This window comes from Nannobrachium achirus (genome assembly GCF_963921795.1).
Source record: "Nannobrachium achirus genome assembly, chromosome: 6".
NCBI classification, from domain to species: domain Eukaryota; kingdom Metazoa; phylum Chordata; class Actinopteri; order Myctophiformes; family Myctophidae; genus Nannobrachium; species Nannobrachium achirus.
The window spans coordinates 59552132-59807470 of record NC_137815.1 but is presented as its reverse complement, the minus strand read 5'-3'; the positions used below and the strand labels follow the sequence as shown (position 1 = coordinate 59807470).

The following is a 255339-nucleotide window of genomic DNA, read 5'->3' as shown; positions in this document are numbered from 1 at the left end:
GCCTTGCTCACTCCTAAATGTCGATTGATGTCAAATTAATCTGACATGCTAACAAATATTTGGCTATAACTTATACAGATTTTGTCCAAACATCACACAAATCGCTGAAATCATGTGATCAAGATGGATCTGTCCCATTTTTCTTATTCCATCCTGATTGGCTATGATTGCTTTCCAAAATTTGCAGTAGTGGTCCTTTTTGAACAAAATGCCTCAAATCATAAAAGCAGTGTGCGATTACTGTGAAACTTTGCACACACATTGGGCTGAGGAAGAAATGCCACCCTCTTCACATTGGCCTATTTAATTCAAGCGCCACTAGGAGGCAGATTTATACTTAACATTTTGTTTTATATTACTCCTACAAATTTGTCCAAAAATCACGCAAATCGGTACACATTATGTCTATAGTCATGACTGTATTCCGAACATTGCAGGCCCACAGTAACCTACCTGACCTGGCGGAGACCTATGCTCCAAGGAGCACTTGTTCTAGTTTTGCCATGTGGGCTATATGCTGTGCAGTGTATACAAGACTATGCGGCGTTTGCTATTACCCTGGTGCATATGAGGAGTCCTATCAAGTGCATTTTCCCCTTGAGTGTTCGGCTTTTTCCGTGGGCATTTGGGTCCTGAAGCACCCACAGAAATAGTGCCTGTTATTGATAGCACACATTTTTCCAGTGACTGAGGAGTTCTGTTCAAGTGCACTACAGAACTTTCTTCCTATCGCCAAAATAAAAGTCTGGGTTTCCGAGGCTACTACAGAACAGAACAATCACAGACCTTTCCATTAGTCGTTTGCCTCTACTATATCTTGTTGACTGTGTGTGTGTGTGTGTGTGGGTGTGTGGGTGTGCGTGCGTGCGTGCGTGCGTGCGTGCGTGCGTGCGCGCGCTTGCGTGTACGTGCGTGCACGCACGACACGTGTGGGCTGTCAGCGTGCGTGCTGTCTTAAGGACTGATGTCTGTACACAGTACCACTTATTGCCTAACAACCTTTTATTACAACACAATGATGAGTAACACACGTTTGTACAATTTAAATTGCTAAATGTAGCAGGCAGCGTGCACTCTGGAGCTCCAGACCCTTGGGGCACTTGACGTGCAGAGCACATCTGCTGTGGTCCGCAGAGGCCTACGAGTCCCCCTGACAGCACATGTCAGCGCATGATTGTTCTGTTATCAAATAATGTATGTGTAGTCCCTCAGCGTACAATGGTCATCAAGGCTATAGGCCTATACGTTCGCACTGAACACAACCATATTACACGAGGCGCTTGTTGTGTCAATATGTTCCTGACCTGAACCCTTTCACTCCTTGTCAAACTCATTATTTACAAATTCGAAAAATTGCAAACCTCCGCTAGCAGAGTGAAACTGTCAAGATATGATTGAGTAATTGTGACCTGACGTTGACTTTCTCAACCCAATTGTTGATCATTTCTCTGGTGCAGACTGATGATTATTCCCACCGAGTTTCATTATTTTATTCACAGACAGTTGGACATATTTTTTTAAATCATAAAGTAATTTGATGCCACAGTGTCATGTCACAGAATGGATTACATCACTTGATCTAGTTATACGCAAGAATGAAATGCATATAGGGGCACGGTTCTCCCCGTGGGGTAGGTACCCTCACAAAAAACATGCAGTAATCCTGGTACTCTATACTGCCTCCCCCTGGCCAGCCGGGGCGCCTGATGGAGGAGAAAGGAACTGGTTGGAATAACGTGTTCCTTCCACGTGCTACGTCCAACCGGGGAATCTCTCCCCTGTCAGGTGAAAAGAAGCGACTTGGACTACTCATGCATAGAAGGAAGCATGAGGTCAGTCCGTTGCTCTCCCCAGGTTGGCAGAGGGATTGTAGCGCCCAGGATTAGATCATTGGCACTGGGTGAGAAATGGGTTGCAAAATCGCGGGATCAAATTTCAAATTAAAAGAATTATGACATGCAAGTCTGTTCATTCCTGAGGTATTGATGATGTTATTCTGACCATGAACCTAATTGTGACCTTGGACTTTGACATTTTCTACAAAAGTTATCATCTTTCCGGAAACCCAACTGATTAAATTGCTCCATTGTTCTTTTGCTCACAGTCAGACAGACAGATACATTTTTATTTATTTATTTTAGCTTCTTACAATTACCAATTAACATTATCAGTACGTTGATGATCAAAAAGCATGCAATGTTGAAAGTAAAACTTGTAAATGTACAGTTTTTGTTCTCATATAACATAAGAGTAAAGGTGTATACTACTCGATATTATTACAACACAACAGAAAACTAAAATTGCTGAAGGTGTGTTTATTGTGTAGAGAAAAAAATAGAAAAGAAAATCATTCATCGTTATTCGCCCGATGTAACAAGGCAAAACATTTAGCCGTTTTCAAGTGAACTTTAGTCATTTATTCTTGAAAGAAGTGTGGACTTGGGAAAGATCATTTGGCAGCTGCAGCTTTGTGCAAACAAGCATTCCTTGACATGATGTGAGATTCCTTGCAACAGATGTTTGTTGTCCATTTAATGTATTTTATGCCCTGTATTAGAGGAGCTTTAAGGGTGGTTAGCGTTGTTCGGTCGATCGCTCTCGCTGTCCACCACAGGTGGATTTGCATGAAACATGCTCTGATTGCTTGAGACTAGTTTGGAGAGCCCTACCAGATGCTGTAACCGACCTTCTTATCTTCCCAAGTGTTTCTAAGCACACCTCTGTAGGAAAGGCTCTTCATTGTTGTTCTTGTCCTTGCTGCAATTTATATCAGTCCCTTTTGTTTATTTATTTATTTATAATTGCGTATAAGTATAGTATTGTTATAGCAGTGTTTATTTATGGTTTGATGTATTATGAATTGTTGGCAAAGATAATTTGACAATTACCATGCGGTATAGTACTGTATATTGTACACTACAGTATGTATTAATCAAGGATGATGCAAAATAATATTCAAACCCTATTTCCCTTGGCTATGTACTGAGACTATACAACAATATCCTGGCAAACAATGGAAATACTTGACACGTATATTAATGTTAAAACAAAGGCTTAGCTTCAATATCACAGGGCCTAACAACAGTGTACTTAGATCATGATACTAATACAATATGCCTCGAATTTTAAATGTCAGAGCTAGCCCAAAGGGTCACTTTGCTTTGTAATTGATATTATTTTAATCAAGACTTGCAAGTTCCACAGATTGTAAAAAGTGCCTGCAAGTCTTTCTGTCTCTCTCTCTGTGTCTCTCTCTCTCTGTGTCTCTCTCTCTGTCTCTCTCTCTCTCTCTCTCTCTCTCTCTCTCTCTCTCTCTCTCTCTCTCTCTCTCTCTCTCTCTCTCTCTCTCTCACTCATCAGCGCGTGCCGTCCAGAGGCTGTAAGCAATTACTATTAAAACAATGAAAATATAAAAATGCATGGGATTGAGGTGTTGGTTGTAAAATTTAAAGTTTTAATTACATTTAACAAATGATCTTTTACTTTGGATTGCTCAACCTTTAGTTTGCACACCGTGCTTGTAAATTAGTTTCCCAGTTAGCACATGTATCTATTTTTGTGAAGTGAAATACTCAAGCCCTGCAAATGAAAGAAAAGGTCTGTTATTTGGATAGGCTACTGTGTGTGTGTGTGTGTGTGTGTGTGTGTGTGTGTGTGTGTGTGTGTGTGTGTGTGTGTGTGTGTGTGTGTGTGTGTGTGTGTGTGTGTGTGTGTGTGTGTGTGTGTGTGTGTGTGTGTGTGTGTGTGTGTGTGTGTGTGTGTGTGCGTGCGTGCGTGTGCGTGTGCAACTCCAACTCCAGTTTGACCAGCTTAGGTGGCACAGAGATTATTAGTTGGGGTCCCATCTATACTATAATTTTGCGAATGTCTGAGTGAGTGAGTGTCTGTCTGTCTGTCTGTCTGTCTGTCTGTCTGTCTGTCTGTCTGTCTGAAACAGCGTTTCTCCTCAGTGGCTGGAGCAATTGATCTGAAATCGCATCACCATTAGCATATGAACGCACCTAACATAACTGTGAAGCCCGTTTGTCACTTTCACAAATCATATACTGTATATTAGCATTTTTATGGTGTATCTACTATCTATTCTGCATCTAGCATGAGGCACATCTATTCTGCATCTAGCATGAGGCAACATGTTTAACCAGCTCTCTGTGTGTGTGTGTGTGTGTGTGTGTGTGTGTGTGTGTGTGTGTGTGTGTGTGTGTGTGTGTGTGTGTGTGTGTGTGTGTGTGTGTGTGTGTGTGCAGGCAGGCGGGTGTGTGCGCAGGCGGGTGGGCCGGTGGGTGGGGGGGGGGGGGGGGGGAGGGGGTAGCCATTAAACGAAACGGGTATTTCTTACATTGATGCTCCTACATATTATCATGCAAGCACCAGTTAAAGTTACTTTCCATCCCTCATATACTGTATGCACAGTGCACATCCCATAACCCACACACTGCACATCATTTTGGAGCTCATATCTTGTGTGTGTGTGTGTGTGTGTGTGTGTGTGTGTGTGTGTGTGTGTGTGTGTGTGTGTGTGTGTGTGTGTGTGTGTGTGTGTGTGTGTGTGTGTGTGTGTGTGTGTGTGTGTGTGTGTGTGTGTGTGTGTGTGTGTGTGTGTGTGTGTGTGTCTGTAGCCATTAAACGAAACGGGTATTTCTTACATTGATGCTCCTACATATTATCATGCAAGCACCAGTTAAAGTTACTTTCCATCCCTCATATATACTGTATGCACAGTGCACATCCCATAACCCACACACTGCACATCATTTTGGAGCTCATATCTTTGAACGGGTAAGGGCTAGTTAACTTAACTATACAGGATAAAACACACCAAAATAAATATGCTTTAAGTAGCATGTGAGGGGTCAAACTAGGGGTTTTTCATGATTCTTTGTTTTGCACAAAAAACTTTCCTTGGGGTAAAGGCGGCTCCCACCAAACTGTGAAAAGTGATGACTCATCACTAAACCATAGTTTTGTCGGCCCGTTTTTGGGCCAAGGAATGTTTTTCGTGCAAAATAAATGCTTGCAATGGATTCAGAATCATGAAAACCCCCTATTTTGACCCCTCACATGCTACTTAAAGCATATTTATTTTGGTGTGTTTTATCCTGTATTGTTAATTTAATGGGTGTCCAACTTTCAGCAGCTGTAACGGATTCTCCTAGGGAAACTGAATTTCAGTCTTTGTGAGATGTGTTACTAGACACCTTTACAAACACACTGGTTAAGATTTTCTTTGGTAAGGAATTTATTCCAGCATATTATGACACTATTTCTGAAGATATTCCCTTCCTAAACCTGAGTAGGAGTCGATAGTGCCTGGCTTCCCTCCTGCGAACGCAGCCAATTGTGTTCGTATGTATGCCTGACCAAGCCGGAGGCACTGTGGAGTATTCAAACCCATAGTCTCCGCGGTGGTGGGCAGGAACGTTACCCCGATGACCAGATCATGTGGGTGATTAATAATAGTGTTGGTCGTCATCTTGTAAAGTATTAGCATTTGTAATAGTAAAACCCAGAAGATCGTTGGCAATGGGCTCCTTATGTCAAAATAAGGTGACCCCATGATTAAAATGGGACTTCCAAAAACAGGGCTTGTTTCATCCATCAAGGTTATGCCTAATAAATACAAGGGGCTATGCAATGGAAAGGGGAACATAGAGCCATGACTTTGTAAGCCAAGATTTCGGCTTTATACCCAATACATGCAGGTCGAGTACCTTTCTTTCTCTTGTATGTTTTTGTTCCCATTCAGGCATAATCCTCCCTGAGAAGGGCTTGAAATAATTCTGTGATGAAAAACAAGAAAAGGGAATAGATCAGTTCATGTTTCTTTTGATAAGCCAGCACCTGCTTGCTTACCCAAATTACTAAGAAATAACAATAGTGGGATAATGGCGTAATAATCAACCTTCCACTGGATTTTGTGAGGATTTATTCTAACAACCCCACTGTAGTAGCCTACGTAAAATAATGCAAAAAAATGTTGCTCTCGTTTTGACTTGTGTTTTTAGCTTACTGTTGGTTTTAGGTGTTCTTATGATGGAGAAACCATAATTTAAGGCTGGAACTCTTCCTCACTTAATGTTTTAGGCTGGTTACAGTAGGTAGCAGTGAAATGTTTTGCAATCACACAATCTATTGCCCTTACTTTTATAATGGGAATAATCAAATTAAACTGTTGGCAAGTGTAGTAGAAACAAATCTTTCAATATTCCCATTTACGGTAAATGCAGTGTGCAGCCATGTATTGAATACATCGATCATGGCCTCCCCTTATACCCTACAAATATTATCATTCATTACCTCCAGCATCAACTGGGCTATAGTCATATCCTATGGAATTTCCTTTGCTCTCCTTATTGAAACCTTATTGAAAGCCAGCCAGTGCAACAGTAAGTCTTCTAAATCATAAAAGAGGGAGAAGTATTGAACAGTGGGTCAGATCTCATGAAAACAGTTGGCATATACTACTATACTGTATGTGTGTCCATGTCCAGACTAGGGACACGATTATTGTGACAAAATAAATCGTGATTTACGATATTACCACGATAATCAAAATCCATTATCCTGGGACGGAACATTTGCCAAAAAATAGCAGATTTGTGAGCTTTTAGATCGGCTATTTTTTGGCAAAGACATTTGATGGAGAGTGAAAAAAAGACTATATCAAGTATGTATTATTATAAGTACCTATTACCAGTTATAGAGGGTTTAAGTGGGACCGGATATGCAGCTCGGCAAATAAAAGGTGAATTGAACCCAGTGCATGACGGAGGACGCTATCACAATAAATTAAATCTCCACGATACGATTATCGTGAGTGTTTTTTATCACGATAAACGATAATATCGCTTATCGTCCCATCCCTAGTCCAGACAACCCTCTAATACTGTAATAATTATAGTGTAATATTAAGTGTAATACCTTATACTAAAATGTATTTCGCTCTAATAGTGTATTCACAGGATCACACAGTTATTGCGACCGTAGGTCGCACTTACTACAGAAAGCTGCTCGAGGTGTCCGTCCGTCCGTCCGTCACACACGTCACACGTCACACTTTTGCCCTGCTCATATCTCCGCAACCGTTGCCCCGATCCATGCCAGATTTTGCACACACACTCCTTACCTGCCAAACTACAACCTCCAAGGACCCCCGGAGCTCCAGGGACCCCCAGCTCCCTCGGGGACCCCCAAGTGTAAAAAATGAGCACATGTGCAAAAATTACCAAATGACCACCCCAACGGGGCTGCTCACGGGGCATTCCCGGGGACCACCCACTCCTGGTGCTCCAGAACGGATGCAAAAGTGGTGGCGCCCCCAGTGGAGGACCCCCTGCCACTGCAGCTCACATAAAATGCCGTAACTCGGGCTAGGAGCGACCGGGAGAGCCGGGGCCGGTACCTATTCGTCCGCCTTGGCGGCGCGGAGACCCCACCCCTCATTTCTCACATGGCCCTCTAGCGCCACCATGAGGCCGATTCAGATTTTGCCCTAAAATCACGAAAATCACTACACAGTATGTCTACACTCATGTCATCAACATGCTCAGGAAGATTTTGGAAAAACAAATTTTTGCTCTATTTGTGGAGATAAGTGACCTACGGTCGCTTATCTCCCGATTAGGGAGTCTTACTGGTTGTATTTCTATGCAAGGAAAGAAACAAAGAAAGTCACCCAACATTCAGCTGTCTGTTCTCCCCTCACACACAGGTACTGTTGACAGTGGTGGAATGAATAGAGCCTTTACCATCTGTCATAGTATGTGTATCGTATGGTACATACTATGACACATACATGTACTGTGACCCTTTGGACTAGCTCTGACATTTCCAATTCAAGGCGTATAGTATCATGACGTTACAAGCATGAAAGCACACATGCTCACATGTTGCTGTACAGTATGTTGTTGCTATAAAGGCAGAGATAATAACATGTTATCCTTCCATACACATTCATACAATTCTAACATACAAGACCAGTACAATAGAAATGACAAATCGGACAGATCTGTCTTGACTATATACTGTGTGTACCGATTTGTGTGATGATGTTTGGACAAAATCTGTTCTAACAAAATCAAGTAATATCAAAAAGGTAATATAAAAATATGGGTTTTGCAAAGATCGGCATCCTGGTGGCACTATAAAAGACCGATTTGGGGGAGAGGTTCTGCTCTTAGGGAGTGTGTTTGCACAGTTTCACGTCTATCGGTGCCAGGGATTAGCCGTTCACAGACGGACGAACGGATACAGGGACAGACAGGGCCCAAAACAGTCTCAGCCACACCTGGCGGAGACAATTATTTACCTTCTGGTTTGGATGGTGTGGAATCTTAACTGCTTTGTGATAAGAAAAGTTTTTGATCTTGATTTTGTTTCTTAGAAAATACCGTACTTTCATGTCCCAACCCACCATGTTACTTTAATTCTCAGAGTACAACAGCTCTTCTCTGACTTATTCAGTATTCCTCCCTCAGAGTCTGTGTTGCAACTGCATGCATCTTACTGCATTCCCTCATTGCACCCCATTTACATCCATACTTTAGAAATAGGCCACTCGGAACCAAAATACCTTTCAAGTTGGTTCCAAAAGTACTTAGACCAGCGGTTTTCAAAGTGGGTGACGGGGCACCCTGGGGTGCCGTGATGCCAGTCCAGGGGTGCCGAGAGATAATTTGATAATTTGATACGATTCAATATCACTACATCAAAATCACTTCACTGTACTTAGTAAAAACAGACCTGATTTGCACTGTACTTGAGTTATTTTTCCATCTACGACAACTCTCTTCACCAAAAATAGCAGATCTACTAGATCACAACGTGTCACGTTGTGACGCGTTGTGAGCTTATAGATCGACTATTTTTGGTGAACCTTCTCCCCAGAATAGGCATGCTGGGGCTCAAGTGGTTAAATGCATAACGTTATTTTCAGTCAGTTCCAATGGAAGCAGATATTTCTCCAATATGACGTAAGATTATAAAAATTAACAGTGTAATTCAGGGGTGCCGTGGATGAAAAAGTTATTTACAGGGGTGCCCTGAGTCAAAAAAGTTTGAAAACCCCTGACTTAGACAGCATATTACTGTTGAGTTTGAAATTTGGGAAATTAAACAATGTAATTGGGACCAGGGAAATCCCTCATACTACTTGGACAATAAATACAGTATTTTCTGGACTATAAGGCGCACCTGACTATAAGGTGCACTGTCAATGAATGGTCTATTTTCAAACTGTTTTCATATATAAGGCGCACCTGACTATAAGGCGCACATAATAGACGCTACCGTTGCGTTATGCATCCAACAGATGGAGCTGTGCTAAAGGGAATGTCAATGTCAATGAATGATCCATATATAAGGCGCACTGGACTATAAGGCGCACTGTAGTTTTTTGAGAAAATTAAAGGCTTTTAAGTGCGCCTTATAGTCCGGAAAATACGGTACATCAAATCCATATTATATAAGTAAGTATCTATAAGTAATTAATAATCTGAGAGGTGCAAAATGAGACATTTTGTGTTATCATGAGTCATATTTTGATAGTGACAATCAATTCCCTCCCCATGCCCTCTTAAAGTCTGCGTCACTCTTTTGTAGAGATGGGACGATACGCAATATTATCGCTTAACGTGATAAAAAACACTTTAATTTATCGTGGTATCGTCCTCTGTCATGCACTGGGATCAATTCAACTTTTATTTGCCGAGCTGCATATCCGGTACCACTTAAACCCTCTATGATAAAAGGTATACTGTAATATACGTACTTAATACAGTCTTTTTTTCAGTCTCTATCAAATGTCTTTACCAAAAAATATGAACTATTTTTTGGCAAATGTTCCGCCCCAGGATAATGGATTTTGATTATCGCGATATCGTAAATCGCGATTTCTTTTGTCACAATAATCGTGATATGACATTTTCATATCGTCCCATCCCTACTCTTTCTCCTGTTTTGGTTTCCTTTACCCGAGAGGCTGGACTGTGTTGAAAATGACTACCTCTGTGACACAGTGAACATTTTTGAGGCCTACTGCTGCTGTCTGCAGAGATTCATGGCACACGGCAGTACAATTTATATTAGATTCATTGGGCAGAGCAGATGGGTTTATCCACGTGAATCAGCTAGCTTTCATCTGGCTTTAGTGCGCCAAGGTTCATGTCAGGACGCAGACACAAATCAAGCTTGACTAACTATGTGTGTTATTTATATGAGGGGGGGGGGGGGGGGCTACTGAGATAGTGACGCACCCCACTAGAAGCTACTATTTGGGCAGCTTCAGGTTAGCTTAGTCATCTTACTGAAATATCACAGGTGGGTGTTTGTTAGGAGATAATACAAATTCTCGAAAATGACTTCATATGCGTGGTCAAATTTCCATTTCTCTTATATTTTACCCCTGCTTAAATGCTGTATATTTTATCATAGCATGAGGGACCCTTAGCTTTCTAATGTGTTTGCGTTATAACATCATAAGCTGCCTACATACAGCTAACAAACCCATCAAGTTTTTTGTCTTCTTTCTTCTTCAAATGCAAAAGTTCAAATGCTTGGCAAAGCACAATGCTTTGCTACATAAGTCGAGCAAAGTAGTGTCTCAAGTCTCAAGCCAGGCGGTCTTGACTGTGTGTGTGTGTGTGTGTGTGTGTGTATGCGTGCGTGCGTCTGTGCGCATTCGTGTGTGTGTCGCTATAGAATTGCTATAGATTATCTATAGTCATGTGATCAAGACTGATATGTAGTTTTTTCATGTTCCATCCTGATTGGCTAAGATTGGCTTGCAATGTTTGCAGGAGCAGGACTGGCCAGTTTTGTACAAAATGCCTCAAATCATGAACATAGAGTCAGAAATAGAGACCTTCGCAGGTCCAATATGACAGACTCAGACCAAATGGATCCAGTGAAAATTGTACCCGGAGCCAACTGGACCCGAGCTATTAGAAATCTGAGGTCCGAACCCGAGCAGTACCAAGAGATGTCAGACCCGACCCGTATTGAACCGTGAAATAACAGACCTGGAACTGTAGAAAACCTGAGCCCCCGAAATGCACGAATGCCAAAGTCCCTTGCAGATTGCTAACATTATTATTACAAGTTTTCAAGCATAAAATGACTTGTTTTGCTTAATGTGTTGCTGCTGCGGACACTACCTGTCTGGCAGTGCCCCTGGTCATAATGTGATGTATAATCCCGGTCAATGCTCATTGTACAGTTTGTAAATATTCTATTCTTCTATTTTTGAGCTGTGCTCCTGGAAGGAGCTAAGCTCCAAAATCTGGCTTTGTCCATTTGTCCAAAGTTTGTTGTACGGCCATGGTCACATTGCTTTGCGGTATGCAAAGCTTGGCCTATATCTGGTCTACAGTACATCTTTGCACAACGCGCCCAAAGTTTGTTGTACGCTCATGAGGGACGCTTAATGAAATTAACTCATAAATGCTCACTTCACTCTAGGTGGGATTTTTCATGTTTAACGTTCGGCTTTGGAGTATCCATTGTGCTTTGCAGAGTATACTGTAGGTGATGTCACCTGTGATATTATCTGTGATGTGTCAAGGGAACCAACCCATAGACTGTAAAAATGTGTATACACGCGTCTACACGGACGCCTACAAGCTGTGACATTTCTCATGGTAAACTGCGACCTTCGGTTGCAAATAAGACCTGGGACATTTATGCATGAAAACAAAAGACTAAAAGTAATTCCAGAGATTCCACTTAAAGCAATGCTTAATAAGGATCTTATATCACAGTGTTTTGTTCATTTCACTTTTTCTGTACACAGATCGTGGATACGGGAAGGTATCAACAGGAGTCCATACATTGTGATTGGACTCTTTGACCCCACACACTTGAAGATGATGTTGCTATGGAAACTGCTGGTACTGCAGTCACTTATGGGGTCTCTTGCAGGTAAAGTATGTTATTAAGAACTTTTGATGCATGCCTAACCGGTCCTTTTGTAAAGAGTGAGCCTTTATGTATTGGAGGCAGGTTACGATATGAAAGCCATAATTTGAAATGGAGCAAGTGTGAATAGACGTGGGTGAACGTAATAATGTCATTAGAACTAGATGGATACAGTTTGGGATTCATTTAATAAAGGAGTAGTTGTTAGTAAATAATTACAGATATTGCATTTATTCATTGCACTCAGTGTGTTGTATCTGTATTTAAGGTTGGCACTTGGAGATGGTTAGCTTTAACATTGTGAATATTAATAAGGAGAGCGTGTTACGAATATTAAACATGTGAATTGACAGCCCTGTTAGAAATAATATATTTTATATGGAGAGTGAAAGTGCAGTGAAAGAGAGTACATTATACCACTTCAACAAACTAAATATTTTATGAAGGCACAGTCAAGCACATGATCAATCAATCAATCAATCAATCAATCAATCAAGCAAGCAACAAGCTTGATTTTTAATGCCTGCAACATTATTTAATTATCTTTGATCTTTGGATGTCTGTGTTACTTTATCTTACTGTAGTGAAAAAGGTGTTCAGGATATTCATCTTTCAAATGGATGTATAAAAGGGGATATGAGTCAACTGAACACCATCAGTGGGTTTCTTAAATGTCCATCATTCATTGAATGTGTGCTAAAGTTGAATTATAGCTTCATTATGCCGTGGTGCTCATTTCACCCACGGCTCTCTAGCATTGATCACATTTTGATGGAGGACTTTAATTTGTCTCCCTTACAAATAGGTGGGGTCAACAGAGAACAAGTTGAATTACTCAAAGTGTTTAATCAAGAGGTATTATACCAATCAAGATGAAGAAAAGGCTCTATTGATGAGGTCACTGTTGTGGAAAACCCTCCTACTCATTACTCAACGCACACTCCGACCTGCTCCGCACCTTTTGCCCTCCCCTGCACATTAAATTATCACATTTGACTTATTTAATGGGAATCCTTGGCCATGGGCTAGCTATTCCTGGGCAGACATTTTAGCACTATCCCAATAGCAATCAATCCCACATGATCTCACAGGAAGCAGTTGGTGATAATTGACCTGAATGCTACGAGCACTCATGGAGATGATAGCTCATGGAGATCACTTCTGTAAACTACTGCAAGAAGAGAGTTAACCTGCTATATTATATATTGATGTGCTGATAACCTTTAGAAATCTTTTAAAATTAACAATTGTTGACTATATACAATCTAAAGCTAAATGAATGTAGCCTATGTATTATACAATATTGTTTGCCCAAATTGCTTCAATGCTCAAGATCCAACTGTTTGTTGACCTCATATCCATTGCAGTATTACATATTCAAAGCAATAATATTGTAGCCACAATTTAAGCCAAACTTCAAAGTTACGGTGTCTGAATATTCATAATTAAATGTTTAGTATAATTGAAATGTAGCTAGCTGGCTGTCATTATGTCATTATAACAAATGTAGGTCAAAGAGTAGAAATAGAGCCACACACTACAGTAGTTCCCTTTGCCATTTTCTATTTGTAGAATTACAGTGAGGGATGTTTTTAGCCAATGCTTTTCTTCAGACAAAATTACAAGCGCCCTAGTCAGGTCATCGCAGTCATCACATGTTGGCTTGTGGTGGACATTTATGTAAACGGACATACAAAATGAGAAGACAATAATATTACCAGAAACACATAAAGAGATTGCCCTGAATGACCATAGCAAATGGAACCAAATGGACCCTTACAGGTCCATTTGGTTCTATTTGTACATACTCAGTGTACCTATTTTGGTGCTATATGCACAATATCTTAGAAGCAGTATATAGCGCCTTTGTCAAGTGCTATATAGAACCATTAAAACAGCCTAAACTAAGCTCAGAAACACCATAAAGAGCCGCCATCTGTCTTTGTCTGTATTTACGTATGTATGTATGTACACAGATTTGCGAAGCTAGTGTGTCCTTAAAAGACATAAATTAACATTTTAGAGCTTTTTAATCTGCAAGTGGGAGCAAAGAACCGATTTTCAACTATCCAGTCTGTCCCTGTTAAAAATTAATGATGGCTAAAAATGTACTCTTGAAAAGAAGAAAGAAAGATGCATCTTATGCCTTCAGCAGGCCCTCACTGGTTATGTTAACCAGTCATTGCTTATAAAAAAGTGTGTGTTTTTAGTCCAACTTTTCAAGCAAGCAAAGCAAATATCTTTTCCTCCTTTGAGACACATTAGGCTAGCTATGCCAGTATGCTGTGTACTTTTTCAGGTCACTGCTCTTGATGCATAGTTACAGTATGCAAAGGTGAATTACGAGGCAGACAGCAAAAGGTCAAGCAGCCTACTCAATGTCAGCTCAAAAGGCAAAGATAAAAGTGTGTGTGTGTGTGTGTGTGTGTGTGTGTGTGTGTGTGTGTGTGTGTGTGTGTGTGTGTGTGTGTGTGTGTGTGTGTGTGTGTGTGTGTGTGTGTGCGTGCGTACATTTTGCATTGAGTCACTCTTCCTAGTTTGCACCACTGCCCTAAATGCACTCAAATAGTCCTGGCTCCAGAATCTTTGATTTCCTGCTTGTTGCCTCAATTTATTCTAACATGATGATGGCAGCAGCCCCCTTCACTTCCTTTTACTCCTGTTAGACACTTTACACCCACAGCTTTTCCCCCAGATTTTGGCTGCTGTCACAGAAGAATTTTGATTTCTTCACCCCGAGATGCTTTTCTGGAGCAGATTAAAGGGGTTGGCCTCCCAGGCAGGCTCAGCATTTTACACACGGCCCCACACACACACACACACACACACACACGCACACGCACACGCACGCACGCACGCACGCACGCACGCACACACACACACACACACACACACACACACACACACACACACACACACACACACACACACACAACCACACGCAACACACACATCATATACTAGTGTATACCACCTCATACTGTACCTAAATTCACTTCCTTCAAGTAAATCCAATGCACAACTACAGTAGGCCTGCATACCCACTCAGTATATATTTGTTCATGTCTCATGGGTGAAGAAGGACTCCTAATGGACTCAAAGTAGGCGCCTGGTTAAATGGAGGCGTTTCCACCTTTGATGTATGACTATTCCAACCTTGGAAGCTGTGAAGATTTCCGTGTAGTCGACACAGCTTTGACGATATTATTATACTACATTGTGGAGGAATAGTACTAGAAAGACGCCTCAGGGCGACAAGCGACCTCGAGGTCACGCCACAGTGATGTGGACATCAGTAATGTGGACATCAGGAATGTGGACATCAGGGATGTGGACATCAGGGATCTCCATGTAAGGGCATAAAAAGGATTTGTTCCCCTGGCATCACAGGGATCTCCATATCTCCATATATGGGCATAAAGGGGATATGTTCCCCCTGTCATCACAGGGATCTCTCTAACAGGGCATCATTAATATTGATGACATCAGGGAACTCCATATATGGGCATAAAAGGGATTCTGTTAGTGTGACATCACAGTGAAGCCAGAGCGTGATGTCAGAGCGGCAAACCCATTCTGGTAGAGTGGTTCCCCTGACATCACAGTGTCATCAGAGCATGATGACATCATGATGACACATTTTTACGGTCTATGGGTTTGCCCATAGAAAAATGTGTACACGTCTTCAAAGACGTGGACAAGCTGTGACATTTCTCATGGTAAACTGCGACCTTCGGTCGCAACAAATGGAGCTTTAATGCTGTCAAGGATGCATAAGATTACCATCTTCAACAGCTACAATATTTTGTTCTTCCTCTGTAGGCCTGTGAAGTTTTGCACCTTGTTAGCTAGATGTCCCAAAACATAATTTTGGAGACGCAAATCATCATCTGAGACCAGGAAGATGAGTTAAATTGGCATGCTTAGAGGCAAACTATTTACCATTTACTGAGGACTTTCTCTAAAGTCAACTTTGTACTAATCCTCAGTAGATATTTATCTACAGTAAATAGACAATGTGCATTCCTGACACCTAGCCTTTCACACATTTGAATTATAATTGCATTCTGCTTAAACTCTCTAACCCCTTCTTCATGATTATCTTTGCTGCTGTATTGTTGACTTCTATTTTTGAGTGGAAACCAGAATCTTGCTGTCATTTTCATGGCATGGCGTTGTTAGAGTTGTAATCTATCAAACAGAAAACAGAAGGGGCAGTCATACACAGTAAAATCATCGGCGTGAATTTATTCATTTGTAAGAGATTTGATTGTGTACAACATCATATACTTTGTACCTTATACTCTACATTCAATTATCAGATTTATTTTAAACGGAGATCCTGCAAGAATAAGTTTGACATTATAGTTTTTTCTCAAAGTTAAACCTTAGGGGGCGATCACACCGAGACATGTCACTACATGCGCAAACACTTCAAACACACATGACAAAACAGCGCTTCGGGGCAAAAAGCATTCATGATGCGTCTAAGGATCTGACTTTTGTGCATAACCCAGTGATCAATTAATCATGGGGTAAAAACGTATATCAGACTTTTATCTGCATTTAGTCTGCATTACCACTCTCTCAGCATTCCTACCACATCCCCGAGATTGGAATCTTATCAAATGGAGGTCCGTGGCCGAGTGCCTATAATCGGTCCTCAACATTATTTATTATTTATCTGAGAGTGGAAGAGTCATTAAAGTGGAGAATACTTTTTTTTCTTTTCTTTTTTGTATGTTTATTTAGCCGGGGAATGTTCCTCAGGCACACTTTTTCAGCCGTGCACAGCCCACCACGCTCACATAGTTGCACACATCAAAAACCTTAGCGCTGCGCTCTGCATGATCAAAGTCTTACATTCACTTGGATAGCGAGTTACTCTACTCCCCTGCTCAAGGGCCTCTCAGCCATACAGTAGTCGTTGAGGGAAGAGAGAGCACAGTCCCGTTCACTAACCCCCACTCAGATGTTTCCTTCTAGCTACACTGTATATGTGAACCAGTAGCCCACTCTACTTGACAGAAGTCCAACTCTGTAAGGTTTAGGCTGACTGACAACTTTCTTTTATTCACCACAAGCACTGTTTCCCTATAGCACACTGTTAAGCCTGTTTTATACTTGGATGTGAGCTTGTAGATCTTTTCGCTGGTTTTGCTGGTAACACACATCCAGGTATACATTAGGATGTGTGTTACAAACCAGATGGTTTAGGGACTATGGAGTTCCACCACTCCACTCGTGTATTGTGTACAGTAACACAGTATGTATGGCCAAAATAATGAAAACACCACCATAATGTCACTGTGTGATGGTTCCTCTGTAATTGTGTTACTGGGGTGGGGACCATTTCTGGCATGACTCTGATTCAATTAAATCTCAGTTTGAGGGAAAGGTTAGTGCTTAAATTCAGATAACATTTCTGATAATTTGTGCCCTCTGTCTTCATCATGGCAGAGGAAAACCATTTCCGATGCCATTTCAATTTCTTTCACGGACACAGATAATTATGAATCTCATCTGATTCCATATTCCTCATTCCCAAGCTTCTTATATTGTATCTTTGTTCAGTATTTATTAACATATACATTTCCCTGTTAATGTGGCACAATACAACATCTCTCAACTTTCATCTATTGTTAATCCCTATGAAAACTAGTAGATATAGGAAGCATAACAACATTTGAATCAATCTTTTTAGTTCTGCCTGGCTTTTACCTAACACAGTGATTCACTTCACGTCAGTACGACGTCTCATTACTCTGACAACGTGCCTCCCAGTCTCAGGGCGGACACTCTAACCACAAGGCCACTGAGCTCCTATGCACGCATGTGCATGCTCATTAAGATATCGTTTGGGGCTTTTTCTGCCTTTATTGATAGTTACAGTAGACTGACAGGAAATGGGGAAAGAGAGATGGGTAGTGACACGCAGTAAAGGTCGTCTGGATCGAGAGTCGAACCCGCAACACACTGTCAGGTGGCATTAGCAGCTTAAGTGTCCATACGGCTATGCCAGCCGTCCGGGCCCTGAATTATGACTTTAAACAATAATATACTGCAGTTACTCTTATCTTATCTCTACTCTTATCTTAATCTGTACAGGACCTTTCTCCCCCAAGTGAAATGACCGAAGGTTCAGTACAATTCATTTATTGATTGAGTAAAGCAGTGGTTCTCAAACTTGGGTGTCGGGACCCCAGATGATTAGCTAATGTAAAAAGAAATGTCTCACTCAACGGTAAACATACCTACATAAGTGTATACAGGGTATCTGCATTCTGCACATTTATAAAGTGACAATTTAAGGACTTTCAAGACCGTTTTAATACCAAACTGGCCAATATGAAGTAAGCAAGAGGCGAACATTGTGAAAATAGCAGATCTACATGCTCACAACGCCTCACAGTGTGAGGCGTTGTGAGCATGTAGATCTGCTATTTTTACAATATTTATCTGTGGAACCGAGTCACATATAATACCTACAATTCTATTTTTACAATATTTATCTGTGGAACCGAGTCACATATAATACCTACAATTCCAATTGCTTGTCAGGATGTGGGTCCCCAGTTCATATGTTTATTTTGGGGGCACAGCCTAAATAAGTTTGAGAACCCCTGGAGTAAAGGAAGAGAGAAGGATTCCAGAATGAGGATTCGTTCAAATCCCTGAAATGTGTCGTTCACACTTTCGTCTGTCCGTGTATGCTTTTTTACGGTCTATAGGTTTTCCACTCTGACACCACACTAACAGAATACCTTTTATGCCCATATATGGAGATCCCTGATCCCTATATTAAGGCCATATCTAACAGGACTTCATATGGGAATGCCCACATACCACACTAACAGAATCCATATATGGCCAAGATAGATGGCCAAGATAGCCCATATCTGTGTGGTTGCCTGGTTCTACAGACAGGGATCTCCATGTATGGGCATAATAGGGATTGTATGTTTGATGTCAGATGTCATAGACGTCATAGGACTTTTACATAATGAATAACCGAGTAAGCATGTTTGGGGTCTCACAGCATATCTCCATATACAGTACATGGATCTTCATATACGGGTACCAGGAGTCTCCATATATGGGTAACTGGTCCGATATACATCACTGGCCAGATGGCCAAAACATGGCGCGACCTCGCCATTTAGGGCAAGGTTGCTTGTCGCCCTTAGGCGTCTTACTAGTATAAATTAAACTATATATAACATATCTCTTAGCAAAATGCAAGCACACGATTCCCGATGAAGCCATCGATTTGACATATGGCGTGCCACCAAAACTGTGGGAGGGCTCGGAGTAGCGTGGCAAAATAAAGTTTATCTGGAAAGAAAGAAAGATGGAAGAAAAGGTCGGACAAGTACTATAGTCTGTATAGACACTAACTAATCCAAATATCTGACACAGAGAAGACTCAATAGCAGACCTAGACACAGATGAACAGATGTGGGTTTTATACAGTAAGCTCCCTCACAGTCTTGTAGTCAGTAATACAGGCAGAGCTCAGTAATCCAAATAATCCCAAATGGTAAGTAGAGGCAAAGTTGGGGAACAGGCAGATTTCAATACCAGCAAACAAGAGTACCAAACCCACCTATTAGGTGAAAATTGGGTTTTGGAAAATTCAATCAAAATATTAAAACGGGTAAAAAGAGTGCTTTCAGTTCCTGATCTGTCAGTATACTCTCCTATTTGTTTTAATCATAACTTTATTCATTCTCAGTCAGATTCAGTTTATAAATACTGGAAAGATAAGGGTTTGATATTCAGATTTATACATAAACAACCAATTTGCTGCATTCTCTTAGCTGAAAGAAGCATTTTCTCTTCCACAATCCCACCTTTTTCGTTATTTTCAAGTTAGACATTTTGTTCAAAATAATTTTAATAACTTTGAAAATTTGCCTCAAGAACACTGTTTTTATGCTTTAATGAAACAGCATCCAAACTCTAAACATCTTATTTCCAAATGTGTCTCCTTGTTTTCTAAATGTTCTACTCCGTCAACAAACCACATTAAGGCATCTTGGGAGGCTGATATTGGGCTGGAACTGTCTGATCTGGAGTGAGGGGTTGAAGAGGATCCACTCAGGCTCAGTCAATGCCAGCATTGCAGCTTGTGCAGTTTAAAGTTATGCACAGATTACATTACTCCAAAGTCAAAATGAATAAAATGTATCCAAATGTTTCTGATATTTGTGACAGATGCAACACTTCCAAGGGCACGCTGGGACACACATTCTGGTCGTGCCCAAGGATAGTTTCATTCTGGCAAAGCATTTTTGCTTGGTACAGTAGTGTATATCATATTCACATTGAGCCTGATGCACTAACTGTCCTGTTTGGTTGCTCCGAAGCTTCTCTTTCTCTGCCATACTCTGTCCAACAGACACTCATGCTTGGTACACTTGTAGCCAAAAGAATTATTTTAACTGAATGGCAAACTTCTACTATACCTTGTTTCAACAGATGGCTTACTGAATTTGTGTCAATAATTCATTTGGAGAGGCTTTGCTGCTATAAACAGGACAGTCATGCTGCATTTGAGTTCATCTGGGGTCCTATTACGGCGCATCTGGATGTCTAATGTATATACAATATATATAAATACCGGTATATAATATATATTTTTTGTGCCTTCAAAGGTTGCAAACTTTTGTACTTTTGTACTTATGTACTTTTTATGATAGGTGATGGTGAATTACCCGCATTTCATTCATGCATGATATTCTGGTGTGTTTGTCTTGTCTTGTCATGTCTTGTTATGTCTTGATGATGTATTGTTTGTATTGTCTGTGTCTTTCAAAAAATCATAATAAAAAAAAAAAGATAACAGCTGCAGTGCAAAACACTTAAACAGCAGTTAAAAACCCAATCAAAAAAAGTAGGCAGAGTTCATAACGAGTAACAGATTGTAAATCAGGCAAACAGGCTGTGTTAAAAACAGGTTGTCTGAATACGGTTATTAACACCAGAACAGACAACACAGAGAATGGTGGGGTTAAGAGCTGATGAGAAGTGGGTGTGAATAAATGAAGGATTGGCAGGGTCTGAAGCCCGGTTCATACTTTGATGAGTGTCGCGCACCGAGAAAGAATAGCTGACCTACAAGCTCACGGTGAGCTTGTAAGTCTGCTATTCTCGGACGTTCTCCATCACACAACGGAACATAAATTAGGCTCTATACCAGGGGTCTTCGACAGGGGGTCCGGGACCACCAGGGGGGTCCCCAAATCATTTTGGGGGGTCCCCCAGATGATTGAGAGGGTACAGGCACATTTATAAAGTGACAATTTAAGGACTTGTTAATACAACGCCTCGTGTTGCAAGGCGTTGTGAGCATGTAGATCTGCTATTTTCACAACATACAAAATGTAATGCCTCAACTCTTGGTGCTCGTCAGGGCAACTAAAAAGGTTGAGAACCACTGCATGAGAGGAATGAGTTGAGGTGACAGGAATGTGGTACTGGCCTTGCCTGGCTCCAGCCCATAGTCCCGCCCACTCTCTGAGCGGACTGGTTCTCTTGGTGTTGTCATATGACGCAAAAGTTTCTCTGGTTTAGGCAGAACCAAGCCAATGAGAGTCTGAGCCTCGGAGGATGGGGTGGGTCTAACTTTTGAAAATCAACAGAAACAGTGGAGGGAGGGGGAGCTCAGCCAAAGCTCTTAATTGCTCACTTTGAACTTCAAAGGGGGTTTTGCACACCTTGTTAGCATCAAAGACAACGACCTGTTTGATGCCTGTCATAGAGGGGAGAGGGAGGGGGGAATGTTTTTGTGTACACACAAGTCAAACACAACCCCTCCCACCAGATCTCTTGTGATTGGGAATTTCAAATTTCAAATCCCCTCCCCTTTGAAATCTCTTGTCAATGGGACAATGTCAGACTCAAGCTCAGCGCAGAGTCTGAAATCAGGCTAGTACTGGCCGTATCTGTAATTACGGGAGGAGCTAATCTCTCAAAACAGATTCTGCTTTCTTTTTTTTAATAGAAAAATACAAATACAAATACAAATGCTCACACAACACTTGTACATACATACCCTGCGATAGAAAAAGGAAGCTCACAACAGTGAAGTGGTGGCGCTTCCGGTTGTAGCTTGTACTGTAGAATTTTGGTGAAGAGATTTGGTGTTGATGGAAAAAAGCAGTTCAAGTCAGATTGTAACTCTGGTACGTTTTAACTGGGTAAACCCCTGAGGGTTAAGTGGTTAATGTGGCCGATCACAGTAACTGTCCGTGGTCCTGAACTGTCACAGATACCTTTTAATATTCTGCTTTCTCCACCATTATTGGCGGTCCCTGCATGACACATGTGTTTGGATAATTAACTGTAGTAGTATTAGCAGTAGATGGAATCAAAAGCCCTGACACAATTAAGTGTCACTGAGTCAAAGGATTTAAAGTCCACTCATTCCAATTACAGGGCCTCCAAAGAGTCCTGGATTGCAATTTTTCGTCACTACCTCACCGTGCCGGGAGTGGGTAATTTGCGCGCCTGCTGCCTTCCTTGGATGCGGTAGCCGTTTCTCAGCCGTTTGCCACTTGTTCATATTGGAAGCGTTAAATAGTCTCTATACTTATATAGTAGCATTGCACCAACCATCTGAAGTCATACAAAACCGCCCCCCCCCCCCCCCCCCCCCAGGTTGTCATCACACAAGGACATTGGCTCAAGACCTTGCTGTCGGTAGGCAGCAGTTGTTGGTGTAAGGGATGCACTTAAGAGTGTTGCATAAAGCCTCTTAGGGTTTCTCCTGCTTTCACAGTAATTACTGTTCTAATACGGAATATGAGCAAAATTAGGTTACATTTCACCTAGTATCAACGTGATAGCATTATTGGTTAAAACTACTTAGCACTATTGGTAATAGGAAGAAATCAACAGGCACTCGAACCATTGAATTTTACTACTTAAGCCTTGGGGCTCCGCGGAGTCCGTGCGCAATTGCGTGGTTTGTGCGTTCGCTAAAACTACCCCTGGTCAAATCTATACTCTAACAAGTTGCTACGTCGTTTAGTCCCTCATAATCATTCAATATCACTGTCTAGTACTGCATAATCCCATAATATTTCCACTGAGACCCAAAAAACATTAGAAACAGAAACACAGAATGAGAGAGCATGTGCTCACAAGTGAAAAAGAGAGAGAGAGAGATACAGAGCCAGACAGAGACACATGGGCTCGGCTGGACTTTATTAAATAGGTTATTAAATAGATGCATTATTGCGACCGTTAGGTCGCAGTTTAGTATCAAAACCTCCACCGGCCGTCCGGCCGTCCGTCCGTCCGTCGGTCACACGTCACACCTTTGCCCTGCTCATATCTCCGCATCAGTATGACATCACACTGCTTGGTGTGTGCCGTCAGGGTCATTTGTGTACGGTGTGATGTCATACTGATGTCAGCAGTGTGATGTCATACTGATAACAGCAGCTATGTCTCTATATATGGAGTTATATGTTGTTCGTGTCCAAATATGGGGCTTGTGAGGTCAGACTTAGTGAGATTCGTCGGTTATCTCCATATATGGAGGGAGAACCAGCTTATGAGCCGATGAGTTGTGTCAGAGTCGAGATCCTGCTTGCATCTAATCTGTCGGTAGATAATGCCGGTCTTATATAAGGGTCATTTGTGTACGGTGTGATGTCATACTGATGTCAGCAGTGTGATGTCATACTGATGTCAGCAGCTATGTCTCTATATATGGAGTTATATGTTGTTTGTGTCCAAATATGGGGCTTGTGAGGTCAGACTTAGTGAGATTCGTCGGTTATCTCCATATATGGAGGGATGTGTTGGTTATCTCCATATCTGGAGATTCAACCTTCAATGATTTTGACATCTTGTTACTAATCTGTCGGTAGATAATGCCGGTCTTATATAAGGGTCATTTGTGTACGGTGTGATGTCATACTGATGTCAGCAGTGTGACAGGAGATAAGCTACCAACGGTCGCTTATCTCCCGATTAGGGAGTCTTACTGGTGTACATAGTTACCGGAACTGCTTCGAAATTACGTTCTCATTACATTTAGCCATAAGATAAATGCGTTCATAACAAGCTAAAGTATAGCACGACCACACCTGCTTTAGGTGCACTGTGTATTGCGGGATCGAGCAAGATTTTGCAGGACCCGCAGGTTTTTCTTTTTTTACCACCCATTCCCACCCACAGGCATTTAAAAAAATTGATCTTGCAAGATTTGTGCCGGCTCCCGAGGGACCCACAGGATCCCACTTCTGTTGAAGGGCTCTACCCTGCAGGGTTGATGAACAGAGTTGGAACAGGTGTGAGTGTGTGTAGGTGGGTGGGGCAGTCAGGTGATGGGGAAAGGAGAGAGGAGAGACAGAGAGACAGATGTGGCTGGCAGAGAGACAGACTGTGATAGTGTACAAGAAAAGTGTTCCCTGTGAGCAAGAAGGGAGACAATAATCTTCATGTTTATTACAGCGAAACAATATATATGTGGCTGGATGCCTCTGTCAGCTGGCCGTGAGTTTGGCCCATAGTGTGGTAAGGCATGGTGTCATTTTGAGACACAGAGAGTGATTGATTTAGTTATTAAAGCAGCAGTACTAGTGGGATGTCTTTAAATTGTTATACGACACCATAGCTTCCTCTGGATGAGAAAATGAAAATGGAGACATGAGTCTTTTTGTTACACATGAATCACAGCCCCCACAAATATGTTACTTCACTGGTGACACTGAAGTGATGATAACCAGTAAATACTATTTTTCTTAAGGTATTTTTCTGCTTTTTGTGATAGTCCACACTGAAGAGCGACAGGAAACGAGAGAGAGTCAGGGAGTGACATAAAGAAAAGGTCCGCCGCCGGGCTCGGGAATCGAACCCAGGACTCATTGTCCGGCATACTCCTCCCAAATACATGTTACTCTTGATATTACTGTGAGTCTGTGACATAGCCATAGCTGCTGTTCACCTTTAACTGCTTGCTATGAAGTATCAGCCTTAATTTATTATTCCGTTTGTGACTTATTAAATAGTGCTGGCAGCTAAATAGATGTTCTAGATAAGATGACAAAAGTGCAATTTTGGAATTTTGTTTTCTGCTTGAGTTCATCCACTCAAGACCAGAATGAAAACACGTCACGGTACAATATTGGTTATATATTCATAACCACGATGGCACATTAGTACAATAATGATTTGATCACATCCTGTTCTGCTCTTTTGTATTCTGGCTACTAGATCAGTGAGTATGAAATCATCGTTGTCGGGTGGAAACCTTGTATGTCCAAAACTCTTCGTTTTACATTTATCATTTTAAAAATGATTTAAACTAGTGAAAACAGCCGATCTACAAGCACACAACGCCTCGCGGCTTGTAGATCTGCTGTTTTCACGACCTGTGCGACGGCCTTGTATGATGAAGCAGGGCTTTACTTTGCGAAAATAATACGTACAAATTTGAAACTTGGAGATACAAGGTTTCTGCCCGACAGTGACGAAATAGAACTTAGGTGTAAAAATGTATTCCGTATATCTGTGTCTCATCTACAGAGAAGATGAATATTCCCAGCCCACTGAACTACTTATGTGCAGTGAGGGCACTATCTATTCTAATAGCTCTGTGGAAGCATGAAAGATATGGGCAGATATTCTCTATTACTTGACCTTGAACCCATTTATTTAGTCTTTTACATTGCCTCTCTTCACAGAGGCTTCCCCTGACATCTGGCAGGCCTCCAGGAGCATGGAGAAATGCATTTTCTACACTGGATCATGTGTAGCCAGTGTATCTGTTCCACTTGTCGAACCCGCCGCCTCTTGTATTATCTAGAAGTAGCAGAAGGGACGGTATCTCTAATGAACTCTGTGCAGACACTCAGAAAACCATATGTACCAGTCATTTGTTTTGGCCTCTTGAGAAGATCTGAACAATTCTCTGGAGGGGCAGAGTATTTTTTTGAGGGTTAGAGTCAGAGTTGATGAATACCTCACTCACTCCACACACAGTGCATTCACCTACAGTAGGTGCTGGACTCCTGGAGCCATTTCTTTATTTATGCTGAGGTAAGCGCTATAAATTCATTTGCTGTCACCTGCTATTGGCCTAAAGATTAGGTGCTTTTTTCTCCTTCAGACTGTTGCGTGTCAGCAGTGTGGCCGGTCTCGGCTCTACGGTAAATATTGCATGGCAGGTGGGAGCACAGAGGTGAAGGGGATAGGCTGAAATCCACAACTTGCAATTTAGATTGTCTGCGTGGCCAACAGAATTCAGCTTTAGATTAATTTACAGTAAATCACCACATAAATTCACTGCCTCAAAAAATGTATAAATTCACTGTCTCATAGATTTCCAGATATATAGATAGATAGAAAGATAGATAGATAGATAGATAGATAGATAGATAGATATGCCGTTTCAACTCTTCGCTATTTATTGCACTTTTCCTGAAATGCCCTGCATTTTTTTCACTGGTTTCTTTCCCTGTTTTGTTTTGCTTTTCTAATGTATAGAAACTTGCAAAAATAGCTGATCTACAATCAACATTTTCTGCAAATCCCCTGAAAATCTACTGTCTTGCCAATGGCAGGACATGTGAAGTTTTGAAATGGCACATCTGTCAAATATATAGATAGATAGATAGATAGATAGATAGATAGATAGATAGATGGGTCGATGGGACTATGGACTGAAGGATGGATGGATAAGCTAGCTAAACTGAGTAATTTTTGTAAGGTCAGCCTGTACTAAGAATCAAATGTGTTGCAATACTCTGTAGCTGTGTGTCACCTTAAGGCTACATTCAACCATTGAGCCACCGCCTGCCCCAAACAGGACACGACATGCACTTGACTATTACAAATCTATTGCAAGAAGGAAAATGGGACATTATCTACTAGACGGTATACACCCCGATACTACAGAAACCATTATTTTTTGAAAAATGTGGCTGAAGCAATGTCTTGTAATCTACAACTCAGCCTAAATAAACCTGGCAATATATTCAGTAGCCCAATCCAAAAACAGCACTTCTGCCCAAGGCTTAGCCTGCTGACTCCAGTAAGCCCCACAGCAGAGCAGAAATACCACTCGACATTGTAGCAATAATTATGTCACAGGAATACAAATGTAATAGAAATATGCATTATGTAAATATGAATAATACCTATTGATTGGTTTCAAAGCACACTCTGCATTCAAAGTAAGTCAATTTTGCAGGATTAAGAGACTGATGGGTACACAATACCCATATTATATTTACCTTGACATTGTAAAAATGGATAAGATTATAGGGTCAGGGCCAGGCTCTATACATTATGCAATGGGTTGCTCCAGTGGGTCTCTATGGATACTACTGGATAGAATTTATAGAGTGAATTATAGAGCCAGACAGAGATACCTGAGTTGTAAGCCTAATTGTGACATTTCATGATACAGTATATCTATGAAAGGTGCTATGGCAATGTTTGCTCAAGCATGCAGCAATTACACTGCTATCTTTGCCCAGAAATAAAACAGATAATTGGGCACATGGCGTGTTTGTTCTAGTATAAGATAAAAGCCACAGAGATCAAAGCTGCTGTTTGACTTGCACCAGTGCAGTGACACGGTACCACTACCATCGATTTACCACAAGCAAAATTGAATGAAATCTGTTGAAAGCGCCAAGCAACAGTCTAGCTAGGCTTTACGGTATTAACATTAGAAGCAATAACAGCGTCAAGAATCCCCAGTTTTCATTTAAATAATAGACATTCTACCATCTCAGATTTTTATCGAAATAACAATAATTAGTGATTGACATTGTTGGTTATTTTAAAGCTAAGTCCAGCTCCCTGACCGCAATGGTGGTGCATCTCATTGTCACAGGACCTGCCATCCAAACCATCCATCCACCCATGCAACCATGAAGGGCAGCCCTGGGTTGCACCTAGGTTGTCATATACATCAGATGGTCTTAGTTGATGTCAAGTGCTGCCTCCCCCTTCTCTCCTCAGGCCATTTCACAATGAGCAGAATGAACATGGACCTCTGTCATTCCGCTCAGTGAGCAGTCAGTCCACAGTGGGCCTGCTGGTGCCAGGCCAGCTGAGCCAGTGCTGCTGGGCAGACTCTGTGGCCTTGTGCCCCTGGGTCGTTGTCCGCACGCACACACACACACACACACACACACAACACACACACACCACACACACACACACACACACACACACACACACACCTCCTAACCAGCCCAGCTGTCCCTGCTTCATTACCATGTGTTGATTAGTGTGTTGATTAGCAGTAGATTACTGCAAGGTGTGTGAGGTGTTCTGATCCGCTGTAATGTTCAAGGGTATGACTGAATTTAAAATAGCCAAGTCATTCGTAAAGTGTGTTAATATCTTTCTCATGCTGAGTAAAGTAATCATACACAGAGGCATTAGGGCACTCTTCTACCCTTTCGCTTCAGGACGTTGAGACCTTCTCACAGAGTGTGCGTGCATGCATGCGTGCCCTGCTTGTGTGTTTGGGGGAGGGTATATGTGTATGCCCCATAAACCAAACTGACGCCATAATGTTTTCAACATTTCATACGCTGCTGCTTATCGTATTAAAGCTTCCATTAGAGCAGAGATCTGCTTGATGACAGCATTAGTGAGAGCTCAAGCTCATCGTCGGTGGAATTGAAGTTTGTGTCGGAGTAACCTAGAGCCTGCCTCTCTCCAGGTGCACTCACCTGCCCTGCCTCTGGAGAAGCAATTATTCTTTAGTGTGTCAGGATGAAGGAGGGGTCCTCCCCAGAGGTTGCACAGCCAAGCCCTTGCTAATTGGCAACGTTAGCAATTCAGACCAGACAGCAGGAGGAGAGCGCCTCTCTCTTCCGCTGCCCAGCGCCTTCGCTTTGGCCTTGTTTTGCTTTGTCAACTCCTTTTGTTTGATATGCATATCAATAAATGTTTTATTCATGCGACTGGAGTAAAATCAGTCATGATCGCCTTGCGTTTTCTCTGCATGTGCGGTTAGTTTGCACATGTGTCAGGGCTTGCCACATTGCAGAGGACATTTTGTGACGCAGCCTCTACCAAACAGGACTAAGAATGAATGTTTTATGTGACTGACACTCAGAGGATGCATCGCGGGCGAGTGTGGGCCACATGCCATTTCTCCAAATCTCTTGACAGCTTGTAGGTCCTTTTTTTTTTATTATTATTATTTTTTTTTAACAAGGCAGCAATGCTAATTGAGTGGCTGGAAAAGAACATTGATCAGAGGTTTCCTGTCAGAGAATGGGAAGGGCAGGATAGGCTGGGCTGCAATCTTGTCAGTGTTTGTCAACCCTCTGGATCCCAGTGAGGCAAAGGCCATATCCAACCTTTATTATCAAAACAGTTTGGAACCGCAAAATATTACTTTTTTATTATTATTTATTTTTGTTTGCTAATTTCTCACGTACACCAGTAAGCCAGCATGTGTTGGTGGTCAAAGCAAACAACCTATCCAAGCATTAATACATTCTTTATTTTCCTCCAATAATTAGTTTCTTCTTTTTAGGAGGAGAATGTAAGAATAACTTTAATTCTGCAATGATAAAGTACTATTATTATGAATTATATTTTAGGTTGCCTACTACTGTTTCAGGGGCATGCACGTGTGTGTGTGTGTGTGTGTGTGTGTGTGTGTGTGTGTGTGTGTGTGTGTGTGTGTGTGTGTGTGTGTGTGTGTGTGTGTGTGTGTGTGTGTGTGTGTGTGTGTGTGTGTGTGTGTGTGTGTGTGTGTGTGTGCGCGTGCATGTTGGTCACCAAATGACCACTTTAGTTATACCAGTTTATCATGTATGAGTTACCTCCCTGATTCTGTTCACTTAAAGGGGAAGACCACCCATTTTCAATATTGAAATATGTCATTAATATACCTTAGAGGAGTTGTGTGGAAATAGAAAAAAAGTTCCCCCCCTTTTGTGTTGCCTAGAACTGGAGGATTAATTTTGGGGTTTGTATTGTAAAATCACACCCGTGTGAACTGAGCGGTGGTTTACCCACCAACCCCCCCCCCCCCCCCCCCCCCCCCCCCCCCCCCCCCTTCCCCCCTGTGTGTGTGTGTGTGTGTGTGTGTGTGTGTGTGCGCGTGTGTGTGTGTGCCTGGCCTGGCCTGGCCTGAAAACAGCGCCCCTCCCTTAACATGTGTGGTCATAAAAGGTACTACACAGGCTTGAGGCTACATACAGACCCACCCACAAACATACCTACACACACGGCCACGCTATGGAGACGGTGTGACCACCGCTCAAAATACAATGTGTGATGTCATCAAGTTGTAATTTACAATACAAACCCCAAAATCAATCCTCCTGTTCTAGGCAACACAGAAGGGGAGGAACTTTTGTTCTATTTCCACACAACTCCTCTAAGGTATATTAATGACATATTTCAATATTGAAAATGGGTGGTCTTCCCCTTTAAGAGCTGGAGAAATGGGGAGACCCCTATTATTGAACAAACAGTCAATGATTACTATAGTAATATAGAGCAATTCAACGATTATTTTAACTGAAAATATCACTTACACCTCCTTTAATTTTCCTTTTATAGTCACAGAACATAATGTTTGCTAAAGTCCATTATCAGAGGGAACTCGAATCAATACTTGTACAGTAATAACACCACTTACAGTATAAACATTGTGTATTCAGTGCAATATACCAGACTTGGTACTTGTTAATGTTAGGAAGTTGTTTTATAATTTGTTTTTATAGGTTGTTTGCTGAGTATATGCTATATTTGTGTTGCATCATAATTCTAAATACCCGTCTGCTTTTCCACTGGGATTCAGCCACTCTACTGAGAGCTGTAATGACGTACAGTACCTGTCAGAGTAGAAAACACATCAGTCCAATTACCCTGTTCAAATGCTTTGTATTCGCTACTAGTGTTACTGCTTTCACTATAGCAGCATCAACGTTTAATAGCTTTGTCCTACCTGGAAAGGGCTTTTGTGATCCTTCCTTCCTTTTCTTCTCCCATCAAGGGATTTTTCTTGGACGCTTTAAGGGTTTAAGGACAAGTATCTTATTGTTTCCTTTGTTATATGTGAGCCTGTAAAGCCCTGAGACCATAACAGTGATTAAGGCCCATACAAATACATTTGAGTGAGTTGAATTGAACCGTATTCGAGGGACAACTGACTGAGAATATGTATGATTTTATTTCCTTTTATTTGTCCTTCAATACCCTGTCCTTGAGCAAGACACTTCTTAAACCCTTCGCCCCTTCCGTTTTTATGCAAGAACTTATGGGAACTCAGATTACTTGACCCCTAAGTGCTCAGGTTGGTGCTTTGCATGGTTAACCTCGGTCGGTGTATGATTGGGTGAACATAATGCACATTGTAAAGCGCTTTGGAGAGTGCTATATGTATATACCATTTATCTCTCTTCCTTTCAAAAGCTGTGTGAGTTTATTGCGTATGAATAACTGTTTGATTATATTGCTGGATGACATTAAGCCTTCTGTACAATTTACCCACACACAAGCTTCCTTCATTGGGGTATAACTATTAATTGATAAACGCTTTACATACTGTGTCCACTAATAGAAACATTGATTTAGCCTACAATACATTCCATTGGTACACTCTCTGAGTTAGGGTCCATTTGGTTCCATTAGTACACTCTCTGAGTTACATACCCATAAGGGTCCATTTGGTTCCTGTCACATGCCATGGTGTGTCTCATAGAAAAATGCTACCTTAGGAGGGCGCCATTTCACAGGAGAACATCAGCGCAGTATAAATGAGTCTGATTAATGCCAGTCTGGCGGCAAATATTATAGGGCTACATGGCAGCGCATCGCCTTTGGAGACTTGGCGCTCCAGGCAAGCGACTCTTCCACCTGTAGGAAAAAACGGCCCTAGGCGTGGTTATCTGTTGTTGTGAGGCGAGGAGGCGTAGTTGAGCGTGCATTATATTCTGAAACTAGCCACAGAGAAGCTGTCTGCACTTGCTGTCCGCATTTTCAACAGGTTCTCACCCCTAAAGCGTCATACAACCGACGCGTTGTGAAGTACTGTTTACTGTCAATATTCCAGGATGACCTCCCACTTGGGTAATGACGCCCCCTGGCGATCATTCAGAGAAACTACTTCAGCTCCCGTACTAACGTAGGTAGGAAGGGCCTGTCACTCAAACCGGAGTGACCCGCCTCCAGGCTATATAAACCCCCGGAGGCGGAAGTAACATCCTCTTTTCACTCTCTGCGATATCACATTCAGATAAGTTGAAACTCAGCCTTTGTATTATTATTCTTCGCGCATTAGCCTAAAGCGGTGGCATTGGAGTCGCCCACTGGCGAGTGTTGAATTAACCCGTACTTAAGAATACTTATTCTTGTTCCGTCCTAAATCGACGGTTATTTCCTTTTATAACAAAGGATTATTACTGCTTGTTCAGGCCTCCGCCGAAGCAAGCGTGGCATAGCATTAGCCGTTAGCTTGTTAGCTCGTCTGCTATTGTTAACGTTAGCTACACTGCTTACCGCTTGTTCAGGCCCTGCCCGAATCAAGCGTGGCCTAGCATTAGCCGTTAGCTTGTTAGCTCGTCTGCTTCTGGTTAACTCTATCTACAGTGCTTCGCCATGGATCCTCTGGCCTTCCTGCCGAGGCAATGTCCAGGCTGTCCAGGACTCATCGACGGACAGGATCTTCACCATCTCTGTGTCGGCTGCATGGGCGTTGCACACGCCTTCTCTGCACTGAGTCCTCAGGGGAGAGCAGGACCTTTCTGTGACTGCTGCGTGGCCTACGACCACGATGTACTGATACACCGGTTCTACCTAGCCAGGGCAGGCCTCGGGGCCTGCGCTCCACCAGGTGGGTCCACTGCTCTCAACCCCACAGCCCAGTCTTTCCTTCCCCAGGCGGACCGCACCGTTGGTCAAGGTGCGGCGCTGCCTTCCGGAGATCCGCTTGGCAATCAGCGCGCCATTCCAAGTCAAGATGGCGCCGTGCTACATGAGACACCGCCTGCCGCGCAACCGACCGCAGCTAGCTCCACTGTCACTGGAGCTGGCGGGTCTGGTGAAGTCGCCGCTAAGAAGGCGACCAAGAAGGCTAACATCCAGATGACGAAATCTCCGGTAGCCTTTTCCCCTTCGGGCGCGGTGCCCAAAAAGAAACGCTTGGATGTGACCGTCGGGGACGTCCCCCTCGACGTGAGCATCACCAAAACAGTCCAGACCTTCAGGCGAGAGTCGGACCTGAGCTCCTGTCAGAGCGAGGGTTCTGGTTCTGAATACTCTGGATACACGGCCGAGGAGGAGGAGGACTCCGTCGAGGACGAGGGTTCTCGACTCACGGTCACTGTGAAAGGTAATGCCCCTGCGGCTCCAGCACGTCAACTGGACGCCGCAGGGAGCTCCCAGGCCTCCTCAGGCACCACTGCCCCTCCACCCGCCAGTCAAGCGAGTGAAGCGGGAGCAGAGGACGTCGATTCTGCAGCAGAAATGCTGGATCATCTCACAGTCTACATGAGAGCTCTGGCCAGAGTTGGAGAGGAGTTGCCACCTCCTCTCCCCTCTGAAGAGGCCGAGGATGATGACGAAATGCCCGGGCAGGAGCCTTCGGTTCCCGCCCCGTATGTCCTCTCCAGGCTGCCGCTGGTGAAAGGTTTCACCAAGGCCCTCCATTCCTCATGGAAGACACATAAAGACCCCAGGAAGCTGCCTTTTTCTGTGTTGGATTTGGTGGGCGGTGCGGAGGCAGGCATGTCCACCTGCCCTAACCTGGACCACCTGTTGGCACAATCTTTTCTGAGTTCCGTCAGACCCCAGTACAAAGATGTAGGCACAGCTAAAAACGGGCCGTTTGTTGGCCCCGTCGGCACCAACCCGCCGGGGTTCACTGTCCTGGAGGACAAGCTGCAGTCGGACAGGGCTCGTAACGCCTACCGGTCCGCTGCTCTGGCCGCTAAGGACCTGAATCTGATCCAGCTCTTGCTCGCTTCCACCAAGGACCTGGTCAAAGGTCTGCCCACGGGGGAGCACACAGCTGAACTGAACACTCTATTTGACATCATGCTGAAGGTCAATTGGCATGCGGTTAAGTGGATGGGCAGGTCCATGGACTACAACCTCCAGTCTGAGAGAGCCCGCTGGCTCGACTATGTCGACCTCGAGCCTAAGAGGGACGTGGGCGAGAAGCCTCTAGGTCCTCGCGGGGAGATGTACAAGTCTCTCATAAACATGGAGAACAGTCCCACCACCCTCATGGGTGGGGGCTTGGAGCTGCTGCAGGGTAGAGTTACCTTCTTCAAGGCGGCTAAGGACATCGTCGAGTCCACCACAGTGCCACAGGATGAACCGCAGCAAGCTAGGAGGACGTCCCGCTCCTCCCGCGCCAAGGAAAGGGGCCGCTCTGCTTCTTTTAAGAAGCACTCGTCTTCCTCCAGGGGAGCCTCTGCAGCCAGGGCGCCTGACAGGCCCCGCAGCAAGGCTGTGGTTCCCGAGCGCGCTCAGCCGCGCCGCCCGTCCAAGGATGGCAGGCAGCAGTCTTCATACCGCGGTGGCCGCGGTAGGGGACAGCGCAAATGACACTCTGAAGAGGGGAATTGTGCTGGGGCGGGGGTCCGAGGTGTTTCTCGGTCCCCCTCCCCCCAAACGAGGGCGTTTTTCGGTACCCCGTGTCGGGGAAATGAAAATGTTGATTTTGATGCCTCCTGTGTCGACAATAAACATGTTGAAAGAGCAAAGTCTGTCTCTGTCCAACTCTCTCGCACTAGCACAGACGACCCCATCGTGCATGCCTCCTGTAGTAATGATGAAGTCCTGTCAGGACTCGATAATCAATCACAGGTTTTATCAGAAACCAGTAATGTTAATGTCAAACAATTATGTGGTTCCTCAAGCGCGCGAGTGGGATATCCCTCGCGTCGACATTATGAATCCTTTATGCATGCCTCCTGTAAGAATGATGGAGTCCCGTCAGGACTCTTTAATCAGTCAGAGGTTTTATCAGCAACCAGTAATGTTAACGTCAAACAATTATATGGTTCCTCATGCGCGCGAGTGGATTTTCCCTCGCGTGAGCGATGCTATGAATTTAACCTTGAGTCAGAAATTCTGTCGGCCTACTATGAGCCCGGGTCAAGGGACAAGCATAAAGGCCTTAGAGCAGGTATTAAACGTAAAAGTTCCTCTCCTGTCAGGGGAGAATGCTTTAGTTGTGGGCGAGTCTGTTTATCAGTCGAATCGCTTTGCTCTTCCTGTCGCTCTATCGAGCGAAAACCGAACGCTTCCGGTTTCACCGGATACGGATTCGCTAGCTCCCCGCTTCCGGTCCGGCCGCAAAAGAGCTCCGCTAGTCAAGCGGTACAATCAGAAGGTGTTCCCACCTTGCGGCCTATTGAACCCCTGCGCTCCGCATCCGGGTGTTCCGGATACGGATACGCAGGTTCCCCACTTCCGGTCCCGCCGCAAAATAGCTCCGCTAGTCAAGTGGTACAACCAGAAGGTGTTTCCGCCATGCGGCCTATTGAACCCTTGCGCTCCGCATCCGGTCGTTCCGGATACGGATACGCAGGTTCCCCACTTCCGGTCCGGCCGCCAAAAAGCTCCGCCGTCACGGAAGCACAGTGGTGGGGTTTCTCTCGCTCAAAACACGCTAGCACGCTGTGCGCGCCAGTGGAAGTTATGCAACCCGAGCCATTGGGTATTTCGAACGATAACCAGGGGTTACAGGTTACAGTTCGCAGATATACCCCCGCTTTCGAGCAGGGTTATTCATACCAGAGCACGTGGTTTAAAAGCAAGTCTTTTGAGAGAAGAGATCAGCTCATTGCTAAGCAAGGGTGCTATAGTGGAGCTGGACAGGACCCAATCCCGCATGGGATTTTGGAGCCGCTATTTCCTGGTGCCCAAAAAGGGGGGGGGGCTACGTCCCATCCTGGACCTAAAGGCACTAAACGTGTACCTGAAGAAGTACGTTTTCAGGATGCTAACAGTACCCACCATGTTACGGTCGGTCAGGCAAGGGGATTTCCACTGTTCAGTGGATCTGAAGGATGCTTATCAGCACGTCCAGATTTATCCCCCACACAGGAAATTCCTTCGGTTCGCCTTCGAGGGTCGCCTGTACGAGTATACAGTACTCCCTTTCGGTCTGTCACTGAGCCCGAGGGTTTTCGTGAAAGTGACCGAAGCAGCCATCGCCCCGCTGAGACAGCAGGGCGTCAGGTTGGCGACGTACATCGACGATTGGATGATTTCAGCGAGCTCCGCCCACGAAGTGGCGCGTCACACACAAGTGGTTTTGGCTCACCTGAAGGCCTTAGGTTTCATAGTCAACCACGGCAAGAGCATGCTGACTCCAGCAAGTCGTCTTACATTCATTGGGGTCCTTCTGGACTCATCCGACATGTCGGCCCGTCTCTCAGAGGAGAGGGTGGACAGGTTTCGGGAATGTCTCGACTCCTTTCAAGTGGGCCAGGAGGTCACTTACAGGAGTTGCATGGTACTGACGGGAATGATGGCTTCCGCAGTACATCTGTTGCGTTTGGGCAGGTTTCATATGAGACCTTTTCAAAGATGGATGTTATCCCTCGGGATCCCGCCCTCCTTGAAGTACAAGAAGGTTACGGTTTCCCCTTCCTGCGCGATCGCCCTGTCTCCGTGGCTGGTGGAGGGGTTCCTCACCAGCGGAGTCTCGATTGGCGAGGTGGTTTCCCACAAGTCGATCACGACAGACGCCAGTCTCAGTGGATGGGGAGCCACTTTCGAGGGGCGCACAGCGCAGGGGCTTTGGCCTCTGGAGATGAGGGGTCGTCACATCAACTATTTGGAGTTGATGGCTATACTCCTGGCGCTCAAGCATTTCGAGCCTTGGATTTTGCATTGTCACGTCCTGGTCAGGACAGACAATACGACGGCCATGTTTTATGTCAACAAACAGGGGGGCCTGTCGTCGTTGCCACTGGACCGTCTGGCTCGAGAATTGACGGTTTGGTGCTTGTCGCGCCTCAAGTCGATCAGGGCCTCACACGTCCCAGGTCTCCTCAACAGCGGAGCAGATCTCCTGTCCAGGGGAGGTCCTCGCTACGAGGATTGGTCTATCCACCCCAGGGTGGTGAGCCAGATTTTTCGCAAGTTTGGTCAGCCAGTGGCGGACCTGTTTGCGTCAGCGGAGAATACGAAGTGTCCGTTGTTCTTCGCGGTGAAGGGCAGTCCTCCCTTGGGGTTGGACGCCTTAGCGCACACGTGGCCGAGAGGTTACTGTACGCGTTTCCCCCCTTCGACTTAATCCGACCCACCCAGAGAGTCAGGAGGTTCGGTCTGGAGATGCTCCTGGTGGCTCCCTACAAGGGCACGTGGAGATCGGCGATCGCCCCTCTCCTTTGCGAACCGGGTTGGCAGCTGCCTCAGTGCAGGGACCTGTTGAGTCAGGCCAGGGGGGAGATCTTCCACCAAGACCTGCAGGTCCTAGACCTGTGGGTTTGGCACGTGAAAGGTTAAACCTGCTGGCAGCCGGTTTTTCTTCTGAAGTGGTTGATACCATTCAGAGTGCTAAGGCGCCCTCTACGAGGGCGTCTTATGATGGAAGGTGGAATGCCTTTGAGGACTGGTGTGAGTCGCGTGTTCCACCTGTGGTGGCTCATGTGGCGTCAGCCCAGGAAATTCTGGAATTTATGCAGAACCGCTTGAGAAGTGGTCTAGCATTTTCTACCCTTAGGGGGTATTTGGCGGCTATTAATGCCTGTCACCTGGGGGTGGCGGGCAAGGCACCTTCTAAAGTCCCGGAGGTCATCAAGTTCATGCAAGGAGTTGAACGTTTGAGGCCGGTGACTAGGTCTTTGTTCCCAGTTTGGGATCTGCAGGTGGTTCTAGGGGGCCTATGTCGGGCTCCCTTTGAGCCGCTTGTAGGGATGCCTTTGAAACTTTTGAGTTTCAAGACGGCTCTTTTGCTGGCTTTGGCCACGGCTAAAAGAGTTGGTGACCTGCAAGCTCTCTCGGTGTCTGCGGAGTGCATGCAGTTTATGAACAATGATCTCAAGGTGTTGCTCAAGCCTCATCTTAAGTTTGTTCCTAAGAACATGGTGGTTCCTAAGGAGCCTGTTGTTCTTCTGGCTTTTCATCCTCCTCCGTTTGTCTCGGTGGAGGATGAACGGCTGAATTGCCTTTGTCCTGTCAGGGCATTGAAGGCCTACTGTGACAGGACTGCTGGTTCTAGAGCTTCTTCTCAGCTCTTTGTAGAAATGGGCAATGTTCTTGTCAGAAAGCCGGTGTCTAGACCCACTCTTTCGAGGTGGATTGTGGATGCTATTAGGCTGGCTTACTCTAGTGCGGGTGTGGAAGTGCCGGCGGCACTTAAAGCCCATAGCACTAGAGGTGTGGCTACTTCGTGGGCACTGGCAAAGGGAGTCTCCGTTCAGGAGATTTGTGTTTCGGCGAATTGGTCTTCGCCTTCTACCTTTGCAGCCTACTATCACCTGGATATCGAATCCTCTTCGCTAGCGCATTCGGTTCTGGGTGCAGTTGCCTCCTCTACGTCATAGAGGAGTCGGATCTTCCCCTCCCACAGGTGGGCATGTAGCCACCTGGGGTACTTTGGGGGGACCCTGTGTTTTCCTTATATAGTGTGTCTTACTTATAAGGCGGACTTGTCCTTTTCATTTAGTTGAATGAGGCGGACTTCGGTCTGTCAGGGTCTCTCTTTATTTTCTCATGCCTTCACACCCAGGTCCGGTGGGCCTGGGACCTTCTGGGTGATGGGTCACGCCCGTTGGGGCTGTGCTCACCCGTATGAGGGGTGTGTGGGGGTATGAGAGTAGGTTGTGGCTTAGAGGGGAGTTTAAGAATCCCAAGTGGGAGGTCATCCTGGAATATTGACAGTAAACGGTAGGTTCCGTACGGAACCATTGTTTACTTAGATATGGAAGGATGACCTCCCACGTAATGCCCCTCTGTTTCACTGAATGTGGCAGAGAGTGGTATTAAGAGGATGTTACTTCCGCCTCCGGGGGTTTATATAGCCTGGAGGCGGGTCACTCCGGTTTGAGTGACAGGCCCTTCCTACCTACGTTAGTACGGGAGCTGAAGTAGTTTCTCTGAATGATCGCCAGGGGGCGTCATTACCCAAGTGGGAGGTCATCCTTCCATATCTAAGTAAACAATGGTTCCGTACGGAACCTACCGTTCTGCGTCGGACGATAGACGCTTTGGGATTGCCTACTGTTTCACGGGTTGGACGCATTGGGTGGTCTAAGAAGAAAGAGAAAAAAAAGCAGTTCCCGAAGCGGGATTCGATACCGCTTTGAAGGGTTCACTGGTTTACCAGCCACCCGTCGCTACCGCTCACGCCACTATAAACGACGGAGCGGTGCCGTCTCAGGCGCCAATGAACCCCCCGAACGGTGTGAACGGCGCATGAGCCGACTCAGCCGCGTTACCGAATTATGTGCCGTTATGGACAGAATAGTAAATTTTGACCAGGGGACTGCTTCCGCGTCCGAATACGGCTCAAAGAAGGGACTACGTTATCATCCACGTTTTGTCAAAGATAAAAGCACAAAAAAAAGTGATTTCCCAGTCATCTGGTTAGCTCAGTCGGTAGAGCATGGTGATGCAAATCCAGAGACCTGGGTTCGATTCCCCGTGACGGCCGTCATCGTAAAATATTCCAGTTGTCGGCGCATGCGTACTAAGACACTACGTTCTCGTCCTAAAACTCTCCGTTCGTGTCCGACCGTAGATGCAATAGGTGTTCCCAAAGCGTTGCACGGGTGAAGCAGAAAGCGAGTTAGGAACGTGTTGGACGGGTGAAGCAGAGGGGGTGAGAATGGGCTGGTATTTTGGAAACAAAACTTAAAACTAGCCATTGCAGGTGTAAAAATGATAACGTTTCCGCAACTTCATAGCATATTTACCAGTAAAAATGTGCAAGTCTTTTACAAAACAAGCCATTACCCCCTTGATTTCTCTGGTCTGTCTCAGTTTACTCAGTTGGGGTAAAGTGAGACACAAGACCACTTCTTTTTTCAAAACAATCATATTTTGTCTTGAATACATTCTGATAACTTCCATTGTTAGGAAACATCCCAAATTACTGAATTTGTAGTACTGATATATCTTTTAGTTTGCCTAGAGGGGAGCAAATGTAAAAAGTGGCTCTTACCCCACTCTCCCCTACTCCTACAGATTTTGGCGCGACTCGGCACTATCTGTGTAGTCATGTGATCAAGACTTATCTGTCAGAGTTACCATAGATATACTGTAGCACAACATGATACTAATATAATAATATTAATACTGCATACAGAATGCTTTACTTCTCCTGTGCTAAAGTATTATATGGCAATAACATGGGGAAAATACATAAAAAATACATGACTTTAATGCCGATGTTAAGCCTGGATTAAGATTAACTCTGAGTAACTGAAGCACTGTCTGTAAGGAAGACTTTACTTTTTAATCCATCCATCCCTCTTAACACATGACAGATTTGTGCATGTAGCCCATGAATACTGAATAGTGTGACCAAATCCAAGAAATATTTGGACTGAATAGGTATTATCATACAGTATGATAGATAGAATGCAGTGATACTATTATTAGTATTATTAGTAATATCACAATGATATTAAAAAAGGTATATTTTTTGCAAGCGCCAATAAGCAACATAAGTAAAAAACTAAAATGTCTGATATCCAGTCATAAAATTTGCCGTAAGATTGAAACAAATCTTTGTTTTTGACTCTGGCAGGTGAACTATTCATTGCAGGGCACACAGAGAAAGCACACATTAGCCTCAAGTCCACAGCCATGCTGAAGGAAGGGGTAATGAGGCGAGAGCCCAGACTTACCGCTTGCCGCTACACAAGCCCAGGTCTCAGTGAGCTTTGCTTTGGGCTTTTGGCGTGCTTACACAGTAAAATTCTGAGTGTTCATTTATTTGTGAAAATGGACCTGCAAGGGTCTGTTTTCAGGGTTAAATTAACCTTCGGTTTTTTCTCTGTACATCTCAGCCACTTTATAGTTTTCCTTTTTTCATGACCTTTTTAGATGGAATCACATGTTGAGATTTGTATAAAAGCATGTTAAAATCACTTTGCATTTAATCAGAATACACACACAAAAGCCCTTGACTTGTACGGCAAGAGCCTTGCTGCCGACAAACCAGCTTGTGAATTACAGTATATTGGTCCAATGTATTTTGGTTTTGACAATGTCAACAATTACCTAATTCATTTTCAACCAACTATTCAACGAGGTCCAGTCAGCGGAGTGAGTATCCAACCAAATATGTAGAGTTGTTAAGCGTGAGAGATTACTCAGAAAAACAAAGACACCTCTCCCAATAGTCCATACTAATCAGGGATTAGTAATCAATGCGATTTGTTTAAAGACATCTCTGTATTAACTCAAACATAATCTAACATTAAGAGAGTTGTACTTATACTTAAAGTGATAGTTTGCCTATTTTGTAACCACAGCTGTATGGAGTACTCACCTATAATGGACTTGTTTCGAGGGCATTATTTGGTCAACTGAATGCAGTGGTCAGAGATGTGGTCAGTTTTCTGCTGAATTAAAAGTAGTTCCATTGAGTTGCCCGACCCATTTTTTTGTAATAAACTAATCCACAAAACCGCCCCTGGGTGTCCCCGGATCCCACTTTGAGAACCAATGGTACAGACGATATATTTTATTATATATCATTATATATATTATATATAAAAATGACCACATTTCTGACCACTGCATTCAGTTAGACCAAATAATACCCTCGGAACAAGTCCATTACAGGTGAGTACTCCATACAGCTGTGGTTACAAAATAGGCGAACTATCACTTTAAGAATGTGCAGAAATGTACATACTGTATATTTCTGGCTACATGTACACACAGCACGGCGGCTGTGGCTCAGGAGCAGGTTGGCCAATGATCCATGGGTTGATGGTTCAAATCCCGGCTCCTGTCAAAGTGTTCTTGGGCAAGACACTGAACCCTGCGTTGCCTCCAATGGTGTTAGCTCGCCAGTTGCCACCATTGGTGTGAGAATGTAGGAAGTGAGGACGCTGGCGTTGACTGTTTGCCGCTTCACTTCCCAATGTATGAATGAATGGACCATTGTAAAGCACTTTGAGTTCGCAACTTGCTTAGAAAAGCGCTATAAAAATGCAAACCATTATTATAAAAATGCTATCCAGTGATTGAAAATAGTTATTGTAAATTAAACGATATCCTGTAAACTTGACCCTGAACCTGAAAATTTGAAAACAGCAATAATAATAAATTAGTAAATTATTTATAAATATAATAATTGCAGAGGATAGATTAATAATATAATATCCTGAATATTATATTAAATAATAATATGGGCGTAGGCAAATTAGAACACAGTTTAATGACTGGTCTGGTCAAAGGTGAGAATAAAGCATTCGTTATGATGTGCATCTTGCTTTACTAGGGTATGTGATCATTGTGCCTTGTGTGTTTAACCGAAACATAGACGTCTGTACTATTGTCATCTCAATGATGCTACTATCTGTTGGTCTATCTATGCTGTGTATATCTTCGTTGTCGCGTGGATGTCCAAAACCGTTTGTTTTGTATTTATCATTTTAAAAATGATTTTAAATAGTGAAAATAGCTGATGTACAAGCACACCACGCCTCGCATTTGTGTGCTTGTAGATCTCCTATTGTCCCTAGTTTTGTGCGACAGTCTTGTATGATGAAGCAGAGCTTTACTTGGAGATACAAGGTTTCTGCCCGACAGGGACGATATATTGGTCCTAACGGCAATCTCACTCTGCCTCTCTCCCATCGCTGCCACGTCCCTTTTGTTTGCTATAATTCTCTTCATGGGTTATCATGACATCAGTCCATTCATTTGTAGTCACAGTACTGACAATGACCTGCTTTCAAATTATCTAGTCTCTTCAGTAGCTCTCCCCCTTCCAAGCGATATATTTTTTTGGGTGGGTAATGTTAATTGATTCTCTACATGGGGCCCAAGAAATGTATAATTTGTATTCAAGGGGCTTGTGGTGTGCAGGCTGATGGCAGCACAGTGGTGGAGACATTTGCCTCCGGAACCACGAGTGCTCCTGCTGGCAGAGGATGGATTCCTGCCAGAGCCTCTACCTTGTCCCTGTCATAGCTTTCTTAAGGCTAATTTATAGCAGGCTGCACTGTCCTCCAGGGGTGTCACACCAAATGCTGGGGCCTGGGTACAAGGATTCACTCAAATGTTGTGCTTTTACGATTGAAAAATAGCAGATATACAAGCTCACAGCGTGGCACCGTGGCACCGAGTGCCGCGCTGCGAGCTTGTAGAGCTGCTATTTTAGAAAAAGCTTGTAAATTTGTATGAATTTTTCAAATCCTTCGAAGGTTTTTTTGAAAAACCTATGTTTCTATGCCAGTGGTGCTCAAATATTTTCATGTGAAGGACTCCCAAAACTATATGTATTTGGCCACAGACCCCCATCTCAAAATATTTAGTTCCAGGGAACCCCCAGAAGCTAGCATATTTTCACGACTTTTCAAAAATAGCAGATCTACAAGCTTGCAGCTTGTATATCTGCTATTTTTCAATAGCTAAAGTATAAGATAATTAAGGCCCCTCCACATTGGGCCTTTGTAACTTAGCCCCCCCCCCCCCCCCCCCCCTTGTGACGCCTCTGCTGTCTTCTAACAAACAAAGGCAAAGGCAGTGCTAGAATCTGATTTATAGACCTTACATTTTTTAAGTTTTACTTTGCTTAATCATTTATCCATTTAAGCATTCACAGTGAATTAGGCATTCAGCTGTGATCAACCTCTTTATATAAAAATATACACAGGTCAAACTTGAGTGTGAATAACTATGAAAATTAAATGAAATATCAAAATGAAAGTAATGGACTAGTGGGTTAGCGGCCATTGACTGCTAATGATCCCTATGGTGGCACACAAGCTTAAAAGTGAACATATTCTACTGAAATAAGTAGCCTCTAATCCCACCCCAGGGCAAAGATGAGAGGGTTACAAAGAATATTAGTTATGCTTTATTCCACATCCTTACTGCCATTTAAGTCACACGCTTACACACGCATAATGACACTCTAAAGTGGAGCAATGGAGACTTCCATTTGTGTGCATCATTCACAACCGTGGAACACAAACCACACCACTAATCGCTCAGAAATCTACGGGGACAACAACACTCCAATCAACAGTGTTAGTAAATGGGATGTAAGTTGACAAAAAGGCAAATGAAAACACTTTGCCTGACAATTGTTCAATATAAACCAGGAGCTATATCTTATTACCGCCTAAATAGCTCCTGAAGACATGTCTCACTTCAGATCACTCTTCGTGCGTGCTGTGGTCTTGTGACGGGCAGAAAGAATTGATGTGTTGTGTGTGCTTGTGGTTTTGCTCTGCTAATGGTTTAGAAGTACTGACCTGTTTTCCACCGCTGACTAATTGCCTGTTTTGCAAGCAGGTTCTGTGTCTAAGCGTCACACCGCCTGTGTTGTCTTTCCTCCCCGCCCTGCAGAGAGTGGTGTCCTGCAGAGTCCTGTGTTCACCAAGCAACCTGGCAGCATTGTGTTCCCTGTGGACTCTTTGGAGAAGAACAGAGAGGTTGTGTTCAGTTGTGAGGCACAGGGAAGCCCACCTCCACTTTACCGGTAAGTACAACAAGATGTCTACCCTTCTTTCTTTTTTCTTTTTTTTGTTTTTGGGCCTTTTATGCCTTTATTCATTAGGACAGTAGACTGACAGGAAATGAGGAGAGAGATGGGGAATGACATGCGGCAAAGGTCGTCCGGATCGGGAATCAAACCGGCGACGCCAGCAGGCGTCATAGCCTAGTATGTGGTATGCGCCTTGACCACCAGGCCAGCAGGCGCCCCAAGATGTCTACCCTTCTATAGCCCCCCATCCCCCCCTCCCCCTTTGTCGAGGCCAAGTAAAAACCTTTGCCCCACATTTCTCATGTCGGCCTGTTATATTATCGCCACCGAGAGGGCGAGTTTTTTTTAAACACATTTTGTGATATCACTCCTACGGATTTTTGTGCAAACATCTCGCAAATCGGTACACATTATCTCGATGGTCATGTGATTAAGACAGATTTGTCATATTCCATCCTGTAAGGTTAAGATTAGCTTCCAAAATTTGCAGGAGTGGCACCATCGGAACACAATGCCTCAAATCATGAACGCAAGGAAGAAATGCCATCTTACATTTTTCAAATAGGTCTCATGGTGGTGCTATATATTTATTTCTTTTTTTAAATATATTTTTATTGTTTTATTTACACACAACACAGTACATAATCACACACATTCACTCACATTCACACACACATATACATACCACCTGCACATACCCATCAAATGACATTGGTGGCGCTATATATACTGTACAATAGAACTCCTAACTGGTTCAGTACCATTAGGAGAAGGCGGCGCTCTCTGCTGGAGTCTTGTGGAGAGGTCTGTAGTTTCTTTGGGTGCAGATTCTAGTAGAATTCAGATTCATGCTATATATACTGTAGCAGATTAACATTTTGGCCTATAACTCTTAAACCGTAGTTCATACAATCTTCTTTTCCAAATGTATTTTCCTTGACATAATATGCCTACAGTAAATATTACCAAAGAATTGGTCATCGATTTTAGAACGAAAAAGTCTCAGTCAAAGGCCACCCTGTTGAAATAGTCACCTCTGGGTGCTCAGGTGGTGCAGAGGTACCTGTCCACCACCGCGTAGATTAGCTGTTCAAATTCGCCATGATTCTATTTGCGAACACAACTGGCCGTGTTCGGGGAGGGAACCCGGGTGGCTCTGTGTGCTATCGGCTCCTACCTACATATAACAGTAGCAACACAGAAATGTGTGGGGAGCGTTAATTCACAACACATAATGAATAAATAGGAAGGTTTTATTTAAGATAATAGCCTACACTAAATGTAAAGAAAAGAAAAATAGAAAGAAAAGAAAGAAATACCTCCTACCTTTAAATAACTTTCATTGATGCTAAACTACACTGGAAGGAGAAGACCAAAGACTTTTCCTTTGAAGTTTGTTGGTGTTTTAATGTTGTGTTTTATGCGGGGGTTTCTGGAGTGGCAGCGTTAGCTCAAAAGATAGGAACAGGCTGAATGAACTAATCAAAAGCATGGTTCCATTATTGGCATCTCTCCAACTCTTTGGAGATTGTCACAAAGAAACAGACAAAGATAAAACTACGCACCATACTGCAGCACGAGGGTTATCCTCTTCATAGGTTTTAAAAGGCTGAAGAGCAGTTTTAGCGGTTGTTATATATTACGGAAGTCTAGTTTACAGTTTACAGTTTAGGCATTTAGAAGATGCTTTTAATCCAAAGCGACTTACAATAAGCAGATACAAAACATCACAAGATAATATGTCAGTACATCAACAGCAATATAACAAGTGCAAATGGATATCTATCTAGAAAAAAAAAACACAATATAATCAAAGTTCTAAAAACCTAAAAACAAATGCTAACTAGCTTCTTGTATGGTCATTGATTTTCTGTAGTGCTAAGGGTTTAGGTGGAGTCTGAAGAGGTGAGTCTTCAGTCCACGGCGAAAGCTAGCGAGTGAGTCCGTTGTTCTAAGTGTGACAGGGAGTTTATATCACAACTTGGGGGCCAGGAGGGCAAACTGTCTCGGACGAGTGGATTTTTGCCCTGGAGTTTTTAGCGAGGGTTCTGTCAGCATCCCTGTGTTGGCTGATCTAAGTGAACGGGTGGGGGTGTAGGGGTTGATCAGGTCTTGGAGGTATGGAGGAGCCATACCTTTGGCTGCTTTGAAGGTCAGCATCAGTGTTTTGTATTCAGTGCGGGCCGCAACCGGGAGCCAGTGGAGGCTGCGGAGAAGGGGAGTCTAGGAAGTCTAGGAAGTCCTTTATCTCCGGTATTTCAGTGAGGCAGCTGTCTAATTGATGATCTGTACGTATTCCGTACTGTACTTGTGATCTTTGTTTTACTGTGCAGTTGAGTGATGGTGACTTTTTTGTCTCTATTTTCAACAGCATGCTCTGCACTGGTTACATTATGAATTTCCCCTTTCGGGATCAACAGAATATAATGTTTGGAAATTTAAAACAATGGAAAGTAAAATTGCATTATCAACCTTGTTGATGTTTAATCATAGATCTCACAAAATAACCTCAGAAAATCACAATTGAAAGAAAGCAACTTCGGGGTAAAACGATAAGTGAATCCAAGCGACTGTCCCTAAAGAGTTTACTACAGCTGTGTCGCCTCACAGCTAGAAGGTCCTGGGTTCGATTCCCGCCGGGGACGCTGTGGGCGTTGGGGGCATGTTCTCTCCTCTGCGTCATCAGTGCCCATACCCTAGGTGGGGTTGGCAAAAGGGCCTTTCTGTGTGGAGTTTGTATGTTCTCCCCGTGTCCCCTAGGGTAGGTACCCTCACAAAAAAACATGCAGTAATCCTGGTCTCTATACTGCCTCCCCCTGGCCAGCCAGGGCGCCTGATGGAGGGGAATGGAACTGGTTGGAATAACCTGTTCCAACCCGGGGGACTCTACCCTGTCAGGTGAAAAGAAGCAGCTTGGACTCCTCATTCATTGAAGGAAGCATGGGGTCAGTCAGTTGTCTCCCCAGGTTGGCAGAGGGAGTGTAGCGCCCAGGATTACATTCGATAATGACACCAGGTGAAAAATGGGTTACAAAATTGTGGGATAAAAATTTGAGTAAAAAAATTATAAACAAACAATAGTTTGTTACTATATTGTTTGTCAATATTGCTGACTAATTAAATTATCATCTTTAGATCTCTTAGATTTTTAAGAAGAGATGATGTGTCCAATTCACCAGTGCACCACACAATGTTGATTCAAGTGTCTTGTTGAGATTGTTGTTTTCAATATACTGTAGTAGTAGATAATGTTCTATAATGTGATTGATGTATTATGTTATTACTTGTAGATCATGGGCCAGTTAACAGAGGGCCAGTAGACGGTTGTTTAACCTTACGTAAAACTAGCAACTGAAGATCATTGGGGACAGACATGAAGATCCATTGGGATTTAAAACATCATTGTCTAACTAACTGTTGTGAGCCCTACTCGTCACTATATGGATACCTGTGTTTCACACAGTTTGACTCAGCACCAGAATCGGGAATGTGCATAATAAGAAAACTAAATCACTAAAAAGATATGCATGTTGGGGAACAGGCAATGTCCTACTTGGGAACGATGCAAGCCGGGAGCGATTATGCCCATACATGGAGTTCTGCGTGAGGCATGCCTATGACATCAGTGCTATGACCTCATATTGATGACAGGGTACTCCATAGAGATTTGCAGATTTGCCGATCATTTTGGGAGTTCCGCTGATACAAACGACTTGGTGAATGAGGACCCGAGGGAGTGATGTGCTGAGTTGGAAGTCACCCTTGTTCTGTCTGCCTCCTATTAGATAGCTGTCAGGGTAATAGCTACAAGAACTGTCTCTTGATGTCAGTGTTGGCTATATAGCCTTTTGAGTAACTCAGAAGACTCACAGAATCCAATATCAAGAATGAGTAGCTCCAGTTCATAGGAAAAAAGAATGCAGTTTGTCTTTTGTGGTATTTTGTGATTTTCCTTGGCCTATAATATTTCCTCCTGGACTTCAGTCAGTATTTCCTCTCAGTAACCCAGCAATCTATGCTTAGCTCTCGGTGTTGCCAATTCAAGTAGCTTATTCTACAAGAGTGCAAAGAACAACTGTCTTCCCTGCTATTTCTCCTTTGCATGGACCATTAGCCTATCGAAAGGTTGGTATGTTGTACTGTGGCTACTAAAGGTTCAAATCAATCACGTCTGCTCTCTGAATTTGTGCTGGTGAGTTTTAGAAGGATTGGTACATTTAATACTTAGGATTGAGCCAGATGATGACCTAATCCACAGTTTTTTGTCAAGGTCACTGAACGGCTTTGGCTTTGCCATTGCAGCAGCACCTCTCTAAGGATTGTACAGTACCACTATGACTTAGTGATGACTACCCATCACTAAGATAGTAATATTCTGTAATATAATTAAATTCATCTTCAGTTTTTGTTTGCACTACTATTTAAAGAACATGTCATATAAGAATGTTTCTAATATGTCCCAATTTGGGCATGTCAGTATTGGTGTCTAAAATCTTCACTAGTTTTCGATTATTATAATTTTTTAAAGTATAATATAGGGCTGAACTCTAAAGAGAATTAACAGAGCTCTGGACATTACAAAGCCTCATATGTCAGATGGCATAGTAAGAACTATGGACACAATCTGTTTTCAACATGCCTGTATGTATGCATGACAACGTTCTTGCTAAAATGAGCCACTTGATCATAGATCTCACAAAATAACCTCAGAAAATCACAATTGAAAGAAAGCAACTTCGGGGTAAAACGATAAGTGAATCCAAGCGACTGTCCCTAAAGAGTTTACGACAGCTGTTTCGCCTCACAGCTAGAAGGTCCTGGGTTCGATTCCCGCCGGGGATGCTGTGGGCGTTGGGGGCATGTTCTCTCCTCTGCGTCATCAGTGCCCATACCCTAGGTGGGGTTGGCAAAAGGGCCTTTCTGTGTGGAGTTTGTATGTTTTCCCTAGGGTAGGTACCCTCACAAAAAAACATGCAGTAATCCTGGTCTCTATACTGCCTCCCCCTGGCCAGCCAGGGCGCCTGATGGAGGGGAATGGAACTGGTTGGAATAACCTGTTCCTTCCACGCGCTATGTCCAACCCGGGGAAGTCTAACCTGTCAGGTGAAAAGAAGCAACTTGGACTCCTCATGCATTGAAGGAAGCATGGGGTCAGTCGGTTATCTCCACAGGTTGGCAGAGGGAGTGTAGCGCCCAGGATTACATTCGATAATGACACCGGGTGAAAAATGGGTTACAAAATCGTGGGATAAAAATAATAAACAAACAATAGTTTGTTACCATATTGTTTGTCAATATTGTTGACTAATTACATTATCATATTTTCTTAGATTTTTAAGAAGAGATGATGTGTCCAATTCACCACACAATGTTGATTCAAGGGTCTTGTTGAGATTGTTGTTTTCAATATACTGTAGTAGTAGATAATGTTCTATAATGTGATTGATGTATTATGTTATTCCTAGTAGATCATGGGCCAGTTAACAGAGGGCCAGTAGACGGTTGTTTAACCTTACGCAAAACTAGCAACTGAAAATCATTGGGGACAGACATGAAGATCCATTGGGGATCAAAACATCATTGTCTAACTAACTGTTGTGAGCCCTACTCGTCACTATATGGATACCTGTGTTTCACACAGTTTGGCTCAGCACCAGAAAAGGGGATGTGCATAAGAGAACTAAAAAGATAATGTTGGGGAGCAGGTAATATCCTACTTGGGAACGATGCAAGCCGGGAGTGATTATGCCCATACATGGAGTTCTGTGTGAGGCATGCCTATGACATCAGTACTATGACCTCATATTGATGACAGGGTACTCCATAGAGATTTGCAGATTTGCCGATCATTTTGGGAGTTCCGCTGATACAACCGACTTGGTGAATGAGGACCTGAGGGAGTGATGTGCTGAGTTGGAAGTCACCCTTGTTCTGTCTGCCTCCTATTAGATAGCTGTCAGGGTAATAGCTACAAGAACTGTCTCTTGATGTCAGTGTTGGCTATAGCCTTTTGAGTAACTCAGAAGACTCACAGAATCCAATATCAAGAATGAGTAGCTCCAGTTCATAGGGAAAAAGAATGCAGTTTGTCTTTTGTGGTATTTTGTGATTTTCCTTGGCCTATAATATTTCCTCCTGGACTTCAGTCAGTATTTCCTCTCAGTAACCCAGCAATCTATGCTTAGCTCTCTGTGTTGCCAATTCAAGTAGCTTATTCTACAAGAGTGCAAAGAACAACTGTCTTCCCTGCTATTTCTCCTTTGCATGGACCATTAGCCTATCGAAAGGTTGGTATGTTGTACTGTGGCTACTAAAGGTTCAAATCAATCACGTCTGCTCTCTGAATTTGTGCTGGTGAGTTTTAGAAGGATTGGTACATTTAATACTTAGGATTGAGCCAGATGATGACCTAATCCACAGTTTTTTGTCAAGGTCACTGAACGGCTTTGGCTTTGCCATTGCAGCAGCAACTCTCTAAGGATTGTACAGTACCACTATGACTTAGTGATGACTACCCATCACTAAGATAGTAATATTCTGTAATATAATTAAATTCATCTTCAGTTTTTGTTTGCACTACTATTTAAAGAACATGTCATATAAGAATGTTTCTAATATGTCCCAATTTGGGCATGTCAGTATTGGTGTCTAAAATCTTCACTAGTTTTCGATTATTATAATTTTTTAAAGTATAATATAGGGCTGAACTCTAAAGAGAATTAACAGAGCTCTGGACATTACAAAGCCTCATATGTCAGATGGCATAGTAAGAACTATGGACACAATCTGTTTTCAACATGCCTGTATGTATGCATGACAACGTTCTTGCTAAAATGAGCCACTTGTCAAAATGTTTCCTACTTATCCTGAATTAGCCAGTGTTCCATACCACACAAAAGGACTGTGCTGTTCTCAGATGATGGTTTTGCCATTATGCTCCATGTGTTATGTTTACAGTGTTTACAGCACGCCCCTGCAGAAGGCTAGTCGTCTATAAGAGGGTCTGTTTGTGTGTCGCGGTGTGTCAGCAGCTAATCTGACAAACTGCTGACATCTAGCCACATGAAGTCCAGGCTCTACATAGGAGCCACATCATTCCAATGTGGATCCTAACATCCACATGATTTGATTTATAAGCATCCAGACACTTTACCTGGATTAGTGTAGTAGTTAATAAAGAATATCCAATACACAGCATCGTCATGGTGTAAATTTCTTATCTCCGCCAGACAGGCCAGAAGGCCGGAAGGTATAGATTATGTTGTCAACATGGATTAAAGTTGTCAGTTGCCACAACTGATTTCAGTCATTTTTGAAGATTAAAGAGAAGCAGAATCGGGCAAACTAGCAATAGAATGTTCTATTACTTAAAATGTAAATTGATGTTCACAAGCATCTTCCATAAAACCTTATTCTCGGATAATTGCCTTTGCTTTTCTAACACACTGTTGGCTACAGTTTACAGTTTAAGCATTTAGCAGACACTCTTAATCCAGAGCTATTTACAATAACATAAGAAATAATATTACATAAGCAGCCATACATCAATATATCAACATCAATACATCAAATGCAAAGAAATGGTAGGCTAATCTAAGAAAAAACGTAGGCAGACCAAGCATGTATTCAGTAAAAAACATAATAAAAATTAAACATACAAAAAATGCTAATCTAAATTGCTATGGGGTGTAAGTGCTATGGGCTAAGGTGGAGTCAGTCTTCAGACCATGGCGGAATCTGGGGCGTGAGACTGCGGTTCTAAGTGCAACAGGGAGTTTATTCCACAGTTTGGGGGCCAGGAGGGTGAAGAGTCTTAGCCTGGCAAGCCAGCCCTGATACTGTGCTCCAGGGGCGTAGGCGATGCAGCCGATGCAGTCACATTAGGGCCCGGAGGCATTAGGGCCCGGTACCGCTCCGGGGAAGAAAAAATAATAATAACTAAAAAAAAGAGGAATTTTTATTTTTATTTTGAAATGCTTACCGGATTGAGAAGACACTCTATTGGCTCTCTTGACGAGTGCAGTGCTACTGACTGCCCACTCTGATCCGTTGCTTTGAGAACAGCTGTTTCCTGTTTACTTTTAGCGGTAGCATTAAAAATCTTCTCTCTGTCGTTTAGCGTTTAGGGATGTTATCGGTAGTTTCTACAGCATGGCTCTGAAACTAATATCTGATTTCTTTGGTGGGCCCGCCACCCAATTAAAAAAGAAAAAGAGTTGTATGCTACAGAAGCAAGTAGGATATTGACATGTTAATGTGACTCGATCAGAGGAGGATTAGGAACAGAATTTCCACTCAAAGGTAATTAATATGCTTATACCAGGGGTCTTCAACAGGGGGTCCTCAGACATAGTTACTACAGGGGGTCCTCGTCCTCCAAATATTCCAATCCTTTTTATATTAACCACTTGAACCCTAGTGTCCATATTCTGAGAACTGTAGCCAAAAATAGCCTATCTACAAGCTTGTGAGCTCGTGGGTCCCTGCTCCATCTCTCTCTTAACCAAGGGGTCCAAACGTTGAAGACCCCTTATACTGTTATATTGTGTCTTCTGATGGCCGCTGTTGCCTACTGTATTCTATTGTGTTGGCAGCCGCTGTGCTGCGCTTTTTCTGACGGGGGGGGGGGGGGGGGGGCCGTGGTGAAAACCTCGCATCGGGGCCCGGCGGGGGGTCGCTACGCCAGTGCTGTGCTCACTCATTCCTTCCCGAGTGAGTGAATGCACAGTATCAGTATGGCGGGGATTATGTGCTCCGCAAAGCACTGCTTTCTAGTTAAAGTCATAATGACTTATAATTAGTATCTACAGCATTCAGGTTATCACTAGAGTAAAATAAAGTTGTTGGAAAGCAAAAACCTTTTGACCCATGGCTGATTTTGACATCTTCCAAATTAGTAAATTATTTGACCTTTTCAGCTTGGAACACCTTACTCTCTTATATGAAACATTTTCCATGCAGACTCCTCTAATGTTCATGAAATTCACAGATTAAACCTTAAATCATAGTCTGTAAAATCTTGGTGTCATTAGTTGAGCTGTGAAGCGTTTGGGAAACTATTGTAATGAAGTATTCTCACTATAGTCTATGTGTGTACATTCTGTACAACAGTATATTCTGTCTGTCACTGACTCTATTCCAGGAGTGCAGCCAGAACATAGAAATAGGCTGGGCCTGGCAACTTCAGGGTTGGCATGGGGGGGGGGGGACTCTTGCGTGCGCTCAAGGGGTGCATTGGTTTTCAAAGAAAAGCAGTGGATATAGGTTTCTTTCGTTCAAACCAGGGGGCCAGATCTCCAGATTTAAAGGACAACTTAGTTTTTTTACAACAAGGGTTCATATTTTAGATTGTAATTAGAGCAATAAAAAGAGTTTTTTTTTAGCAAGTTGAAGATGGTGTGCGGGTCCTATGTACATTTTGTGCATGTTTGAAATGACGTTGACCCCTGCCTACGCACCCATCGCTGAGCTTTAATCAGGTGTGCATAAGACTGTTGCAGATTGTAATTAGAGGAAAGAAAAGATGAGTGTTAAAATGTTTTCATTTACTGCTTTCTATCATTTAAGCCATTTTAGCGAGTCTAGTCTTTCATGGTTAGGTGTGACTTATGGGGTCCAGTAGTGTTACTGTAAATAGTAATAAAGAATTTGTCGGCTGTTGTTGTTAAAAACCAAAGTTGTCCTTTAACATGAAGCAAACACGGAACTAAGTGTTCCTACGATTGCCCGCTAGTTGCGCTATTCTGGTACTGTTCTGACTGTTCTCCATAGGACTCCATTCAGTTTCACCTGAACTTTACATTTGATTTTCTTACTTTAATAAACATCAAACATGTAATTTTCCAAAAATCTGTCTGTCTGTCTGAGTGTCTGAAACAGCGTTTCTCCTCAGTGGCTGGAGCAATTGATCTGAAATCGCATCACCATTAGCATATGAACACACCTAACATAACTGTGAAGCCCGTTTGTCACTTTCACAAATCGTTTGCTGTATATTAGCATTTTTATGGTGTATCTACTATCTATTCTGCATCTAGCATGAGGCTTATCTATTCTGCATCTAGCATGAGGCAACATGTTTAACCATCTGTGTGTGTGTGTGTGTGTGTGTGTGTGTGTGTGTGTGTGTGTGTGTGTGTGTGTGTGTGTGTGTGTGTGTGTGTGTGTGCGCACGCGGGGGGCGGGGGCGGGGGAGGGGGGGGGTGGGGGTGACTGGCCCTGTTACAGATGTCCAAAAATCATGCAGATCGGTACACAGTATCTCTGTAGCCATTAAACGAAACGGGTATTTCTTACATTGACGCTCCTACATATTATCATGTAAGCACCAGTTAAAGTTACTTTCCATCCCTCATATACTGTGTGCACAGTGCACACCCCATAACCCACACACTGCACATCATTTCAGAGCTCATATCTTTGAACGGGTAAGGGCTAGTTGTTATAAATACTGTATGGTTGCTGTCGCTAGTTTTTTAAAGTCTAGTTTCAATCACCATGATTATGCGTTTTGTGAAAATATGTTCCCATTAATTTTATAATTGATGTTAAAGCAGGGTGTGCCTCTTCTTCCTGTGCTTTATTTTCGGCAAGCTCAAGACATTCTCCCAAGTATCTCTGCAGTTGCACGTGACCGTTGGCAGCCAATGGCATTCCCTGGGTACCATTAATACAATGATGGCGGCACCCATACGAGGGGGGGGGGGGGGGGGGATCTTCATTTTCGCTCTGAAACCAATGGGTCACGTGACGTCTATGGTTCAAACATACACACATTATGTTTTGTGGAACCGTTTAATAAGATTAAACAATATGCATTTAATAACTAGACATAACCAGTGACTAATTGACAATTTGGTGACACTGTTTTGATTCCAGTGGTCACAGTGCAGAACATTAGAGTCTGGTTTTCTACCGTGAATTACTTGAGTGCTTTTAACACAATGCCTCTTTCACAGTTTCTTTTGACAGAAAAGCTGTTATGCCTCAAAAGTAGCAAAGTGGCATAACCAAGAGAGTAAATATTGAGTAGCAGCTTCACTCAACTAAATCTGAATACTGTGTGTGGGGGGGGGGGGGGCATGGCCATGGCTGACTTTTTTCTTTTTTTTCTCCCTTTTCTTTATTTTTAATTTTTTTCAATTAACTCTACTACTGCCAGATTATTTATTTATTTATTGGGTCTGGTGCCATCAAAAAGCGGCTTACCTTTGCGACGTTATAGTAGATAGACAGACATTTATTTATTTATTATTATTATTATTTTTTGATTGTGCAATATTGCACTTTGGTCTGCCAGGCAGCAGAGGGCGGCGTCATGCAAGACTTAATGTGAATTTGCCTGTTATGTGTTGCCGTGCATTCAGACCAGTCACTGGCCACAGAGCCTCACGGCCAGAGGAAATCAACAAGGAAGTGAATTGGTCTCCGTTGATGTTAACGCATAATGGATTTTTTACACCATCACCGCGGAAAATGTGTTTACAGTACACGGCCGCGCGACCCCTCATCAGCTTACAGTCATCAGACGAGGTAAACGAACGAGCGCCGTATTGGCGCGCCGCGACCTGAAAAATTGGGGCGAACAGGAACGTTCAAAGCAGAATAAGAGTTAAAACATTATAAGCTAAAAGGAAGTAAAAGGAAATCCAGAACTTCTCCTTGAGAAATAATCAATTTAACCATGCACTTACTATAAGGTTGCTTTTGATCTGCAAGCTCACAACACATCAAATTGTGATGTGTTGTGAGCTTGTAGATCAACGGAAAAGTGGTTACGGTAATAATCTTGTGGATCCTAATCAAATTTGCATCGCAAGTGGCAAGTGCAAATAAGTGATTAAGGGCTTGTTTCCTACTATGCCTATTCATCTGTGAAGCACCCTTTATTACTGTGATGTTATACATCACTGACAACCATATAAATGTATCCACCTCTTTTCTTTTCTTCCTTTTGTCCTCCATAACCCAACCCTTTAATTAACTATCGTCACTGTCGGGCAGAAACCCCGTATCTCCAAGTTTCAAATTTGTAATTTTTTTCGCAAAGTAAAGCTCTGCTTCATCACACAAGGCCGTTGCACAAAAGTAGTGAAAACAGCTGATCTACAAGCACACAATGCCTCGCGGTGCGAGGCCCTGTGTGCTTGTAGATCGGACGTTTTCACTAGTTTAAATAATTTTAAAAATTATAAATATAAAACAAACGGTTTTGGACATATAAGGTTTCCACCCGACAACGACGATATGCTGTATGCTTCTTGGATGGATCTTTCTACAGATTTTCCTTCCAGCTATATTTGTTTTAATAAGAGACTCTATGTGGAAGCGTTGGATTATCTGTTGAAATTATGAGTGAATTACACACTCCGCTGATCACCTCGAAGACCAACGGTAATCATGTGGACAGGTATAGAATACACAAGTGCGAATACAAGGTTGCACCCATTTGTTTTAATTGCGTCACCATGGTGATCAAGCGGCATTTTTATGCTGTTTGACTGGAGTCTGGCAAGATGGATGGTCTGCATTGCTGTCTGTTGTCAGGTACTAAAGTCCTGTGCGCCACGGCAGTTCACTGCTGTTTAGATTAGTGCTAAGCTGCGGCGGTGGGTATATGATTTCAGAGCCATCTCCACCTCTTATTCATATCCAGTTGAAAAGCAATCAAAGGGATGTACAGGCTACTTGCCTATCCCCCCCCCCCCCCCCCCCCCCTCAGTTTTTTTATTTTCTATTTTGTATTTATTTTATTTCTTTCCACTTGTGTGTTTAGGTGGAAACTTAACAGCACAGTGATCAGTCCCAAATCCGGAGCTCACTACAGCCTATCTGGAGGCAACCTCAGGATCAGCCATCTGAACAAAGACCGGGATGCTGGGACATATCAGTGCTTGGCCTCCAACTCTTTCGGGACCATCGTCAGCCGAGAGGCCAGTCTAACCTTTGCATGTAAGTTGCAACTATGTTCTCTCTCTGTATGAAAGGTAATGGCGGCTTGCTTCTACTGTTAAGGGCATAAAATATGTCAGTGGCACTCTAGGATTGACAAAAAAAGGGGGCGGGGGGTGTTTTCTTTTGAATCTGCCTCTGGGGGTACCGCACAATTCCTTGTATAGAGACTGACAGGCACGTGCACACATAGACATCAAAGGGGGCTGGAGACCCTGCCCTTTTATGAGTCTGTAAAAAGTGCCCTCTCCAGACCATGAGTGCCGTTTTTACTATGGTGAAAGAAACGCAAATGCCCTCTTTCCATGCCATACCTGAAGGCAGCATTCAAGAGAATTGCCTTGTCCAAACTCTCCTGAACTTGAATGCAGCATCTCATGTTAACTCATTGAGTGCCAATCCCGAACTAGTTCGGCTTTATTAGCGTATCGCAGAGTGCCGATCCCGAACTAGTTCGGCTTTTAAAAAAAAAAAAAAAAAAAATTGAAAATTTCTTTTTTTGATTTTTTTTTTGTTTTTTTTTGGACCCCATCAAATCTGGTGAACATGATTTCAATCGCGATTTTGCATGTTCCACCCCCATACAACCCCATCTAACATACAGGGCAGCCATTTTTGTTTACATAACATGTAAAACATAATGGCGATTATCTCAAGAATGCCTGAACGGATTTCCAATCGGATTTTTTTGTTTGAAAGCTGTGAACAAACTGCACAAATCCACTTCAATGCAATCCAGGATTGCATTGGATTTTTTAGAGCTCATTCTTCTCTGTTTTTTTCCCATGCATGAGGTGTGCAAGGTTTAATCATGGCTAAGTTGACGAAAATAAGGCTTCTAAAATGCTTGGTAACCAATAGCTAACTTCAAGCTAACTTCATCCTCTTCCTGTACATGCACAAAGGAAAGTGTTCAGGCAAGTCATGGCTGCAGGGCTTCTGCATATACCAGCATATCTCTATGGGATTTTCTATGGCCACTGGGCGCCCTCTAGTGGTGAACGGGGTGGCACTCAAAGAGTTAAAAGAATTTCCCTCTCTGTGTAGAAATCCATGCCATTACGCCACATCACCAGTATTCACTTGATTATGCTTAGTTCGGTGTGGTATCAAGCACCGAAAATAGCCGACCTCCAAGCTCACAACGCGCTGCGCTGCGACATGTTGTGAGCTTGGAGGTCGGCTATTTTCGATGTTTTCACCAAAAGCCATTCTCTGCACGTCAAGTGCTGGTTAATACTTTTCATTTGTTCAATAGATAACACCCACAGAGGCACCTAACGGCTTTCAATTTCAAATGTTTTACAAATAGCGAAAATAGCAGATCTACAAGCTTGTAGATTGGCTATTTTCTTACTATTTTTGCTACTTTTGCGTGTCATTCTTGTACAATGAAGTAGGGCATACCATTACCCAAAAAAGGTGAAAAGAATAAACTTAAAACCTGAAATTGGATATACAGTACAAGGTTTCTCCCTGACAGCAACTGTGATCAACTCCAGTTATTCCAGACAGTGCAAATAAAACTACAGAAACGCCACAAAATCAAAACAATATTTGCTTGTGGTAGGCTTTCAGTAAAAATAACTATGGATGGCTTATCGTACCAAAGAACAACAAATTAACACCAAACAAAGTAAACTTTCCAAGATGCAAATTACGCCTTATCCATTTTTCAGATTGATGCTTTTTAAAGATTTTCCCCTGTTTCCGTAGAACATGAAGATAGATCGTTTGAAGGCTCTTGATAGGTCTAACTGGCAGCCTCTGGACTCTATATTCCTAAAGCAAGCGGAAGTCAATAAGTGCCTATGTGCCAGTTATTGGACAAGCATAAATGATGACATTAACGGTGAGCGATAGCTAGCTTAGATTGAATCCTGCGGTCTCATGTTTGGGGACAAGGCCGCCACACCAGCGTGTCTCAGGCAGCCATTTGTTTGGGCCCCTTGGACTACTAGAGGAAAAAATAAGTCTGAACAATGTGATTTTGTCATTGGAACCCGGCCTGCTGTGATGCAGTGACAGTTGCATCAATTGTAGGGCTCTGACCTTACCAGACTTGAGCTGTTGCCAGATAATCAGGGAAAGCATGTGTGACCCAGTGTCATCTATCTTCTTTATTACACTTGGTATAGCTTAATTAATTCAGCATGATTGAACAGTGAAGGTTCAAGAGAATAATTTAAAGGGCAACTGATATTATTAGATAGTGGCCAGCATTTTACATCTAAATTTAAGACTGTGTAATATCTTCTTGGAGACCACATTGCTGTGTTGAGTAATATTATAAAAAAAATATCTTCACTGTCGGGCAGAAACCTGTAAATTTTTTCGCAAAGTAAAGCCCTGCTTCACTATACAAGGCTGTTGCAAAAAAGTAGTGAAAACAGCCGATCTACAAGCACACAACGCCTTGCGCTGCGAGGCGTTGTGTGCTTGTAGATCAGCTATTTTCACTAGTTTAGTTCATTTTTTAAATGATAAATACAAAACGAACGCTCTTGGACATACAAGGTTTCCACCCGACAACGACGATATATGGCTGGTGCTCGGGGACGCAGTGGTAAAGTTCCTGCCCACCATCACGGAGGTTGTGTGGGTTCGAATCCACTGTGGCGCATCTGACTTGTGACGATGACGAGTGTCTTGATATAGCATGTCATCAGGATTGGTCTGTGATCTGAGGAGGGTGATAATTGTCATTGCATGTATTCCTACGGGCCGGGGCGGCACCTGTCAGCAGGGAGGAGTAGGACAAAGGCTCTATGTCCTCCCGGTGGGGGCTCCTCACTAGGGCTGTCACAATTATTACATAATCGTCTAATTGCAATTATTTGACATAATCGCAATTATGTTGTGATAATCATAATCATAATCGTTTACATGTTGAAAAATCTGTATATATAAACATTTAAATGCGATGCGACGCGTTGTGAGCTTGTAGATCGGCTATTTCCACTATCAATGTTCTTTTTAAAGTGTAAAGTTGTCAAATATGTCCTTCATTTCCTTGTATAAATAGGTTATGTGTCATATCTGCCATGTGCAACTTCAAAGCCTACAAGCCAAACAGAAATGTAATTGTCAACGACAAAAACACAATTAAATCGTTAATCGATTATTATTTGAGTGACAATTAATCGTCATGTAAAATGTCATAATCGTGACAGCGCTACTCCTCTCTGAACCGAATATTCACAGTTAAACGACCGATAGGGTGTATGGCTGTAACAACAATGGGATATGAGCAGTGGTTCATTTTCTGAGGCTAGCATGTAACCTACCTTCTACAATATACAGACCACAGCCACTGGGAACTTTATGGTTCCAATCAATGAGCCTACTTTTTAGTGGGTTTTGATACTGGCATTAAAAGCTTGCGGTGGTAATATAACAAGACTCATGTTAAAGCACACCTGTGTTTAGTAGCCAGAACAGGAGAGCATTTTATCCACTTTACTACAGTGTAGCCTATAACCAATAGTGAAAATAGTTGCTCTATAGGCTTACATGTGACAAAAAGAAACGTTGTGACGTGAGCTTGTAGATTTGTAATTCTTTAGTTGTTTTTTTTTTATCTTTGAAACTTTTCACCTACTAATGACAATAAAAATCACACCAGTGTGAAGTGAATGGCGCTCACTTCGTACGTAACACCAGAAATATCCTGTTACGTCATGTCATGTGTATTTCTAACCCCATGGCAAAACCCTTGGAAAACCTATGTCAAACTTACTTCATCCAATGGGAAAACTCTTGGAAAAACACATGGTGAAAACACACAAAATAACATAATAGGGATGCTACTGTATGTAATTTTAGTCAGGGTAACTGAGGGTTACCCCAGAGGCACGGTAGCGCTGTCGCCTCACAGCTCACCGGGTTCGATTCCCGCCGGGGACACTGTGGGCGCTGGGGCTGTGTTCTCTCCTCCGCGTCATCAGTGCCCATACCCTAGGTGAAAATGGGTTAAAAAGTCATGGGATAAAAAAACAAAAACAAAATAACGGTAGTCCGGTACCTGTTTTCACATTATAAACTCCCTTATGTTCAGAGAAACAGGACTGGCGTAGAGCGTAGAGTTTAGATGCCTGAGGAGTTGGTCGTCTGCAGCATCCAATAACTAAACAGATTTAAATTCATAGATACATTTTTCGAGAAAAATAAATACAAGGAAAGAGTTCTGCAAAGGAATCATTCCTCCTTGGCTCCTCGAGAAGCACATTACAAATTGAGACCACTCGCTCACTCCACTGCGAATTCTCCGGACAATGACCAGTAAGACTCCCTAAATCGGGAGATAAGCGACCGCCAGGTCGCATACACAAACTTTAGAAGGACAGTTCCATGTTGATGATATGTCTGTAGAGATACTTTGTACCGCTTTGCATGATTTTAGGGCCAAATCTGTAGGAGCAGTGTCCAAAAATGTGTTTTGTAAGAATCGGCCTCATGGTGGCGCTAGAAGAGGGCCATGTGACAAATGATGGGGGTGGAGGTAGTGGTTTGGCAGGCAAGGAGTGTGTGTGCAAAGTTTGGCATGGATCGGGGCAACGCTGGCGGAGATATGAGTTGGGCAAAAGTGTGACGTGTGACAGACAGACTGACAGACAGACTGACAGACAGCCGGTGGAGGTTTTGATAGTAACTGCGACCTGACGGTCGCAACTATTCACACTTACAGTAGAGCATAATGGGGTCCAGTGAGGCATTACACAAAAGTTTGTCGCATTTCCGGTCCAACAGAAAAGTTGCGTAGTATCTAGATTTGCAGTGCATGTGTGAAAGCAGCTTATGTTGTACAGGATAAGACTGAGTTTTAAGACTGAGTGTGGGTTTTGCGGATTTAGGTTGAATTATTTATGTATTCTGACTATGTTCAGTTACACTGCTGTAGGCCTATATTAGACTGGGTGTCCATCGAGGGCTATTCTTTAGAGTGCTTTGAGGGCTATTCTTTAGAGTGCTTTGTCTTTATCATTTTCTGTTGCTTTTTCCCAATAGTGTTGAGAGCTTGGCATGTTTTAAGAGCTTATGCAGCCAAGTGCTGTAAGCTAAACATATTGAAACTTTTGGCAAAAGAGTGCTGTGCTTCTAATGGTTTTTCAGTAGTCACTGAGCAGCAAATATGCAACCATGCCCTCTTTGCATATTCTGATAATACATTGCTCATTTTCATTTGGAATCCTATTGATGCTAGGACAGTCGGTCAGATATATTACAGTATATACAAAATATTGATAAATCTACAAATCCCAATATGTGGACAGGAGTCATATACTGTTGTACGTACGTCATAGACTTTCCTGGACTGGACATGCCTGACAGAACTCCATTATGGTCATAAAAGGGACACAGACACACATCTCCATATAAAAATCTCCTTATAAAAGGGACACAGACAGGCAGACTCTCTTATTTTATTTTTTACTTCTTACTATATATTTTTGCTCCTGTTATAGATAGTTGTTTAACTCCAGTTTTTTCCCCCACCTGTCTTTGGTATCCCAATATCCCATGGTACAGCAGTCCATCTCCTGTATTATTGCTAAATTATAATTCAAGTAACTTTATGACTAGCAAGGAGCCTGATCCTTCTATGGCGGAGTAATTGCAGGATAGGCAACCAGCGCATCACCAGTGAATACAATATAAAAATCTGTGTGAATATAACAATGGTCTTCTTGCCCTTATTAATAAATGATATTCCTCAGTGAATATTTGTTTTGTCTGCATATTCCACTGGGTCCTCAAGGTTGTTCTTTGAGTTTGGCATGACTCCAAATAATTCTGCATTCCCCTGCATCTCCCAAACTTTTGATGGATGCTGTTGCCCCACGAGAGGGTTGAGGCTGTCTACTTCCCCAGGCTAGATAACTGATGGGCAGTGGTCTCTCTCACTCAATACAGGCTGCCCTTGATTAGTATGTCTATTGATTCCATATCAGTGATTATGTAAAAGATGTACACCCATAATTCATACTGATGAGCAAGCTCAATAGCCAACATCAAATCCACTGCGTGGCTTTCTTACATGGGTGGCTCTTAAGAGGCTGTGCTTGGAACTTAATGGAGCCATTATTTACTGTATTTTACCAACACAATGGTGGGGTAGTGGTGAACCCGCTGTATTAGAGAAAGGTGGTCAAGAGGGTTCAATTTAAATAATAGTAATTATCTCCAACAGACCGGGAGGCAGAGATGATGTTTTAACCCCTGCGTGTGCGTGTGCGTGTGGTGCGTGGCTTACAAGTTGTAATTCAATTACAGATTTGATCCAAAACATACAAAAAATGCTACACGTTATCTCTGATTTCATGTGATAATCATTCAAAGTTATTGCCTTCCAAAATTTGCGGGAGATCACGAGTTTATTTCACAACTTATTATTTTATTAACACGAAATTTGAATCACACGAAATACTATTTTTCCCGTAGCCTGGAGTCCTGGCTGCAGCCTGCCGGTTGCCGAAGATATGCGCTCTGCTGAGCCACTATTCTTGTTCACATGTTTATTCTCCCTTCTAAACACAATTATGATTTTCTAAATACAAAAAAAAAATCCTTCATACTCGAACGCCTTCATTGTTACAGTATGTGTCCACAGTCCTTAGCATTGGACACGCTTACATTTTGCATATTTTTCATGGGGGTACAAATTTCCTGATGTCACCAGAGTGGGCATTAAGGCCTTGAGGGGAAACATGAATATCTCATTTAAATGCAAATAAATCCTCTAGACTCCTCTCAGCTGCTGTGATAATGTGGAGTGAGTATATTGACTTAGTTAATGAGGTGTAAATAGCTAATGGCTGTATTCTAGCCTTTACTTTTTTTAATCTACGGTACACTATCAAGGTGTCATACAAGAGGAACCTCTATTGCATAACACAACATTGCTGCTGCCCATACAACTCATCTATTTTCAGAGTCTCCACATTTGATGCTGCGGATTCTAGTCAAATTGTAATGAGATGAGATGAGATGACTAAAATAAAGGGATGTTGACTTCTAGAAGCTTGGCGGTAAACTTAAAAGCTTATCCTCACACTATACCTGCAAAATGCGGGCAAGGCAACTTGCTCTAACCCTGAATGGTATTTTGGGGACACTTGCCATTTTGCAGACTGTTCTTTGCACATGGAAGTGTGGCCGCAGGCGTGTTGTTTCCATAAAATTGGTATTTTGGCAACACAAATTTAGGAAAGCGTATATATAGGATTCTAAAACCACCCGCTTTGCCACCCGCTATGCCTTGGTAGAGTGCGCACTGCCAATGGAAAATACATGGACACCAGAGTCGGCTGCCTGGGCGCACAATTACACAACATTCAGTTGTCTCCTTTGTCCTTCTACCCTAATTATCTTGTGTGTCTTTCTTTGCTTCCTAGATCCTATTTGCACCACACCGGAAAAACAGATTTACAAGATATCAACGCACTGCGTCATGGCGTGTCGACAGCATATACATCTGTTATTTTAGGCACATTTATGGAGACAGCAGCGCATCAACCGACATTTCATTGAATTAATTCAGAACCAGTAATGTGCGAGTGATAATTCTCTGCACAATATCAATATAAATGTATTCCAAGGCAACACTGCTCTTTCATGCCGGGAGAGATTGAGGATTCATTTAGGGCAGGGGTCGGCAACCCAAAATGTTGAAAGAGCCATATTGGACCCAAAAACCCCAAAACAAGTCTGTCTGGAGCCGCAAAAAATTATAAAAGCCTTATTATATCGTCGTTGTTGGGTGGAAACCTTGTATGTCCAAAACTTTGTTTTGTATTTATCATTAAAAAAATGAACTAAACTAGTCAAAACAGCCGATCTACAAGCACACAACGCCTCGCACCGCGAGGCGTTGTGTGCTTGTAGATCTGCTGTTTTCACTACTTTTGTGCGTCAGTCTTGTATGATGAAGAGGGCTTTACTTTGCGAAAAAAAAAAAATGAAACTTGGAGATAAAAAGTTTCTGCCAGACAGTGACAATTTCATTTTCATACATTTTTTAAAAAGCTCCAGGGAGCCACTAGGGTGGCGCTAAAAAGCCGCATGCGGCTCTAGAGCCACGGGTTGCTGACCCCCAATTTAGGGGATCCTAAATCCTCAATTAACGGGTTGCGGGTCTTCTCTTAAAGGCAATGGCATCTGGCATGTTGATTGGTTATATTATTGTAACGCCCAACCACACCTATGCATAATGTAACGGCTAGCGGAGGTGTTTTTAGGGATATAAAAGGTGCCTAAAATAGCAACCTTTGCGGAGGAACACCCCTTCCTAAATACTAAACCCCAAAATGAATTGCCAAAATAGACCCCAAGTCGGGAGGGTTAGAGACTCACCCCACGGAGGTTAGGGTTAGGGTAAGGGTTAGGTTTGGGTGTGGGTGTCGAAAAGATGACACATAGAAACAGCGAAACGCCCCCCTTTGTTTCTTTTAAGGGTGCTCAGGTGGCGCAGGGGGTAAAGTAAGTGTCCACCATGCTGGAGTCTAGGGGTGCATATCCAACGTGGTCCATCCGGCTTGCTGAGTGTCTATACGAACACAATTGTTCAGGGGACGGAAGCCGGTGGGGAACGTATACAGTATACTTCTACCAGCTGGGGTGGCAACTACTGTATAAGTGGGGAATTTTGAACGAGGGGAGTGTGATGGAGGCGCTATGTCCTGCTGGTTGGGGCTCCTCAGTGGCAGGTGAGCCAGTAGGATACAACAGCAATGGCATGCAGTGGGAGGAATTCATTGGCGTAATGACTAAATTGGGAGAAAAGGAGTTAAACAAAATCTAAAGAAAGACGCAGGCAACTAGGACAGTAGACATCTTTTAACAGTGGCATCTTGCCACGATACAAGTCCTTCAGCTGTCTGGAAGAAGGTCTTAAGATTATGCCTTTTAGCTTGCATTGCTCTTCAGTGTGTGCACCAAATGGTAGTATAATTGAAACCATGTCAGGATGGCTGTCCCATGGACTCGTGCAGCCGAAATGACAAGTATAATCAGGCCCTAACTGTAGTGGATCATTTGAAATGGCAATCTACCCACCAGCCAGTGTTTGTGCAAATTGTAAGTTCACAGTGCATATTCTTTATTTTGTGATCACGCGCATGTACACACACCATCACACACACACTCACTCACACACACGCACGCACGCACGCACGCACGCACGCACGCACGCACGCACACAAACATGCACGCACACAAACATGCACATGCACATGCACAAACACTCACACAAGTAACAGACACAGCTACTGGAAGACAAAGAGTATCCTTAAGGAGCTGCAGGTTGCAATGAATCACATGGTTATGGTTGGACAGGCTTGTTGAAGTATGATAAGTTGCGCTGGCATTTGGAACGCTCATATGTCTGCCATGTGATCATCAGGCCAATCTGGATCATTGTTTGTAATGTCAAGCCAGGTTTACAATAATTGATGCTAATGGTTTTAGATGGGGCGTCACATTTACTTGTTCTGAGGTCATTAATCATCGTTAGCCGCTTCCCCTTTGAACGTCGCACTGAGGCTATTGTGTACGCTTACCCTCGCAAAATTGTTCCACCATTCCAGATGAAAAAATTGTTTATGTGGTATATGGAATCTTTCTTTGACACATTTGCTTTGTGTGTGTGTGTGTGTGTGTGTGTGTGTGCGTGCGTGCGTGCGTGCGTGCGTGCGTGCGTGCCTGCCTGCCTGCGTGCGTGCGTGCGTGAGTGCGTGCGTGCGTGCGTGCGTGCGTGCGTGTGCGCGCGTGTGTTTGTTTTCACACATCCAACAGCCACAATAGATTTGCCCAGGCTTCATTACCTCTACACTCATCCACCTAAAGATCAATTTTGATTCTTGACTTCAACTCTGAAAGGAAGACAGACACCCTGTCTGCTGTATAAAACTTTTGTTGATAATCTTTGTATCTCATCCAAGAAATGTACACTATCTGTCCCTACCGTATATATAGGCATTGTGCTTAGCCTCAAAATAATATTTGACTACTCTAAATGGGACATTAAACCGAGACATAAGAGCAGATAGTCTAGTAGGAAAGGGGGGTCCACGCGCATAGGGTGGACTTTTTTTCCCACCTGTATTTTCTTAATCCTTAAAGGGTATATTTTAAGATTATGCCAGGTAACAGGCTGAAATATCGTCCCATGGGGTTCATTTTTAATTAATGATTTCTTGCACCTACCCATTCACTTACTATACATACTATAATATATACGGTATATGGATAAAGTTCTCAGAATATTGACACCAGTGTTCAAGCGGTTCATATAAAAAAAAAAAGATTTTTCTTTCCTATCAAACAAAGATTTGGAGGACCCCCTGCAGTAACTCTGAGGACCCCCTAGGGGTACCGGACCCCCTGTTGAAGACCCCTGTACTACTTCATGCTTTCAGCTCTGTACTGTATAAATTGGACAGGCACGATCAATGGCTTTACTGAAGTAGGCCACTTATCACAAAAGCTTTTATCTCAACCCTAAAATAATGCCAGAAAGAGTTTTGGGGAATAACGTCAGTAGGCTACCTCAGATGTCTATTGCCTTTGACTGCTTTGTTCTATTGGCTCATATTTTTTGGGGAGGACGAGGTGCTTTTATCTAACCTTCTATCCTGCTTTCAGATGAAAGGGAGTACCACCAAGGGACACTCGAAAGCTTTTCGTGGGCATTTCTGTGGTCACCAGATTGTATCGGTGAGACTCAAATACCCATCCAAATCCTTTTGTTTTGAATTGGATTTGCTGTGTTTGATTAAGCAAACCTGACTGCTCCAGACTGCTGCTCATTTGCATGCAATGAACATCTCAGCTCTGGTGAACTTTACAATTTACAATTTAGGCATTTAAGCACGCTCGTTAATTTTGGACAGTGTGGCAGTGCAGTCACCCCCTACGCTACAATTTAAAAAATATCCACCTAGTTTGGTGATGTTTGGACAAACTGTCTCAGATCTTTGGCCTGTGCTCAAGTTTTGAACTGGTGTTGCCAGGCCTATTCAAAATATCCTTACACACCTGGTTCAACGATGGTATTAAACATACCTGTCAGTATGTAATGATTGGACAAATTCATTGTCCATTTTGTGTTATGCCACGCCCATTCTTTGCATTTGATATGTTTCAGATACAAAAGTGTAACAATGTTAATTATAAGTGTGTATAATTTCAAAAAATATTATACAAATACCGGTAAGTGCTTCTACCTGGCTCCTGCCGTCCCCTCCTTCTGTCCCCTGCATAAATGTCCTTCCTTTTGTATTTCTGTATTGAATGGGTGTCTTTTGTTATCTACTCTGTGTAACAAAATAAGAATTGGAGTTGCAAATGACGTATACAGTGTTTGTTTGACTTTGTAGAGAAAGGAGTTCTCGATGCGCTAAACCTTGGAGACGTGTGTTTTGTAGTATCTTTTTGTCAGAGTTAAAAGTTGTCTCCAAAGAGTGTCCTGGGCAGGGACGTGCAGAGAATGTTAGAGAGGCAGGGGCTGAAATATCTAAAAGGGCTTTTTGGTGAAAATATTGAAAATCTGTGACGCGTTGTGAACTTGGAGGTCTGCTATTTTCAGTACTTGATACCACACTACTATAAGCATACAAAAGGCAATGTGGCGTACAGCATGGATTTCTACACAGAGAGGGCAATTCTTTCAACATAATATACTGCATTCAAGTTCAGGAGAGTTTGGACAAGGCAATTCTCTTGAATGCTGCCTTCAGGTATGGCATGGAAAGAGAGCATTTGCATTTTTTCCCCCTTTGATGTCTATGTGTGCACATGCCTGGTCCTGGGTCTGTCTACTTCAACACAATGCAGAGAGATGAAAGCTACATAGGTTACATAGGTAAATGTGATGTTTGGCTCAATGGTTGTTGATTTTGGTACATTTATGTGGTGAGCCAGATGTTTATATGCAAGTAATGCACACAACTTCCAATCATCTGTGAATATTTCATGTTTCTACATTTCTATATTTTACTGTTACCAGTTCATGAAAAATTGCTGAATTGCGGTAGAACAAGGTTTTGCTCAAAACAATGGTCTTGAACCCTTAACAATAGGGTTTCATCCCTTTGGGCTTGAACCTCTAATTACATGCTGCCAAGAATTCAGCTACAGCAACATAAGCAACTTGTTGGATTATTTGATTTATTCCTCACACCAATGGGAGCCAGTGAGTAATTTAAGTTCAATATCTAAAGGGCTTTGGTCTCAACCGCTTATATAATGGCCACCTCCCCTGTTATGTTTGGGGACTTTCAAAGCTCAGGAAATGTAATTCACAGGGATGGGTGATTTGTAGACTGAATATGACAGTTGACAGCAAATCTGTCATCCCATCCATGGATTGCATTCATATGCTCAATTATTCTAGTGCGCATGGAGCGTGTTGTTTTTCTGGTAAGGCGTTAAGGGCAAACAATTACATGAATCACAAGTGGCTTTAAATGTTATGAGCTGTTCCTGTACTTGCTTATGATTATGGACACATGCAATTTATGAAGAGACATGTCCTACAATGGGAGTTACACTGTGAAACGAGGAGTGTTTATTCAAGTCTGAAAGTGGAATAGAAAAAAGAAAAAAGAAAAAAAAAGATAATTAAATAATTTGATACATCTTAACTCATTGAGTGCCAATCCCGAACTAGTTCGGCTTTATTAGCGTATCGTAGAGTGCCGATCCCGAACAAGTTCGGCTTTTAAAAAATAAAAAATAAAAAAAATAAAAAGAATTTTTTTTTGGAAAAAAAAATTTTTGAATTTTTTTTTTTTTTTTTTGGACCCCATCAAATCTGGTGAACATGATTTCAATCGCGATTTTGCATGTTCCACCCCCATACAACCCCATCTAACATACAGGGCAGCCATGTTTGTTTACATAACATGTAAAACATAATGGCGATTATCTCAAGAATGCCTGAACGGATTTCCAATCGGATTTTTTTGTTTGAAAGCTGTGAACAAACTGCACAAATCCACTCCAATGCAATCCAGGATTGCATTGGATTTTTTAGAGCTCATTCTTCTCTGTTTTTTTCCCATGTAGAGGTGTGCAAGGTTTAATCATGGCTAAGTTGACGAAAATAAGGCTTCTAAAATGCTTGGTAGCCAATAGCTAACTTCAAGCTAACTTCATCCTCTTCCTGTACATGCACAAAGGAAAGTGTTCAGGCAAGTCATGGCTGCAGGGCTTCTGCATATACAATAATGACACAGCATATCTCTATGGGACTTTCTATGGTCACTGGGCGCCCTCTAGTGGTGAAAGGGGTGGCACTCAAAGAGTTAAAACAAACAAACAAACAAATGTAAGAAATATGTCATAAAAAAAGAAGAAGTAGTGAAAATAGCTGATCTGCGAAGCGACGCTTTGTGTGCTTGTAGATCTGCTATTTTCACTAGTTTGGGAACCGGGCAATCTCTCTTTTGGGTCTCGACCTGAAAGGTTTGGGAACCACTGCTGTACAGTACCCTTAAGTATAACTAATATTATTCTAGATTTATCTGTTAGTTTTTGAGTACGTTTTAAAATGTATATAATATTTTACTGGGCACCCCGTTACATATCGTCACTGTCGTTTCAAGTTTCAAATTTGTAATTCTTTTTCGTACATCACACAAGACTGTCGCACAAAACTAGTAAAAATGGCAGATCTACAAGCACACAACGCCTCGCACTGCGAGGCGTTGTGTGCTTGTAGATCAGCTATTTTCACCAGTTGAAATCATTTTTTAAATGATAAATACAAAACGAAAGGTTTTGGGCATGAAAGGTGTCCACCCAACAACAACGATATATGCCTTTTATTATCCTAGTGTATGAGCTGGAGCGCAGCCATACGGTAGGTCCTCTGGCAGGAGCCTTTTTGGCTGTTCCAAAGAGCAGGCTCACAAGAAAATGTGACCAGAGCCTTTGCTGTCAGGGCTCACTGGCTCGCATGATGAGCTCAGGCTATACAGTCCACTAAGAAGCATCTTCAAAGCATTTCTTAAAACATACTTTTATAGGAAAAGCCTTTCGCTGGTAATTAATTTTCTTTCAGGAGAAATTAAGTAAGTTATTGCCAGAAGGGCAGAAAATATCCAGGTCCAGGCACTAGTAAGTTTGAAAAGTAAAGGACCTTTATCTAAAGGGCTCAATATAGAATATGTAATATACTTATACCGTATAAGAAGTTCCCAATGCAACTATGCACAAATATGGAGTGTGTTGTCTAACCTCGATGTGTTGCCATGTTAGGCACAAAACAAATCAGTCAGCTCCAGCAAACATGACATCAGGGATCTCCATATATGGGCACCAAAGGCATAGTAGCCCGAACTTCTGTAGACTCTAGCTGTAAAAGAATACACCAATACATGTCAGCTTGCAGCCTTCTTCAGGGTCATTCACCATTTTATTATTGTGTGGCCCCTTTAAAAATGTCTTTCTTTCTTTGGGTTTGTCATTTACTCAAACATTCATCTTATTTATTCTAGATAGCGCCTTGGAATTGTGATTTGTTTTAAAGTGCAACATAAATAAAGCTTATATTTCTGAGGTGTTGCTTAAGTAAATCGATTTAGGTGTCTAATCTGAAACTAATCTGTGGGAAAATATTGGGAATTGCTTTCCTTAATAGGGCCTAAGAGCCTCAAATACCTATTAGTTAAAATGTGACTGTGGGTTAAAAGGAGATTTATGTTTTAAGAAATAATTAAAGGCTGCTTCTTAATAGACTTGTACCACAGCCAATATGACATACATTAACTGACCTTATAGTACTCTTCATAAATCAGTGAGCCCAATAATTTTACATTTAAATCTGCTCTTGGAGCTGAACTAATCAGCAATCTAATTTCAAAGCGACTCGGTTGCAGTTCCACTCAAGCCTTTCCACCGAGCAGCTCTAGAAGGAGAACAAGCACTCATGCTTGCATCACTGCTTGGGGTGACATGGCAATGCGGAGCATTTTATAGAAGAAGGTTAATTAAGGTTAATTAATCTGATTTGAGCAATATGTGCTGATAAATCTGCAGCATTATGTCACCTGCCTTCAAATATTATTGCCCCCTTCTTTTATTTAAATGTCATACAATAGCACGGTCAAGTATAGTTTAAGTGGTTAAACTCACAATATACCGGTACTGTATCATCCACAAAATAGTGGTCACAAAGTTATGTTTATTGTTGTAGGATGTGAACTAATTTGCCACTCGGTCCATTTGAGTCTGTGGTACAGCACAAATGGAATCTATTCAGCAGCTCTAGTTTTATTTTTATTTTTTAATGTGAACTGTATTCATTCACTTCCCAACCAAGATATGTGTGCGCAGTCATCCATGAAGACTCCCTTGAATTTTGTATTACCTTTACAGACATCCACCACACAGGGCAGTATAAGCAGAGGGAATAGTTGGACATTTTTGTCAATTGTTATTGTTTTCATCAATTGTCAAGCATAAATTATTTTCAGCTGGAAGGTAATCTTGGTTTCTAAACTATACCGTGTGTAGTAATAACTTTGTAATGTTTCGCAGTTGTGAGTGTGATGAATGAATGCTAACCTGATAACTACTGGCGCTATTAAAATCCCTCATGTGTGACCTACCACAGCAAAATGCCTTCTGCATACTAGAGAGCCTGCTAGCTGTTCTGCCGTTATTAGAGCGTCACTATTGATTTTGCATGAATGTGCTTTATTCTCAATGCATGTATCTCGCGCAGTACCGCCATTACACAGCCAGTGCCACTAATTATTTACGGTACAATTGAAGAATTAGTAGATTTCTGTTATGGTATAGATCCAGCTCTTGAAATTCACTTTCATTCTTCATTTACTGTGATACAAGTATCTTAAAACTTCTTTCACAAAACAAGCCTTGGAGGAGGCACTGTAATTATTCCATAGAAAGATTTATGCACTGAAAATAGCAGATCTAAAAGCTCACAACTCGTTGAAATGCACTGTGTTGTAACTTGTAAGCCTGTAGTGTAGATCGTCTATTTATGGCATTCGACTCCATCGTACGTTGCACTTCAAAGTACCGCATGCCTTGAACCAGTTAAGATGAGTTAGTTACACAACGTTCGAGGATCAAAGTTCAATGTTTCTTTATTGTTATTTGTTACATCTTGTGTATACAGTAGGTACAAAAGAGTGAGATTATTTAGTTCTTTTGGCTACTGTGGAAATAGTTGTGTTCCTTAATTACTTGTCATTCTCCAGACCTTCACAGTCAAGCACACAAGCACTGGAGGTTGTGATTTAGCCAGAGGCAAAGCTGAGGGCTATTTACCCGCCCAAAACATCTAGCAATAGGCTACACTCGAGAAAGCTTTTAAACCAACACTTCGCTCTGGTCTATTTGTCTCTAGGCTTCACCTAGAATGTTCACAATTCTTAAAACAGAAAGCCAAAATATGGTCGATATTATAGATTCTTTTACATTGCAGGGCTGATTTGGTGCGGGGCTACAAGGCTGTCTACATTGGTTGGTTGATCCATCCAGCCATCCATTTCAGTCAAACATTCCTTCACAATGTATCTCAAAATCCGTAAGGAGGAGACCTCAGCCAAACAGCCAATAAGGATACCTAGGTCTCTATACAGTGTGCACATTTGCCCGTAAAAATAGATATAGATAGATTATGAGGCAGAGTGTGTGTGTGTGTGTGTGTGTGTGTGTGTGTGTGTGTGTGTGTGTGTGTGTGTGTGTGTGTGTGTGTGTGTGTGTGTGTGTGTGTGTGTGTGTGTGTGTGTGTGTGCGCGCGCGTGTGCGCGTACGGGAGGGCGGGAGGGCGGGTGAGAACATGGAGAATGCAGAGTAGGCATAATCATAACTTTTTGGCTGAAGATCCAATACAATGTGTCATGTTCTGGTTTAAACTTTAAGGGGAGCTGGTCAGTCAGTAGTGTGCTTGGGACCTGCTTCACTGGAGTGACAGCATAATTGATTCGACCTACTTTTGTGCAGCTGCACTGGCATGATGTAATTAATTATTTGGGAGCACCTGTGTATTGCATTTTAGAAAGGGTCCCTGCTACCCCTATTGCAGCCAACCAGAGAGCTCAACTCCTCTCCGCCAGCCCAACTGTTGGGAGCCTTTCGAGCATGTTTGGTCGGCTTTCAACGCTACCCTACAACTTACAATCTGACACAACAGCGTAATCACTGCCCATTCGACAACATATTTCTGTCCACACGCTTTCCAGCGCTTACCGCCACTGACGTTGTTGCGGTGGAGAGCTGCCTTTAGGCACCCCTAGACAGGGGCATTACACAATCTCATAACCAGAAATGAGAAGTACTTGATTGATTAAATGACAGACATCCTTTATTTTTTATGTTCCCATATTATGATCTGGGTTGAGTGTGACACACTTGCTTTTTTGGTGCCCACTCGTCCAGGTGCCCAGTTATCTCCACCCTTAAGTGTGCATTTGTCCAAGTGCCCACATACTGTATCCCTAGTGCCCAGATGGTTTTGGTGCCCAGTTGTACAGGTGTTGCTCAACAGTGCCACTATGTCACCCAGCGGTATTGTAGCTGTTGAGGCCGTCCGCATACATAGGCCGTCTGCATACATACAGACATACATACACACTCGGGTCAAGTGGTGGACCAGCTGGCACCCCTCAAAAACTTGCATATGCACAACTTTTATTAGAAAAGTGGTATAACATCATTTGTTAGCCCATTAGTATGGAGTTATTTCCTCTTACGCAAGCACAGAACACCACATTGTCAGCTATAGTCTGTGCAGTGAGTTTGAAGCAACTTTTAAAAATGAAACGTCACTTGGCGTCACCCAATGTGATGTCCCTACTTAGTCACAGTTAAGGTCCTTGCACATTGCTGCGAAAAAAAGGAACCCCTAGCTGAGAGAAATCTGCAAAAACGTTTTTCAGACCAAGGACCCCTTAGCTGAGAGAGAGAGAAAGCAGGAACCCAGTGGCAACAGCTGCGGAAAACAAAAAAAAATCAACCCTGGTCCGAAAATTAATTATAACACGGACATAACGTGCTGTCGAGTCGAGTTTTACCTGCTCCGAGATTCGATCGGAAAAAAAAACACCAATGTGCAAGGACCTTTAGTCAGAACAAGACAGCATTTTTCTCACCTTGGGCTCCAAGTATTCAAATGCAATGAATTCAGAGACAGGTGGTTGGCTAGAGATTAGTGAATAGAACAGACATTTTGTTAAATGTAATTACCATTCTAATTCTAAAACAATAGCAATTGCAGTGGTTCATGTTTTAAAGTTTCAGACTGATGAGGGAACTTGATAGTCTTGTTGGGAAACTAAAAGAGCTCACATGTCAAGTAGTATGTTTTATACTTTATCATTGTTCTAACATGTTGGTGGAGGCAATGCAACATGTTGTTGTTAAAGGGCCTACACCATGCTTTTAAAACTATATTTTTTGTATAAATATATGCTCAAAATTGAGTCTAAAGCTGCATTCACACTGCAGATATATAGTTGAACGTTTAGCTTGCTTGGTCAATGTTATCTCAATGGAAACCAGCTTTAAAGCTTCCAAACCTTCGTTTGGTGTGTGTCCTGTATCTTTAAAGCTGGTTTCCAGCATTTGCTGCATTCACACTACAGATATATAGTTGAACGTTTTGCTTGCTTGGTCAATGTTATCTCAATGGAAACCAGCTTTAAAGATACAGATTTTTTTTCATTTTTTTTTACTCTGAAAAAAAAACGGGAAACGAGAGTGACGTCACTCTCGTCAACTCTCAGAACAGCACTGTTCTGAGAACCTGTGGAAAGCTTTTCATCTCTGTCTGCCCAAAACCAGAGAAAGACACAACGGTCAGAAATAGGACTTTGTGAGGATAGAAGGTGCCAGTGGGACCCCAAAAAAAGGTTTTAAAATAGAAAAAGTGAAAATTCATGGTGTAGGTCCTTTAACTAGCTATCAATTCAAGTCCAAGAATTCTTTGAAGCCAGAATGTTCAGAGCTTCGGTTTTCAGAAAAACCTATATTTCAATAAGCTATTAGGTCAGTCCAAGCCAGTCATAATAGCTAATAATTTTGTTGCTCTGATACTGTACTTGATGATATGAAAAAGTATATATACTGTATACATTTTCAATAATATGTGTTTGGTCACAAATGATCAGAAGGTTTGTCAGGCCCTGTCCGTTAGTGAGACTTCATTCAATACCTTTTATTTTTCAGACTTGGAAAACTTCAAGACTTCAAGAAGAAGCTCTGTGTCTGTCCGTGAGGGACAAGGGGTGGTTCTGCTTTGTGGCCCTCCCCCTCATTCTGGAGGTAAGTAAACGCTCTCTTTGCATTTCAAGTGAAGGGGTGAAGTTGTTTAGCTCAGTTTCCTACAGAACTCGGCCAATGGCATTCTGAAGATCATGTTTAAGAAACTGCTGCTCCAAAACTGCATTATCGTAATGCTTCCAGTCCTGATAGGTATTTATTTGTATAGAGAGGTTCTGCTGTATCGCTGGTTACCCCTTGGCTTCCTTTTGCCTATAGTTTATCTTTGAGACAGAGTTGTTTGTTGTTTGTGCTGCACATGTCCTTTGTTCACTGGTGCTAACCAACACCTTGCACCAGCCATTGTGGGGGAATAGGATTTTTCCAAGTGATTCATTGCAGCATCTAGACGTGAGCATCCTCTGCTAGCCATGGGAGTTGTAACTCCCTTGTTGCCATGGGACAACTTACGATTCTCCCTTACAGCCACTGATTGGAGCCCTATATTCTCTTCTCATCAACAGCTGGATTGAACTATTATTGGATTTCAGCAACACTTCCCCAGACCTCCTGCATACATACTATACATTATTACCACCAGCTGACTAAAGGCATGCTTTTCCAATAAGAAACTCCCAATGACCCAGTGGTGGACCATTATATTAAAACTTTCACCTAATAAATAAACATAATGTTTCTGCTGCTTTGTTAGAAATTGCTTAGGTATTGAAGGTAGAATTGGATTATTGTGTGCGCTATCGATCCATGCACTGTAGCTGCTATGCAGTCCATAGAACTAACGTACTGTATGTACAGTTCTCTGTATATGTCATGGACGATAACTGAAAAAGCGGTAAAACGTGGAAGAACGTTGTGTTTGTAAGCTTGTATTTGGTTGGTACTTTACTCAAGTTAGTTACAAACTCTGGAAGTCTGGAAAATCATACAGAATTTCTGGCCTTTCTATACCGCTAACCTTTGACCACCCCCATATGACTCATACAGTTGGTAACAGCATTATAGGCAGTGGCATACTTGCACTTAAAGCTTTTTCAACAGCGTGAATAACTAGAGGTGCAATTCTGGGAAATTGTGGTTGCCTATTTATTATTAGGCCTATATATTGTGATGGGCCTGGCACATGAAGCCATTATATTTACCAATTCTTTTTTTAACCCATTATGGACAGGGACACATTAAAGTGTATTACCCCCTCAGTGAGTGAGTGAGTGAGTGAGTGAGTGAGGGAGGGAGGGAGGGAGGGAGGGAGTGAGTCCCCTGCATATCTCGAGAACCATTTCATTTAATTTCATTTTATTTTGTTTCGCACAACAAAATAACATCGAACCGATCGATTGCGAAATCTTTGTGTCGGTCTCTCTCCGTCCGTGTCCGCCCACTCACAGTATTTCGAGAACTCGGCGTGCGTATCACCAAGAACCAGATGGAGTAATGTGCTGGGTGGGAAGTTGGTCGAATCACCAATTGTCCAGAATGAAGGTAATAGTATTATGGAGATCCCTGAAGAAGGCATGGAATCGAATGCACAGAATCGGTGGGAGGTCGGTCGGATCAGGTTCCCCAAAAATACCTATATATGGAGATCCTTGATGTCATCATATGACATCATAGACCAACCTCCAAGTGCTATGATAAACACTGCTCTAAGTATGCTCTAAGTATTGCATAACTGGAGGTTATTACATTCCCAACGGCCACCGTTCCCAATGGGCATTGTTCCCAATGGGCATCATTCCCATCAGGCATCGGCCTAGTATATTTAGAATTGTGACAAGTGCCATTACTTAGGATATTATATGGAATGCCATGACATTACCTTACCTCATTCGTCATTAAAAGTTCAACATATTCACAATCACCTCCAATTGTATGTTTTGCCAGCACCAAACGCATACACATGCACGCACACATGCGTGCACACACACGCGCGCGCGTGCGCATACACATTGTATAGTTTACTCACAAATGCATCTAGTACTGCATATGCATCAAACTAGTCATACTGGTCTCAATGCAAAGCAGTCAACCACAGAGCAAATCTAGGAGTGGATTGTGTTGGCAAAGCCTTTGTTTAAGCTCATCTTTTATAATTGTTCCATCGACCGTGTCTCTGCTCTCTGCTTGGACACAGTGTTTATTTAACCCAGAGCACAGCGCACACATGGAGCCAAAAGTACACTTTTGATTAAAATTCATTTTTTACTGTGCAGCAGGAATGTCTTGCTGGCCTATCTCAGGCAGCCCACAACTTTGTCATCATGGATTCAGTCCTTGCTTCTATCATTTGATGTTTAACACCATTGTAATGTCTTTGAATATTAAAACATGTTATCCATTGTTGTTCCAAAATTAAAAATTAAAAAAAAGAAAAAGAAAAAGATTAACCAGTGCGAAGTGAGCAGTGCAAACACGACACACCTTCATTTTTTGGCTACTTTTCGGGGCTGACACACACAGAAACGGTATGAGAGGTTTGCACCGTTCAAAAGGTTGAGAATCACTGATGCAATTGTCTAATGTCAACAATGGACATCAGTATACTGTATAGCAGAGACAGACCGATGGCATAGTTAGTCATGGGGGTTGCAATACATACTGTATGCAGTGCATGTACTTTACAGACCGCCCGAGGTGGTCAGGGTATACGTCTATGATCATTAGCCGTCACATATTCATGCCAGTTCTTTGGCTTGGGGAGGATTCTCACAGGGTGTCATTAGGCCTGTGACAACCAGTGGCAGTCATTGTTGACAGGATTTATTGTGCCACCCAAGCCACCAACCTCATGAAGACCTTATTGTGTCTTAATCACATTCTGCACATCCCTATTCATTACCATATGGTGGTTGGCCTGACCATAGACTGAGGTGTTGAGGAGCCTCTGTGTATATCCAGTACTCTGGGGCATCCACCTGCCAGAGGGGGCTGTCAGAGAACACATTATGTATAACAGCCAGCTGTCCACATGTGTTCACTGGCTGTCTGGCACCTCTCTGTTCAGAAGGGGCCGGTCATGTTCAACAGAGGATAAGATGCTAGGAAAGAGAGAGGGGGCTGTTTACTGTGTGCAGGACTTGAGGGATTGCCTGATGCCAATCGTTCAGATATGCGGTTGTCCTGAACGCCGATATGTACATATATATATGGATATCCAATTGTCCAGAACCACCGATCCAACCAATATGCCCATATATGCCAATATACCTGTACATGGGCATATACTAATGACATCATGGATCTCCATATATGGGCATAAAAGGGACACTGGTTGACAGACAGATACAGAGATCTCCATATATGGGCACAAAGGGGACACAGACAGACAGGTACAACGGGCACAATGACACAGACTCAGACATATTGGTTGGATCGGCATCGATGTAGGTGTGAGGGTTGCATAGCGGCTCGAACCTCTCGTAAAGAAAACATACCATGATTTTTTATTGATGTTATATGTTGGGAATTGCATGCTGATCTAACTCAGGCATGGAAGGTCTGGTTCCTTCAGTCAATATTGTATAAACACTGTAAGGAGCTACATGTTTACAAGTGAGTTTCTTTTTTCATTTTTTTCCAGGGTCATCTAACCTTAATCTGAGTAGCAGATGACAGATTACATGAATAATCTCCTTTCAAATCCCTTATTCTGATATGTCTTCCCTTCTTTATCTGTCCATCTTTTTTAATATCAAAAGTAATTATCACTCCAGATTACTAAGAACACCATGCACTCCTCTCAGCGTGTGTCAAAGTAACTTTGGGGATGAGGTGCTACAGCGACAGTAACTATAGACATGAAATGGGATTTATTTATAATACAGTACAGTATGTACTGTAGGCTGTATATTTATATGTATATGCTATGTATAATATATTATGTATGTATATTTGTTTATTTTTACTGCAATGCATTGTGATGCGATGCATTGTTCTTCTTTTTGTACTATTTTTGCTAGACTATTTGTGAAATTTTGAAATTTACCTATAATGACATGCCAAAAATAGGAACGCCAGGTTGAAAGTGGTTACGAGAACAGGCTCCATTCTCATTAATATGCGAAAAGGTCATGGTGGAATGAGAATGCAGAGCACACACACACACACACACACACACACACACACACACACACACACACACACACACACACACACGTCTGCATGCGTCTTAAGCCTCATCTAAGCTCCTTACATTCACAGCGCAGTTGTTTCAGTGTTCAAAGTGTGTGTGTGTGTGTGTGTGTGTGTGTGTGTGTGTGTGTGTGTGTGTGTGTGTGTGTGTGTGTGTGTGTGTGTGTGTGTGTGTGTGTGTACACTATGTGCATCTAAAGAAACATAAAAAAATAAAATACAGCATGTAAGCATACTGTATAGGTTTACTAGGTTTACTGCTCGTGCGTGCGTGCGTGCGTGCGTGCGTGCGTGCGTGCGTGCGTGTGCATGTGCGTGTGTGTGGTGTTTTAAGCCCCTGTAGCTGTGGTGTACGGGACGTAATTCCAGGTTTTTCCTCTCCTCTGCTATCTGGTTGCCTGTGTCTAACCACCTCCATCCTTGGTGCTGGGGTACAGCCGCCCGTCATGTCCCAGGGCTCCCTGTGCCGGTACATAAACACAAATCCCTCAATGCCACTGGGGATTTCATCCCTGGAGGAATGCGCTGTCACCTGCTGTGCAAGGGGAAAATAACAATTGTGGAAAACATGACAGCTCCGTCCCTGACACCTAGCTTGCTTAGCCGAGCGCTAGACTGCGTTTTTTACTTTTAATCATAGCCTACGGCTGACCTTTTACAGCTTTATTATTACGATATGCAATTACAATACTTGAAGTGCTGCAGCTCAATTAAAGAAGCATATAACTGGTGTATATTTTTGTCACATTGTTCTGTACATGACCTGTCGTGCTTTCTACTAATATGGGTAATTTGCCCGTTCTCATGCTGAAGAAATGTACATGGTGTTGGTGGGTTTGGATTTGATATACTTGATGTCTTCTTCGTTTCACTTAAACGGTGGAACATGGCTTTGTGGAATTTAAGCTGTCTATTGATTAATAGGGCCTTGACTCTCAATAATAATAAGAGTGGCGGATTTTAGTCACGTGTTTGCCGCTTTGGTGTTTATCTTTTCATACTTTATGCTGCAGAGCAGAGGATATTGACTAGTAGACTCATGGCTATTCAGCAGTGGTGTAAAGTACTGTAACTAAGTACATTTACTTCAGTACTGTACTTAAGTACAATTTTGAGTTGTTTGTACTTTACTTGATTACTTCCAATACTTTTACTTTTACTCCACTACATCTCAGATCCAAATATTGTACTTTTACTCCCAACATTTATTTGAAAACTTTAGTTACTAGTTACTTTGTAGATTTTGATTATTATTACAAGACATACATTAACCACTTCAGCCCTACAGTACATACATTTCGGCCATTTGAAAATAGCCGTGTGTGTCACAATGCACAAGCTCATCTGCTATTTTCAAAAGACTTTTAGACATTTTAATAATTTGAAAACGTGTTAAATGGGACATTCTTTATAATGAGTACTTTCTACTTTTGTACTTTAAAAAGTACCGTTTAATACTTTTGTACTTTTACTCAAGTAAATGTTGCAGACTTTTACTTTACTTCTACATTGCAGTATTGATACTTAAGTAAAAACATGGAGTACTTTTTCCACCACTGCTATTCAGACTGCATGAGGCAAGACCCGTCTCACTGCCCCATGTGTGCAAGACCCTGGAGAGCTGCTTTTGATAATGACTCCTCATGTTGAGCTTTATTTGTGGAGAGGATGATGCAAGGCATAGCTGTCCCAGTTACAAAACAGGTACACAGTGGCAAATGTAAGTCTCTGTAAGAAAAGAAAAATTAACTCCCATGATCTGTCTGCGAAGATGATGGACATGACAGGATGCATGTTACTAATTGACTAATCGTTCAATTATTAACGCATTTGTAAACGGTATCTTAACGATCAGATTGAACAATTGCCTCCCCCGGGCCGCCAGTTGCCCATGTATGCCCTATACTGCACAGTGCCCTGTGTTACTTTATCCATTTGTAACTCTCTAAGGAGCCTACAGATGAAGCAAATGGGCCCGTTAAGGTCCATTTGGTTTCATTTGTACACTCAGATTCAAATGATCACCCAGAATTGCACTTGTACCAGATAAATGGCATGTGTTCAAATAAGTGCTTTCATTATAAAGTAACCATATACAAGAATCATGGCCGACATAACTGAAACTAAACAAGTATAAGACTGAGTAGAACAACAATGTCTCCCCATGTTCTATTGTCTCTAGCAGCTCTTTATAAGGAGAGAGAACCAAATGGGCTACTATGGGTCTGTAAAGGGAGCTGCATACTCTGAATACACCTGAATGACGTCATATTGTAGTCTGGACCGAGCCAAACTGATCTTTTTTCGTCTCTTCTAGTGGAGAATGCATTGGGCTTAACTCAGATAGCTATATTTTCGTCCATGCCTTACCCCTTATCCCTAAACTTCTTCTTTTTTGAAAAACATTTTAAAACACTTCAAATAGCCAATCTACATCGACACCTTGTGAGCTTGTAGATCAGCTATTTGAAATATTTAAAAATGTTTTTCAAAATTGTAAAAAAAAAAAAGGAAAATAAGTTTAGGGATAAGGGTTAAGGTATGGACGAAAATAGATCACAGAATGTACACATGAACACAATGATGGGTCCATTTGGTTCTCAGAGTTTAAACACTTTAAATGATTTTGATTTTACTGTGCAGATGTAGGCACAAAGGCTGAGGATGGTGCCGCACACACACACACACACACACACACACACACACACACACACACACACACACACACACACACACACACACACACACACACACACACACTACAATATTTGGCAGGCCAACATTTGGGATTTGGGAGCACACCAAAAGTATCTGGTAATTGGTTTTAATGCATTAGACTCTAAAGTAGGGCCACGGGTGTGAGACAAACCAGTTAAATTATGATGAATGTTTCACAGTCATTCTCGCTGACAGTTATATAGTCTGTCTAGAAATGTGATGTTTCTTTGTCCATAAAGATGTGTCCTGGGAGAGTCCAGCTCTCCTCCTATCCTGCCACCACAGTGAATCACGGGAGCAGAAGGAGTTGAAAGGCTGTCACTTTCTCTCTCATTCAAAGGCCAATACATTCATAGGCTCCTCGTGTGACCTAGCGTTGCTTGTTGTACTACTCAGTTATTGTGTTTAGTCTTGGATCTAATGCAGCTATGACCCCTATTCTCTAATGGAGAGAGACCTCTTAAAACCTGATTCCTACTTCGTTGCACGACCGTGCAGTGCACTGAAAACAGACGACACAAGCTCAGAAGGCGTTGCGCTTGCAATGCCTTGTGAGCTTGCAGGTCTGCTATTTTCGGCATGCGACTCTGTCTTTCGACAGCATACATTTGGCTTAAGGGGCACTCAAGACTGTGTGTGTGCGTGTGTGTGTGTGTGTGTGTGTGTGTGTGTGTGTGTGTGTGTGTGTGTGTGTGTGTGTGTGTGTGTGTGTGTGTGTGTGTGTGTGTGTGTGTGTGTGTGTGTGTGTGTGTGTGTGTGTGTGTGTGTGTGTGTGTGTGTGTGTGTGTGTGTGTGTGCCTGCATGCTCGCTTGCATGCGCGTATAGCCGCGCGCACTCGCGCGTGTGTGTATGCATGTATTTGTGAGAGTGAGAGAGATGTGTGTTATTGCAATTCATGCTCCCACCCGAGGCCTTGAGAAAAGCAAGCATGTGCATCCTGTCTAGTCCTGTAAAGGAATATTAGACAAGAGGAATCTCTGAGCCTGGAGCATGACACATTTGCTTAATACCAGAATGACTATGTCTGTTTGTTTATTTGCTTTTTTTATTTGTATTTATCCGGCAGCCAATCAGGGGCTAATGTATACTTTAACTTACTGCATGTCAAGCCTAAACATGCCAGACCACCAGTATGGTCCTCTAAGACAGTGTTCTCAACCTTTTCAGGCCGCGACCCCCAAAATAATCATATTTTAAGTCAGGGTTCGATCCTCTGCCGGGTCATACCAAAGAGAAATGGGACCCAGTGCCTCCCTGCTTGGCACTCAGCACCAAGGGTTGGATTGGGGGTAAGTCCCTGTGACATAGTAGTGTCATATCCAGGGGTTGTACTTGTACATCAAGCTGCCTCACACTACTGAAACAGGAGATAGGCCCCTGCCCTATGGGCCTCATTGCTCGCCAAGGCTTACTTACTTACTTCCCGGGAGCATTTTAAACTCCCGGCAGCCATCACGGATGCCATTTCATGCCATTATGCCTTTCCAGAAGTAATTTCTTCCTAAATCTTTGGTATGTTATTTCGCATACCCAATAGCACCAGAATATCTTTCATCAATTATTTGGGGTTTCATGCTATCTATTATTTGATTCATTGCAAACAGACCACCAGGGGGCGAGCACTACTTCTTTGCGATGGTTTTTGTAAACGTTATAACCATACCACCTAACACCATACCAGCTACTAATAACACATACGTTTCCAAATGGTAACACCTTTGTAAATTAGCCAGTAAGCCATAAAAAGACTGAAGCATTGATAAACCAGCATGGCTCCTCTGATATTGATCGATGGCTTGTTTTGTTTGTTGACCCCCAGTCCTCATTATTCCCTGTGTTGAAATTAATATGTATATGTTTTTTAGCAGTAGGACTGACTCTGTGGGTGGGCTGAAGGAAGAGTTGGAGGAATGGCTGTGTCGTGTAATCCCATTAGTTACTGTGAACAAGGGCAGGGTGCCTAACCTACGATGGAATAGCCTCGCAGTCACTCTAAGGGAAAGCCCCACGCTGTGTTCCTTTAACACAACTAAAACAATTAGTTAAAATTGTCTCAACCATGTGAGCATTGATCCATTTTAAATCTTAGATCCTGCAAACGTATTCCCCGCTGGAAAAAAATCTGGTCTATGTCTCCTGCTCCATCGGTTGCGCTCGCAATAAACAATATACAAACAAAAACATTGATTCAGGTGATGTTACACCTATTAAGAGCGAGTTAAGAGCTTCAATCTATTTGTGTTTTTTCGCTGGGGAATGTAAACAGACCCGCACCGCATGACGTAACTTCCGTTAAACGCAGCACTTCCGCTAGAAATCTTGGAACCAAGCGGAAGTCATATTGTGCCCAGGGTGCTATTAGACTATACAGTAGGTATTTAGGTTGTTAGTTAGGCTTAACTTAGGTATGGTATTTTAATTGTATTTATTTATTTGTAGGCAGTTGAGTTGTATATTGTTTCTCTCTATTTGTCATCCTGTTGTCACTGTGGCGTATTTGTATGTGGGACTACAGATGGAAATGAGCTTCTAGCTAAATCTGGCATATTTACATGCAGTCATGTGTATTGACTGAAATGTTCATTAAGTATTGTAGGCCTAAAGTAAATCACTGAACACTCACCTCTTTGACAGTAATGCCTGATTTATTTTAGTTTTTGTTACGCACTCGCACTGTGTCAAAAACAGCTGATTTACAAGCGCACCAGTTGCAGCGTGGCGCTATGTGATCTTGCTATTCTGCTATTTTAGGTGCAGGACACTGACATGCAAGTATCAAGTAGTATAAATCACCCCTAAGAGATATATAGCACTTATTATCTTTAAATCATCACCCATTTGTGGACATTCAATAGTTGCACTGTAGCTATTAGTTGAGGATGAAGTGCACATTCATCTTGGAGCTCAAATTAGATTATTGAATTTTTTGACAGCGGTGAAAGCAATAGAAGTAAAACATATTTTCACAATATAAGATATGTCATGCTAAACTATTGTAACACAATGCACATGTGGTTATTGGAAACATTTGGTAGATTTACTTTTGTTTGTTATAGTTTTTTTTTTATGTTTTAGCATCTCTGTGTTGCAACACCATCCCTTTGTTATCACAGATCCATGTGGGTGTGATTGAAGTGCAAAGTCACACATTTGAATTGTTCCTGTCCTAACTTTGCATATTCAATGCTCAAACTAAAAGTGCCAAGCTATGCGCCTTTTGAATTTATTCCAGTGTCTCTTCCATTGACTGAAGTTCATTCATAGTGACTTGGATCTGCAAAGCGATCAATAACCGCTCAGCACAATAATTCAATCCCACACTGTGAAGTATTACGGTAGATGTACAGTATTGGTACTTCTCAAAAGCCATGACCAGTTTCACTAAAGCAGAATTAATTAAGCCAGGATTTAAGCCAAATCCAGGTTTGACAAAGCCATCTCCGTACAGCCTGGTTTGTTCCGTTCCACCAACGCCAAGCCAGGCTGAGAAGGAGCGACTTTGTCGAGCCAGGATCAAGCCAGGCTGAATGCGTGTTCACGTATTCCTTTAAAAGCCCATTAGTTCGATCGTATATTCCTTGATCGTGACCAATCATTGAACCAAAGACCAGAGCGGCGTTCTCAACCCCCCTCCCCGCGTCTCTCTCTCACACCGCGCAAGAGAGCAAGGACAAGGAGACGGGGGCACAGGGGGACGCAAGCCTCGGCTCACATGAAAAACAGACAGGCGCGCTGTGAAGCTATAGAATAATTACACCTACAGACCACACTCTTAGACCACCTTATCCATTTTTTATAATCTCAAGAACTTCGGCAATATATTATCAAACATTTAAACAACAATGTGGTCAACATATGGTCACACACTATTTCAGTAATATAATTAAATTGAATATTTGTATTTTATTTTTTAATGCAGGGTAATTAAAATGAGTGCATATACAAACATAGGTGTTGAATTAAGTCATTGAGTCATTAAGTGGAAAAGTCATTGGTTTACGATTGGAGACATTGGACTAACAGCTATTTCACAAGGCACTGGATTAATAAACCTTGGCTGTTAGCCTGGTCCGGTGCAGGATAACTTCAGAGCTAAATGTCCGTGGTAACTAATGTGGAATTGATTTCATGAAACTGAGTCAAGGCTAAACATATCCAGGTTAACTGGCTAGGCTAATCAGCAGAGATAACTTAGCTTTCATGAAACCGATTCATCGCTGATCCTGGATAACTTAAGCCAGGATAGGTGATAAATCCAGGCTTAATCCCCAATCTAGGTTTGGTGCAACGGGCCTCTTATTGCAAAAACATTATTATTATTGTTGGTGGTGGTGGTGGTGATGATGATGATGATGATGGTTGTAGCAGCAGTAATATTATACAATTATAACATACCGTAATTACTGATTTCAAGTTCAACTGTATTTCAAAGAGATGCTCTGCCAGGTCTGTCTGCATCCCAATTTTGCATTCATTGAAAAAAAAAGGGAAAGAAAGCAGAGTACAAATGTCAATTTGAGCTGATGTGCGAAAGCCGCTCTCGTCATAAGCCGGTTCCCTGTCACCATGGAAATGTTGTTTACACAGTGCAAATATGTTAATATTGATTTCCCTTGGCATTTGGATTTCGACACTAATTATAAGTTATATCCTAGAGAAGTCCTGCTTTTTGTAAGGGGAGTGACATATCAATCACCCATATAGGGCTGTCACGATCATGAATGTTGACTTGGCATTGAATATTGGAACATAATAATACACATTTAATATCTGTTTGGCGTTTAGGTTTCGTAAACAGAAATTTCACAGGACAGATATGACAAATAACATAAAAATACAAAGAACTGACTGTGACTTATTGTCTCTAATACTGATATTTAATAATTTAGATTATTTAATGTGGAAACAGCCAATCTACAAGTTCACAACGCTTCACGACACGCTGTGAGCATGTTATAGCATGCACGGCTATTTTTATTTGAAATAATTGAAAATGTATCAACGTTTTTCAACATGGAATTGATTATTACGCTTATGCAAACATAATAGTGATTATCTCAAATAATTGTGATTAGGCAAATCTGTAATCATTGTGAAAGGCCAAGAAGACATAAAATCTGTTCTTCTGACTGTAATGTACAGTAAATATCCTTGCGACGGCGTGTGGCTCCCTCCTTGGCCATCTCATTATATTCCCACTCTCGGCGGGATGCTGCAGCCCGTGTTTTGTCATTCATTCATATGCCTTGTAAACATTGGACGAGAGCAGGTGCAGCCACGTTGCAAAAGGCACTGGAGAGGAAATGAGCACAAAAACATGCCTTGTCCCGCCTTAGAGTGTTCCTTCTCCCCGTGGCCCTCTCTCCTGTGCCACCACCCTCTGTTCAGTTTCAACACGCGCGCGCACACGCACGTACGCATGCACACACGCACACAAGCATACACACACACACACACACATAGAGGCACACACACCATGCAAAGCCCAAGCCCTGGCTGAGAGTACATCAATTGGCCCGCTCCACTGTCTCCTGTAGCCTACTGTACCTGTTTCTAACAGCCAGCTGGAGTGCAGGAACATGCTGTGATAAATGGCCGGGCAGTTTGGACGGCATGAGGGAAAGTAAATCCTCCAAGACGATTTTGTCTAATTACCAGCCTACTAACAAGTGGAAGGGTTTGATTCGGCTCAGCAGGGAAATACTAGAGTATGTGTCGGTCAATTTATTAGACTGGTTGAACCCCACCGACGCTCTGATTTGCTATGTGACATCATTCATATCGTCGTTGTCGGGTGGAAACCTTGTATCTCCAAGTTTCAAATTTGTACGTTCTTTCGCAAAGTAAAGCCCTGCTTCATCATACAAGGCTGTCACACAACGCCTCGCGGTGCGAGGCATTGTGTGCTTGTAGATCGGCTGTTTTCACTAGTTTAAATCATTTTTAAAATGATCAATGCAAAACGGTTTTGGACATACAAGGTTTTCAGCCGACAACGACGATATGCAATGTCCTGCTCAAAAGGTCAGCGTGTGTTTGGTTCATTTTGAAACATTTCTACACAGTAATGTGACGCTAGACATATGCTGACATTTAGACTTACAGAGTGCTCATTGATTATAGCAGCCTGACAGTTACAGTTATTGCTAATATGGCCTGCACCCTAACCTACCTCTCTTAAACCCTCTATATATGGTAAACCTGACCTGAGAAAGGGAATGTTCCCTTTATCCGTTATCTAGACTTATGTTCCACCGTTGAGATTTTACTGGTGTCAAGATTTTATTATGCTTTTCGGCTGCTGTGAAATAGAACGATCAAGGAATCCTCATTATGGATTCAGCAGCAGTCCCACTAGAAAGCTGATAATGCTTTGTGTCAGTGATGGAAGAGGTACTCACATGTTTTACTTAAAGTGCCTATGACACGCCTCGAAATTCTCATAGTATGATACAGTAAGTCACGTGGTCTCTCTGAAAACACTATTTTCTGTCACCACACACACACGCACACGCACACGCACACGCACACACACACACACACCCGCGCGCGCACGCACGCACACGCACACGCACGCACACACACACACACACACACACACACACACTGTGATCGTATGAGCGGGGGGAGAAGTCATTCTGAACAGTCAACATTAGCCTACTACCAGCGCTGTAGGATCGTTCCAGTGCTTCCAGTCGATTAGACAGCAGAACATAGCCGCCATTACCTGCGCTAAAAGAAAACGTCCAGAGCACGGGAGGAGAAAGTTAGACACCTGAATTCTAATCTCTGGTGGCTTGTTTGTTTTCGACTTGTACATTTTTAGCGGTAAATATGCCATGAAGTTATACTGTATATATAAATATATATATATAGGGCTGAAGTGGTTGGTGTGTTTTGTAATAATAATGAAAATCTACAAAGTAACTAGTAACTAAAGTTTTCATATAATTGTAGTGGAGGAATAAAAGTACAATATTTATATATATATAAAAAAAGGAAAGGTATTCTCTGGTATTTTGAAAAGATTAACCTTTTCAACAGCATATATTTTTGTTTTATTTTAACCTAAAGACATGGTCCTCTCTTTTTTCCTCCACAGAGCCGATATTCACCTGGATCTTTAACGAGTACCCATCGTTTGTGAAGCAGGATACTCGTCGTTTTATCTCCCAGGAGACGGGGAATCTGTACATCGCCAAAGTGGAACCTTCTGATGTGGGCAACTACACGTGTGTGGTCACCAACACTGTCACAAAGACCCGGGTTCAGGGGCCACCGACGCCACTAGTGCTACGCAGTGATGGTGAGTCACAAGAGGGGGAAAGTGGGACTGAGTTACTAGGGCCCAAGGTGGAGGGGGCTTCATTATTTTATGCTTTAACTATTGAAAAATAGCAGCTTGTAGATCCGCTATTTTTGAAAAGTCGTGAAAAGTTGTGCAAATCTTTGAATATAATGTATTTTTTAAGCGAACATTTGTAACTCAAATTTTACTTCTGGGGGGTCCCTGGAACTAAATGTTTTGAGATGGGGGTCCGTGGTCAAATACATATCATTTTAGGGGTCCTTCACATGAAAAACACTGACATAGAAACATTGTGTTTTCAAAAGATCTTTGAATTGGATTGAATTTGGATTTGAAATATTCTAATTGAAATAGACACATTTTCAAGATCTTTTAAAAATAGCAGATCTACAAGCTCGCAGCGCGGCACTCTGTGCCGCGCTGCTTGTATCTGCTATTTTTCAATAGTTAAAGCACAAAATAATTGTGCGGGGGTCCGCAGTGAATCCTTGTACCCAGGGCCCAGAATTTGGTGTGACAACCCTGATGGTGAGCCCTACACTCACCCACTCTTCATTACCACTGTTACAACGTTTGAAAGTGATATAGTTACTTCTCCCTGAAATGTGCCCTGGATAAACACAGCTCTCTCCTACAGCACTGAAGATACTAGGTTGGTTTATGAAAAAGATGTGTTAAATATTGCAGTGGATTTGCCTCATGGTCATACTAAAAAGTCAATCTTGTTTTTTGGGGGGAAATATAAAGTAGGACAAGTGGACTTAAGGAATACAAATGAAATGCAAAGGTTAATTAGCTTTTTCTTTCCTAATTTCAGCATGTCCTTCAGTATGTTGATCCAGTGCTTTAGGTTGGCCTTATCAAGGCACTCCAGCGGAAAGGTTATCCTCCGCAGCAAGCAATCTAATTGCGGACCTTTGTCCCAGAAAGATGTTTTTTATGTAATCTCACAGAAGACAGTAATATTTGCACTGGCACAGTGGTAATGTGCCTCTGCCCACGCGTTGTGGGTTCCTGTCCATCGTGGTACATCTGGCTTTGGTGAGCGTCTTGGGGTCCCCAAACTAAGGCCCGGGGGCCGGACACGGCCCACCTCCACATTTGACCCGGCCCCCTGAACAATGATGCAAAAAATAATAATAATAAAAATGTTGCTACTACGACCTCACTTTGCCCCAGTCATAGAACGTGAACGTGAGCCCCCCAGAACGGAATAATGGCAAAAATGTTGGGTAAGACTAGATTCTGCTCTGACATGTGAAGCTGAACTTTTACCTAAGATTGTGCAAGGCACAATAGAAACTTTCTTTCTGTGAAGAACCCAGAGAGGGTTATTTGATTTTTATTGATTTCATAAATAGTGTTATTATATATTTCCTGACATATTTTTTTTTCTGTGAAGAACCCAGAGAGGGTTATTTGATCTCAGAAAGGGTTATTAATATATGGTTATGTGTGGTTTTCTGGAAAACAATAAAAGTTTACATTTAGGCACCCCTGCGATCGTCACACTTTTTCTGTTACAAACACTGGAAAAAGTTTGGGGACCCCTGGCGGCCCGGGGGCCACATGCGGCCCCCACCTTCACTTAAAGGGATATTCCACTTTCAAAAAAACTTTTGGTCACTTTATCATCTAATCGGGCTTTTATGAACTCCCTGAACAGTCTTTAATTTACTTCATTCAATATTTAGATATTTGATGTAAATGTTATCTGCCCTCCAGGCCCAGGGCCTCTCCACACATTTATTTTTAATAATTCTTTGGGAAAATGAGAAAAATTAAATACAAAACAAAATTATTAAAAATAAATGAAAAATGTTATCGGAAAAAACACGGTCTGCTCACGTATTAGGAGGGTATTATGAGTCACCAGAAAAAATAATGGGTGTTTTTAATGAATCTATCATGGTTAAAATGGAGTTTGAAGTTACAATGGGTGTGTGTGGGGAGAGGCCCTGGAGCTGGGGAGGCAGAACCATGCCAGGCAGAGTTTTTTTGAAAGTGGAATATCCCTTTAATGCGGCCCTCAGGTTAATATCACAATACTGATATACCAGTAAGACTCCCTAATCGGGAGATAAGCGACCGTCAGGTCGCAACGTGATTTTAGGCCAAAATGTGTAGGAGCAGTGTCCAAAAATGTGTTTGAAAAGATTGGCCTGATGGTGGCGCTCTATTGGACAGATCCCTGTTGATGACATGAGTGCAGACATACTGTGTAGCGATTTGCGTGATTTTAGGGCAAAATCTGTAGGAGCAGTGTCCAAAAATGTGTTTTAAAAAATCGGCCTGAAGGTGGCGCTAAGTATGACAGATCCATGGTGATGACATGAGTGTAGAGCAAGTGTGTACCGATTTGCGTGATTTTAGGTAAAAATTTGTAGGAGCAGTGTCCAAAAATGTGTTTGAAAAAATCGGCCTGATGGTGGCGCTATATGGGACAGATCCATGTTGATGACATGAGTGTAGAGATACTGTGTAGCGATTTGCGTGATTTTAGGGCCAAATCTGTAGGAGTAGTGTCCAAAAATGTGTTTTAAAAAATCGGCCCGAAGGTGGCGCTAAATGGGACAAATCCATGTTGATGAGATGAGTGTAGACATACTGTGTACCGATTTGCGTGATTTTAGGGCAAAAATTGTAGGAGCAGTGTCCAAAAATGTGTTTTGCAAGAATCGGCCTCATGGTGGCGCTAGAAGAGGGCCATGTGAGAATTGATGGGTGGAGCTTGTGGTTTGGCAAAATTTGGCATGGATCGGGGCAACGGTTGCGGAGATATGAGCAGGGCAAAAGTGTGACGTGACGTGACAGACTGACTGACTGACAGACAGGCGGTGGAGGTTTTGATAGTAAGTAACTAAACGCATTTTAAATTAAATCAAAATGTTACATTTCAGGATTCCAATTCAAAAAGAATAACAAATTATTCAGGATTCCTATTCAAAAGAAGCTAAAATAGCAGATCTACAAGCTCAAAACGCGTCGCACGCGACGCGTTTTGAGCTTGTAGATCTGCTATTTGTGCTTCTTTTGTATGAGATACTAGAATGACAAAGTAGGACGTAGCAATTTGCAATGTGGCCCTCTGTAATATAGTGGCCCTTCGCCATCATCAAAGTTGCCCACACCTGGTCTACGCGAACATTGGCCGGTGTTCGGGGAAGGGAAGCTGGGCGGTGGAGGGTGATAATTGTCACTGTACATAATGCTACTGCCTGGGGCGGCACCTGTCAGCAGGGAGTGTTGGGCGGGAGCCTCCCGGTGGGGGCTCCTCAATGGTAGGTGAGTCAGTAGCATACAACCGCAGTGGAGGGACACAGTGTGTGGGGAGGAATCAATTGGCATAACGGCTAAATTGGGGAAGAAAAGGGGTCAAAACCACCATGGAGACTGGGGTTCAAAAGCTCCACGGTGCCTTCGGCTGGGCTGGGTGTTCCAAAGAACACAGCTGGTTGTTTTGCCGCATGGGGAGGGCCGAGCTGTCACTGCATTAGCGACTCCAGCAGGTTGGTTAGGGCTCATGTTCATTGGGAGGAAATGGGGGGAATAAAGGGTGAAAGAAATTATAAAAATAAAAAGATGCAACATTCTTTATTACTTTATTATTGTGGGCTTCAGTTCTCCATTTTATCTGGTGATTGCCAAACATCATTTAATGAGATGAATGTTCAATGTTGACACTGTATGAAATACATTAGATACAGGGAAAGCTTGTCCCATTTGAATATTATTAGTAGCACACGAAGACTACTCTACTAACTCTAGTCTCTGCAACCAATCTATCTAACCTGTAAAGATGGGTAACACAATCTGGTACCTTGCCCAGATAGTACAGATAACTTTTAGATATCTATACTAGCATTTCTAATATGTCTAATTCAATAACTATCATTTACATAACATTTATCTAATTGTGAAAATTGTGGGTCAGCAGCTTTTTTAACTGTCACACTAGACTGGGTGAAATAGCTCTAAGATGAGATGGGTGGTGTGCATAAAGTTTTTAACACAGCTGATATTTGATGAGGTGTATCATGTCACTCACAATGCTTGAGTTAAAAAAAAATCTCCAGGGAATTCATTTTATACATTTCCTACAGTATAATGTTGTTTACCTGATTGTGATATGCAGTGAATTATGTGATTATGTGATGTTTGAACAGATTTGAGAAATCAATTTTCCAAGTGATACCAGAGCAATTCACCCCTTTGGTGAATTCCTTCTTTGTCATTCAAACTTTTATATAATTGATGCTGGGGTAGTGCTCTAGTATCAAACCATCAATACCAACCAAGAGGGTCACATTAAACAGGTGTCTCCTACAAAAGGTTATGGAATAAGACAATTACTAGTCCTCTTATAACTGTCTCTTTAACATAGGTTATAGGGCTGTGGTTCCACTCCAGTATTGGACAGGTCGTGATAAGGATCTGAATTAGCTTTCACAGTCTTTCAGGGAAACACCCAGATAACACATGCCTCACAAAATCAAAGAGATTACATTTGCCTGTTTCCTCCACCTCGAGAGCCATTTTTACAGAGCAATGTTTTAACAGTACTGTTGAAAAAGACTGTTGTAAAACAGCTTCATTTGAAACCATGAATAGTAGAGCTTTTTACTGGCACCATTGAAGGTAAGCCAAATTAGTAGAAATATAGAAAGGGGCACTCAGTGGAGGCACACTCCTCCATCATTATGTCTATGTGATCTGTAATGACATGTTTTTGGCATTGTGCACTTACGAAAAGGCATTTAACTTGTACAGGAAATCAGTAATACAAATTAGGGCGTAAATGTAAATGACAGTGGCCCCCATGTCTGTCCAAATTGTCATTAAACGAAATAGAACTAGAAGCAGTGCTCTTCCGAGCAAAGGTCTCCACCAGGCCAGGCGTTCTGGTGGTGCTGTAATAGGCCAATGTAAAAAGCGTGGCATGTGTTCTTCACCAATCTTAGACCTTTCATGGCGCCACCATGAGGCTGATTTGAACATTTTCTAGTGTAATGTCTTCCTTGGCCTTTTGTGAATGTGCGTGCACAATTTAATTACAATTGCACGCTGTGTTCATGATTTGAGGCATTTTGTTCGAAACGGATCAATCCTGCAAAGTTTGGAGGCCAATGTTAGCCAATCAGGAAGGAATATTGAATATGGGACAGATCGGTCTTGATCATATGACTGTAGAGATACTGTGTATTGATTTGTGTTAATTTTGGGTAAAATCTGAAGGAGTAATATCCAAAAATGTGTGTTACATAAGTCGGCCTCCTGGTGGCGCTATAAAAGGCTGATGTGAAAAATACAAGGAGACGGTTTTTCCTTGGCCTCTAGGGAGTGCGCTTACAAAGTTTGAAACTGATCGGTGGAGTTATAGGTAAAACCACGAATTGGCCTGTTATAGCGTCACCATGAGGCTGATTTCAAAAATGTGAAGTGACATTTCTTCCTCTGCCTAGTGGGAACGTGTGTGCGCGATTTCATGTTAATTGCACTTTGTGATTTGAGGCATTTTGTCCAAAACGGACCAATCTTACAAACTTTGCAAGCCAATCTTAGCCAATCAGGATGGAATATGGAAAATCAGACAGATCCGTGTCGATCACATGACTGTAGAGATACTGTCTACCGATTTGCGTGATTTTTTACTGGCCAAAAGGTAGTTTTGCACAAATTGGCCTCCTGGTGGCGCTAGAACAGGCTCATGTGAAAAATGTGGGGCAGAGGTTCTGAATTGGCATCCAGGGAGTGCGCTTACAAAGTTTGAAACTGATCGGTGGACTTAAAGGTAAAACCACAAATCGGCCTGATATAGCGCCACCATGAGGCTGATTTCAAAAATTTGAAGTGGCATTTCTTCCTCTGCCTTGTGGGAACGTGTGTGCGCAATTTCGTGATTATTGCACTCTGCGTTTGTGATTTGAGGCATTTTGTTAAAAACTGCCCAATCCTGCAAATTTTGGAAGCCAATCTTAGCCAATCAGGATAGATTATGGAAAATCAGACAGATCCGTGTCAATCACATGACTGTCGAGATACTGCCTAGTGCCTACCGATTTGTAGGATTTTAGACAAAATCTCTAAGAGTAGTGTACAGAAATGTGTTTTGCAAACATCGGCCTCATGGTGGCGCTAGAACAGGGCCATTTGAAAAATGTGGGGCAGAGGTTCTGAATTGGCATCCAGGGAGTGTGTGTGCTCATTTTGGCAGCGACCGGGCCAACGGCACCGGAGATTAGCTGGTAACAAACTCGAAGGACGGACGCACGGACGCACGCACAGACGGACAGGGGAGAAAACATACTCTCCCCCAAGCCTTCGGCTGGTGGAGACAATAAAGCAGTTAGAAGCTGTCAGCCAAAGTGTGGCTATATTCAGTCTATGAAAGTCATACATACACAGCAATTTTAAGTGCAAATTGTGGTTGCCCCGGTAGGCTACAAGGGTTGCAGCCGCCAAGACCCGAGGAATCCGCAGGGGAGAATAGTGTTGCTATGACATACGATACAGTCATAGTAGTAGTTGTTTCACATTTGTGGCGTCCCTATGTTCAAAGCTGAAAGGATATGCACTCTAACAGAGGCCCTGCAACATTTGATTCAAGCTTGGGACTCCATTGATAGATGGTCATTTTGTTCAAACTAGCCCTTACCCGTTCAAAGATATGAGCTCCAAAATGATGTGCAGTGTGTGGGTTATGGGATGCACTGTGCACACAGTATATGAGGGATGGAAAGTAACTTTAACTGGTGCTTGCATGATGTAGGAGCATCAATGTAAGAAACCCGTTTCGTTTAATGGCTACAGAGATACTGTCCCCCCCCCCCCCCCCCCAGCCCGCCCGCCCACCCGCCTGCACACACACCCGCCTGCCTGCACATTTTAATTCTTTATTTGAATCCACAAATTACAATTAATTTACAGGGAAACAAATATTAACGGGCTTTGATATTTCATGGACACTTCATGGATATACATAGCACCTTCTTCTCCACACAGACAAACTGCCCATAACTGCTGAAACAGAGCAGTATTGTGACAGCTGTTTGGCCTTGGCCTTTGTCATGCCAGCGATTGCTAGACCACTCTTGGTCAATTTATGTACATGGCCCAGGCTTCCAAATATGAGTATAGAGAAACGACATCTATACCCAAGATCTGTTATGATTTCAAGCAGCGGACAAGCAACATTTTGCCTCAAGCTAGATGCAGAATAGATGTGCCTCATGCTAGATGCAGAATAGATAGTAGATACACCATAAAAATGCTAATATACAGCATATGATTTGTGAAAGTGACAAACGGGCTTCACAGTTATGCAAGAGGAGTATCCATCGCGCCTCTAGCCTAGTTCAGGCCGGTCCGGTGCATCTCAGAAATAGGACTTGAATGTGTAGAAGGAGCGTACTGGAGCAATCACGGACTTTTAAAGCCTTTTTATTGATACAGGGTACAGGCAAAAGTGACAACGTTTCGATGTCAATACATCTTCACAGTTATGTCAGGTGTGTTCATATGCTTATGGTGATGCGATTTCAGATCAATTGCTCCAGCCACCGAGGAGAAACGCTGTGACAGACAGACACTCACTCACTCACTCAGACATTCGCAAAATTATAGTATAGATGGGCCCTTCCCACCAATTTGGGAAGACAATTACAGCCAAACAGTATGGACTATCAAATAAAGCAATAATTCCCAAGAGGCCATAGCAGATCTACAAGCATAGCAGATGTACAAGCTCACAACGCATCGCGATGCGATGCGTTGTAAACTTGTAGATTGGCTATTTTCAAATGGCCACGGTATAAGATAGGGCTGAAGTGATTCATGTCTATGTTTATAATATAATTTATGCCTGCGAAGTAACTAACTAAAGTTTTCAAATAAATGTAGTGGAGTAAAAGTACAATATTTGGATCTGAGATGTAGTGGAGTAGAAGTAAAAGTATTGGAAATTGGAAATTCTCAAGTAAAGTACAAATACCTCAGAATTGTACTTAAGTACAGTACTTAAGTAAATGTATTTAGTTACTTTACACCACTGGAATTGGGCTGTTATACAGTTGCACCACCATGAGTCTGATTTTACGAATATTCAAGGATTCAGGTCCTTGGCATGCAGCATGCACAAGCAATTTGACACTGATCATTGTAGTAGTAGTTTGTGAGATTAGCCACATGCAGACACAGACAGATGGGATAAATCATCTCCGGTCGCTGCCTTCGGCCTGGCGGAGAGAAACATTCATGTGACGAGAAATTCACACATCTGTCCGAAAGATGATGGACAGTTTTGATTTGTTGACATGAAGAAGTCAAACAACCTAGAAAGCCAGAATCAATAATACCATTTCCCCACTCATTGAGTGACAAATACTGCAACTGCTCTGCTGACAGTCGGTGGCAGAAAGACTTTGTGGATGTAATGACAGCACCCATTTGGGATTCTAGTTCATAGCTGTAAGCACACATTTCACAGGGATGTAAAATATCAAGCCTTCTGAACAGTCAGATCCGGAATGTTAATTACCATCTGCGACAGCCATACACAGCATGGCTGGTATTGTTTTCACCTTCTGAATGTGTGAGTGTTTATACAGTATATCTGTCTGTGAACAGATTTTGTTTGTTGTAGTGTCACAATGCGTAGCCTGCAAGTTAGTTCGGGCAGAGACACTCGAGAGGTTTTACATTATGCGCTTGTTTGCTCCCACCACCATCGCAGCACCACCAGTGGGCTCTCTGCCCCTGGGGGGACATTATGTGCATATCTCCCCGCTCTTAAAATGTTGTATTTCTAATGTGCTGAGCAGAGAGTAATATATATATTGCAGAGCCTGAACGCCAAGATCAAATAATGTATAAAAAAAAAAGTATAAATATTTATTCATAAATAAATAAATGTTTTCAATCTGTGAGTTCTATCTGCCTGAACTGTGCAAGTTGTGTACTTGAGATCAAAAAGAAAGGCTGAGTTCAACGATGGGTGTATGTGGTCTGAGCCAGGCACCAGAACGATGCCGTAAACCAACATTTTTCATGTCAAGGTCCATTATTTATTCTGCATTTGAGCCACAGACCACAGATTTTAAGAGATTCAGCCTCTCAGACCAGAAACGTAGAATATTTTCTTGGATAAGATTTTGTGCACAATTCCGTGCTGTATTGATGTGGTACCATAGAAGAGATAACAGGCAAACTTTGACCAAAATAACAATTCTTCAACATTCTCTAATTGTGTAGGCTTCTTGTAAATTAATGCAGGTGTTTTAGAATAATTTAAAGGAGTAGTTCACCCCCCAATTCTTTTTTTCTATTGATTACTCATGCTATGGGGTTCAATAATATTTTTGAGTTTTTGTTGCAGTCATTTTGGGGGTGAACTACTCCTTTAACTCTTGAGAGTGTAAAATGAAACCAAATGGACCGGATCCTTTCATTTTACGCTCTCAAGAGTTAAAGATCTAATAATGGTCCATTAGTGTGGGGATTAAGGGGAGCAAATGCTAATTTCGTGCAATTTTGACTTAAAGCACGAAATTTTGCACAGATGTAGCCCAGGGCTTGCTCTAATGATTTAGCTAGGGCGCCCGAGTCTGCGACCTTCGAGGTCGCCACAGCGGCCAAATCAAGTTGGACTCCCATTGACTTTCTATACAGGAGGAAAATACCCAGATTTTTTTTTCTTTTCTGGGTATTTAAGGAGGATCTGAGGGGTCTAACTAGGGGTTTGTCATGATGCTGAATCCATTGCAGGCCTTTGTTTTGCACAAAAAACATTCAGTGGGCTAGAAATGGCCTCAGAAAACAATACACGTATGGGTGAGTATTCATGTTAGTCGGAGGCCTTAGGGTTTTTTTTTCTCGTGCTAATCAGTCTAAAAGTGCAACATTTTGCACAGATGTAGCTCAGGACATGCTCTAATGATTTAGCTAGGGCGCCCGAGTCGGCGACCTTCGGGGTCACCACAGCACCAACAAAACTCTGAAAAGTGATGACTCATCACTTTTCATCACTAAAGTCGATGGGAGCCCAACTTGATTTGGCCGCTGTGGCGACCCCGGATGTTGCAGACTCGGGCGCCCTAGCTAAATCATTAGAGCATGCCCTGAGCTACATCTGTGCAAAATTTTGAACTTTTAGACTGATTAGCACGAGAAAAAAAAACCCTAAGGCCTCCGACTAACATGAATACTCACCCATACGTGTATTGTTTTCTGAGGCCATTTCTAGCCCACTGAATGTTTTTTGTGCAAAACAAATGCCAGCAATGGATTCAGCATCATGACAAACCCCTAGTTAGACCCCTCAGATCCTCCTTAAATACCCAGAAAAAAAAAAAATTCTGGGTATTTTCCTCCTGTATAGAAAGTCAATGGGAGCCCAACTTGATTTGGCCGCTGTGACGACCCCGAAGGTCGCAGACTCGGGCGCCCTAGCTAAATCATTAGAGCAAGCCCTGGACTACATCTGTGCAAAATTTCGCGCTTTAAGTCAAAATTGCACGAAATTAGCATTTGCTCCCCTTAATTATACCAACTCTCCATCATTTAGCTTGGGACCACCTGGAACCCCCTCAATGACCACTGGTGGTCCCTGGACCATATACTGGCATGCTGAGACCTTTTTTTACATTAGCATTGCTACAACATGTTTTCACCAATTTCCCCTTGGAAGTGTAATATCAAGCCCAGATGTAAAATATGTTGCAAATGCAACACACTGTGGGGTTGCAGATCATCTATTTTTGACGTGCAACACCTTATAAATTAGGCTGTGTGTCCGCTGGAGAACTAACTACCACTACCCTTTTCCTCTCCTCAGTTCTTCAAAAGGAAGGAGGCACTGTTTGAGCATTCTCCAACAGAGCTGCAGAGAGCACCACATGTTTTAAGCACAGAGGCTATTGAGCGCTAGATGGTTAAAATATTCTAAATTTTGAGCAGCGGGGCGCTGTGCTTCAAACGTGTTTTCAACTTGTCATACGAGAACAGCAGGGGTCCCGGCCAGAACTTCCACACGGCATCTGTTGAGCACTTAGCTGAAATAGAAATGCCTTGTGGGCGCAGGTTCCTGCCCCTGGGGTTGGAGCCTTTGAAGGTGTTTGTTAATATCCCCGTGTATTAATCAAACTAAGAATATTTCAGATATTTCAACCCTGCTTTAACTCTAGTGGCGGGGCTCTAAGGATGGCAGCGTCAGAAAACTACTGGCTGGATTGCCTTGAAATATGATGTGCACGTCCTTCATGCTCCCCAGAGGATGGACCCTATGCTTCACTAGCAGGGCTTTAGTCTTGTACACACTGACTAAAGCTTTTGTCTTTTGCATTTATCCTTCAGGTGTGATGGGCGAATATGAGCCAAAGATCGAAGTTCAATTTCCAGAGGTTGTCCACGTGGCCAAAGGATCCACTGTAAAACTGGAATGCTTCGCACTGGGGAAGTATGTACACCTCAAGCTTACCACAGCTCACTGGCATATTAAAAGAAAAATGTTAGTTGAAAGCCAGCGTAATAATTTTCCTGTGTGTCAACCATGCACCTATTAGATAATAGTTTCAGGCTTCATCTATAAGTAATCCGGTCCCATCCTCTTTTACAGTACACTTTAAGACATAATAAGACAGAATAAAGCCATAATAAGAAATAATGTGTTGGTAATTAGAGCTAATATATTTTATTAGACAGAAACAAAGACAGAATAGTAGAAAGAGAGAATACATTATCTGGCACCGGCACCTGCCGCGGAGCTGCAGCGGCAGACACTGCTGCACGACCGGCAGTTTGACCAGCAGTCGCACTGCAACGCCGGCGATAGGACCAGCAGTCCCGGCAGTAGGACCGGCGGCCGCCCCACGGACCGGCAGGTCCCGTAGCGGTAAACTGCCCGTCTGTGCGGTGGTGGCTGCCGCGGCAGTTACCAGCGATGCCGGTCCTACCTACCGTTCCGTGCGGCGGCCGCCGGTCCTACTGCCGGGACTGCCGGTCGAACTGCTGGTCCGCGCGGTGGCCGCCAGTTCTATCAGCGGCAATGCAGCGCGACTGCCGGTCGAACTGCTGGTCGTGCGGCGGTACCTGCCGCTGCCAGATAATGTATTCGCTCTTTCTGCTATTCTGTCTTTGTTTTTATCTAATAAAATAATATTAGTTCTAATTACCAACACATTATTTCTTATTATAGCTTTATTCTGTCTTATTCTGTCTTATTATGTCTTAAAGTGTACTGTAAAAGAGGATGGGACCAGTAATCCTTAAGTCTTTAGTTAAAGGGGCCCCACCATGAATTTCACATTTTTATTATTTTTTTCTTGTTTTTTGGTCTTCCCAGTGTCTCTTCCAGCCCAAAAAAACTCTAAGCCTTGCCTTTCATTTCAGTGATTTTCTGAATGGGCATTTCTGAATGTAATGGTACTCTTTTGAAATCGGCCCCTTGCTTATGTCACAAAGGGGCTCATTTCCCCCCCAACCATGAGGTAAAGTGGTATTAAATTGGCTTGAATTAGATTGACTCTACATGGTTCTCATCGTGGTACCATGCTAATCTTCTCTGTATCGTTCCAATTTTAGCCCAAAGACAGCGCCCTGTTGCCAACAAAGGGCATTTTGGTATTGCATCTGAAATGGCTTGGAATTAGAGACAGGCAGAACATGAAATGTAAATATCCGAGTGGTTATTTAGGCTAAAACCTGTATAAAACTGTATTATGGACCAATATTTATATAAAATATATATTTTGAAAAGCATGGTGGGGCCCCTTCTGTGCCAATGACGTCTCTATGACGTTTTTTTTTTAAACGTTCAGTGCCAATGACGTCTTTGACGTCTTTTGTGTTTTTTGTATAGAAAAATAAAATAAAATAAAAAATCATTTTTTTTTTTTTTTTTTAAGATGTCAAAATGACCTGAGATCAGAGAGATGGTTTTCTCTGTTTGTGTGTTGGCTCCCTCGTTTAGCTGATTGAGAAAATGTGTGTCCATTCTAGTGGATGGACACTTTTTTTCATTCAAACAGCTCTATCTCTGGAACCATTTGTCTGATTGACAAAATTCTTGACAAAAAAAAACATTTTTTTTCATTGCATAGCAAAGAAAAACATACAAAATCAGGGCACAGCTACCTTGGAGCCATTTTGGGCATTTGGCACAGAATGAGTTAAAAGGCAACTTTTCTGGGGTTTTCTTTATAACACTGTGTGTGCACTACAGTCAAAGCTAGGTATGGGTGGAAACCAATTACTGCAATAGCCCTATTGTGTTCTATGAGCAAGCTAGATCTTTCAACGTATGAATCTTGTGTTCTGTCTACTCCTTCATCGTTTCGTATGAATCTCTCACATTTCATTTCTCTAGCCCTGTCCCCTCTATAAACTGGAGGCGGGTAGACGGAGTCCCCTTTGCCAGGAAAGTGGACGTGAGGAAAGCCAGTGGTGTCCTGGAAATCCCGTACTTCCAGCAGGAGGACGCTGGCACGTATGAATGTGTGGCCGAGAATTCCCGTGGGATGAACACCGTAAAAGGAAAGCTCTCTTTCTACGGTAGGTTGATCCTGTAGTGCATGAATATTTGACCAGAGTGGGCTGCATGTCAGATGTGCGCATACTGAGCCTGAGCGACACCAAAGGCACACATAACTAGTCCTATAGCAGTGTCAGTGAACACTGTACCGTACATATTTGTTGTATGCGACATTAAAATGATTAAAGGCTGTCAGCCATGATGCCTCTAATATTTTTATCCAGATTAAAGGAGTCATGCGGATGAGGCTGAGCCCTTGGGTATGACCTTGTTGGTGAGCGTTGTATTAGGTTCCAGCAGATGGCATCATGATTGACAACGAACTTGACTGGAGATCAGAGCCGTTAACTGTACTATACTTAGACTAGAGTCACATATGTCTGATAAATAATCTGCACCAGAGCTTCTGGATGAGCAGGAAGGGGGTTACCAGAATTATTCATCGTCTCGTATATTACGGAGTTGGAATCTGTCCTGTAGAATGCAGGTAATAAGGGGCCATGATTGCTATTACCAAAAAGCGAGGGAGTGTCCTTTCTGAAATGAGATTGATACTGGCTCATACACAATTATTAATAGCAGAAAGGTGACATACTGGTGTAAATGCTGGCACCTTCGAAAGATTACTGGCTAATTTGAATCATTGGTTTAAATAGAAAATAAATGAAAAATTAACAATTTTTCCACACAAATACTTTTTACACAAAAGTCACATTTCTTTTAAATGAAAGTAAAAATGAAAGTGTATATGAAAATTGCATTTTCCCAAAATGCAGAAACAGAAATAGACTCAGCTCCCTTCTATAGTACGGCCAATGGCATTTAGTACACTATTGTTAATGATTGCATGATGTTATGTCCATATTATGTCTGGCTATTTAAGCAGTTTTATGGACTCCAAATGGACAGTTGCGACCAGTGTACTGTATGAGACTGCATTGTTCTTAAAGCATGTGCCTTCAGGCTATCCAGACCAAAGGGATTTCTTTCTCCCTCCTGGAAACCCTCTGCTGCATGTTTAATGACCCACTTGCAAAAATAACTCGTCGGGCTGCGTGTATGTTTAATCATACTTGTTGTGCCATTGTATATTTTTGGTCAGAGGACCATAATGCTGTATATTCACAGATTCAGCCATGCAGTATATCACGCATGAATCTAGTATATTTCTCTTAATGGCTGTATTTTTAGATTTTGCGCGTTTATACAATCTCTCCACTGTCATTAAAACATTACAGAGCTCACTTGAATAATTGAGTCAGCCATCACTTGCCAGAGTCGTGCAGGTGCTCTGCACGACCATAAAGGTGAACGTTTCACTGTAGATTAATCATCCACCCTGGCATGCTGATGCGTGTCTAATTCTAGACATTTTAGTTGAATGTCAATTCTAATGATTAAGTGTTCTGGAAACGTTGAAGGCAATTATAAAATGCAGTAGGCAACAGTTCTCGTGTTTCATATTTCTTGCAACAATTAATGAATGAATTAATGAATAAATTAATTAATTGATGCAATTAATACATTAATAGTTTTTCTTTTTCTTTTCTTTTCTTTTTTATTTTTGTGGGTTGGCTATTTGGCAATGGCTCATTGTTTAAAGGGGCCACACCATGCTTTTCAAAATATATATTTTATATAAATATTGGTCCATAATACGGTTTTATACAGGTTTTAGCCTAAACAACCATTGGGTTTTTTTGGGGGCTGGAAGAGACACTGGGAAGACCAAAAAACAGGGGTGGGTCTTCGATCGCGGCTTGAAAAGACCTGACCACTGACCAGTAACACATCGCTACTCTCTTGTAATATCACACTTATCACAGCTCAGGCACAGATCAGTGGTCCACGGTTTAGCTGCTCTAGTAGTTTAGAGCGTGTTGTTTTCACACATAGAATACCTTTTGACACTTTTCGCCCCAGAGCACTTCTAACATCCAAGTAATTTACTGTGTCCTGAGAACACACACAGCAACAACTCTTCAGATATCAGACCAACGCACAATAGATGTAGGGCAAAAAATGCTGTGTTTAAGCTACAAGCTCAGTAATGGATGAGAGCCAAAGTATTGTAAAACACTTTGGTGGAACATGGTGCCTTTTTGTGTGCAGGGGCTGTTAGTTGTGTTAGGTGCAAGTAGCATGATTAGTAAAATAAATAAACATATCTACTACTATATATACACATTTTAAATGTTTTGACTCATATTGGATGTTGTAGATACTTTGTATTCTCCACCCTTGTTCAGTAATGTGTGAGTTTGTGGCATTATTTATCTAAAAAGAGCTTTCCTTGCAAAAATAACCTGTAAACTGATAGCAAACTTGACAAGTAGTTTGTCACATTCCCTCTTTATAGGGCACTTCACTGTAGATATTGTTTACACCGGAAATAACAAAATGTCAAATATTGCAGGTACAGAAACATGCAGGTTCTGCATGTTTCTGTAACTTTAGTCCGGTGGTTCTTAACCTTTTTTTCTTGGAGCCCCCCCCTTCTTACTTCTGACACAGGCTGAGACACCTCTAATACGCGCACGGCCGCACGCATACACACACTTGTGTCATTCAAACATGTTAACCACATAAGCCGTACAGTATACTTCTCGTATGATGAATAGCAAAAAATAGCTTGTAGATCTGTTATTTTAGCTATTTTTGAAACTTTTCGACAAAAACGTTCTATATTTTAGACTAGCCTGGTAATTCACATTTCCATTTCAATTCCGCAGAATTCTGAGGAATTCACATTTGTCGTGGCCGGGATGGTTTACCAATTACCAGGCAAATTTTACCCCAAAATTACAAGTTATGCTTTTATGCAACATGTTTAAAATGTTGGACTATCTTCGAAACAGGCTTCACAACAAACGTTTGTACTATGCACAAGCCTGACATCATCAATCACTGTCTTTGTTATGCTGTACAGTATTCAGTTTGCATGATTGGTTGATGTGTTTGTTACTGTTGGCATCTCATCTGTCAGTAGGGAGTGATTGGATGGTAGTTAGAGGGTCCTGTAGAACATTTGAAGAATACAGAATGTCTGCTTATTATATTACTTGTATTATACATAAGCATGAAGCCAGAGAATGGTGTCTACATTTACTTGCACTCATTCAAAATATGTGAGCTACTGTTGGTCAGTGGCTTTCAAAGTGGGGTCTGTGGCCCCCAGGGGGACTGCCACGGGGCACCAGGGCTTCAGTGTTTTTTGTTTTTTTTTCCATAAAATTATTGTGTTAGTTTATGATTTTTAAATAGCAGGTCTACAAGCTCACAATGTGTCAAGCTTTTTGTTTGTGTGTAGCCATTTCACAAAAGGTGGTCTATGGTTTTGATCATGACATTTGATGGAAAGCAAAGCAGACTGTGACAGTGTTATAATTTGCAGCCCCACATACTTCAACAAATCAAATTCTTATTATTTTGGGGGAAACCTTCTTTTTTACACCACAAATGACTCAAAAACTAGAGGCTTGAGAATAGCATGATACATACAGACAGTTAGCATTGTGATCAATAATGTTAAAGTTCAAAACACTGCTGCCCATCCAGCGGGTTAAACTAAAGGCTAAAATCTCACCAAGACAGAGCAAGTCACAAATAGTAACGTGTGCTGTGTCCATTTATCTTGGTTACAGTAATATGGATCATCTCTTGGTTTCCTTCCAAGTTGCTCTGTCTGTCATTTGACCCCCATCCCCCTTTAGTAATGCTGTGTCAGCTGTCAACAATAACTCATCTAAGGGCGTTTCACAATTTTCCATTATTTACAAGAGCCTTCCGCGGTGGATGCACTTCACCCTCGACCACTATACAGCAGAGCCCGGGAGCCTGCTGTCAACAGCCAAGGCTGATTTGTCCCTCTTTGCTACAGGTCTGCTTTCCTTTCTGATGCGCTTTGTCACTCTCTTCCTCTCTGTTCCTCTCGCTCCCCCCCCCCCCCCCCCCTGTCTGCAGGAGGTGATAACAATCTGTAATCTTATTTTGAACTCCTTTGGAAATTAAGCCTTTGAGACATTCGTCAGCAGTGTAAGCCAATGGGGAGAATCAATAACGCCTGTTGTCGGGCGGAAACCTTGTATGTCCAAAGCCTTTTTTATTAGCCTTTTGTAATAAAAATCAAAAAATAAATTGTGAAAATAGCCGATCTACAAGCACACAACTGTGCGCTTGTAGATCTGCTATTTTCACTAGTTGTGCAACGGTGTTAAATGATGAGGCAGGGCTTTAATTTACAAAAAAAAAAAAACATGCAAATTTGAAACTTGAAGATACTGTAGGAAGTTTCTGCCCGACACTGACGATAAGGGTATCTCACCTGCCGCCCCAGAAGTATGAAATCGTGGCTGTCTGTCTGCATGGATGACATGAAGGCAACGGTGTCTATGGTGGCTGTCACTGACAGTTACATATTGTCGTTGTCGGGTGGAAACCTTGTATCTCGAAAACCTTCCTTTTTTTGTTGTTATTTAAAAAACGATTTAAAATAGTGAAAATAGATGATCTACAAGCACACAACGCCTCGCATCGCAAAGCCTTGTGTGCTTGTAGATCAGCTATTTTCACTACTTTTGTATGATGAAGTAGGGCTTTAATTTTCGAGAAAAAAAACATACACATTTTAAACTAGTGACGATATTGTCATAGATTTCTTATATTTTATCCAGACAAATAAATGGTGTGCTTTCATAGGCCTTTCAATAAATCTGGACACATTTTCAAAATAACTGCAAAAAGGAAATTTGTGAAATTACACTTAATGTATAAATAAATAAATGAACACACAATGACGGCATTGTCACTTGCTCAGATTCTGCCTAGACCACAACTACAGTATGTTTTATATATTTATGTTTTATATATTTATATTTTATATATTTATATTTATATCCGGCGTAGATTGGTTCTACACAACAAAAATAGCCAACACATTGTGAGCCTGTACTGTAGATCACCTATTTTCAGCATGTGACACAGTCATACTGTATGTTTCAGTATTAATCAGGGTCTAGCGGATTCAGGAAGTATAGAATAAAACGGGCGTTCCCAAACTTTTTTCAGCTTGAGACCCAAAAGAGAAATTCTGGGTCTCCCCAGAAAAAACATTATGAATTAACCAATTAGGGCACGGTCACACCGAAGTTTAATTCTACCCATGAGGGCAGATTCTGCCAATGCTTTTCAATGGGAACAGAGTGGTTTCTTGCCATTCGCAGATACAATTAAAAAAAAGCTCCATTCCCATTGAAATGCATTTGCAGAATCCGCCCTCATAGGTAGAATAAAAATGCTTAAGCTCTATTTACATTTTTTTTAAATAGTGAAAATACGGACCACGAATCACGATACGACACTGTTATTTTCACTATTTGTATGTTTCAAATTGATTGATTGATTTCTTTTTTTGAATATTTCTGAAATTCATTTGAAAAATGTTTGACTTTTACTATAACTTTGTAGGCCACTTTACCTAACATTACTCGCGATCCATGCAAATAGGCATACAACCCCAATTTATTTTTCTCAAGTTATTTTTTTTTTTTATCATTTTTATCCCATTTTGTAACCCATTTTCACCCAGTGCCAATTGCCTATGTAATCCTGGGCTCTGCTCTCCCTCTGCCCCACCTGGGGAGACAACGGACTGACCTCGTGCTTCCTTCTATGCATGTAGTCCAAGTTGCTTCTTTTCACCTGACAGTGGGGATTTCCCCGGTTTGGACGTAGCGCGTGTAAGGAACACGTTATTCCAACCAGTTCCTTTCCCCTCCATATTTTTGTGAGGCTATCTACCCTAGGAGACACAGGGAGAAAATGCAAACTCCACACAGAAAGGCCCTTTTGCCAACCCCACCTAGGGTGTGGGTGCTGATGACGCGGAGGAGGGAACACGCCCCCAGCGCCCACAGCGCCCCCCGGCGAATCAAGCCCAGGACCTTCTAGCTGTGAGGCGACAGCACTAACGACTCCACTACCGTGCCCCCTTCTCATGTCATTGAGAAGAAACGGATGCCGGTTCATATTTGCCTTCTGGTTTTCCCTAAACCTGCTCTATTTGGTAGCAACATCACTGATGAAAAGAAAAATAATCCTACAATTTCTGCTTTAGCCAGCCGATGTTTGGCTCGATTGTGTGCACCAAGCCTAGTGTACAGGCTGAGATGGGCTGCCCGCTTTCATTTGCTAAGCATTGACTGAGAGTCGATACGTTCACAGCGGGTGAGGGCCCTGACAATGAGGGGAGAGGGGAAAAAACAACTACATGGTCCTGAAAGGTGCGGTGGGTGCAGCAGGCTGCCGCTGGGCTCGGGTGGATGATTGCGGTTCCGCGGATGGATGTGATGCTAAATGACTGGTGATAATGGAGTCTCAGAGTAGATTTCTGCTTTCTGCTATCTCTTCTGGCGGTGAAAACAACACACTTGCAGGCATACACAAACACGCACGCACGCACGCACGCACGCACACACGCACGCACACACACACACACACACACACACACACACACACACACACACACACACACATCTCTCTGCCCAGGTACAGTATGTGTGGTTGTGGTCATAGATGATATGATTGATATCGATACAAATATTGATGTACTGTATGCACATTTCTGTGTAGCCTTTTTATACGCTTCGATGAAGCAATACACACAAACACCCGGCCTCCCTGTAATCCAAAAATAGCACTTCAATTCCACACTGAGAAGAAGGTGCAGAGGATTTGACAAGTTCACCTCAGAGTCAAGAAACGCCTTGGATTTATCCTCCTGTGTTCACAGAATATTTAGAGCCTGAATGTTCCCATTCCATCCAGCTGCAGTTGAAGACCAGAACAAAGGGGGGTGCAGCTCATTTTGCGTTTGTTGTTGGATGGTGAGAGATTTTCCACACCCCAACTAGTGAAATGTTAACCACTTAAACCCCAGGATACATATTCTGGGGGAAACTAACAGAAAATAGCAGCTCTACATGCTCACTACGCGTTGTGTGAGCATGTACGGTAGATCGGCTATTTTCAGTGAAGATATTGTCGTTGTCGGGTGGAAACCTCGTATCTCCAGGTTTCAACTGTGTATGTTCTTTCGCAAAGTAAAGCCCTGCTTCATCATGCAAGGCCGTCGCACAAAAGTAGTGAAAACAGCCGATCTACAAGCACACAACGCCTCGCGGTGCGAGGCGTTGTGTGCTTGTAGATCGGCTGTTTTCACTAGTTTAAATCATTAAAATAATAAATGTAAACGGTTTTGGACATACAAGGTTTTCACCCGACAACGACGATATGTAATGCAGAGTGAAAACTGAAAAGTCACTTGAGCCTTGAGGGACTGATAGGGTTTAGGACGGTGGTTCATGACTTCCACTAGACCTGTGCAGCAACCTTGGATTGCCAAATGGCATTTTCATGGATGTACAAAAACACACACAATATTCATTTAGAGGTTAAATATACCGTAAGTAAAAACTGATGTTGAATTTCTTTCCCTGAACTACATACACAATCACACATTGCACTCTACATTTACCTCACCTCATCTATTTCAGTCTCCTTCTATCTGTCTGTCTGTGTCCCTCCCTCTCTCTCTCCAATCCACTCACAACCACATACAAAGTGGAACACAAAATCCAGCACACGTGGCACTGTAGGGTTATTATATTCGCAATCAACCATTGAATTTCTCACTGTTTTATCTGGAATTACTTGGAGGCGTGCTGTAGCAGAGGCCAATTAGAGCAGGATTTGTATGTTCTATTACTGAAAAGTCATCTCAAAGGTCAGTCCTTGAGTATGGCATTAGGTAAGGTCTGTAGAATAGAATAGTGCGATCTGCCATTACTCTTCTCCTGCCAGCGGCCTTGTGTGATATAAGATGATAGTGTCTTGACCTACACATCATCCCCAATGTATAGAGCTATGGAGAGAGTAAATCCATCTTGTTTTTATGTACCTTCTTTTTTTTTTTTTTTTTTTCCTAAATCGTTAACTAGCCTTGAGTTACTTGCATGACACAGTAAGGATCAATGCTGCTGCTGTATAATTATACCATAATTTACTCAAACTGTATTGGATGGAAGTGTTTTATGGTACCACCCACGGCTACTCTAATACATTAGTTTGTGATGTACATCACTTTCAGTCTTGCATAATAGACTTTGATATTGTGGCATAATTTTCAGGCTAAATATTTGAAAACTGTGAATGGGATTTTTGTGCCAAATAATGTATGAATGTGAACTGCTAGCTGGTTTTAAAATGTTTATTGCTATTGAAATAATGTAGTATTATGCAAAGAAATGTCTTATGAGAGCAAACAAGAGACTGCCTTATTGCATCATTAGTAATGCAGTTCAAAGGTAGCATTTGTTAGCGACCTATGGTGTTAAATGTATTGTGAACATACTAAATAAATGGATTGACCATGTTTTGAAAACACTAAAGGCAAATGTTTGACTAAATCTACACAAAATGACCAACTCTATGTAGAAAATCACACCCAGTGTGAAGTGAGTGATGCTTTTTCTTTTTTTAAACTTTGTTTATTGGATTTTCCAATAAATGTTGATACCATAAGACAAGTAATAGCTTCCTCTAGTACAATCAATCAAATACAAAATTGTAATAAACTGAATGAATTATCACCCAAAACATACAGAGATTACAGGACAAATAAAATAAAACATACAGTGAGCTTTTTATGAGTTAATTTCAATATGAAAAATATAAAACAAAATAAACATTGAGCCATAAAAAAAATAAGCATCCCGCGAAGCTTGACCAATGAGCCAAGTGTGGGACATACATACCGTACATACATACTGTATATACGTAGAAAAACAGACCATGCCAGATGTACTGTAGGAGCGGTTAACGCCGCTCAAAAACACAGCACTCACTTTAAAGAACTTTCTTCTATCTATAATGCGTCGAACAACCACTACTTTGGACACATCAAGACACAATGCATCATTTCATTTTTAGACAAACATTGTTTAACTTCATAACATATGATTCTAATCAGTTATTTCAATTAATTGTCATATTCTTTTGAATTCTCCAGCCCCACCGCATCTCATTGAAAAACCTGAAGATATGCAGAAACCTATTGATGACCCGTTGGTGTGGGAGTGTAAAGCCACAGGGAAGCCCAAACCTTCTTACCGGTGGATGAAAAATGGAGACAATCTGGAGCCTGTGGAGGTAAGACATGCTTAGTGTTGCTAGCACTTTATAATGCCAGATTAACTTCTGCTGCCCAGGTTGGCAGCAAAACAGTTGTGACTCAAATACTAATTGCCTATTTGATGTTTCTGAGTCCCTGAACGGTAATGAGGAACCCTGTGTCATCAAAGCTCCACTACTACCTAGCTATTCTACCAAATCTCCATGCAATTATGGTCCATATTATAACACAGTTCCTCCACGCAGCAATGCAATATGCACTTCAGCCCTGCCAAATATACTGCATATTTGTCAGGACTTAGACCGCGTCTTCTATCCTTTGGTGTGTTCAAAGACTTAACTGTAAACAAGCCAAGTATTTCATGCTAGTCTTGAAAGCACAGTGATGTAAGAGCTGCCCTAATCTTCTGTTAAATCTCTCTTCCCGGAGAGCCATCATTAATCCTGTGCCACCAAAGGAGGAAAGGGAGAGTCTCTGTGGAAGCATACCGTACTTTGTATCCTACATTCAGTCTTGCACCTTTTCTCCCATTCCTGTCCTCCTTATGACTATTGGGATGAGAGATGAGCATGTATAATGTGTATGAGCATGCTTATTATGTGCAACATACACTGCAACCACCCGTGCGTGTTCATCTAACTTAATGGCAGTGAAGCTATGTTGTCGAGTATTCATTAAGGCATTTTGCAAAAGTATGATTTAATATTCTTATGTCTTAGCCACTGGGCAATGCTAGAGCCAGGTTATTTAGAGAAGATTGATGATGGGCACATATTGGACCTGATAAATAAACAAACTTTATGTTAATTTCCTTCATTATGCAAAAATGGCCACAAACACACCGGAGGGTATCGATCAATCCTTAGATGTTGTATATGTAGTTGGATTGAACAAAGCCAGTTTTATTGTTACCAGGGGCAACGCTCCTAACAGCAAAAGGTTTTTCTCATAAAGTCAGATTAGGCTTACTCTCAGCACTGAATAATGAACAATCTGCAAAGTCAAGGTGGAATGTTTTTTTACCACAAGCTTTATCAGAACATACTAGTTTGTGCAGTACACATATACAGTAGAACATCTGTTAGTATTCATGGTGAGAAATACAATCTCTTCTTTTCACAACCATTTTAAATTAACTCTTTAGCTCGAGACCCAAAAGAGAAATTAGACGTTTGCCCGGGGACCAAACTAGTGAAAACAGCAGATCTGCAAGCTCACAACGCGTCGCTTCGTGCCGTTCTCGTACCCCCTGTTTCAACCTCATGCTTACGCAGACAAAAAAAGGGGGGAATTAGAACAAGAATAGCAGAAAGCAACCTAAAAAAGAAGATCTCATATTTTTTTCTGTACTGATTTTGACTACAGTGCGTGCAGCAGGTGCGTAGGGCTTAGAAATGATGATGCGGTTGAATTTGGGGCACAAGGCTGTCCCAATACTAGCTCTGGTCCAGCTCTAGTTAGTGGAGTTCTTCCTAACGCTATGTTCGTCTACCTCCGCACCTCCTTGGCAAAACCGGAAAACCTGCTCGTCTGGTCCAAAAATAACAAAAACTGTTTCGCCCCTCACCAAACCAAATGTATCAGTGGGGAGTTGAAAGCTTACTCTACTTAGTGGACGCAGTCTGAGCCCCCCACCACACGCTTAAAATACATTTCTAGGGCGAAATGAAATATAATCCACCTGATGGAGACACTCTTCCTGGTTGAAGACTGTTTTTACGAAACAGCGCTTCCAACGTCGCAGAGCTGAATAACACCCAATGAGACAAGTGCTCTTTCCGGTTTTGCCAAGGAGGTGCGGAGGTAGACGAACATAGCGTTAGGGAGAACTCCACTAATGCTATGGACCAGAGCTATCCCAATACATGACAATAATAAGTGGATATGCACACGCAAATGGATTAATCAGCAAAGGTGTTACATTGTTTGAAATGTCACCATTAACCACAGCAGCTTAATCAGTGGAAGAGGTAAAGGTCAGTGATGTAGGGAGCTGCAGGAAGAGGATACACCATTTGTTGTTTTTCATTACAGTAAATCAATCAAGACCTTTATTTATTGTCCCGTTCATTGGGACATCTCATCCCACTTAATCCTGCTGCTGATTGTCTAACAGTAACTGATGGATACATGCTACTGTTATTTTGATTTTTTTGAGTGGTGCACACCGCTCCCCCATGTTTGACTGAGTGTGTAGGTCTGTCCCTATGTATGCAGTACCAACAGCTGCAATACCGCTGGGTGACCTACCTTCAAGTGGTGCTGTTGAGCACACACACACATGTACATTTTAACCATTTACAGTATTTATGTTCACACACACAGGGAAAGCATACAGGGACACCCATATTTTAAGAGCAGTAAAGGTTACGTTCACAAACTCATGGATATGTCCTCATGAATGATACAACAAGCATGTCACTCAGCACTCCATGGTCATAAGTAGTGGTACAGTATAATGGCAGCAGAGACAGCACAATACTTTGCCAGCCTTTCTGGCGTGTCTTTGGGCATCCCAGCTGTCGAAACCCTCCAACAACCAGTCCGTGGGTATGTCCTAGGCTGGATCACCAGAGGAAATAAAGTTCTTAGTCTTGCACTGCTGCTTGGTGTTAAAGTGTTCTAGATGTTCTGGTGGACATGCTATTACGACAGCGGACGGACATACCACTGGAAGGCCGCCTATTGCCTCTCTTCCCGGTAGCTGTTCACGGGAGGGGGAGCGTGTCGATATTGCGACGTAGCATTTCTTCAACATCCCATTCGTTTGATGCTGGTGAATGCTAACCTGCCGACGCTGGTGAATGCTATCCGGGTGAATGTTAACCACTATGCCTAAACCTAACCCAAACCCTAACCTTACCTCAGTAAAACTATGCCCAAACTTAACCCTAAAACCTAACCCTAAACCTTAGTCAAACTAATGGCACGTAGAAATATCGAGCCTTTCCCCACAGGAGGTGCCATCAGGTAGCGTCAGCTGTTATAATATAAATGGTACTACTAGTACTAGTGTCAATATAAACAATGGTGATACAATTCATTCTATGTAAGATCACAATCAACGGACACTGCAGAACTAGAGTTGTGATATTAATTTCACAGCTTTCAGAGTCAAGTTCAGTCTCACACAGTAGGTGAGTCATATGGTTTAACTCTCAAAGAATGTATACAAAAAGGTTTTCAATGGATTCTGGTAGTATTGGGCACAAAAATGTACCTCCCAGAAAGCCGTAATTTTCAAGATGGCGTCCCAGATGGCTGCGGGGAGCTTAAAATGGCTATATCTCCAATGGAAGAAATGTTGCAAATGTTGTTTCAACTGATTCTGGTACCTCTGGACATTTTTAAGAACACACTAAAGATTTTGGAAAATACACCTTCCTTAAATGCTTAATTTTCAAGATGGCGTGACTGACGTCCACGATGGCTGCTGGGAGCTTAGACAGCCTATTATCTGGGATGTAAAAAATCATAACAATTGTGCACTTGGTGATAGGTAAGGGCATAAGGTTTTCAAAAAACATCGCAATCAAGTTGGCCTTGCCCCCTAGTGGTCTCTTTGTAATTAATCCAATATTAAATAGGTCAGTATTAGGGTTTAATCCCAGGATCCCGGGGAAAATAGCTGATCTACCACCTCACAACGCGGTGCAAAGTGCCGGTTGTGAGCTTGTAGATCGTCTGTTTTCACTAGGCTACTTCTTAAAGTGATGCGGAGAAAATAAGCACTGACAGATGATATGGTAATGACTCATTTACTTTCTTATTGTTGCATTAATTATGCTTGTAACGTTTTTACATGAGAAACTCTCCAGCAAAGAAATGGGGGGAAACAAATACCCTACTTAAAATGTGAAACTATAGCCTACTCTGTTGGTTTGCATTTCCACACAATATATATTAACCGGCATTAAAACATCTGACAGCACTTTGTGACGGTTTATGAAGTGTAGGCCTATTGGAACTACCATTCTAAATTAGTGGGATGGTTGCGCACTTGCGCTTGGTTGTTTGAACAGAGAAGCGCTAGTCTGGGCTCAATGTTGCTCACTGCAACACAAAGATCATCTTTAACTCTGCTACGTTGTGATCTGTATTTAGTTTTTTTTTATACATACAAGTGAGCACAGAAAACGTCTTTTTACTGAGATATGTGGAAGGAAAATGAATAAGAACATCCATTGCTGCTTGACAGTCCTGCATATTGCGCAGCCACAGAGAGACCGAATTTCTCCAGTGTGGTGGATGATGTGAATTTGATCTGTAATGTCCAATCGGATGAAAGGTCCAGCGAGTCCTGAAGTTCTGATGACAAGCGAGCCCCCACGGACGCGGTGACGGGATAACGTATCCAATCATATCTTTCTAGTGGGCACTTTTTGGGATTTAAAATGAGCTAAATCCTGGACAAATGTTAAACCCTATAGTCAGTATTATGGTTGAAACCCCAAATAATTGATGGAATAGATTTCAATGGATTCTGTTACTATGTATGCTAAATACTGCAACATACTAAAAGCTTAGGAAAAACAAAGCACTGGAAAGGACAGTATGTTTTCTCCCCTGTCTGTCCGTCCGTCCGTCCGTCCGTCCGTCCGTCCGTCCGTCCGTCCGTCCGTCTGTGTGTGTGTCTGTCCCATTAGTTTGTTACCAGCTAATCTCCGGCGCCGTTAGTAATATCAAAATAATGTGTTCATTGTGCCCTTTATAAGGTTTTGGGGGTAATAAGAGAGCTAATACTTTGTAAGAGCACTATAGCAATCAATCTACGCAGAATTGGGCTTTATTTTGAATAAACACCACAACACATTGTCATTCAAGACATCCTTTTGTTGTACTTGTTTATACTGTCATACTGTACATCAACTAAAGCAGCCCACTGTTGTTGGCAAATGACATTGCCAATCATTTTAATTCAGCATACGGCGTACAGATGGCACCCCCAGGTCCCCTGCATGAGAAACTGCTGATTTAAGAGGAACGTCATGCTTAATTAATAGCAGCCGTAAACGGGAGTGCTTTCCATGCACGGACTGATAGGACACCATTTACCCCCCCTCCTGCCAGCAGGCATATTCACCCCAGCACAACCGGAGCCACTGAGCACTATATGGAAATTCAGGCGCTCTAACCTGCCCGAACACAGGATTAGTTTGTGATCTTTCAATGAGGACAGGCTTTTCACATGGCAGTACTTTAATCCCCTGAGACTGGAGTTCGACCCCTCACAGAAAACCCCTATGGAAATGGAATCTAATGCAATTATGGGTGAGCCTGCGGAAAACACGGCAGATGAAGGGCAAGCGGAGACAGCACCTGACATAGTTTGAAGGGAGACATGAGAACTGATTAGGATCTAAAATTCATTTGCGAGGGAACCTAAGTAAAAACTGAAGACGGATAAATGTTTAGGATTAACAGCTAGTTTATACTGCACATGGTGGTTCTCAAACAGTTTTGGTTTCAGTGCCCCTGAAACCAAGTAACTCAAAGTACCGCCTTTTCCAGTCAACATTTTGCTTAGAAAACTGTAAGAGAAAACCATAGCTAACATATAATGCAATGAATGAATGATAACTCACCTTTTGAATAATATAAGATTGCAAATAAGAAATGAAGTTAAAGCGTTGCAGTTTGTGCCTCCTGAGCATATTCATTTTAAACAACTGTGGCCATAACATTTGTAAATCCAGTTTTGATGTCTGTAAAGCAGCATAATGGCAAAAAGTATTGCTTTGAACTCAATAACAATTGTGCTAGTCAAGCTTTTATTTAATTTGGTTCAAGTTTTTTCAATGTTTTTTATTAATTCAACATTACAGTAAAATTCATATGTATACCAATTTGACACTCACACAACTACTGTAGTACCCCTAAGTACTCATTTGAGAAACACTTCATCGAACAACCTTGTTATTGTAATATGAACAAAATAAAGACTATTATTTCAGTTGAAAATTCGTCCTTTTTGTTGTTTGTGGTTGTTCAATGAAGTATGAATTAGCCCTACTGTAAGTGTCCAAGTCAAGTTTATACTTCATTACTCCATCACTTCACCCTCACTCTTCCAGTGAGTAGACAGACAAACGTTCTCCTTTCAGTCAGACAGGGAAAGGGATACATAACAGCTCAGGCAGATGAAATAGAAGCCAGTGTGTGTGGACATAAGTGCATACAACACTTAGTATGTATACAGCATACCTATCAGAAAAGCAATTTTCACAATTCAGCATACCTCAGATGTTACGATATTCCTTCCCTTCCCTGCCCCCTATACTCCTGCAGTGCTGAAGGGGAAACAGGCCCTGTGGTGCAGCCGCAGATATAAATAGGGCATGGTTTTATTTCACTCTCATAAACATGCAGATTGATTAGGGTCATTTTCTGCTACCCTGCCTCCATCCACCCAAGCCCTTCCCTCCATTAGTGATGAAAACCTAGATTTATTGCCACGTCTGTCACTTCCAGACCATAATTCACTGGCCCACTGGCTGGCCACTTTTATGTAGATGAGCACGGGGAATAAGGCATACTCTAAAGGCATGTGTCTCTATGTCCATAGGAGCGCATACAGGTGGCCAATGGGGTGTTGTCAATCAGCCGCCTGACCCTGGCTGACATAGGAATGTACCAGTGTGTGGCTGGTAATAAGCATGGCGAGGTCTACTCCAATGCCGAGCTTCGAGTTATAGGTAAGACTATAGACTGCATAATTTGGTGTGCATGTGTGTATGTATTAGCATGTGTGGATATGGATATGTACTTGTGTGTGTCCACTTGGTTGAGTGCGACCCAGGGGTGGAATGGGCATCTGGCATACCGGGCCGACTATATAAGTGGGCCTTCAATAGCACCGGCCCACAGAGCAAAGAGACATTGGCCCACTGGCTTTACTATCATCGAAATACTGGCCTAGTAGCCCAATCATAGGCTACTGTGACCCAGGAGTCTCAAACATTTTACAGCAGGGGTCTTCAACAGGGGGTCCGGGACCCCTAGGGGGTCCTCAGAGTTACTACAGGGGGGCCACCAAATCCTTGTGTGATAGGATATTTATTTTAAATGAACAACTTGAACCCTTGCATCCCTATACTCTGAGGAGAACGCTGCGAGGCGTTGAGAGCTTGTAGATCTGCTTTGGTGTAGAGGTAAAAACAGAGAAGACCAAGTACAGAGTGAAAGGTCAAGTTTACTAAGTATCGACGATTTAAGATTTTATGTGGTTAAGTGTCAAACAAGTCTGAAATCGATGAGAATCTCCATCACACATACAATATGTAGAGGGGTTCCCTGCTTCATCTCCCTCTCAGCTAAGGGGTCCTTGGCATGAAAACGTTGAAGAACCCTGTTTTACAGCATACAAGACCACAACGCATCTGCTGCGACGCATTGTGGGCTTGTAGATCTTCTGTGTTTGGTTCGTGTCGGTTGTGGTGGGCCGGTCTGGGCCAAGATGCCAGGGCCGAATGTATGTCCCAATCCAGCCTCGGTGCGATCCCAGAAAAAGAACTGTCATACGATGGTGCAATTGGTGCATGCACTGCACCCGTTTCAGGTACCAGTTGTATTACAACTATTAGAGCTATTATGAAATTGCACAACGCAATCTTCTGGTACGAATAGCCTACCCTAACACGTGTACAAAGTTGTTCACATCTGCCAATCTGTGCACCCAGCTCCACAAATAGCTGTGCGACACACACAGTTTTAACCTTAATGAAGAGGCTAGAGTGCTGTCTGTGAGGCGAGACATTTTTGGGCGATCTCTCTCTCTCTCTTTCTCTCTCCCACTCTCTCGGAGTCAGTCAGAGTCGGAGCCGGAGAGTAAGAAAGAGAAACAGAGAGAAAGCGAGAGCAGTAAATGTAGGCAACATTTCAAGTTGTGCAATCTGATTATTGGTGGAGGATAACAATTGGCATAAGGAATTAATAATCGGACTTTGAAGATTACAGAGAGACAGTATGAATGACAGACATATCCTTGATAATCACGTGTGGTATTAAGACCGGGTATGCACAGTGCGCACGCATTTTAACCGTCCGACCGGCGCAGTCCCAGTGGGTGCTCGCTATCTCCCGTGGGTGCTCGAGCTCCCGGGCACCCACAGGCCACAGCATCGCCGCACGCATACGAGTGTTTGTGTGTATGTGTGTGTGTATTTGTTTTCAAGTTTGCTCTTCCCATGCTCAATACCAGGGGATGACCTCTGGCCTCTCTCTTATTGGCCACTAATTGAAAAGCATTCATTATAAGATGAAAGCGTTGGGGTGACAGTGATGTATGCCAGAACTGCTGCGCTCAACCAGCCTCGCCCATCTGCACTGTCAAACTGTCACTCTGCTCTCTGGGCTGGCCGCAAGCTCTCACTCACCATTCAGCCAGCACAATGCCTCATCATTGTCAGGACACACACCGATTCAACACTGCCCAGCACATCTGTTCTGCTCCACTTCAGGAAGATTCCATTCCAAAGACACAAGTCATTGGTAACACTTTACATAAAGGGTGGGCCTATAATTGCATTTATAATGCATCATAATGCATTATAAATGTGGTTATAATGCATTATAGACCCAGCCTTAAAGGATAGTTCACCCCAAAATGACTTTTTTTCTATTGATTACTCATGCCATAGAGACTTGAGTTCAGTAATATTTGATGTATTTGTCTTATTTGTCTTATATTAAGACAAAAATGTGATTATAGCAAATTTACCCCCATTGATTCCGGATGGGGACCTGGATGCATGGCCCTGGATGGGGACCCAAATGAATGGCAGTGGATGGGGAAACCGTCAGGGTACTTTTTTTTTCTTTCTAGTTTTTGTCTTAGGAATGCGACAAAAAACAAAGAATATTATTGAACTCAAGTCTCCATGGCATGAGTAATCAATAGAAAAAGGTCATTTGGGGGGTGAACTACTCCTTACACCTTTAATATAAAGTCTTACAATTTCTTTATTAACAACTTTCAACCTAACGTCCTGATTTTTGCCGTGCCATAACAGGCGAAAAATGCCAAACATGTCATCATCACCATACCTTTATTTCAACACTGAGTACAATTGAGTACAATTTAAATGTAGCCGACATACATACACAATAATCAACAGAAATCCAGAAATATACATTCATATACAGCAATATATTCATCTTATTCCTCGCCCCGCCCCCGGCTTCCTGTTCATATCCTGAAAGAAGCTGAAAAACATCATTGGGTTTCCTGTGTCCTTGCATTAAAGTGAATGAACATGTGTTGCCATGTCTGCTTATAATAAGCAATTTGTGTCTTTTAAAAAATAGTGTTGCTTATTGGGCTTACTTTCTAATATTTTTTAAACCAGTGGTTCCCAAATCTTTTCATATCAAGGACCCCAGATTGACATATTTGTCCACAGTCGGAGACCCCCACATGAAAATATGTGGTGCCAGGGACCTCCACACATATTTGTGTTGTTAAAATGTTTCAAAAATATTCAAAATATTTTTGTTTTTATTTCCTCAATATTTTTAAATAGCAAATATACAAGCGCACAATGTGTCACAATGTAAGACATTGTGAGCTTGCTGATCTGCTATTTTCAAACGTAAATGTAAATGTAAAGTAGTAAAACTGAGCCTAGTTAATTCTATTGGGCTTATTTTTCATAGACCTGGCCGCTTGTTTCAAAATCTGGCAACAGACAATTGCCTGTCACTTCCTTACTTGGGATCTCTTGTTCTTAGACTTGGGAGGAAGTGAAAAAATGTTTTTGAAGCAGCACACAGGGAAAAACTCTCTAGCGCCCTCTGTAAAAGGCAATGGCTGCCTCCCTAGAGAGGGCCAGGAATAAGGTGAATTAAAATACATGAATCAGAACACAGAAAATACTCAAAAAAGAAAGAAATCCAAGAACTAAAAATAGATAAAGTAAAAATGTTATTAAGTAGTTACGATGCAACACGTTGTGAGCTTGTAGATGGATATTTAAGGTACACGGGTAGACAGACAGATACAGAGATCTCCATACAGTATGTGGCACACAGGGAGACAACAGGTACTCTGACAAAGCCCACGACACTATGACTCAGACATATCGGTCAGATCTGCAATTCGGAAAAACGTAGGTGTGAGGGCAGCTCGACTCTAGATGTGAGGGCCGCAGAGTGCCCTGAACATCTAGTGTTCTAAAAGTGTGAAAAACATATTTTTCTTTTCATAGGCACTTGAAAGCAAATGATAGAGGTTTAGGTTACTTGGTTACCTTGCCATGATGTAACTCCAAATATTGGTGATATGTCTTCAATGGTCGCTTAGTTGATTAGAAATTGATATTCCAAAATTGACTCCTCAGTATTGGCAGAAGCTGCTGCAGAAATCAATGAGGAGATTATTTTGCAATATCAAGGTAACTAGGCTACGCAAGCCTCTTCTGAAGTGTCATTTGGCTTTAAGTGGTTTCGGGGACAGTCCTGTGCAGGTCGACACTAATTAAAGTGTTTATAGCAGGTTGTGGAAGTATTCGTGTCATGGTGGAAATTATCATGATGAAATGGATGTGGGCTAAATCTGAAGAGCATGACATTTGCCTTTGTTTTTCTTAGCTGAGGAACGTATTTCCTGTTAATTAAAGGAGTGCACATTTTGTCTTTCCGCCAACTTGATTAAACATCACACACACACCGTTCACTTTGAAGTGTACTTGAGCATGCACAGTAAAATCCTCAGTGTTCATTTAACCAGATGAACCCTAGAGCACTGTTTCCCAAACACTGGGACGGGACACATTTGTGGGTCGCGGACACATTTTAATTTGTTTTTTGATCATTATTATTTAAAAGCTTTTTCAAAAAACATTCCCCAAAAAGATTTTCATGGGAAAAAATGCAATGATTTTCAAGTAATTTCATTAATAAATAAAAGAAACATCTCGGAAATTCCATAAAATAGAAAACAAATGTTTAAGATGTAGTGAAAATAGACGATCTACAGTACAAGTTTGTGAACCACTGCCCTAGAGTCCCTATTCTGGGCATGTTATAATAAGCGAACATTCAGCGAAAACAGGCAAACAAACACTCTTCAAGGTGACTCTGAGAGTGTGGAAAGCGACCCAAGTAGACACGTAATTCGTACACTGAAATGTACATAGACTTTTACTATGTTGCAAATCGTTTTCATGCACATTTACATTCCTTTTCTATTAAACCTATAAAGTACATCTAATCTATACGTGAACAATATGCATGACTTTAACTGAAATGTGTGATTATTTTCCCTAATTAGTTGCCTTCATTGTTAAATTATTTATAAAGTGCAGTCACATGCTCATGGATTCCTTGTCGCTTAATAAAAACTATTGATGAAATCATAATCCATTAACATGCGTCGTCCATCTGCAACGGTACATGTCACAGTTCTATTGTACAATAGGTGTGCCTTTATGTTTATTTATTTTATTGTAAGAATGTCAAGATATGAGATCTAATCTTTACGTCATTTGTCGTTCATTTATTAGTTATGATCATGCAAATGCCCAATGCAGTAATGGAAAAGTATAACTTTAAAAGAGAGCATTTTCGAGCGAAGGAGATGGGTGGGTGTGGGTTTTACACTCGCCGTTAATATGCTGGTCTTGTTTCAGCTGTTGCCCCAGATTTCTCTCTCTACCAACTGAGGAGCCAGACGCTAGTGAAGGAGGGAGGAGACATGCTCATCGAGTGCAAGCCCAAGATGTCTCCTTGGGGTGTGATCTCTTGGAGGAAGGGCAGTGAACCGCTGCGAGAGAGTAACAGGTACCAACAGTAATGTTTTCTACCCAAAACCATTGTGAGGGATTTGATTTTTTCTTTTTTTTTCTTTTCATTCCAGCATTATCATTGGTTTTGGCCAGGTAGATACAGCTCTCTGAAGGGCCATGGTAATGTGTTATTGATAAAGATCTAGCCCTAAACACCCCCCGGCTCCTATCATGTTGCCTCCGTCTAGATGTAAGGCTCGGTATTAATACCGTATCATATTGCTTCTTTTGCTCACACTTATAAGTTGGTTGCACACTGCAGCGTTGTTTCGTTGCGAAATGCATTTTTCAGGGCAAGGAGAGAGAGAGAGCGAGATAGATAGAGTAAGGGACCCGCAGTGGTCCGAAAATAAATACGAAACGGGTGGCAGTGTGCTAACGTGATTGACATAACGTGAGGTTGATTTCTTTATTTACGTGCTCCGAAATTCGCTCCTATATTCGGCCGAAAGAACGCAGCAGTGTGCAACGACCTTTACATTCAGAAGATTGACTTCCATTATTCTAAATGGAGGTGTCACTTAAACCTAACCTAAACCTAGCCGCAAATTGCAACACTAGATTTTTTTTAATCGGATGAATCTAGGGTTGCAATACCTCCCATAGGCAGCCAATGCATCAAAACAGTTTTTTGCTATCTGATTGTATTAAACGACTTCAAACTCACCAATATTGTGGCTCTATGGAAAGCTTGGAATTTACTCTCTCTATCTGCAAAGTGTTTGTTTCAGAAAAATCCACAGTAGACATGTTATGAGTTACTTTCTATCCAAGAAATTTGGTTCAGGTGATTATTTTTTCTAAGTCCTGGAGTTTGGAAGCGCTCGTGGAAAATCCCTCAACGGTCCTGTGACCACCTGGTTCTAAATGTCACATTATGCAGGAGGCAGCGGGACATGGCGTTATAGAAGACAAGCGCTTCCGAAGTTCAACACTTATAAACCAACTTATAAATAAACCATGTCTGCTCGGATTTCTTGACAGAAAATAAATCATAACAATTATACGGTGGATTTTTCAGAAACAAACACTTTGCAGATAGCAAGAGTAAATTCCAAGCTTTCCATAGAGCCGCAATATTGGTGAGTTTGACGTCGTTTAATACAATCAGATAGCAAAATAACGTTTTGATGCATTGGCTGCCTATGGGAGGTATTGCAACCCTAGATTCATCCGATTATAAAACATCTAGTGTTGCAATTTGCGGCTAACCTAAACCCTAACCCTAACCTCAGTGGGGGTATTTCTGAATGGGGATGTTTCTAAGTGGGGGTGTTTCTGAATGGGGGTCTGCCCCCCCACCAAAGCTTTGGAAAGACCTGGAAAGACAGCAGCTGGGGAAACATCTTGTTAGGATCAGATACAGCAGAGGATCAGATAGGTGCTGTTCGTTGTTTTCTTCCCACCAAGGTTGCAGGCTGCTGGGTGGAACTCGAGTGCTAATCAGGTGCTTTTCACACTCAGTGGGGATGATAAGAGAACCAGGCCTCTAAGGTTTAATTCTGTACTTGCTCGCAAGCGCACCGATTAATTTCCGGTTTACAAGATCACAGCGCCTCGCAGCGGGGCAGGTTGTGAGCTTGTAGATCGGATATTTTCAATGTGCAACACCCATGCGGTGCTAAGTAAAAATCAAGCATATAAGTGTGCAACTACTGACATATTGTCCAAGCTCCTCTGAGATAAAGGATGAGTGTAGCCTCCTGCTATTAGGCGTGTGTGTGTGTGTGTGTGTGTGTGTGTGTGTGTGTGTGTGTGTGTGTGTGTGTGTGTGTGCGTGCGTGTGTGTGTGTGTGTGTGTGTGTGTGTGTGTGTGTGTGTGTGTGTGCGTGTGCGTGTGCCTGTGTCTGTGTCTGTGTGCCTGTGTGCGTGCATGCGTGTGTGTGTGTGTATGTGTGTGTGAAGAGTTGGGCACAAGAGCCTGGCCCAACAGCCTCAGTCAGTACAGACAGGGGTCACCTATTGGGTGTCACCACTGCGGTGCTGAGTTTTGCCAGGATTTGCCTACACACAAAGCAGTGTTGTTGCTTGCCAAACAAAGTGGCAGGGAATTTGCATAGTGGTTTCGCTGTTGGTGCCCTTCAAGTCGCCCTGTGTGACGTCTGTTGTAGGTAGACCATTTTGATTTTGTTGTTTTGAATGTATTGCTTTGACTGAGTTCACATTTCCCTTTTAAATTAAATTGCAGTGTCTCCGTAATCTGCATACTATTGAATACTATCGAGGTCCTTTGTTACAATACATTATTTAATTGGTTATACTTGCTTCCCAATAGTCGATGTTATACCGTAGTCTTGAATCTTGATTCTAGACTATAATGTGAGTACTGTACTGTACATGACCAGTGGATGTGATAAATAAGGGATTATTTGACTTGAGCAATTTATATCTCGACATTCGTTTCCCTCAGACCAGCAAGTGAAAGATGGATTGATTGTGGTCGTTTAGCCCAGTCCTTTAGTGCACTATCAGGTTAAATCTTCATTCTGTGTTTGTGGGGGCTGCATGGTTCAGAAATGATAAAGGCACATTATAAAATGTGGATCAGTTTCTTTGCTGTCATAATCACAATCTGTCATGTTAATGGACAGTCGGTGGATGGAATTCTAGTATGGTGTGGTGTCTGTATTCTGGTAAGGTCCAGGGTCCCTTTGAGATTCAGGAATGGCGTATTTGGCTCTGACCACCATGGCTTTGGTCTGACACAGGTTTGCAATTAAAAATAAAGGTGTTGGCATCATAATCAAAGTGCACCGAAGGCTGGATTTCTGGTTTTACAGAACATAAAAATTCATGCCAAAGCCATTGAAAGGGATCTTTTGGACCCTCTTAACTGCTTATCTATTAGTATTTTTCCCCCTTTTATATCCAGCTTCAGACTCGGTTTCAGTCAGAACTCAGTACACAAAAACACATGCAGCGTACACATCACATCACACATTGTTAGCATATAAGGTTTGATAAACCATGCAGTGAAAGTGCTTCTCATCTCTTGCTGTTGTCATTTCTAGTTTATTGGGCTGCCATGTTTATTATGCTTCAGTACCACAGTGGAACCAAGCCCCTATGTATTTTTGTGTTATCCTTTTAACAATCATTGTCAACTGTACATCTGTACAATTTGCAAACTGTTAATACATTATATAAAAAATAGAAAATAAACCTATCCTCACATACCAACCTGTCGGCTAGCGTCTGCAATATTCAGCACTGCAGACATGAAATATTATTATGATCAGTTATGCGTTATCATGCTGGCATCCATATTTTGGAGAAACGTTCAAAAATGCTTAAAAACAACAACATTTAAACGTGTACGTGTCTATGGAGTTAACTTTACTCTAATAGACCACCGGGTGTGGTTATAATGTGCAAATTGCCTTCCCTGTGTATTTTTAGATTCTTCCTGAAAGCTGAAAGCCACAGAGTCAAAATGCCCAGTCGAAAAACACAGATTTAATGACGTCATAAACTCATCCCCTCCCCTTTTACCATACACCCAACACTGTGGGTGTGGCTAACTTCAGCTGGGTCACCACCCACCTGACAACCAGGCATACTTAACACTTATGTTGCAATGATTTTTTCTCTTCAATGTCTCGCGTTGCCATGGTTACCATAGACTTCCATGTAATTGTGCAATTGTGTAAAAAGTGCACGCCCATGCCTAGATGATGCACCACGTGTGTAGATGCTGTTCACAGCTTTCAAACAAAAAAATCCGCTTGGAAATCCGTTCAGGCATTCATGATTTATGGGCCATTATGTTTTCTTCAGATGTAAACAAACATGGCTGCCATGTTTGAAAGAATGGGTTGGTATGGGGGTTAAACATGCAATTTCGCGATCGCGATCATGCCTAATACATTTCTGGAGGTCCAAAAAAAAAATTTGAAAAAAAAAATTTGAATTTTTTTTTTTTTTTTTTTTTTCAAAAACGGCCCAAACTCGGGAAACTCGGGGTTGGCACAGCGTTGGTATCAATACAAACTCGGGAAACTCGGGGTTGGCACCAGATGTGTTAATGAACCGGTGGGTGTGGCTACATAAAAAATAAATAACACTTTCTGTACACTTTTTTGGAAAGAATCTTCCTCCTAGTATAATCATAATACCTGATCATCATGTTGTAGGGAGGAAAGTAATCATGGCACCCCATCTTTAAAGACCAAATTATAAAAACAGCGAGAGCTTGTATGCTGTATCTGCCATTGTACAAAGTATTTAGGGCTTAAGTGGTTAAAGGCGATCAATGATCGATATAGATCAGTGCGTGCGTGTGAGAGCGACTGGGTTTGGTCATACACCTATTCAGAAATCTGCAACGATCCAAAGGGGGCGTTGCGAACCCCTTTTGTTGAAGATTAATTGCCTTAATTGCGTTAGAGCTCTACATTGGCTTCTGTGGGAGGGGAGCCGATGTCACCAGCAGGGTAATCCATCTTCATAGCAGCAAGCCCCCCCTTCCCTTCCCTTTTTTTTTCTCCGTAGGAGCCCAGAGAAGGGGAGGGGAGAGGGAGGGAGGGGGGGTCTTATCTACCCCAGACAACCCTGCAGGGACACGGTTTAGATGACATCAGCTGGAACAAAGCAGCTGAGAGCGCAGAGCAGAGCCGGTCTTGCTGATGAGTGTGTAAGTGGGCCGTGTCAGGCGCGGAGAGCAGCCCGAAAAACACGGCATTTCAATATGTCACTGCTAGGAGGAAATCAAGTTTGTTAGCCTCCCCTCACTCACGCCCCGCACACAACATCAGATCCCCCCTTTTATGAACTGGTCACCAGGTTGTGCTGACGTTATGTTTCGCTCGGCCCCTGGATTTAAGACCATATACCTTAAAGACCTTGAGTATTTATCTTGATCAAGTGTGACACCTCTGCACATATTTGGCCTACAGGTATTTTATACCCCTTTGAGAGTGCTACTGTATTTGTCCTTGGAGGGAACTATTAAACGGTTTTCAGCGTTGACTGGGGGTTGATCCGGGTGCTGTTGCATCATATGCGGTTCACCTTTTTCCACCTCACAAGTGTAATTGTCTTGTTTACATCGTTAGTGAGCTACAGTGTGTTATTGTTATATTAGTTGTTATTTGTGGTGTTCACTTTCTGTGATGCCGCTCATTGAGATACAATGATTGAAATTATAGCAGGGGTCTTCAAAAGAGGGTCCGGGACCCCTAGGGGGTCCTCAGAGTTACTACAGGGGGTCCTCCAAATCATTGTGTGATAGAAACCTTTTTCTCCTTTTTTATATTAACCATGTGAACCCTATTGTCCTTATTCTGAGAACTTTAGCCAAAAATAGCAGATCTACTTGTAGATCGGCTATTTTTGGCAAAGAGGTTTGGTGTAGAGGGGAAAAAGAGCAGACTAAGTACAGAGTGAAAGGTCAAGTTTATTAAGTATTGACGGTTCAAGTGGTTAAATATCTGAAAACACGAATTGACATGAATCCAAAATACACGGAGGATTGTGCCGTCAAACAACGAAACTATGGAATCTATGAAAAGGTTGTGGGGGTCCCTGCTTCATCTCTCTCTCAACTAAGGGGTCCTTGGCCTGAAAACGTTGAAGACCTCTGAATTATATGTTAACAGTTAACACTGTTCTATAGTCACTTCAGTACTGTAGGTCTATTTAAAGAAATGTGTTTTATGAGTTCCGCGTCATCCAAAAAAAAGGTCATATGGTCTATAGTCGCAGTTGTGATCCCTCATTTTGACAATGGGTGTTATTTTGAGAGCACATTGAGGTGCCTATAAGGAACATACGTTATACTGAATGGAGCTAACAATTTAAACTCCAAACACACCTGCCAGGCCGCTGCCTATAATCAGTCAAAATGGCACGGCTTCCATTAGTGTGAGTCGATAATGTAGGTTCCCCCACATAGACAGGCTTAAAATACATCACAATGTACCAGTAGCAATATTACAAATGCTTATTATATCTTATACAAATGATTTAAAAGCATAAAAAGTGACCCTAACCCTAACCCTTCAATAATTAAATTGTGTATTTTGATGTCTTCGCAAATATTAAGAAGCATATTATACATTGTAATTTGTACACTATTGCAAATACAGGACAAAAAAGATCTGCAATTCTGCTCTCTCTGCTCCCATTAATTTGGATAAAAATAATAACTAAGGTTGCTATAGAGCATCGCAGTTGAAGCCCCACCCCGTCCTCACTCTGGTGTCGGAAGCGTTTTCCCTATTCATTTCTTCCATAGACATTTCATAAAGTATTTATTTAAAAAATGTTAAGCCTCGGACAAAGCCACCTCAGCTGGTGAGAAATCGTGACAATATTCATTTTTTTTTAATGCAACGATTAATTAGAAAGCTGAAAAAAAGGGCAGGGTACAAGACTGTGTACATCATTATTTTAAAAATTGCGGAAACTACACTCCCAGAATGCATTGCGAATGACACTTGTTTCCTGAAATACGTCCCTTAAATCACGCTCAGTTTAGTTATCCAGGCCAGCATATGGCCTGACATGTAGTGATTTTCATCTCTGTGGGCGCTCTTATCGTCATCTTTAACATAGTGCATCATATTTGTAAAAGAAAGACACTCGCTCACAGATTTCTGCTGAAGTGCAATAATCCGCCGGGAAGACAGGGGGCATTAAGCTACTTCCGCGGTAACCGCAAGATACATGAAAGAAGAAGAAGCTAGACCAATCACAGACGTCGATTTCACCGGATGTACATTTTTAGCAGTATGGGTAATGCAGTTCTTCACCGTGCGATCTTGATTAAAAACGTGTTTTTACTAAAACTAGAGTGATTGCATACATACTCGGGGGTTCTACAGGAGCATATAGAACCATTTTACAACCACCAGCCTAGTGGTAAGTGTACATTGAATTGCTACAACTTTGTGGCTGATAATGAAAAACCCTATGGTGAAATTGAATGGGATGTTTACTTCCGACAACTCACTGCGATGCTCTTTTACCTTACTCACTGTATGTAGGCAAAGGAAGGCAGATGTCACTGAAAATAGGCTGGTAGTATCTTAAATTGAGTTTGGGTTAGAAACAGGCTAACTTCTATTATACTAAGGTGTGGAATACGATGAACTAATTCCATTAAAGCTGCACTTTCTAACCTTCCTCTTCTACCCCGGGTTTGAACACGGTTTCTTGTGCAAGTTACCTGCCTGCTTTCTCAGGGGATAAATTGAATCTTGACCATCAGGTCAAACTTTGTGTCAGATCCTGTGTCTAAGCGGAGACGTGACCTTTCTTTGACACAACTAAATGTCTCAATAGAAGAGCTAGGGAGACCAAATACAACCATGTATTACATATACTCTACCATACAGATTGGACAAAATTACATTTGATTCATTAAAAAAAGGTAACATATATAGTGCCGCTTTATATATATTTAAATATATCTAAACTGGTTATGATTTAACTACAACCTTAGCACTCATAACAGTGAGTGGATGGTACCGTTTGTAATTTTGACTTTAGAATGGATGTCCTCTGGTTGCAGAGGTCACTCTTGTTTCGTCCAGGTGTCGCTATGCAGCGATTAGGCAGTGCCCGTCAGCTATGAGGACGGCAGGTGTCACAGTCTAGTGGGTAATGCTGAACAACTGTTTGAACAGCTGACATTTGCATGACAGTCACAGTGGTTCAGAACTTCAGATATTGATCTTCAGAGGGTCTTTGTATCTTTATTATAAAGCCTTGCCGATCCTCTGCCAATCACAAGAGCTCACACAGCTAGAGTTCGCAATCATGTGCTTTCTCTCATAATTCATCCACCGTGTCTATATCCTCTCAGCTATGATGCCTTTGTTAGCAAATACCTTTGAAATGTGCTGCAAGATAATTCTTTCAAGAGCAACTTCTTTATTAACTGTACACCAATAGCATGCCATGGCAGACTCAAAGAAGCTTAAAGTTGCAGTAAGTGATTTGTTGTGTTTAAAGTGTTAAATATAGCTCTATATTTGGAATCATTGCTGGAGAGACGGGGGACCCCTGTTACTAAACAAACTTAGCAATGATTAATATACTATTAGTTTAAAATGTTTGTGTTTTAACCAGAAAATATCACTATGGCCACCTCACCATAATAACTCGCACACTGAAAACTGTGTAACAGTCTAATTTTAGTTACACTAACAAAACTCAAAAGTCTTACTACAACGCAAGGGAACTCACTAGGATTTTTGGGAGGAATGACAAGCTAGTGACAATATGCCTTCTTGTAACAGAAGTGCTGATATTATTATAACTACCCAGAATGCTCCTCAAACAATATCCCCGGTGGAGGCTCTAGGCTACAATATGCTGGAAATTGTCATTCAGATATACAGTCTTGAACCCATTGCTTTTTCTCGTTTTTCCTCAGTTCTCAAAAACAAATCTAATTTAATGACATTAAACTCATCAAAATTCCAGACCAATTGAATGCATGAAATGGTATCTTGATAAAAGATCAGCTACCTTGATAAAAAGTCTGGAATAGTCTATCCTATACAAATCTCTTCCAGAACCACAAGGGTCTCTGAATGATCATGTGGCTGTCGAGGTCTACAGTATAACACTTAAAAGTTACATTACATGTGTTCTAGATTGTATTTAGATAGATAGTACTGGTAGAAGTGTAATGGGGCCTTAGAGGGCCATAGAGAAGCAAATGGTTATTCAATGGTTTTGGTTGTGAGATTCAATATCCATTAGTTCTTTGTGGTAACAACACCATAGCCCCATTCATTGTTCTCATATCTTCTGAGATGCTTAAAGCAGTGGTTCTCAACCTGTGGGTCGGGACCCCAAGGGGGTCCCCAAATTATTTTGGGGGGTCTTCAGATGATTACCTTAATGTGCAACATTGATTTCTCTCTCAACAGTAAACAAACCAACATAAGGTTTAAGGGTATAGACTATAGAGGGTATCTGCACATTTCTAACATGACAATTTAAGGACTTTTTAATAACTCTAAAATGACAAATTAAACATTGGCCAAATTGTTAAATATTAGAGGCTGAAATTGTGAAAATTCACACTACTGCTGAGCGTTTGTGACCCGGCGTGATGTTGTAGTGGACAGCGATAGAACTGAAGCTGTCCACTTTACATGAGAGCTAAAAAAAAAACTACTAAAGTGAAAAGAAAGCGCTATGATTTGGAACAGCCTGAAAGTGTTGTCCTAAATCTTATTGCATTTCGATAGGGTGGAGGTTTTTTTGGGTTCAATGTGAAAAAAAGGTCCAGAATCATTTATGGAGCAAAAACCATAGGTCACAGGTGTTACTTTCTCACTTTCTGACAGCCACTGTTCCTCCCAGCCTGTGTCTTGTGGTCCGTCTAAACTAGGCTATGCCTAGAATTTGATTTATTCTTTTAGCTTTATTATTCAAGAGTGACCAAAAGTTTGGCACGCTGCTCCTCTCACAGTTTTTTTTTTTTTTCTGTAGAGAAAAGTTTAATTGAATATTAATTTATCAGTGAATACATTTTCCCCATTGACTTATATATCCATATCCATATATCCATATCCATATATGAAGCTATATCCACATCTGGAGTTTGTGATGTCAGATGTAGAGGTATTGGCTAGCTCCATATGGAGATCTAAGTGATGATCCAGTCGTCTCCATGTAAGGCTATCAAGGGTTTGATGAGGTCAGTTTGTGATCTTCATATATGGAGATCCAGGTGATGATAGTCAGCTCCATAAATGGAGAGAGAGACACACACACAAATAAAAATGTAACTTTTCCCAAATATGGAGATGACTGACATCATAGACCACATGAGACAGACACAGTATGTCCATATATGGGCATTCCAAGATATGGGCTTAATATTGATAACATCAGGGATCTCCATACAGTATGCAAGTTTTCTTTCCCTATGAGGAAAAAGCGATAACCACGCCCCAAGCTCATTTGATTGGTCGCGGCACAGTTAAGACCCGCCCACGGAAGCTTGTGATTGGCTGAACCGGAGGTAGGGAGCGCTCCGCTGTGTTCACTTGAACCGCGCGGAGGTGCCGAAAGTCGGGGGGACGAAGATTTCCTATCCTGTCCCCCTGTTTTACAACCTCAAACGGTGCTGAGTCAGCTCATGCGACCCTCACAACGCTCGACACGGCGACTCGCTCGCTCTGCGGTGTCTCACATGGATCATGGTCACCTGAGATGGCGCGCCTCAGTCATCTCCACCGAAAACAAGCGCTCGGGGCGTGGTTATTAGGGATGCACGATACAATTTTTTCGATATATCCATTTGGATATTTACCGTATCAAATGGCTGAAACTGAATAACCAGTAGGATGTGTTGATACACGTGTAGTTCTTTAAGAAGCTGCCTACTGTATATTGTGTCAACTCATCGTGTGCTTGTGTATGTAACATTTTGATTTGCATCCCTAAGCAAAGTGAATACAAGGACCTTTGGTTCAAATGCTACATGTTGAAAGTTTATTTTTACCACAATTTAATACAATGGCCCCAAGAACATTGAGATATAAATCTGTTTGACTATAATCATATTTTCATCAGCCTAATCAGTTCTTCTTTGGGAGAACTTTTTTCTAACCATTGTCAAACATGCAAACAGTCAGTGGAAGCCTAATCTCTATAAACAGATATCCACATATAAAGAGATAATATTTTTGGCATTGAAATTCTACTAGTTTCCATTTGTAGTAGTCCATTGTAGCATCCAGGTATGCATGTATTTATGCTGGGAAAAAACTGCTAGCTAAAGCTGGATCAGCAAGTTCTTACTGGTCTTGCTGGTGACTAGCTTAGAGTGTGTTTTGGCCACGTTTTTTTTTTTTTTTTTTTTTTTTTTTGGCATAATATGCAAAACCTGCTGTAAATCCTGCTGTAAATCCATTGTTTTTGTCTGACAAACTAGCTACTTGGGAAACAATCTGGTCAAACATGTTGATACCAGCTGGCTACAACGGTAGCCCTGAAAATGTTTACCTTTCCCCCAAAGGAAAAATTGTCATCAGACGAAAGCCTATATGTTTCCTAGGTTAGAGGAAGCCTGCTGTTTGATCTGTCCCACCCACATTAGCTACTCTATCCCCCACACTCAGCCCCATCCACACACAGACATAGATCATTATTATGACAATCTTGAATAGGCTATGATTTCTTAAATTATTGATAAGGTATGCTTTTAGCGCCATGCAGCGTCTGTATGTGTGTCTGTCTCAGGGCCACTCACTAAAACTGAAGTCTAGAGAAACGGCAGAAGTACACTAGGGGGCCTATAGCTGACTCATATAGCTGCTATGCTATATGAGTCACAGATACGTTTTCATGTGGAGTTTGACTGCTGACGTAGTGTGTTACACAGTCTGTTACACAATCCTCAGTGCTAATATAATTATTCAAGTGTATACTTAACCCAAATGGACAATTTGGGTCCATGTTTACGCTAGAGATGGGACGATATGAAAATGTCATATCACGATTATTGTGACAAAATAAATTGCGATTTATGATATTATCGCGATAATCAAAATCCATTATCCTGGGACGAAACATTTGCCAAAAAATAGCAGATCTACAAGCTCACAACGTGTTGCGTTGCAACGCGTTGTGAGCTTGTAGATCGGCTATTTTTTGGCAAAGACATTTGATAGAGAGTGAAAAAAAGACAGTATCAAGTACGTATGTTATAAGAACCTTATAACAATTATAGAGGGAGGTTTAAGTGGAATTGGATATGCAGCTCAGCAAATAAAAGGTGAATTGATCCCAGTGCATGATGGAGGACAATATCACGATAAATGACATCTCCACAATACGATTATCGTGAGTGTTTTTTATCACAATAAACGATAATATTGTATATCGTCCCATCCCTAGTTTACACTGTGTAGGCAGACAGAATGAAATCCGGTCGATCCTGTCAATGATCATGACCAGTTGGTACATTTATACATTCTGCATAATAAATATATCCTTGCTGGACATTTGGTGCAAATAAGCATGGCCATCACGTAAATGAGGAGCTACGCTTCTCACTCTGATCTCCATTTATAGGACCATCTGCTCTGCCAGACACTCCAGAAAGAATCACAAGCCAAAACAGCCTAAGAAGCATTGGTGCAAACTTTGTGTTCATTTACTCATCGCTAATCTTTCCGCGGTGGTTTTGTGTCACACTGTTCCGTTGCAAAGAGACTTTAATAAAGACTCACGTTGAACAACTCTGGCCACGATTTCACGAGGTCCTGGAATTAATCAACACTGTACGGGAAACAGGTGTATTAATAAAGATGATGATTAAACGATCCGTGCAAACGGGCGACCCAGTATGGCTATTTTAGTTCCCTAATTCTGAGGCTGCAAGCTGTTGTGCTTATTAAAAAACATTGTTTATCATGTTTAAATGTCACTTCACATTCTTTCTCATCAAATCTCTAATTTTCTCATTTGCCCCTAATTGAACATCTGCGTGTGAAGTTCTGGACTCTCTGTGGAGGTTGGCCGTTGCATGCTGTGCCAGGAAGGAACACTGAGAGACAGGGGTGTCGCACCAAATCCTGGGTACAAGGATTCACTGCGTTATTTTGTGCTTTAACTATTGAAGAATAGCAGATATACAAGCTCACAGCGCGGCACTTTGAAAAATCGCGAAAATGTGTGCAAGTCTTTGAAGGTTTTTTGAAAAACCTATGTTTCTATGTCAGTGATGCTCAATCCTTTTCGTGTGAAGGACCCCAAAATGATAATGTATTTGGCCACGGACCCCCATCTCAAAATATTTAGTTCCAGGGACCCCCCCAGAAGCAAAATTTGAGTTACAGATGTTTGCTTAAAAAATACACATACCGGTAATTGCACCCATTTCCACGACTTTTCAAAAATAGCAGATCTACAAGCTCGCAGCGCGGCACTCGGTGCCGCGCTGTGAGCTTGTATATCTGCTATTTTTCAATAGCTAAAGTATACAATGATTAAGGCCCCTCCACCTTGGGCCCTAGTAACTCAGTCCCACTTTTCCCCCCCTTGTGACGCCCCTGCTGAGAGCTTATGTACCCCCATCATTATCCTTGAGGGAACACTGGCTACACTACCTGACCAGTTGGGTCTGGGCCGGCTGAATGCTGCTTTTCATGTCGCCTTTTAGTCAACCCCTCTTCATAAACACTCCATCCTGGCAATGGCTACAAAGCCACATGAAGGAGAACACACACACACACACACACACACACACACACACACACACACACACACACACACACACACACACACACACACACACACACATACACACAAAGGGGCGTCACAAGGGGGGGGTGGGGGACAGTGGGACTGAGTTACTTGGGCCCAAGGTGGAGGGGCCTTAATTATTTTATACTTTAGCTATATTGAAAACAAGCTAAAGCTCACAGCGCTGCGAGCTTGTAGATCTGCTATTTTTGAAAAGTCGTGAAAATGTGTGCAAATCTTTGAATGAATGTATTTTTTAAGCAAACATGTGGGCCAAATACATATCATGTTGGGGGTCCTTGACATGAAAATGTTTGAGTACCACTGACATAGAAACAATAGAAGGATTTGAAATATTCAAAGACTTGCACAAATTTTCAAGATTTTTCAAAAATAGCAGATCTACAAGCTCGCATGAGCTTGTATATCTGCATTTTTTCAATAGTTAAAGCATTAAATAATGCTTAATAAATAATGCGTTCCCAGTCTAAATGTGTTAAACCCCCTCCCCCTATCAAGAACATTCATGGGGGGCCCGCAGTGAATCCTTGTACCCAGGGCCCAGAATTTGGTGCGACACCCCTGCACACACACACACACACACACACACACACACACACACACACACACACACACACACACACACACACACACACACACACCACCTCCCGTCCCCCTCCCCATCTAAGAATGGGAGCAGGTCCAGGATCAGCGTCTCTGCTGGGCAATTCTGGCAGCACTAGACAACACCTCACACTGTGTTCAAAGATGCATGCATAGCACTGAAACGTACACGCGCACGCACAATGCACTCAAACATGTGCACGCATACAGTATAGAGACAGACAGCATGGCCTTGATGATAGTTCTGCTTCAGTGAAAATGTTTCTGCTTACTACAGTACATGCCACGCATACAAAATTGACCGCTGGCCAAAGTGTGGGCTACCCTGAAACGCTACTAGCAGGCAATGACCACGATAATGACCTCAGGTTGTCGTTCATAATTGCAAGCATTAATTTAATTTTATGTTGTGTTCAGGGACCATAATAATCAGCAATTAATACATCCGTATACCCTTCAGCCATTATGATCAGCAGTGCATCCCACACAGATGTTGTTGCGACCGTTAGGTCGCAGTTTAGTATCAAAACCTCCATCGGCCGTCCGTCCGTCGGTCGGTCACACGTCACACGTCACACCTTTGCCCTGCTCATATCTCCGCATCAGTATGACATCACACTGCTGACATCAGTATGACATCACACATCCAACCATCTTAAGATACTCAGCTAGTGGGGAATGCTCTCTTCCCTGGTGAGAATTGCCCCTTTATATAGGGCTTGTTTGTGTATTGTATGACATCACGCCACATCATCAGCTGTGGACTCTGTGATGTCATCGTATCTCCATATATGGCCATCTCCGTATATGGAGATATAAGTCGTCCATGCCCAAGTATGGGCTGGTGAGGTCAGACTTTGTGTGATGCGTAGGTTATCTCCATATATGGAGATTCAACATTCCAGGTGTAACTATGGCTGCCCGTATGACGTGAGAGGTGGAGGTTGTGATATTTGTGGAGATAAGCGACCAACGGTTGCTTATCTCCCGATTAGGGAGTCTTACTGGTTTATACCTTGATACATCTGCAGTTTGAATCATATATAGTTATTATAGTTATTCATACATATTTCTATATGTTTATTATTTTGCCATCAGTACAATTCTAAATATATTATTGCGACCATCAGGTCGCAGTTACTATCAAAACCTCCACTGACTGTCTGTCAGTCAGTCAGTCAGTCAGTCAGTCAGTCCGTCAGTCTGTCCCTCCGTCACGTCACACGTCACACTTTTCCCCTATTGGCCGATTTTTGAAAAACACATTTTTGGACACTGTTCCTACAGATTTTGCCCTAAAATCACGCAAAGCTGTAGACAGTATTTCTACAGTCATGTCATCAACATGGATCTGTCCCATTTCCCATATTCCCTCTTGATTGGCTACGCATGCCTTCCAAAGTTTGTGCATGCGACTGACGGTCGCTTAACTCCCGATTAGTTATTACTGGTTATATTATTGCTCATATCAGAATATTTAATCAGTATTTTATTTTGTTTCAGGAATTATCGTAGAAATGCACCAGTGGAGCACCTATAGCCTGAAACCAAAATAGATCTCTAGCCAGGGCAAAAGGGAATTTTGAGATGCTTGCTGAGATTAGGTCAGAACCCTCTTTACCCGTCTGCATCGCATGTACTGCTCGCCGGGATTATTTTTATCTGGGAGACTGCGGCTGATATCATTTTTCAAAGTGAGAATCCGCCAGCGCAGCATGAGTAATCCATCTTGGTTCCTCTGACAATTTCCTTTGGAACATGTGTGCTCTTTATTCCTGTAGGGATACCTCGGCGCACCAGGAAGAGATGAATATCTCTGGGAGGGAATAGACCAGGAGAGCAATTTGTGATTAAAGGAATCCTCTAGAAGTGCATACACAAACCCCTCCGTGGCACAGGGCGATAAACCTCTGCCTCCTCAGTCCTCACAATGCAATTACTGACACAATCACATCATGTTCTTCAGACCATAATTAAGACATTCCCAATCAAACAGCCTGATTACTAGAACTATTGCCTATTCTGGGAGAAACTAATTTGCCAAAAATAGCTGCTTAATAAGCTCACAAGGTGGCACATAGCAAGTTTAGCAACGTGTTGTGAGAAACAATTTGTCCCCCCAAAATTGCTTATATCTTTATCTATTATATTTATAATCAATTAAATTGATTAGTTTGATTAATTGTTGCACAGCTAGTGTGGTGTCATTATGAGCCATGATAAAAATATATATAGCTTATAATATAGGCTATATATATTTTTATCAGGTAATGACTGGGAAACATTTGGTGATATGGAACAGGCCAACAGCTTTTATCATGATAAAAAATGTTTTTTTTTTTTGATTGTTTTTTTTTTTAAAGTTGATTTTGACGACTAAAACTACGACGATCTCCAGCTTCCAATTCACGATATTCATAACCATTTTTATTATCGATGCAATATCGGTGCAATATTTAGTCGTCTAAAACTAGACTAAGACATTTCAGATGACTAAAATATGACTAAAACTAAATGGAATTGCATTCAAAAGACTATGACTAAAACTACATCAAAATACAGTTTTATCATTTAAGCCTGAATGAATATCATTTAGAAAATTACTATAATGGTCAATTGCAGAACTACACAATCTATTTGATTTGAAAGGGCATAGTAAACATGTGTTTGTTAATTATACTGTACTTGCACAAAGTGGAAGCACACTATTAAAAAAATTAAAAAAAATGAAATTGGGACACAGCTGTTCAGGCTATATAGAGCTATAGCGTGTAGTTTCTCCCCTTACATTATCATAATACAATATGGAGGCATTAGAGTGCATTCTTTCCAGAGAGTAAGAGATTAATACTTGCATTGCAGGCCAGCATGCCTGTCCCCTGGCCGTGTTTTTATAAAGCACAGTATTGCCACAGAAGCTTTAATGCTACCCAGTGCCCTGGAGACAAGAGTGAACACACAGCGAACCAAAAGGAAATGTCATTTCAAGTATTGCCTGCAACCCATTCTTTCTTTCCCCGCTGTTAATGTAACTGGATAGAAAAAAAGGGGCACACTGCTCTGCTGATTTGTATTCCTTTGTTGGGACTGGAGGAATGAGTGCTTATTTACTGTCAATCATTCTTTATGATGTGCACGGTCTCAAAACAAGAGTGCCTTGCGAGAGTGCTCGTGAATGCACTTCCTATATGAGCTTTGACTGACTCCTCCTAATGATCCCTGTCTAACAGGCATCTCAGAGAGGACGGAATGTACAGTAATTGTAAGCAAGGTATAATGGCCTCTCTGCATAAGGCAATAAGGCATAATAGGGAGAACTGCTGATATACCGCTGTATCAAGAGTTATGACATTGAGAAGTTAATTTGTGTTCTTTTTTCGTCACCAGGTGATAATGCCTCTCTGGGTGTTCTAATTGGATCCAACCAAGCTACGCTTAACTCTCTCATTTGCACTACAATTGGCTTCAAAAGCTTGACTGCTATGCTTCACAAGGAATTGGTTTTCACCGTCGTTCTGCAATTAAAGAAATGTTGCGTACCACTTTACACACTGCTATATTCTGAGTGATAATTTTACTATACAGGACCATTTGTACACTTTCAGAATTTAATTAACACTGTATTTTAACAGTGCATTCAAAAAGCGCCCGAAGTTAATCATTTCATTTCATTTCATTTCATTTTGTTTATTTCATTTCATTCATGTTTTTTTTTTCTTTTTTTACATTACATACAATTTACTTTATTTTATTTATACATCATTCATAAATGAACTGAAAGGGAGCAGGCAGAAGATTAATCTTATTTAAGCCTGCCCCGGTCATCAAATTAAAAACATTTTAACACCCTTGTTATGGCCTCTGTTTATACAGTACATTAACTTCAAGGAATAAGAAAACCAAACACAATCAAGGACTAACAAACAAAACAAAAAAACGCACACAACCCCCCCCCCCCCAAAAAAAAAAACATACATGCGTACACCCACACGGCAAGAAGAAAGATAATCATATTAACCCTCTAGCTCATAATTTCTAATTTTCCCCCTTTTAAACACTTTCTTAAAATGAAACATTGATGTACAACTCTTCAACTCCTTGTTTTGAGCATTCCATAACTTTATACCTGTAACAGAGATACACATTTGTTTTAATGTTGTCCGTGCAAACAAGTGTTTGAAATCATATCTTCTTCTATGGTCCTCATTTTCTGAACTAAACTCAAATAACTGTTGCAGCTGTTTTGGTAATTCTCTGTTTTTTGCTTTATACGCAACTAATAATGTTCTAAGTTCAATCAAATCCATAATTTTCAACAACCCTGATAACATAAAGAGTCTATTAGTATGTGCCCTGTAGTCTTCTTTGTGAATAATTCTTAAAGCTCTTTTTTGTAACATTGTCAAGGGAACGATATTACTCCTGTATGTATTGCCCCATACTTCAAGACAATAAACAAAATATGGTAAGACCAGTGTGCAATACAACATCCTCAATATAGTCATGTCTAACTCATATTTTACCTTATTCAAAATAAAAAGACTTTTAGCCACCTTGCTTTTTACATATGCTATATGATTTTTCCATGTCAATTTGTCATCTAAAATAACACCCAAAAACCTAAATTCATAAACTCGCTCAATATTCACACCATCTATAGAAAGTACAATTTCATCCTTTTTCAAGTTAGAAAAAATCATAAACTTGGTTTTTTTCAAATTTAATGATAACTTATTTTTATTAAACCAATCTTTGAGTTTAACCATTTCATTAGTAATAATTTCGGCTACACTTATTAAATTGACCCCTGAACAAAAGAAATTTGTGTCGTCTGCGAATAAAACAAACTGCATAATCTTTGATACTTCACAAATGTCATTGATATATAAAATAAAGAGCTTTGGTCCTAAAACCGAACCCTGTGGGACCCCGCATTCAAGCTTCATGCATTCCGAACCATAACCCTCCATTTGTATATATTGTTGCCTGTTATGAAGATAACTAACTAACCAGTCTGAAACTATACCTCTCACACCATATCTGTTCAGTTTTGAAATTAATATTTGATGATCAATTGTGTCAAACGCCTTCCTTAAATCGATAAATACCCCTATTGTGTGTTCATAATTGTCTATAGCTGTTGTTATTTCATCTGTTATTTTCATAAGTGCCAAAGCTGTGGATCGATTGCTCCGAAAGCCATATTGGCTCTCACTCAACAAATTATTCTTTTCAATAAACGAATCCAATCTCTGTACATACAACTTTTCAAGCACCTTTGAAAACTGTGATAGCAACGACACTGGTCTATAATTGGTAAAATCATGTTTGTCTCCGGTTTTAAAAAGTGGAATTACCTTAGCCGTTTTCATCTTTTCTGGAAAAACTCCTGTACTAAAAGAAAGATTACAGATATAGGTCAGAGGCTTAATTATGCAGTCAATTGTCTTCTTCACAATAATCATGTCTATCCCATCACTATCAGTTGATGTTTTATTCTTTGATTTTGCTACAATGGATTTAATTTCACTTTCACTCACTTCTCCTAGATACATGGACTGCATAATCTTACTTCCTCCTTCCAATTCCCCATCATTATGCTCATCTTGTTGTGGAATAGCACTAGCCAAACTAGGCCCAACATTTACAAAAAAAGAATTAAATTCATTTACCACTTCAGTCATATTTTCTATAATTGTATTATTATCTTTTGTAAAATAAGTAGGAAAATCAGTGGATGCCTTTTTATTCCCCATTACCTGATTTAAGATTTTCCAAGTACCTTTAAGGTTATTTTTATTTTCCTCTAATCTCTTGCTGTAGTATTCTTTCTTTACCCGTCTCATTATTATTGTCAATTTATTTTTGTAAACCTTATATTTGCTTTCAGCAGTATTTGTCCTAAATTTCATGAAGTCTTTGTAAAGTGTATTTTTCTTTTTACATGCATTCTGTAATCCTTTTGTTATCCAAGGTTTTTTATTGTAACTATTCCTATTTTTGATTTGTACTATTGGGCAATGTTTATCATAGTGTGATAAAAAACTTTTCAAAAAACACTCATATGCAACATTTACTCCATCTGAATAAACTCCATTCCACTTTTCTTTTAGAAGGTCTTTTTTTAAATTATTTATTGATTCCTCTGTTCTTACTCTCACATATCTATAACAATGTTCCTCTTTCTTACTCTTTATTTGACAATTATACGTTACAAATACAGGTAAATGATCGCTTATGTCCTTTATTATTAATCCACTCTTAACATTGTTTTCTAATTTGTTGATAAAAATGTTGTCAATTAATGTTGCACTTTTCTCAGTAATTCGACTGGGTTTAGTGATTAATGGGTAGAACCCTCTACTATATAATGTGTCCAAAAAATCTGATGTAGCTTTATGTTTCAGTACATTAATGAGATCAATATTAGTATCACCACAAATCAGACAAGTCTTATTTTCATTTAACCCATTCATTAATCCTTCCAGACTTTCTTTGAACATTTCTATATTAGTCCCAGGAGTTCTGTATACACACATGATGACGATATTCCTCCTCCCTTCTAATTCTATTTCCACCGTTAAACATTCCATTAAATCATCAATTGTGGTTGTCATATTTCCGACCACTTTACACCTCAGGTTGTTATCAACAAACAGGGCCACACCCCCAGCCCTCCTGTTAGCCCTATTGGTATAATGTAAGTCGTAACCCTTCAATTCAAAATCTAAACCTCTCTTTTCTTTCAACCATGTTTCAGATAAAGCAATCACCTTGAATTTCCTCCCAAATGTATCCAAATAATTCCTAATCTCTGAAAAGTTTTTATACATGCTTCTAGAATTAAAATGAATTAGTGAAAAAGATTTTTCCAGATCAACATTGTTCTTGACTTGGTCCTCAGTATAATATTTACACTTGTCGCCAACATAATTAAATACATGACTCTCTGGGTCTACGTCATTTAAATCATCTACCTATCATAAGGGCACACAGTAATTCCCTGATCATTTGCTGCGGCTAATGATCCATGTGACAAGCTGAGAGTCATCGGGACAGGCTTGTGTATGGCAAAAATCAATATCAATTACAGCTATATTGGAGAATAGTCAGAAGTAAATGCCCAGGTGTCCCTATTTCACTTACGTCAGCCAATCACTTTGTTTTCAACGAGTGAACAAAAGAAGAAAATTAAAACTAAAAGCACTCCTGTTATTATGGTGTCTAATTGACTATGAACGTTGATTTGGACGACTTCCCGTGAACACGGCGTGCACATCGGATTTGTCACGATGCTAGCACAAAGCGTCTTGAGGAGACTGACCAGGTCTTTTTAGCAGCGCCCGGCTCCAAGCAGCGCCTGATTTACACGGCTGACAAGGCCGTTTCTCTCGGACGCCGTACTCTACAGGGAACCTTTGGAGAGGCAGACTTTCAATTTATCTCCAACATCGCCCTCCTTCCCCTGTACACTTCAGGGTTTTTAAGGCAGTCAAGAGCATAGATCAACACCTGAAGTTAGGTCCCACCTCTTGTGCCGGCTCAGAGGATATGGTGACCTCACGAGTCTCCCCCCACAGACACACCACATTATAGCCTCTCTCCCTCAAGCACTGTTATCAACGCTTAGGTTTTGATACAATTATGATTAAAAACACCACCCGCAGGTAGGTCAGTGATGGTCAGGGAAAAAAGCAACACCCGCTATTAATGCTCACCTCGCCTTGGCTTATCTGTAGGTTTACGGTAACGATCATACATATAGTACAGTATGAAACATGTGCAGCCTGTGAAATATGTTTTTTTACGGAGTGGCTCTGCTCTGTACAGTGTAGGTATGTCTTTCTGTGTGTCCAGAACTAATCTCACAAACCGCTGGACCGATCAGTGGCAAATTTATTTTTGAAATATTGAAGTTAGTGGAACTCAAAGCGGCTCTGAGTCTGATCAGTCTGAATGAATCCTTCCCCAAATGTAGTTACTGTACGTCACAGATAAGTCATAGTAGTATGACTGACGTCACAGGCTGGCCACATGAAGTCAAGATCCACATATTATTGGATCCATATATGGATGGAATCCGATATGGAATTTATTGTTCCATATTTATGATGGGAAAAAAAATATCAAGATTCAAGAGAATGAAGAGATATATTGTCACAAGGATGACGAGTACACTGTGAAAAAAATTAGGGTGCTCCATAAATTATAATACACAATAAAAGCAATACATAAATAACGATACTAAACTAGTAACACAGTATTGATCAGAAAAGAAAATAACGAATTTCATTGGATGAGTAATATGTATTATTTTATATGCATATAAGATAAGAGTAATATGTAATAATATTACAGTTTTGACAAAGTAATGCATAATATTACAGTAATATATTATTAGTAACTTGTTAGTTACTGCCCAACACTGATCCTGAGATCCTTCATTGTTTCTAATTGGTTGGGAGTATTTTGCAAGTCTGAATTGGACGTGGTTGGCTTTGGCAGAATCACCATAACGTCACTGTCGGGCAGAAACCTCGTATCTCCAAGTTTCAGATTTGTTCGTATTTTTGGCAAAGAAAAGCCCTGCTTCATCATACAAGGCCGTCGCACAGAAGTAGTGAAAACAGCTGATCTACAAGCACACAACGCCTCGCGGTGCGAGGCGTTGTGTGCTTGTAGATCGGCTGTTTTCACTAGTTTCAATAATTTTTAAAATGATTAATGCAAAACGAACGGTTTTGGACATACAAGGTTTCCAACCGACAACTTTACATGGGCCCTGTGGTTGAATAAAATAACTCCACTAGCAGAATCTTACCACCTCCCTGTGTTATTTACCCTGCAAATTAAGTAGAGATGCATACAGGTCTATAAAGTATGCTGCTGTCACACCACCAAATAGGCTTAGCATGCAGCACAGTGGATACTGTACTGGTGAATTGGTTATGTTTACTAATGGAATGCTCAAATCACGGTTTGATCGGCCCATATGCACACTGTTGGCTGCATAATGAGTTTTTATGAGCATTTTCTTATGCCTTGTCTTGTTTCTTGGCCTTTGTGTAGAATCTTGAATGTGAACTAACTTTCAGCATTTGAATGTCCAATGTGTGTTACGTGCTCAGACCTGCATATTAGTTCAAAGCCACAGCTCAAGAGCACAGTAAGGAGCACACGATTCTATTTCCTTTGTTTGACTGCTCATTATTGGAATTGTGACATTTCCTCCTCACAATATAGAATTCATCAGCGGATCAAAGTTAAAATGTGTCTGAATCAAAGATCAAAAAATGAATCAAGTTCAAGTGTCTTTTGATTGTGAAGGATCTAACGGTAAAAATAATGTATACGCCTGTTAACGGTGTCACAAGTAGAAAGGAAACAACAAAAACTGGCTTTTTACTATGGACTGTGTTATTTCCTGCAATTTCCATTTCACAGTGCCGGTGTTAGCTGCTCAGTGACTGATGTTATTTGAGTCTTTCATCTTGTCACAGAACATGGGAGATCAACACCATTCAGCCCCTTGGTGGCCTGAACTCTCCCAAAAATACACCTGTGTTTTAAGGATTACACAAGAGCCTGGGCACCCCCCGCCTGCTCGGAATAATCACCTTTTTCTTTTTCTATTTTTCCGTTGAACTTATATGCGAGGCAGGCTGAGATGAAAAGAGATGCACTTGTGCTCATCTCACCTGTGAATTATTGATATCTACTCCTGCTCTTCTTCTCAGAGGGATAGAGGTGGGAAGTGATAATGGGCCAGATCGCACAGACATGTTGTCTGGGCTATGACACAGAAGAGGCAAGATGGCAGCTAGGATGTATCATGTTTATAGAGCGCTCCTGTATACAGCCCTGCTGCAGCACACATTCCTCGTCTTTTTTCTCACCTCAGCCGCTTTTCCATCACTTCAAACACAAACTACAAATACTGTGTGTACAGCAGACAGTCTGCCCCTTTTCCCTTTCCTTAGGTAGGTGTCAGTGAGGGTAAAATACCAGAGTGTCCTCACCTAAAAGTCCAATAAGTAGAAAATGCAGTGGGTGACCAAAATGTCCCTGGTTCCACCAGGAGGCCTATAGAGGATTTAACTCCATGCAGGAACCATTGTGTTTGTAATACAGCACAATTTGAACAGTCTCAATAGAGCTCCCTCTTAGAGGAAGATGCACAGTGTACAAGTCACGCGGCAGGCCTTTTGTCCCAGAGGATAAGGGGATTGTGACTATACAGAGCTCACCGCACAAATGCAGGTATTTAGTTATATTGAGGTATTGCTGTCTGCCTTGTGCTGGTTGCCTTGAATTAGGTCAGAGCTTGTTCTAGTTAAAACAATGTGTCGGGCAATTTGTTCTCACTGCTAGCTGTGGTAGCAAAAAGTGCCTGCTAGTTGACTCTATGTGGTAACACTAACACTAACACGAAGCGCAGAAATTGTCTAAGTTTAGGTAATGCCTTAGTCACCCAATTTTGAATCGTGTTCAGACAAGTTTAGGAATATTCACAGACCAGTATTTTAGTACTGGTCACACTGTGTGGTCATGGTGAGTTGTAGAACTGGTATCCCAGTTAATGGGTACAATATATAATCTATCTATAAATGCGAGAAGTCTCTGCGTGTCTGTCTGCGTGTATGTAATCCGCGTATCTCGAGAACCGTTCGTCCCACCGGCTTCAGATTCGGCACGCACGTTCTCCGCCGCGGCGCGGAGTGCAGTGCCCGGCCTCGACCCGACCCGACGCGCGTTTTTTCCGAAACGGCGCAAAACGTTTGGAATCTCCTTATGCGGAGCTGATTGTTGACATCAGGCTGTTCCGGAGGAAATCGGCGAAAGCTCTGACTCATTGTGACATCACTTCATAAAAGGCTCTGACATCACGTACGCCACATGAGTCAACAAAAAATCTCTGTGAGTGTGTATGTATGTATGTAATCCGCGTATCTCGAGAACCGTTCGTCCCACGGGCACGCGCGTTCTCCATATATGGGCATAAAATGAATGCCCCCATATATGGGCATAAAATGGATTGCAGACAGACAGATACAGATATCTCCATATATGGACATAAATGGACAGAGGCAAACAGGAGGGGTTGATTGTTGACATCAGGCTGTTCCGGAGGAAATCGGCGAAAGCTCTGACTCATTGTGACATCACTTCATAAAAGGCTCTGACATTGCGTACGCCACATGAGTCAACAAAAAATCTCTGTGAGTGTGTATGTATGTATGTAATCCGCGTATCTCGAGAACCGTTCGTCCCACGGGCACGCGCGTTCTCCATATATGGGCATAAAATGAATGCCCCCCATATATGGGCATAAAATGGATTGCAGACAGACAGATACAGATATCTCCATATATGGACATAAATGGACAGAGGCAAACAGATGGTCAAAGATCTCCATATATGGGCATAAAATGGACGCAGACAGACAGATACAGATATCTCCATATATGGGCATAAATGGACACAGGCAAACAGATGTTCAAAACGGGTCCTATATGGGCATAAATGGACACAGGCAAACAGATGTTCAAAACGGGTCCTATGACAACAGGTATAATGAGGTTTGCATTAAAGGGGGAACCGGCACTGTGTCTGCAACACAGTTGGAGGCACAGACAGATACTCCATATATGGGCATAACATGGACGCAGATAGACAGATATCTCCATATCTGGGCATAAAATGGACCCAGAACTATAACTGCAGTGATCTCCATATATGGACATAAAATGGACGCCGACAGACAGACAGACAGACAGACAGATACAGATATCTCCATATATGGGCATAAATGGACACAGGCAGACAGATGGTCAAAACGGGTCCTAAAGGGCGGGGCATTCATTCCCTATTTACATTGTTCCGAGTTTCGGGCGGCCCAGCTTCTAGTAATAATAATTGATGAAACATGAAATTATTCCATGTGTGAGGGGCGTTACATTTAAAAGCAGTTCTAAATTTGTGCTAACCTAAAAGAACCTGGAGAACAATTCATTGTGACATCACTTCATAAAAGGCTCTGACATCACGTACGCCACATGAGTCAACAAAAAATCTCTGTGAGTGTGTATGTATGTATGTAATCCGCGTATCTCGAGAACCGTTCGTCCCACGGGCACGCGCGTTCTCCATATATGGGCATAAAATGAATGCCCCCATATATGGGCATAAAATGGATTGCAGACAGACAGATACAGATATCTCCATATATGGACATAAATGGACAGAGGCAAACAGGAGGGGTTGATTGTTGACATCAGGCTGTTCCGGAGGAAATCGGCGAAAGCTCTGACTCATTGTGACATCACTTCATAAAAGGCTCTGACATCGCGTACGCCACATGAGTCAACAAAAAATCTCTGTGAGTGTGTATGTAGTATGTATGTAATCCGCGTATCTCGAGAACCGTTCGTCCCACGGGCACGCGCGTTCTCCATATATGGGCATAAAATGAATGCCCCCATATATGGGCATAAAATGGATTGCAGACAGACAGATACAGATATCTCCATATATGGTGAAGACTGTGTCAGGGAGAGCCCGGGGGCTCCCCTGAAAGCAGTGTGTAATACATTTCGGACAGGAGGTCTCCGACCACAGAAAAAAACAGCCTTAACCCTCACGATGTACACTTTTTATGTCACAGACAAGACAGTTAAGGTCCTCAAAAGATTCTTACGAGACTACCTGTCCTACTCTGTCCAGAGAAACGTACTGATGCTCACCACTAAAGACTAAAAAATATGAAGTGTGAGCTTTTATCAGTAGTGTAACAGCCGTGTGGAATTCAGATACTCACAGATGGGTATTGCTTCTAAAGAAGACAAAGTCAATTTATCCTTACAGCACTTTATTTATCCTTACCGAAAATGAGGCTTTTTGGAAGTTTAAAGCTTCCTTTTATTCACTCAGTGGTATTACACATGTGCATTCAAAAAATACAAATGCAAATACAAAAATAATTGGAAAGAAATCAATCAGGATTTACCAATGCCTTAAATTAGGCTTGTTCTAAAATAATTCCAAATTTAGATTTAAAAGCAGGAGGTTCCATTAGATTTAGATAATTCCAAAAAAGTATAATATTTAACACCAAATAGGTTTAATCTCAAAATAGAGAAATGTACCTATTTTAATGTAAGTCAATTTTACCTTCATCCATGTGGAACCAACTGCTTGAGATCTGACCAAGGTGCAAGAGAAGAATCCCCCAAAAAGAGCGCAAAAGGGCAGAGGACCAACGGCAGGGCCTGAGCCCTCCGTGTCCTCCAAAAATCCCCCAAAAAGCCCAAAAGATGCTCTGGTGTGAGCCGTTATATACGATGGTTCGATCTCAGGGAAATTCCCCAGACATATGTATGTGTGCGTGTGTGCACGTAGGTGTGCACTCACACAGGAGCTTATCTTGCATCTTTTTCAGACATAGACATATGCTGAGGTATGCAGAATGCGCTGATCAGTGATGAAAATAGACATGCATGTCTCAAAAATACAGGCTGTATGTCCCGTACACAGTATGTATGTAGTTCAAACACAGGAAATGCTTAACCACAAAGAGGCTTCAAAGACTTGCAAACTTTCCAGTGCACCTGCAGTCATTTCAACCAGTCAATATTGTTCCTTCTTTAACCAGGCCAAGTGATAATAATGAGCCTGTGAGTTGTTCAACATAAATTACGTTCTTTAACATTTTCACGATGTCCAACACCCTCTCTCGTACATTTATGTTGATCAAACCTAAAAGAACATGAACAAGACAACACCCCAAAAAGAACAAAATAGTTTGACAAAAAAAAATCACCACCATTACAGCAAAGTAGCAAACAAAAGTCAAACAGCAGATTATAAAACAACACTTTTACATTTTTTCCCTTTTTTCCTTTTCTTTTCTTTCTTTCTTTTTCTTTTTTTCTTCTTTCTTTTTTGCTTTTTATGGAACACACAACAAAATAGAATGAATCACACGAAACCAGAGCAGTATAATGTAATGATTGTCCTTCTTGATCCAAACCAGCCCATGTCAGTCCCATCCGACCGCATTTCAAGCCCAGGCAAAAGTCTATTCCCCTTCTTCCATTCTTCATCATAGTCACAATAAAAAAGACCTTGGCCCACGCGGCCTAAGTCTCACAGTGCTACCCCTGGCCATCTTTGTGACCTTGCGGGATAGGGAAATGACGAGTCACCCCTCTTTGGGAGCGAATCGACGTACCACAGGTAGGGACGAGGACCAGACTAACAGGCCCATGCTGACGCTGACTACCTCTCCACAGTCCTGCGGGTGCAGTGGTGTCCTAACCAGGACACAGTTTCTCAGACAGTTTCTCAGACAGTTTCTCAGACAGTTTCTCAGACAGTTTCTCAGACAGTTTCTCAGACAGCGGTGCGATCATGGGTCGGATAGGAAGAGTTCATCGTCGTTGTTGGGCAGAACCCCTCACAAACATTGAGAGGAAGGTCTGGAGTGTTCATAGTTAGTGGACTGCTCCCGGATCTGGCAGGTCAGGCTCAGCCTGTAAAGTTGTGTTAATGTTCCAAATAAAAACATATGTGACTTTAAATGAAGTAGAAATATTTCTAGTTCAAATAAAACAGGAAAAAGGAAAATACATAATTCTTTTAGAATGAAGATTGTCACTCTATCCCTTTTTAATATAATTTAAAATACAAATTCAGTGTCAATCTACTTGAATGTATTATTCTTATGTTTTCCTTTACAATGGGGTGGTCAAGTTCATAAAGCAAAGTGATGTTAAAGTTAAAACAACAAAAACATATTTCAGTGTTCAGAATACTCAGCCAGTAGGGCAGACAGGTCGGTGTGTCTCTAGCGTGTCGCTTACGACATGTATCAACTGCTTCTAGTAGCAGCGGTGCTCCTGCTATGACTCAGACATGCCGTAATGAAACTCACACATAGATCAAACAAGCCATACATACGTACATACATACACATTATGGAATGCATTGTTAGAACTGAATGTAAAATAGAAATCAAAATCAAGCTATAATATAGATTATTATAATTTTCCTCATGTACGGATACTCTTGTTATATTAACCAATCATAAAGATAGTTAAGACAACATGAGTGACGATTTCTTAAAACATATTTATTTTTCTCTCCCTCTCTGGCTCATACTGAAGCCAGCATACAAAGTCAGTTAAAGAGCCAGTCTAATAATCTTCGGAAAATAATCCGGAAAATAAAAATAAATCCACACGGCTGTGTGAGATCTCTTATTTGAGATTTTTGAGATGTTCTTAATCTCTCTCGTAGGTTCTTGTATTTTAAGCGGGGAAAGATTAGACCATCAAACTCCAGATTATCATTTTAGTTCTAGCAGAGTTCAACCTGCTAAGTGCCCGGCTGTTTTAGGTATGGTAGTTTGATGCGCTAAAGCTCTCGCCCGCCCCACGTTGGGCGCCATGAAGACTGTGTCAGGGAGAGCCCGGGGGCTCCCCTGAAAGCAGTGTGTAATACATTTCGGACAGGAGGTCTCCGACCACAGAAAAAAACAGCCTTAACCCTCACGATGTACACTTTTTATGTCACAGACAAGACAGTTAAGGTCCTCAAAAGATTCTTACGAGACTACCTGTCCTACTCTGTCCAGAGAAACGTACTGATGCTCACCACTAAAGACTAAAAAATATGAAGTGTGAGCTTTTATCAGTAGTGTAACAGCCGTGTGGAATTCAGATACTCACAGATGGGTATTGCTTCTAAAGAAGACAAAGTCAATTTATCCTTACAGCACTTTATTTATCCTTACCGAAAATGAGGCTTTTTGGAAGTTTAAAGCTTCCTTTTATTCACTCAGTGGTATTACACATGTGCATTCAAAAAATACAAATGCAAATACAAAAATAATTGGAAAGAAATCAATCAGGATTTACCAATGCCTTAAATTAGGCTTGTTCTAAAATAATTCCAAATTTAGATTTAAAAGCAGGAGGTTCCATTAGATTTAGATAATTCCAAAAAAGTATAATATTTAACACCAAATAGGTTTAATCTCAAAATAGAGAAATGTACCTCTTTTAATGTAAGTCAATTTTACCTTCATCCATGTGGAACCAACTGCTTGACATCTGAGCAAGGTGCAAGATAAGAAATCCCCCAAAAAAGAGCGCAAAGGGGCAGAGGACCAACGGCAGGGCCTGAGCCCTCCGTGTCCTCCAAAAATCCCCCAAAAAGCCTAAAAGATGCTCTGGTGTGAGCCGTTATATACGATGGTTCGATCTCAGGGAAATTCCCCAGACATATGTATGTGTGCGTGTGTGCACGTAGGTGTGCACTCACACAGGAGCTTATCTTGCATCTTTTTCAGACATAGACATATGCTGAGGTATGCAGAATGCGCTGATCAGTGATGAAAATAGACATGCATGTCTCAAAAATACAGGCTGTATGTCCCGTACACAGTATGTATGTAGTTCAAACACAGGAAATGCTTAACCACAAAGAGGCTTCAAAGACTTGCAAACTTTCCAGTGCACCTGCAGTCATTTCAACCAGTCAATATTGTTCCTTCTTTAACCAGGCCAAGTGATAATAATGAGCCTGTGAGTTGTTCAACATAAATTACGTTCTTTAACATTTTCACGATGTCCAACAATGGACATAAATGGACAGAGGCAAACAGATGGTCAAAGATCTCCATATATGGGCATAAAATGGACGCAGACAGACAGATACAGATATCTCCATATATGGGCATAAATGGACACAGGCAAACAGATGTTCAAAACGGGTCCTATATGGGCATAAATGGACACAGGCAAACAGATGTTCAAAACGGGTCCTATGACAACAGGTATAATGAGGTTTGCATTAAAGGGGGAACCGGCACTGTGTCTGCAACACAGTTGGAGGCACAGACAGATACTCCATATATGGGCATAACATGGACGCAGATAGACAGATATCTCCATATCTGGGCATAAAATGGACCCAGAACTATAACTGCAGTGATCTCCATATATGGACATAAAATGGACGCCGACAGACAGACAGACAGATACAGATATCTCCATATATGGGCATAAATGGACACAGGCAGACAGATGGTCAAAACGGGTCCTAAAGGGCGGGGCATTCATTCCCTATTTACATTGTTCCGAGTTTCGGGCGGCCCAGCTTCTAGTAATAATAATTGATGAAACATGAAATTATTCCATGTGTGAGGGGCGTTACATTTAAAAGCAGTTCTAAATTTGTGCTAACCTAAAAGAACCTGGAGAACAATTCATTGTTGTGAACAAGTGGTGTAATGTTACGGTACATTAAACTGGTGAAATGCCTGAAAGGCTTTTTACAGATAATAAAGGCTTCATTGTTACATAGTCATAACATCATACTGCATTTAAACACTCTAGCACACATAATTATGTGCACACACGCACATCAGCACACACACACACACACACACACACACACACACACACACACACAGGGGAGATGGCAGGATATATTATGTCCCTCGTTCATCTTCCTTGGACTTTTTATAATTTGCATTAAATAAACAGAGTTCAACTTCACAAATCACCACACAGAATTTTACAAATTATACAATTATGCTGTTTGTGTGTGCAGAACATACATACATTCATACACACATAAAAATAGACCATGACTTTGATTAATGGTGTATGTAGACAGTATAGCACCTTTCTTAGCGCCTTTTCTTTACGATGTGCATTATATTCACACTCCGATGGCAGAGCAAAACATACAAGGCAGTGAAGGCACCAATCTGCTCATCTGGAGCAGTTAGATGTTAAGTGTTTTGCACAAGGACACTTTGAGACATAGCCAGGAGGTGCCGGGGTTCGAACTGGGAACCTTCCGATTCCCAGGCGGATGCTCTATACCTCCTGAGCCTCTGCCTCCCCAGTAAGAGAAAAAACTAAACCCATGTGTGCACTCGCAAGCACACATGCTCTCATATTGCTCTCTCAGCCTACCCCCACTGACCGAGAAGTGACTTTGCCGTTGTCTTAATCGCATCTTTTGTAATGCAATGAGTCAACTAAAGTACTTTGAGACTGGATCTCACACCAAATGAAAGGGTAATAATATTTGAAGATTATCCACGCCTAAGGGGCTTTACATTTAAAAGCAGTAAAATCTGAGCTAACTCGAGGCACATGGAGAACAAACCATTCCTGTGAGCAGGTCTTGTACTGTAGGTGAAATAAGGTAAACTGGTCAATTGTATAGAAACGATAGTTTGTATGACAGGCAGTGCAACTATTCGTGTTTGTATTGCCCCCTATGGGCAGAAGTGAAAGGGCTTTTGGAGGTGCGCTCTATCTATCTATTAAACCAGCAAACTCACTCACTCACGCACTCACGCTCTAACACTCTAACGCTCTAACGCTCTAACGCTCACGCTTATCTACGTTTATCTATTCACTCGCTTCAGCAACTGATCCCAAAGTTCACATGGTATTGGCCATTAGCATTATACCAACGGTGACGGAGCCCGAATTTCATTTCTCCCAAATTAAAGCTGTTTATTAGCGTTTTCTTAGCCTGTTGTCAGGGTTACGGTCCGTTCCTCCAGGCCATGGGATCTGTAGCCCCACACACACACCCCTCTCTCTCACAGTTAGGAATGTGCATTCTCTCTCTCTCTCTCTCTCTCTCTCTCTCTCTCTCTCTCTCTCTCTCTCTCTCTCTCTCTCTCTCTCTCGCTTTTACCAGGTGCGTTTGATTTGTGTCTCATCTTCCAACGGGTATGAAAAAACTATGTGGAGCAAGCGCATTCATACTTCTATTCACCTAAATTTGCTGTTAAATTATTTGTATCCATCATAAATATACACTCCTCCATGAGCTGCTCCTTACATTATGATGCTCCCACATATTCTCACGCACGCACCAGTTACAGTAACTTTCCCCACAACCCACACTCTGCACATATTTTGGAGCACATATCTTCGAACGGGTAAGGTCTAGTTACATGTAATTCCATTGATTCCAATTTGGGGACGATTGGATGTTGCGTTGAAATCACGTGATCTGACATCACGCTCTGACATCACTGGGATGTCAGGGGAACCACACTAACAGAATCCCTTATATGCCCATATATGGAGATCCCTGATGTCATCAATATTAAGCCCATATCTAACAGGACTTCATATGGGAATGCCCATATATGGAGGCCACATCGGCCACATTCCACACTAACAGAATCCACATATGGCCAAGACAGATGGCCAAGACAGCCCATATCTGTGTGATTGGTTCTACAGGCAGGGATCTCCGTATATGGGCATAAAAGGGATTGTATGTTTGATGTCAGATGTCATAGACGTCATAGGACTTTCACATAACGAATAACTGATGTTTGGCGTCTTACAGCATATACTGTATCTCCATATACCGGTACATGGATCTCCATATATGGGTACCAGGGGTTTCCATATATGGGTAACTGGTCCGATATACATCACTGGCCAGATGGCCAAGACATGGCGTGACCTCGAGGTCGCTTTTCGCCCTTAGGCGTCGTACTGGTACATAATATGTAGGAATAGCTTAGTAGCAAAAGGTGTGTTTTGAAGAAAATGCTAAATGGCGGAAGATTTTGTCAGGCAGAAAAGGGCGGGCCAATATGCATCATGTTTCTTTAATTACACTGCACTGTATGAGTATACAGTGCATATACTGTATAAAGTACATAATATAAAGCGATAGACTTATTATGGCACCTGAGTACGTATGCGTATACTCATCGACACATAGCACAAACACTCCTCTTCATTTTGAACATACACAGTATGCCCGTTTAATAAAGGCAGAAGTGTGAAACTGAAAAGAATCAAAAAAGGAGAAAATCAGATTCTCAAATGACATAATGCAAAAATAGCCGATCTACAATTATTTGTTATCAAACACAAATGTTTTTAACCAGCACGATACAAAGTGTTTTTAACTAGTAAAGCTTACAATGAAATAATAAAGTTACATGAAATGTTTTCTTTTTCCCCAAAACATCATCACATAAACATGAAATGAAATACAGTCTAAGTGTACTCACACACAAAGCTTCCACAAGGTCCCAACAGGTAAAAGAAAGTACACTGGCAAAAGCAGCTCCTTTTATACACTGCTAAATCACAAAGGTGTGGCGTATGAGCCCTGATCAAAGCTGTACAGCAGGTTGAAAAGATGGCGACCTAGGTCAACAGGACCTGGGTCAATCTAACCTATAGTTCAAAGGCATAAGGTCACAATACCTTGTTAAGCCAGTAAAAGGCAATAAACATGAAAAGAAAAGCATGTAACATTACACTCCCCGCCTGGGATTAATTACAATACCACTATTAAAGACAAATAAATCAAAAAATCACATGCACAGTCTATGAAATCTTAAGAGGACATGAGCATCACAATTTCAGTGATGGGACGGAGGAAAGTCTTAGCAGTCCCTCCTTTGGTGACCTTGAGCTCCAACTTCCGGACCTTGTTGTCGTTTCCAGGGAAGACTTTAGTGACCAAAGCCATGGGCCAGTGGTTTCTCTCAACCTGGCTGTCACGAAGAAGCACTAGATCTCCTTCTTTGACGTTGGGATGGCTCTTCTGCCACTTGGAACGTTCCTGTAGTGTACAGAGGTACTCGCGCCGCCACCTCTCCCAAAAGGTGTTGGCCAAGTGTTGGACCCTTCTCCATTGTTGGCGGTGTAGATCTGCATCAACGAAACACCCTGGAGGTGGAGGACTGCAGACCTTCTGGGTAAGGATCAAGTTCGGAGTAAGAAGAGAAGGAGCTTTAGCATCTGTCGAAATGGTTGTCAGAGGTCTGGCGTTAATTATGGCGGAAACCTCTGCCATGAGAGTGGACAGAACCTCGTGGGTAAGATGAGACGTTTGAATCTGGGAGAGCATGGAATCCAGAATCCTCCTGGAGACCCCAATCATCCTCTCCCACACACCACCCATGTGGGAGGAATGGGGTGGATTGAAGATCCAAGTACAGCCTTCTTCACTGAGGAACTTGGAGACATTGGGCTCCTTGTCATCTTGAAGGAGTACCTTCAGCTCTTTGCAAGCCCCCTTGAAATTCGTGCCACAGTCGGAGCGGATCAGCTTCACGGGACCCCGGATGGCGATGAATCGACAAAGTGCATTTATGAAGCTTGATGTGTCCATGGCTTCAATGAGCTCTATATGAACAGCACGCACACTGAGGCAGGTGAAAATCACTGCCCACCGCTTGCTGTTGGCTGCTCCTCCACGGGTGCGTCTAGTAGAGATGCTCCAGGGGCCAAACACATCAATGCCCACGTTGGTGAAGGGCGGCTCCGTGCTTAGCCGATCTGGAGGGAGGTCAGACATCTTTTGCTCGGCTGTCTTACCTCGGAGCTTGTTACATACTACACACTTGTGCACATGTCTTGCGATGCACCTCTTGGCTCCAACAAGCCAGATGCCATCTGAGCGTATGGCTCCCTCTGTGAAGACCCGGCCTTGGTGCTGGACTCTCTCATGGTAGTACTTGATGAGTAGAGTGCCGATGTGACTGCGACCAGAGACGATGAGAGGGTATTTCTCTTCTGCTGTGAGAGTAGAGTGACGAAGGCGGCCCCCGATTCTCAAGAGTCCGTCGTCATCTAGGACAGGATCCAGCTTCCTTAGTGGACTGTTCTTTGGGATGTCTATCCCTTGCTTCAGACAAGACATCTCTGTCTGATATGCCTCGCCTTGAGCGCATCGAATGATGATCTGCTTTGCTTTCAGCAGATTTTCTGGTCTGCGAGCCTTGGAGCACTGATGCCAGCCTTTGCATGTGGGAGTCTGACTTGTACTCTTGTCTCTGAAGGTCTCTGCGACGTGAATTAGAGTAGCTATGGCTCTGATGAGAGACTGCCATGTTGAAAACCTCTCAAATCGCTGGCAGCTCAGGTTTGTGTTGGTACAGGATGTGAGGTTTGCTCGAACATCTGCATCAGACTCTGGGTCCATGAGGTCATACGTGGTGTCCACCACAACATCATTTGTGGGTTGAAGCAGGAACTTGGGCCCAGTTAGCCAGCTGGTACTTGAGAGCAGTTCCGCAGATACTGACCTGGTCGCTATATCTGCCGGATTCTGGCTGGTGGGTACGTAGTGCCACTGTTCAGGACTTGAGAACCTCCTGATGCGTTCTACCCTGTTGCTGACATACACGTAGAACCTGCGGGTCGCATTGTGTATGTAACCTAGTACGACCCTGCTGTCAGTGTAAAACCTTGTGTCGTCTAGCTTGACATCCAGTTCTCTTGACACCAGTTCCGCAATCTCAACTGCTAGGACGGCAGCTCCTAGCTCGAGCCGTGGGACTGTATGGACTGACATAGGAGCCAGCTTGGCCTTTCCCATGACGAATCCCACGTGGATACCACTGTCATCTAACACCCTCAAGTAGGCCACTGCAGCAATGGCTTTTACAGAGGCATCTGAGAAGACGTGCAGCTCCACGCGCTGGGCGTTAGATACAGACGTGCTTGTGTAGCAACGAGGAGTCTCAAAGTGTTCAAGGGCTTGCAGTGACTCTCTCCAAGCAATCCATTCTGCTTCCTTATCGGCTGGGAGGGGCTCGTCCCAGTCAACGGTATCGTGGGTGAGTTCTCTCAGAAGGAACTTTCCTTGTATGGAGATCGGTGCCACTAGTCCTAGTGGATCGAACAGACTGTTCACTGTAGCAAGCACACCTCTGCGTGTAAAGGGCTTGTTGGTGCTGGCGACCTGGAAGGTGAATGTATCTTTGCTCAGGTCCCAGTTCAATCCTAGACTGCGCTGCACTGGAGGAGGCTCTTTGTCTAGGTCGAGATCCTTCAAGTCCTTTGCATACTCGGAGGATGGAAAGGCTTGCATGACTGCCAGAGAGTTGGATGCAATCTTGTGGAGGTGTAAGTTGGACATGGCTAGCATACCTCGAGCTGCTTTGAGTAAGCCGACGGCTTCCGATATGGAGGACAGGGATGTGAGACCGTCGTCCACATAGAACTCTCGATGGATGAACTCTTTTGCTGCATGGCCGAACTCATCTTCTCCAAGCAGAGCAGCTCGCCTGAGGCCATAGGTCGGAGAGGGGCTGTTGCCAAATACGTGGACACGCATTCGGTATTCGACAACTTTATCCATGGGGTTGTTGTTCTTGAACCATAAGAATCGGAGGAAGTTCCTATGATCTTCCCTCACAATGAAACTATGGAACATCTGTTCAATGTCCACAGTAACGGCAATCTGTTCACGCCTAAAGCGCATAAGAACTCCCAGCAAACCGTTGTTCAGATCTGGTCCGGTCAGCAACACATCGTTGAGAGACACTCCAAGATGTTTTGCGCTGGAGTCAAACACGACTCGGATTTGACCTGGTTTGCGGGGGTGATACACTCCAAATGAGGGGAGGTACCAGCACTCTTCTCCCTCTGCCAATGGTGGAGCCAGCTCTGCATGTTCTAGATCGAAGATCCGTTGCATGAAGCTGACGAAGTGCTGCTTCATCTCAGCCTTCCTTTCAAGGGTGCGACAAAGAGAGTTAAACCGACTCAAAGCTTGCTCTCTGTTATTAGGCAGACGTGATCTTGATGTGCGGAAGGGGAGGGGAGCTACCCAGTTGTTTCCTTCATCAAGGAACACCTCCCTATCCATTAGCTCGATGAACTGCTTGTCCTCGATAGAGGGAGCAACCTTGTTGTCATCCTCTGTACGCTGGAAGATATCGCTTCCCAAGGAGTCACCTTCGCTACATGGAGCTGGAACAGAAATGAGCTGCGGGCTTTGCAGGTCGTAAGAACTGTGAGACCTCTGATTGTTCACAGTGAGCTTCTCTTTCACAGTGAGATGGTTAGTGCAGGGTGTGAAGTAAGAGTGGCGTCCGTTCTCAAGAATGTGAGTGCGGAACACATTTGCATCCTTGGGTTTGTGGGCTGCTCCTAGACAGGCTTCCCCGACAATAACCCAGCCAAGATCCAAGCGTTGGGCATAAGGCGCATTATTAGGTCCGTTGCGTTGGTCTCTCACCTTGTGGACCTGTAGAACGTCACGCCCAAGCAGGAGTAGGATCTGAGCCTCTGGATCAAGTGGTGGAATGTGCTTCACAATGGACTGGAGGTGACTGTGATGCTTTGCTATTTCCGGCGTAGGAATCTCTGACCTGTCTTCAGGGATGTAGTTGCACTCTATGAGAGTCGGGAGATTGATGCTGAGACTTCCATCCAAAGGTTGAGCGATGAAGCTCGTGGTTCTCCTTCCAGACATCTCAGTGATACCGGAACACGTCCGGAGCGTGTAGAGAGAATCTGTGCCGTTAAGACCAAAGCGGTCAAAGAACTCCGATCTGGCGAGAGACCGGTTGCTCTGGTCATCGAGAATAGCATAGAGTTTCACTGACCTTTCTGGTTGTCCATTGGGATGCACTGTAATGAGGCATATTTTAGAGCAGGAGCGTGGGCTGTTGTTTTCTCCGCAGACTTCCGTGCACTTGGAGTTCACAGTAGGAGATGGCTCAGCCTTCTCCTCCCCGCCATTCTCTGACTCGGGGATCTGGTTATCCCATGGAGCTGGTCCAGGGTGAAGGGCTGTTATATGCTTGTCACTGCTGCACTCCTTGCATTGAACAGCAACTTTGCAGTCTTTGGCAACATGCTTGCTTGTTGAGCCACACTTAAAGCATATGCCAGCTTCTTTGAGAAAAGCCTTGCGATCTTCGATGGCCTTGGACCTGAAGCCTCTACAGTGTTTAAGGGGGTGAGGCTTTTTATGGATCGGACATTGCTTATTGACATCCGGTTTAGCACTGGGAGTCTCTGTAGTGTCGGATTCAGACGTAGAAGAGACCTCTGTCTTGTGCGAGGTGACTACATTTCTGGAACTACTCATCTTCTTCACTGCGTTGTCTGGCTTCACAGATGTAGCAGCTGAAGAGAAAAGAGTGAAACTTGGGTCGTTGCGGATGTAAGCCTCTTTAGAAACGAAGTCTGCAAAGTATGTGAAAGGTGGAAACTGTGCCTGGTAGCGCAGCTTGTAATCACTCCCTTGTGAGATCCATTTTTCCTGGAGGTTAAATGGCAACTTCTCCACAATGGGATTCAGGCCTTTAGCGGTGTCCAGGTAAGTCAGCCCTGGTAGGGTGCCCATATGCGCCGCTGATACTATTTCCTGTAGCAGATCACCAAGCTCTCGGAGCTTCTGAGGATCCTTATTAGTGATCTTCGGGAACTTCTCTACTCTGTCCAAGAAAGCCTTCTCGACCATCTCTGGTGACCCGTAACACTCCTTAAGACGAGACCAAGCCTTTCCCAGGCCTACAGCTGGGTCGTTGACGTGGACAGCTCGAATCCTCTTGACGTGTGCTGACGACTGTGGGCCTAACCACTTAGTTAGCAGATCGAGCTCTTCGCTGCAGTTAAGTCCTGTTCCTTGAATGGAGTTCAAGAAGCTTGACTTCCACGCCCCATAGCCTTCAGGACGGTCGTCAAACTTGGTGAGACTGGAGCTCAGCAGTTCGCGTCGAGCGAGGAATTTAGCAATGTCACCAAACCCTGTATTGTCTCCAGAGTGAGTATGAGTAGCTTGATTGTTGTGAGTGGAGTAGAAAGGATTTGTTTGCCGACTGGGTGAGCTTTGCGGTTGAATGCTGTCAATGCGACTGTTGGTGAAACGCGCAGTGGCACCATCGATCGCAGGATTGTCTTGCTGAGGGGCACTGTTGGACACAACAGGATTGCGCTGTTGAGGGCTGCTGTTGAATACAGCCGAGCTGTGCTGCTGTGAAGCCCTGTTGAATACAGCAGAGCTCTGTTGCTGAGGTGCGCTGTTGGACACAGCAGAACTGCGCTGTTGAGGCGCACTGTTGATTACAGCAGAGCTGTGTTGCTGAGGTGCGCTGTTGACCACAGCAGAACTGCGTTGTTGAGGTGGACTGCTCAATATAACAAAGCTGTGGTGCTGAGGTGCGCTGTTGAAAACAGCAGAGTTGTGCTGCTGTGAAGCACTGTTGAATACAGCAGAGCTGTGTCGCTGAAGAGCACCATCGAATGCAGAATAACCAAGTTGCTGAGAAGCAGTATTGAATGCAGAACTGAGTTGCTGAGAAGGACTATTGAATGCAGCAGAACTATGCTGCTGAAGCTGAAGATGCACAGAATCAGATAACTCATTCTCTGAGAATACATTCTCTTCAATGACTTCGCTATTGGTTGCTTTGGAATGACATTCAACGTACTCACTGGTTCGTTCTTGAGCGGATTGGGAAGGAAGCGCAGCGATGCCTGATGCTCTAGAGCCTCCTGAGTGTCTGGAGGATCTGTCCAATTCCTCAAGAACTCCAGCCTCCGCTTCTGCTGCTGCAATGTCTTTGTTGTGGTTCAGTCTTTTAAGATCTACATCTATATGAGCTTTCTGCAAATCAATCCGAGCTTTCTCTAATAACAGTTTGCTTTCTTCCTCAACATAAGATGTGCGGGCACGTGTGGCCAATACTTTAGCCCGTGCTTTAGCTGCTGCCACAGAAGCAGAAGATTTCCTCGTGCTTGAGATGCTGGCTACTGACCTTGTAACAAGTGTCTCGTTTGCTCCAGGAGCTGTCTGCTGTTCCTCTGTGTGTGGAGTAGCATCCATCTTGTAGCTTGGGTTGAGTTGGAAAAGCTGATGAAGAGTAGTTGTCTTGAGGATGACTGCTGTGTAGACCCCGATGAGATGCTGTGTTTTCACTATTATGGCACCTGAGTACGTATGCGTATACTCATCGACACATAGCACAAACACTCCTCTTCATTTTGAACATACACAGTATGCCCGTTTAATAAAGGCAGAAGTGTGAAACTGAAAAGAATCAAAAAAGGAGAAAATCAGATTCTCAAATGACATAATGCAAAAATAGCCGATCTACAATTATTTGTTATCAAACACAAATATTTTTAACCAGCACGATACAAAGTGTTTTTAACTAGTAAAGCTTACAATGAAATAATAAAGTTACATGAAATGTTTTCTTTTTCCCCAAAACATCATCACATAAACATGAAATGAAATACAGTCTAAGTGTACTCACACACAAAGCTTCCACAAGGTCCCAACAGGTAAAAGAAAGTACACTGGCAAAAGCAGCTCCTTTTATACACTGCTAAATCACAAAGGTGTGGCGTATGAGCCCTGATCAAAGCTGTACAGCAGGTTGAAAAGATGGCGACCTAGGTCAACAGGACCTGGGTCAATCTAACCTATAGTTCAAAGGCATAAGGTCACAATACCTTGTTAAGCCAGTAAAAGGCAATAAACATGAAAAGAAAAGCATGTAACATTACAAGACTATAATAAAAACAAAACACAAGGATAATGTCAAAGCTTTGGGGCTTCACCCATGCATGTCCACAGAACCAAAGGATAAATAATTATCCCTTTCCCACAATTTCCTTGCTGCCTCAAATGCAAAACACTCACTGCCATAAACCACTCTAGTGAATGAGTCTGTTTGCTTTGCTAGGTAGGTAAAGCTCAAAGAGTAATATTCAGTCAGAAAGAACCCTTCATATTTACAGTTTGCAGATTCAGCAGAGCATTTCAGATCATTAAAATGCAGCATGGTTTGACGAGTTGGTCCACCCTTCATTTCCCACAGTTCCTTGCTTTCAATTTACATTTTTGCTTATTATTTTGAAAAGGTTGCGTTCTTAAGGTTAACTTTTGACCTTTTGCAGCGCTGGTGGTCAATGTGTAAAGGGCACAGTGGCACTTTTGTACAAGAGTTAAAGTAAGGTAGAGAATTAATCAGCCCTTGAAAAAAGACCATGTCTCATCTTTGTCACCTGTAAAAAGCACGACCAATAAATATGAAATACCAAGAAATATTCTGTATCCCTCACTTATACCAACCTTACAGTAGTGGCGTTTCCATAAAGCCGTTTTTTGAGCATTAAGGCTTTAAATAAATCTTTTTTATGGAAACACTTCAAATTTTGCAAAAACTTTCATTTTTTTGGAGGAGGTGGATGTTGGGTCTTTATCGGAAAAAACTAAATGCGCAAAAGGCGAATGGAAACACAAATTAAAATGCAATGAACTCGCGGGAAGGGGTGCTGGGGGGGTGGCCGCCTCTTGTACCAACACCGGCCACCCCAGCCTCCGCTTGTGATCAAAGCAGTCCTCAAAACCATTCGTCATGTTTCTCCGTCCCGCACAGAACGGTCGAGAACAGCAGACCTCCATGTCCAAGCTAACAGTCGCATACGCAACTGAGCTGTGAGCTTGTTGCATGTTCAATAATTTCTCACTTGACTGGAAAAACTGTGCCACCGACTGCTTATTTCATGAACTATCTCCAAAAAAATCACATTTTATCAGTGGATGGAAACAGGCTAAATTCGCTTTGTCTTTTTTCACATTTCTGATCATTCTCTTCCTATTTTCGAAAAAGCTTTATGGAAACGCAGCTGGTGTGCATTCCAGCAACAAAGAGACTTCTATAATTTCTTAAAGTGCTTAATGTTGAACGCCCTCTGGTCAACTTTTACACGCACAGAGCTGAAGAGCATTTCACAGTGTGTATAGACTACATGTGACTGCTGCTGTAGTTCATGTGATTTGTAAAACTTGTGTTCTCTTATAACCACAGGGTTTCCATGCTGGAGAGTGGTAACCTGCGGATATGGAATGCAACCAAATCAGATGCTGGCCTCTACACCTGTGTGGCAAGGAACCAGTTTGGGGTGGCGAGCAGTTCTGGGAGTGTCACAGTTAAAGGTATTTCCTCCTTCTTTTGTTTGCATTAAATCAAGGGTCTTCAACAGGGGGTCCAGGGCCCCAAGGGGGTCTTCAGAGTTACTACAGGGGGTCCTCCAAATCTTTGTGTGATAGAAACTTTTTTCTCCTTTTTTTAAATTAACCATTTGAACCCTAACATCCATATACTGAGAACTTTAGCCAAAAAATGCAGATCTACAAGCTCACAACGCCTCGCAGCTTATAGATCGTCTATTTTAGGCAAAGGGGTTGGTGTAGAGGGGGAAAAGAGCAGACTAAGTACAGAGTGAAAGGTTATTAAGTATTGACGGTTCAAGTGGTTAAATATCTGAAAACACAAATTGACATGAATCCAAAATACACTGAAGATTGTGCTATCAAACGATGAAACTATATGGAAACTATGATCGGGTTGTGGGGGTCCCTGCTTCATCTCTCTCTCAACTTTCTTGACATACCTTGCTCTTACTGTACTCTGTTCTTGTTTTTATATTTTATTTTATTTATCTTTTTTCTTACTTCTCTGTAACTTTGTAAATAACCTTATACTGCTGTGCTGCCTCTGGGCAACTGATTTTCCCCCTTGGGATAATAAAGGTATCTATCTATCTATCTAACTAAGGGGTCCCTGGCCAGAAAACGTTGAAGACCCCTGCATTAAATCAATGTCTCTTCTGATCTTTGCACGCTTCACTGCCAGAGCAATCCTTCTCTCGTGCCTGCTCTACGCTCTGACAGCATTCAGTTGTTTCATACTTTTATTTTCGCCCTTGAAAAGTAACTCTTGTGTATTCGATGTGATGAATAACAAATGAACAACACTAGGGATGGATACTTTTTGCACTGTAGTGTACAGCCAGCTAGCCACCTCTCTCTCTCCCCCCACGTTTCTTTTTTCGATAAATCATGAAAAGCACAGAGAAAAGCACAGATTTTCTCACTGCTTAACTGCAGAAACGGTGACACCCCCTTCGGTCTGTCTATTTACAGAGGTGTTTAGAACGTTCGCTCCACCCTACTTTCCCCAGTGCTGTCAGAGGATATGCTGTATTAAAGATATGAAGAGTGTCTAGGGTGGTTAGCACATCTGGAGGAGTGGGACTGAGGATTGCATTTCTGCTCCGGTGGCGTGACTTATTATAGTTCATTAAAAATGTATGTGATCTGGGTGTAAGGTGCTGTGCATCGGGGTGAATATGTTCTGTGCATGTTGCCATTTTTCCTGTCCTATTTCCTCAGGGGCTCTGATCTGCTCACCTTCTCCTATCCCCTAGGGAAGGGGAGGGGGGGGGGTCCTGCTGAACTGCTTAGTGAACTATACCCTTATGGTGACCCCCTTTCTTCACAAAGGTCTCGTGGTTCATTTGTGTTGTTTTGAAATGTTTTTTTTTTCTTTTGTTCTGCTTTGACCTTCTTTGTTGGCTGGCCTTTATGGAATTATTGATCTTGACTGTTATTGGCTCCAGGGAGAAGTGTGTGTCTGGGGCGGGGGGAAAGGGTGGTGGGGGTTGGGGTCATCAAAGGGGTTGACATTGATTCACATGCATTATTGCGATTGATTATTGGAGCCTTGTAGATGAAATCCCTCATACATTTGTTTAAATCCAGTACAAGAAAGCAGCAGCAAGTTTATATTCCTGCACCGGTGTGACAAGCCCGTTGGGCTTGTAAGACAAATTCCTTCACAAGCTATCATACACTATCCTCGGTTGAGTCGTGACTCGTGAAAGATTCCATTCATCCCACCTAATCCTTGTGCACATGCTGTACACATTAATAATTTGTATATGCTGATGTGGAGCAGTCTTTGCCTAGTCATCATCAGAGGATAACCATACTGAAGTCAAGTGTTCACACCGTGACAAGTTCATTTAAATTGCTTTATCAGTGTCATGAGAAATGCTATAGATTAAGGCTGGGCGATATCAGGAAAAACTTTGATATTCCATAACGTTGTTGAATACCTCGATATCGATATTACTCATGATATTAGTAAAAACAATTGCATTATATAGTTTTTATGAATGAATATTATAATGAATAGCATATCCATGCATGCACAATGCACATTGCACAGTACACATATGGGGTTAGGTAGGTTTTATTGAAATAACCACAGCTGGTTACAGATGGACTGCTTTTTTGCATGTGCTACGTGCATGCATAGTGTGTCTGTTAATTAATTTGACACATACACCAATACCTCATTTCAAGCTGTCTTCGTCGATATGTATACCTTGCATGTTGATATCTCGATATCGATATATTTTCGATATATTGCCCAGCCTTACTATAGATTATGTTTTCCCCAGACTCTAAAATGCAATACAGTCAGTGTTTGGTTAACAAAGCATTTATTTTCGCGACTTCTACAAGTTGGTCAGTCTGTAAACGTCTTTGAAATGCAGCGCCAACAAAACGGTGTTGTGCTTGTATATCGTCACTGTCAGACATAAACCTCGTATCTCCAAGTTTCAAATGTGTAAGTTTCTTCGTGAAGCGAAGCCTCACTGCTTCATTATACAAGGCCGTTGCACAAAAGTAGTGAAAACAGCAGATCTACAAGCACACAACCCAGTGCGAGGCGTTGTGTGCTTGTAGATCGTCTGTTTTCACTAGTTTAAATCGTTTTTTAAATGCTAAATACAAAACGAACGGTTTTGGACACACATGGTTTCCACCCGTCAACAACGATATGCCTCCGCTCTTTTGACTAGTAGTTGCCATAGAAACCTGGTCTAATTGGCTTCTGTGTGGCCACCACGGATAAGTGACTGATGAAATCCTTTGAAAAATAATTGTCTGATGTCCATCTTTATTAATGTATATGTGATCAAGAGTGATGCCGCATTGTATGGCTAATGCTATTGATTATTTCACCCACCCACACAATAAAAAAGCCTGAATTACTTTGATATCCTCGCAAGATTTATATTTTGAAGATCACCATCCAGCCATGTTTGCTGTTTTTGTTTTTGTTTTGTTGTGTTTTTCTTCCTATGACAGGTTTCATATTTTAAAAACGCTTTAAACTCAGCAGCAGTCAAGGCTGTGCACCTTGCTGTTGATTTATGCTGACGCCACAGTCCTGTCTCCCATTCACTAGCTCTCTGCCTTGCCTAACCGAGGCAGAGAAATGTGAAGATGTTAATGCCAGTCAGTGGTGGAAATTACATTTGCTCAAGTACTGTGCTTAAGTACAATTTCAATGTGCTTTTACTTTACTGAAGTATTTCCATTTCTCTATATACCTTCTACTTCTACTCCGCTACGTCTCATAGATACATGTTGTATTTTCTACTCCACTACAAGTACAGTATTTGACAGCTTTAGTTACAGTAGAAGTTACTTTGCAGATTTAGATAATTATCATCACAAAACATAGTAAGTTCTATTCTTCGCCTATTTGAAAATAGCAAATCTACAAGCTCACAATGCATCATTCACATCACAATGCGTTGTGAGCTTGTAGATGTGCTTTTTTTTTGTCGAGAAAATGTTAGTATTTTGATGCCAATACGCCAAATATAGTCAACATATATTGAATAAAGGACTTTTACTTGTTACAAAGTATTTTGTTGTAGTTGTACTTACTTAAAGGACAACTTCAACCTATCTTCATATAATTTGTCCTCACTAATGCTCATCATAATATGGTGCCATTTTTGTCTACTCGGTCTGTGTCTCAATGGAGGGCTGTGGAGTGGACCGTTCAGAAACCCACCTACCAGTGACATCATCAATGGTAAATCCAAGCTAATAGAAACTTGAGGCTTTCTATTCTTGGAAAGTTAGCATACTATAATTGTTCTCACATTAATAAAATCAAAATCAAAATCTTGTTTGGAAAAAAAAAAGACTAAAAATTATGTCACTGATAGGCGGGTTTCTGAACCATCCACCACCCTCATCTGAGATAAAAGTCATGTTTCCATAAACTTATCGAATATAGGAAGCGAATTATCAGAAATGCGTATTAAGACAAAGCGAATTTAGCCTGTTTCCATTTGCGGGTGTAATTCGAAGTAGCGACGGTCGCATGAGCCGACTCTGCGCGGTCCAGCTGAACACAGCGAAGCACTCCCAGTCCCTACCTCCATGCACATTTAGTTTTTCCGATAAAGCCTCAAAATCCACCTCCTCCAAGCGCATAAAAGTTTTTGCGGATAATGAATGTTTATTCGAAATTTGAAGTGTTTCCATAAAAAAGATGTATGCACAAAAGCCTTAAAGCCATACTGTGTAAGATGCCCAACTAGTGGTCATTAGCCCTATAGCAAACCGCGTCCGCGTCTTTCGGACGTTTTTCGTACCTTCAGACCCCCGCGTCTGCCTCCACCTCGCTGAGATCTATCTTTTAAGGGGTCCCTTGTTCCTGTGCGTTCAGTAATTCCAGAGATACGGACTCCTTCACCCTGCCTGGTAGGCGAAATTACCTAGAGAAGGGATGGTACAAACGGGCGACAACAAATATGGCTGCCATAGCGACCCCACTTCAAGATGCGCTGTGATTGGCCGGCAGTTGTATAACCCTCGCTGTGATTGGCCGGTAGTGTGATGACGCAATTTTGGCGCGAGATCCGGTCCACGGCAAGGATCTCAGTTTACATACAGAGAAGGCTTTACAGGCTGAAATTCACGGCGCGGATCTTCTAAAACTTTTGTGATTTAATAGTTAGGAGAATTTTAAGATTTGTTTTATAAAAAAAGTTACATAGTACAACTTTAATGCGCATTAAGAGGCTTTATGGAAACGCCAATTGATATGAAGATGGGTGGAGTCGTCCTTTATAGGGGAAGACCACCCATTTTCAATATTGAACTATGTCATTAATATACCTTATAGGAGTTGTGTGGAAATAAAAAAAAGGTCCCCCTCTTCTGTGTTGCTTAGAACTGGAGGATTGATTTTGGGGGTTGTATTGTAAAGTACAATGTGTGATGTCATCAAGTTGTACTTTACAATACAAACCCCAAAATCAATCCTCCAGTTCTAGGCAACACAGAAGGGGGGGAACTTTTTTTTTTTCACACACAACTCCTCTAAGGTATATTAATGACATAGTTCAATATTGAAAATGGGTGGTCTTCCCCTTTAACACCTTCTAAGCCAAGGGGAGCCCCTTAATGTTAAAACCGTACTATATCGCACATCCCCCCAGGGACTCTCAGCCACGTCGTACATTCCCGGACTTTGTCTTTAAAACCGGAATAAAAGCTTTTGATCCGAAAATCGGCGATCGTCTAACCTTCCCTAGTCACCACTCGTGCACTGATAGCTCATGCAGACCGTGCATGAAGCAGAGGTGACGTCAGCGCCTCTCCTTCTCCAAGGCACCTTCCACCCATCCGTTTACTGTCTAAACACTCGAGCTCCTCCTGCAGCCATGCTTGGGGCTATGCTAGCGAAACTTTTCAGTTCTGTTCTTCAGTCACACATGGACTATTTGCGGGGACATTTACGTGAAAGGATCGCGCACGCGAAACGCACGGGGACATCGACGATCGGCCAAAACCCCCATTCTATCCCAACGGAAATCGAGAAAATCATGGTGAGTTACTGGCCTGGGGGGAAAAAAAAAAGAAAAAACAGCGGCGCTGTTCAAGATGGAGGGGCTGCGGGGTCATGTTTATAAACATAATATTATGTCTCAGATCACAATACAATAATAGAAATGTCACGGCTAATCTACCAACCACCATTCTATTTCGGACGTCAAGGTGTTAAGTATAAAACTAAAAAGGTTAAAAGGAGTGCTTCTTCCACCACTGAATGGCAGCGTGAGCATACATGTATTTATATTTCTGTATGTGCGCTGTTAATTGCTGTGAAATTCTCAAACACGGGGCTTTGCTAGTTGGAGGCATAATGAGAAGGACTGTAATGACACACAAAGCCCGACACTTTTACCCATTCATCACACGCTGTGAAATGATAATGGCGCAGAACCTCCGCCCGATTGGGGGGGTGGTGGGGGTCTGCCGCTGTCACCGGAGGGTTCGGCGGCCTACACGTGATTTTCCAATCAAACACACTCACGCCTGTCTCCGCTGCAGAAATAGGCAGTGTGGTTATCCTCTGTCTTATTATTCTTGTGAAAAAGGAATATGAGCTTCATTTGACACACTTAATCATAATTCTCACTTCCCGTTCCGTCATCATGTGAAAGGTGCTCGCTCTCTCTCTCTCTCTCTCTCTCTCTCTCTCTCTCTCTCTCTCTCTCTCTCTCTCTCTCTCTCCAGATGATGTGCAAATGTTTCCTGTATATCGTCACTGTCGGGCAGAAACCTTGTATCTCCAAGTTTCAAATGTGTATGTTTTTTTTTTTTTTTTTTTCGCGAAGTAAAGCCCTGCTTCATCATACAAGGCCGTCGCACTAAGGCGTTGTGTGCTTGTAGATCGGCTGTTTTCACTAGTTTAAGTCGTTTTTAAAATGCTAAATACAAAACGGTTTTGGACATACAAGGTTTCCATCCCGAAAACAACGATATGATCCTGTGCCTCTCCGTCACAATCAATATGGTTTGGGAAATGGGATGGGGTAATTTACATGCACTGTTTCATTTGAGGTTGGGAGACCTGTTTAACTGGGAGCATTTCTGTTGTGGGAGCGACCCTTATGGGAGATGACAGTAGCTTATTCAAATTGACTTTGGCGATATGAGTCCCGAAAAATACCTGTCAGAATGCATTCGCAGCCACCCACTGTGAACGAGCCCACCCCAGCAAACAGGGGAGGAGCAGTCACAACAGATGAGCCCCGTTAATGTCCCCCATTATTCCAACAGTGGGGGCATATTAGCAGATTAATTGCTCTTCATTATGCATGTACCTTATGAATTTTGATTACACTAGAGATGAGCTGTCGCAATCACGTTCGCACACGACCATTACAGCTGGTCAAATAAACGCAAATCTTCTGACGTCACACTGACTCGACTTGTATGCTGGGAGGAGAGTGTGTCTGACAAATACTGTGCATTCTCTGGTCACACAAGGTTTTCATAGTTTTTATTTTTATTTCGTATTTTTCAAATTCAGATAGTTTTGGTTCATTTTTAAGTCGGATTTGCTAACCCTAACCCTTAGATATCGTGAAAAGACTTAGTTTTAGTTTTGTTTGGATTCGATTTTAGTGTTGGTTCTATTTTTTTATCGTAATATGGGGTGTGTGTCAGGTTTGAGATTCAAAAAGTTAAAAAAGTAAAGATAAGATGATCTACAAGCTCACAATGATCGATTATTTTTCAAACTAAGTCAAATGTATCTATGATTTTAGTTCGTTTTAGTCCATTTTGTAAACACACAACAATACAGTTTCAATTAGCTCTCATTTATTACCATTTCAGTTGACAAATATATCGTCACTGTCGGGCAGAAACCTCTTATCTCCAAGTTTCAAGTTTGCACGTTTTTTTCACCAAGTAAAACCCTGCTTCATCATACAAGACTGTTGCACAAAAGTAGTGAAAATAGCAGATCTACAAGCACACAACGCCTCGCACCAGTTCATTTTTAAAGTGACAAATACAAAACGAACAGTCTTGGACTTACAAGTTTTCCACCCGACCACAACGACAATATATTTTTATTTTACTTTCAGTTATTTTGTTCGTTTTTGTTAACTATTATAACCCCGCTGGTCACACAAGGCCTTTCCAAGCCATAGCGGAACTACAACATCTGCTTGTCCAGGCGGATATGGTGTCACCTCTACCGTTTGCATGTAAGGGCATTTGCTGTTATTTTGTTGCAACGAATATGCTTTGAAAAAGCATGGCTGGGCCCCGGCGGGTTATCACACCAGTGTAAAAACTCAATCCGGCGAGGTGGCACCGGTCACTGCTTTTGTCACTTCCACTGGGGTGTGATTTCTATTTTTTTTTTTTATGTAGAGACGGAAGATAAATTGTCTGAACGATTTATGTGCTGCTCTTTCACCACAGTGGGTGGGACAAACTGACCTGAAAATAGCGCTCCAATTTTTAGACCAACTTGTGGGAGGTTTTCTCTCCAACAAAAGCCTTTCCGTCTGCATGGAAAGTCAGCGGGATCCACCGGCTGTGTGAAAATGCATACGGCGGTGTGATGTCTGAGAGGCACGCGTCTGCTGATCAACAGCAGGTTGCTACAGATGTGCTTGCGTGGAGCACACAAACACAGCCCTGAGAGCAGCTTGCATCTGTTCAGCTACCGTACACACACATGGTTTTAGCCAGCACTGAAGTTTGTCCTTGAGAAATCCCTTTCTTGTTTCATTAGTCGAATAAAAGTGACATTAGTGGACGAAACTGTATTGTATACTGATGAAAGCATTCTTGATTTGAAAAACAAGGGAGGGAAAATTGGGCTGGGCTGATTTCTCTCTGAAGTGCTTATCTCTGAAGAAATTACTTTTAAGAAGGAACGGCCGCCTCAGCGTTGTGGAATGAACCGCGTGGGGTCGGTGCAGTAATTGGCTTAACGCCTCAAATAGACAGTTTGAACCTTTGGCCTAACCTGTACATTACTAATAGATTTTCTCAAGACATCGACCTGCTCTACCTTTGGACTATCTATCCTCCGTACCTGCAGATTTTCTCCATGGAGGAATGCTTCAAGGTTCAGGGATTCTCTGTTTTTCTTCGTGAATCACTGAGCTACTAGGACTCCTCGGGTGCGCTAGCGTATGTATTATTCACGCTCACATCACATTCACAACCCTTATGTGAAAAACCTATAGCGTATGTACAGCAGAGGAGTGTACAAATTTACACATCCCACCATAGACCATTAAAGTTAGGAGGGATTCTCCACAGGGCTTTCATCCTTCCGTTTCTACGGAGGTGTAAGCATTATTCATGATGGCTTCTGTTTACAGGAAGTGTAGTGGAGCAACTCTGAGTAAGGCTTCACCAAGAGGGCTGGGAAACGTGCAGTGGTGCACTGTAACTAAGTATATTTACTTGAGTACTATATTTTTATACAAATACTGAAGTATACAAATATATGATATTAAAAGAGAAAGTGTTTAATTTGTACTTCTGAATACAAGTATTTTTAAAAGCATGTACCTTCTGAACTCTAGTACTTTTACTCAAGTACAAATTTGACTGAGCAATTTTCACTTGCACTCGATGAAGCAAAAATGAAAAAACTATTTCCATAAAAGCCTTTAATTTTCTCAAAAAACTACAGTGCGCCTTATAGTCCAGTGCGCCTTATATATGGATCATTCATTGACATTGACATTCCCTTTAGCACAGCTCCATCTGTTGGATGCATAACGCAACGGTAGCGTCTATTATGTGCGCCTTATAGTCCGGTGCGCCTTATATATGAAAACAGTTCGAAAATAGACCATTCATTGACAGTGCGCCTTATAGTCCGGTGCGCCTTATAGTCCGGAAAATACGGGTACTTTGACTCAAGTACTCACTCGGGTCGAGTGCTTTGTCCACCACAGCGCATTTATCCTATCTAGGTATCCTGCTTCAGTGGTTTGCTTCAAAGAAAAGTCCACCTCGTCCTCAGCTCCATGTGGAGCGTGCCTGACCTTGCTGCAGTCTCTGAAGTGCTCTGTCAGTATGCTAACATGTTGTCTCTCTTGTCTCTGATTGACCCCGCTAAGTAAGCGGGCCGCGCTCCTTCCATCCATAATGGCAGTAGGTAATAACGGGATAGATATCAATCAAATTATGCCCAGTGTGTGGTGCGTAGCCAGCCTTGGTTGTCCATATAATCTGTCACAAATTATGACAGAGGAGGATAATAAGGGGACATACTCTCGCTGTCATTGCCTCAATGAATCCCTTGTGGGCAGTTTAGAGACAGGCCACACAGACAGGGCGGGAAACAGTTCACAATACAAAGAAGACTATTGACACCAGGCTTAAAAATAAAAATGTCCTAACTTTGAATTAATTCCCTTGCATTACTCTAAATCCTTCCACAGCCAGGCTTCCTACATTGATGTCCAATATACAATCAATCTCAATATAGAAACAAATGCCTTAGAGCAGTGGTTCTCAACCTTTTAAGGCCGCGACCCCCAAAATAATCATATTTTAACTGGGGACCCCCCACCCTGACAAGCACTAAGAGTTGAGGCATTACATTTTGTATAACACGGTTCTATTGTGAAAATAGCAGATCTACATCATGTATATCGGCTATTTTCACAATTTCTGCCTCAAATATTTGACAATTTGGCCAATGTTTATTTTGTCATTTTAGAGGTGTTAAAAAGTCCTTAAATTGTAACTTTAGAAATGTGCTTATACCACTTTAAACTTAAAACTTTATTTAGGTTTGTTTACTGTTGAGTGAGGAAAAAAAAGTAGCACATTAAGCTAATCATCTGGGGACCTCCCAAAATAATTTTGGGACCCCCCTGGGGGTCCCGACCCACAAGTTGAGAACCAATGCCTTAGAGCAGGGGTCTTCAATAGGGAGTCCGGGACCCCTAGGGGGTCCTCAGAGTTACTACAGGGGGTCTGCCAGATTTTTTAGATAGGATTTTCTTGAAGCTGGAGGCGTTGTGAGCTTATAGATCAGCTATTTTGCTAGGTTTGGTGTAGCATACCAAGTACAGAGTGTAAGGTGTCTAAGTGCTCAATACATGAATCCAACATACACTGATGATGTGCTGTCAAACAAGTCTATGCATGAATCAAGTCTATGAATCTATCTATGAAATCTATAAACAAGTAATATGAAACACAATGTTATACAGTATGCAGTGGGGGTCCTGGTTCATCTCTCTGTCAGCTAATGGCTCCTCGGGCTGAAAAACGTAGACCCCTGCCTTACAGTTTCAGTCCCCTCTCTACCCCTATTACCCGGCACCCGCAGTTTTCATACATAATACTACTACTGTAGAATGTTTTTGTCTCCTTATTATGTTCAGAATTCAATATATCTCTTGAAGCAGCGGAGACACAGAGCCTTGAATAAGGACCATGTTCTATTGCGACATCTCTGCCGTACGCCATTGCTCGCCATTTACTCCCCACAATATAGGAAGGGCACTTGTATGGACCCCTTCATTGTGTGCCTAACAAAACCCAAGGGCTGATAGCACTGGTTTTATATCAGAGAATGGCTAGAGACATCTCGCCGGGAGAACGTGGTGAAGGTGGAGGAGGAGGAGGTGGTGGCAGCGGGGCGGGGTGAGGGGTGTGGGTGAGGAGGATTGGGGGGTGTTACAATACAATGAAGGTATCGAATTCACTCTGGATGAAGACTGCACTGCCGGCACTTTCTACATGAATCTATGCCTGTCCAGGGATCATTTGCCATGGTTAATTTAGTCTGTGTGCTCAGAGCAGGCAGTTTCATCCGAGTACTCACAGCACCCCCAAGAGGGAGAGCGGCGCCGCACAACCACCAGAACAAAGCACAAGGCAAACTCCCCTCATCTTCCCTCATCTCGTGTCTCCCAGGCGCTCCTCCTCAGCCTCCCCTGTTCTCCCGCGCCTCACAGCGAGGCAGAGATGAGGGACATTGCGTCATTCCCCCTTGTGTGATGCAATAGTAATGCACTGGATGCAGAGGCTCGAGGAGAGAACGGGGACGAGTTAAGTTGAAGGAGGGCCGCTCCGGTGTTTACGGTTTTTCGAGGTGGTGTGTTCAGGGGCGTCACAGGGGGGGGTAGTGGGACTGAGTTACTAGGGCCCAAGGTGGAGGGGCCTTAATTATTTTATACTTTAGCTATTGAAAAATAGCAGATATACAAGCTTACAGCGCGGCAAGCGCGAGCTTGTAGATCTGCTATTTTGGAAAAGCGTTGAAAATGTGTGCAAATCTTTGAAGAATATATGTATTTTTTAAGCGAACATTTGTAACTCAAATTTTGCTTCTGGGGGGTCCCTGGAACCAAATATTTTGAGATGGGGGTCCGTGGCCAAATACATATCATTTTGGGGGTCCTTCACGTGAAAAGGTTTGAGCACCACTGACATAGAAATATAGGTTTTTCAAAAAAAACTTAGAAGGATTTGAAATATTCAAAGCCTTGCACAAATGTTCATGATTTTTCAATAGCAGATCTACAAGCTGCCGCGCTGCAGTCTAAATGGGTTAAACCCGTCCCCCTATGAAGAACATTTGTGGGGGGTCCGCAGTGAATCCTTGCACCCAGGGCCCAGAATTTGGTGCGACACCCCTGTTTCGAGGTGGGTGTACTGTGTTTGGAGGGTGGGGGTGGCGGGGGGGAACCGGGTGAACGAACGGGGAGTTCCGGGCGGAGGGCTGGGTTGACAGTGACACATGGCGGCTTGTCTGGATGCCGAGGGAAGGCAAGTCCCACCGTCCCCGTAGAGGAGGGCTCAGGCTCAACCTAATGCCTGTTACTGTAGGCTTCTCGGCCTAGTTTTCCGCGTGCTCTGTCCTGTATATCCTTCTATTAACTCAGTCTGACATATCCATAAGAATGATGGAAGGGCTCCGTTTTTTTTTTCTTTTTTTTTTTTACAAAGCCATTTTGTGCGCAGAATCTTAATGCTCCCGAATGGATAAAAGAGAGCGCGTCTTGCGCTGTGGTGTCAAACGTGCACTGACACTGACTTTCCTCTGTCCTGCAGAGCCCACCCTCATCACCACCCAGCCGTCCACCCTGGACGTCACCGTGGGAGAGAGCGTCGTCCTGCCGTGTCAGGTGACCCACGACCCGTCCCTGGAGCTGAAGTTCACCTGGTTCTTCAACGAGCAGCTCATCCACTTCGGGAGCCACGGTGGATACTTTGAAAAAGTGGGCGGCGTAAGTCCATGATTTGGCCTCGCATTTGTAAACACGGTTGTCATATCTTGAGAAATGGTGCTGGTATTGCTACGGTTTTAATGCCGCGCTTGTCAGAGGCACTGGTGGGAATGCATAATGAATGACGAGAAACAAATCTGTTCTGTAGTGTGTCGGGGAGTGCCTATGTGTCATCTATGCCACGGCACTCTCATGAAAATGGGCTATCAAAGACGCATTGATTTTTTTTTTTTGCAACCCCTTTAGAGATTCAGTTGAGCAAAGGTCGAGAGGTGAGGCTGGAGATGCATTGGTGCATCGATATTATACTTCTCATCTTTTAGTAAGGTCGTAATGGATACAGCCGCAGTGCAGGGGGAATGTTTGTATCATGTGTATTATTTATGGGGCAGAAAATTGCTGCATGTGGTTTATTTTTAAAAGAAATTTACATAAACACCCTGCAACATCTCTTGCAGGAACTTTGTATACATTAAAAAGACTCAAAGATGACATTCTAAGCAAGTAGTGCACTGGTTCCGAGACCAAATGGATGTAGGTCTGTAACTCTGAGTGTGTACAAATGGGGGGAAATGGACCCAGAAGTATCCATTTAGGTTGCATTTGTAGTTTTTCATTCCAAGGACCCCCACTTTAATATGCATTAGGCCACCACAGACCCCCATTTGATACGATTTTTATCTCTGGGACTAGTGTTTATATAACTCACAGAGTTACAGACCCGTAAGGTCCGACCCGACGTTGAGGAACTGTGCTTCTGCAAGTGCAGCACCCCACCCCCATGATTTTCTTAAGAGCGTTCTTCATCAAAACTTAGTATGGACACATCTTCCTCCCTCCATTTCCCATTATCTAAATGTATTTTCTTCCCTCCGCCTAATGAAATAACGTCCATCTTGTGTTAAACATATTCTGCTGCTGGCCACTCCGTTGAAATCTCAGTGCCACAGCTTTTGCCGTGTCCAATTTATTACAGAACCTGCTTCTACTGTGCTGATTAAATGGTAATAGAGAAATGGCAGCTGCAATTAGAAATGGAATAAAAGAAGCCCAGAAAGCAATAGCGACTGAACAGCCTAATGAACTACTCTTCATCAATGAAGACTATTCTCCATCAATGAAAGCTTTCCATGTTGAATAAAATCAGGCTGCTTTTATGAATACGTTTATCTAATTATAATGATTAAGCGTGGACTGTGGAGTGTCCTGTCTGCCTGATATAGCCAGGTTTATGTCTGGGTATATTCGCAAACCAGCTGCCTTTCAGGGAGAGAAAAGCTTTTTGCGGAGACGATATATTCATGATTCAAGATACACAGGCGACAATGAGCTTTGTGTTAGCCTTGTCTTGATGGCAAAACCGCATTGTTCATGAATTACAATAGCTTTGATGGATAGTAGGTCGTTCATTGTACTGTGTGTGTGTGTGTGTGTGTGTGTGTGTGTGTGTGTGTGTGTGTGTGTGTGTGTGTGTGTGTGTGTGTGTGTGTGTGTGTGTGTGTGTGTGCGCGTGTGCTTGTGCGTGTGCTCGTGTGTGTGCACATGACAGCAGCATTCAGCTGGGGACATTATGATACGAAACATTCAGCTGAGACATGCGGGGAAGTACACCTGTGCTGTACAAACTAAGGTGGACAGCATTTCCATCGCTACGGACTTAATTGTCAGAGGTAAGCTACGGCCTTAATTGCCATTCAGTGACATGTTTAATCACATGATGCCTAGCGTTCCTATTCTGGGGCACACATTCAGCAAGAATTAAGCCATTTACCATGAGAGGGAGTGGGTTGTTGGCTGATTTACCACTGTTTCAGGGTTGTGGCACGAGGCGAAGCTTTTCTACCACTTCTACCATATAAATGAAAGAAAACACAGTTGTAACTTGCAGGGTTATTTAGTTACAATCATTGATTGTTTACACATTGTGTAAGTGGGCGGGGTCCATGAGACAACTCAAGGTTGTTGACTGATTTACCACTGTTTTAAGCCAATCAGAATCCAGTATCTGAACGTGTGACCACAAAAAGTGGTAGAATTACAGATTTACAACCTCAACCCTGGTCAACTAGGTTTATATAGGGTTAAGTGACTTGTGATTTGCGTTGGTTAAATGTACTCATCTGAATCCATTTATAGCATGCACGCAGATGTATAATCAAGTAACATTTCACCTCCCTGCATTCAGCCCTTTTGAAGTGTTTTAATTATCTGTTGTGGTCTGGTCTTGCTGGTGAAAAAAACAATACTTGTAAAGATGGCTAGATAGAGATGTTTGGCATCGTGTGAGATGAGAGAATTACGGTCTAATTAGACTAAATGGCTCCCCGAGGTCTCACACCATACTGACCTTACTGCTTCACTGACACATACAGTACGTACATGCACGCACATCGCGCGCGCACACATAAACACCCACAGACGAACTCCACCTTCACATTTGCCATCCGTCTGCCATTTTCATAATGGCTTCGGTTAGGTTTTCGCTTAGCACTTTTCTAAATGCTGTGTTTACAAAGTCACAGGATTAAATGAATGAATAAATGAATGAATAAAAAAGGCCTCGTTTGTGTCCTTCTCACTCTCTCGCTCTCTCCTTTGAGTCTCTGTCCTTCCTTCCTTTCCTCTCTCTCTCTCTCTCTCTCTCTCTCTCTCTCTCTCTCTCTCTCTCCCCCCTCTCTCTGTGTATGTTCTTCTGCCTGCCTGGCCATGCTTGCCTATCAGGTCCCCCTGGGCCACCCACCAGCATCCATGTAGAAGGAATCACCGATACCACAGCTTCCCTGTCCTGGAGGCCCGGTCCTGATAATCACAGTCCAATTACGGCCTACACCATCCAGGCCAGGACACCATTCTCCCTGGGGTGGCAAGCTGTCACCACAGGTAAGCTCTGTCCAACCAGCCGTGGCCACCTCCAGTCACATGGAGGAGGGGACCACTCTTCATTCTCCTCCTCTTCCCTGTGAGAATATTGGAGATGTGATTTTTACCCCTAGCGCCAAATGGCTCACAATCGTACTGTGACCATTGACCGCCGCTTTATAGGACTCTGGGGCATTCTGAAACATGGATCTCCACACCCAATGATGTGCCTTGTTGCCGGGGCTTGTAATTTGATAGTGTGGTAAAGTGATACTGCGGGCTGTAATTTTTTTCCGCGCGTCATCTTTAATGGAGCCCGGTGCGTTGGGGCATGGTGGGAGCTCTGTATGTGTGCCTTATCTCGCACCGGTTTCCTCCTCACCCATTGATATTTTTGTGAAACGGAGATATATTTAAAATGTAAGCTAGCTTCAGTGACATCATTGGTCTACCATGGGCAGTATCCTATCCAATCCTTGTCACAATATTGTTAACCACATGACTGTCACCCTTGAAGGAATACTCTCACAATCTCACTTCTTTGGCATAATACACACACACACACACACACACACACACACACACACACACACACACACACACACACACACACACACACACACACACACGCCCGCGCGCACGTAGGTAGAGATACTTTTTGTTGCCTATTTTTCGATAGATGCTAGTTACATTATGCTTAATAATTATTTACATTATGTTTACATTATGCTTATAATAATTATAATCATAGAGAATTATTATAGTTATATAATATGGGTAATAATAATAATAATTCTTATTATTCTTACCCTTATTATATAATTTAGACAGATGCTTTGTTTGATGTTTACCTGGTATCCTAGCTACTTTGTACAGTAGCACTACATAGTGTCTTTGCACCATTTACCCTGTTTGTTCACTAACAGGCTCATTCCGTTCTGACCTGTAAGTTGCTCTGGATAAGAGTGTCTGCTAAATACCTAAATTGTAAATTAGTCTAGAGTTGTATTGATTGCGGCTCTGCCTCTTGTGTGTTCAATGTTTAGCACTTTTGAGATGATGCCAGCAGGCTAGCTTGTATACCCTGCAGAAACATACACTGACAGTGTGCCAGATCATTAGCAAGTTGATCAAAGAGTAGATCCACCCCCACCCAAAAAGAAAAAGTCCAGAGTATTCCTTCAGCATGTGTAGATGTTTTGCCTTTGGACTTTGTGTGTACATCTGTGTGTCCTTGTGAGTGATTACACCTGTCCTGCGCACCTGTGGTGGAGTCTCACCAGGCCTGTCAGCCTGGAGGACAGTCTACTGTTGACGCTAAGTTGACACGTGCACACACACACACACACACACACACACACACACACACACACACACACACACACACACACACACACACACACACACACACACACACACACACAGACCTCCCAGCCGTCAGTATCAACCCACTTTGTGTGTGTGTGTGTGTGTGTGTGTGTGTGTGTGTGTGTGTGTGTGTGTGTGTGTGTGTGTGTGTGTGTGTGTGTGTGTGTGTGTGTGTACGTGCGTGTGTGTTTTATGCCAGTTCCTGAGATGGTGGGTGGTCGGCAGTTGACAGCTACAGTAATAGACCTGAGCCCCTGGGTGGAGTATGAGTTTAGAGTCCTGGCAAGCAACGCCATCGGGACAGGAGAACCCAGCAAGCCGTCCAAACAAGCAAGGACAAAGGAGACTTGTATGTACTCTATAAGCATCGAAACTTTCTCTCATGTCGCCTATCATTAATGTCTACACCAGGGGTCTTCAACATTGTCAGTCCAAGGACCCCTTAGTTGAGAGAAAGATGAAGCAGGGACCCCCACAACCTTTTCATAGATTCCATATAGTTTCATCGTTTGACAGCACAATCATCAGTGTATTTTGGATTCATGTCAATTTGTGTTTTCAGATATTTAACCACTTTAACCATCAATAGTTAATACACTTGACCTTTCACTCGGTACTTGCTCTGTTATTTTCCCCCTCTACACGAAACCTCTTTGCCAAAAATAGCCGATCTATAAGTTCACAACGCCGTTGTGAGCTTGTAGATCGTCTATTTTTGGCTAAGAGTTCTCAAAATATGGACACTAGGGTTCAAGTGGTTAATATAGAAATGGAGAAAAAAAGCTTCTAGCACACAAAGATTTGGAGGACCCCTGTAGTAACTTTGAGGACCCCCTGTTGAAGACCCCTGGTCTACACTAATATACTTTTACCTCAAGTTATGACCTCTGTTCTGAGAAAGAAATGTAACTAACTAGTATGCCCAAAACATTTTTTCCATACTTTGCCATGGAAATATCAATGGTAAAGAGGTCTGTGAACTCAACTAAGCTGATCATAATCTTTCTCCCCAGCTCCGAAGGTCACCCCGGCTAATGTAAGCGGAGGAGGTGGCAGTCGCTCTGAATTAGTCATCACATGGGAGGTAAGCATGCCACCAGCGCGCTCTCTCACCCATGGTGGAGGGAGCCAGGCGTCATTATTCTCGGAGGATCCGGGACCCTTGTTTCATTAATAACAGCCGAATGGCTTAATGTATGGCATTTCATTTTTAAGAACAGAGAGGCAATAACTGCTGCTGTCACCCCGGGGGAGAGAAAAATGCCTTTGAGGTTTCAATAAGATAATTAAACAGAATGGTTCCTCCAAAGTTCCAAGCAACTTTTATTTTTTTACAATGATTGTGTATTCTCTCTCTCTCTCTCTCTCTCTCTCTCTCTCTCTCTCTCTCTCTCTCTCTCTCTCTCGTTCTCTCTCTCTCTCTCTCTCTCTCTTTCTCTTTCTCTTTCTACAAAGCCAGCGTTTATCAACCCTAGTCCAAAAGGCTTATATTTATACTGGTTGCTTGAAATCATCAACCCCTGCTGTGAAAGCTTTTCACTGAATGAAAGGTTGATGTTTCAACGTTGCAGGAGTTCAGCAAAAGTGTAACTACTGCTTAACAAAGTGCTAATTTTGCCTTGACCCCAACGGCACCATAGGCAACGATGTAATGTGGCAGCAGAGATGGAACGCGTTAATTACATTAATTGAGTCTTAAACAAAGATGGGGAAAAGAGTGTTCAAGACATATCTATGCTGTGCCCGGTGTTGCTGCAACCCAGTTCCTGGGTGGGGAGAGGAAACTGAATTTAGTTTTATATTACTATGTATCTTAGAGGTTGAGAGTGAAGAGAGAGTCAGCAGCTATAAATACATGATATATGGTGTGCTGTTGGTCTTAACAATAGCTGAGTTAAGCCCTCACGCTGAGGGCACTGTACTGTTGATGGATGCATCCATTCACTTGTGTGTTGTTTGTTCATGTGTGTGTGTGTGTGTGTGTGTGTGTGTGTGTGTGTGTGTGTGTGTGTGTGTGTGTGTGTGTGTGTGTGTGTGTGTGTGTGTGTGTGTGTGTGTGTGTGTGTGTGTGTGTGTGTGTATTTGCTGTGCGTATAGCCTGTTCCGGAGGAGCTGCAGAATGGTCCGGGGTTCGGCTACGTGGTCGCGTTTCGACCCCACGGCGCCACCGTCTGGATGCAGGCCGCGGTGCCTTCGGCAGAGACCTCCAGATATGTCTTCAAAAACGAAAGCATCCAGCCCTTCTCGCCCTTCCACGGCAAGGTCGGCGTCTACAACAATGTGGGCGAGGGTCCGTTCGGACCCGTTACCACCATCTATTCCGCTGAGGAAGGTAGAGTGAAGTATGATGTAGACTAGAGTCAACACTGTTGTTAACGGGGGTAGCTGTCAGGTGCGTCACAAGGGGGGGGGAGTGGGACTTACTGAGTTATTAGGGCCCAAGGTGGAGGGAATTATGTTATGCTTTAACTATTGAAAACTATTGAAAAATAGCAGATCTACGTGCCACGCTGCAAGCTTGTAGATCTGCTATTTTTGAAAAGTCGTGAAAAATGTGTGCAAATCTTTGAATATATGTATTTTTTAAGGGAACATTTGTAACTCAAATTTTGCTTCTGGGGGGTCCCTGGAACTAAATATTTTGAGATGGGGGTCCGTGGTCAAATACATATCATTTTGGGGGTCCTTGACATGAAAAGGTTTGAGCACCACTGACATAGAAACATAGGTTTTTCAAAAAACCTTAGGAGGATTTGAAATATTCAAAGAACTGTACAGATTTTCAAGATTTTTCAAAAATAGCAGATCTACAAGCTCGCAGCGTCAACCTTGTGTATCTGCTATTTTTTTATAGTTAAAGCACAAAATGTGAGTGAATCCTTGTACACAGGGCCCAGAATTTGGAATTTGGTGCGACACCCCTGAATGGGGGTAGCTGGAGTCTCTCAGCCACAGTTCATAACTCATTTCAAAGAGCTCCCAAGCCATTCTAGTCATTAGAGTGACCTTGCTCCCTGTGTACTCCTATCAGGATCTGCAGACGGTCTCCCCCGCCCCCAGCTCAGAGTTGTGATGGTCCCACTTTGAGAGGTTATCAAAGCTTGTTTTGAAAGTCTCTCTCTATTAACTCTAGAGCCTAGCCGAGCACCCACCAGGATCCGTGCCAAGAGCCTGTCCGCGTCCGAGGTTGAAGTTTCGTGGAAAGCTCTGCCGTGGAATGCCAGCAAGAGACGAGTTCTAGGCTATGAGGTGAGCAACCTCATAGCCTGTGCGTGTGTGCGTGCGTGTCTGGGGTTGTGCATGAATCTTGTTTTATTTCTGATGAGTGTTGCAGAATCTTGTACCTTGGCAGAGGACAGGAGATACATACGTAGCTTGGTGTTTTTAATGTTCCAGTCTAGCCCCATATCGTCATTGTCGGGTAGAAACCTTGCGTGAGTGGTGATGCATACACCGAGGGATACAACGCTTAGCCTCTAATCCACCACAGCAAAGCAGCATTTAACACTGTGGCTTAATACAGTAGCGCTCAGTGGGTTATTTCTCATTTCCATTCAGTTCATCAATATGAGGAAAAACCCTCCTACTTCCATCCATGAATTGCATGAAGTGTAAGAATTATATTATTTAAAAAAAATTGGTGACCAGTGAAAGTCAACAGCAGAACACAAACAAACCTTCCACCATTCCTGTGAGGAAAGACAAATTATACTTGTGTTGTCAAGCATGCCAGCCATTTCAGTTTGGACACCCGGGTGACAAAGAAAAACTGTTATCAGCGGGGGTTGACAGCAGGGGGATTCTTTATATATATATATATATATATATATATATATATATATATATATATATATATATATATATATATATATATAAAAAATCTTCTGCATATTGTGATCCAAACAACTTTGAACCCCGGCTGCCACATCTCTGCGGCTAAGCAAGCAGAACCAAAGTACACAACCCATGGCGAGTGGAGAGTGCAGCAGGACACACTGCTCAGGGTTATTCTCATACCAATTTGCGGTTGCAGTGCACAGTGTCCTTCACTCTTCAGTTTACAGTTCATTGACAGTATATACCAGGAGGCTTGGGCAGAGTGTCGGCCGTGTTAGAGCAGATTCTGCATTCATGTCTGTGGTTCTGCCTCGTCTGTTTTTTCAGCTGAGGTACTGGGATAAAAGCGAAAAAGAGGATACAGCCAGTGTGCAGAGGACTGTGGGAAATCAAACGTCTTCTGTAATCCGCGGGGTGAAAGGCAGCAGCACATATTACATCACCGTCAGGGCATACAACTCAGCGGGAACAGGGCCTCCCAGCACAACCATCAATGTCACCACCAAGAAACCACGTAAGCATGGGAACGAATTAAGACCAATAGTTTTCTCTCTCCACTGCCTTTTGCCTTGTGTATGTGTGTGATGTACCGGTACCTGTGCTTGTGTCCCTCAGCGCCGAGCCAGCCGCCAGTCAAAGTGATGTGGAACGCATCAAACTCCAAGATTATACTGACCTGGGAGCAAGTCAAGGCATTGGAGAATGAGTCAGAGGTCACCGGCTACAAAGTAAGTGGCCTGCCTTGGATCCGGAAGAACATAATGTATGTGGCCACAGCTCTCTCAGCTGCCCTGACCTTTCCTCCCCTCTGTGTGATCTGTGCTCAGGTGCTGTACAAAAGGAACCGCCACAGTCGCCCCGATGTGATGGAGACCAACACCACTTCTGTGGAGCTGTCCTTGCCCGTCGATGAGGAGTATATTATACAGATCAAGCCCTTTGGCGAGGGCGGCGAAGGCAGCAGTAGCAGACAGATCACCATCCCAAGAATACCAGGTCAGTGCACAGTAAAATCTTCAATGTGTCAATATTGACATTTTAACATATATTTTTTTAATGTACTGTAGATGAATAATGATCATAAGAAAATACATAAAAGCGCCCGCACACTGTCTGACTTGCACAGTACAAGAGAGATTTTATTAAGGGACACAAGTTAACGTTTGGGTCACCAAGACCGATGATGAAGCATGATTGAAGAAGGTCTTTGGGACAGAAACGTTACATCACTTAAAGGGGCACTCCACCACTTTTCAACCTATGTTCATATAATTGGTCCTCACTCAAAAATAGCTTTTCTTTTTTTTTCTTTTTTTTTTTCTCAGAGGTGGGCTGTGGGCAGGTCAGAAACCCATAGTCTTGTGACATCATCGATTGCCAATCCAGCTTATAGAAACTGCAGGCTTTCTATTCCTGAAAAGTTGCAATTTTAAAGTGGAAGCCATTGTTCTCGCGATAATAAAAATCTAAATATTTTTTTCAAAAATATTGATTACATTATTTTTTTGGAAAATGATGATGTCACAAGACGATGGATTCTGAACTGCCCACAGCTCTCCTAGGAGACTTGGACTGAGTAGAAAAAATTGTGATATTTTATCATGAACATTAGCGAGGACCTATTATATGAAGACAGGTTGAAAAGTGGTGAACTACTCCTTTAATTAAGTCTCTCTTGTACTGTGCACACATAGACATCAAATGGGGCTTGAGCCCCTGCCCTTTTATCCGTCTGTAAAAAGTGCCCTCTCCAGAGTCCAGACCATGAATGCAGTTTTTACTATGGTGAAAGAAAGGCAAATGCCCTCTTTCCATGCCATACCTGAAGGCAGCATACAAGAGAATTGCCTCGTCCAAACTCTCCTGAACTTGAATGCAGCATCTAATGTTGGAAGAATTGCCCTCTCTGTGTAGAAATCCATGCCATTACGCCACATCTCCAGTATTGACTTGATTATGCTTAGTTCAGTGTGGTATCAAGCACGAAAATAGCCGACCTCCAAGCTCACAACGCGTCGCGCAATATTTTCACCAAAATGCCCTTTTAGAAATGGCAGGCCCATTCTCTGCGCGTCCCTGCTGTGCAAGTCAGACAGTGTGCGCCGTGCGGGTGCTTTTGTTGTTGTTGTTTTATGACCATTGTTTTCTTCACCTACACACCTGTAAGACATTTTTACCTGGTGTGTGTGAAAGCTTTTTTAACAGATGTAGTCAGGGTAATGAGCAACCATTTGAAACAGAGGTGTTGAGAGTGAGACATCTAGAGGCTGAATGTTGTCTATAGTCTGCAACTTTAACTGTGAGAGTATACAAATGGACCCATAAGGGTCTATCTGTGCACTCAGAGTTAAACTCTTTATTTTCGTTATTTAAATGAACACACAGGATTTTGCAGTGTTGTGGGCTTGCTTCTGCTCTTAAGAGATACTCTACTGGTAATGGAATAATCCATTCCCATGCTGCCGTCGCTACTCTGCCAAAACAGATTAGCTGTCATCACCTCAAAAGGAACAGAAAGAGCGAGCAAGAGGGAGGGACATAATTGTTTAGATGGGCCGCTGTTGTAATTAAATGGTCTGTGCCTGAGTTCATAATGCGAGTGTTGCATGAAAAGATGGTCAATTTATATTGGATACTTTGCTTGGAACTCAAGTCATGATTCTCAGGCATTTTGGAAATGAACGAATGTGCCTTGATTACCAAAGCATGCCGATGCAGCAGCAGCAACTTGTAGAGATAAAATAACTTTTTTGTTGTTTGTGTGTCTTTTTTTTTCAGTGTAAACAGAGCAGCCTCATTCATTTCTATGCCTTTACAGGTCCCAACGCAATCGGCTCAGCGTCCAAGGTCTCCACTCTATCAGCCCTCAGTACAATAGCACTGTCTTTCACAGCGCGGACATCTTTATGACAAACGGCTCCCGGCAGACATCGCATCTTGATGTGGAGACGGCCCTACTGCGGGAGCACAGACACCACCCCAGTGTGGTGTACTAGAGATCCATCCATTTAGATTTTAGGAGCCAGGAGGAAGACAGCGATGACAAAAGAAACACACACTCACGTACATGCCATTGAGATGACAGGGAAAGAGCTCGCTTCACCACCCAGGCTAAGTAAAGGGGATCGACCAGTGTCCTGACTCTGTTGTTACCAAAGCAGCTTTCATAAGAAAAGTTAGAAAGACAAAAAATATATAGAATAATGTCTCATATGCATCTTTTGTATGACATTTTGAGCTTTTATAGATTTATTTTCAACCAAATTGAAATTGGTCTGGGCTTTTTTTGTTTGTTTTTTGTCAAAGGCAGCAGTGTGGGAGATGTCAAGTGCATGGCAAATAACACTATTTAACAGATTTAACAGTCTAGGCCTAAAGAATGTTATTTGGCAGCACAACTTGTTGTCGTTTTTAGTACGTTCTGACTTGCAATGGTTCAAGGTTCAAGGATTCATTTGAATGAATTGTTCATGACATCTCAACCACATTTGTGTGTGGGGAAGGGTTCTTTGAGATATTCTTTTTTATATATACGTATATATTTATTTCGGTTGTTCTGAAGCTATCCGTAAGACAACTGATGAACTTAGTATCACAACGAGGCTTAATTTATACTTCATCTCACAACTGTAGTCACTTGACAAACAATATAACCCATTAAAACCATCATCTTAGATATTTATTTGCATTGGCTATTAAAAAAATAGCAGATGTACAAGCTCGCAGTGCGTCACTTCGTGCCACGCTGCGAGCTTGTACATCTGCTATTTTTGAACATTTTAGAAAAATCTTGAAAGTGTGACAACTGATTTAGAAGGCATTTGTGGAACCGGCCTCAGGTCCTAATAGGTTCATGACGTATTGTCAACTGATCAAATTGTCGACAGTTGTGCGACAAAGCATAAATGCCGTTCTGGAGTGCATCTCTCCTGGGTTACTCCACACCGACCATTTTAATTGCACTTGCAACCAGACCCTCGCGGCTGTGTTCATTCTTTTCATCCTTTCAGTTAGCCCTGTGTCTCTAGAGCTATTCTTTGCCTTGTGTGTGCCTCATCATAAGTTAAAAATCCTCAGGTCCTTAAAGAGCCTTAACTTATCGTATGTATATCAAAATAAACGTTAGAATCGTATAAAAGTACCAAGCAGCCGCTGCGATGCTGACATGTTGCTGTGTGGATAGACGCTGTATGTTATTCGGGGACGGGACTAGCATCCCTTGTACAATGAGGATAATGAGGTTCGTTTGGACAGCATTTTGCTGTTTAGCATGGGTTGTGGGCAATATGTGGTACATTTTTATGGGTGTGCATTCTTAATAAAAGACGATGCTGCTGATCTTTCCTTTTCCCCATTGTCTTCTGATGCTATGTGAGACTAAAGGCTTAATTTATACACCTGCATCGTATGGCAGTGTCGTGCAGCGGAAATAACAAATATTGTAAATCTGCTATTTTCTCTGCGCAACACTGCCATACAACAAAGTATAAATCCGGCTTATGGTGCAACGGTACAGTGCAGTCCATATGTAGCTTGTGATCCAGTTAAGTGCAGATAGTTTGTCGTACACTGAAGGGAAGTGTACTGTAGGTACTGGGTCTCGCTCAGAATCACACATCAAGAAACGTGTAATATACTGTTTTGTATACTTCAAATCGTTTATATAAAAGAACGTTTCTAAAGAGCTGGTTTATGTGATTTTTATGTGAGAACGCTGTCATATACAGTGGCCAATTGTCGCTCAGCATGACTGTAATTTGTCTACCTTTTTTTTCTGTCCTTCTGCAACCTGGCTGAATGGCTTTAGGAACATGTGACATTAAATACAGTAGGTGTGTTTATCCGTGTACCATGAGTTTGAACCAAGTTCCTTTGCTTCTGTCTCAGTCAGGTGCTGCCCTTACTGTACACACCCCTCTGAGGTGTATTGGGTCAACCATTCACATAATGCTCTACAGTCACATGACCATTTCCTCTGTTGCTGTTTGTCGTTTATACTGTGTTAATAAAGTTTATTGATTTATAGAATGATGTCAACTTCTATTGACCCTTCCCTCAGTCATACCACTCCAGACATACCCTTCAGTGTCAATCAAGATGAACAATACACATGCAGATGGTCGACTGGTTGTTTTATGCAATAATGCCACTTGATGTAAGGGAAAAGTAATGTGTGACAAATAACCTTTCATAAAAGGTAGGGACGTTTGCTGATTTGACTGATCTGCCATTAAAGTAAACAAACATAATTTCACATAATATGTGTATAGAACAATTCCATTAGTTACTAGAATTACGGTATGCTGTGGTTGCCTTTAGGCCAACCACACTAACTCATGTCTAAGGTTACCTCTGGAATAAAAATTAAGTGTGAATGAATTCCTGGTTAAATTAATGGAAGGGACATTTTTAATTATTATTTATGAGGCCATAAACATTAACTAACCTCCCGGGGATAGGGTGAATGCAACATGCAAAACATAAAAATAGTTTTGAACAAAGTCAAACAATATCTTGAAAACTCTTCTATAATTAATGGATTTATTACTGGCGGACGACGCAGCACAGCTTGACCAGCGCTGCTGGGCTTATTGCACTGATAACGTGCAATAATCAAGATCAGTCAGCAAGTTCTGGTTCTGGCTCCCCAGCTGGGTTATCCTCTCTCCTTCCCCTTCTCACTCTCTCTCTTCCTCCCTCCTCCTCTAACTCTCCTACCTCTCTTCCCTCTCTCTCTCCCTCTCTCTCTCCCTCCCTCCTCCTTGGTTAACACATACTCCTCAGGGTTAGTAAGTCATTTTAGAAAGCATCTCAATACTCCAGAAAGCAGAATGCTTTGTGAGAAAAAAATAACTAGTGATGTAGAAAACGAAAATACATTTTTGATTGTTGACAGTAAGTAAAATGTAGAGGTATTTTTTACTTTGTTCAGTGTTTCTCCAGCTCAGTAGCCTTGTGGTTTGAATGTTCCCTGGCCGGGTCATACGAAAGAAAAATGGTACCCACTACCCAGTGCCTCCCTAGCTGCTTGGCACCCAGCATCAATGGTTGGATTGGGGGTAAGTCCCTGCGACATACGTCATGTTCAAGCTGCCTCACGCTACAGAAACAGTAGATAGGCTCCTGCCCTATCCCCTATGGGCCCTATGCAAGACTTACATCTCAGAGGAAAGTATTGTACTTTTACTCCACTAATAGCAGATCTACAAAATTTGTGATGCGACACATTTGTGAGCTTGTGTGAAATGGGACATTTCGCACAATTAATATAGGCCTACCCTGCTGGAGAAAACCAAGCTTATGATGGTTGCTGCCTTGATGGCTTTAGCTGGTCTTAGGTTTACCAGGCTTAACAAACTGGTCAGGCCACCTTACTGGTTTGTCAGTATTGATTAGTTGCACCTCCTTACATTTTCTCAACATTTAATCCAAGATTCATTTTCAGAAAAGGATTTCTATGTGTACGTATAGGACTAGTAGTGAGCCAAAGTTTGTATTTTCCAGACCATACTGGAAAAAAAGTGTTCTTTTGTATTTTAGCCTTCAGTTAGGTAAAGTTGAAAAGCAATGAACATTAGGAGGACTGGGATTTGAATATTGGTGCGCTGGTACAGGGGCTGCACCGTGACTCAGCGTGTCACGTATGCCTTGATGTGTTACAAATGTTTGTATATATGTTTTGAATACATGACTGCTGTGTCGTAAGACAAATTTCAGTGTGAACTGACAATAAAGTACTATATCATATCATCATATCAATATGACATTTCTGTGCTGAGACTGACTGCACATGCATAAAAGCAGAAAAAATTATCTAAAAAAAAAAAAAAAATACAAAAGAGCAACTCAAAAGCACCTGAAGAAATCTGGAGTAGCATTTGGTGTATAGCGGACTGTTCAGAGCTTTTATGTTCAAATCCCAGCCACAGATCGTTGCTGTAGCCTATTACTGGGACCTTTTCAAGGTTGAAATATAAAATAATTACTCAAAAGCACCATTATGTATCTCCTGTGAGAGATGGTGTAGTGGTCTAACAATCAGCCTAATTCCAGTCCTCATACATTTCTGTTGTACTTTGACATTTTCAAGTTTAAAATACAAAAGAGGAATTCAAAAGCACCTGAATAAATTTGGAGTTGCAGATTGATGTACTGTAGTGGACTGATGATCAGTTTCCCAGTTCAAAGATTCCATGTTCAAATCCCAACTAATGTATTTGAATAGGCTACTTAAAAGCACAAAGTGTGTGTTGTGCATGCTCCACGTGTGCTGCATTTTGTGCTGCAGATTAAAGCAAAGTAAATGTTAATATTAAATAAGAGACATTTGCCAAAAGAGCCTGAGAGGTGGTGTAGTGGTCTAATGATTAGTTCTTTAGCTCAGAGGTGCCATGTTCAAACCCCAGTTTTCCCATAGTTCAATGATGCACTTCTTTTGAATTTTCTATGCAGACATATAAATGAGTGACTCAAAATGTCTTTATAAATGCATTGGGCGCTAAGCCATTCTGAGTTATAGCTCTGTTGGAAAAGCTCTTGACTCATCATCATGAGGATCAAATCCTAGTTCCTCTGCATTTGAGCAATTAACACTGATGGCTTGGTCTTTTTCTCTCTTTTAAAAGGCCATTGTCATTAACAATGCATTGGGCACTTAAAGTTAAATGTTTAAAAAACTACAAATTATTTCAAAGTAAAAATCTCAAGCATGCATGTCCACAGTAAGGTGTAATTTTTGAATCGTGAATCAAGTTGCTCGGTTAAAGTATGTAGGAACAGCGAGGTGCCAACCTAGAAAAGTGTTGACTTTGATGGTGTAGTCCAGGGGTCGGCAACCCAAAATGTTGAAAGAGCTATATTGGACCAAAGAAACTAAAAATAAATCGGTCTGGAGCCGCAAACAATTATAAAAGCCTTATATATCGTTGTTGTCAGGTGGAAACCTTGTATGTCCAAAACTTTTTTGTATTCATCATTTACAAAATGAACTAAACTAGTGAAAACAGACAATCTACAAGCACACAACGCCTCGCATCGCGAGGCGTTGTGTGCTTGTAGATCTGCTGTTTTCACTACTTTTGTGCGTCAGTCTTGTATGATGAAACAGGGCTTTACTTAAATTTGAAACTTGGAGATACAAGGTTTCTGCCTGACAGTGACAATATATTAAAAGTCTATATTAGCTATATCAGCCTACTGTCAAAATGACTAAGTAGGCTACAAATACATAATGAGCATTACATTTAATATTTATTCTACACATTTTTACAGCATTGGAAAGCATTAAGAATGTTTGTGTCATGTTTGTCCTCCTACAGAAACCATATTAAAACAAAAATATATATATATATATTTTCCCCCTATCTTTTTCCCTTAATACATTTTTGAAAAAGCTCCAGGGAGCCACTAGGGTGGCGCTTAAGAGCCGCATGCGGCTCTAGAGCCACGGGTTGCTGACCCCCGGTGTAGTCACTGTAGTGGTTCAGATGCAGACCTAAGTTAGTTTAGAAGGTTTTGAGTTCAAAACCAGTAATGACTGTTCTCCAACTTTTACCTGGATCCTTTACATTTTATCTATTCTTACACTGAACAACACACAAGAGAAAAATATAAGTACAAACTACAGTTGGTGCAGTGGTAAAGACAGAGTTTGCAATTTTAAAGTCCTTGGTTCAAACCCAGCATAGATATCTGCCATCTTTTACATTACTCATGCACCTTTATTTAATCTTTTAGTGAAGATAATGCAAGAGAAACCATAAAATGTTAACCTTGATGGAGTAGTGGTTATGAAATTGGACTAACTGTCAGGAGATTGCTGGTTCAATCTTAGCAAGGACCTTTAATTTAGTTTTACCTGCCTCTTTTACCCTTGTCTAATCTTTAAATCAAGAACATGCAACACAAGAAACCAGTATGATCCAAGGTGGACCACCTGTGGGATGGAGCAGTGGCAAAGTTACATGTCTTATTATCTGAAGGTTCTCGGTTCAAAACCACTCTGTGTTTTTCAAGTTTGAACCATTACCACAAGCAAAACCATTTGTTCTTTATTTCCTATTTTTACCTGGATTTTTGATGCAGTGGTTAAGATACAGGGCTTGCAATCAGGATGATTGATTTGAAACCAACAAGAACATTTCCCATGTTTTGTCTGGCTCTAGTAACTTAATCTTTCATTAAAAACTGAAAAATTGAACAAACCACATGTTAAATTCAGTAGACTGGTAAAGCTGCAACCCATATATGTAGAAGGTTAGGGTTCAAAACTAGCATGGCATTTTCTCCATCTTTTATCTAGTTCTTTTACCTTGATGTAGTCTTGAAAGAAAATACATACTAATTCAAACCTGGCAAGGGTTGCTCAAAGTTTTAACCGATAGTATTAAACAGTAGTATGGAACACTAGTAAGTATTGAAAAGTTGATGTGAGAGCCATGGTGGTGCAGTGGAGTAGATACAGTGCTGACAAGGTTCCTGGTTCAAGCCCAATTTGAATTTTTCAAAGTTTTAGCTGGCTCTTGTACCTTTGCCTCTAATTTTTCACTTGACAGCTTGCAAGAGAACAGATTAAATAAGAACCACAATGGTGCAGTGGTTAAGATAATTGCCTCATAGTTAAAAGAAAGTGAGTCCAAAAATCAAGGCGAAACACCTGGAGAAAAGTGAGTCCAAAAATCCCCCAAAATCCCCCAAAAAGTGAGTCCCAAAATCAAGGCGAAACACCTGGAAAAAGGTGAGTCCCATCAAGGCGAAACACCCGGAGAAAAGTGAGTCCCAAAATCCCCCAAAATCCCCCAAAAAGTGAGTCCCAAAATCAAGGCGAAACACCTGGAAAAAAGTGAGTCCCATCAAGGCGAAACACCCGGAGAAAAGTGAGTCCCAAAATCCCTCAAAAGGTGAGTCACAAAATCAAGGCCAAACACCTGGAAAAAAGTGAGTCCCATCAAGGCGAAACACCCGGAGAAAAGTGAGTCCCATCAAGGCAAAACACCCGGAGAAAAGTGAGTCCCAAAATCCCCAAAAATCCCCCAAAAAGTGAGTCCCAAAATCAAGGCGAAACACCTGGGAAAAAAGTGAGTCCCATCAAGGCGAACACCCTCAAACAGTGAGTCCCAAAATCCCCAAAAAGTGAGTCCCAAAATCAAGGCGAAACACCTGGAAAAAAGTGAGTCCCATCAAGGCGAAACACCCGGAGAAAAGTGAGTCCCAAAATCCCTCAAAAAGTGAGTCCCAAAATCAAGGCGAAACACCCGGAGAAAAGTGAGTCCCATCAAGGCGAAACACCCGGAGAAAAGTGAGTCCCCATCAAGGCGAAACACCCGGAGAAAAGTGAGTCCCATCAAGGCGAAACACCCGGAGAAAAGTGAGTCCCAAAATCCCCCAAAATCCCCCAAAAAGTGAGTCCCAAAATCAAGGCGAAACACCCGGAGAAAAGTGAGTCCCAAAATCCCCAAAAATCCCCCAAAAAGTGAGTCCCAAAATCAAGGCGAAACACAGAAAAGTGAGTCCCAAAATCCCTCAAAAGGTGAGTCACAAAATCAAGGCGAAACACCCGGAGAAAAGTGAGTCCCATCAAGGCGAAACACCCGGAGAAAAGTGAGTCCCAAAATCCCCAAAAATCCCCCAAAAAGTGAGTCCCAAAATCAAGGCGAAACACCTGGGAAAAAAGTGAGTCCCATCAAGGCGAAACACCCGGAGAAAAGTGAGTCCCAAAATCCCTCAAAAAGTGAGTCCCAAAATCAAGGCGAAACACCCGGAGAAAAGTGAGTCCCATCAAGGCGAAACACCCGGAGAAAAGTGAGTCCCATCAAGGCGAAACACCCGGAGAAAAGTGAGTCCCATCAAGGCGAAACACCCGGAGAAAAGTGAGTCCCAAAATCCCCCAAAATCCCCCAAAAAGTGAGTCCCAAAATCAAGGCGAAACACCCGGAGAAAAGTGAGTCCCAAAATCCCCAAAAATCCCCCAAAAAGTGAGTCCCAAAATCAAGGCGAAACACAGAAAAGTGAGTCCCAAAATCCCTCAAAAGGTGAGTCACAAAATCAAGGCGAAACACCCGGAGAAAAGTGAGTCCCATCAAGGCGAAACACCCGGAGAAAAGTGAGTCCCAAAATCCCCAAGAATCCCCCAAAAAGTGAGTCCCAAAATCAAGGCGAAACACCTGGGAAAAAAGTGAGTCCCATCAAGGCGAAACACCCGGAGAAAAGTGAGTCCCAAAATCCCTCAAAAAGTGAGCCCCAAAATCAAGGCGAAACACCTGGAAAAACGGGAGTCCCATCAAGGCGAAACACCCACTAACTGGGCCCTATTATGATCCAGGTCTTATGCCTTATGCCTTAACTTCTTTACCTTTTTTCACTATTTTGAAAAACATTTTTAAATACTTCAAATGCTGATCTACATCTGCACGTTGTGAACTTGCAGATCAGCTATTTGAAATATTTAAAAAACAAAAACAAAATAGTAAAAAAAGGCAAAGAAGTTAAGGCATAAGGCATAAGACCTGGATCATAATAGGGCCTTCAAACAGTGAGTCCCAAAATCCCCAAAAAGTGAGTCCCAAAATCAAGACGAAACACCTGGGAAAAAAGTGAGTCCCATCAAGGTGAAACACCCGGAGAAAAGTGAGTCCCATCAAGGCGAAACACCCGGAGAAAAGTGAGTCCCATCAAGGCGAAACACCCGGAGAAAAGTGAGTCCCAAAATCCCCCAAAAAGTGGACAGAGGAGAATGCTAAATAAAAGTCTGGGTATTGGAGGCTATTGTAGAAAAGACATCATAACAACGTCTTTGTGCAACATTGAATTATGGCTTTTGGATTGAAATTGAAGTGTGTAGAGATAATGAAAACAAGTGATATTGTCTTATGTTATACCAAAAATAGCAATTAATTACCATGATGCCTGGGATTTGATCATGGAATCTCTGTTAACATAACCCAGTTTGTTTAATGCAATGGTATCTTACTATTCAAGAGTTATTTTGTATGATTGTCTTCAGTTAGTAAAGTTAAGTTGAAACTCCACTTACTGGGATTTGAACAAGGAGTAGTAGTAGTAGTAGTGGTAACACTTTACAATAAGGTACAAATTCATACACTTAGTTAATGCTTAACTAAGGCTTATTTGATACTTTTATTAGGTTTAATAGCAAGGCTGCATCCTGCATGGGTACAATTTCAGCCATTAAAAAGCCTAACGTATGTGTGTAACACCCAGGATTTGAACCCTGGTCTCCCACATGATAGTACATCGTAACCCATCATCAGACCAAGGGATATCCCTATGAGGCCATCAGGCTGAGGCAGTGAGTCACTCTGCTACATAAATCGATTTGTTATTGCTTAAGTGAATATCAGAGTTGCCAAAATTAGACAGTCAGAATCCAGGGGTGGGTAGGGGGTCTAAATATATGTATTTTCCTGTGTTCTGGTGAATTTTGTGATTTTGATCATTTTAAGGCTTGCTTACTTGCATTGGAAAATGATGGGTACAATTTCAGCCATTAAAACGCATATGGCGTACAGAAATTGATTTGATGAATGAACAATGTACCCATGTGTAATAATAACCATTCAGTACTTAAAGGAGTAGTTCACCACCAAAATATTTTTTTTTCCTATTGATTACTCACAGCATGGAGACTTGAGTTCAATAATCTTTTTAGTTTTTTGTCACATTCCTAAGACAAAAAGTTATCCTAGTAAATTTCACCCCGTTGATTCCGGATGGGGACCCAAATGCATTCGGGTCCCCATCCGGAATCAATGGGGACACATTTATTGTAATCAAATTATTGTCTTAGGAAAAAAAAACTAAAAAATATTATTGAACTCAAGTCTCCATGGCGTGACTAATCAATAGAAAAAAAGTCATTTTGGGGGTGAACTACTCCTTTAAGTGAATATCTCTGGGGACAGGTAAAGGTGTACTGTCGCCCTATGCACCCAGGCAGGTAGGAACTAATGTGTCAACACAAGGAGGGCACAGATTAATACAACTTCACAATAATAAGGTATGTGCCAAACTAAATTGATAAATTAAATACTCTGTGTGCATTACCCATGCTACATGCACCTCCCACACCCCCTAAGTGGGGGTCTGGGGGTCCTCCCCCAGAACATTTTGAACATATGTAATTTCCTGTGTTCTGGTGAATTTGGGGAGTTTGAGAAATTCAGGACAATTCAGGAGCACTGCAGGAGATGGGGTTGAAATTCAGGAGACTCCTGCCCGATTCAGGAGGGTTGGCAACCCTGATGGTGGAGTCTGTTCTCTATGGCAGCTTGCTGGACCCTGAAGCCAACCCTGCAGAAGTCTCTAGACGGGTGCTACACTATGTTGCGTGCTGTACTTAACATCAGCAAGAGAGTGCACATGTTACCAAAGATCCTGTATGAGGGAATAGCAAGGGTGAAAGTACAGAGAAAGAGTCAAATCCTGCAAGGAATCTACACAACTATTACTGTTACAATGCCACCAGGAGTAATACAGACAGAATTCACCACTGTTGTTGCAAGCCAGAGTTTAACATTGTTTTCTGATTTGTTAATTTCCTGTCTGAAATGTTGTAATTCAGTTCCACTGTTTAATATCCTAACTGTAGGGAAAAAAGGATAAAGATAGAGAGGTGATGTTATGTTGAGAGAAGAAGACTACCCATTCTAGCTGACAGTGGAAACAATGTTGTAGGTAAGATAACACATTCACTCTGAATCCACCAGGTGGTGCTGAAAGACCACACATAATTCAGTATTACTGCAGTGTCTCTATGCACCAGGAGATGGCGACACAATACAAATTGATCTCCCATAGAAAATGTTCACTTTCAAATTGATTGCAAGAAAAGTGCAAGCCAAATAAATTCAAAATACCAATCCCCAAACTTGTTTTGTTTCCCCCATAATGTTTGCAGTTTACACTCCATTTTCAATCACGCTCAGAGGCAGACTTATATATTTTTTTTTATCATACTGAGACATTTATTTATGCATGTATGTTCATTGTTTCTCCATTTAGACTGAATGCAAACACGGCAAATACACACCACTAAGCATAGGGGAATGTAGAGCAAAAGGCTGTGGAGAAGTGAAGTTGGAGGATATCCAGTGGAGTGTGTTGTACTGTATATGTACATTTCACACACACACACACACACACACACAAACAAACTATCCCAAATCCATATGCTAAATATGCTTGGTGCCAGATTAGCCAGGCCAATGTAAAAAAAATGAGGGGGAAAAAACAACAAAACAAAAAACAAAAAAAAGAAGAAGAAAAAAGACTGCAGGTCAAAGTCCTGCTCCTATGTCTCTGTTGCTATCTACAGGACAGACGCTGGACCAGTGATTCTCAAACTTTTTCCACGTAAAGGGACCCCATATTAGACCCCCCCCATCCCCACCATCAGAAAATAGTTTGTGCCAGGGGCCCCAATTCTAGATTTGTGTTGTCTGAAATGTTACAAAAATATTCCGAAGATGTTTTGAAAATAGCAAATCTACGAGCTCAAAATGTGTCGCAATGTGACACATTCTGAGCTTGTAGATCAGCTCTTTTCAAACAGTCAATGTACAGTGTATAGGGTTAAAGTGGATAAAGTGATGCTATATTAAAATCTAATTTTGCTGGGGACCCCCTGCAACCGCCTCAAGGGAAGTCCCCGAACCCCACTTTGAGAACCACTGCTCTGCACAGCATAGTGTCACCTTGACCTTGGAGAGCTGGTCATTTCTAGAAGGTTCCCCTCACAGAAATATACATCAGTGTGTCATGATGGACCCCTAGTACAGTGACAACAATAAGGCACCCATTCACATGACATTTCTATTGCACTATTTTAGTCATGGTTTAACTTATGCTCTGCCCTCCAGTGAAGTACACTTCAACCACACCTCCACTCTTTGCTATTTGTACTGTTTTCTACAAAGTTTACATGATTAAAAAAACAGCATGGATGTTTATGTACAGCACAAACCCTGCACCGTTCCACTCACCACAATCACCTACACGTAGCAAATTCTCTCCCAATGCTTACAGCAGATCAGTCTATCTTTAGCGTGTCCAATTTTACGGTTAATCATAAAGCGGTCATTGGCTTTTCTCTCAGCAGTAGGCCTAGACTGCTTGCAAGTGCCTTCACATCAATCCAGTGTCATATGACCAGATATAATAACATAATAAAATAAAGTATGCAAGGGAATCCCACAGAGATATAACAAAACAGCAGGTCAGCAATTTTCCCAAAAATGTTCCACCTCGTGGGTGGGTACAGTTTAGACAACAAGGGGGACAAAGCCATGGTCACAAGTGCGGCAGAGCTCCTTTATGCATCACTAGTAAGATTTGGTTATGAACAGGAATTCACAGTTTTCTCCTTCTAATCTAGAGGAAAGATAACAGGATTTGCCAGTGGGCTTATTGCCAATTTCACAAGCAGTCCAGTTCACTGCTTTGATTGAACGATAGCACAAAATCGACTATGAGAGCAGAGCAACAGGGAAAACATGATTCAGGCTCCACTGGACAGTTTCATACTTAGAATGAACAATGCATAGTATTACAGTATTAAAAGGTTATCACGGATAATGATTTCATTTTTGCGTAGGGAGAGGGTCGTAACACGTCACTATGTCCTGGCTTTGTCTGTGGGGAAGGGGGGGTACATGGGCTCACATTCTCCACTCCTATATAAATAAAAATACAAACTCATAACACGCATAAATTAAAGAGAAGGTCCAACAAAAAACAGAATTCATGTTTAATTTCATATGATCTTGGATACTTCAATCACTCTCCATAGTGGAAGAGCTAACCCCCAAGGCCGATGACTCCATACTGTCAGATTATCAAGTGATAACAGACATCTGATCTGTTCCATTAACAGTCAGAATTTGACATTTCAAACCCAAAAGACCTCTTTTTCAACTTTCTTAAGGCCAGAAACTCCACACACATCCCCAGGCATGCCCTCTGGATACATAACTCAATACTCACCAACACATTCTCAAATTCTCTAGATGACATCACTAGCTGATCCTTAATATTAAGCCTTAATAATAATAATAATGATGATAATAATTTAAAATAACAATACAATAATTATACTGTAATAAGGAACAGGAATGTTTCTTTATTGCCCTGTGTGAAACACACAGGGCTAACACGAGCAGAGCCAATACCGTAATGCACAGACGTTTCTTTTTGTGGTATTCACTTACAGTAGCTCACCTAAATAGTCATTTCACCAATTTAAACCTGGCGTCTCTATTACAAGCTCACAGCGCGTCTTATCATGACGCGCTGCAAGCTTGTGGATCAGCTATTTTTGCTATACGTCCTATGATGACGTACTGTATAAGAAAGTGGGCACACGTGGCAAATCACCAGCCCAGAATAGAAGAGACCTGTTCATGTTCACACATCTAGGATTGAATATACCCAAGATCAAAAACAGTCTGCTACGATGGGGGGGAATCAAGCAAGAAAAATGGTAGGGGGGAGAAAAAGTATCCTCCCGTTTCTGTAACTTATAAGATAAAACATTATACATTTGCTCTGAAAGTCTCAACTGTGCCAAAAATAACAGAATTTTATTTAGGATGATGGCAGCTTCACCAAAAAAAGAGAAGATATAAGCGTGAGAGGAGACAGAGCTGAGTTCAAAACGGTCCTGTCCTCCGGGGGCAGAACAGATCTGTCCTTAAGTTCATCAGCAATGTAGTCCATCAACTCTCACAGGAGTCTAATGTATCACACGCTGTCCCTCTTCTGCCCTCAGCACTTCTCAAGGGTTTTAGTCGGGGATGCGTCTACACCGGATGTTTCATTCCCTCGGCTAGTAATGTATTTATCGTTTTCAAATCATGCACGAGATTATAATCATCTAATATTATACATATCTGATAAACAAGCAAACACTGGACATAAATTAGAACCTCTATAGTTGTTAAAAATGTAAAAAGCTAATAAGACAGCTAGCTGTTGATTATACTGATGTCACACCAGAGGCGACAACACGCATCAAAGCCTGGCGCTCAGCCCTCCTTCCCCTGTACAGCTTCCTTCCCAGCACTTCACTCCCCATCCTCCTCCTCCTCCTCCACCCGCATGGCATTAGTGCAGCGCAGGCATTGCCATGGTGATTATTAAAGAAAGGTATGTGTTGGGGCCAGGGTATTGGCGTTCCGTGGTCTTACTAATCTGTGTGTGTGTGTGTGTGTGTGTGTGTGTGTGTGTGTGTGTGTGTGTGTGTGTGTGTGTGTGTGTGTGTGTGTGTGTGTGTGTGTGTGTGTGTGTGTGTGTGTGTGTGTGTGTGTGCGCGCGCATTTCTGCGTGGGTGTTGGGAAGGTATGTTGTGTGTGGCGACTGTGGAGAGGTGTGTGTGTACGGTTCTGGTGAGTGATCGGCTGGATTCAACTCAGGCAAACACGACAATTCCTTTTAGTCTCTCGGATCAAAATAAGATCTCTTCAAAGCCAGCAGACAGCGACTCTGACTCCATCCTGTACCATAGGTTAAATGCAACTATGAAACAAGAAACTATAGCAACAGGGGTGATTCTAACACTGTATCGGCTCCATTTGGTAGCGGGCCACAGACCAACCCAGGTAAGTAGCCCAAAGAAGCAAATGTTTCAGTTCCAACAGAGACAGCAGGATGGTGGGTGAGGGTGGTTGGGGGGAGGGGGGGTGCTGAGAGAGGACGAGGGGCTGGGTGGTTCCGGAGGCCGCGTCACAGTTGGTTCTGGCTAAAGGGAGTTTTGGGGAGTGCAAGTCCACTGCATTGTCAAGGAGACAGAGGAACGGATGTCTGTTGTTGTGGCGGTGCGTGTGTATACACAGTGGGGACAGAAGTCTTCTGATAGGGGGTTTAGTGGCATACTGCAGGACACAGACAGCAGGAGTCCTTTTCTCCTAACCAGGAGCCACCATGAGCGATCAAGACTGCAAATATGAAACATAACAGCATGCAGCACTGAGTCAGAATACAGACAATATTATTATAAGACATGTATGTAAGTTAACAAGTTTCTGATCTCGATGCTGCTGTTTTAAAAACCAAACAAAATTAAGACTAAAGGAACAGCTTCCACAATCCGGCTGCCAGGCTGCTGAATGCACTGCTGACAAGGCACGAACACCTATCACCATGTCAGTGTTAGTGACACAGGCCGTTACATTGGCACTACCACTATTTATATGACTGCGAATGACTGTGAATATATTCCCACTTATTTAATACATGATATTTTATTTGCAATACACTGAAGTACACTTATTTTGTATTTATAATATGATATTAAATTATTAATATATGAAATGTATTTATTTTTAAGCACACACCTATATATTTATTTTTTGCATTAGATTCTTTCCCTTTTCCTATGATTATCTTTTGAAATGCAATTTGTGGAAGCTTGTAAGGAAAATAATTCGGAGCATACATATTGGCAGAAAGAAATGTGCGCTCTGCTTAGTGCATGAAGTGGTGCATAATCAAACTCACAAGGCATCACCAGCTTTTTGCGTACTTTGGAGGGACAAATCGACCAGCATACCTTGATGTCAAAATGTGTTTAGGTCTGGCTAAAGTTCTGCTCATAATACATTGTGCGAGGGACTCACAAAGCTGAATAGACGTTGTCGTGTGAAGTGTTGTCAGCTTGTAAATGTGTTATTTTTGATGAGCAACGTCCTACTATGGAGTGCTTTCCTATTCTTGTTCATATTCAATGCATGCCTTTTATGGTGTGAAACAGGCGTGGAACAATGCAAATGTTGTTAATTGATTTACTAACAGTCAGGTACACCTGTGATGCGCACAAATCAAGGCTGTACACTCATGAATGCAATGTTGGTCTTTACTTAAGAGCAGTACTACACTAAATTATAGAAGACTTGTGAATAAGTACCTTCTATACCTTACTGTATCTCCTGTGTGTCTTAAGTTGTGACCATAGTTTAATAGTGACCAGAAGTCACTCAGTGATCAATCAGGACAGTTCCGATTTTAGTAAATGAATACTAAGTGAATACTAAGTCAGTGAACATTAAGTGAATACTAAATCAGGCCCCCGCCATAAAATCTCATTTTCCACAGTCTAATGGCATGTATGTACAGTTCAGTGATGTGAATTCTGCATGTGTGCCTGCTCGGCTTCACATACTTCTGATTTCCTTTGCTGCTCTTCGGTGGGTGACTCTGTCTCTCGGATGACCACAGCCTTCGTCACCAGCATGTCAGGGTGCTGCTGCTTGGCCTCTTGGATGGCCATAGCGAGGGCCTGGGGACAAATGTCATCACATACTGACTATAATGTTGACAGCTTCCAATAGTAACAACGTATGCTTTATGATAATGACTTCATAATAGTGAAGATGTACTGGAATGGAATCAATGAAACTGAAATAAAAGCAACACTAAAGCTATAAAGTGAAAAATCTCACTCATATCTCAAGAACAGTACACAGACTCTTTCATTACATTCATTAACATTCCAACCATGAATTCTCATGCTGTTATGTGAATATTTGATTTGTGGAGAATGTCTTGTTGAAAAACAAAAACATGTTAATATTCTAAGCCTTTGTGGGTAACTGCAGGGCTGCTTATTTTCTTAATAAGCAGTATAATATAACTACATAACCGATCTGCTGTTGGAAGTCTTGGGCAGAGGTAACTCCTGGGGTGGTCTCAAGGTCTTTAGAAGACAACGTACATTTCCTTGACAACATTGTCGACGTCCTGCGACCACTAGAAGAGGGACCAGACATTCTAATTGGACCAAGTGGACACGCATGGATTGCAGAGATAGTGATAGTAGGCTTCCATGGCAACGTTAGCGAGGATTCATTTAAAACAGGGGTTGCAAAACGTTTCAATGATCATAAATATTCATTGTGTTGAATTTGGATGTTTTTATTGCAACCACAAGCAGTGTGCACACATTGTGAACCCACCTACGTAGGCATGCATCTTAATCCGAATGCGCTAATAGTAAGGAACGGAGCGCCTGCTGGCCTACTGGTCCAGGCGCATACCACTTAGGCATTGCCACATAGGCATTGATGCCTGACAGCATCGCCGGTTTGATTCCCGATCCAGACGACCTTTGCCGCATGTCACTCTCCGTCTCTCCCCCCATTTCCTGTCAGTCTGTCCTACTGGCCTATCCAATAAAGGCATAAAAGCCCCAAAACAAATCTTTAAAAAAAAAAAAAAAAAAATGATAGAAATGCACCAAACTACAGTTTTTAAGCCCCCGCCCCCATGGGGACTAACAGTGACCTGCGTGTCCTTTATTGACGACACTTGCTCTCAAGTGTTAAATGAACACTCAGGATTTACTGTGTAAAGATCAGTTGCATTATGGGGAAATGCAAACCTTTAAACCTTACCTGATCTTGGTCCACATCATCATCTCCAGTAATGATGATCCTCTTCTCAATTCTGGTCTCCGAGTAGCCTCCTTTCACAGTCTGCAATACACATACAGTACACAGCCTGGTCAGCAACAACCAGGAGGAAACCCACTGTCCCCACAAATGACTCCCCTAGGAGCCAGTCAGTTGCAGCTCGACCTCTTGGTCAAGCTGCAGATTAAAAATCCATATGTGGGAGACAAAAGTAGAGTATGATTGTTATTGACTAACTTGTTTGAATGGACAACATTAAGTTCAGTAAATTTTTCGTCCAGCACTTGCTTAAAGGATAACTTTGTTTTTTTTTACAACAAGGGTTCATATTTTAGATAGTCATTAGAGAAAAGAAAAGATTAGTGTTAAAATGTTTTCATTTACTTCTTTATATCGTTTTAGTGATTTTAACGATTCTGAATATGTCTTTTTAGTCACAATAAGCCCATTCCCAAGATGCACCGCAATCTTTCATTGGCAAATTGCCAGCTTATTGTGTCTAAAAAGACAAAAAACAATAGAAAGCAGTAAATGAAAACATTTTAACACTCATCTCTTCTTTTCTCTAATTACAATCTAAAATATGAACCCTAAAAAACAGGCAGTTGTTGTCGATCATGTTGTCTAGTTTCAGATACTGCGCATACTGTATGAGCACATACAATACAACGTACCTTGGTAACTTGAGTAGTGGTTGCTGAGGTGACATTCTCAGCTGTGACGGTCAGTGGGGATACAACTGAGTCTCTGCTCGGGTGGCCAGCTTTCACCTACAGCACAAGCATTATACTGTATATCAGAACCAGTTACACATTGCAGGAGGCACACGCAAAGATACTCTGTAGTGCAGGGGTGGGCAACTTTGATGATGGCGAGGGCCACTATATTTCCACCTTCACTCCAGAGGGCCACATTGCATATTGTGAGGGCCGCATGTGGCCCCCGGGCCGCCAGTTGCCCATATATGCTGTAGTGGTAGAAATACAAATTCCATTCAGGTTTGAACCCAGCTTGACAAATACATAATGCTTGCACCTGAAAATGTGTGCAGGCATAATGTACCTTTTAGGCACTCACTACACACACGAACGCAGGCAGGCAGGCACGCACAAGAGTACGCGCACACACACACACACACACACACACACACACACACACACACACACACACACACACACACACACACACACACACACACACACACACACACACACACACACACACACACAGACTGATTTGCATCATCAAGAGCTTTGTTTCGTGGCAAATATCATTGTGTCCGCCACAATCAGCCATGGCCTTGATCATAAACATCTGGACAACAAAGGGGACATAAACAGTCTTCACAGCCTCTATCTAACGGTACCTTACATGTCCTGCAGATCAACTCTAAAGCAAAGACAGCAAGGGTGCACAAGGTGGAGACATTCAGGGACCTTGGTAATTTGTATTTCTACTGCGTGGATACTTACAGGAGAGCCATTTTCTTTCACGGTAACAGATGCCTCCCTCGTACTGAGAATCCCATAGTTCTGTGTGAAGGCAAGAATTCAGGTTCAGGTCTAGATTCACACGTTTAGTGATATAAAGTCAAGAGGACAACTTGTGTGAAAAGTAAAAGCAAAATACATGATGAATTCATAAAACCAACATTGCAGAGGAAAGGCAAAACCCAAAATACTGCATACCAGACACACACAAGATCTCTTGAAGACCTGACTACTAATCACAAAAAATAACAAATCAATAATAGTAAACTTAGGAGCAGCACATGCACATTTTATAGTGAATGAGTTTAAAATGAAATCAATATATTCCATGAAGCCTCTAGGTGTTTTGATTTACAGTCTGTGTAAAACCCTGAATCCAGAGAGTTGAGGGGGGGAATGTCAATCACTCAGGATTCTACTGTGTAATGCCTAATTCATACGACATAGATCTACAAGCTCACAACACGTTAAAGATGCGACTATGTTCAGCCGGCAAAAACTGTCGCTCCACAAAGTATGAATCGTGCTTAATGCCGTCCAAATTCACAGCCCATGGCACTGACATGCAGACAGCAGACACAGGGGAAACAGCCATGCCTTTGTGCAGAGGAACCAGCATGGCCACGTACCATGTCTCCCTCTGCTGGTGAAGCTATGTCAGTGCTGGAGACCTTTGTCTCTGTACAGTTGACCTCATCCTCTGTTTGCTGCAGACACACACACAGAAACGCCACTGTGGCATATTCGGACATATTTTGAAAATGTCGCTGGCGCTTCAAAGGCCCCCTCTGAAGATCACTGCCACTGTTCAGTCAGGCCAGTGGCTGAATGGCAAATGAGCCCAGCGGTAATTAATTTTTAATCAGGCACCTGTGGGACGGCTTGAGCTAAAATCTTTGCCTCTGGAGATGAATGGATTTCCCACCCGCTTTCATCATGCTCATTAATTCCCTGTCAATACTTTAATCACTTCGTAATGATGTCATCCGAGTCCTGTGAATGTGGACGTTCAGTCATTGATGTCCAAGGAAAGAATATGGGATACATATTCATCAGTGGCTCCAAAACAGCGGGAGAATCATCTAGAATTCTAACTTCTAAACTGTGAAGCCGAACTCCTCATCTCTAAAAATATTGGATAGAAATTTGTGATTGGTGGTACCATTCTTACAATGAGAATTAAGGGAAAATGTATGTTCCGGGCATGACTAATATCACTGCGTAGATATTCTGTAGTCTATGTGTGGAACCTGCATTTCCAAGGAGCGGATTCACAAAAATGCCTCTGGTTATAAACCCATCCCATATTTTCAAACTGAGCCCTGATTGGTGCCTCACAACTTTGGAGGCAGTAAAATCCAATCACAACCGAGCGGGGCCAGACTAATCTAATTTTGCACTGGCAGATTCGTCTGGTTTCCAGACGACAACAACAGTCAGATACCCATGACTTATGACTTCAGGGACCTGGATGTATGTATCTTTATATACCCTTACTGTATCACAACTGCTGTAATGACAGAGTTAAAATAAGATCTTGAATCTTCAAAATGTAACAGCACTATCGCTATGTTCGTTAGTGGAGAAAGGTTCCTTAGAGATGTACTGGTAGGTCTATCTTACCTGTGGGGAGACATATGTGACGTTAGAATGGACCTCAGAGCCGTTGGTGTGGATCTCCGTCTTGGGGTCGGACATCTTCAGCAGGTGAGCCATGCTCACAGCACTGGCATCTTTCTTTGCCACCGGAGGCTGCGGGGGACACAAAAGGTACAGTGAGACAAAGCAAAGCACACAAATGAGTTAGCTTCATTGTGCAGCACTGAAAAGAAGCAGGTCTCAGAACACATTCTGCCTCGAAACCTCTACGACTGACAAAACACTTTGAGTAAACTGTATACTGTTGGCGTTGATAGTGTTTTGCTTGAACGCAGAAAGGCATGCTGTGAAAGATGCTGCAAAGTCGGGAAAACAAAAAAGACAAGACATCAAATAAGAAATAACAAGAAACAACAAGGAACAGCATGTGAAACATCGAGAAACGAATACATCAAAACCTATAAAACAAAACAAAAAAAATACAAATGAGAAGGCGCATGAATAAAACATAAACACTTCCACACAAAACAAGATGCTCCAACATAAAAAGGTACGAGATGGAATCCAACTCAGGCAGGGCTGGTCCAGTTTAAGCAGCGTGGTGATGATGATGAGGAGGAGGAGGAGGAGGAGGTAGGGATGTGTTACTGTGTTTCTTATCTGTCTACCTCGTGATGCACACGCTCCTCGGGAAGCTTCTCCTCTATGGGAGACTTGTCAGGGTATGAGCCCATGAGACGGGCCGAGTAGAACCTGGACGTCTCCTCAAAGTCCTCTCTGCCCATATCCGGCTGCCGCGGCAGCTCCCGCCTCTCTCCCAGCTCTGACATGGTCTTGGGCAATTCCTCGACACCAGAGTGGAGGTCCATGACCACGGTGAAGTCCACCTCAGCCTCCAGGCTGGACGTGGAGCTGACCGTCATGCTGGAGCACCTGCGCTCAATGCCCAAGTTGCTCTCCCTCAGGCCAGCCATGGCGTCGTGCTCCCGGTCTTCCTCGTAGGCCGAGCCCTGCTGGGGCCTCCTGTCCCCGAGCTCCCACTGGATTGACGCACAGAAGAGGGGATCACCACGCTAAGGTTACAGACACGATGGTAACCGCACGATAGGATGGGATGAGATGGCCCTGATGTGCCTAAAGGCGGAACGCATGCTGTATACTGTGGCGTAGCCATATAACAAAATAAGAACTGAATAACTGTGGAGGATTGTGGTCAGGACCTTATAGACATTATACTGTAGATGCTGATAAATGAATTATCTACAGGTCACTGAAAGTATTCAGATGACATTATTTATTAGTTTAATGATTACAATTACATGCAGGTTATTAGTCATCTACATTTATAGAGTAATCTTCCCAACATTGCTTATGGTTACGTATGGAAAGCAGTCATGGCTGCCAGAGCCGTCAGAAAACAAAACATGACAGTGTTCACCGAAAATGAAGACGCGTTTTTAGCGTTTGACTTAAGCCCCAGACTTGGCTAATGCAGAAGAGTCATGCATCAGTAGCAAATGGTACGGTCACATAGAGTAAGGTACATAACATGCAGAGTTTATGAGGGAAACAAATAAGCTACTGTAGTAAGACGGATGGAACTGTGTGCGATACAAATAGTCATGGGCCATACGAGTCGCTCTCGGAAAGGTGGCAAAGGTTACTTAGCATTTTTGAGAAGCTCTATATCTGTAGATAATATTTTGGTATGATAACCCTTTCTGAGACACAGCTTAATTGGTGTTATCAGCCGCTAAAGTTGGTGTCCCATTAACTTTACTATACAGGAAAAAAATGCAAAATGCAAGCATGTGTTTTGCACAAAGAACATTCCTTGGGCTAAAAATGGCCCCACAAAAACTATGGTTTAGTGATGAAAAGTGATGAGTCATCACTTCTCACAGTTTTGTGGGGCCCTTTTTAGACTAAGGAATGTTTTTTGTGTAAAAACAGATTCAGAATCATGAAGAACCCCTAATTTCACCCCTCATATGCTACTTAAAGCAGATTAATTATTAGCATTTTCGTCCTGTATAGTCAAGTTAATGGTACACCAACTTTTGCGGCTGATAACACTAATTTAGCTGTGTCTCAGAAAGGGTTATCATACCAAAATATTACCCACAGATATAGAGCTTCTCAAAAATTCTCAAAAATGCTAAGTAACCTTTGCCACCTTTCCGACATCTCGTATGGTCCATGGACTAACAACGGATACGAGGGAAATGGATGGTGAAGGTGGGGTTATATGAGGAATGAATAACCTTGACATCAGCAAATGGCTCTTCATAAATGGCAGGAGTAGATAGAGGCTCCTGCAGAGGGAAGGAGAGGAAAGCACAGCACAGAGCATCCTGAGGTTAACGCACCCCAGAATACACCCCTGGACAGACACCATGTACCATGTACACACACACACACACACACACACACACACACACACACACACACACACACACACACACACACACACACACACACACACACAAACAGAGCTGGTGGAAAATTTTAGCCCTGACCTGAACACAAACAATTTCTGTTGGGGATTGAGGCTGGGGGAACTGGGGGATTGAGGCATTCCACTCCTTACCAGCCCTACAGTAACCAGTGCCAAAATGTACTAATTATTATTTGCCAATATAGAACAAATCATATTTAACAGCATTTATATTGGCCCAAAACCAAATCCAAGCTTAGGTTAAGAAATTCCAATCCTGACCCAAGTGGGTTCAGTCAGGGCCAGATGGGATCGGTCAGGTTCAGGCATAAATTCCAAGCTCCGCAGAAAGATAGTATCGTAGCTAATACACTTTGGAAGACAGAAAAGAGGCGAGCTTGAAGCTAAGAATTAATCCACCATCTCAAGCTACATTTCCATGTTAGAAATAGCAGTGACTTGGCAAAAAATAAAATCAAATAAAAAATCATGCAGTGTGTATAACAGAACAGGTTTTCAGCATAGTAGCAGCCAATTAGAAAATGCTGCATTATTAGGACAGACCTTGACATTCAACACAATTGCATTGAGATGGCAAAACAATATGAATGTAAAATGAGAACAAATATATAAATGACTCAACGTGATCTTTGTGTTTTCTACAACTAGATGTCTGCCATATTCTGAGACATGCAGAGAGCATGTGTATGCAACACCTCTTCTCATATCTGTTTAAGCCAAGTCGGTGGCGCAGATGAAAGGGCGGGAGTGATGAAAGCTGTCAAATCGATTCATTTCAAATTCCTTTCATTCCACTGCCAATCGCATGCGAACTCCCGATGCCAGCCCAGCACACAGTGAAATGAAAGGGAATGAAGTGTGATTGCAGCTTGTGTTAGATGTTGTGCTGTGGCTGTTCTTTCACAGTCAACCGGAGCCAGGGCAGCACTAGCCTGGCGTTGCTCATACTAATTCACGCTGCGTGATGAGTCGGGCTGGCGCCCAGGCTAGGGCTGCACAGCATTCAATTAAAAATCTGATTAAAGAATTATCATCATCACCTAAAAGCATTTATGCAGCATTTTGTGAACTGATCTGCCTAAATTGACGTTAATCAATTTAATCTCAAGTAGTTTCATAATGTTGCTACAAATCAGCTTCATACTCATAATGTGAGATGATTACATAAATGATTGATGATGTAAATGTTCTCCCTTTCATGTCATACAGCATGTAGTAGTGGGAAAAGAAATCAACGCAATGATAAAACATGACCTTGTTTTCCTTACAACCTTTCTGACAGAGAAGATGAGTTGGAAGGAAATGAGTAAGGCTGTCACGATTATGACATTTTACATGACCATTAATTGTTTCTCAAATAATTGCGATTAACGATTTAATTGTCTTTTTGAAGTTGACAATTACTTTTCTGTTTGGCTTGTAGGCTTTGAAGTTGCACATGGCAGATATGACACATAACCTAAATATACAAAGAAATGACTGACATATTTGACAACTTTATGTCAATGTTAAATAACATTGATAGTGGAAATAGGCGATTTACAAGCTCACAACGTGTCGCGATGCGACGCGTTGTGAGCTTGTAGATCTGCTATTTCCACTATTTTTGAAAATGTTTTAAAACATATGTTTCAAACATGGAAACGATTATGACGATTACGGCAAAATAATTGCGATTATGTCAAATTATTGCAATTAGACGATTATGTAATAATTGTGACAGGCCTAGAAACGAGCGGCTTAGAGGGGAGAGCAGGGAAAAGAACCAAACGAAAGCAAAAGCATGATTGAAGCGTGATCTTTTTGAGCAGCTTTGTTCACAGCCAGCAGTGAGTTTTGCACATCTCCCCAGATGTTGTGATGCAGTTATGTACTGTAATGAAGGCTGACTGAGGGTTGACGTTCATTACTCATTACTGACTTCACCAGGTAAATGGAGCCAAAGGAACTGTCACATAACGTAACACTCCACGTCTCCACCCCCTCTTCATAAACGTGTCTAGGTAATATGTATTGTATGCACATTTTCAAGTCACTGAAGATGGAGAAAAAAGAAGAAAAATGGTGTGCGAGTCTGTCTGAAGCTCATGCGATGCTTTACTTCCAATGACTGAATAGAGCAGATGCCAAGCAGTTACCGAGTGTCTCTTCTTGGCTGCGTCCAAGCCAGGCTCCCTACTGGCATTTCGGCTGTTCCGCAGTATGAGTCCAGACTGCCTGGCCTTCTGTGTTTTAACTGGAGGCGCCGGTGGAGCCATTTTAGGGAAAGCGGTGGCCTTTGAAGCGAATGATGGGCTCTCTGCGGGTCCCCCGGCGAAATGAAAACCGTCGACTTCCGTTCTGGCCTCCAGATCTGTAGCTAATGTCGGGTGGAAGCTGGAGACGTCGGCCCAGTGAAGGTCTGAGGTGCCCTCTGGAGAGCCCACGGACCAGCGGTACTCCCTCCTCATGCCGCGCAGCAGCTCCTCCTGACCTGGCCTGTCCTCTTTGCATGCCACACTCTTTGACCTCTCCGGCTTAAGAGGAACGATTCGGGTGATTTCTGATTGGCAGCTGCTGCCTGATAGTCTGTGAAAGGACCTCCTCTGAACCTTGTCTCCCATGACACTTTCCATGTCCTCGGCCCCAGAGCTGCTGAACTTTCGCTCGTGGGTCCTGACCTGTCTGAGTTTTACCTCCGCTAGCTCCTTGTTGTCGATTAGGCTCCTCCCTCTGATGTGTGGGTTGATAATGTACTCCTCTTTACCCTCTGTCTTCCCAGGGCCATTCACTGAGCCTATGTTTATATCTTCTGAACCCTCTTGGCATTCTTTGCTCTTTGCCATGCCTGTTCCCTGAGTAGAAACCTCTTTGCACCCTGCTGTTGATACATCGTCTCTCTTTTTGTCTTTATATGCCCTGACTATCTGATCCTCGTCTGCCTTCTGGTCATCTTTCGTAGTCACCTCAGGAGACGGCTCAGTCGTGTGACTTCCCGAATTCGACGTCTTCTCCGAGCTGTCCTCCCAGTCCGAGCCCTCGTTTTCCTCGCCGTTTGAATAATCACCTTCTTTCTCATAGATGAACTCTGCAGACTTCCCCAGGTTCAAACTCTGTGGCCTCTTCCTTCTCCTTTGCTTATGGGAGGGCTTGTGTTCCTTTGCCTGCCGTGGGCCCGGTGCCACATCACCGCGTGCCTCAGGGTCAAAGGCCTGACACAGTTTACCTGGGGATCTGTCTTGAGACGAGTCGGCTGTCTCCGATAACTGGACCATGAAACGGCTTTTGTTCGTGGGACAAGGTTCGGTACACTCCTGTGCTTCCCTTGATGGAGGTGACGGAAAATCATCGGTGTGGCGTTTCACGTCCTGCTCGTCATCCCCCGTCACCTCAATATGTATCATCATGGTAACGTCTGTCTCTTTCTCCACTACTTTCTTTGTCTCCCAAGAGGAATCTTCCACTAACGGGGGGGAGGGGAGAGCTTTGTTTTGCTCATCTGGCTTCCAGTCATGGTCTTGTTCATAAGCGACTTGTTTGTCAATCAGTACCCACTCCTCAGAGCCCTACATGTTGATATAGATTAACACCGTTAGACAATCCACAACAGCACTACAAACAATTCAATCACCATAATGTCATTTATAATGTGTAAATGAAAAAAATATATATAATTAAAAAAAAGAAAAAAGAAAGAAACAATACATACATGCTTAGGTTTTGGAAAAATAGAAATGAAGTATAGTATACATTCAATCAGAGCATAATATAAGTATGCTATATCACAGTGGTTCTAAAAGTTGGGTACAGGAACCTTCAGGGTTCTTGAGGTGGTTCCAAATGGACCCTTACGGGTCTGTAACCGTGTACAGATACACTTGCACACTCTCAGAGTTATGGAGGTCCTTGAAATGTAAAACCTTGAGAACCACTGCTACTGTATATCATGAAAGAAAGAGAGACAGAGATACAGAAGGAAATGTGCAACCTCAGGGGAAGTCACCACAGTCTTCTGGATGAAACCCTCAACCGACAGGCAGTTAACAGGGTCCTTCCCCCCTGCTGGGCCAACCAGCTGGCAGGCGGGGGGCAAAGGACAGGGCAGAAGAGAGAGTAGAAGAAAAGAGGGAAGAGCAGCCGTTAGAGACCTGACTCTTTCGGCTAAATACACTTAATCAAATGGCAATGTCGTATAACGGACGTGATTTCAACTGACAAAAGTGTCGCTGCGTGGTGACGTATTTTTCAGTTGAAAATGCTGCACGTCAGTTGGTTTTGTCATTCTGGTCATTTGAGTATTCCAGGAGTCTTATATGGTATTTCATGCAACAACATTTCTAACAGGGTAAATACCAAATCAACTGAAACTGAATGAGTCACACTCACAGAAAAGTGTTAATAAAATTACTTTAATGCATGCCAGCCTGCATGCACTCCACCTGTATACACCTGCCAGATCCATGAAACCAAATGAGAAGATATTTGCAATGCAAATATAATCCCTTCTGCACCCACATCAAAGGGCTATTTCTTTTTTCAGAATTTCTGTGAGACATAACTCCTCAAGGGCAGTGAGGTTTTCTATTTTATTTAAAAAATAATTCAAAGCTCCCATCCTCCCACCTTCAGTCCTTCAACAGAATAATGTCATAACCACCTTTGGATCATAAAACATGGCATATTTTGCTGCAGGCAATGTTAGACATGTTTGACATTCTGCGGACATGACCTGATTGCTCTCATTGCAGGGCGAGAGACTGTCTAAAGTTAGATGCAACAGACGTGACTGAACCAATTAAAGAAAGGAAGTAACACTATCTGAAGGCTACAATGGGCATTCTCAATACCTTTAACAGCCACAAAAGAAATCGATCAAAGCTCTGGAATGATCCAGTACAAAGTGAGCCTATCTCACTTAGGCAATCTTGTGAAATGGGAGAGCACAGACAATCATCTCTCAAGTGTCTCAAATTCAGTGAATCTCAAAAGACATTGTGAGTCTAATCTATTTGAGTTGATTCTCTCAGAGATGCAGCTGTCCGTCATCTTCAAGCACCCCTGAGATAATGTCGCTGTTATTCACTTGCACGGCAGACATTTTAAGGGTTCAAGCCAGACAGTCTGAACCGTCTCCGTGTTCTCCTGCTGCATTTTGGCTCATTCCCGTGAGATGATAAATGGTGGAGACATTTCAATGACTGGGCCATTGTGTCCATTATTTGCACAACACATATTACCCCAATTACACAATCCTTCATATATCCTCAATTTTAAAAAAATTATCTCAAGAACTTAAGTCCATCTGACTAGAATTTTTGGATAAACACATGTTTTCCATATGTTGTAGATCAATATTGGAAGTTGATCAAAACTCACATACTGTAGCTTGCTGATAGTTAATTTAGTTTGAAGATCAGCACATGCATCGACCAAAGTTAATAACTGTTGGATCAATCATCAGAAAACTTGCATGGTATGTCTACTAAAGTACCTAAAACATACACTAGGTTTCATTGAAATCGACCATTAGGGGGCGCTACATATTTAAAGAAATGGGCATTACATAGCATAACAGGCTATACTTTAAATTCAAAATTGTTTATACAGTCATTCCAAACACATGAATGGGCTTGGTGCAAGTTTTCAAGATGTGATGGTTATACAGTACCTCCTACATGCAGGTAGACGAGTGTAGCATTGGGTTTGGCTTTTCAATCAATGACAGTTTGTACCAACATCACCTTACAAGGTGGATATGTTTAATTAAGCTAATCCCCCCAAATGTTTTAAAATAGAAGAGTAGCAGGTGATGAGCGTCTGCCTGATCGTCATAAAACCTGTTTGTTATCTTTAATACAGGTGTCGGAAACTGTCCGACAGTCTTGAAACCCTATAGCTATCAACTTCTATGTTGGCTTGAACCCCCAAATCGCTGCTCTATTTGTTCTTGTGATCTCTATCTCACAGCAATATGCTCACAGGAGGAGATAAGTGTTTTCTTTGATCTATGGCCCCATGACAGAGGCAACCATTTCTAATATAGAATTTGCTATTCTGTTCTCTATCATACCAGTACATCTTCAGGCTTGAATTATTCAAAAGATAAAGTAAAAGCATACAAATCAGACAGAGCAAAGTATTGTCTGGTCGCCTGTCTGTCCTGCCTTAACCTCCAGCAGCAAATGGGGAGGAATTCATGAGGGCACCAGCAACGACTGGAATATCAATGTCTGTCTTGAGGAATGTCAAACATCAGAGGTTGTTTGAGATGTTGGGATGTTGACCAGAGTGGAACCCCAGGGGAACCCCATAACCCCCCCCTTCCCCCCCACTCACTGCCTTCCTCTCGGGCGTGCCACTCGGGGAGGTCTCTGACAGACACTTCTCACGGGTCATCAGCGTGCTGTTTGGCTCCCTCAGGGCTCTCTTCAGCTCATTGATGCTGGCCTGGTGCTTCAGTAAGACGTCCTCCGACTTGTCCAGAAACTAGAGGAGGGATGCACAGAATGACAGCGGCAGAGAAGAGAAAGAGAGAAAGGAGAGAGGGTGGGGGTATGTTTTAGCCAGACCGCCACGTAATTTTCCACTGCAGCAATCGCATCGAAATTAAATCATAATTTGTGATTTGATATGCTGAGTGGACTGTGATCAACATTACATACTGTAGCAAATATGCATAACAGATGGAGATGATTCACAAAATTAATTTAACACCAGTTTTTCAAAGATTCAGTTATGTGGATCTCTGCGGTGTTTTGGCAGTTGTGATTGCATTGCGATTCTCTGCTAAAGTACATTTAGGATGCTATTGAACACACTTTTTGAAAATGTTAATTATGAATATATTCACAACTAATGTGGTTTAGCAAATGAAATAGTTATGGCTATTCATCTAGCCATTACTTCACATTTCTGAGCTTTAATTAAATGTGTTTTCTTTTTGCCAGTCTGATCATTCACTGCATTTCACAGTAGTTAAATACAGTACCTGCATGATTTGTTCACCTAATTTACACTCAAGAGGTACATAAAAAATAACAGTTTCAGTCTTGAAAAGCTGTTATGTTCGACGAGCGACAGTAAAACGGCATTATAATATCCACGTCCATCTTCTCTTAGAAGACATACGTTCCAGCGTTGCATCATCAATAAAGAAACAAGCATTTCATTGGAGACTTGCCAAACCTCCCAATAAACAACATTCTGCAATAATGTCCGCAAAGGCAATCAAATATTCTGCAGTCGCAGCTGCCAGGTGCTGTTGTAAAAATGCTACGACATTATCATTATATTACAATAAACATCTAAACATGCAGCCAGACGTGTGCCTCGCACAGAACACGAGCAAAGTGGCACTTTTTTTTATTAACACTGTAAAAAGGCTACGGTGGTGCAACACACTAGTCAGGGGCGTCACAAGGGGGGGGGGGAGTGGGACTGAGTTACTAGGGCCCAAGTTGGAGGGTCCTTAATTATTTTATGCTTTAACTATTGAAAAATAGCAGATATACAAGCTCACAGCGCAGCACCGAGTGCCGCGCTGCAAGCTTGTAGATCTGCTATTTTTGGAAAGTCGTAAAAATGTGTGCAAATCTTTGAATATATGTATTTTTTAAGCGAACATTTGTAACTCAAATTTTGCTTCTGGGGGTCCGTGGCCAAATACATATCATTTTGGGAGTCCTTCACATGAAAAGGTTTGAGTACCACTGACATAGAAACATATATATATATATATATATATATATATATATATATATATATATATATATACTGTATATATATTTTAAACTTAGGATTTGAAATATTCAAAGACTTGCACAAAATGTTCACGGTTTTTCAAAAATAGCAGATCTACAAGCTTGCAGCCACACTGTGAGCTTGTATATCTACTATTTTTCAATAGTTAAAGTACCCAGGGCCCAGAATTTGGTGCAACACCCCTGACACTAGTGATGGAAGATGAACCACGGCACTGGTCACAGAGCACAGAGGCTGAACACAGCAGGCTGTACCTCCTGTTTGTGTCGAGGGGTGGTCTCCTGGTCCAACTGAGACAGCTGGGGCAGAGTTGGGGCAGGAGAAGATGACAGGAATGAGGGAATGGAGGGGATTTGGGGTGGGGGATGTTGTGGGGTCAGTAGATATAGGGAACACAGGCAGGCAGATGCGGAGACAGAGAGGGAGCTTGTAAGACAATGAGGAAGACTGGCAGGCAAGAAATTGACTGTCAAATGCAGGTTCTCAGCATACGGCAGTGGAAGTACTGTAGGAACACTACAACCGTGTCATTGCACCATCATCAGTCTGAAGTAGTGCAACGTCAGTGGCCATAAGATGTTGTTTGTGATAGGGCTGGTTATATCCATATAGTGATAGGAGAGTAGACAGCGCCTGGCACCATAATATCCTGATAAGTAGTATAATAGTTTTTCCAGGTTTTAAGCATTTAACTGTCAACAATTTTAGAATATAGCAAAAATAGCCGATCTAGATGCTTACAGTGTATCATGATGAGCATTGCTATATATTTATTTGATTTCTGGAGCGGTGAAGCCGGCTTCCAAAGTTTGACTTAGTGTGTCTTTCTGTCCCTATTAGTATGAACAGCTGGGGGGGAAATAATTTGGCTTTTTCAATCAATTCCTTTTTTCGCTGTCATCCAGTAGTTGCCTCAACGAGGCTGTAGCACTCTTCTTATTATGATGCTTGGATGCTCATTTTGGATTTGCTGCAATAACAGCGATAACAACAATTTCACAACATCGTAATCAACACGATGGAAGATGGAATAACACACACTACAAGGACAGACTGACACAACCACTGAGAGAATGACAAATGGCTGGACTGACTGGGTAACAAGCAGACAACCAAACAGACTGATAAGACAGACAGATTTAGACTTAGACAGTGGTCCCCCGGGCGGACACCAAATACCTCCTGTTTACTGTCAACTGGTGACCCAGCCTCCTCCTTGTGGCCAGCAAAGAGTTCGAGAAAAAAAACGCATGTTAGTGACAGGCAAGCACAGTGGACATGCTTACACGTGGCTCCACAGGCGGTTAACAGTTAAAAGGTTAAATATTGTGAAGTGGTTAGTGAGCAGCAGATAGCATTAAAGTCTGGGAAAGCCAGTGAACAGGGAAGGTTAGTTAGCGATGCTAAACCCAACAAGCCACTGCAGATTTACAGCGCTGAAAGACAGTACTGTAAGTCTCTGCAAAATCTCAGAGGCTTACTGTACACTGCACCCCGTTTGCATCGATGTGCCTGCAGTCCCTGCCTCTGCCAATAACTGGGACCTGCCTTAGAGCGGACAGAAACCTCTCTCCATCCTAGAGTGTGACTCTTTTCACTACAGCATTTTTGGTCACTTTTAAAAGATTCTGCCTAAACTAAAGGTGTTTGCTGCACAAGTGGCATAAAGAACTAGCCTGGCATCGCCAGACTAATACAAAAATGTGATTACATTTTCACTGGCAGATTTGTCCATTTCCAGGCTAATAAAAGAACAGCAATGATGGCCAACTAAGCAGCCATAGGCAGAACGCTCAAATGGTCATCCATTAAATCATAAGTGTTAATTTAACTCTACAGAACCCAAAGAGGTCAATGCCACGTTTCGTGCTTTTTATGATGAGCTCTACACCTCCGAGGTCATTCACGATGATGCAGTATGCAATGATTTTTTATCCAACATACAGTTACCAACCCTTAGCGAGGCGGATGCGGAAGCCTTAGATACACCGCTCCATCTGGCGGAATTACAGGAAGCTGTGCTCGCAATGCGTAGGGGCAAGTCGCCTGGTTTGGATGGGATACCCCCTGAACTTTATGCCATCTTTTGGGAAGATCTAGGTCAGCTGATGCTAGACATGTTTCGATATGCAATTGAAAGTGGCTCTTTCTCCAGGGATGTGAATGTAGCTATTATATCATTATTGTTGAAGAAGAACAAGGATCCCACAGATTGCGCAAGCTATAGACCGCTTTCACTTTTGAATTCTGATCTAAAAGTTTTTGCTAAGGTGCTTGCGCGTCGCTTGCAGGGTTTTATGACCACCTTAGTACACTGTGACCAGACAGGTTTCATAGGAACTAGACTAGCCTCTGATAATGCTAGACGACTATTGCATATCATCGATAGGGCTAAGGAGCTGAGGACCCCCGCCGCAGTGTTGTCGCTCGATGCGTTGAAAGCATTTGATCGTCTGGAATGGTCTTACCTGTGGGCTGTACTAGATAAAATGGGATTTGGTGCTTCATTCATACATTTTGTTAAAGTACTTTATTCTAATCCGTCAGCGATGGTCCTAACCGGTAAGATCTGTTCGCCGCTATTCACGATTGGCAGATCTTCAAGGCAGGGTTGTCCCCTTAGTCCTCTCCTTTTCGCACTTTCACTCGAACCCTTGGCTCAGACAGTGCGTCAGTCTGCAGATATTACTCCTGTTTCGATTAACAACACACAGCATCGCATTTCCCTATATGCTGATGATATTCTACTGTTCATTGAGAATGCACCACAGTCAATTACTCACGTCCTTCAAATTTTTGATCAGTTCAGTTCCATTTCCGGCTACAAAATTAATTGGACGAAGTCAGCCCTTCTACCTCTAAATGATCAGATGAGATCTGCTATCCTGCCGCCCATAATCCCAGTAGTAAGCCAATTCAAATATCTTGGCATAGATATTTTCCCCTCTCTTCAGGCTATTGTTAAGAACAACTATGGTGACACTCTAAATAAGATTTGTCTTGATTTAGATAGATGGTCATCTTTGCCCAACTCTCTCCAAGCTCGAGTTTCAATCATAAAGATGAATGTTCTTCCTAGGGTTAACTTTGTAAGCTCTATGCTCCCTTTGCCACCACCGCCGCAATACTGGAATAAGCTTCACTCTTCGATATCTAAGTTTGTGTGGAAAGGGAAACGCCCTCGTCTTAAACTTTCTCTATTACAACGTGCTAGAGATGATGGCGGCCTTTCATTGCCCAACTTTAAATTTTATTATTGGGCCTTCACGCTCCGCCCCCTTTTAAATTGGTTTAACCCAGCAAATAAGGTTTCTTGGAGAGAGCTTGAGGAGAGTTTAGTGCAGCCTGTTGAATTGAGAGATCTTATCTATTCAAACATAACTACACATCAATGCAAAGTTCGCTTTGGACCTATCATTTCTCATTTAGTGGCAGTATGGAGGGCAGCTGAAAAGATGTGTAAGATTGATTGTAAATGGAACTTATTTTCCCCAGTGTTCAATAATCAAAGACTTTTAATCGAGGATCGCCCCATTCGCTTTCCAAGGTGGAGGGCTAAGGGGATTCGTACATTAGGGGACTTATTTGATAGAAATGGTTTACGACCTTTTCGAGATTTGTGTGACATCTTCAATCTGCCTGGAAATACCCTTTTTTTCTACTTCCAACTGAGAACGTCCATGAGGACCTACGGGGTCCCATGGCAAGCTCCCCTTAGATTGCACCCCTTCCATGAGTTTATCTGTGATGGTAACAGAACAAGAGGTTTGGTTTCCACCCTCTATGGTTTTTTATTAGACTGTAGTTATGGGCCCCTATCTGTTGATACTGTTTGGAGGAATGATGTACCAAATTTGGACCCTGACTTTTGTTGGGACACAGTATGGTCTAACATTAGGCTATCTTCTAGAAATCCAGACCATCAACAAATTCATTTAAATTTTGTTCATCGGACTTATTTAACTCCCCGCAGACTATGTGCTATGAGGATTTTGAATAATCCCAACTGCACTCTCTGCGCCTCAAATAGTATTGGTACCTTCCTTCACATGGTTTGGGAATGCCCAAATGTGTCGTCATTCTGGAATATGGTTGCCTCCAAACTTTCAACTATTTTTAGTATTAATATCATATCTTCTCCTTCTTTATTTTTATTAAATGACGTCTCACAGTTGCAACTAAACAATATACGCAAGCGCATCTTCTTTGCTGGATTAACGGCGGCGAAGAAGATGGTAGCTACGCGGTGGAAACCTCCTCATACGTTAACGTTCCGCCAGTGGGCCTTGACCTTTCTAGATATAGTATATTTAGAGCAGTCGATAGCAAGGTTACACGGAGCAAAAGAAGAAAACATTAATATGTGGTCGGACATTGCAGATAAGCTTAAGGCTATGATTCAAGAAATCACTATATAGTGGTAACAGCCTAGCACAGGCATGCACTATTGTACATTCCGTGTTGGTCCGGGGAAAGGGGGTGGGTGGGTTTTCTTTTCCTTTTCTTGTTTTGCTATTGTTTGTGTTGTTTGTCTGTTAATTGCATTTTTCTTTTGATCAATGTTTTACTTTTTCTTGTTCTATTCATATGTATGTCTCTAATTTCATGTTATGGAAAATAAAAATAATTGATAACAAAAAAAAAAAAGTGTTAATTTAACTCTGAGAATGTAAAAAAATGTAAAATTTTAAATTATCATTGACCCATTAGGGACTCTGGCGTACCTTGATTTCCTTCTTTTTGCTGGGGGTTGCTTCTCCTTCCTCCACCTCCTCCTCCTCCTCATGCATATTGTCTTGCTCCAACTCTGGGAGCTCGTCTTCGTCCTGGTCCAGACTGGGCTCCAGCTCCGTCTCCTGCTCGTCTCCCGAGGGGCTGCGGAGGCGGGGAAGCTCGCTCCCGCTGCGGTGGGACAGGCCGTCGTGGTTTTCACACATGGCGGAGACCGGCCGTGAGAACTCTGGCGGTTAACACAAGGGATCGTTCCGGTCAGGATTACATCATGCTACGTGGCTATAGCTTAGTGGGTAGAGAGGCTGCCTGGGACTCAGACGGTAGCTGCTTGAACCCAAGCTTAGCCAATTTTACTTGTTGAAGTGTCCCTGAACAAGACACATAAACCCTAACAGACCCAACCCGACACCCCACCGGTGTGCTCTGCATAGCCATGTGAGCAGCCATCAGCTGAGTGAAGCTGTATAAGCAATTGTTCATCCCCCGGGGACCTGAAAATACTCCCCTTACTCCCAAACTCTGAGAGTGTACAAATTAGGGTGACCATACGTCCTCTTTTGCCCGGACATGTCCTCTTTTAGGGGGCTGTCCGGCCTGTCCGGGGGGGTTTTATAAATTCCTTCAAATGTCCGGGGTTTCGCGCATATCACAGTTAAAGCACGGGCATTTACAATGCACGTTCAATGGTTCGTTTGGAAACACACTGTGAAAGGCAGGTTTCCACCCCTAGCCCCGGAACGTGTATTATTCATACTATTCTCTGCCTGCGCTGCGATCCCTCCCTCCCTCTGAGTCCCTCAGCCTGTGACTGCCTGTCTCGCTTTCAGATCAGAGGCAGAGCAGCGCGAGCTCGGCAGCAGCTCACGCTGCTCAAGCCAAACGAACGAACTGCAAACGCAATTAATGCTGTTTCACTGATGAAATGCACAAAAAGTGCCAGTGATCAACAATGAGAAGCAGAGCGTTCTGTCAGCAAAGCTGACTATTTAGGCATTTACAAATAAAAGTTCTTCTTCAAGCCCATATCAACACTGCAAAGTAGCCTACAAGACAGTCTGTGCGAGGTGAGAGCTCTTCTGCTAACTAAATTGACAGAATCTTTTGTCCAACCTTGTAAAGCAGAACGGCGGTTTGAATAATGGGCTACCTCTCTTTTATTTAGTTACAAAGCTGAACGTTCATACAGTAGTCAAAAGGCATACTTTATCAGTGGATCTCTCTAGCCTATTAATAGATTTGTAAAGGGTCCAATTGGAACCCCCTCAAAAATGAATACATAACTAATAACATAATTGAGCTGTAAACTAGTAATATGAATTATTATTTTTTGGGGGAGAAAAAAAAAAAAAAAAAGAATATATATATATATATATATATATATATATATATATATATATGTCGGGTAGAGTGTCCTCTTTTTGGATTTTCAGAATATGGTCACCCTAGTACAAATGGATGTACAATCTCAGAGTTAAAATGGATAAAGTAGTTCACACTAAGTAATTTTCATGGGAGCCGGTGACCTGTAAAAAAAGTTCAGCTGGCTTCAACTTTGTTCAGCACACCAATGACGCAGTGAAGCGTCAATCAATTGGATGTTTTTGTTTCATTGTTTCCACTCCCCTTCTCTTTCCCACAAATTCCTGCTCCATTCCGTATAATGAAGAAAAACCTTTTTCATTTACGCAATGTGGCTTGAGTAATACTTCCACTTCGACTCGGCAGCAATGTAGCTGGCAATGGTTGTTTTGTAGCCTTTGTCACTGCTAATGTGAGCTAGTTACAAGCTCACAGCCCATCGCATGCTGACATGGTGTGAGCTCATACTGTAGATCTGCTACTGTATTTGCGCAATTGTTTTATTTTAATGAATACACTTATTAATGAATTAACTGAAGGTATTGATAGTGAATAAAAATGAAATCATACATTTTTGTTTAAATACATTGCAATAATAATGTGTAGTGGTCAAAATCGCGAGGCACACCTGGAATTGTCTCACTACACGGCACAACAGCGTACCTTTGCACACCGTTTGAGACCCACTCTTATACACTACAGCTCTCACAGCACTTACCTCCATCCAAGCTCCGAGACAGCAGGTACCTCTTGCTGGTAGAGCGCTCGACGTGTGGAGCGGGCCGGTCTATGAGGGCGCTGGCCTGCCTCGTCTGTGCTTGGGTTCTCCCGCTGTAGCGGAACTTGGAACCCATAACCAAGAAGCCCTTAGGAGGGGGTTCTGGGGACACAAGCCTACATGGGAAAGGGCAAAAATCAAAGACACGCTCTGGCTCAGAGTAATCAACAAGGTTGGATTCCGCAACACGAAAGCTAAACTGAATACGTCGTACACACAGCATGTTTGCAGCCAAAGTGACAGATCCTTATGTGAAATGTATTCCTACTACTGCACGCCTGCAGCGGAGTTGAAACTCAGCTTTATTCTAAAAATAAGTATTCTGTAATATGCTGACTATCATTTCATAGAGAATTCCCTAAAGTCCTGGGCATCACTGAGCGGGAATTTATGGGACACGCAAGACGCTACTGTTACGCAACTATTACTACTTGAGGAATTTCCTTTGGGATCAATGAAGTTCAGACAATAAAATAAAACAATGCTGTTTAAAGATCTGTGTGTACAGTGTTCTGACATGAGGAGCCAGATACATGTCCAGCAGAAGGTTGTCCTTCATTTCATCCAGTAGTTTGAGACAAGAGGCGTAAAGTGGATTCGTAGAACGTAAAGATGATGTCACGCACTTGTGGCTCTAACTCTAGAAATAACTTAAAGGTGTTGCTGGAAATGACATTTCATTGGAGCTCCTGTCTGTCAAATGTTGCCAGTGCACAGAAACCTCCGTACACGGCTACGTTACTGGGAGACAGAAGCTCTGGAAAATCACAGTGGTCGAAAGAGGCTAGTAGGTAGTACTATTTATCTATCTACCTACTGTATCTACCTATCTACCTATAACTATAAATCCCAGATTTATAGAAACCCAGAAGCATGCATGCGTGCATGCATGTCAATGTGTTTACAGTATCTGTCCTTCACGCATCTTGAGAATGGTGCAACCGATCGACCTCAAGCTTGGCATGCATGTCGCCAGCAATCCGAGGGAGTGTGGTGCCAGTGTGAAGTCAGTTAGATAGGCGGTTATGGAGCGCGGTGAGAGGGAGACAGAAGAAACCGACTAAGCTAGCGCCCAAAGGCCGGCATCCTAGAATTGTTAAATGCGCAAATACATATATGTATGGTCTGATCAGCAATTGGGATCTCCATAAATGGACATAAAAGGAACACATGCGCAGACAGGTACTGCATGCATCATCCATGTACTAATGATAATGATAATCAGTATTCTGCAGTTAACCAATGCACAGAAAGGCTAAAGAGAGGCATACTGTATATAAGGTCTTTGTCGGTAACCTTCAGTTTATCTTGTGAGGTGTAGCGAAAGGGAAAATTGCTTGGTTAAAGAGAGAGATAAACCGCCAAGTCTCTGACAGAGAGAAAACAACAAAGAGCCTGGAGGCACATCACATGTAATCACTGGAGCAGTAGAAATATGATTACTAACGGAGACGGAGACTGTCCTGTTTTACAGATAAGATGAGGACAGCACAGGATAGTCTCATGTATGTAATCAAGGCCATTTATTAGACTGTCGCTTGGAACACCGCGATCCATTCAGTCGAAGCCTGCAGCGTTCATTGTACAGGTCAGGAAATACACAGCAGAGGATAGCGATTTTAATGCTATGATGTTCACTTGCCTCAAACTGTATAGATTATATAGTAGGCACCAAAAGGAAGCTCCCCTGAACAAGATTGGTTCTTACCGGAAGAAGGTGTGATGTTCGATGCAGACTTTCCACAGTCGCTTGGCAGCTCTGTGGTTGGGAAGCTTAAAACCGATGGTGCTTTCAAACTGTTCATACTGGGGAAGAGAGGAAAATTGGTAAACACGGACATAATATACACAGCAAAATCCCCAGTGTTAATTTAACACTGAGAGTAAACATTACACAGAGTAAGCAGTGCCTACTCTGTATGCTCTGAGTGTGTGCTGCTGGTATTCATGCCTCCTACTCTGTTTGAGTGTCTGATGGTATTCAGACAGTACTACACTGTTTGATGGGTGTGTGCTGGTATTCAGGCAGTACTACACTGTTTGAGTGTGTGCTGGTATTCATATGGTTTGCCTATAAGCACATACTGTACACACAAATACAGTAGTATCATCTGAATGCCAACACATACACAGATCAATATGTAGCAACTTTTTTTTTGTTTATTTATTTTTAATAATATTTGAAGTTTTTCAGAAAACTTAGGTCAGGCCTCAGAAGGCGCCCTTAGAATCGGCCTCAGGCCTAAATGAGTTAACTCTCCTCGCCCAAATAAAAACGCAGAATAGACGCACAGCGCCAGGTACGGTAATTTATTTGAAAAAAATGCCTCGGTAGACACAGCCCTTAAATGCGCTTCAATTACAACATGGATTTTGCCTCTAAATTATCCCCACACAGCCAACTGGACATAATAAAGCAGATCAAGGCATGGAGGATAATGTCCAATTTTGCAGACACTGGGAACAACCAGGAGGAAGGCATTCCGTGGCTCTATATTTACACTCTTTTTATCCACCCGTATTCTGGCTAAGGCTGCAGCTGCAGCAGCTCTTTTAAAGGGCCTCTTTATTTGGCTCCATCTCAGACTCACTGTGGGGCTCTGTCACTGTGACTGGGCCAGGCCCAGACAGCCTGTCACACTGAGGCTCAGCGTGCACGATAATCTGCAGCACCAGCACCCCACTACAGACCCTGACCCTGCAGAACAACAAAAAACTGAGGGAAAAGGCGATTTTCCAGCACAGCACTGCTCATTCCGACTGAACAAACATCCGTTTCTGCACCAGCTGTGCTGCCAATACCATACAAAAGGGAGAAGCATTTGCTTTTTGTGTTTGTATTTGTTTTGTTTTGTTTTTTTGCTGCCGTTCCCAGAATGTTTTGATGCTACCATGTATACTGTAATTATCCCTGACCATTTCGGCTTACCTCTCCGGGACGGATCTTGATGTAGAAGTTGCTCCTCTTGTAGGATATTTTCAGGATCTTTGGCCATGCAAAGCGGTTGATCCTTAGCCGGTCGCGGTAAATGAGCAGGCAGTTGGCACAGACGCCCAGCATTATATCAATCCCTTCGGAGTCCTGCAGGGCCCCATAGGACAACAAAACAAGAGTAATTAAATTATTTGGACCGCAAGGGTCCATCTGGGTCTAACAAATCAATTAACAGGATTTTGCTGTGCAGGGTGACAAGTAGCTCTGGTCCAGAGCGTCAGCGAGTTCTCACTAACGCTCTGACAGGCGGCTGACTCACATACAGGACCAGGATTTCTCTGCCCTACGAGCACTCAACTTCAGTTAAAATAAACAAAACTACTTCGCCACTCACCTAAACCAAGGTAGTTTTGCATTGTTAAAAGTCTATTCTCTGTGGTGGGAAACCTCTCAGCACCACCCACTCTGTAAAATACACTATTTTTGTCATGAAATAAAGCGCATTGATTGATTGATTGAAGAATTTATTAGAAGTTTGCAATAGAAAAAAGTACAGTTTCATGACAGTACAAATCACTGGTACAAGGTCAACTAAAAGGAGATCCTAGAAAGCCGAGGCTTATTTCCACAGGAACCACACTTTAAGTATCTCATATAACATTGAAAGACAGACGGATAGAACATACTTTATCTAGGATAATATCCAACTCGAACAACCCAGACACAACCCGTCAATAAGAATACTCTACAGCGGCGGTCGAGTTGGATGCGTTTTAATTCATGACAAAAATGTTGTATTTTACAGAGTGGGTGGGGTGCTGAAAGCTTTCCCACCGCAGAGAATAGACTTTCAACAACGCAAAACTACCTTTGTTTAGGTGAGTGGCGAAGTAGTTTTGTTTATTTTGGCCGCCTGTCAGAGCGTTAGTGAGAGCTCGCTGACGCTCTGGACCAGAGCTAGGTGACAAGAAGAGGACGCAGCCATGGTCCTTGTTGAAAAATAAAAGAAACAATAGCTCACCTTGGCGTGATGGAGGTCCACTCCATACATGGAAAGTTTCTTTGCATTCTCCAGGAAGTTGATTTCAGCCTCAGCTGGAGTCATACCCCTGTGACAAAGGATAAATGATAATCTTTAACCTCCAACCAAAGGCCCTCTTGAATCCCAAATAATGAAACTTAGTTTCAAGTGATCCCTGACTAATACGACAAATATGTCTTAATACATTATAATTGTCCTCTATAACTACAATGTTAAATTAAAAACACCTTAAATATTTTATTTCTTCTAGGGGAAATGCCTGTCGCAAGTTGATGATGTCATAAATGTCATGTGTCATTTTTATGGCATGCATGTGCAAAAAAACAAAACACAAACACATTTGAAATATTGATTTGATGCTCATATTAACCATAGGAAGTATTAAGTTTGTTTTTATTTTCACATGCATGCCATAAATTCCATAGGGATAGATCACACTTGACATTTATGACATCATCAACTTGCGACGGGCATTTCCCCTATTGAGTGAAAGATTAGCTATTTCTAGAAGAAATACAATAATTGAGGTGTTTTTAATTATACATTGTAGTTATAGAGGACAATTATAATGTATTAAGGCATATTTGTCGTATTAGTCAGGGATCACTTTCACAGTGGGAGCGGTATATCACCTTACAGTAGTAATAAATATGCCTGATGTATTCCAGTCTCAGATCTTCCCTTGCGTAACAGCTTGGGCACAGTGCCAGCGAAACCATGCCAAATCAGAGCACGTGGAGACCCTCTAAGTGATGAAGTGTTGCATTGGCAGGGTTTCAACCATGCGCACGACAATGACAGATGCTACGGTAAAGTGAAGGCAACTATTAGCTAGCGATTTACATGCTGGGCTGATTTGATGCCATATGAGCAATTGCTCAGTGTGGCCGATGGCCCCATATGAGACACGCCACGTACAACAAACGACAAGGACAAAATCTGTCAGGGATGAAGTACAGCATGACTGGTGCACGGCACGCGGGTGCATGCGCATACTTGTAGTTAGGGATGGGATGATAAGCGATATTATCGATTATCGGGATAAAAAACACTCACGGTGGGGATTTAATTTATCGTGATATCGTCCTCCGTCATGCACTGGGATCAATTCACCTTTTTTATGCCGAGCTGCATATCCTGTAGCACTTACCCTCTATAATTGGTAAAAGGTACTTATAATAATACAAACTTGATACAGTCTTTTTTCACTCTATCAAATGTCTTTTCCAAGAAAATCGCTCACATTGTGAGCTTGTAGATGTGCTATTTTTTGGCAAATGTTCCGCCCCAGGATAATGGATATTTTGATTATAGCGATAATATCATAAATCGGGATTTCTTTGGTCACAAAAATCGTGATATGAAATGTTCAAATCGTCCCATCCCTACTTGTAGTTCCGATGAAGCTCCATCACTCTCTCCTCCAGCTCGCGCGTCTGGTTGGGAGCGAAGCGGAAGTCGCTGACGTAGTCGGAGCCGTGGTCGTCGTGGTCGTAGTCGCCCAGCTCAGCCTGGACAGCGTACGAGCCCAAGAGGGCGTGGGTGACAAAGGAGCAGGGCAGACGACCTGACAGCATGTCATCCCTCAGCTGCAGACACAGGTAGTACCTTTCAGAGGAGGAGAAGAGGGGGTGGGGGGTGGGGGGTGTTGGCAATCAAACACAGCTCAGCCGAGGCAAGCTCCGACAAGAATCCAGAGTAGCTAATCCACGGCAGTTAGTAGTAGAATTTGAACAATGTACAATAATCCTCTAAAGAGAAAGGGATTTGGACTTCTTTGATGAGAGGGATATACATTGTGATGATAGTATGTACAGTATGTAGTTACTTTTTCGCAAAACCAAAAAGCAACATCAGTTGCATATAATCCAAGCGATGTCTTATGATTTTTTTTATTTGGGTGGATTATGAAGGGCATGTAGTCAGCATAGGAAGCTGAGTGTCATTGTCAACCTTGTGTGCGTGTGCATGTGGTTCACGCGCGTGTGTGTGTACAGGTTGTACAAGGGGATTGTGCACATTCCCCTGCCTACCTAGTAATATCCTCAGAGAGCTGTGAGGGGTCCGGGGGGTAGAACTTGACAGCAAACGCAAAGTGCCACGGAGAGTCTGGTGGCAGATTGCAATGACAGGTGTTAAGTTAACTGCCACGCTAGGCAGACATTATTTGCAATGACACTTTCACGACTGCCATAATAAATTGTAACTAACAATACTTGCCTACAGTATGTTATGCTAGTTTAATTACAATTTATTTATTCATTAAACAAATCATCGTTGTCGGGTGGAAACCTTGTATGTCCAAAAACGTTTGTTTTGTATTTATCATTTTTGAAATGATTTAAACTGGTGAAAACAGCCGATCTACAAGCACACAACGCCTCGCGATGCGAGGCGTTGTGTGCTTGTAGATCGGCTGTTTTCACTACTTTTGTGCGACGGCCTTGCGTGATGAAGCAGTGCTTTACTTTAAAAATGTGAAACTTGGAGATACAAGGTTTCTGCCCAACAGTGACGAAATGCGAAATGGGTGAAGATATAAAGGGGCTCAGAAACTCACTGCGCATCTGCTTCTTGATTTCCTTTGAGGGATCCAACCAGTTCTGAAAGACAGGAGGGAGATTTCAGTTGAACAGGTGGGAAACATGGCTGTCACACACACCCCGTTGCTGCCACCCTTGGCTCTAAATGCATGCAGTTTTCCTAATGAAAGCCTCTCCATATGCTTGAATGAAGGGACGTGTGGCCTCACCCACTGAGCTGTTTCTGTGGGCAGAGTCAAGCTTTCATCTGTGTCTCCATTGTGTGGCTAAATTACTACCAGCCAGTTAGCTTTCAGCTTTAATCACGCTAAGTCTGTGCAGTGATCTAATCCTCCACAAGGGGAACTAGCTCTGACTTCCCATGCTTATGAATAGCATAGGGTGTAACATTCTCTCTTGAGAGAAATTAGATTATGCCATCCTCTTTAGCAATAACAACATGCTTAGGCACACACACATACACATGCGCATGCGTGCGCGAGCGCACATAGACACAAACTTGTACAAAGATTGTGTGGAGAGTACCCTAAGGGCGGTTAACAGTAAGACAATTATTTTACATACAAAAGCACATCCAATGCATTAGCAAATACAGCAGTGCCTACAGCAAATTCTTGGTAGTAAGTCTAGGCATCATTTCAGTATGGAATCAGGGCCAAGAATGATTGAAACTGCTGCAGTCTGTGCCCTGGCCATCTTAGGCAAACTGGCAGTGTGTCTGCCAACTTAAGACACATCTCGCTAGACACACACACACACACACAGACACGCACGCGCACGCGCACACACACACACACACACACACACACACACACACACACACACACACACACACACACACACACACACACACACACACAAGTACTCACATTAATACCCAACTAACTTCTCCAGAGCCTAATCAGGCTGATAATCATTTTAATGAGCTGCAAGCATGTATTGTCATTGTAAATCTGTCTCAAATGGGGGGGGGGGGGGGGGGGGGGGGGTTGGGCAAAGAAAGTTCAATTTGCAAAGTGTTCTGCTTCGTCTCTGTTGCAAAGAAGGGGTAACAGTTGATCACTTTTCAGGGCTTAAAGGAGTAGTTCACCCCCAAAATGACTTTCCTTCTATATTGATTAGTCACACCATAGAGACTTGAGATCAATTAGATATTTTTTGTATTTGTTGCATTCCTTAGACAAAAATATGATTAGAGTAAATGTACCCCCAATTGATTCCGGATGTGGACCCGAATGCATTTGGGTCCCCATCTGGAATCAATGGGGGTACATTTCTTGTAATCAATTTCTTGTCTTAGGAATGCGACAAAAAAACAAAAATATTATTGAACTCAAGTCTCCATGGCGTGATAGAAAAAAGTCATTTTGGGGGTGAACTACTCCTTTAAGTGTAAGCGGATGCAAATCGATAACAAAAAGCAAACCTGGGTTGAATATTAAGAAATACTATCCAGGAATCAATAAATTCCTGGATAGAAAACAGGAATCAATTCTCCCAGGCTCGTTTGGTCTTAAATGGCCAGCATCTCAGATGATACTGTATAGTAGGCTCAGGCAGTATACAGTATGATCTATTTTTGTTGATGCGTGTAGGGCTAGAACTATACCATCACTGTCAGGCAGAAACCTTGTATCTCCAGGTTTCAAATGTGTTAAATTTTTCGCCAAATAAAGCCCTGCTTCATCATACAAGGCCGTCTCACAAAAGTAGTGAAAACAGCCGATCTACAAGTGCTTGTAGATCGGCTGTTTTCACTAGTTTAAATCATTTTAAAAATAATAAATACAAAACAAACGGTTTTGGACATACAAGGTTTCCAACCGACAACGACGATACAGTAATAGCTGGAGAGTCAATTTTACCCTTGAGAGTGTGAAAAGGAATGAAATGAAGACTCCAGATTTTACAGTGTCCCTGAGAGGAAGAGATACAGACATCAACATGTGTACGTCTCTCTACTCTCCTTTACAGTGTCAAGACTGGGCCAGATCCAAAACCTCAACCACCACACAGCAACGCATCGAGTCAAAACATGTCAGCAGAGGAAACAAAACATACCCACTGAGGGTGGTGACAGAGAGACACAACAGATGTGGCGAAGGAGTTGTTTTGTGTCCATGCCTCTCATCTCGGAAAGCCAGAGGAATCCTCTCCACAATACTGTTTTGCAATCACATACCTGCCTTCAGGCACCCTCCCATCAGTCAAAAGCCCAGAAACTAGATTTCCAAGAAAGCTCTAAATGCATGCTGACATTTGGGGCCATTCGCTTGTCTCAGTCTCAGGGCCAAATCTTAACCAGTGTCATAATAGCCAATAATTGCACCATTTTCCAACTGTCTTGCTCAATGGAAAAACAACAAAGATCAATGGGAGGGCAGACTAGAGTGGCTTCGTGTTTGAAATGTCCAACTGTTTGATGAGATGGTGACGCAAGTTTGCTTCATGTTTTCTCCGAATGTAATTGTAGTTGACAATACACTCCAACTGAGTCAACATGCCAAAAAGAAGATTTCTGATCCCTTGAAGTGTGACTAATGACAGACATGTCGCCCAGCTGAGGCCACAAGAGAGAAGAATTTGTATTGCTCTGGAGGCAACGTGTGGAAGGCTTATTTCAGGGGTTCTCAAACCTTTTTAGGCTGTGACCCCCAAAATAAACATATTCGAACTGGGGACCCCCACCCTGACAAGCACTTGGAATTGTAGGAATTACATTTAATGTGACTCAGTTACACAGATAAATATTGTAAAAATTAGCAGATCTACATGCTCACAACGCCTTGCAACGCGAGGCGTTGTGAGCATGTAGAACGGGTATTTTCACAATGTTCGCCTCTTGCTTACTTAATATTTGACAGTTTTAGTCTTGAAAGTCCTTAAATTGTCACTTTAGTAATGTACAGATATCATGTATAAACTTATAGGCCTACTGTGTGTTGGTTTGTTTACCATTGAGTGAGAAAAAAAAGACATTAACTCATCTGGTGCCGATCCCGAACTAGTTCGGCTTTATTTCAATCCAATACAATCTTTTTTTTATTAATTCACTTACCCCGAGCTGCTTGTAGAGTCGTGGGTGGTCCTGGCTCGCTAGCCGCTAGCCAGCTAGCCATTCTACTCTGTCCGACGATATATTCCATTAAAAATGGTTTAAAATACATTTTTGAGCTCCCCAATGTTCACCCGATGTTCGGCGCCGCTTCCGATGAGTACACGAGTGTGCCGATCCCGAAGTAGTTCGGCTTTATTTAATTAAATGAATAAAATGATAAGAGGCCTTCTGAAGCCTGGCTTGATTTTTGTAGCTACTAGCCGAAAGCTAACAACGTCCCGGCCGGCCGTAATTTGCGAACGCAATCGCCAATCTCCGCCTAATCCAATGAAAGGCCGCATCTTTAAAGGCTTATATCTCTTTTTTGTGTTTTAGGAAAGCGGCGCGAGGTTTATTTACGGCGAAATCGCCCAAAAATGATCTTTTAGATGACAAAATGGGAATAGCCATTCTGTTAGCATCTTCATCCGGGACATTTCCATGCCGTGCAGGAACGTGAGCACGTCAGGTCCTGGAAGCTGAAGTCCTGGAAGCTAAAGCGCTCGCCTATGAGAGATGCGCTGGCATTCCTTGGCCCCTAGAGGGCGCTGGCGCTCAAAGAGTTAAGCTAATCATCTGGGGACCTTTGTAAAGTGTCTTGAGATAACTTGTTATGATTTGACACACTAAAATTGAATTGAATTGAATTGACCCCACACAATAATTTGGGGACCCCACTTGGGTCCTGACCCCAAGTTTGAGAACCACTGGCCTATTTTATTCCCTTTGGGATTGGGATTGCAACATGTTCTGCCCACTGACCTTCTGGGTATCGGTGTCAGAGAAGGTCATTCCAAAGTAGTCCTTCTCCAGTAAGTTGAGGTGTTCACACACCATGTCCATCAGGGTCTGTCCTTTGGAATGTTTCTGCAAAGACAAACACATGTGGACGGTCATAATCATTCAACCTCATTCTACTAGAAGAAATACCATCAAAGCACAGTATTTTCCCTCAGTGTGTTTCTGAAGAACTCATTGGCAGTTGCCAATGAATCCATTACTGAGTAACAGTAGCCCTGCCTAATAGAAATAAAAGTGTTTCAGACAGAGACTGACTAGAGGGCAGTGCTGTCAATATTGCTTTTGTGCTTTTGTGCCCTTGCTCTGTGCTCCTCAAAATAATAAAAACATGCTGCCCTTAAGTGCAGCCAGAATGCGTCAAACCCTTGACAGAGAAAAATGAACTCCGTAAATTGCAGGGGAAAGCTGTGCTTTTTACAGAGATCAACCTGGGCTATTAATGCTGAGATCGATGTTATGAGTTTTGCGGTGCATTCTCATTTCAGAACCTAGGAACAGACACATTCTGACCAAGGTCAAACCACGGTCAAATGAAATGTGTAGTTTAAGTTTTAATTAAATGTATACAGGGTATATACAGGCTGAATATGTGCAAGCACACACACACACACACACACACACACACACACACACACACACACACACACACACACACACACACACACACACACACACACACACACACACACACACACACACACAGCGCCTACAGTATGTGTGCTTTTTCTCTCTGGATAGTGCTGCTTCCTTCCCCAGAAACTAGTTTCCGAGATGACAGGAAGACGGAGCAAGTAGTTGCCAGGGAAACAGATGCTACAGTGTGTGATCCCTCTTCATCTGTCTTGTTCCTTAATGTCTCAAGGCCGGTACTTGAGAGATTACCTCTCCTTTGCCTCATCATTGTTGAAGGGATGTTGGGGCAACACTTGGAAAGCACTTAGAAGCTGCCTCAACGTTGTCACTCCTTAGGCCACCCATGGCAAGGCTGTCCAGGTGGAAGCCCTGCGGGGCTTGTACTGTAGTATGGTACAAAGCATTTAGGAATCACAATAAGCCATGGCTGAGGCTTTTCTCCACGGGACTCCTCATCAGTACCTGCTTCAAACCAATTACACATTCATCTCCAGAGTGAGTGTCTGTCTCCACAACACACTCTCTAGCCTTGCTAGAATTAACACTGGATAACACAGGGCCGAGCCTTGGCAACAGACAAAAACAACCAATCATTGCCGATTGCCAAAACGCCACGCTCGCCGCCCCTGCATGGCGATGCGCGAGCACAGCCGGCTGAACATGTGGGGCGGGTGGGTGGATGAAAGGAGGAGTGGGTGAAGGTATTGTGTTGCCCGTCCATGCCTGACACCCTGTGGAGGAGGGAGGCTGGGGACTCAGCCTTGCATCCTCGCCAACAACAGAGTTGCCTTTCCACTGCCACTGTTATTATCAGCTCCTGGTGTGTGAAGGAGGCCGGGCCTAACATTTCACCCTGGCAATTAAAAACAGGAGGAAGTAAGGGCTTTTCACACTGAGCACTATAACTATAATATAGTTATAAAAATAGTTCAAAGTCAAGTGCATGGCAGAGTTCACACGAACTATAAAAAAAAAGAAATACAATGGAGAACTGTTATATTCTGTTATAGTTATCGTTATAGTGCTCAGTGTGAACAGCCATGGAAGCCCTACCACTGTGAACGCTGTGTGTACAACATAGAACGTACATAATAAATAGGATAACTGTAAGGACTCACTCTGTAAAGACTAACTGTATGGACGCTGGGGAGATGGTGAATGCTTTCCGAACCATAACGCTAGCTATTGCTGCGGTGTGGAAAAAGCCCTGAGGTGTTGCAGAATGTTTTTGCAGTGTGGAGAGAGAGGTTGGTGTAAGGGCAGCATCCTTGGTATTCTTACCACATACACAACCACTACTCATGCATGCACACACCCACACGTACGTGCGCGCACGCGCACACACACTCGCTCAAAGACACACATGCACATGCAGGCACACACAAACAAACACACTCGCACACAGTCATACAAACTTTCATGAACACCAGAGCTGGTGTGTAAACATCCCGAGGGCCCTAACAATAACACAACTATTCTATTTTCTCCTTGGCTGCACCTGGGTTGCAATATTTAATGACAATAGGTTTCCTAACACCCTGTCGACGGACTGAGCTGGGGGACTTTATTGGGCACATCGTCTGACCTATAAGCACAAACTAGTTGAAGGGTGATGGCATCACGTGGCATTGGCTAGTTGTTACCACTGATTAACCATGAGAAAAGTAACTTGCAATCGCCTAGTATGGTGGTGCGTAACAGCGACACAATGTGCTGATTGGTGTGTCTGGAGTCATGTCAAGTCACAGTGCCCAGAAGGTCAAAACGAAGCACAACACCCTCTTTCAGAAACTTGACTCAAAACATCGGCATCCACGTAGGCATCGATGCACACAGTCGGCCATTTGTCGTTGCACAAGGGTTAGCTACTGTATCACACTGTGCCGCAGGCAAGGGCTGATGCAGCCATGCCTTAGGTCGGGTAATTTGTTCGTCCAATACCCTATGCTGTAGCTTTGTTTATTAACACATTTAGTGCTGGGTATTCATTAATTAATTCAGCTCTTCTGCCAGGGTTTTTCCAGTGTTTTTACCTTATTTTTCGAGGCTCCTGAACACACCACCGGTCCAAATGTAATCTGATTACTTCCGGTCGTATTTTCTTTCCCCCATAAGAGAAAAATGACAACCGTGGCCATCCGTGCTTTTGTCATGGCCCGTAGAGAAGGGCTTGTTTTGACCAAGAACGTACCGTAGTCTAGAGCAGTGGTTCTCAACCTGTGGGTCGGGACCCAAATGGGGGTCCCCAAATTATTTTGGGGGGTCCCCAGATGATTAAGTTAATGTGCAACATTGTTTTCTCACTCAACAGTAAACAAACTATCATAAAGTTGTGTATAGCACATCTCTAAAGTGAAAATGTAAGGACTTTTCAATACCTCTAAAATGACAAATTAAGCATGGGACAAATTGTCAAATATTTAGAAGCAGAAATTGTGAAAATAGCAGATCTACATGCTCACAACGGGCGTTGTGAGCATGTAGATTGGCTATTTTCACAATAGAACTGATATACAAAATGTAATGCTTCAGCTCTTAGTTGGTGGGAGGGGTCCCCAGTTAAAATAGGACTCTTTTGGGGGTCGCGGCCTGAAAAGGTTGAGAACCACTGGTCTAGAGTTAGATTACGAGATACATCAATTTTTGTGAATTTCATAACATTGGCCTGGATGCAAAACCGGATTTCCTGATTACGCCATCTCCCGATGCATTATGGGAATGTGAGTTTTTGCATCAGTCGCGAGTGCCGCAGACAGCACATAAAAAAGAGGGGAAGACGGAGATCTCCAACCTCACAAAACCGTGAATTGGCACTAAATGTAGTTTATTAATTAAGCAATATTACACAAGAGCCTACGGAACTCGCTCGTTCCTGCGGCAAGGCTTAAGTGCAAACAACCGTGATAAGGCAGACCCTCGAGTGTAATATTGTGATTATACAACAGTTACCCTTAAAAAGAACACGTCAACTACATTTTATTGTAATTAAGATCATATCATTTAGCTACTATGTGCCTGAACTTCACATAACAACTGCTAGCCTAGCTGCCTAGCATAGTGTGGGGAGAGGGAGAGTGTCAGATCTTTCTCAACCAGCACAGCTGAAATCTTTGTTTGATGAGACAGTGCAGCAGTGCTCATTAACTGCACTGGTAGAGAGCCTGTTCTACCCTGAGAGCCTGACTACCTGTTGTATAATGAGAATTAGAAAATAGTATTCGATTGATTTAACACCTTAATTGAATAAAAACATTAACGTTACTGTAAGAGAACTGTCCGGGTGAATGCATCCTGTGTGGGAAGGGAGACCTTCCCACACAGCGCCTAAGATGAAACCATAGGGTGCTGCTGGCTGCCAGCTTCAACATTGCACAGCCATTCTGTGAAGTGTGAACCATCACAAGCTGCTATTTTCTGCTCTGTATTTTGGTTTCGTTGTGCCCAGAAAAACTATAGTGTCTCAGCTGTGATGAATTTCACCAAACCATCCGCAGCAACCATGTCTGGCAGCGATGTTTCATCCTTTTCCGATATGAGTTCCTTCAACCAGTTCGCTCACGGTGACAGTTCAGTGCATGGCACATATATACTTACCAGTAAGACTCCCTAATCGGGAGATAAGCGACCATCAGGTCCCATGTAAAAATCGGCCTGATGGTGGCACTAAATGGGACAGATCCATGTTGATGACATGACTGTAGACATACTGTGATTTGCGTGATTTTTAGGGCAACATTTGTAGGAGCAGTGTCCAAAGATGTGTTTTGCAAGAATCGGCCTCATGGTGGCGCTAGAAGAGGACCATGTGAGAAATGAGGGGTGGAGGTTGTGGTTTGGCAGCCAAGGAGTATGTGTGCAAAGTTTAGTATGGATAGAGGCAACGATGGCGGAGATATGAGTAGTGTGCGTGCGTGCGTGCGTGCGTGCGTGCGTGCGTGCGTATACACTGTGTGTGTGTTAGTTCTGTTTCTGAGAAATCTACTGTTGACAGCCAAGAATGCACACACTCTATCTATCACCACCATGGGACTCCCATCTATTTCACTCCTTTATGAATGCCTTGACCAAAAAAAAGTATTTGCAGAGAATGTAACATTTCTCTGGCCTTGCCCTGTTGAGTGTTCTCAGCACGGAGTCCTCTTTGCCCGGCTTATCTGCTCCCAGCAGCACTATGCACACAGCTTCCCAAGGAGAAAATCCACAAAAACAGAATAACAGTGGTGTATCTGTATGGGTGCAAATAGTCTCCCATCACACTCACCTCAATCTCCCCTTCATACTCCGAGGAGTCCAGCAGGGTCACTTTGAAGGGAACGGTCTTCAAACGTTTGGAGCCTTTCTGGGGAGATTTGGGGTTCTTGTTTGGAGAGGTCTTCTCTGACATGTCGTCTACTTCTCTGTGGTCATCTAGAGGCTTGGAGTTCTGGTCCTTTACACACACAAAAAAAAAGAAAAAAAAGAGAGTAAATCTAAGATCACGGTAAGCTCAATGAGAAATATCAAATGGTGACAGTAGCCAATTAGCCTACTGTTGTTCACCTGAGTAAAGGCTAGTGAGTTAACAAGATTAACCTCTTAAAGAACATAATATTCCACTTGCTTTCACTCTTTTAAATTCTTATCCCACGATTTTGTAACCCATTTTTCACCTGGTGTCAATTATATAATGTAATCCTGGGCGCTACACTCCCTCTGCCAACCTGGGGAGAGCAACGGACTGACCTCATGCTACCTTCTAGGCATGAGGAGTCCAAGCCGCTTCTTTTCACCTGACAGGGGGGGGGGGAAGGAACTGGTTATTCCAACCAGTTCCTTTCCCCTCCATCAGTATAGCCTTGGAGACACTGGGAGAACATGCAAACTCCACACAGAAAGGCCTTTTTGCCAACCCCACCTAGGGAATGGGCACTGATGACACTTGCTTTTACAGTGGGTTAATAACATTATGCATTCTTGCACCAGACGGATGATTTAAAGAGTCAACACTGTGCATACAGTATGTGGCCATTAAATATTTATGCCTTACAGGGCCCTGTATACAAAGCATCAAACCCAAGCCAATTTAAAGTGTAGGCATTCTGTATACAGTACATGCATGCCCTGGAAAACATTATGCATGCTTTGCAATGTTTTCTCCAACCCTTTGGTAAACAGAACATTCATTTTCAGGTGGGCAGCACATTTAACCGAATCAGGAGAGAGAGCTTCACACAGAACATTTATCAGCTTGTGTTCCAGTTACAATTTTTGTTTCATCACTTCCAATCTCACTTGTTTGTCCTGTATTCTGTATGAGTTCTCTTTCCGGATTGAATAAAATTGCTATCCCAACCTGAAAATGTATTTTCTGTTGAGTCAAGAGCTGGAGACACCACCCCTGTAACTGAACGAACACTCTATAGCTATGATTACTTATTATCGGAATATAGAGGTATTTAACACTTATTTTAACAGAAAAATATCACTTACACACCTTTAAGTCAAAATAGCATTTCAACAGCAGTCTACTGCCTTTTTAGGTAGTCTCACACACACACACACACACACACACACACACACACACACACACACACACACACACACACACACACACACACACACATGCACACAAATCTATCATTTGTAATGTTATGTTGTTGTCCCTCTCTCCCTCCCTCGCTCTTTCTCTCTCTCTCCCTTACACACCCTCACACACACACAGTCTAGTGATCCGATTCTGTCTTTTTTCTTTCTCGTTTTAACACCACGCACCAACCTTTAACAGAGAGGGAGAGTAAAATTGAGCGAGCAAAAGGGAGAGTGTATAGCTATTTAATATTTTATATATATACTGTATATATACACGTATACCAGTGATCCTCAAATGGACTGAACCACAACTATCTCCAGATTCTGAGCAAATTATAGCAAATTATACTTAATAATATATTACTTCTATTACAATCTGCGATCCACAAAGCAACGAGTAAAAATGCTCTGTTGTTGCTGACTGCACTCTGAATGTGCGACTATTCCACTGTATGTGATTTGGTTGGGTCCAAACGTTGTTGGAGTCATTCATGGAGAATTGGCAGCACAGACAGAGAGATAATAACAGGCTAGAGATGCGTGGAAGATCTCTGATGTGACCTGAATCCACGTGTACAATGAATCATCCGCCCCAAATTAATTCGTATTTCTCTGAGTTATATCTGCCAGAACGCCACTCACCTGCACCTGCACGAACATAACTTATTATCAGTACTATGAGAGGAAAAATTAAATGAAAAATTTTTGCTCAGTAGGCTTCTTTCCTGAACACAACTCTGAGAGTGTACAAGTGGAACCATTCTCCAAATTTGCTAAATGTTCTGGCGACAGTGGTGGTAAAAGTGTTCACATGTTTTACTTAAGTAAAAGTATCAATAGTGCCATGTAGAAATACTCTGTTACAAGTGAAAGATTTACAAGTACAAAAGTATTGGTATCAAAATGTGCTTAAATGTTGGGCGCCCGCTGGCCTACTGGTCCAGGTGCATACCCCTTAGGCATTGCCACATGAGCATGGATGCCTGGCGGCGTCGCCGGTTCGATTCCAAATCCGGACGACCTTTGCCGCATGTCACTCCCCGTCTCTCCCCCCATCTCTTGTCAGTCTACTGTCCAATCAATAAAGGCATAAAAGCCCAAAATAATAAATCTTTAAAATGTACTTAATGTACCAAAAGTAGAAAGTACTCACTATGCAGAATGTCCCATTTCACAAGTTTTAAAATGTGTAAAAATCGTAAGAAAATAGACGATCAAAAAGCTCAAAATGTGTTGCATCGCGACGCATTGTGAGCTTGTAGATCGGCTATTTTCAAATGGCCGAAAATGTATATAGGGCTGAAGTGGTTAATGTATGTTTTGTAATAATGATCTAAATCTACAAAGTAACTAGTAACTAAAGTTTTCAAATAAATGTAATGGAGTAAAAGTACAATATTTTCCTCTGAGATGTAGTGGAGTAGAAGTAAAAGTACAGAAAATTGGAAATACTCAAGTAAAGTAAGAATACCTCAAAAGTGTACGTAAGTACAGTACTTGAGTAGACTATAATACTTAGTTACTCTGCACCACTGTCTGGCGAATGGGTTATTAGGACTGCTTCAGTACCATGCATAGTAATACATAAGGACCGCAGGAATACACAAGAAACGGAGGGGGAGAGTGATTTAATCCGGTTGCTCCGTAGGTCCGGACGTAATTGTCTGTCTCCGTAACCTTACGGACAACACTCAACCCGACGGATTAAAACCGATAAAAACGTACGTACGCTTGAACTACCCGTGGCGAACTTTTGTCAACCGTGGCAGTAGTGAGGACAATTACTTATAACAGCGGTTCTGAAACTATGTGTCCCAACAAGAAATATAATTTAGCAAGAAACAGTAAAAAAGGAACGTCATTGCAACCACTGGTGAAGAAGACGTCTCACTCCTCACATGCTCAAACGTCTGTATTGGCATGAGAATACATACACACTCACACCGCCTCTCCTCCAAAAGCGAGATGGGTGCAGTGCACTGTGTTTTGTTATTATTACTCAGTCCGGGTGGTTAAATCTGTACCCTCGCGGAGTTGCATTTACCGCGATAATGTTGCCGACAGACAGCAGCTGCAGAACCAGTCCAGACTGTTACAAAACATGACGTCGGTCGTCGGGTCAAGAAATTCTGTGGTTCTACATATTTTGGCTAAAAATGCTTCGGTTTTTACACGTGTGTGCTGTGCAGAAGACCCCCTCCATGTGGCGCGCGGCCCCAACGGGAGCAGAATTGGAGCGGAGAGTGGGTCGGCACGTAAATAATACGTGCATAGAGGAACTATGCATGTCGACATATCTACCGTACGTACTGTCTCACCCAAAAACTTACACAAAATCAACCATACGTAACTATAAATGACCCTTTACTAGTAGGGATGGGACGATATGAAAATTTCATATCACGATTATTGTGACAAAATAAATTGCGATTTACGATAGTATCACGATAATGAAAATCCATTATCCTGGGGCGGAACATTTGCCAAAAAATAGCCGATCTACAAGCTCACAACGTGTCACAACGTGACGCGTTGTGAGCTTGTAGATCGGCAATTTTTTGGCAAAGACATTTGATAGAGAGTGAAACAATTACTGTATCAAGTACGTATATTATAAGTAACTTTTACCAATAGAGGGTTTAAGTGGTACAGGATATGCAGCTCGGCAAATAAAAGGTGAATTGATCCCAGTGCATGACGGAGGACGATATCACGATAAATTAAATCTCCATGATACGATTATCATGAGTGTTTTTTATCACGATAAACGATAATATCACGTATCGTCCCATCCCTACTTACTAGTTCCTTCCTACTGCTTACTAGCTCCTAAACGTCTGTTTAACAGATGAACTTTCAGACGTGTAGACGCTGTTGGCCTCTCTGGTTATGCATGAGACACACTAACAGGACACACTGGAACAAACTGAGATTCCGCATTCTTCTAGATATAGATATCCCAGAGGAATTGTGACACTATTGCTATGGAAACAGCAGTTGGTCATGCCTTGGCACCTGCCAGTGGACTTTCCCGTTTTATAACGTTGCAAACCACCGTGTTGGGGATCCTGCTGCAAGTGGTTGCAAGTTGCAACTCGGCTCATTGCAAATCTTTAGTCTGAAATAAGATTTATGATACACTAACATGTGCACGCGCGCGCACACACACACACACACACACACACACACACACACACACACACACACACACACACACACACACACACACACACACACACACACACACACACACACACACACACACACACACACACACACATACCCTGTCTTCTTACCATTACATATACGGTATGATACCTTTTCTTTTCTTTTTTAAATCTGTGGCTTTTTATGTATACTATTTATATCGTTTTGAGAAAAAGCTGCAAAAGAAATTGGTTGCAAAGCAACTGCAAAAGATTGTTGCTATTTGTTTCAAAAAGGTTTATACCCTGTATATATAACATTTATATAACAACACAATGTGATATATCTCTGTTTACACAATGCTGTACCCCTCCAACTGTATACCGTAAGTTCCCCATTTTCAACTGCTTTTATTATGTTTTGACACTTGCTCTGTCAATGTAAAATGTATCCACAAGTTTCCAACATACCATCGTGCATTGCGCAGAAATTGGACGGAGCTTCCGGCGCCGCAGCCGAGTGTGATCTACAAGCTCACAACGGCTGCATCTGCGACGCGACGTGAGCTTGTATGTCTGCTGTTAACCGGAAGTGTGGTGCAGTGTGGTGCAAAACATTCACCAGTAAATTCCCGCGGAAACAGGTGGATATTTTCTCATGCCAATAAAGCTCCTTTGAATAGGCTATATGCATACACGCCATTCTGTTCTACTTCCGGGTGTCTTTCGACTTCCTTCACAGGTGTTACTGATGATACTAATTAAGGCTCTGTTTGATTTATTGTACAGTGGTTCTTTCAATTTCAAGGACCCCCATAACTCTGAGAGTGTACAATTGCGGGTCCATTTGGTTCCATTTGTACACTCTCAGAGTTACACACCTGTATGGGGACATTTGGAACCCACTCAAGGACACTTTGAGACCCACTGGTGTAGCAGAGTGTTTCCAGTGAGCCAACATGCACAATATCAGCACCCTGACTCTGTTTGACCAGAATGGAGCAGACCCTTCATCAGTATCATCAACCTGTGAAGGAAGTCGAAAGACACCCGGAAGTAGAACAAAATGGTGTATATGCATATAGCCTATTGAATTGCTATCATTTTGAGTCTAGCATCAGATTTAACAGTTATATCGCTGTTGTTGGGTGGAAACCTTGTATGTCCAAAAATGTTTTTGAGCGGTGGTCACACCGTCTCCATAGCGTGGCCGTGTGTGTCTGTGTGTGTGTCTGTGTGTGTGTCTGTCTGTCTGTATGTAGCCTCTGGTGTAGCCTGAGTACCCTGGGTGACCAGAGAGGTGCTGTTGAGTCTAGCCTGCCCTGAGCATCAACTGCAATACACACACACACACACACCCCCACCCCACACACACAGTATCATGAATTACGTCAAAGACTGTTTAATAAGTGTGGAAACTCGGATTTGATATGGTTAAGTGACGCAGAGAGGCTTCACTGGATTTTTGAACACAAGATATTTGCACTGGCAGAATATTTAGAGAAAGCATGGGACAAACGGACAAAGACAACATATGTTTAAGGTGTATTTATTTTTGTTTTGGCATTTTCTTTTCTTTTCTTTTCTTTTCTTTTCTTTTCTTTGTATTGTTGTGACAGTGTGGAATGTGGTATTGTTTATTCTTTTTTTGGTGTCTAATAATCCCGTAAGGGATGGGTCTGTAAAGACATGACACGAAAATAAAAATTCATTCATTCATTCATTCATTCATTCATTCATTCACAGGCACCCCCCCCCCCCCCCACAGGCACCCCTCCCCCCCCCCCACACACCCCCCCCCCACACACAGGCACCCCTCCCTCCCCCCCCCCACAGGCACCCCTCCCCCCCCCCCCCTCCCCACGACCACCGCTCAGTTCACACGGGTGTGATTTTATTCATCATTTTAAAAAATTCTTATATGATGAGGCAGGACTTTAATTTACAGAGAAAAACGTGCACATTTGAAACTTGGAGATACAGGGTTTCTGCCGGACAGTAACGATATGTTTTCAACAATGAGTGGGGGCACCCGATGGCCTACCGGTCCAGGCACATACCACATACAGGCTCAGAGTAGCCTGACAGCGTGTCGCTGGTTCGAGTCCAGATCCCGACTACCTTTGCTGCGTGTCACTCCCCATCTCTCTCCCCATTTCCTGTCAGTCTACTGTCCTTTCAATAACGGCATAAAAAAAGCCCCAAAACAATGAGTGGAGTTGTGTTGTGCTCACTGTACTGTACCTGTTTGGCCATCTTGCCATCAGAGGCAGAGTCCTGCATGTTCGCTGGCCCCCCTCCCCCACTGCCGGGAGGACTCCTCCACCACTTCTCTCACCTCCCACTCACCACCGCTGGCACTGTTGCCGTGGCAAACAAACGCCAACCTGATAGGAGAAAACGACAGAAGCAAAGAAGGGGATTTTAATAGAATTATATATTTTTGGAGATTTCTTTTTTAAGCACAGTTGCATACATGGACAGTGTAGTTGAACAATACAAATTATGCATAATGTTTCTTGTAGATCAGCTGAGCATGACGATCAGTACTTTTTGCTATTTGTGTGCGACACCGTTGTACGACAAAGTATAAAACAGGGCTTAAGTAAGCAAATAGAACTAATAATAATAGAACTAGATTTTTCAGCCTCTGTGATAAGTTGACAGTCTTGAAGTTAGCAGTCAGTGGAGCGGTGCAAGGGAGAGTAGGTACGTCATTGGGGTCATTAGGTGCACTAGTCCGGGAAAAATGGGGGTGAACGTGGATTTGCCTGTTAAAGTTTTTTTCTCAACTGATTCTTGTAGCTTGGGGTCACCTCTTAAGGATTCAAGAGGATGACCAGTGATATCCATTGAGCATTTTTATTATTAACCCCTTAATGCCTGAAACATGGGCTCCCATTGACTTTCTATACAGGAGGAAAATACCCAGAAAAAGATTATTTTTCTGGGTATTTAAGGAGGATCTGAGGGGTCTAACTAGGGGTTTGTCATGATGCTGAATCCATTGCAGGCATTTGTTTTGCACAAAAAACATTCCGTGGGCTAGAAATAGCCTCAGAAAACAATACACGTATGGGTGAGTATTCATGTTAGTCGGAGGCCTTAGGGTTTTTTTTCTCGTGCTAATCAGTCTAAAAGTGCAAAATTTTGCACAGATGTAGCTCAGGGCATGCTCTAATGATTTAGCTAGGTCGGCGACCTTCGGGGTCACCGCAACACCCACAAAACTCTGAAAAGTGATGACTCATCACTTTTCATCACTAAAGTCGATGGGAGCCCAACTTGATTTGGCCGCTGTGGCGACCCCGAATGTCGCAGACTCGGGCGCCCTAGCTAAATCATTAGAGCAAGCCCTGAGCTACATCTGTGCAAAATGTTGCACTTTTAGACTGATTAGCACGAGAAAAAAACCCTAAGGCCTCCGACTAACATGAATACTCACCCATACGTATATTGTTTTCTGAGGCTATTTCTAGCCCACAGAATGTTTTTTGTGCAAAACAAATGCCTGCAATGGATTCAGCATCATGACAAACCCCTAGTTAGACCCCTCAGATCCTCCTTAAATACCCCGAAAAATAATCTTTTTCTGGGTATTTTCCTCCTGTATAGAAAGTCAATGGGAGCCCATGTTTCAGGCATTAAGGGGTTAATAATAAAAAATGCTCAATGGATATCACTGGTCATCCTCTTGAATCCTTAAGAGGTGACCCCAAGCTACAAGAATCAGTTGAGAAAAAAACTTTTACCGACGAAACCACGTTCAGCCAAAAATCACTGTTTTTTTCCCGGACTACACGGGCACCCTGCTTCATTGACGTTTCATTGATGAGCCCAAGACATTCTCCAGAGGGCTCAGCGGTGATACCTGGCATTCCAGCTATGTGTGTGCGTGCGTTCGTTCGTGTGAGCGTGCCTGCGTGTTCTTACATTGGGGGCAGATGGTTTGTACGGAGAAAAAGCCATGTCTATATCACCTGAGGCTCATCACCTGGCGTCCCACGTGATACGCCTCAAAGGACTATGCATGGCAGGGGTGTCCTTTTCCCTGTGTCAGCCTGACCGCATACCAAATATATTCATCATCTTGCTACCCGGTTGTCATATTTTATTTTCGTCCAAAGGCAGACTTGATTGCCTGTTGGAGGGAGCGACTTGAGCATTTTGTGATGGTTTGCTTCTGTTCATATATTGAAGTCAGCTGTCTGAGTACTTATGCCACCAACCCAGCAAGCACGTCAGGACCTGGACCAATCAGTGATGTCTCGATTGGGGCCAGATCACAGCCCATATGGGGATGATGTTGACGTCATTACCAGGACATCGCGTGATGGTTATGGGGGATGAAGACTACGTGATATAGTGCTGAAGGTCTTGTAAAATGAATGCGGTTCAGATCATAATATAATAATAGAAATTTCACGGCTAATCTACCAACAAGACATTCTATTTCGGCTGGCGAAGTGTTAAATAGAAGTAAAGGCCTTTGAAACAATGTCTCAGTGAAACCCTTACCGTTTCTAGTGAACAGAATTGCTGAGTACTAAGGTTATATAGGAACTAACACCATGATTACACATCCACTTGTCCTCAAGGTTTTAATATCATAACTCACCTTGTCATCAAGGACATTCACTTTAATTAGAAAATCCCTCACTGAGTCAGATAATGATGGTCTATTTAAGCAGGACATGCTCCGGTGCTAAGATGATAATTACCCCCTAGAATCCCCAAATTTACTGTTCACGGATGCTAGTGTCAAATTATAGATTCATGACTAACAATGTTGAAGCTGGAGAGTAAAAAATAATGATGAAAATGTCTGGGAAAGAGATAACAAGTAGTTACGAAGAAATGCAGATAAAAATAGCTAAAGTAGGCCCGGGCTGCCGGCATGGTGGTAAAAAAGCACAAAAAAATCTAAATAACAAATATTAAATAGATATCAGTAAATATCCGCCTCCAAGGGGATTCCAGACCAGTGTAATATTTTGATACTGATTTCAAGCACTCAAGGGTTTCACAGTCTCTGTCCCAGTTAAACAGCGGTGCATTTTGAGCTTGTAGTTATCTTCAGTGAAGATAACGTACAGTAGTGTAAAAACAGGAGGGGACCTAGTTGTGTAGAGCAGGGTTTCTCAAAGTGCAGGGGTGCCGCAGAATACTTTTGATAATATTTGGAATTCATCAATATCACTTCAGTTTAACCACCTAGGACCTGAGTTGCACTGTACTTGACAAGTTATTGTTCCATCTACACCAAAACTATTAGATCTTCAAGCTCACAAGGCATCACATGATGTGTTGTAGTGAGCTTGTAGAGCTTCTATTTTTGGTGAACGTTCCGCCCAGATAAGGGATGCTGGGGGTCAAGTATGAAGTTATATTCAATCTGTCCTATAATGATATTCTCTCTTGTGACGTACTGTATGTTATGTGGAAAGACCTTTTGTACCGTAATATGACATAAGATTAAAAACAAATAACAGTGTACCGGTAATGCGGGGATGCCAGGGATGAAATCGTTATTTAGAGGGGTGCTCTGAGCCAAAAGAGTTTGAGAACCTCTGATGTAGAGCCCTGGGGGACACTGGTCAACTTGTAGTGAGGAAAGTGGACAATAAAATAAGAACTAATGTATTGTTAAATTAAGGTTAAAAACCTAAGCAAAGGGAGGTTAACATGCACAGCAAATCTTGAGTATTAATGTAACTATTGAGAATGTGCTGGTCTATTTTTAGTTAAATGAACACTACCCTCAGGATTCTACTGTGAAAATCAACTGAATGATACGAAGGAGGAGAAAGCAGGAAACAAAAACGTGTGATTAATGTCAACAACGCAGGTCACGGCTGTGCGGCCGCTACACAAACATTGTACAGCCTCACAATGTACAATGGTATGGTAGTAAGTTAGTAACAGTATGCTTCATCAACCACTTAAACCCTATACTTAGTTGAGCGCTGTACCCTAGGACTCTACACTATTATCTTCACCAGTGGTAGCAGCCCCCGCAGCGTTCGCTTCTGTGCGTGTGTGCCAGCTGCCGACGCCTCGCCGCGTTTGGTCCGCCGGCTCAGCATCTCATACGAGCTGTCGCCACAGCAACCCCACATGCTGGGAGAGCTGTCATCCATGATCGATCTCAAATTGCAAAGCGTCTCTGGTAAGCAAAAAAT

The 255339-nt window shown here is 42.4% G+C and overlaps 2 protein-coding genes across 2 annotated transcripts; one reads left to right on the top strand and one right to left on the bottom strand.

Moving 5' to 3' along the window:
• Nucleotides 1-11861: 11861 nt before the first annotated feature.
• Nucleotides 11862-193833, top strand: cntn4 (contactin 4; the record flags this gene model as incomplete). Its single annotated transcript, XM_080728858.1, has 22 exons — nt 11862-11916; nt 44416-44548; nt 57330-57505; nt 76706-76801; nt 90709-90912; nt 102265-102367; nt 104276-104460; nt 113508-113647; nt 120196-120325; nt 125258-125408; nt 167883-168010; nt 180575-180750; nt 182300-182420; nt 183472-183630; nt 185177-185326; nt 185991-186061; nt 187075-187309; nt 188111-188226; nt 189142-189328; nt 189430-189542; nt 189642-189810; nt 191633-193833. The coding sequence occupies 22 exons, from the start codon at nt 11862-11864 to the stop codon at nt 191722-191724; spliced, it is 3090 nt and encodes a 1029-aa protein (XP_080584984.1). The 3' UTR covers nt 191725-193833.
• A 14107-nt stretch (nt 193834-207940) lies between these two features.
• Nucleotides 207941-251440, bottom strand: LOC308287220 (uncharacterized protein; the record flags this gene model as incomplete). Its single annotated transcript, XM_080728335.1, has 24 exons — nt 207941-208102; nt 209217-209297; nt 209909-210004; nt 210707-210766; nt 211354-211431; nt 212348-212476; nt 212992-213363; nt 214588-214638; nt 216920-218326; nt 218749-218835; nt 221097-221246; nt 222776-222811; nt 223701-223736; nt 227246-227481; nt 229333-229508; nt 231101-231198; nt 232322-232474; nt 233349-233436; nt 234759-234977; nt 235403-235478; nt 235930-235972; nt 239772-239876; nt 244705-244872; nt 251402-251440. 24 exons carry the CDS (start codon nt 251438-251440, stop codon nt 207941-207943), a joined length of 4146 nt encoding a protein of 1381 aa, XP_080584461.1.
• Nucleotides 251441-255339: the final 3899 nt, after the last annotated feature.